Consider the following 259,258-nt stretch of genomic DNA (forward strand, 5'->3'; position numbering starts at 1 on the left):
GTGGTCTTGAATTGTATTATGGTCCTTATAAATCAGTACATTCTAAAGACTGGATTCTGTTACCTCTGGAAAATATTGAATTTTTTAGTGAGCAGTTAACTTGATTGAACGCCAGACTCTTGTCTTTATGTGTGTGGGATGGAGGGGAACGCAGCTGAAATCTCTACTCAATTGTTTCAGCTTCACTGAGGCTGCCTGAAGTTTGTGCCATGCACGTGTAGTGCACAGGTGAGTCAGCGACTGGACAAGGAATGTGCAGAATTTTTTAGACCTGTCTTTTTTGGGGTTCTTCCCCTCATTTCAATTGCTGTTGTTTTCCCCAAACTCTGTCCTTAACCAGTAAAACTTGGCTTCTGCTCAAGTTGCCACTTCCTGGGATTTGCCCTCAAGTGAAAAGCTTACCCACCCCCACCCACACCTACTTCTGATTGTTGTCCAGTAACTTTACTTTTTAAAATATATTTTATTCAGAGTTTTCAGTTAATCGGTAAGAATGTTGGTCTGAATGTGCTATTCCCCATTATTGGTAATAAACTGAATCTTTTTAAAATCTGAAATCCCAATATCCTGTGAAGTGCTAATTTATTTACACTTCAAATGTGTCCTCTACTCTAGGTAGAAAGATCTGATTAAGGAATAGTGAAATATAATTTAATATGGACTACTAGCAGTAGAGACACAAAATAATAGTTAAATGCAACTTTAAAGGTTCTCATTCAATATGAGAGTGAAAATATATCTGGGAATGAAGTCCTGTATAAAACAAATTTTAAGTGTTCACTTACTGTTATGTACTAAGTTCTAAGTATTCTCTTGACTTCTGACGAATGGGGCTGTTAGTTGTCCAGTTCATTGAGCTGATTAAAATTAGTAATTTCAAAGTGAGATTTTTAGTTGTTTGGCTGAAAAGGAATGAGGAGTAGTGAAGGTTTCTACTTCTACTTAATTGTAAGTAAAATATTTACAATCAAGGGGGAAAAAATTTAGATGCTCTAGTAGAACAATCAAGGGGGAAAAGATTTAGATGCTCTAGTAGATGAGGAAGCACAACCACTTTGTTAGTTATTATGATTTCTACCTAAATAAGAGTGACAAATAGATGTGTGGAACCAGAAGAAAGTTGCCTTATTGTTGAATTTACAGCTGTTTATATAACCGTAACTTTTGTTTGGGCCCAGCTTCAAATGCAGCTGTGTTAGATGCGTGGGTGGTGGTTAAGTGGAAAACACAGAATAGCCTTGCTCTAAGGAGAAGGTGTGAAAAAGTCACATAGGGCCTGGCCTGTTTCCAGCTAACTCAGCTATGAAGTTGACAAAGGCTTGACAGTTGTGGTCCATGTATCTTCTTTGTCCTGTGGAATAAGTGATTGTTACCGGATTGTGAAATTAAATAAAATACAATGTAAGATCTGAGAAATGACAGCATCCTTCTGTACTTTTAAGTAGACCTGCCCACTTGGCATAAGCAGTGTCCCTAAATGTTGGCTCAATTTAAACATTCTCTTCAGCAACCGTAGCCCTGTTGTAGGTGACAGCCCTCTGGTTTTTAAAAATTTTATTGGAGTCCAGTTGATTTATAATTTGTATCAATTTCTTCTGTACAGCAGCGTGACTCAGTTATACCTATATATATTTTCCGTTATGACTTGTCAGAGAATCGTGAGTATGCTTCCCTGTGCTCTACAGTCGGACCTTGTTTATCCATGCTGTATATAACCGTTTGCCTTTGCTAATCTCAAATTCCCATTCCTTTCCTCCCTATGCCCTCTCTGCTGTGGCAGCCATAAGTCTCTTCTTTATCTGAGTCTGTTTCATATATATGCTGATTTGTATCCTATTTTAGATTCCACATATAAGTGGTGGTGGTTGTTGAGCTGCTAAGACCTGTCCTTTTGCTATACCATACATTGCAGCAGCCCAGGCTCCTCTGTCTTCCAGTCTCTTGGAGTTTGCTCAGATTCATGTCCAGTGGATCCGTGATGCTATCTGACTATCTCATCCTATGTCAATGATAATCATATGGTATAATCATATGGTATTTGTTTCTCTTTCTAACTTACTTCACTTACTATGATAATCTCTAGATCCATCCGTATTACTGCAAATGGTATTATTTCATTTTAGCCATTTTATTTCTGTGTATGGTGTGAGGTTGTGTTCTAACTTCATTGATTTATATGTGGCTGTCCCAACACCACTTGCTAAAGAGGCTATCTTTTTCTCATTGTATATCCTTGCCTCCTTTGTCAAAAGTTGATGGTAGGTGTGTGGGTGTATTTCTGGACTCTATTCTGTTCCATTGATCCATATGTCTTGTACCAATGCCATATCTTTTTGACTGCTATAGTAGTGTCTTTGTAGCATTGTTTGAACTCTGGGAGCGTTGCTCCAGATTTTTTTTTCCCCCCCTCAGGATTGCTTTAGCAATTCTGGGTCTTTAATGGTTCCATACAAATTTTAGGGTTTGTTCTAGTTCTGTGAAAAATGTCATGGGTAACTTGATAGTTCAGTTCAGTAGCTCAGTTGTGTCCAACGCTTTGTGACCCCATGGACTGTAGCACACCAGGCCTCCCTGTTCATCACCAACTCCCAGATTTTACTCAAACTCATGTCCATTGAGTCGGTGATGCCATCCAGCCATCTCATCCTGTTGTCCCCTTCTCCTCCCGCCTTTGATCTTTCCCAGCATCAGGCTCTTTTCAGATAAGTCACTTCTTCGCATCAGGTGGCCAAAGTATTGGAGTTTCAGCATCAGTCCTTCTGATGAATATTCAGGACTGATCTCCTTTACGATGGCCCTTAGGATCTCCTTTAGGATGGTTGGATCTCCTTGCAGTCCAAGGCACTCTCAGGAGTCTTCTCCAACACCACAGTTCAAAAGCATCAATTCTTTGGCTTATATATTCCAACTCTCACATCCATTCATGACTACTGGAAAAACCATAGCTTTGACTTTGGCAAAGTAATGTCTCTGCTTTTTAATATGCTGTCTAGGTTGGTCATAACTTTTCTTCCAAGGAGCAAGCATCTTTTAATTTCATGGTTGCAGTCACCATCTGCAGTGATTTGGAGCCCCCCCTCCCCTGCTAAATAAAGTTTGTCACTGTTTCCACATCTATTTGCCATATGATGGGACTGGCCAGATGCCATGATCTTAGTCTTCTGCACGTTGAGTTTTAACTAAGTCAGCTTTTTCACTCTTCTCTTTCACGTTCATCAAGAGGCTCTTTAGTTCCTCCTCACTTTCTGCCAATAAGGGTGGTGTCATTTGCATATCTGAGGTTATTGATATTCCTCCTAGCAACCTTGATTCCAGCTTGTGCTTCGTCCATCCCAGCGTTTCACATGATGTACTCTGCATGTAAGTTAAATAAGCACGGTGACAATATGCAGCCTTGATGTACTCCTTTCCCAATTTGGAACCAGTCTGTTGTTCCATGTTCAGGACTAACTGTTGCTTCTTGACCTGCATACAGATTTCTCAAGAGGCAGGAGGTGGTCTGGGATTCCCATCTCAGAATTTTCCACAGTTTATTGTGATCCACACAGTCAAAGGCACAGTCAGTGAAGCAGAAGTAGATGTTTTTCTGGAACTCTCTTGCTTTTTCTGTGATACAGTGGATATTGGCAATTTGATTTCTGGTTCCTCTGCCTTTTCTAAATCAGCTTGAACATCTGGAAGTTCACAGTTCACGTATTGCTGAAGCCTGGCGTGGAGAATTTTGAGCATTACTTTAATAGCGTGTGAGATGAGTGCAATTGTGCGGTAGTTTGAGCATTCTTTGGCATTGCCTTTCTTTGGGATTGGAATGAAAACTGACCTTTTCCAGTCTTGTAGCCACTGCTGAGTTTTCCAGATTTGCTGGCATATTGGGTGCAGCACTTTCACAGCATCATCTTTTAAGATCTGAAATAGCTTAGCTGGAATTCCATCACCTTCACTAGCTTTGTTCGTAGTGATGCTTCCTAAGGCCTGCTTGACTTCGCATTCCAGGATGTCTTGACTATAGATGAGTGATCACACCATCGTGGTTATATGGGTCATGAAGATTTTTTTTTTTTTAATATAGTTCTTCTGTGTATTGTTGCCACCTTTGCTTAATATCTTCTGCTTCTGTTAGGTCCATACTATTTCTTTCCTTTATTGTGCCCATCTTTGCATGAAATGTTCCCCTGGTGTCTCTAATTTTCTTAAAGAGATCTCTAGTCTCTCCCATTCAATTGTTTTCCTCTATTTCTTTGCATTGATCACTGAGGAAGGCTTTCTTATCTCTCCTTGCTATTCTTTGGGAATCTTGATAGAGATCACATTAAATCTGTAATTGCTTTGGATAGTATTGCCATTTTAATATTAATTCTCCCAATCCAAGAGCTTGGGATATTTTTCCATTTCCTTTAGTCATTAATTTCCTTTATTAATATTTCATAGTTCCCAGCATATAAATCTGTGGTATTAGCAGTGATTTCTTTATATTATCTCCTTCCTTCTGTTGACTGTGTTTTGTTTGTTCTTTTTCTAATTCTTGTAGGTTGTGGGTTAAGGTTTTATGAGATGTTCTTGTTTCTTAAAGAAGGCCTGCATCACTCAGAACTGCTGTCACTGCTTTATTGCATCCCATAGATTTGTATGTGTGTTTTTTTAATTGTCATTTGTCTCAGGGTATTTTTAAATTTCCTTTTGGATTTCCTCTTTGACCTATTGGTTTTTTATTAGGATGTTGTTTAGTCTGCATGCAGTTGTTTTTTTCTTGATGCTTTCTCTGTGCTTGATTTCTAGTTTCAACACATCCCTAAAAGTTGCTGCTTTTTTGTTCTCTTCTCTAGAGTAAGGAATACTTACAGTAGATTTGGATCAGCTGAGCAGCCACTGAAATGGTGAGGGTAGCTTAGGGTACTTCCTTCTAATTTCTATCTGGGAATCCAACTGGGAGGTGATTTGGGGGGTGGATTTGTGGAGGATATCGACCCGAACAGATGAGTGATACTGGCCTATAGACATAACAGAAATTAGCATCTCCATGGAGACAATCAGTGAGCTTATAAATGCATACCACAAAAATAGCCTTCTTTGTTAAAGGAATTCATGAATGCTAAATCAGGAAAAATATACTCAATATATATTTATATAAAAGCTTTGTACTTTATTTAACTCCATACAAAATGTGGCGATTAAAAATATTAAATAGGTTGAGTTTTATTTTGAAGATCATTAAGTCAGTTTTTAAAAGGTAATGATTTTGCTTTGGTCACCTCAGCCATCTTTTACTTACAGCTCCCCCTCCTTTGTTACAAGCAGGTGCTATAAACAGCAACTTTCTGGCTTATATCCTTTAGGAGTGAACGAACTTCTCCTTCCAGTCTTACTAATTCTTGAGCTTTATCTTCTAAATATTTTTGATTGTCCTCATATTTTCTTTCTAAATCTGTGGGAGATAAAAATAAAAGGTCTGAGCAGTTATTATAAGGCTCTAAGTGCTTGAAACAGAGTGAATGGTACTTTACCTTTTAAATAAACTCTAAGAAAATAACAACAACAACAAAAAATCTACCTTTCAGGAGTTGCAGTTTGCTGTTTGCTTGAGCCAAAAGTGTTTTTGCTTCATTTTGTAGCATTTCTGCTTTCCTTCTGGCATCTGCTGACTCTTCAGTTTTCTTGGCAATTAAGTTTTCTACTTTCTTGTACTTTTCATCAAGTTCATTGTCCAGAGTCTGCAGTTCCACATTTTGGTAGAAAAAGGTAATAATAATGTTAGTGTCAGTCATACAGTTGTGGCAGTATTAGATCACGTAGGTGCTAACTTGCACAGCTAGCATTCTGAATTAAAGGCCATCACCACAGGTACTCAGGTTTCAAGCTACACAAGAGTAACTAACTGAAGACATTAACTTGAAATGGTATAATTAGATACAACATTGACATAATTGTTTACTTTTATTTTCTATATTCTTCAGTTATTACTGGAGTGTAGTTGCTTTACAGTGTTGTGTTAGTTTCTACAACAACAAAGTGAGTCACCTGTATGTGTGTGTGTGTCCCCTGCTTTTTGGATTTCTTTTCCTTTTAGGTCATCACAGAGCACTGAGTAGAGAGTTCCCTTTGCTATACAGCAGGTTCTCATTACTTACCTATTTTATAGACAGTATCAATAGTGTAGATAAGTCATGTCGATCCCAGTCTCCCAATTCATCTCACCCCCCAACTCCCTATTCCCCTTTGGTATCCATAGGTTTGGTCTCTACATCTCTGTCTCTCTGCTTTGTAAATAAGATTGTCTATATCAATTTTTTCAGGTTCCGTATCTATGTGTTAATGTACAGCGTTTTTTTTTCTCTGTTTCTGACTTACTTCACTCTGTATTAGTCTCTGGGTCTGTCCATGTCTCCACAAATGACTGAGTTTTGTTCCTGACATGATTTTTTTAAATGGAAAGATGTCAAAGACATGGTGGAGTTGCTGTAGGTCCCTGGGGGACTGGCTTTTTCTTTGCAGGTGTTGTAGGAAAATTCATGGAAGAAGAGTTAGAGAAATAGATTTCCTCAAAGGTAGGTGTGCCGAGATCCAAATATTTAGACATCAGAAAAAAGTGGGAGGACCGTTGACTAATTTAGGGTTGACAGTGACTTGAAACCAGTAAACCAGAGGCAAGATTTTAGTCATTCTTTTTAGGAACGCTGTTCAAACAATAGCTATTTATAGAAGAATTTCATTGTCAAGGTTTTACTGTTTATTTGTAATCAAGTTTAATATTTATGCAGATTGTCCTGTAAGATGACTACTTGGTTGATTTATGTTCTTAGACCTGCAGGAAACTAGCCTACAGTGAAAAAGATGGGGCAGTGACTTGCTGTTCTCTTTCCCAAACTCAAGTTATAGGGAAGTTACCTGTACTAATGCCTAAAAACTACAGTAGCTGCTAGGAAAAGTCTTGATTTCATTCAGTTTATAGCTTCCTACTATTACTATTCATTTAAGAGTTTCAACACTCCCCTGAAAAGTTTTAAAAGGTTTCTTTAGTGATAAATATTTACTGACACAAATTTAACAATTAAATGTGTTTGAGTGATTACTTGGCTTCTAGTGAAAAACTGGGGCTTGAGACTTTTCTCTGCAAAAAAATATAGCACCTTCCAGTGAGAAGGAAGAGGTGGTTAATTCCAAATGAGCACAGAAGAGCTGAGAGATGGTTCCCTACTAGCTGTTGTCTGTTAGGGATTCTTTAAGCATTTTCTACCCTGCTTTTAAAGATTTCTCAAATGGCCAGGTAATTTACTGTTTGCCATAAAGCTCTTCCTAATTGAAATACAAGTTCAATATGCTTGTTAAATTAATTTCATTTTTCTAAACCCTTAACCAAGTTTGGATTTGAGGGCCTACATCTCATGTACGGATATTTTCATATCCACTCCCACTCTTTTCCACCTTTGTCTCTGAAGACTGCTGTTTCAAAACAGGTCACCCAAGATGTTTCTGATGAATAACCGTGTTAAGTCCAGCCCAAGGAAGGCCTAGAGAAGAGCAGTTGCTCCCTTGCCCACACAGCTGTGCAATAACAAAGCTATACTTACCTTCTTAACATCTTCAGCACTTTGTTTCACAGTGTATACTACTTTTTCAATATATTCTGCCTCCCCAGAATTCTGGGCAGCTTTCCGCTTAAGTTCTTCCACATTCCTCTCTAGCTCGCTGATGCGCTGGGAAGCATTGAACAAAGTTTCCTCAGAAGCTGCTGTTTCAGACTCTATCTGAAAGTATATAATGGATTATATTCAGCAAGCCATTAATTCAAGAAGTGGTAGCAAGTGCTATGAATTCAAGTGTAGAGGAAGATTTAAGATTTAAAAGGTGCTGTGCCATTGCTCTAGAACAACAGAAGTAATTACTAAAAATTTCAAGAAAGCTGATTAAAGTGCCCAACTTCAAAATAGTCTCTGCTACATCTCATATATTTTATCCTTTCAGTACTTCTGACAGTCTAGGCTGAAATGTACGTCATTTTCTTACTGAACCACCTCCACGCAGTTCCATATGCCAAGAAAGCATTTTAAGGATACCTGCAAACTCTGGCTAAACAGTGTTCAAAAGAAAGCTGATGAGAGCAAAGGGATAGCCACATAACTTTCTAAATTAATGTGGGTGGGAAAACTGTAACTTCCAGTCAATTTTAGTTTTTTTTCTGTCAGCTGTAAATGTTAAGCTCTAGTAGTGGAGATTAAAGCACCTTAGGAGCTACCTGCAAAGTTAACTTGAGTGTTTTGAGCTAATTAATGAAAAACTGGAAACCAGGAATGTTAAAACTATGAAAAGTTACTATAGGATTGTCTTGTGGCATAGATCTGGGAAAGTTACAACTGGAAGCTGTAAGTACTGAAGAATTATTTAGGGAAAAAGTATCTGGGCAACTGGGGAGGGTCAATGTTTGATCTCTTTTCAAAGTATAATCAATAAATACTGATTTTTTTTTTAAAGCTAGCCAAAGTAAGCCTGACCCATGACAGAGGAACCAGTTTCACTGAGCACCTAATTTTTAAAAAAAAATTATCTTCAAGGATGGTTCTATTCTGTAGAATAGCAGAATAATGTCATAACTAATGGATCAGTATACACATATGCTCAAAGTTGTAACTATTTCAAACCAAACGATTCTTGATCTGAGAGTTCACCCATTTGTTAGAAAACAATTCTTAGGGAGTAGTTATTCTTAGAAAACAACACTTAGAGTAAGTAAGTGAATAGTTTTGTGTCAAGCTTTCATTAGTATGGTTTAGAGCTTCTCTTTCTTAACTGTTTACCTGAAACATTTCCTACCCTCCAAGGTTTCATCTTTAAATAAATTGCATCATCAAGCCAAATATCTCATCTACAATTTGATTAATAGTTTCCATTTTGCTTTCCAAAATAGTCATTTTTTAAAAGTCACTTAAAGTTCATTTACATGTTAACAGCACACTGACAAGACTGAAAAACCTAGAGATAAAGCAAAGGGTTAGAACATAGACTGGTGGGAAAATAAAATTTTTCTAAACTCGATTAAGTAGCCCAAACAAAGGGCCATATATATATATATATATATATATATACTCAAAGTGGCTGAAGAACTGTCTGGCTTCATTTTACTGAGAGTAATGGAATAGAGGAAGATGGGCTTATATTAACTAATAGTAGGGAAAGCAGATTGAAAAACCATCTCCCAGATTTTTAAATATGATGGGTTGTTGTCTTGAAGGGGGATTGGCAGCAAGTAAGAGAAGCATCCTATTTCAGAGTTTTAAGTTTTTAGAATAGAGCACTAAATACCATCTGAGTAATTATTTTTTTAATGAATGTCTTTAATATTTGGTAGGCTCTAAGGGTGTTCTGTGTGTAAATTTCCCATGCATTCTGCATAAAACAGATTGTCTAGCTGTAAGAGCTCTATTGTTGCTGTTTAGTTGCTAAATCATGTCTGACTCATTTGCAACCCCATAGACTGTAGCCCGCCAGGCTCTTCTGTCCATGGGATTTTCTAGGTAAGAATACTGGAGGGAGTTGCCATTTCATTCTCCAGAGGATATTCCTGACCCAGGAATTGAACCCATTTCCTGCATTGGTAGGTGGATTCTTTACCACTGAGCCATCTGGGAAGTAAGAGCTCTATCAGGTTCATCTAAAATTAGGTGTTAGAAGCAGACAATTTAATTCATTGCTTTCCAGTGGTTTTTAAAACTAGTAAAGTTTTTGTGGATGATCACCTCATAAATGTAGTCTTAAGTATGTAGTTGCTTTGGGGCTGTAAAAGCTTGCTCTGCCCATCCTGTCTCTCCATCTGGAGATGCTCTACAACTGAATATTAATTAATAGTATGTTTCATACCAAATAGAATCTTATTCCTTGAAGGAAATGGAAACTCTTAGTATCTTTCATAAGGCTTTTTGTGGGGATGCAAATGAAAGGGGGTTTAATGTTTGTTTTCAGGCTCCTTTTTTCCCTAGAAAACAAGACTTTTAGCATCTGTGCTAAGGGAGTAGTTCAGATTTATTAAAGGACTCCTTTGATGTTCAGCTGTAAGAATTTTTATAGGTAACTGTCAGATGTGCTGCTTTTCTGACAAATGTGTGTGTGAGTGTTCTCTCCCATACAGTCTCTTACCGAAGTGAGCAGGTTCTGGGTTCCCTGGATGTCTTCGTCTGCTTGTTTAATGGCCTTCTCTGCTGCAATCTGGGCCTTTTCTGCTTCTTCCAGAGCTTCCCTTACCGTGTTTGCAGTAACTTTAACATCTGTTGCACTTTTGCTGAGTAAAAAACAGGGTGATAACATGTGAACAAGAAAAAAGTACTTGGTCTTCTTTTAAAGACCAGCTTTCCTGAAGTGATGCAGAGAGACTCCCACCGGTCACTCATTGAGAAATTTCACTGATGAAAGAAAAGATGCTAGACACACAAAATAAGCTCCGCTAAATGGCATATAATATTGTGTTCAGATACCTGGCTTTTTGAGCTTCTTCTAACAACATCTCAGCTCTGGCAATGTCAGCCGCACTTTGCTGTAGAATAATCTCTACTTGAGAAAGGCTTTCAACTCGTTCACGAATATCTTCTGTCAAGTTCTGTAACTGCTGTGGAGTGCTAGGCATTTCCATTTTCAAGACTTCGTTAGCAACTGCTTCAATGCTGTCTAGATCAGCACTGTCTTCTGTTAAAAGTAAAAAGCAAAGATGGTTCACTCTTTCAACCATATCGGTCATCTACTACTGTGTATTCAGCGTGGTGGGGTTATACCAAGCAAAGGTATATTTAAGGGTTTTGAATTGGAGCTGGGGAGATGAGACCTACACACAGGAAAAGTAATGTAGACAATGCGTACTACTGGAGTTGGTGACAAGCTGGGGTTGTCAGGGAAGACTCTGGAGGGTGTTGAAGGATGAGAGGGTTTGAGAGAAGAACGAACATCTCTGGATGGAGACAGGATGGGCAGAGCATGTTATGTGGAAGTTGAGTGAAAACTCTACAGGCAAAGGTAAAAAGCTGGAACTTGATCCTAAAAGGCAATGAAAACTTTTTCAGTTGAAAGACTACTACTGCTATAAACACAGACGTAAGTGTTGAAATCCCTAATAAATTATCTGGATTCAGGAAATTAGAGAATCCAGTCAGAGAAGCAAGAGAGTCAATATAGTTGTCTTCAAGGAGTTTCAAATGTCAAGTGTGAAAAGACATGAAAAAATACCAGAGTTTAAATTCTACGTATGTCATTGATTTTTAAGCTTTTTTTTTTTTAACTGAATATTAAAATTATAAAGCCCAGGGAAATACACAATTGAATGATGACCATCACAGAATATTCCATGAGATATTCTTAGCAAATACTGTTGGCTCCTTAACGTCCTAAGTTATTCTCCCTTTTTCCTTACTAACAGAATACTGATTTTGTTCAGGTACCAACCTGTAAGTTAATGTAAGGTTATCAGCTCAAGTTAAATACTGATTAGCCTACCAGTTACAGTAGTCCCATTACTGTATGGAATTACTGTATCAGTGACATCTATACATGTGGTACTCATTTCTGGCCAATAAGATTTATGGAAATGACTTTTCCAAGACTTCTGGGAAAGATTTCCTCTATTTAAAAATGATACAATAAAGTGGAGCTTTGGCAGCCACCTTGTAATGAGGAGGAGCAAGCCTGAGAAGAGCTGATATTCTTAATTAAAATGACAGAGCAGAAAGATGAGAAATGCATGGATTCCAGAATCATGGAGCTACTACTGAACTTTATGTATTAGACATCTCTGTTTTGATTTCGTCCATTTCAGTTGAGAGTTTTAACTTGTGACCACAACCATCCTCACTGATGGAACTCAGACTGTGACCAGCAACATTTATGAGCTGGACCACAAATCCTGGAGATTTTCTATTTCTGTACAGAATGCTTAAGGTATAGAGCTATCTAACCATAAATAAAATATCCTGAAAACAATAGGATTACAAAGCTTTGGGGACAATGCCAAAAATCCTTATAATTAAGGTTCTAATGATATTACATGTATTCTCTAACACAAGTTCCAAATTCAGTTCTCATAGTACATATTTGACTTCTTGACTTACTACTTGGGTATCACATCAAGTATGTCTTATATCTATATAATTAGATTATTTATATGCAGCTGAGAAATCTGTATGCAGGTCAGGAAGCAACAGTTAGAACTGGACATGGAACAACAGACTGCTTCCAAGTAGGAAAAGGAGTCCATCAAGGCTGTATATTGTCACCCTGCTTATTTAACTTCTATGCAGAGTACATCATGAGAAACACTGGGCTGGAAGAAGCACAAGCTGGAATCACGATTGCCGGGAGAAATACTAATAACCTCAGATATGCAGGTGACACTACCCTTATGGCAGAAAGTGAAGAGGAACTAAAAAGCCTCTTGGTGAAAGTGAAAGAGGAGAGTGAAACAGTTGGCTTAAAGCTCAATATTCAGAAAACGAAGATCATGGCATCCGGTCCCATCACTTCATGGGAAATAGATGGGGAAACAGTGTCAGACTTTATTTTGGGGGGGCTCCAAAATCACTGCAGATGATGATTACAGCCATGAAATTAAAAGACGCTTACTCCTTAGAAGGAAAGTTATGACCAACCTAGATAGCATATTAAAAAGCAGAGACATTACTTTGCCAACAAAGGTGCATCTAGTTAAGGCTATGATTTTTCCAGTGGTCATGTATGGATGTGAGAGTTGGACTGTGAAGACAGCTGAGCGCCGAAGAATTGATGCTTTTGAACTGTGGTGTTGGAGAATACTCTTGAGAGTCCCTTGGACTGCAAGGAGGTCCAACCAGTCCATCCTAAAGATCAGTCCTGGGTGTTCATTGGAAGGACTGATGCTAAAGCTGAAACTCCAATACCTTGGCCACCTCATGTGAAGAATTGACTCACTGGAAAAGACTCTGATGCTGGGAGGGATTGGGGGCAGGGGGAGAAGGGGACGACAGAGGATGAGATGGCTGGATGGCATCACCGACTCGATGGACATGAGTTTGAGTAAACTCCGGGAGTTGGTGATGGACAGGGAGGTCTGGCGTGCTGCGATTCATGGGGTCGCAAAGAGACGGACACGACTGAGCGACTGAGCTGAACTAAACATAAACATTAAGAAATATTTCTTAATATGGAAATACTTTAAAATTTGCAAGCATTTTATCCCCTGCAAGAAGTTGATTTTATCAAAACTGCAGATTTGAATTATGGCCTCTCTAACACTCTTAAAAATTTGTTTTATATTCCAAGAGAGGAAGAAATGTCTAAAAGTAAAATGAAAAAATTCCTTACGGGTCAAAAAGTTCCTGATTTGCTTGATCAGATTTCTCAGATCCTCATTGCTCCTGTCCACTTTTTCTTTGGTAGCATTGGTTTTCAGCAGAACATCTTGAGCATTCTGTTTTGCCTCATCAGCCCTCAGTTTTGCTTCAGAGACCTATATATGGGGAATAAAATACCCATGGAACAATGTCACTCAAACCGACGAGAATACTATAAATGGTCCAGAAAATGATGAAAAACTTAAGTATTTGGAATCATGGGTTTTAGAAATGTCTCGCATTCAACCATACTACTGTGTAGACAGAGTAATCAGTATAGCAATTCCTATACAGTGGTCTTAACATAGCTAGGGCTAGCATATACAATTTTTCCCCCCGCTTTTTGACCTGTAAGATGTTCTTTAGTCTTTTTCTCAGGTTCCAACATACATACTTCAGTTAACATGGTGTTAATAATGTCACTTCAGAAGAATAAAAGCTTAATTGAAATAAAAGCTGGATGTATGCATAACCCTGGACCCATGGTTATTAACATGGATATTTCAAATTATCGTAATGAGAAATAAGCAAATTCTTGGCCCACCTATGAATAAAACCTCATCTCCCTGATCTCACAAAAACTTTTGCCTTTTCTTAGTCAGCATTGGAGATTGATTTCTCCCTTTTAGGCCCTCCATAACTGAAAGCCAACAAAAATAGGCCACCCTCTGAATTACCATCTTGGAGAGCTGTTCCACCTCAGCCAGGGCACTCAGGACATCTCGGTCAAAGTCCATTGCTTTCTGCCAGGCGCTGTGTGCAACAGTGACCAGCCCACCACAGCCAGGCCCGCCACACTTCTTTTCCCCTTCGTCAGTTCTGCAGTTTGGGCCACCACATTCAGTCTCGGAACAGGAGGCCCCTGGAGGCGTTCCACACGTCTGCAACAAAGCCAACCAACAAGCACGGGGTGCAGAGTGAGTCCAAGGTAGCCAACAGCTGTGCAGGGCCTGGGTGGCCCAAGAGAGTGTAGGTGGTCCTCAGCAAGGGTGCTTGGAAAAGTGTTTAGGACAGAGACGAGCAAAAAGCTTAGGGATAAGCCAGCTTGCTTCCTTCCAAGGAAAGAGTGATTTAACCCTGCATCAGTGCTTTCAGTACCTTCTGCCCTAATACCATACATAGGGGCTCTGCTCCATCCAGTTGAAGTCTGCTGATAAGAAAGCCAAAGAATGCATCTCCGTTCTCCTAACTGGTTGAATTTACTGAAAGAAAACATGGTATTGAGAACCTTCTTTAGACCTAGTAGCCTGGTGACTGCTCTGGTAAAAAGGGTGATATGAAAGACCCATAATCGGGCCTTTTAGTAACTTTATGTCTAGGTAGGAAGACAAGATGACTCTAGGGAAAACATCCAAAAATAGGTCAGATCAAGTAAGAAGGAAAGCAGATGGAGATTACTGAGGATTGTAGCTGGGGAAGGAGAGTAGCTTGGTTGGACTTTTAGCAGAAGTGGGGAACATTCCACATTAGAGAGGAAGAGAGAAAATAAAGGTGTAACTTTTCCAAATAACCCCCAAAGCCCCTGCCAGACTCCTGCTTTCTCACCTGCCAGAAACTTCCAAAGGCTTGGCTGTAGAATATGTATGGCAAATTGATAAATTACAGGTTTGCTATATGACAGAAAAGGTGGAGCAGGAAGCAAACTGTGTTTAGAGCTGTTTTGTGGAAAATGCTCATGTTGAAAAGAGCGAAAAACTATACTATAGTGAAAAAATAAAACACTCCCAAACAAAGCATGCTAGTACTTCTTTTAAAAAGAGTAGTTTTTGCAAAATACAGTCTACTCTATAACTTAATAGTTCTGTGATAATTATCCTATTATCTCTTTAATACTCTTTCATGTATCTGGTTTATAGCACATAAAAATCTTCAGAAAATAAAGTGTATTCTGCATGCTATACAAGAACACAAGCCTTAATCAAGAAGGCTTAAGACCTCAGGGATACTTTCTAAAAACATTCTAACACCCTAGAAGATCTGTTTTATTTCATCAGCCTGGCAGGCCTGGAAGAAAACATCATCAGTCTATCTAAATACACACAAAGACAGAACCGAAGGTCCTGGAAAAACAAAGGAGCAAAAATCTTTCTACACAAAAAGTGGTGTGCAACCTAAAAAGGGAGTTCTCACAAGATTATTAACAGGCACATACAATGAGAGATGGGAAGAAGGTGGCAAGTTTCTGGGCCACTCACCTGATGGAAAGCAGGCACAGGCAGGGCTCCCGTTCTTAACAGCCGGAAGAACCTGCCCGCAGGCCACCTATTCCCAAGGTGCCCCTGCTGCAAAGCAGACATACTCTAGCATACTTAGCTGCTTTTCATTTTAGTTTGGAGAAACTTGTGATGACTAATTTTAATTAGAATTTATAAGGAAGGAGTCAATATTGAAGAAAGACTTAGAGAACTGGCGTTTCATGCCTGTGTATGGCAGCTTTGTCTCATGTTAGGTGCAAGTACATATTGCTCTAGGCCTTTGTTTCTATATTAAACAAATGGTAAGAGGTCTCCTAACTTTCCATTAGGTGCTATCAAGTTTCCTAAGGTAATGAAAACAGTCTTGAAGGCATCAATTAACTTTGTCATAATACAGCACAGTGTTGTTGTCTGTTTCAGGAAGGGAGACTGTCACCAAGACAAAATTGTAATGAAGTCTGAACTCCCAGCCTCCCATGAATTCACTTTACCCCTTCTTGTACTGATCCTCTATTTCTAAAGCCAAGAGAGCAGAAGCCTTATAAAGGTATATAAACAACACCCTGCAGCTTCTCTCAGATAAAGTATTCTGTGAAAAATAGTAAGGGAGCAAGAGGAAGAAAAACTTAGTTTGGATTTTTTTTTTTTTTTTTTTGGCTTTCTGCCTGATTTCCATTAAACTCACCACTCAATTTCATTTCACTCCAGAGTTATTTTTTAAAAGCTTCTGGGAAATAAATTTACTTTCTAGGCTGGTCTCAGGTTACTCTTAACAAGGTAAAGTTACTAGGACAAAGGAACATTTTAACTAATAACCTATCCATCAAAAAAAATTCTTTCGCTTCCTTTATTTTTCTTTAAGGAAGTCTCTCTCAGAATGATTCTGAATTGCTTCACTGGGATGCAATTTGCACTTCAAGTCAGAACAAAGTTTAAAAAAAAATGTCCACAGTATAAAAAGAATCCCATTTAGATAAGAAGTGAGTCAATTCAGCAGCATGGGAGAGTAGTCCTGATTCTTTGGTTGTACCACAGAGAAATTGCTGTGAGAGAGGAAGGCGGAAACTCACATGCTGCTGTTTTTAATCTGGCTTGGTCACAGATACCCCAGACTGGGCCAGAGACCGGTTTCCCTCCTGCTGACTCATCTGCAAAGTGGACAGTGTTAAAGACAAAGCAGGGTATTTTTTCTCTTGTAACATGGCAGCCTGGGGGCCAAACTCTCAAACCTTACCATTTCAGCAGCAGCTGAAAGGTCAAGACTTTGTAGTTTGCCTGCCAGTTCATCCAGAAGGCGGGCCTGCTCCTCTTGTTTCTCTCTGAACTGTGACTCTTGCTCCAACATCACATCTTCCACCCTGTCTCTATTGAGGGCAGACTGCTCCACCGTGCTGTTGGAATTTGTGGTGGAGGCATTCACACGCTCCTCGGCCTCTAGAGACATCTGGAAATACTTGGTAATGCTGTCCAAGGCTCCTAGAGCATGAGATGAAATTGCCCACAGTTAATCCCCTTGTACCCAATCTCCCTAAACTGACCATATGGTTTTGTTTTAAAATTCAAAGAATAAAAAGCTTAAAGAAATACAACTTTCTTCTCATGAACAATGAATATGCTTTGTTCCACTGGCACCTAACTGTGGCTCTGGAGGATGCCAAACATCTGGATTAAAAAATTAAGTCAGTCATGAAGATTTTGTTCCTACACAGGCAAGCATCCAGTTCTTTCTAAATAGCTAGTGTGAGACAACTTGTAGATTACATGCCCAGATGAGTTTTCCCTTTTCTCATTTAACTGTTTATATCCACTCAAATGGCTAATGTTATATACATAAAACAGCCTGACATGTTTTGGCTTTAAAGGAACTAGCTAAAAAAAACAAGCAATCATGCATAAAACAGGATGCATAGAGTGATCTGACATGTTTTACTTTCTTTTGCTTTGGGGGGAGAGGGTCCTATATAATATGGCCTACAATATCAATAAATGATTTGCAAATGTGATTTCCTGGTCAAGTAACATTCTTGAATATAAAACGATTTGCAGAAGTATCAACTTGATTTCTTAACTTTTTATAAGAGCCCCTTTTCAAGTCATATGAAGGAGGTAAACCACTAAATGGGATGCCATTCTAACACAAAGACCACTGCCCACTCCATGCAATCCCTTCTGTGCCCCACATCCCGCATTGATAAAATGAAGACTTTAATCCTCCTTTGTGCCAGAGACTCAATGAGGAAAAGCTTTAAAATTTATTACAGAGCACTTACTTTTCTTCTGAAAGTGCTCCATTAAAAGGTTAGACAGAGTAAAATCCATTGTCCAGGATTAAGTATTTGCATTAAAAAAAATGCTCACCCCGAATATCTGAATTTTTGATAAATTCCAACTGTTCAGCAAGCTCTTTCACTGTGTTATCTAGACTTTCTGCTTCTGCCTGTAGCGTGTCTAGTTGTCTGGCTGTGCTGTTGTTTTGCATAGCTGTGTCAGACAAATCCACTTCCACTTGTGCCATCTTTTCTGTGACATCTTTAGTTAGTTTCCTGTAAAGAGAAGGGTAAATGAACTTAAGGGCAAGAAACTCAAGGGAAAATGTGAAGTCTCATTTTTACATTTTCCACTAATACTGTATCCATTACTCTGTAATTTCAAACCAATTCAGTAGTTTGTAACAGTTCATCTTCAAGTACTGGTTTTAATCTTATCATTAAGAGATTACATTAAATCGAATGATTTTTCTTTCTTCAACGCTTTGAAGGAAAACACAGCAGTTCCACTCAGCTGTGTTGTGACAGATGGGCTATTTGAAGGATTCTGAATATCTGATGTAACATGAGCACAGATCCAGAGCGTGCGTCCTACTCTGTAACATAAGCAGCTGCAAGCCCATACAATTCCACAAACTCAAAAGACATAAGTGACTCCCGTGTAGAATTATGGCTCCCAGCCACCTGCCAAAAACACTCCTATCTGAACCTCGGGGATCTCCTTCAAGATAGGACATGCAGAAAGAAAGCCCCATGGCCATCAGGAAGACAGTGGAAACAAGGCAAAGAAGCTTTTCATGCACACCCCCCTTCAGACAAAGTCCCATCAAAGGAGCCACCTTCCACCAACAAAGCAACCCTTTCATTCTTCCTGAGAAAGCAAGCAGCATCACTGAGGATGGAATATGATAACCATTTATCATATTATTTTATTTTATTTGGACAATATTTTATTTGGAATGCAAACCCAACTGCCTTTGTTCTGTATCTTCCTGTCTCCAAAGCTGTACTTTAGGCATCTATTTGTAAATTACTCGCATATACAGTGTGCATATGTGTACATATCACAAAGAAAGTACAAATCACGAAGACCTCAGCTCTGGGTATCACCTAATGGAGTGTAATTGTCTTCTCAGGGATATAATCATATTAAAAAACTGGGAAAATGTAGAGATGCTGAAAGGTTGGGGGCCATTCGAAAAATGATACTGAAGGCTGAGATAATACCATGACCCAACTCAAAGGAAAAGTGCTTAAAAGGATTTGTGGGTTAAATTACATTTTGTAAACCTAATGGCTTTTTTTCCTGACCTGAGGCCAGTTTCTTTTTTTCCAGTGCTTTGCTTTTATTAATCTGTTGATTCCCAGAAGGCTTTTATTTCTCCTCAGGTCTCATACAATGTTGTAATTAATTTAAAAAAAAACCTTACATTGTAGATTTTTAAGTAATGCCACTCGGGATCCTAAAACATGCATCCTTGGATACTGTGTTGAAAATAGATAAATGAAATTAGTTTTCCTGAGATGATTACACTCTGTGTGATTAGATGCAGAGTGAAGGTAGAATCAGAGTTGTTGGTGGAATGTAATCGCTCTTCTGGCAGGCTCCCGAAGGATACCAGAGTTTTTTGTTCCCCCTTAAGGTGCATGATACCAAGTCCAAGCAATCATTTCTTAAGTGGGGTTGCATTCAGACCAGGGCCTTTTAAGGCTTGTTATCGCTACATGTAAGAAGGCTGAGCTGTACTGTGGTCTTTTTTTAATGAGGTAAAATTCCTCATTAAATGCATTATCGCCTCACATCAGACATCTCCTAACACCCTGATCAACCACATGATCTTGGGCACAAGATCTGAGGCTTGAAGTCAAGGGACCAGTTACTTTAAATCTAGAAGTTGTAGGAAGGACCTCCTACAAGGTACTTGAGCTGATGTCAGCTGTTAGTTTCCTGCTTCTCATACACAGTATGGAGATGAATGAAAAGTTCATCTGACTTCTTAGAGATGCTGATTAAAGTCTCATCACACAAAATTGCTCCTGTAGTTCTGGCATGATGTACTACTGCCTGAATGTATAGGATTTAGCCATGACACCACCCCCCTGCTCCTGGCAAATGGGGAGTCTATAATAAAAACTCAATAGCGTTTGGAGAAGCACAATGCTCCATATCCTTTCCTGTTTTGTCCTTTAGCCTAGATCTTATTTGGCTGTTTTGGGGGTCCTTTCTGGCAAAGGGAGTTGGAATGTTTGAGAACAGGAAAGATAACTGGGAGAAATGGGAGAAAAATAATCTCATAAAAGTTCAGCGTCACTCAGCTCAATTCTCTCTGCTTTCACTGGCAAAATACACACTCTCCAATCAAGAGATATGATTACCCAGACAAAGACTAAGAAGAGGAATTTTCATCATAGGAAATCTGTTAAAATTGGACGAATGAAGGGTGGCTCTAGTCGACCAATAGCTGAGCAGTAGAAATAACCTAGAAATAGGAGTCTTACTTGTGGTAATGGAATTTCCCTGTAAGTAGCAAAACATATGACAACAACTTATATTTATAATGTTTTCTGCAATTACATTACCATTTCATAGATCAATCCTTTTGTTACTCTGTAAGGGAAAAGTAAAAGAGTATCCTCCCCACCACGGCAGGCGAGAAGGGAAGCCTGGAAGCGTGAGTCATTTTAGTTCACAAGCCTAGCCAAGCAACCCAGTTGTGACTGTTATATATCCTTTGTCTCTGGATCCAGACCTTCTGGTGCCCAAGAATTACTGTTTGCAGAGAGAAGTGCTGAATATAACATGCACACATTCTGCAGGGCAGTCCCCGCAACTCTGGGTCCACTCGCCCCCAAGCCCAGAGCAGTGACTGCCAGAAACTGAATGCCCAGCCTCTATTCTCCCTCACAGCACTGACCAGCCCTCCTGATGGAAGCGCCGCGCTGTTGATTCACCAAGCTGGAGCAACTCTGTGAGCTGTTACTCGGGCTCATCAGCTACTTACTCGGCCTCCTCAAAGAGATTCCCGATGTTCTTCAGTGGCTCGGCAGCTGGGCTCTGGGCCAGGATGTCTCTGATCTCGTTGACTTTCTTCTCCACCGAGTCCACAGTCTCCCGGTAAGGCCCAATCACACCACTGATCTTCAAGGCCTTGGCTTTCTCCAGGAACTTCTGGGTCCTGTTGGTCAACTCAGCGATGATCACGTCCCAAAGAGCAAAGCACTGGTGGCAGGGTGTGCAGTCGGGGAAGACGCCCGAGTAGCCCCGGGTGCACTGGTCACAGCGTGGACCCTCCACACCCTCCACACACACACACTGGCCAGTGGACTGGTCACACTGCGGCGTCTCGATGCCCCTGGGGTCGCAGTCACAGGCTAGAAGGGAGACAGCAATGCTGGCTGAGCCACTAGGCAGTTAGAACCCTCAGCCACTGTTACAACAGGAAGGTCTGTAAATGGCCTACGACAGTTCACCAATGACCCTCACAGAGACTACAGCCGCTCCCCCCACAACATGCGGTACCTCAACCCTGGCTAACGGCTGCTTAACAATTATAGTGATAATAAATGTTTCTTTAAGTGAACACCATTGTGCGTCATTGTACCTGCCTCTGTACAACTGGTTTATAGGCACTGTCTCACTTAATCCTCACAATAACCCTATGGGATCCAAGTATTACAATCATCAGTTTTATAGATGTGAAAACTGAGGTCTAGAGAGATTACGTGACTGCCAAGTCTTGCAGCAAGGAAGCAGCCAAGCCAGGAGTCTAACTCAGCACTTTGCAGCTCCAGGTCTGTGCCTTTAAGCTCTGTCTTGCCTCTGCTCCCCTTTCTTTGACCTGTCTGTAGATCCTGTCAGGACAGGACAGGGTCTGTCAGGTGACACCCTGAAGATGTGAGGCCTCCGGCCTAAGATAGAGCAGTGAGGAGCAAGCAACCATCCCTCCACCTGGTCACAGAACAGTGAATGGTTGATGAAATGCAATAAGGTTGATAAAGAGAAAACTAAATGAGAAGTCTCAGGAATTCTGTCTGGTTAAAAGGCTTTCAATTAAGAATCATCTAGCTTGTGGGTGCCTGCCATTGTGATAACCACCCCCAGCACTGAGAGCACAGGCTCATAAAACATCTGAAGTGCAAAGGCCTCAGGAGCCATTCAGTCCCAGCATCTCACTGGCCCAGCAGGGTTGGCATCTGAGGCAGAACCAAATGGTGCAAGGGGGAAATCTGTGTTCTTGGTCAGTGGACTGTGGCTGAGATTACTTACCACGATGCCTGTGCCATTGAACCCCGGCTCAGAGTCCCAAAGCTTGGTTGACTACCTTGGTTTTCTATCAACACTTGACGTTTTTATTTGTTCAGTGCTTGAATAACAAAAGGCCTGCAGGTGGCACTACGGATAAAGAAACTGTCTGCTAATGCAGGAAACGTAAGAGACTCGGGTTTGATCCATGGGTCGTGAAGATCCCCTGGAGAAGGAAATGGCAACCTGCTCCAGTATTCTTGCCTGGAAAATACCATGGACAGAGGAGCCTGGTGGACCTCAGTCAATGGGTTGCAAAGAATTGGACACAACTGAGCATGCACACACACACACACCCCTTATCCCTGGCCTTAAACCCCTTCTGGGAAAACGTGGGGATAAAAAGAAAAACAAAGATCCTATTTCCCTAAGTAGACTGTGGACTCCGAGGGCAGAGGTACACCTTTAACCATCTTCCCATTCTCAGCTCTGTGCACAGGGTTAACTCTCAAACTGGAATTCAACTGTCTTTGCCAAATGAGGCTCTACCCTCACTTTTGATACAGGCACACAAGAGACATCAACACACCCCCTATAAAACAAAATAATCTTCCTAGGACTCAATGTTAATTGTGGCAAAGCACAACGGTATTCACTGCAGCACTACTATATATAAAATAAATAACCAACAAGGACCTACTATATAGTATGGGGAACTATACAATATTTTGTAATAATGCATAGTAGGAAATATACATATAACTGAAAATATACATGTAACTGAATCACTGTGCTGTACACCTGAAACTAATACAACATTGGAAAATCAACTATATTTCAATTAAAAATGAAAAAATCCTTCCTGAGTCAATAGTATTGTCTCCATAAGACTTTCCAATGAAACATTTTCCAGAAACAGTTTCATGGATGGTCCTGAAAACAAAATACTCCACTTTCCAAAGCCACAAAGCTGTGTGTGTGTGGGCTGGACCATTCACCTGACTCTCCTCACACCCTGCTTTGTATTGTTGCTTTAGCTTTCCCTGGCCTCTGTTTGCCAACTACAATCCACGATCTCAAGCACCAAGTTTGAGTAGAACAGTGTTGTAATAAAAACTCAGGCTGCCTGCTGGTGAATCCTGCCTTCGCCACACCCAGCTACTTGAACCTAGGTGGGACAAAAACTGAGTCAAGCTTTCCACGTCTATAAGGGATAATGCCCACTCCAGTACTCTTGCCTGGAAAATCCCATGGACAGAGAAGCCTGGTAGGCTGCAGTCCATGGGGTCGCTTAAAAGTCAGACACGACTGAGCGACTTCGTTTTCACTTTTCACTTTCCTGCACTGGAGAAGGAAATGGCAACCCTTTCCAGCGTTCTTGCCTGGAGAATCCCAGAGTTGGGGGAGCCTGGTGGGCTGCCGTCTATGGGGTCGCACAGAGTCGGACACGACTGAAGCGACTTAGCAGCAGCAGCAGCAAGGGATAATGACTATACCCAGCCACTCTTAGGATTGCTTTCAGGATGAAATGAGAGTTCTGTGATCAAGTAGCTTTGGGAAATTCTACGTTCTCCTTTTGAAAATTCAAAACAAATAGCATGTTAAAAACTCAGAAGAGTTCTGCATTAAAAACCTTGTTCCACATTTTTTTTTTTAACCCAGTCATATCCCAAACTCTTTATACTGTGGGATCCTTTTCTAGTGGAATACCTAATGAACCCCACCCCCCCCCACCCCAAGAAAAAGAAAGGGAAAGACTTGGGAAAACCACTGCCTCCTGCAGTTTCTACAATCAAAGAGACTGGGAAGAACTCAGCTAATGCTTGTATCTGAAGCTCTATGTTGTTTATCCTTCAGGAACAGATTTCCATATCATCTCATAGAATTTAGCCATTTTCCAGAAAGCTGTAAGTTACCTAGGTCATCTAAGTCCTAGCCTCTCAAACTCCAGCAGGCATCAGAATCATGTACAGGGCTCATTTAACACATTCCCTCTATTTCTCCCCACAGATCTGAAATCAGTGGGGCCTGAGAATTTATATTTCTAGTAGTTGCCAGGAGATGCTGATATTGAGGGTCACTACACCCCATTTTAAGAAGTACTGACCATGTTATCTTCCCAGCTGTTCACCTTCCTTTTGCCTGTTACGTGTATGTGTGTGTGTCGTGGGGGGGTGGGGGGGGGGAGTGGAGCAATCATGACCTTCAAGTTCACCAATGTAAGCTGATGAATGCACCTAAGGACTTGTGTAAGTAGAGGGCCTTTGTGATGCCATTTGAAATGAATGAGGCTGTCAGCTGCTACTGTCCTGCAGGCCCCAGTGGGGAGCCCTGTGTTGGGCCTCACATGGCCCAGCAGATTTGTCCTACTTTTTTTTTTTTTGGCCGCACTATAGGATGTAGGATCTTAGTTCCCTGACCAGGCATTGAACCCATGGCCCCTGCACTGGAAGCAGAGAATCTTAACCACTGGACCACGAGGGAAGCCCCAGATCTGCCCTGCTTTACTGTTGTGCTTAGGCTGGGGAAAACAGAGCCAGATGGCACAAAGGCTTTCAGTTTGCTTAGAAAATCTTTCTTTCCCAAAGATAATGCAAAGGTATAGTCCGAAAGAGGTTTTCACCAAATTCATGCTGGGGGCAAGGGATGTGTGCATATATTGAGCTTATTTTTAATTTCTCTAACAATTGTTCATTTATGTCATTGGAATAGGCATGTCTTGCTCTCATTCTGTCATAGCCTCTTTGAGGGGGAAAATATTGGTCCCAAACTGTGGGATTTAAAAGGCAAGTGGCCTCTCATTAAGACTTTCCCTGTCTTTCACACAGCTACTGTTTTCTCATAAGGAGAATACCTAGCTATGACTTTCCAAAAGCTAAGTCTTTCCAGAAGCATATTGCTAATGAGACAACAGCAGAAAGCCTAGAACTGTGCCCTCCAACAAGTCACTTCAACAGAAAGGTTAGCAATGGAAGGCATATTTGGCAAATGATTACATAATGTGAAAAAAGCGGTCATGTTCTTTTCCCAAAATCTACCTAATTCTCATCCCAGCTGATCTCTGGACCCTGCCCCTCAAGACCAGTGTCCCAGAGGGTGGGCAGAGCTCTGGCACCTCCAGAGACCAGGACCCGTTTGCCGACCACATTCCTTTCCTCCATTTGAAAAGCAGAGTCAAATTTCATAGATGGCTGGATTGCAGTTTCATCACTGAAAAAGTCTGACTACCTAAAAACGCATCAGGTTTTCATTTCAAACTGAAGCTGGTAAACTGTTAAAGCACCAGTGGACATGTGCTTCCTTCTTTTATTAAGCTTCCAGATCTGCTTCTCTGATGGGGTCACCTTGGAGGCAAGTACTAAAAGGCCCAAACTTATGACCTTGTAAAAAATACCCCCTAAGAGTATTTTCCTTTCTGCTGAAGCAGAAAGGTTGGTTCTCACCTGACAGTTTAAAACTTTACAGACAGTAAAGCTGTGAAGGAGACTCTCCAACCTCACATTCACTGGGACTGGGAAAATCTATCAAGTAATTGTACTGGTTGTCTCCGACAGGGCCAATGTGTTTTCTCCTCTCTTCAGAGGAAGGGGCAGGAGTCCAGGAGACCTTCATGTGGCTTTAAAGAATGGCCTCATTAGGTAAAGGACCAAAAACTTTCTCTTGGAAAGGAATATATATAGTGAAAGCTGTTGCCTGATTTTTAAGATGAACAAATCATGAAGATGAAGAACAGCATTCTAAAAATGAGACTGTCATCATTTTAATGAGCCATGAGAATTCCACCTTCCTATATAAATATATTCTTGGTTATGTGGGCAGTGGGTCATCTCTATTTTTACCAAGTTTTCTCCTCATTTAAAACAAGAAGTACAAACTATTAAGTATAAAATAAGCTACAAGGAGGGATTCCCTGGTGGTCCAGTGGTTAAGAATCCACCTTGCAATGCAGGGGACATGGGTTCAATCCCTGGTTGGGGAACTAAGTTTCCATATGCTGCAGGGCAACAGAGCCTGTGTGTTACACCTACTGAGCTGGAGCACTCTGGAACCCACGCGCCACAACTACAGAGCCTGAGCAACCAGAGGCCATGACACAGCTGGAGGGCCCACATGCCACAGTGACAAAGCCTGCCACCACTGAGACCCGACGCAGCAAAATAAATAAGTACATGAAACAAGCTACAAGGATATATTGTACAACAGAGGGAATACAGCCACTATTAAAACAAAAGCTATAAATGGAGTATAACCTTTAAAAGTTGTTCATCACTATACTGGACACCTGTAACTTATATACTATTGTACAGCAATGATACCTCAACTAAAAAATTAATAAAGGATGATGTCTAAGAGGTAGGTAGATGAAAAATAGTGTACCCATTTTACAGACTCTGAGATCCGGAGGAAAATGTCAGCAAGGAAACAGCAGAATGGAAAATAGCCTACATGCCTCCTTCTTAGCACGTGTCCTTTTCTGCTTCCTTCATATCCTTCTTGTCTGCAGACCTCCTCTGCCCACTGAAGAAAGTCCATCCTCAAGGGCTTTCCACCATCTGACGACACTCAATCTCCTCTGTCTCTCCATGAAGACAGTTTCCATGACACCTGCGAGGGACTGCAGTCCCTACCTGGCTTCCCCCCCGACGCCTGAGAGTTCACACCTCTCGTTTCCTGCCGTCCTGCCGCTTCACGTGCTGTTTCCCCCCAGAGCCTGCAAGGGGCCCTGATCAGGGAGCGGCTCTCCTCTGCAGTGTCCACTCCCCACTGGGCACTCACTCAGGCTTGTGTTGGTCCTCGCACCTTTCCTTTTGAAACTTGAAGCTGCCTGGGGACCAAGAGTGCTCTCCTCACATCAGAGGACAGGGTTTACTCATTTTTGTCATGAACCTACCTCAATAGATCCCCAGGGATGTGCTCTCACGCCAAAGGTTAATTCTTACTTTACTTCGGCATTTCTATCTTACTCGAAGGGAAACTTCAGTCCTTTCTAATCTCTGAAATGTGATTTTCTTTTTCTGTAAATTCTCTAACCTCCTCCAGTCCCACATGTTTTTTGTTTTTTATGTTTTTGCCTCAGTAGTATGATTTTAAACGGAAGTTTCCAAAGTTTTGAAACGGAAGTTGGAGAATGAATAGGATTCACCTGCAGAAATGAGCTGGCTGTCTGGCCCAGGAGTTGGTAAGTGTTTTCTATAAAAGGCTCCATCACAACTCCTCAACACTGGCACTGCAGCAGAAAGGGAGCCCAGACAATATGGACACACTGGGGCATGACTGTGCTCCAGTCAAACTTCACTGAAGGGGGCTGTGAGCTGGATCTGGTACATGGCTATGGACAAGCCTTCCCTCAACTAACAAAGATATCTGCAATTCTCTAGTCAAATTAAATCTGACTTCCTGAGCCACCCTGGAAATAAAGCAAAAAGGTGGGTGATTATAAAGGAATCCCAGCCTGAGAAAAGATGACAAGCATTAAAAAAAACAAATTATGTCTGAACAAAAATGTACTTCGATTTTCTACCAAAACTACTGGAAATGAGAAACAAGCAAGATGAAAAAACAGCCAGAGCCTCTCACCTATGGCCCCTATTTCCAATCAGCCTGGCCTTTCCCAAGAGCCAGAGGCCTTGCCTCTGTGGTCTGCCAGTCAACAGAAGATTCCTCCTGTGACCCTTTGACTCCTCAGGGCATGGGGCAGAGCTCTGGGCAGAGGTTTTTCTCGGGCACGTTCAGGACTGGGTGGGCGAGCTCCTCTCCATCCAGCACAGTGATGGGCTTGTTCAGACTCAGCACTGTCGGCCAAGAGCCCCAACCCGCCTGGACAATGGGAACATTCAACAATTCATGAGCTGGAGGCTCAGCTCGTTTGTCTTTGACATAACTCCATTTTTTTCCATAAGGAGAATACTTAGCTATGACTTTAAGTCTTTCTATAAGCATATTGTTAGTGAGGTGGCTCCAGAAAGTCTGAACTCGTGCCTTGTTCAACCAAAAGAGTTGAAATTCACTCCTGGGCAGTGAGTGACTTAATTTGAGAAGACTGTTCACATTTTTATTCCCCACAGTTCAATCTAATTTCAGATAACAATTCCTACTGGTTGCTGGACCCTGTCCCTTCAATTTCTTGCCCTCCCATTTCTACTGGTGACTGTGTTCCTGAACTTGATCTGCTCCTGCATTCTTGTCCCTGCCCTCATCAGATTATTCTGGTCTTGCTCCAATGGCTATCCTGTGTGCACAGGGCCTGTGGCTGGCCAGGACTCCCCCACTGCTGGCTGCAGTCAATTCTTGCCCTTCCTAGGTGCCTTGTCAGTTATGAACTTTCTTCATGGGGTGTCAAAAGCATTTGGGTCTCCACAGTTTCTTATGTAACAGGCTGACCTTTCCTCTGCGTAAAACAAACAAAAGAAGTTGGCGAACATCAGTGCCATGGATTTCTCTCCTTGCAAAATTTCTAAAACATGATCTCACTTTTGACCTAAACAAGCTGATACTGTGCTTATAAGCCACAATTTCTCTGGCAGATTTAGAGGTGAAGGTTTAAAGATAAAAGGGTAAGGGGTAAAGTTCTGAGTGTTAAGTGAACAATTCTCTGATTGACTCTGACTCTGGGAAACAGGCTTTTCATGCTAACAAAGCTTAGATGGAGCAAAAGGTCAGAAAGCTTTGGCAGTCAAAAGCTATTTTGCCAATGACACATGCTGACAGAATCAGGCTATAAGCATGATAGAACCATTATCTGGAGAAAATCAAGCCCCTGGGGCAGTATAAGATTGAGAAATTTAATAAAATAGTGGTGAGAGTCCTGAAGAAACCAGATTTTAAGTAGGATTTTACTTGCAAGGGACCTCCTACAGCAAGTGGTCCACTGAATGCTATGGACCTTCTAAAGGAAGTGAGAAAATCAGGTCCCATTAAGAACCAACGTTGGGGACTGAAGAATGATGTATATCTACATCAGTTCAGTTCAGTTCAGTTGCTCAGTCGTGTCCGACTCTTTGTGACCCCATGAATCGCAGCACGCCAGGCCTCCCTGTCCATCACCAACTCCCGGAGTTCACTCAGATTCATGTCCATCAAGTCAGTGATGCCATTCAGCTATTTCATCCTCTGTTGTTCCCTTCTCCTCCTGCCTCCAATCCCTCCCAGCATCAGTCTTTTCCAATGAGTCAACTCTTCTACATAGCCCTCATCATCTCCTCTGTGGAGCAAACAGTCATCTCATCTAAGATGTTGGCGCAGACCCTTCTGGCTACATAGCGAATGAAAGAAACAAATCACAGGCCATTGGTTCCGGCCATGTCTACTGCTTGAGTCTTTGGACTGTTAAGGAGCATACGAGCTGACTCTGAAACAACGTGCAGTTTCTAGATTTGTGACTTTCAACAGAAGATTCTGAATGAACTGCTAACCTGAAAATCTATATTATTTCTCACTACAGTTCAGTCTAAAAAAGAGATTTTTAAAAAAATGTAGTGTCCAACAGGGACCCAGAATTTCATACATATAATGAAGAAAATATATCAAAGAGCAAATAAGAAAGTACAGAAGATATTTATCCATAGTTATAAACTTAAAACATAAGGAAGAAAACCCAAGTAGGAAAGTAAGACGAGGAAAACAGTATAGGAACAGTCTACTAAAATCTTCTCCAAGAATGCTTTTAGTTTAAGATCGGAAAAATAACCTGGCAGGTAAAATATTGCAACAGCATAAAAATTAAGCAATCCTTCTGATTCACATGACTGTAGCAGTATCTGGTTCTTAAGAAAACATTAAGCTTTCCCTCAAAGTCCTAGTCACAAGCCTAAGGGAGAATGTGGGTTTTCGTCACATTTGACACATGTGGTGGTCCTGTCACCTGCCCCTGTGTTGCACACAAGGGTTCTAGGATGTTGCCCTCCGAGCTCCCGCTGGTGGGGAGTGACAGTCGAGGGCTGTAACTGTCAGCACCATCTGCTTGTTTCACTGGGGTCAAACCATCTTACCAGAACATTTAGCTCTGCTTGTGCCGACAAGGAAGGTTACCCCAAAATACTGTTCGGGGGGAATCAGTGTGCAGGACTTGATGCTGAGTATGAGCTCATTTTGTTTAAAAGCATTTTAAAAAGCCATTCTGATTACTCAGTCATAAAACAGAATGAAATAATGCCATATGCAGCAACATGGACAGACCCAGAGATGATCATACCAAGTCAGAGAAAGGCAAAGGCTCTACGGATCACTTACGAGTGGAATCTAAAAAACAGTACAGATGAATGTATTTACTGAACAGAAAAAGACCTGCAGACACAGAAAAGAAGCTTATGGTTATGAAAGGGAAAGGTGGTGGGGAAGGGATAAATTATGAGGTTGGGATTAACACATACGCACCACTACATGTGAAATAGAAAAACGACCAAGACCTATGTGCAGCACAGAACTATATTCAGTATCTTGTAATAACATCTAAGGGAGAAGAATCTGGGAAATACATATATATAACTGACTCACTATGATGTACATCTGAAATATTGTCAATCAACTATGTGTTCATGGCTCTTTGTCTGACTCTTTGCAACCCCATGGTTGTGAAAGTCAGCTACATCAAACAACTACCAGGCTCCTCTATCCAAGGGATTCTCTAGGCAAGTATACTGGAGTAGGTTCCCATGCCCTGCTCTAGGGGATGCTCCCGAACCAGGGATGGAACCTGGGTCTCCTGCATTGCAGGCAGACGCTTTACCGTCTAAGTCACCAAGGAAATCAACTATGCTTCAATTTAAAAAATAGTAAAAACTAAAGCCATTCTGTGTGTCTGGGGTGTGTGTGTATGCTTGTCCGTGCTGAGGCAGACAAACCTCCGCCCTGGGGAGCGAAGCCAGCCGTCAGCAGGTCCGCTTTTACCACCTCCATGTCTCCAGGGCTAGACAGGTTCCGGGGTTTGTGGTTGTCAGACAATGAGCATGCACTTCTTTTGTAATCCAGCCTAGTTCTTATAGACAAGTTCATTAGTGCAGTACCGGACAGAAAGCTCCCACAGACACCTGGCCCATCTGCGCGCGAGTTTGGCGCCCACGCTCACCTCGGCACTCCACGCTGGGGTCCCCCCAGAAGAGCTCCTGGCACTCGCTGCAGGTGCGGCCTCCGAAGCCAGGCATGCAGTGGCACTGCCCTGTGAACTGAGGCCAAAGACAGATCAGCTGTCAGATCAGCTGCAAGGCCAGGAGACCTAACGGCCTGCCTGAGAAGACCTTGCACCCGACCTGACCAAGAACAGGGAACCTCACCCCGATCGCGGGTGCTAAGGGCCCCAGGCTGGCATCTCCTAACCGCTCCTCTGCAAGTGGGGCTGGGAAGGCCCAGAGCATGTTCCCTTTTGTGGACATGTTTCCTCACTCATATCCTCATACGTCACTCACAAGCCTGGACCACTTGTGACTGTGTGTGACACACCATTCTGTGTGTGTCAGGGAATAGGAGAACTTTCTACAATGTTGGCTATTGTGATGTGGCCCATTTCAGGCTGTGTGGCTAAGAAAAAAAAGTCTGATTCAGCAGCCAGGTATTGGAAAAAATGCACCCCGCTCCCGGCCCCCCGGTCCATTTGAAAGTGAGCTGCCCGCCCCCTGCTCCCGCTGCTGGGGTCCTAGGCTGCTGTGCCCCAGTGGTATCCAGTGGGGACTCTATGCACATTACTTTACATTGTCCCAGCCCACGGGGGCAAGTGAGGGCAGATATCCAGTCTGTGCTATGTGGGCCAAGCTGTGTGTCCTGGTACAAGGTTGCAACCACAAGGAGGGATGCCTTTCTCTAACTGGGGCCCAGCCACCGAAAAGCTGTCATGTGGACCCAAAGTCCTCTTTCCTTATGCTATGATGGCTGCCCTGGGCGACAGTGCCTCACCTCATTACAGGACGGCCCAAAGGAATGAGCAGCATCGCAGCTGCAGGGGTCGCACCCCGTCCCACTGGCCAGTTGCCAGGTGTTGGGCGCACAGCGGTCACAGTTCTGGCCGATCACGTTAGGGAGGCAGAGGCACTGCCCGGTGGTTTTGTCGCACTGGCAATCAGAACCATTACAGTGCTCTTGCACCGTGCCCAGGTAATTGCAGACACACTCTGAAAAAGAACAACCTGATCAGATGCACTTACAGAGGCCCACTCAGAAAATACACAGATAGTGCGGAAGTCAGCTACATCAAACAACGACCGCTTCTCTCTCTAGATTTCAACCTGGGAATGCAAACAAGAAGAGAAAGGAATGGAGGGGATTAAAAAAAAAAATTCTAAACCTGTGGTTCTTCATCTTATGATGTTCCACACAGCTCTGACATTTCCCAGGCAGACATGCAAAATGGCTGGCATGTACTTTCAAAAACACTTGATTTAATAAGTGGCTGGTGAATCATTGTAAGACTGAGGATTTTACTGGAAATAAAAACCAGGCTGTGGGAGCAGAGATACCTAATGATTTCAAACTCTTGGCAGGAAACAGCAGTCACGGCTGTGTGAGCCATGGCAGGTAGAGCCCTTTAAACTAGGAAGGCTTGAAGGAAACCAGTCCTGCTGCTCCTCAACATTCCGCACGTGTTTGTATCAACAAAGACGGGCCTGGGGGCCGTGCAGCCACAGCAGGAAATGCTGACTGATCTCGCCATAAGAGAGAAATAACGAGTTCTGAAAGAGATACTTCAGAGATGTTACTTCTTTCTTTTCCTTAAGCTGGAAGGCTCTATCCATCACTGACAAAAGGGTAGACCAAAGTGCGTATTTAGGATGCAGTCATCAACAAGTCCATGGGCAGAACATAAAATCAATCCACTCTAGACCTATGGAGAGTGTGTCTGCGGCTTCCTCCCTCGGGCCTGGTGTGGAGGGCAGTGCAGGTCTGGGGCAGTGAGGAGCTCTGCGCCTGCTGTTGGGCCAGTCCAGAGGCTGCCCGGCCACCCTGGTCGGAGGCATGTGGCGCTGGCTGCTGGTGAGCACAAAGGCATATCCAGCCTCAGAAAGCTGAGCTGCTTAGTTACCTAAGAAAATCGACCTGCATATGTCAGACGTTTATGCAATGCAAGGATGCACTGTGCTTATTTTAACAAAACTGTTTTCAATTTTTAAAAAATCAGTTCACTCTATTGATGGCATTTATCATGGGGACAGTGGCACAGCTTATGGTTCCTTCTCAGGTGCTGAGCCACAGCTCAACACTTCAGGGCCAGGAACACGGCTGTTAAAAAAAAAAAATCATCCTTAACTTTCTCTTGTGCCTAATGAAATTTTCTCTTTCTGAAGAAGTGTTTTACCTGATGAGATAATGGGCTCCCCTGGTAGCTCAGTCAGTAAAGAATCTGCCTGCAATGCAGGAGACAATGGGTTCGATCCCTAGGTCGGGAAGATCCCCTGGAGAAGGGAATGGCAAACCCATTCCAGTATTCTTGCCTGGAGAATTCCATAGACAGAGGAGCCTGGTGGGCTACAGTCCAAGGGGTCACAAAGAGTCAGACATGAATTGAACGACTAACACAGATGAGATAAATCCCCTAAGAATAAAATCCCCCAAGAAGGAGGTTAGGGGAGGAGGAGCAGGAGGGTGGAAGTCATCCTAAGGATGGGGCAGAGGGCGCGTGCATCTTACTGCGGCAGTCCTGGCGGAGCGCGTCGCCATAGTATCCAAAGCGGCAGAGCTGGCAGTGCTCCCCCTCCGTGTGGTACAGGCACTTGAGGCACCTCCCGGTCTCCTTGTCGCAGGCTTCCGGGTCCGCTGTGTCGATGTTGTGGTGACACTGGCAAGGCTGACATGTCCCCCCCACATCTGAGGGATTGCCAAAGAAGCCTGAGGCACACTCGTCACATCTGGAGCCTGTTGTCCAATAAAACCAGCATGGGGCCTTTGGCTTGCTGACTGCAAGATCTGGTCCCCCGACATTCCTGCCAACCAGAGAGCCCACCCAGGTGGTGCCTGCAACCCCAGGGCGCTAGTTACGGGGCCAAGGCTGGCCACGCTTTCTGGGAACGGGCTGTCAGTCGTGAAAGGCAGCAGGCTCTTTGCAGTGGTGGTGCTTCAGCCTTGGCTCTGCAGTCATGGTCGGGGAGGGACAGTTAGGAGAGTTCCGACACATGGACTCAGCTCCTCATTACACAGGGATGGACAGATCAGGAGCGAAATAATGGTTTCACAGCAAAAAGCTTAGCTTGATGTTACCCAAGGATTATATTCATTGAAAAACTCTGGCTCCTCTCTGAGCAACCTGAAAAATGGGGCCCTTTGTGACGACCAATTTCCCTTCTTAAGAGATTTCGAAGAGTAAACAAGTTCCTAGTGTATAGCACAGGGAACTATATTCAATAGCCTGGGATAAACCACATGGAAAAGAACAGGAAAACAGATAAATATATGTATAACTGACTCACTTAGTTGCACAGTGGAAATAAAGAACATTGTAGATCAACTATACTTCAGTAAATTTTAAAAAATCCTAAAAAGTGCAAATTGGCTGAGCTGTGTATAAGCATAAGGAGTATCTGAAACAGTGGCATCAAGGATGAAATAAAGGGAGTCTGTATGTACAACTTGCTACACTCCATGAATGCTGGCCGATAATGTGAGTACAGCGAAAATAATACTAGCTTTGATCAATTCTGTTGTCTGGGACTCGTACATGGTATTCTTTTCTTCATTCTCCCCACTATTTGGCTACTTTACTTTTTGAGACTCTCCTACTAGGCGTTGGATAAGGAAAGGAAGAAGTGAAATATAAAGTAATCTTCCCACTGGTTAGGAACAGAACTGGTTAAGAACATTAGACTTTACAGGGACTTTAAATGAGCTTGTTATTGTGCTCTGTATTATAACATTTTTATCAGAGACATGAGAATCAAGACTATCCCACATACCAAACAGGAAAAGCACATCTTTTATATTTCAGATTCCCTTCACTTTTAAATAAAGATTTTTTAAAAAACAAGCAATTAAACTGGCTCACTCTTCAGCTTTTCTTCTTTCTTAACCACTAACCTCATGAAGACACATCTTTTCCTCTGAAAGTCTGCACCTCACTTACCAATGTATCCAGGATTACAGACACAGGCAAGCTGTAAAGAAACAGGGTCTTGATAGCAGCTACTGGCAAACTGGCGTCCGCTCTCGGGACCATCTGGGCAAGGACAAGGTCGGCAGTGGTCTCCTGACCCAATGATGGGGTCTCCGTAGTAACCAGCCAAGCACCTGTATCAGTTCCAGGAGAGAGAAGCTCATGAAGTGCAGTGATAAGACATAGGTTACAAGAAAAAGTCTAAGAAACCATGTTCTCTGTTTAGGAACATCATTCCTGATTCCTCATGTTTCCACATGAAGGACTTTTCAGTAGAGCAGTGGCTTAAACACTACTTTCAATCAGAATTCCCTGGAGGGCTTTTAAACACAGATTGCTGGGTTCCCTCTCCTGATTTAGGAGGTGACGCTGCTGCCACTGGTCTGGGGATCCCACAGCAGGACCACTGCATTAGAGTTACACCCCTGGCCTCACCTGGACTCTCATTCACTCCTCACTAAAGAGGCACCTCTCCCCAAGTGCATGCTATCGTCCTAACAGCTGCCTGTCCTGGGCATTCTGGTCAGTTCCTTCTGTGCATTAAGGTGTTTGGGAGAAAGAGAGCTTGTGGTTGTTGGTCTCTGCCCATGCCTGGGCGGGGTGATGTGTCAGTAAGCCCATGGTGGCTTGTTCTACAATCCAGCCTTTACCAGTGAAAAGTAGAGAAGGATGCTCTCCAGATGCATGCCCCTTGTGTCTGTCTCTCAGGGATGAGAGATGGTATTTATCAGTTCCCAGACCCAACAGGTCCCACCTCCCTGCCTTACAGATAAGGCAGCCATGGAGCTGAAATGATTTGCAAAGCTCAAACGAAGAGTTAGTAATAAGCCACAATTTGGATTCAGCCTCCCAACTTTCAGCAAGGAATTCTTTTAGTATGCCAAGGTGCTTTTCAACATGACTGATAATTAAGTTACGTTTTAAAATTCCTATAGCATAAGAGCTTGAAGGAAGTTTGGATATCAACTAATCCAACTTAGTTATCCTTCTATCTTAAAGCTGGATACTCAGAGAGGTGAGCTAAATCACCCAAGATAGAGCAGGTCAGGAGCAGAATTGGGCCTGGAACTTCTAATTCAGTTTGTTTTTCTTTTTTCTCCTTTTGAGGCAGAGGATTATTTTAAATGGGGAGTGGGGAAGGATGAAAAAATAGAAGGGGAAAGTTGTTCAGAGGGCATTAACCTTCTATTTAATTAGACACAGACACAATACAAGAACATATGTCCCAATTACATTCTGGAAAATCAACAGGAATGAAGCAATTCTGTGCAACGGTTTGAGAAAATTTCCTGTAAGGCTTTTCTAGGTGCAATACGTCCAAACACATCATGATAGAAACTGAGTGTTCACTTCCTGCCTCCTCCTTCTCTAACCCCCTTGGCAGTAATCTGAGTCCAGAGCTTCTTAAAATCACAGGACTGGAGTTGATCATCTCGAGAAGAGGAATAGAATGGGAAACCAGCTCAAACTAAATAGCGGCATCTGAAATACTTCAGTGAAATTCTGTCATCAAACTAGGGCTGAAAACCCTTCCTCCTCCTACACCCTTTTGAGTTCTCCTGCAAGCATTCAGAACGCTTTAGAAATATGATTTCACATCGGCCTTGTGGACAGCCACCTCTGCTGACCAGTGTTCCCCACCTTCTTCACCCTTTTCATCTGATTTTCTCATCTGTCTGTCTTGAATTTATTCTCCATGTCCACTGAAACAATGGTAATGAAAAATCAAATGCAGAGAACAAAAAATGACACCATTACATTAATTTGTTCCTTTCAATCTTGTCTAACTGCCTCCTATCTTTCTACAGCAGAATCTTGTGGTTGGAAACACTTGACTTCTACTCTAAGCAGTAGTCACTGAACTCTCCAAATTCTTGAATAGCATCCAGCATACAACCAAGAGCCATGTATTTGCTGCCTTGCACATCCTCATGCTGTAATCACATATTCAATTTTCACTAAAAACTTCTTTCATCTGATGAGCAACTTTTGCACTAACTGAAGCATTTGCTGAATATTTTTCTAAAAACAAAAGTCCCATAGAGTGTGGATATCAGCAGAGGTTTATTGATTTGAAAGGTGGAGACTAGTATTCCCAAAACAGCAGATTCTAAGAGCATGTCTGCCTTTTTAAATTAGTAATGAATGATGTAAGTCAGGATGTAATTTTCTCATAGACTGTTTCTTACCTACTGAGCTGGGCTGTAATGTGATTAGAGGCATATTCTATGTCCCATTCTTCCTGTCCCTGGTGCACTGCACTACATCCATAATAATTGTTCAATTAACATCTGCTAACTGGGGAACACATCTACTTGTGCACATTTCACATGGGCTCCTGGAAACGCTAGCTGCATAAAACGTTGCGATCAACAAAGCCATTAAAGTGGCTAATCCCCGTTTGGATTTGGTTTCTCCTTTGACCCAAATTAGGAATTAACATTTCACAACTCTCACCCTAGGCCAGAATCGGCCGAGCCAGAGAGATGATTGCTGTACAGCCTGGAAGGACTCTTCAAGAGGGCAGATTCCTGCCAGTTTTGTTCTCTGTTGTATCTCCCCCTGCCCTCAAACAATGCCTGGCACACAGAAAGTGTAAACTGAATCTGTGCTAGATAAATGAATGAGTTCCTAGAAAATACCAAGGGGATTAGAAATGAATGAGCAACCTGGAGCCTGGTAGAGATTCGTTCTGTGGTTTGTCTAAGATGCTGTTTGCTCAGTCGAAAACAACCTTGTTCTTTCCTTTCAAGAGGCGGCACATACCTCTCACAGTTATGCCCTGTGGTGTAGTCCTGGCAGCTCAAGCACTCCCCTGTCACTGAGTCGCAGTCATCAGCGTGGCCGTTGCACTGGCAGGGCTGGCAACTTGGAAAGCCCCAGAACCCGGGTAAGCACCGGTCACATTGCCTCGTGTACACCCCCTGGAAGCAGTGGCACTGGCCAGTGATGGGGTCGCAGAAAGCATTGACAGATCCTTGCAGATGGCACTCACAAGCTGAAGAAATAGGCAACCAAGGGACCACGCTGAGAAACTGGTTAAATGCAAATACATCTCTTATACAGGCTGGCCCCCTCCTTTCAGTGTAGAACACTCATGGGCCTCTGTGATCAATTTCCAGAGTGCAGCACGCCTTCTGAAGCTGCATGACTTATGATGTGAATGAGTATGTTACAGTTCTTCTGGTCAACTTACGTTTGCATCCGCTGGGCCCAAAGCCAAAGGTGCCAGGAGCACATCTGTCACACCTTCTTCCCACCACGTTCGGCCGGCACTGACACTGGCCTCCGTTGGGGTCACAGACGGAACTTAAGGAGCCCTGAGGGTCGCACTCACAAGCTGCAGAGAAGACAGGCAAGAGCCCGTGACCCAGGGCAGCCACGCCTGCCACGGCGATAAGCCCAGCACATCCCACCCAGTTCTGGCCCGTTCTTTTGCTCGGATTCTTCCCTGACCCCTCGTGGGTATCTCAGCTCATTCAGAATTCCCATTTAAAGCATTTATCTTCCCTCAGAGGGGTGTGAGGGAAGCAGCAGGAGCAAGCTGACAGATAAAAGAAGGTTTTCTAGGAAGGAGGTCACTAATGTTTTCTCTCTTTGCCTTCAAAGCTCAAATATCATAGGATCTTCAACAAAAGGCCAGTGACCTTTTAAGAGCAAAACATCAATTTCAGTTATGGGATGCTCCTCTGATTTCATTCCAACTTCCTGCCCTGCATATGGCAAGTCTCAGGGACCTTTCCCTTGTCTCCTATTCTTTGTGTATTTCTTGATGACTGAGTCCACTGTCAAGAGGTGCTTTATCACTAACACACTCTTAAAAAAACAAACATAAGCTGCAGTTGAGACACTATTTCCTTTGTGCTGTATGCCTAACACAGAACTATCGGACACGCCTGCCAATGTATCTCATGATGCCAAGTGTGCTTGGAACTTTTGAGAAAGAAGGGGCAGAAGCAGCAGCAGTGATACCTACCCAGGCCTGTCTGGTGCAACAGGGCAGAAATGCTAAAGATGATGTTTCTGCAAACATCAGTCATCGGCGTCTTCACAACGCTCCTGCTGTTCTCTAGACATCGGTATCTCTGAAAGGTTTCCCAGGCGCTGTTGGTGATCACCCCATCTCCTGAGCCTCCCACAGTGAAGATGTCCAGTGACTTACAGAATGGCATGAGAACAAGCTAGGAAGAAACCAGAACACACTGTTCTTAGATGGCTGTCTGGGGTCACCAATTAATGCAAATCAACACCAAAAAACCCCAAGTGCTTCTTTGACTCTTGAAAAGAGAAAGAAATAAAAAACCCAGACTCATGGCGTCAAGTGGAAATCTTCTCATTCTTAAAACATTCTTGCCAGAAAAAGTACAGATACCCCTTACATAGTTTGATGGGTTTTGAAATGTCATTGTTCAGACACTTCCTATTTTCAGGAAGGATCAGCTTGAGTAGAGTCTTCCAGAGGGTGGAGTTACAAGCAAAGTAACCTTGGAGGCAGGAAAGACTCTGCCTCACCTCTCAGCATGATCCTCCACAAAGCCCCCTAGGAAGCAGATGCACAGTGTCCGCCCAGTCCTCCCTGCTCGCATTGGAAATGACCTCCACTTACGGAATCAATCAGGGTGTAGGGGCTGTCCACACCGCTGTCTGAGGAGGTGTACTGCGGCAGTTCTAACCGCACCGTGTAGTTCACACCTTTCTCGAAGCACACGGGGCGGGGCAGGACCACGTACCTGCCCCAAAAACAGAAAAGAAAAATAACAACCAAAGGTCAACCTTTAAGCATCCAATCTATTAAAGCTCCCCGTAGATCCCAAAGGAAGGAATAGTCTGTCTGGTTTTGGCTCTGAAATGGTTACTGTACAACTCACAAGGTGAGACACCAGCAAAATAATTAATTTGCATGTTGGTTCTACTGAGCTGCAAACCGCTGCCACACTGACCTAGAGCCAGGTGACAGGGACACCACCTGGTTGTCATCATCGGGAACAGTGTTTCCACACCGGCTGCTGGCTGGAATCTGGCCGGGCCGCTGCACCATGATGACAGCTTTCTCCCAGTGGTCGGGGAGCTAGAGTAAGAAGCAGAGGATCAGAAGGACGGCTCGCTGGCCTGCTGCTGCCTGTATGGAAGTCTCCAGCCACCTGTCTTTCGCCAAGTTTAAATGGGAAGCACTTGCTTGCATTTCCCTTCCCTGTTACCATGCTCTTGGCTGTTACTCCAGTTTCAGCCCAAATCTCTTCTCACCTGGACACTGAAACAGCCTCCCACAGCTCTCCTTGCCTCTCCCAATATCCCTTTCCATCCACCTTAAAACACACCTTATTATTATGATCTTTTATTAAGGTATAGTTGATTCACAATGTTGTGTTAGTTTCAGGGATACAACAAAGAGATTCAGTTATACATACACACATATCTATTTTTTCATTCTTTTCTGTTACAGGTTATTACAAGATATTGAATATAGCTCCCTGTGCTATATGGTAGGTCCTTATTGTTTCAGTGTTCCATATATAGCAGTGTGCCTCTGTTAATCCAAAACTCCTAATTTATCCCTCCTCCCTTTCCCCTTTGGTAATCATAAATTTGTTTTCTCTGTGAGTCTATTTCTGTTGTGTAAATAAGTTCATTTGTGCCATATTTTAGATTCCACATATAAATGGTATCATATGATTATCTGTCTTTCTCTGACTTAAAAGCAAAAATTAAGAAGATTAAAATTTAAAAAAAAAACCCAAACCCACAGCTTAGATAATGACAATCCCCTGCCCAAAACCCTTCAAAAGCTTCCTGTTCATATAGACTCCAGGTTCATTTACTGATCCCAGCATTTCTCCTAACAGCCTCTCCAACCACCCTTACTATGTGGAAGGACACTCCAACCACCCCTCTGCCTGCTGCTCATGTGTCAAAACTGTCTCCATCTTAAGACCTACAACTGACTCTTTAGGAAATGTCCTGGCAGCCCCTGGGCTGGTATGAACCTCGCATCTTGCAGCACTGCTTGTCTCTCTGCTCTTACACTTTCCACCTTTGAGGCCAGTTAGGGACACGTGCCCATCCCCGGGCAGGGCAGGCCATGAGGGCAAAAAGAGGACCCTGCACATTCTCATCACCACCTCCGTTCTAAGCAAGACTAAGTGCTTAACAAGAGATCACTAAATGTTTGTGAAACTGAATTTAAGAAAAATGTATATTTTTACTCTTGAGGAAGATAGAAAGTCAGGGAGTTTCCTCTATTCCAAGGCAGTCTGCACATTTCACAAAGACACAGTGTCCCTTAGAAGAAAAACTTTTACCAGTATCCCCCAATCCCCATTAGTCCAATGAGGGGTTACCTGTGGCTCATAGCGAATTAGGATGTCATATTCCATAGAATATGGTATGTTGTCGATGAAGAACTCCAAGTATGCCCCTTCAGGCACTCGGACAAAGCCCGCTCCAGTCCAGGAAGGAATCCGGTCCTGGATATACTGCCGTTCCACTATGCTGACCCCCTAAGGACAAGGGGACAGGAGTGATGCTTTACTTGAAATGGAATTTGATGCTAACAGTCAAAGAAATCTGAAGGCACCCAAAGGTCCAAACCTGTAGATATGAAACCTATTTTTTTTGCAGCCACATTTTCCCAGTAGATTCTATAATTTTTTGGAATATAAACAGGTAATTGGTTTCTTTTTAGTTTTTAGATTGAGGTAGTCTTGAGACATTGGAGATGGGATTAAGGCTTAGGATATACCTTCTATGATACAACCAGGGGAATGAGCATGAAGGAAGGAAAGAGAACATCCCAAATGCTGTTATGAGCAAGCCTAGGAGTGACCAGGTATGTTCTGCATTTCTGCAAGGCTAGCCCAGTATCTATGGGTGTATTTCTGTCATCCTCATTGGCATTTCTTCCAAGCTCCAGGTACAAATGAGGAAATGTGATACAGTCGTGAATGTTCACTACTGATGAGTGAATTCTGATGGTCAATGAGATTGAGAATGGATCAATGTGAGTTGCTTAACTCAAGGGTGACTTTGAGTGTGTTTACAGGATTACATATAATACCTGTGATTAGTCACCTCCAAAGATGAAGTCTGTCCTCACCTATAATGAACGTGTGTGTGGCTTCACCATCTAGAGGTGAAAACCATGTTCCCCTGCCATCGAATCTGGTCTGGCCTTGTGACTTGTGACCAGCAAAATGTGAAAAAATGACCTTTTGGGTCTTCTTAGCCCTGACCTTAAGAGACCTGGCAGTTTCTGTTTCCTCCTTCTTGGAAGCCAGATGTCATGGAAGAAGTCTCACTACTCTTCATGCCGTGAAAAAGCTCAAGACAGCTGTTTGGAGAACGGTGCTCAGCCAAGCTTCAGCTCTTTCTGCCACCCCAGCTGAAGCGCCAGACATGTATTTTAAGCCACTAACTTTCGGGACAGCTGCTATACAGCAATAGAAAACTGAAACAATATACTCTGAATGTTAACTATACTAGCTCAATAACTTTGGAGTGTCAGTAGAGAATAGAAAAAAAAAAACAAACCAAAAAACCAACTCCCTTAAAAATGCCAATAGCCTTATTACTGCATGTTTTGAAGTCTTTCTGAGTGATGGATTTACCTAGTTTTAAATAGGACTATTCTCAAGAAGGCCTGGTCCTGATCCTTCCTTCATGCTCACTGATAAGATGCTCCTTACCTAGTCTCTTTCCAAAACGTGTATATCACATTACTGCCCCGCCCCTCACTCTGCTTTACCCACCTGGCAAACACACCCCTACTTACAGGCCCGAAGTTGGCTTCTTCTGCTTCATAGATGTAGTGATCCAAGGTGGTGAAGTAGTAGCCAGATTCCACTTCGCTGCACTGACGTCCGATCATGTGGGGTCGGCACAGGCACTGGCCTGACTCTGCAGAGCAACTGGCAAGGAAGCAGAGAGGGTCAGCAGTGCTCACCACATCCAACAGTGAATCCACTGGAAGCAGATCCATGTTTGCCATTAAACGGTAAATGGGGTGAAATACTCAGGAGGGTATTCTTACTCCATTCTGAAAGTAAGTACATGAAAAAAACATTGCCTACCAATTAATCCCAAACTCCTGAGCTTCCCTGGTGCTCAGATGGTAAAGAATCTGCCTACAATGCTGGAGACCTGGGTTTGATCCCCTGGAGGAGGGCATGGCAACCCACTCCAGTATTCTTGCCTGGAGAGTCCCCATGGACAGAGCTGCCTAGCAGGCTACAGTCCATAGGGTCACAAAGAGTCGGACACAATTGAGTAACCAAGCACAGCACCTGAGGCTGAAAGGTCTCAGTAACCTGGCCTGTCAGTTTCTCTCCGCTGTGCTCTACCCTGCTCCATAGTGCCGTGGCAGTGTTTCTGTAGCTATCACATTTGTTCTTACATTGGCAAGAACATATGTCTTGGGCAAATACAACCCCTTTCCTGGGCCTGACATCTAAATACCCAGTTTTCAGAAGGACAGCTCCAACTCAGTGGTCCCAGAGGCTAATCACGGATCCAAGAGGGCAGCACCCAATCCCTGCCTTGGGAGAAGACACCACCCACCACTGCATCAGCCATGCCAGAAATCAGAAGGTATCCTCTAGATTCCCTCTTTGTAGCCAATCAAGGGCCAAATTCTATGACAGCTCCTCCTAGCATCTTGGGTGTCTCTCCCCACTTCCCACTGACTAGGCTACGCCTTTCTTCCCTCCCTCATTCATGGTAAAAGCAGTTAAAGTCTTCTAACTGGTATCCTTATTGCCAGTCTTCCAACTTTCAAGCAGAACTTCCACCTTCCCCAGAGCTGCCCAAATGACCTTTCTGAGATGCATTAACCATAACACTGCCAGGCACGATGGCCTTGGGGCAGTGTGCCAGGCCCCGCTGTCCCCTGCCCTTCTCTCCCTTTCTGGCTTCTCCTCACCTCTCCCACCTCACTGAGCGACTGAGTTTCCCCAGGGCGCTGGGGGACGCATGACCCTGTCCCTTTGTTTCTCCTGTTCCTGCAGCCTGGAGTGTCCTGCTCCCTCATTTACCCAGCAAAGACCCACTCACTCTTCTCTCAAGATTCAGCTCACACATCATGTTTCCTATCACTCCCCATCCCATAGAAGGAACCACCTTCTCCTTCACGCCATCACCTCCTTGCAGGAGAAACCATATATTTGCCACTTCAACAACTAAGCTGGTGGTGAAGTAAGGGCTCGTTACATTTGAGGCACTGTGTCTTCAAATTCTCCTAATTTTTCAACCATCATCCTTTCCTGAAGGCTTGTTTGGTTCCCTCCCTCTACTGTTCTCAAATGGTGCATTCTGAGGCCTCAATTGCTCTGTACAGGCCTTAGTGCTCTGTACTAAGACATTTATTACTTTCTTTCTTGTTGTACAATTATTGATAGACCTACCCAACCCCTGAGTTGACAGGAAATCCTTAAGGCCTGGACTGTGCCTGACTTACCTCAGTTATGCTGCCCGATCCCCCAGCTGGCCCAGTGCTCAGCATACAGACACAGCCAAACACTGGTTCAAGAAATAAATGCATGAAAGATAGGTGTTCTGAATTTAAAAAAGAAAAATACTATTTAATGGAAACAGTGCTTTTGTGTTATTGGTCATTATTTAGGTAATAAAGGCCTCAACTGTAACATACTCATTTGGTCTTCAGCCTATGTTTGTCTGCCTTTTCCCTGATAACAGGATTTTGTGTACAAGATAAAACTGAATTACACAGAAAGCAAACTTATGCTCACCAAAGGGGAAAGAGGAGGGGAACGATAAATTAGGAGTCTGGGATTGACAGATACACACTGCTGCTGCTGCTAAGTCACTTCAGTTGTGTCCGACTCTGCGTGACCCCATAGGCGGCAGCCCACCAGGCTCCCCGGTCCCTGGGATTTTCCAGGCAAGAACACTGGAGTGGGTTGTCATTTCCTTCTCCAATGCATGAAAGTGAAAAGTGAAAGTGGAGTCGCTCAGTTGTATCCGACTCTCTACTATATATAAAATAGGTAAACAACAAGAACCTATATCACAGGGAACTATATTCACTATCTTGTAATAGCCTATAATGGAAAAGAATCTGAAACAGAATATATATATATATATATATATATATATGGACCATTTTGCAGTACACTTAAAACATTGTAACTCAAATATACTTCAATTAAAAAAACAAAAGAAAAAAAAAAAACCTGAATTACATGTCTCCATCTTTACTTCATTAAAATCAAGATGTGATTTGGAATTGTTACTTTAAATCTATTCCCAGAGAGGAAGAAAGCTTGCTCCAGTTAGGATCTAACCCTCTTTCAACATAATCCAACCAACAACACCCATTTTCCAAAATTCAGGCATCAGACATGACATCATACGGACAAAAGAAAATCCCTTCCTTCCAGCAGATGTTTACTGAGGGAACAAATGTCTCAAACATGAACCACCCAAGAAGAAAACACACAAATCCTTCCTATGCTATCCACCACTAGAGAACAAGCTAATGAAGGTAAGGAAAGAGAGGTGGGCACCCTCCTGAAGTACTTTTATCTGCAGCACAATTCTAAAGAAGAAGCAGCTCCTGAGAACCTGACCTTGTGAAGGGAATTCCCCTCATGCCAGCCCCGCAGCCACACGCCTGTGTCTGTACACTTGAACTCTTGTCGCCAGTAGGTGTGGCTCCCATTCAACACTTACTCCTTTGGTGCCTTACCTGCCCCCACGCAGGTGGCCCTCACCTCCTCAGAGCTTTGCCCTGGTTGCACACCTTCAGTCATGCATGGGGCATTTCCATTCGTCCAGTTGTCACCTCTAATTCATATTGTCCCAAACTATTTGTCACCTCACACACTCATCCAGCTTCAGCTCTGCTATTTCTATCAGCAGATTTAAAATTCCTCTCTGTTGTTGAACAGACGTATGGTTACTGAGGGGAGGTTGGGTGGGGTAGGATGGATTGGGGATTTGCAGTAGTCGATGCAAACTGTTACATGAATGGACTAACAACAAGGTCTTACTGTATAGAAAAGGGAACTAGATTCAATATCCCATGATAAACCATAACGTAAAAGACTGTAGGTGTGTATAACAATCACTTTGCTATACAGCACAAATTAACACAATACTGTAAATCAACTATATTTCAATTAAAAAAAAATTCTGATGTAGGTGAGACATAATCTTCCCTTTCCTTTATCCTTACTACAACACATGTTATTTCAAGATGGTTTTCGACTCAGCCATTTCCTCTTGTCACTGTGGCTACCCTAGTACCCTATGTCATTGTTCCACACCTGTCACTCTATTCACCTCCCAAGTTGACCTCTCCAGCTCCTCTCTCTCCCCTGCCCAGTCCATCATTTTACACAACCAAACCAGTCTTCCCAGAGCCCCACCTTCATCACTTCACAAAAGCCCACAACACAAAACGCTACCACTGTTTCTTCTTCTACCAAGTCATGGTGTCTCTACCTGGCTTCCAGCAGCCTCTATAACCTCTCCTCTGAAAATAACTGCTTTTCCTCCCGGTGCCCGTCCTTGGCTTTAGTAGAGTCACACTCTTCATACTCTTTAATAAATATTTACTGAGTAAATATTAACCCTGGCAGCTGTGCTTCCTGGTGTTGATACTCTCCCCTTTCAGTTCATTGTCAGCTCTCTCTCTTTTTGGCTCACTGAGCAGCATGTGGGATTTAGTTCCCCGAACAGGGATCAAACCGGAGCTCCCTGCTATGGAAGCATGGAGTCTTAACCACTGGACCACCGGGAAAGCCTGTCAATTCTCTTCTGAATGAATCCTTCCTTCCTTGTTAAGTCCATTATTTCCCTCAAAATGCAATGGAGAAAGAAAAAGGGGAGAAAAAAATTGTCCCTGTCCTAAAGAACTTCCATTCTAATTGGTGATATAAACAAAAAAGAGCAATTGACCAATACAGCAAAATAAAATGCAGGAAGTGCCCACCCAGAGCTAAGAGCAAAGACAGTGCTCATCTGAGTGAGGAGCTGAGGGGACACCAGGACAGAGCTGGCCCAGAAAAGACAGAAGGGGAGCCCAGAGGGGTAGTGGGGGAACGGGAGCAGACACGGTCAAGGGCAGAACGGGTCTCAACCACGCCACACTCATCCCATCTGTGCCTTCACTGGAAGCTCAAATATCACCTCCACCAGAGTGGAGACAAAGATTTATTATGTGTCTTGTTCTTTCTCGTGTTCAAGCAAAAATCATTTCCAATAGAAATATACCCTTGGTAATTATACAAGTTCCCTTCACCAATTTATCTGCAACTAGATACAGATGCAATTCATTGGGCCAGTTAGGTAGAATAATGACATAAAACAGAATAAATCAGGGCCTGTGGCAGGCAGAATCATGGCTCCCAAAGATGTCCATGTCCTCACCCCTGGATTCTATGGCGATGTTACCTCATGCGGTGCAAAAGACTTTCCTGATGGGACCAAGCTTAAGGACCTTGAGATGGGAGATTACCCTGGGTTACCCAGGTGGGCCCAAGCGAATCACATGAATCCTTAAAAGCAGAGAAGAAGGTCAGAGCTGTCCCACGAGGAGGATCTGACCCATCGTCACTGGTTGTGAAGGTGAAAGAAAGGGGTCATGAGTCAAGGAACGTGGGCAGCCTCAAGAAGGTGGGAATGGCCCTCAGCTGACAGCCAGCAGGAAAACGGGAACTGCATCCTGCAACCAAGAGGAGCTGAATTCTGCCAACAGTGCAAGTGAGCAGGGAAGAGCCTCCCCAGAGCCTTCAGGTGGAAACACAGACTGTAAGGGCATAAATGTATGTTGCTTTAGCCCACTAAGTGGTGGTGCTAATTTGTTATGGCACCAACAGAAACCTAATAAAGCCCTATGTTTTCCTCAAAAGATAAAGGCCAAGATTATTTCTCAAAAGGCAACCCTCCTACACTGTTGGTAGGAATGGAAATTGGTGCAGCCAGTATGGACAACAGTGTGGAGATTCCTCAGCAAATTATAATAGAGCTGCCACATGATCCAGCAATTCTATTCCTAGGAATATACTTGGACAAACTGTAATTCAAAAAGATACATGCACCTCTATGCTCAGAGCAGCACTATTCATAATAGCCAAGACATGGAAATAACCTAAGTATCTACTGACAGACGAATGAATACAGATGTGGTGTGTATATATACACACACACACACACACACACACATATACACACAGTGGAACACTACTCAGCCATAAAAGCAGTGAAATAACCCCATTTGCAGCAACATGGATAGACCTAGAGATTCCCATACTAAGTGAAGTAGGTCAGACAGAAAGACAAGTATCATATGACGTCACCCATGGAATCTAAAATACGACACAAATGAACCTATCTATGAAACAGAAACAGGTTCTCAGATGTAGAGAGCAGATTTGTGGTTGTCAAGGGAGAGGGTAGCAAGGGGAGGGATGCCTTGGGAGTCTGGGATTAGCAGATGCAAACTATTACATATAAAATGGATAAACAACAAGGTCGTACTGTATCCCAGGGAACTATATTCAGTATCCTGGGATACACCATAATATCCCATAAAAGAAAATATTGTACAGCAGAAATTAATGCAACATTGTAAATCAACTATACTTTAATAAAATAAAAATTTTTTAAAACATCATTTTTCGAAAACACAGATTTCTCATAAATGTAGAAATTAAGGACTAGTAGAAGAAAAACTCATTTAAACAGTGATGAGCAAGGAAAATACTGTGCAATCTCAACCTTACTACTAAGAAGTTAAGCAAAAGAAAAACATTAAAGGACAAAAACCACTCCTCTGTTCAGCACTGAAATCTCCTCCAAAACTCAGATTACAAATAAGAACTGGTTTCACAGTGATGAGCAGTCAGCATTTACATTTTATCCAGAGTAGCTTTTCCATCCCCTCAACCAATCCCCACCCCCAATAGAATACTTTCTTAAAGAGTAGGAGCTGTGTTCTATAACCTCTATGACTGCCAGAGCAATTAACAAAAGGTTAATTAATACATCGGGATCATTCAATACACTGGTGAAAATATCTACTGACTTATGCTCTGGTTTCAGAGTACAATAAATTCCAGTTCTTCATTTACTGAGCACGTATCACTATGCTGGGGACAAAAGGAGATGCAAAAACAAGTAAGACACAATCCCTGATCAAAAAGATCTTCTAAATACAAGCAGCTATAACAAAGCAGAATCAGTGCTAATACAGATGCAGAAGTAACATGTTCTCACACCAGAGGAAGGCTGGGGGACTTAAACCTAGGAAGGAGAGGTCTTCAAAAAAGTGGTGGGCTTCAAGCCAGATACCAAAGTCCTAAACTACACTGATGAAATAATTACAAAGGATGCTGCCAGGATATTTATATTTTTCAGTGTTTTTAAACATTTGCAAGTAGCATTTACTCAGCATGCACTCTTATTTATTCATTAAAGCAGCTTATCTACTAGGCAAAACGTCATTAACCTGGCTTGAGTCACATTATTTAAACGAATCATATCTTACTTTAAAACATTCAAAAGTTGAGACTAGCTGTCAACATAATAGACATGGATTATTACACTTATATTGTTCTACCAAAAGTCATTCGGCTCATTAAACAAAAACATTAAAAAACATTTTTCCACTTCATGACTTTACACTTACTCTGGCCCTGGCCAAAGTAACTAAGGAATGTTTGGGATTGATTTAGAGACTGCCTCTCCCAGGCAGTTTAATTTTTATATCATAAAAATCTTTTGTTTCTCAAATTCTTTGACTCGATCAATGTTTATTCAACATGGGTCTGAGGCAGAGCAAAGTAATATTGTCAGGTGGAAGATATTTGAGTGCTTGTAACAAAACAATTCAGAAAGTGTAACTCTGAGTATCCGCTATGCACTGCGTATTCTAGTAGAATAAGTGCTTTAGAAGGCAGGGCCTCTATCACCCCTGTGAGATTCTTAAAGTCCTTGTAGGGAAAACAGCCTTGAAAAGGATCACTACAGGGACTTTCCTGGTGGTCCGGTGGCTAAGACTCCTCACCCTCAATGCAGGGGGCCTGGGTTCAATCCCTGAGTCAGGGAACTAGATCCCACATGCCACAGCTATGACTTGGTGCAGCCAAATAAATAAATTTTAAAAACGAACAGGTTCACTACAAAATACTGAAGAATCACAAGACTAGAGGCTTTCTTAAGGTTTCTTTTTTCCCCACCAATGATGCCAAAAGATAAGGCAGCTATCTTGTCCATCACCCTAGAAAGATCAAATTACCTGCTTTAAAAGCTTCACTAAAGGATATATGTATAACTGATGCATTTTACAGCAGACACTAACACGACACTGTGAATCAACTATACTCCAATAAAAAAAGACAAAAACAAAACTTGACTGAAATGTGTTGCTTCACAAACTAGCACATTCTGGGTTTTATACAGTTTTGCAGGAGACTGGAAGGGTAGGCCAGGGGCTGTGTGTGGGTGGATTTAGAGACAGGAAGCATGGTGTGGAAGAGACAGACAGAACATCAAGGAACACAGGACATTCCTGAGTTTAGGACATTATTTGGAAAAGTAAGTGCACTGCTTTCCTCTAATTAAGAAGGATTTTCACAGTGATGACAGCTTTGAATTGAGGAATTGGTTACTAAAGGAATGGTTTATCAGCATGTGTTCTGGGAGTCACCAAGGAAAGTCAGAAGTGAGTTCATTAACAGAGGGAGCCAGTTGGTCTCTTTCCGCTTTTATGGAATTATTCTTGCTTCCTCCCCTCTGGAGGTTTTCTAAGAACGGACATTCACCCTGAGTTCTGAGGGCTACGTGCAGTCCTTAGTTTACTACATGATCTGGAACAGAACAGATCAACTACAGAGGCCAAACTGAACATGTTCTTGCTGCCTAAAGTTTCCTTCCTTCCCAAGTAGACTACTACAGTGTTGGGAAAACTTCTTGTTAGAGAGTCAATTTTTGAATCCATGAGGCTTACTCAATGAACTCAGCACATTCTCCCAGGCAAGATTCAAGGCCACAAGGAAACATCTGTCTATCCTCCCAATAGTCACTTACACTATTTTTACCAGATGTTCTGAATCTGATCCAGTAACACACAGAGACCAGAATTCTCTCTGACTCAAAGGTAATAAATCCAACTCCCACAAATTTAACATCTCGCCAAAATGTGTATTTCGATCATTTCAGGGAGAGTATCATATCTCATTGATACAAATAATGCCAACTTATTTAAGTCCCTAAAATTATTGTATGTAATTTTCATTAATGTACTTTAAAGTTGTAAAAAAGAAAAGAAATAGTGAAGAAGAAAATAAAGAGTCCTTATACAAATCAAATGGGACTCCACTTTTTGTTTTTTAGATTGATGAAAAATAAAAGATTTGATGATACCAGCTGCTGGTTGGAGATGGGGGAAAACAGTACTCTGTAACCGGTTGAGAAGAAAACAGATTAGCACCATCTGTCTGGAGAACAACCTGACATCTCCAGTAAAATAGAAAATACACATGTACTTTGACTTAGCTGTTCCATCACTGGGAATCCAATCTATAGACCTGTCTACAAACATTCATCAAGATTATCCATAAGGATATTAACCACAACACTTCTGTTTGGTATGCACCACGTGGCATGTGGGATCTTAGTTCCTAACCAGAGATCAAACCCACACACTCAGCCTTGGAAGCACAGAGCCTTAATCACTGAACCACGAGGGAAGTCTCTACAACATTTAAAATAATAATAATAATAAAATCAATAAGTCATAGCACTATCACATGACAGAATACAAAAAAGGAGATATATTGATGCTGATATGAAAAACAGATCTCTAGATTAAAAAAGCAAGTTGCAGAGTAATGTACATACACATATTAATTTGATTTATAAAAAAAGTTTGTACAACTAAGTAGGAAATCCTGGACAATTTTTATTTCTTTGTACTATCTATTTAAAAAATAACACCCAACATGTTGTTTCAAAAAAAATGAGAGAAAAGAAATTGTCAGTTTTAAGAGGTATTCTGAGCACCATTTTTATTTTCTAGAGACACACAAGGAATTGCTAACAGTGGCACCTTAAGCCAACGGAACTCAGTGGAGAAAAAAGGCAGGATACCTGTATGAGCTGTCTGAATCTTTTTAAGCCATGGGCATGTACTGTGTTTATAATTTAAAAAATATTAAGGGAGTCCCCTGGCGGTCCAGTGGTTAGGACTCAGTATCTTCACTGCTATGGCCTGGGTTCAATCCCAGGTCAGGGAACTAAGATCCCATAAGCTGTGTGGCCAAAAATGAAAAAGAAAAAAAAAAAAAAAGTAAAAAACAGAACAAGTACCACTATTAAAAACCAGGAAGCATAAACAGACTGGAGAAGGCTTCAAAGCTAACTCTTGGAATGAATCTTTAGAACACAGGTAAGAGTGATGATCAGGCATTCAAAGCAAAGGTGAAAGCACGCTGCCTCTCAGGAAAACACTGAGCGTCACCCTGTGCTAGAGGCCACGAGGACCCTGGGGTGACCGAGCGCAGGGTGTCCGAGCAGCTCCACTCACCTGTTGTTCAAGGCTCCCCCAAAGTCACAGTCACAAGGTCGACATCCATCCAAGTCGTTGCTTAAGCCCCAGTGCTCTGGCTGTAGAACAAAAGATTAAACATCTAAAGCGGGGTTCCTGTAAATTACACAATAGACCCAGCAAGAGACAAGTTATGGCGTGTTTGGATGATGTTCCGCCAAACGTTCATTTGCACTGTGAAAGCTGAAAGCCTACACAAGGCATGAGTATTCTAGAATAAAGAACAGCAAGCTGCAGGTCACTGGGGTCAGAGAAGACTGCACATAGCCACATGGCAACCCCAGATCAGAGCAGTTTCTTTGCCCTGCAAATAACCTTCATCCAAAAATTAACATGAGCTGGCAGCATATATGCCGATTTTCTTTAGAATTACTCTGGCCGTAAGTCAGTAATTATGAAAGCAATCACAAGAATGTTTTAAAAGACATAAAATAATTTTTAAAATTACCTTCATAAATATTCTCCAGATCACCATAGTGAACTTTTGGTCTACTTCCTTCCAGATTTTGTTTTTCTTGATGAACTTTTTCCCTACATAATCAAGATACTACTCACATCCTGTGGCTTTTTTTCACACCAGCATAAGCATTTCCTCCTTGTGTTACCATCATTTTCAATAGCAACAAAATATCAGACTGTTTTTTTGTTGCTTAGTTGTTAAGTCCTGTCCAGCTCTTTGCTTCCACATAGACTGTAGTCCACCAGGATTCTCTGTCCATGGGATTTCCCAGGCAAGAATACTGGAGTGGGTTGCCATTTCTTCCTCCAAGGGATCTTACCAACCCAGGGATCAAACTGGTGTCTCCTGCACTGGCAGGTGGATTTCTTTTTTTACTGCTGTGCCAGCAGGGAAACTATCACACTGTATAGAAACCCCCAAATTTATTTAAATATTTTTCCTACTGTTACTTCCAAGTGTTTTTTGCTATTAATAAAAGATGCTATGTGTCTTCTAGTGAATTCATCTTTGACCAATTTTCTGATTATTTCATGAGGATAGATCCCCAGATGTGGAATTACTGGGTCAAAGGGTATGCACATTTCTACAGGCAATGGATACACATCTCCAAAATACTTTTTGCAAAGTATGAGCCAATCTGTATTTTCATCACCAGTACCCGAGTACCAGCCACTCATTATGACTTCACTTATTAGTTGGCATTACCATTAAAAAAAACTTGTTAGTTTTGTCTGTAAAAACAGTACTTCACTCTGGTTTTATTTTACAGTTCTAGTAGTAATGGTGAATATCTTGACAAAATTATTCATTAGTAATTTATCTCTTGTGAATTGTCTACTAGTGGCTTTTATGATTTACATAAAAGGGTGATGGCAGAACCTACAAAACAACTGTGAAAATCATTCTCTCCTGGAACACTATATTCACAAACCACCCATCCCATGTAGTTAGGATTTACCTACCAGACATTGGTCACAATGCTGTCCTGTCACCAGACGCTTACAGTAGCAGTAACCAGTCTCAGAATCACAAGGATTCCCGCCAGGAATCGTTCCCAGAGGATTGCAAGCACAAGCTTCATTAAAGATAAAATGAAGCAAAGAAACACAAGCCAAGTGAGTCTGTAGTCATCAACACGATAAAGAATTGCCAGGTAAAATGGGGATTATGTGCACATGAGAACTCCCAAACTTTTTAACACAATTGCTTACATTTACAACCAAATGGATCTTCAGCGCTTAAACCATAGAAGCCTTCTTTGCAGATGTCACAATGTTCTCCTTCCACGTATAATTTACAACGACACTGACCAGCAATGAGACCGACAGAAAAGTCCGTGTAGCTGTCACAGATTCCCCCGTTCTGAGAACCAGCTGGGTCACATGTACATTCTAAGGAGGAGAAGCACCAGGTAACACAATGTATGTGTCTGCAGAAATACCTATGTTCCCTTCATCCCTCCAAATTTCACAAAAATAGACTAAAGCCTGGATTACCAACTAAGTTCCACTCCCAGCATCCTATATAGCGGCTAAAATAAGGCTAGGTCTGAGTCCTGAGAGGAGGATGGTTACTACTCGACTATTCAAGCTGAAAGGTGACCCAAACAGCCCCCCCTCTCTGCCCGCCCCATCGTGACCTTCTCCCACGTACGTTCACACAGACTAGGATCTCGGATGTCTCTCTCCGGGTGCTGGTAGTAAAACGGTTTGCACTGCTCACAATTGCGCCCCATTGTGTTGTGCTGACAGTCATCACACACCCCTCCGCTGACGTTGCCAGTGGCCAAGTAGACTGCCATGTCGAAGTGGCATGAGCTGGAGTGTTCATTGCAGTTACACTCTGCAAAACAAAACCTACGTCAGGAAAAATCTTTTCAATCTACTTACCAGGGGAGGAGAAGGGGACGACAGAGGATGAGACGGTTGGATGGCATCACTGACTCAATGGACATGAGTTTGAGCAAACTCCGGGAGACAGTGAAGGACAGGGAAGCCCACGCTGTAGTTCACAGGGTCGCCAAGAGTCAGGTACAACCAAGGGACTGAACAAGAAAAACCAGTGGAGGCTGGGATTGGTGGGAAGGAAGCTCATTTTGGAAACTGGGGATGAAGCTCAGGCAAAACGGCAACTAAGAAGGCACTGGCGGTGGAAAAAACACATCTGCTTATGACATCAGTTGAAATCCTAAATCATGCTGGAAACCTTCCAAGTGTGACCTTTATGGAATAACCTCATTTGCCCTCTTTGGAAGAGAATGGGCTATAAAAAGTGTAAAAGCTCTGAGGGAAGTCCCCTCGCAGGCTCACCCACAGGAAGGCTGTGCTGCACGGAGGACACGTTTGGGTCGTGTGCAGAGTGGGACGGGAATACATCACTCCAGAGGGTTTTCTAGGCGCTATGTTCCTGGGGAAGCCTGTCTGGGCTCTTGGCTTTGAGGAACATGGTATGAAGGCTGGGTTCTCTTCTTCCCCATTCCTACCACCACCCTAGGCCAGGCTCTATGAATCAGACCCTTAACAGCCATCAAGCCGGTCTTCTTGGGTTAGTCTGTTTCTCCTGTAGCCTCTTTGGCAGAGTCCTCTTGGTCCAACCCAGCTTTAACCATCTCCCTCTCATGCTCAACTATCCTCATCGACTCCTCTTATCTTCTCACAAGGAAGCTTAACTCAATTGGATTCTCAAAGGGCTCTGCAACTGGTCTTATCAATCTTACAGGGAGGGACTGTGTCATCCTGCCTTGGATGCATTGGTTTAGTTAAACCCTGGAATCACAGCATCATGAATTAAACCACAATATCATGAGAATGTCCTTGGAGCCTTGTGCTTTGTTCTCCTTATCTGAACTCCCTTCCACCTTCCCCCTGCTTTCCTCTCTTTACCTAAACAATCCTAACTACTTGCTAGGGCCCAACTGATTGTCCTTACTAACAAAAGGACACTGACCACTCCAGCCCTCACTGGTTTCTGAGCTCCTAGAACTGTCCTCAGAGGGGTCAGAGGCAGGCATGCTTGCAGGGATAATCATCTTTCAGCATCACTGTGTGAGGTGGGGAGGGTGGTGGTTTTCAAACTTCCCCTCTGCCCAGAGAATAGCACCAGGAGGGATGGTGGATGGATGGATGGAAGGAGGCCACAGGCTGCACCTGGGTTGGCACAGAATAAGGCTGACAAGTACTCCATCTCTCTTAGACCTTATGCATCCACCACACCATCGTTTTCATTCATTTTTCTCTCAGTCATCTGGCCTTAAAAAAAATGCAGTGTTACAGGTGGCACACAACGTCTGCCAAACACATGGGTGCTGCTTAATAAATGCTAATTGATTAATCTGAGTGGATAATGGCTTCCTAGGAGTATTAGGGTAAGGCTGGGAAAAGGGTAGTAACTTTTCTTCCTTTTGCAAAATAGTGTACTATTATAGCACGTCTACTCAGAAAATGGATCCTGGGGTCTGAATTGATTCTAAACATGCCTTTGCCTAAGACTTACTTCTTTTTTTCTTGTTGTTTTGGTACCGCTGCATATCTTACAGGACTTTAGTTTCCCAACCAGGGACTTTCACCACCCTTGGCAGTGAATTCCCCGCCTGAGACTTACTTTTACAGGCATTGCTGTTTCGACCTTCAGCGGGTCTCCAAGGTAAATCATGGTAGAAATCCATGCACTGTTCACAGTTTAAGCCCTTGGTGTTATGCCTGCACATGCAGTGTCCGTGAACCTTGAAAGTTACAAAAATAGGAAAGAGTCAAGTAAGAGATATACTAATGGCCAGACCTTCCCCACAAGCAGTGGAAAATATCATACTCATAAATATCATACCTTTTTCATACTCATCTCTACCTCACTACAATGAGGCTTTCTTTGTTTTTATTTTCTAATTTTCTGTTTCAGTTTTAATTTTTTTCCCCCTTATTTTTTGGCTGCATGAGGCATGCGGAATCTTAGTTTCCAGACCAGGGACCAAACTCATGTCCCCTGCAGCGAAAGAATGGAGTCGTAACCACTGAACAATCAGGGAAAGTCCTGCTTTGTTTTTATTTTGTCCCTTCCCACTGTGAGTCCTGTCTTGATGGCTTTAATTCCCATCTCTAGGAACAGTTTCTACTGTATAATAGGTACTCAATAAATATTTCTATTGAAGTATTGATCTAAAAAAACACAGAAGAGCAAAATTAGCCATTTAAGAATTTTTTAAGTTTTAAAAAAATTAGTATAATAGAAATCAACAAAAGTTACAGTGGAGAACTAAATGTGTATACATCACTGGGAGCAATTTAATTTCCTGCAACTGTTACCCCACACCATACAAAAGACAGGTTTTCTCTGCTTACTTTGCTTGGTTTTTGACTTCTGGCTCAGCACTTAAAAAACATTTTTTCAACCCAAAATGAGATTTTAAGAATTAATCAGTTGCCATATTTACATTTTCAAGGAAAAAAATATAAAACATCAGAAAAAGAAGCAGAGTATTTTTTTTGAGGAAGGGCCCACAATGTGTTCTTTTGCACACACCACCTGTCACACTCGAGCCCCTAAGGCACATCAATGATAAATCAATACTTCTCACCCAGCAAATATGCATGTACACCCATCCCTCACCTAACACTAGTTTTTACAGAATGGAATTCAGAAACAAGACAGACAGGTCCACCCTGAACTCACCTTGACAGGAGTGTGATTAGAAGACTAAAATCCTCTAATTACAAGGTAGTTTCACACAGACTGAAAAACAGTCCCAAAGCCCACACCACAGGACTCCAGAGCATCTGAATCAAGATGTACCATTAGATGCACGGTAGTGACAGGACTGGAGAAGGCAATGGCACCCACTCCAGTACTCTTGCCTGGAGAATCCCAGGGACGGGGGAGCCTGGTGGGCTGCAGTCCATGGGGTCTCTAGGAGTCAGACAGGACTGAGCGACTTCACTTTCACTTTTCACTTTCATGCATTGGAGAAGGAAATGGCAACCCACTCTAGTGTTCTTGCCTGGAGAATCCCAGGGACGGGGGAGCCTGGTGGGCTGCCGTCTATGGGGTCGCACAGAGTCGGACACAACTGAAATGACTTAGCAGCAGCAGTGACAGGACTACAAGAGGTTAGCTACACACAGGATTTGTTACACTGAGAAGTAATTATCATCTACCTGGCACTCTCTGTAAGATGGAACAATAAGATTAGAAGGACCTATTCTCCCTTTAGGCTCTGTTAAAAATTTAACTTTCTCTGTGCAATAAAGGTTCAAACTAGAGGAAAGGGAAGGCAGAAGTTTTAGACAATTGAACACACTCATTCCTGCATCTTCACCTTTTTAAGTGAGGACTAACACTCTTTGAAAAGGTCAACAGCAACTAAGCAAGGCACACCTTACATCTAGAAGTGAGGCCCATGGTCCAGTGGAGGCCCTGGTGCACAGTCAGGAGAGCGAGATGTGAATTTCCATTTGCCATGTACTTACTCAAGGCCCTTTGGCGAAAGACTGAAACTCTGGTCTCTTCTAACAGGAATTATCAATTCATTTAGAAACTGGAAAAACACCCTAACTTTATCCATCTGGCAAGTATCCAAGTCCCCCCTTTTAAAATTACATAATTTGAAAACTCAGAGAAAAACAATTATAATATATTAATGCATATATGTGGAATCCAGAAAAATAGTATAGGTAATCTTATTTGCAAAACAGAAATAGAGGCAGAGGACAAAGGTATGGAAACCAGGGAGGAGTGGTAGGATGAATTGGGAGGTTGGGATTGATATATACACACTACTGACCCTATGTATGGAACAGATAACTAAGGAGAACCTACTGGATAGCAGAGGGAACTCTACTCAGTGCTCTGTGGTGACCAAAATGGGAAGGAAATCCAAAAATGAGGGGAAATATACACACACACACACACACACACACACACACACACACACACGGAGGGCATACCAACCCACTCTAGTATTCTTGCCTAGAGAATTCCACAGACAGAGGATCACATGGGGTCACAAAGAATCTGACACAACTGAAACACCTTAGCGCACACGCACGTGTGTATATATATACACATGTAGTTGATGCACTTTGCTGCACAGTAGAACATTGAAAAGCAAGTAAACGCCGATTAAAACTAATTTTAAAAATTTGAAAACACAACATAAAAGTGGGAAAAGAATGAAACTTGAAGATCGAGATACAAAGTCCACTGACTCCTAAATGGTATCCCATGGTTCTAGGTTCAAATTTCCAGTTTCTCTGGGCTGGTGTCAATTTATGGTTTCTGGCATGAAGGCTGGAATGCTTGTGGTTTTTAATCTTCCCTCAAGATGGGACTGTCAGTTGAGAAAAGTTTTTAATCCTTGTTGTATAAAATGTCTACCATAGAGGCAGCCTGCAGCCACAATTTTCAAAAATTAATTCAGTGTTTGTGAAACGAGTAGTCCTCACATTCTTGCAGTCCAAGAAAATCAGCAAACGGAAAATGAAAAAAATCAACCACTGGAATGGTACAAAAGGCTATTAAATTTAAAGGGAAGTCTGGACAAACTCAAAACTCAAAATAAAAAGGCTTACGCTAAGACTAGCTTCAGTTTGCTTTTAAGAATCACCTGTACAAAGGAGAAGGCTGCCTGGAGCATGTACTTACCATTCCTTCTACTTCTTCATTGACTCCATCCACCGGGGCACACTCGCTGGCGTGGCCATAGCAGAAGCAGTTTCCTCGAACCACCATATCGTAAACCGCGTAATAATACTTTTCTCTGATTTCCATTCTGGAATCCAAAAGGTTATCTCCCAAAGTATGTAGTTTCACAAACTTGATCCTCAAGTTGGTAATTTTTAAGAGATCTATGAAGGTCACCAAGAAGATGAAAAGTTTGATCAAAGAAACAAGACTTTGTTTACAATTAAGACAACACCTTTCTTCTTTATGGGGCTTCCCTGGTGGCTCAGAGGTTAAAGCGTCTGCCTGGAATGCAGGAGACCCGGGTTCGATCCCTGAGTCGGGAAGATCCCCTGGAGAAGGAAATGGCAGCCCACTCCAGTACTCTTGCCTGGAGAATCCCATGGAGGGAGGAGCCTGGTAGGCTACTAGTCCATGGGGTTGCAAAGAGTCGGACACGACTGAGCGACTTCACTTTCACTTTCATTTTCTTCTTTATAGAAACACATGACAAATAAAAATAGCTTATGTAAAGTTTACTTCCGTTTCATGATCTAGATGCATGTAATAATAAAGTTTAGCCTAAGTGACAGTCTCTGGAAGAAAGGTTACTCCCTTCTCATCACCATTTAACAAGAACATCTATTCTGTGATGGATTTGTTGGCAGACTGATGTTGTAGAAAGAAGTGTGAAAGTAGAGAAATTTAAGAATGCAGTTGCATGCTTGCCAGAAGCCACTGGCACACAGTACTCTAAACTACTGCAATACCATCTGGTTCCCACAGCAATTAGTGTTAGTCTCAAAATCAGAAAATTCCATTTAGGTGGGAAAGAATTTATCAAAGCACCCTAATTGTCATTATTATTGTAAGATAGTTAGAAAACATGTTTGTGTTTATTTCTGGAAGAAAAAAATGCTACCTGAAATTTCCCACCAATCAGATGAAACACAAGTTACTAAAATCGATTTGACATGATAAGATAACCATAATCAAGGGACTGACTATCTCAAACAAGTTTTGAAGCACCATTACAATCCACAACTTTTTTGGTCCTTGTTTTACAATACAATTTACCAATATAATTACGAGCCTGACACGACTGAGGTGACTTAGCAGCAGCAGCATGAAGATAAAGGAGTTTAGTATTGGGATGTTGGGGCAGACTACTTTCCTAAATAGAGGTTCTTGTAGAGAAATGTCTCTTATTTGAACTTTCCTTCCTTTTCCTGGATTTATAGACCAATGCTTATTACAGAAGCAGGGCAGTCAATTACATTCTCTAGTAACTTGATAAACCAACAGTCATATAGCCTTCTCCATCAGTATTTTCATTAATCACTAAGTTGCTAAACATGAATTACTAAGACAGTCTACCTGCCCTCCCCTTTTAGCTCCATAGCCTGAAACTGCTTCTAAGCTTTCCTTTCATTTCTGTCGATGGATTCTTACAATTTACAACACAGGACAATGGGGCATTAGCCCAATACATCAGATACTTTCAAAGTCTAGATACAATTTTAAATACTTACAACGTATGCACAGTGTACAATGAAGACTATAGAAATAGCTGTGGGTTGAAAGAGAAAGTCTATGAAGCCATGCATTCAACTTAGGCTCTTTGTAAAAGCAAAAACTAAACAGAGAAATTGTGGTACTACTTCGCTGAATGGAATTTCTGAATGCCAGCATTTTCTCCTGCACAGAATGAGCACAAGTGCCTATTGACAAGAGGCCAAAAAACAAACTTGAAGAGCAGCTGGAGTATTTAGAAACCCTTGAGCTGATCTCTGTGGAAGTCCTCAGAAGAGCAACTGTGCTCCCTTCGAGCTCTCCTGCCATATTTAACGACATCTAAGCCTCAAATTGACTGCTGTTTTAAGAGGCACAATCACTTTTGAAGTGAGTCTTAGAGGACTCAAACAATAGGGACAGCTAAAGAGATATTGTTCCCTTGATCACAAAGTAAATCCAAAGCGTGATCTGTTACAATGGATGCTTGTTTAATATAGAAATAGGTTTTCTGATGCCATTGAACAGCCAAACACAATAGAATTCTAATGGCAGCACATTCCCCGAGTAAAACAAGTATCGCCCAAAAGGAACAAACTTAGAGTCCTTTGAAAGACCCAGGAGGTGTTGGTCAAGGAACTTCTTCAGACACTTCTCGCAACTGGATTTTGATACCAGGGAGCACAGGTCTCCCAGAGCACTTAGAAATGACACAAGGCTGAATGTGCCATTAAATATTTGATATTACACTAAGTGACAGGATATCATTTATATGTGGAAACTAATTTTAAAAACTGATCCAAATGAACTTATTTACAAAACAGAAAGATTTATAGATTTTGAAAACAAACTTATGGTTATCAAAGGGAAACATGGCGGGGCGGGGGGAAGGAGAGCTAAATCAGGAGCTTGGGATTAACATGCACACACTGCTGTATGTAAGACAGATAACCAACAAGGACTTATTGTATATAGCAGAAGGAACTCTACTCAATATTCTGGGATAACCTATATGAGAAAACAATCTGGAAAATAATGAATATATGTATAACTGAAACACTTTGCTGTACACCTGAAACTAATACAACATGGTAAACCAACTGTACTCCAATAAAAAAATTTTTTAAATAAAATTTAAAAATGTAAAAAATGTGTTTGACGATAGGATGAATAAATTCTGGACCAGAGATGATCTGGGCCACTTGTAAAATTAATTTGAGTGGGGAAACAGTACTTTCTTGGCAATCTTCCCTGGAGTCCTTCAATTCTACTCTTTCATGCAGTGAGTTGGGGGGTAAGGGTGTGTGTGTGTGTCATGGGGCCTTGGTTCAAATTAGGGGAAGACCAGCAAGACCCTGCCCCACCTCTGCTCAACTGACTGCACCTGAGCAGCTGGAGAGAGGGAGCCTCCCCTTCGCTCGGAGGTGTGGGACCCAGTCTAGAAAAGGTCTGAGTGACAGCTGAAGGCAGCATCAAGAGCGGCAACAGCTTCACGGATCCAGCACTTTCTATGTGTCATTTATATTTACTAACTCATTTTCCTTCCACAGCAACCATAAGGTCAATATCACTATCTCCATTTACAGATGAAAAAATAAAGACTAAGAAAAGTTTTACATAAATTCCTTACCTAAGATCACAGAATACACTGGAGCTAGAACTTAAACCCAGCTCTGTCGGACTCCAAAGCCCATTCTTTTAATTAGTGCATTCTGCCTCCCAAGAAGATAAAAATGTATTTTTGTAAAGACATAAGCATGGTTACTGAACAATGGCAAGCCCTCTGAACTGAGAGTCATAACAAGAACGTTTAGGATCCGACATTAAATAGCCAAGTCACTTTACGCGTATTAGTCCAACCCTCTGAGCCTCAGTTGAGTCATCTGGAAAATGGAACTACAACCCTCATTGAGCATATTGAGCAAGGTTGAGACTTATGATTTCCCCCAGGATTCTTTCTTTTCTTCTTCCTCTGACAATAAGAGCCCTGGCCACACAGCCACCGGCTAGAGAGATTTCCCAGCATCTCCTGCAGTGTAGCCAGGGGACTACTTTGCCCAATGGCGTGTGAATGGATGTGATGTATGGCTTCTAAGCCACTTGCCTTTCACTTGCCCCTCTTACAGGTTGGTACAAGGACAAGGTGGGGTTTATCCAAGTCTGACCATGTGGACACAGACTATAAGCCAGAGGGAACTTGGGAACCTGGGTGATCTAATGGCTAGAAGTGCCAGATTTAGCAATAAAAATACAAGGTGCTCAGTTACATTTGAATTTCAGATAAACAACTAATCATTTTGGTACAAATATGAACCAAATATCACATAAGACATGGTTTTCCTCACCCACAAATATTGCATGAAATATGCTCACACTAGTCACATATATTACAGGGGATATAGTTATGCTAAAAAATAATTTATCGTTTGCCTGAAAATTCATACTGAACAGGGTTTCAGCCTGTATTTTATCTGGTAAGACTGCTTGCTTGTGGCAGGTGAACAGTACTTTATCTGGAAATCCCTCTGGGTGATTCTGTGAGAGAGAAATAAACTTTTTTGTTTGAGACACTGCATTTTGGGGGGACACTTTATTAGCAACATCCTAAAAGTGAAAGTGAAAATCACTCAGTCGTGTTCAACTCTTTGCAACCCTATGGACTATAGCCCACCACGCTCCTCTGTCCATGGGATTCTCCAGGCAAGAATACTGGAGTGGGTTGCCATTCCCTTCTCCAGAGGATCTTCCCAACCCAGGGTTTGAACCCAGGTCTCCTGCATTAAAGGCAGACTGTTTACTGACTGAACTGCCAGGGAAGCTAGCCTGTACCTTAAATATGCATGTGAGCTCAGTCATGTCTAACTCTTTGCAAACCCATGGGTTCCTCTATCTGTGGAATTTTCTAGGTAAGAATACTGGAGCAGGTTGCCATTTCCTTCTCCAGGGTCTCTTTCCAACCCAGGGATTGAACTCATGTCTCTTGTCTCCCTGCATTAGTAGGCAGATGGTTACTAGGTGAGTCACCAGGGAAGCCTTAATTATACATAGACATAATTATATATGTATACACATAATATATAGGATATATATTAATGTATCACACACACACATATCATACATGACTTTCCAGTTGGTACTAGTGGTAAAGAACCCGCCTACCAATTCAGGAGAACTTAAGAGCTTTGGGTTTGATCCCTGAGTCGGGAAGAAGAGGGCATGGCAATCCACTCCAGTATTCCTGTCTAGAGAATCCCATGGACAGAGCAGCCTGGTGGGTTATAGTCCACAGGGTTGCAAGGAGTTGGACATGACTGGAGAAACTTAGCACACATACATTATTTTTATATACATACATACATACATACATATATATATATATATATATATATAGAGAGAGAGAGAGAGAGAGAGAACAAAAAAGTAAATAAGGTATTATATGACCAGCATAATGGTTTGAGGACTTATGATATCAACCTTTTACTCTTATCAAAATATGTTCCTATCAGTGAGGACTTTGATTATTGCCAATTTCAAGAGCTTCTAGTAGAGTACTGCAGAGAAAGAAGGAAATGAAGAGGGTGGATTTAGCACTGAGTATTTAGATTCTGGGTAGCAGTGGTCTGGGTAAACTTTCTCCCATGATTGCTATTTTCCATCCAAGCTTTTATTTGAAAACAGGCTTACTCTGTATCCTTGGACTGTAAGGATCTTCTATTCTGAAAGCAGGATCTAAAGCACGAAATATCACCTAAAAATAGACATAAGAGTAATTGATATTTTTGCTACTATCAAAAACTGGATTTGTAAATAGCACAGAAAATAAAAAGTATAAACAAACCTCTCCTTCCGTTGAGGGCTCAATATCAGAATATCGGGAATCACAAATTATATCATCAACTTTCTTCATGGGGCCGGTGGAAATGCCGGGAAATGAGCTCTCACAGTCATAGGCAAAGTATCTGTATACACCCCAGGTTTTTCCAAAGTCGGACGACCGTTCTATCAGCATAGCAGCTGGACGGAATGTCTAAAGACAGGGTGGAAAAGACTCACTGCATGCTTTTATTGGTTATCTATATTTTTTTAAATCCCAGAGGAAAATATCACTCAACAGTGTGCCACAAACCCTGACTGCATGTGGCTGGTATTTCACTGTGGCTGGATTTCAAATACTTCAAGCTGTTCCACGGAGCCTCTTGCAGGAAAAGTGTCTCGCCTCTAAATATTGCACTTTCTCCCACCCTACTAGAGACTAGTAAGCTGTTTCTCTTTAGAAGCTGATTATAAACAGGCCTTAGTGCAGATAAGCTTCGGCGCATTGAGCCACCATGCCCATGGCGTGACCGCTGAGGCTGAGTGCTTGTTCCTTCATGCCGTCATTTAATCATTCAGTAGATGTGTGATGACAGCTACTCAGTACCAGACAGTGGTCTAAGTGCTGTACCTCGTCCAATAAGGTCCAGGAATGGGTAGAAATCATTTGCAAAAATATCCATCACACTCTATAGTAGAGTCACATGCAGTGTGTTTTGGAAAAACAAGGGGAAGGAATTACTAACGCAAGAAGCTAGAGAACCCTGAAATTCCAGCTACACACCCCAAAGTAACTGAAAGCAGGGACTCAGATGACTCTCATACATAAACATTCAGAGAAGCATTATTCATAATTACCAACAAGTAGAAATCACTCAAGTGTCCATCAATGAATAATGGATATACAAAAGCTGATACACATAAGCAAGGGACTATTATTATTCGGCAATAAATAGAATTGAAATTCAGATACTTCCTATGACATGGATGAACTTTGGAAACATTACTAGGTGTGGTCACTCACCTAGAACTAGACATCCTGGACTGTGAAGTCATGTGGGTCTTAGGAAACATTACTCCTATCAAAGCTAGTGGAGGTGATGGAATCCCAGCTAAGCTATTTAAAATCTTAAAAGATGATGCCGTTAAAGTGTTGCATGCAATATGCCAGCAAATTTGGAAAACTCAGCAATGGCCATGGGACTGGAAAAGGTCAGTTTTCATTCCAATCCCAAAGAAAGGCAGTGCCAAAGAAAGTTCAATTTACTGTACAACTGCATTCATTTCTCATGTTAGCAACATAATGCTCAAAATCCTTCAAGCTAGGCTTCAGCAGTATGTGAACAGAGAAATTCCAGATGTACAGGCTAGATTTAGAAAAGGTATAGGAACCAGAGCTCAAACTGTCAATACCTTATCATACAGAAAGCAAGGGAATTCCAGAAAAACATCTACTTCTGCTTCATTAACTACGCTAAAGCCTTTGATTTTGTAGATTACAGCAAACTGTGGAAAATTCTTCAAAAGATGGGAATACCAGACCACCTTACCTGTCTCCTGAGAAATCTGTGTGCAGATCAAGAAGCAACAGTTAGAACTGGACATGGTAAAATGGACTGGTTCAAAATTAGAAAAGGAGTACATCAAGGCTGTATATTGTCACCCTGCTTATTTAACTTATATGCAGTTTGTGATGCTAAATGCCAGGCTGAATGACTCACAAGCTGGAATTAAAATTGTGGGGAGAAATATCAACAACGTTAGATATGCAGATTGTTCCACTCTAGTGGCAGAAAGTGAAGAGGAACTAAAGAGCTTCCTGATGGGGATGAAAGAGGAGAGTAAAAAGCTGGCTTAGAACTCAACATTCAAAAACCTAAGATCATGGCATCTGGTCCCATCACTTCATGGCAAATAAATGTGGAAAAAGTGGAAACCGTGACTGATTTTATTTGCTTTGGCTCCAAAAATCACTGCAGATGGTATGTGCAGCCACAAAATTAAAAGATGTTTGCTCCTTGGAAGAAAAGCTATGATAAACCTAGACAGCATATTAAAAAGCAGAGACATCACTTTGCCAACAAAGGTCCATCTAGTCAAAGCTATGGGTTTTCCAGTAATCATGTATGGATGTGAGAGTTGGACTGTAAAAAAGGCTAAGCGCCAAAGAATTGGTGCTTTCAAACTGTCGTACTGGAGAAGACTTGAGAGTCCCTTGGACAGCAAGAGATCAAACCAGTCAATCCTAAAGGAAATCAACCTTCCATATTCACTGGAAGCACTGATGCTGAAGCACGAGTACTTTGGCCACCTGATATGAACAGCCAACTCATTGGAAAAGACCCTAATGTTGGGAAAGATTGATGGCAAGAGGAGAAGGGGGCGACAGTGAATAGATGGTTGGATGGCATCACCAACTCAGTGGACATGAGTTTGAGCAAACTCTGGGAAATAGTGGAGGACAGGGAAGCCTGGTGTGCTGCAGTCCATGGGGTCACAAAAAGTTGGACGTAGCTGCTGAACAATAACAAGGGTCTCTAAAAGGGTAATCATGGCAAATAGATGGGGAAATAGTGGAAACAGTGACAGACTTTATTTTCTTGGGCTCCAAAATCACTGCAGATGGTGACTGCAGCCATGAAATTAAAAGATACTTGCTTCTTGGAACAGAAGCTATGACCAAACTAGACAGCATATTAAAAAGCAGAGACATTACTTTGCCCACAAAGGTTCATCTAATCAAAGCTATGGTTTTTCCAGTAGTCATGTATGGATGTGAGAGTTGGACTATAAAGAAAGCTGAGCACCAAAGAATTGATGCTTTTGAACAGTGGTATTGGAGGAGACTCTTCAGAGTCCCTTGGACTGCAAGGATATCCAACCAGTCCATCCTAAAGGAAATCATTCCTGAATATTCATTGGAAGGACTGATGCTGAAGCTGAAACTTCAATACTTTGGCCACCTGATGTGAAGAACTGACTCATTTGAAAAGACCCTGATGCTGGGAAAGATTGAAGGCATGAGGAGAAGAGGAGGACAGAGGATGAGAGGGTTGGATGGCATCACCTACTCAATGGATGTGAGTTTGAGTAAGCTCCGGGAGTTGGCAACGTACAGGGAGGCCTGGTGTGCTGCAGTCCATGGGGTCACGAAGAGTCGGATATGACTGAGTGGCTGAACTGAACTGAAAGTAAAATGAGGTCATTGGAGTAGGCCCTAATCCCATACGACTGATGTCTTTGAAGAAGATATTAGGACATAGGGAGAAAGAAAGTCGTGTACAAAGCCAAGGAGAGAAAGAGGCCACAGAAGAAACCAACTCTACTGACACCTTCATCTCAGACTACATGCCTCCAGAACCCTGAGAAAATACATTTCTGTTGTCTAAGTTACCCAGTCTGTGCAGTTCGCTATGGCAGTCCTAGCACACTAACACACCTTCCCAGCACATCTGTCTGACAGATGAGGAAATGAGGGCTCAGAGTGATCACCTAGCTCGCCAGCTATTGGCAGAGAGACTTCGACTGAGGCTGAGTGAAGACCTATCATATCCAGGCTGAATGAAGACCTTTTCTGCCTCTCTGGTTACTGGTGTAATAGCAGCCTGAAAAATAGACGTCAGAAGGAGGAAAAGGACACGAACTCTGGGAACAAGCAGGACGGAGGTTTAGGAGGTTGTGGTAAACAGGGACAACTGGAAATATGAAATGAAACAAAATGAACACTAAAAATAAGCAAATGCGTCAACAGTGATGAATGAAAGGTAAGCTGACTCAGCAAACAGAATCTGAACAAAAGCACTTCTGAATTCCAACCAGTGCTTGACTCATAGAGAACAAAGTAGTGGTTACCAGTGGGGAGCAGGGGAGGGGCAATATAGAGGCTGGGGACTGGGAGGCACAAACTATTGGGTGTTAGATAGGTTTGAGGATGTATTGTACAACACAGGGAATATAGCCAATATTTTGTAATAACTGTTGCTGGAGAGTGACCTTTAAAAATTATATTAAAATGAAAATTTTTTTCAGAGAGATCAAATGCTGCAGGCCAAGATGACCAAGAACTTGAACAGGATCATAAAAAAAATAAATAAAAATAAAATCTGGGTGACAACTAAAGCGAAAATTAGTACATGCCCAGATCTCCTTGCACCTTCCTTAATAATCTTGACGGTCTTTCTCACTGATTAAAGGAGACAAGGATAAGGAAATGGCAAGTCATATTTTGATAGATTCTTTGACTTATGTATTTACTAGTTGTTCAGGCTTAATTTATTTTTTACCTGTTCAGAAATATAAGGAAATGATACTTTATATTAAACCTGAGAGAGTATTAGGCTAAGAATTTTAAAATAAAGGGGAGAAAACCCCAATAACTAACTGAACCACAGCAAACCCTCCCACAGGACACACCTCCTGGGTGGTGACACCTGGAGACAGACTAGCCTGATGTCTGTATGTTGCAAGGGAGCCTTACAGCCGTCCTGGCTGTGCTTCCTTATTCCTCCCTTCTGGAACCTTCCAAGTCCCAAAAGGCCAATTTCCTGTGAGGTTAGGAAGCTGCTGGAAACCAGGACAACGCATTTTACCTACAGAAGGGAAGTCTTTCTGTGCTGTTTGCTGAGTCATTGACCTTCTCAGGCCTCACACTGCTGCAGAGCTGTCTCTGAATTTATACTAAATAAAAAAGCTGTGAGCTTGGAAACGTCTGGCTATGTACAAAAACAGACTGTCAATATGCTAACTAGATTATGCAAGCCTAAGAAAATCCAATCCAGTTAGTAAGCATCTATCTCCCTGAAAACATTCTCATATAATCCAGCAGTCCCAAGCCTGGGCCTGTATCCAGACTGTAATTCGAAAAGATGTTCACATCAGCACTATTTATAATAACCAAGACATGGAGACAACCTAAATGTCCGTCTACAGACAAATGGATACAGATGTGGTACATATACACAATGCAAGGCTACTCAGCTGTAAAGAGTGGAAGAATGCCATTTTAGCAACACGGATGGACTAGAGGTTATCTTACTAAGTGAAACAGAGAAAGACAAATACCGTATCATATCACCTACACAGTAAGTCCCCTACATATGAACCTTCAAGTTCGGAATTTTCAAAGATGTGAACATGCTACTACCCAGACATCACTGGATCTGTTTTCTTCAAGAGAGTAGACAGAATCGGATCCAGCAAGCAGCCAGAACCTGTGCCATCAACATCAGGCGTGGGTGAAATCCCAGCTTGCCCTCCGTCCTCCTTGTTGACGACCCTTTAGCTCTACCATCTCCCACCTCCTTTCCCTCCTCCAGTTGGTAACTCTTCTCTGTTCCCTTGATGCCAGCCCCTAGAGCTCAACTGTCGTACTGCACTGCTGTACTTGCCAAAGTATTGTAAAATTAAAAATGTTTTCTTTATTTTTTGTGTTGGCTTGTTTTTTATGTATCATTTGTGTGAAAAGTATGATAAACCAATTACAGCACAGTATGACACAGCTGATTGTGTTAGTTAGGTACCTAGGCTAACTTTGTTGGTCTTACGAATAAATTGGACCTATGAACTCTCAAAACAGATCTTGTTGGTACATATGTGACTTACTGTATGGAATTTAAAATATGACACAAATGAACATATCTATGAAACAGACTCACAGAGACAGAGAACAGACTTTCGGATGCCAAGGCGGGAGGGATAAATTGGGAGTTTGGGATTAGCAGATGTAGCTCCTATGTGGGCTTCCCTCGTAGCTCAGACAGTAAAGAATCTACCTGCAATGTAGGAGACTCAGGTTCGATCGCTGGGTTGGGAAGATCCCCTGGAGAAGGGAATGGTAACCCACACCAGTATTCTTGCCCGGAGAATCCCATGGACAGTGAAGCCTGGCAGTCCATAGTCTATGAGGTCACAAAGAGTCAGACACAACTAAGTCTGTCACACTTCCTGGTGGCTCAGAAGGTAAAGAATCTGCCTACAGTGCAGAAGACCCAGGTTCAATCCCTGGGTCAGGAAGCTGCCAGTGGAAAAGGGAAATGCTACCCAGATAAATAAGGTTCTACTCTATAGCACTGGGAACTATATTCAATATTCTGCAATAAACCATAATGGAAAAGAATATGAAAAAGAATGTGCATATATATACCTGAGTCATTTGTTGTATAGCACAACACTGTAAATCAACTATAGCTGAATAAAATAAATTTTAAAAAGGAATAAACACACTCTTCATCCTCATCCCCTTCCTGTCCTCACCACTCTTAATGGTATCAGCAGCCTCCAGGTTCCCCAGCTCGGACATCTCAGGAATCTTTGATTCATCCCTTTCCTAACCCTGCCTTCTGCTGTTCTGCTTCTAATCTTTCTCCAGTTCATATTTTAACCTTTGACTCCCTTAGGAAACAGAGGCTCCTCCTCTGGGTAATGACTCTCAAAGTTAGCAGTTGCAGAGGGTAGCAGAGTATGGCAGCAAGGGGTGATGTATGATTAGAAAAAGCTCTCCACGTCAGACTGCCAGGACGCCAGTTGCAGGAGGTGACTCCCTCCTAGTTGAGAACCACAGCCCTGCCTAAGTCAGCTCCCCCTTACCGCGGATCTTGAGAGCCCCCTGCCCCTATGCCTTCTCTTCTCCATGCCCCAGGCTCTCCTTTGCTTTTCCTCTTGGCTCCCTCATTTCCTGAAACACAGGTCTCATTTCCTGTCCATGGCTCCCCATCTGCAGTAAAGTTCACACTCCCCAGGAAGGAAGCAAGGTCCTTCTGGCTATAGTCTTACTTCCTGTTGGTCCCCTCACTAGCCCAAGTGTAGACATTCAAGCCATGTCTACATAGTACGTGCTGAACAAACTCTGTCCAAACTGTCCCACTGAGACAGAGAGAGAAGGCCTTTTCCTCTGTCAAGAAGGCCTTTTCTTCTACCTCTTCCTCCTAAAATCCTGCTCACTCTTCCTGACCCAGGTCAAGCGCAGTCACAGTCCTTTCCTTGTAAAGCTTTCTCCTTTATTCCAGGCTAAAATGAATCTCCCCATCCTCCATGCTGATGTACATTGTCTGAACTTCTGCTATAGCAGTGAGCACATCTTGCCTTGTATCAAGTTATTTGCAAGTACACCTTCTTCCCTCGGGCTTCCCAGGTGGCACTAGTGGTAAAGAATCCACCTGCCAACTCAGGAAAAACGGGTTCAATCCCTGGGTTGGGAAGAGTCTCCTGAAAGCGGGCAGGGCAACGCACTCCAGTATTCTTGCCTGGAAAATTCCATGGACAGAGGGTTCAATCCTCAGCCTGATGGGCTACAGTCCATGGGGATGCAAACAGTCGGACACAACTGAGCAACTGAACAACAACATGCAGACAACATCTGAGGCTGAGTCTTAATTCTAACTGCCAGGTTGAGCTCCTGGCCAATGAAGGAACAAAGTGATTTAGGGGAAGTCCTCCTGCACCTCACAGGAGCAGGTGTCACAGTGTAAACCTTCCCCCTACCCTTTCTCCAAGCAGCAAGAGTGGGTTCCTGGGGAGAAGCGAGGCGATGAACCCAGGCCTGGGGACAGCCCAGCATCTCTCCTAGACACATTTGACCCTAGGCCTCCCAGGCTCACGCAGAGGATACAAGCAAGACTTTAGTGGTTACCTGCCCACATGGTAAATCAAATCTACCATGGGCACCTTTTCCAAAACCTGCAAGGGTAGAGATAAGGCCCCCATGCCCAACAGAAAACAATTCAAAAGTGATTTTAAACTGAGAAGCAATAAGTAAATTATGGGTTTTGTGTGCACCAACATGTACTTTAAGCCATATGAAGCCTGTCATTTCCAGGCAGCTGCTTAAGAAGAAACAAAGAGACTTTGTATAGAGCCATTCCTTTGTCCTGGAGTCATTTTACATCTCTCAAAGAAAAAGGATGGGAAAAACATCCACACTGAAGAAAGCAGGCACATTTCTTAAAGAACTGTAAAACCGTTCCCACAAATTTTGCAAAACCTTGAAAACTAAAGATAACACACTTCCTTTCCAGTTACCAAAGTCAGCATTAAAATATCAACCCAAGGGAGCAGGGATTTACTCTCCAGATGTTTTACTGTGGTTTGGGAGTGAGTCAAAGCTGTCTCTCTCCATGGGGAAATTAACAGATATCTAATTAAAAGTTTACAGTCGAATCATAGGACAGTGCCTCTCTCTGCTTATTGCCACAAAGACAGAGTATCTGTTAAGTGTAGTTATCCGTGCCCATGTTTAAAAGCTGCTCAATTATCCTAATTTATAGCAACAATAATGTTTAGGTTCCCACTTAGGCCAACTCACAATAGCCATCCATTCTGAAAGGCGGAATTACACAATGCTCTCATTTCTGAAAAAAAGAGGGATTCCTTACCTTGAAGGTCATGATGAGATGAGTGAAATGAAATTCTGCTTCCAAATCCAGTTGGATAGTGACATTCTCCACGCCTATAGGATATTTTTTAAAAAGACAAAAGGAAATCACAAGGTAAATAAGAACATCTGTGAACAATGGAGTCTATTCTCTTCAACTATCTTTATGCTCCTCATGGAAATTCTCTCTGCAGTCCACCTTAATCTGAAGCTAAGATAATAACAATAACCCCCTGGCTTGATTGAGGTGATAAAGCACATCTCAGAATGACTCTTCAGTTGGTCACAAATCATTCTGGAGTTCAACGTATTGAATGTGCTCCCTGGAACAAGACATCTGGCGGAATGCCTTTAGTTGCTGTCAAGAAAGACATCCTTTGCTTAGTGAAAACTGAAAAGTCTTTCCAACTCTCTAAGCCAAGGGACTCTCAAAGGGGAAATGAGAGGGGGCATTTCCTGTGCACAGTAGGGGTTCAGCTCTGCAGTCTAAAGCACAGGGACACAATCCAGTCTAAACACAAATATTCCTTTTTGTTTCTATGCAGCAGCAAAGAAAACAGGAGTCCACCACGAATGTGAGTTACGCTCCAATTTAGAAAAACCTATCCCTGATGGAGAAGTCTTTGGGTGCATTGCCACAATGGAGAAATAATGCCAAAGAGACAAAGAATGGGTCAAATAAATAAACTGCCCCAGAACAAATACTAACATCTTCCCTTTCAGGGGAAAGCCTGAACAAACAAATGAGCCTTTGCACTATGCCCTGGGGGTCAAGTCGTCCCACGTTAAAAGGCTAAAAAGGCCACTGGAATTCCAGGGATGGACAGCACCTCCTCCACAATCCCCTGGGCCCTCGGGCCTGCCTGTTTGGTGAAGGAGACCTTTCCACAGTTTCCTGTGCTCGAGAGAGCTTTGGGGGGTTCAGCTTCCGGAGCAAGAGAAGTCTTAAATGCAGAAAGACAGGAATGTGTCAGAATGAATCATGTCACAGGCTGGTGTATTTTCAGGAAATCAGTAAGACTTTTGAAATAAACTCTCCCACTGGAAAACAGCCAAGTCAATTGGGGGTGGGGGTGGGGGAGGGAGGGAAAGTAGTCACTGGAACGGATATGAGTTAGTTGGAATGTTAAAGAAAAACAGTATCGTCATGCTAACTAACCTTATCTAACTTCTGAGAAAGAACCATATTGCAAACCTTATCTAACTTCTGAAAAAGAGCCATATTACAAACCGACTCTCGAGGTTTCTTTCTGAGCAACATGTTAGCTAAGCAACTGTCTGTCTCTCCCTTCCCAGGCTTTTAAGTACCTGAACTATTTGTTTAAAATGAAGAGATAACGAAATAATGTAAAGTCAGAGCAAGACTAGGACCAGTTCTGTAACATAAGAATGTATCTGCCGATGTGGGTTTGAAAAGCACATTCCATTTTAGATTCCTAACCTGATAGAGTGCTACAGGTTTTTTTTTTAAATATGGGAAGAAAAATCCATGGAGAAAAGAACCAAGATCATTCTTTTTTGGTGTATGGTGTATGGTCAGACCTGGGAATAAAGCATGAAGGCTAAGTTAAAAGCAGCTGCACATTCCAAGCCCGTTTCTGGGCCTGAGCACTGGTAATTTAATGCATCATGTAAAGCTCAACTTGGATAAAACACACAGAAAATAGATAAAAATCACATTCATCAAGAAACTCCTCAATTGCGACCTATCAGACAGCAGAGAGATGATAGGAGACAGTCACAATCCGCCTGACTTTCTAAAGAGGAAGTTCCATCCATCTAATCCTATCTAATCTCTTATAACAGTGACAGAGCTCTAAAGCCCCTTGGTTTGAAAATCCCTTCCTTCAGGACTTTGTCCTCTCTTGTCCCACAAACTCAGAGTTGTGGAAATGATTAACACCTGACGTAACCAGAATTTGGTGAACTATTTTACTGTCTATCAACTTGACACTGATGTTGAGGCACCCTTTTGTCTCTTTTTGGCCGCACCACACTGCACCTAGTTAGCAGGGATGTTAGTTCCCTGACTAGGGACTGAACCCTGTGCCATCAGCAGTGAAACCATGGAATCCTAACCACTGGACTGCCAGGGAATTCCCAAGGCATCCTCCTAACTGTCTTCCGGTCTCACTGGAAAAATGTGGACAGTGAGGTAGGTCCCACATTTGTAGTCAGATCTATGCCATTTCACAAGTCCCCTGTGACTCAAGTGCAGATTTACAGAAACTTCTCTTTTACCCTGAACTCTCAACTCAGATACCCTCCTATAAGAATTAACAAGGCTTTAACTGATCAATTGCTTTCTGACATCTAGTCTTTCTCAATCAAGCTGATAACCAATGGGGTCCCAAAGCTTACCAATGAATAATCAGCCTTCCCTAGAAATCAATAGTAGAAAGCATGTATAATTTCATAATCAATTAGAAATAAGTCTGTGAAGAGACTTCCTCCTGGGAATTCCCTGGCGGTCCAGTGGTTAGGACTCCATGCTTCTGCTGCAGGGGGGCCCAGGTTTGATCCCTGGTTGAGAACTAGGATCTTTCTTGAAAGCCTTGTGGCGCAAAAAAATGCTTCCTCTTTACAGACTGATAAATAACTGCAAAGCACCTCAAAGCTTCCTGGGCATAGAACACATAATAAAGGGATCTAGTAGTGCCCAGGCTTCCTCTGGCCAAGCTTAGATTCACTTCTTTGAGAGTCCTTTCTAATAAATGCTTTTTAAAAAAAGATACAAAGTTAACTCATTATTAACAACACATTAACTCTACTGTTAGTCCCCAAATTTCAGCATTTGACTTGGAAACGAATGCAAAACTAAGTTGAGCTTAGTTGCATCACAATAGTAACATCATATTGGATGAATTTATTAAATCCCAACCCAAATGGCAAAGAAAGGAAAAAGGGTTGGATTCACACACTCATTAGAAAAGTTGACTTAGGGTCGTCATCCATGTTGAGTGTCTGAGAAATTATGTCTAGTGTGTATTCATGGTACTAACTGTTCTCTAGATGGAAGGAAGGTGGTGGGCGCTGATTTTGCTCTTTCTTTTGGGATTGATCAAAATGAAAGATGGCTGTTTTGGGGAAGGATAACGGCCTGAGTTGGGCAAGGTCTTCCCATGCCCTCCCCAGACTGCCCCAGCACATTGCCACACTCCCCAAGGGCCCCTCAGGATGAAGACTATGAAATCCTCCTTTGGTCTCACATAAGACTTCTTTCTTACAGGAAGTGCATACTTCAAGAAGAAGGATCAGATTTTACCAAGAGAAGTCAGTGCTCTGGGCAGTAAATCTGTCGAAGGCCATAATTCCAGGAAAGAGAAACCAATCATAATTACAAACACCCAGGCACCTGTAAACACTTTCCAGGTAACCAATCACACTCCATGGAAGTTATTCCCACACCACACATACCATTTTCGGATTGCCACCAGATCTTAAGGCGGTTTGGAGCAAATGTCGTGACCACATTTTCAATGAGATGACTGTCAGGGTTGAGGGTTTCATGATAAGGATCTTGTGAATTGCATATGAAGCATTTTTTGTCCTCCTGAAAGCAAAAATAGTTTCACGAGTCTGGGAAGCAATCACACACTCACATGCACACCAAAAATCAAGCCCACAATACAAAAATAAAACCTACTCTCTCCAAGAAAAACAAATGTGCCAAAATTATTTAAATGACCTAGCACATGTCTTTCACTTTTTAACTTAACGGAGTATGATATACTCCTGAAATTTTCCTCTTCTCTTGCAAATTCAAGGTCAAAAGTAAAAGAAGCCATTGTTTCCACAAGCTATTAATTTAATCAAAATGAAATTTCTAGGCTTAAGCCTTAATCTCAATGAATAGCTGGAAAAGCTTACTCTTGAGGCAAAATGCAGAGGAGGTTTTAGAGAATTTTTGCTGACATAAAGCAAACTGAAAATAAAAAGAGAACAATTCAACTGGCCTGATTTTCCAAAACCTATATAAGGCAGAAACCAAGTATTAGTCAGATATATTTAAAAAGCTTTAGGAACTACAGATCAAGACATCTTAGCTTCTCCCCTGCCCCGACCGTGATTTCATGGTAGCAGCGTGCAGGCTAGCTCACAAACTGCTCAGAATATCCAGGAAGGGGACACCAGGCTGTCCTGTCAAGTTGGGAGCACTGAAAACTGGGACCAAGTCAAAGAATGCCAAGGACCTGAACTGAAAAATCTACCACTAGTTTCCGTTTTAGAGCGGCTTTGAGCTTTTGGCTTAACATTTTCCTTCTACCTAAAACGTGAGTCACGGCCAAAACAGCCTTCTTTGCACTCCATCATGGTGAACTGTAAACAGCAGCATCACTTAATTAATGGTTCCCTTTTCCACATGAGGCTGGGCTCTCTACCCGTTTTTCTGAAATTAATTAATTCTGAAAATGATGCCGAGGCAGAAATCTGTTGAGACCCCACACACATCTTACAAACAACATTAACACATTATCCACCTATGGATTTTTGCAGAAAGTAATGCCTGTGGTTGGCAATTTGTTAAGTAAGTGAATACTGAAACACTCCAGTCAACCATGTTTTGGTAATGAGGGATGGATTAATATGTCTCTGGTCCTCCGGTCAGCAAGTTGTTAAGCAAAGGTGATATCCTTGTAAGGACAGTATCACCCGACGATACTACATTTGTATGTATTTAGCTAGCCATTAGTTATCACCTTCCTCCCAAAGGGCTTTTTAAGACTGGCAAGATATACTAACGAAAAAACAGAAACCAGAAGTCAGGAATGCAGGGGAACCCTGGACACAATACTTCTGATTCCTGCCTCAAGTTTTCCACCTGTTCAATGTTTGGGAGAATTACACGCCCAGTTCCTTTCTTTAGGCTCTGTATCTGAAGCATAGCATGCCTCCGTGTGTGCTCGGTCATGTCTGACTCTTTGCAACCCCATGGACTATATAGCCTGCCAGGTTTCTCTATCCATGGGATTTTCCAGGCAAGAATACTGGAGTGAGTTGCCGTTTCCTCCTCCCGGGGATCTTCCCGACCCAGGTATCGAATCCGTGTCTCCTGCACTTAAGAAGGATTCTTTACCACTGAGCCACTGGGAAGCCCTGATATCTGAAGAGTGCCCCACAATTTCATGGCTAATCATATAAACTAGAGAGTCTGGCTCTACTCGCTTTTAGACCAACAGTCCAATTCTCATTCTGGTCAAAGCCATTTTCAGGATCTGGTGATTCATTTACAGGATGTCCTGGCCTTGGAGGTAAATGTTAGCATAATATTTTAGGTGAAACTTACATGCTAATGTTAAAAAAGGTAACATCAACTGCCTTTGGTGACTTGTAGTCAAGGAAACTAATACCAGAGAACAATTACCAGAACTTTAAAAAAGTGTAATTACAGCCTCCCTTCTAATCAGGAGGAAGAAGTCTAGACATCTCTGTATAAACCTGGAAGCAAATAAGTGGAATCCACTTCACCACATTCCTTCGGTTTAATTTATCAGGTTTTCAGAATGGGCTCTCTATTTTTTAAAAGTGTCTCCATTTGAAGCCATCTGCATGCAAACCACACAATATCCTGCCCCACTCCTGAAGGGCAGATCTACATGTAGGGAGAGTGACCAAATTTAGAGCAATTGACTTGGAACTTGCCCTGTACAGGAGACTAAACTCGTATGCTTGCTTTAGAGGCCAGAGATATCAGTCTCTTAAAAAAATGAAGGAAATGGATTCTGATTCTGGGTAGTTTATGCTTTGTACCTTCTTTCAAAATTAGTCTTATTAAAAACGTGACCTTTGAAATCTACGATCTGGATCCACTTTTAGAAACAGAAAACACTCTGAAATTTCATTTTGGTCCTCCTCTATCAGGGTACCATGGCAACCAGGGCATTTTGAAAAAGCAAGCATCTGATCCTGATAGCTAATGGAGGTGGATGGGAGCAGCACCAAATGAGGAGAGAAAAACATTGGAGTGCTTTTCTCCATGATTGGAGTGACCTTGCAAGGTACTTGTTAGGGCTGGAATACCCTTTACCCAAGTGAAAGACTTGGGGAAAACCCAAGATCACCACTCAGTATATAAAAAACGAAGAGGACAAACCACCTTTTACACACATTTTCCAAAAGGGAAAGATTGAAAAACAAAATTAAAAAAAAAAAAAATGGGCTTTTGGAGACCCTGGGTCAAGGCTTTCGCACGTGCCCCAAGATCTGTCTGCAGCTCTGCCTTTCTATACAGTGGTGGCAGGAAATGTTTGGCGGATGCAACTGTGCAAACTGAGATGAGGCAAAGGGGTGAGCTACCAGCCTGATCCCGGGACTCCCTGACTGCTGAGCTTCCTATCTGGATAGCTGGCAGGATACGGGGTCCCCCAGGCCTTCCCCTTCGGTGGGGACTGGAAGAGGTGTGCGGGGAGCCATCTCTCTGCCCTCACCTGGAGGTGGCTGACGATACAGTAAGGCTCGGGTTTGTGCAGCCCGCAGGTCGAGGTCACCGAGAGCTTCTGCGCTCTGCCGATGAGAAGGTCGCCTGTGGCCGGGTAACAGCTGCCCTCCGCGCAGCCGTAGCTGAAATCGGGTTCTTGAGCGCTCACTCCAACACCGCACAGGGCTGTGGAAGGCGCCGGCGGACAGCGTAGGGCAGAAGCAGGGAGCGGGCCCAGGCAAAGAGAATAAGCAGGGGGCGGAGACAGAGTAGATTGGGGGAGAAAAAGCAAGATACACAGGAAAGAGACACAATGGAGTGAGGCCGGGAAGGCAGAACGTGGAGAGGAGGATTCAGAAAGAAACAGATACAGCAGGTTTGTCCAGGAACTGAGAGAATCACTCCTAGGAAGCCCACCTACCCTCGCGCCCACCCTGATCAGCCCTGGGAAGCAGCTCCGGTCACTTCGAGGTTCCTGGACTCGGGCGCAGGGAGGCAGGCGGCCGAACGCCGCACACCCACTTGTCTGTGAACTCGCACGCACACGGTAGCCTGCGCATCCCTGGGTGACAGCGCAAGTGTGTGCGTGCAAATCTGTAAGCGTGGGGACGCGTGACTGTGTGTCCCCAGACTCGGAGGTCGCCTACGCTTCGCCGGGGACGGGGGACCATGGGGTTCGCGGGGAACATCACAGTCCCGAACAAGGGGCGAGGGGTCAATCCCTGAGGCTTTGGGCTGGCTTCAGCGATTCGTCATTCCAGGGGAAGCTCCCGATCTAGCTGTTTCTGGCGCCATCCGGGGGCAAACAGCGATGGGTAATTAAAGCCACATGGCCCCAATTTGTTCCCAGGATGAAGCCTGCACTCAGCTTAGGCACTATCCCGGATGGGCTTCTGAGGAGCCTTCGCAGCTAGCCCACTACCCCATGAAGCCTGACCCCAGAGATGGAGAGACCCGCCGAAAAAGGGCCGGAGATGCAAAGCCCAGAGCGGGAGCTGCGGGAGCACCCGGAGCTCTGGGCACAAACACCCCAGGATGCAGTCCCCGGCCACCACCGAGGGCGCTGGCGATTAATCCCAACGCAGATTTCTATCAAGTCCCTCTCCCCACAGGCTTCCCCCAAAGCTGAGTCCAACGGTTTGGCTTATTCTTTCTGCAAGTCCAAGCCCACCCCTTCACACACACACCCCGTGCCCCCTTTCCTCCGAATTACCTAAGAAACTGAACGCGAACACCTGGAGCCGCCCCATGTCCGTCCCTGCAGCCCAGGGGACACGGCCACCGAGCCGCCGGCTGTTTTTCCCAGTCTTCTTTTCTAGAGAGGTGGAGAGAAAAAAGGCAAATATTCAGAGAAGAGGGGGCCCTCGCATTTCCTGCCGCTCCCACGGAAGCGAAGGGTGGGAGGGTAACCTCGCGCCGCCACTGTGTCCGGCTCACCCGGCGGGACGAGCGCTCTCCCGGCGCCTGGCAGCCCCCGAGCCCAAAGAAGGGAATTAGAAAGTTTCGCCCTGGGAGGAACCAAGGGAGGCGCCTCTGCTCATGCGCACACGGGGAGTCAGGGCGGAGGGGGCCGGGCGGCCCCTGCTTAGCGGGGAGGGGGTGAGGTTCAGGTCCCACCCTCCCCCCGCGCCTCCTTTGTTTTAAGGCTGCATCCGCGGATGCGATGGGGTAGTACCTCTTCCAGTTCCGTGCGGGGCTGCTGGGAGACCACCGGGTGCGTGTCCTGAGCCGTGCGCTGGGGTGCCCGAGGCGTCCGGGCGGGTCTGGGAGGTAGGTGTTCAGATCGCCTGGCGGGCGAGGGGGCTGGTCAGGACCTACCGCTCGCTCCTGCATTTACATTTATAAGGCGTGAGTCACGAAGAGGTGCCCAAGGCTGTAAACTCTAGCGCTAGGCTTGGGCTGGTTAACCCTTTAGAAAGAGGGTCACCTGACAGGTGGTTTCTGCGAAAGCGGGGAAGCCCCCTGTACTGCTGAACCCGGACTCGGCGCGACCTCGGATGTCTTCATTCCAAGGAAGCAAAGTGCTCTTCGCTTCGCTGCCTTTGCGCACCAGCTCAGGACCTGCCTGGGGGGGCCTGCCACCCAGGTGGCCACAGCATTGAATTACCCATCCAATTTTTTTTTAATCGACTTTTAAATCCAAATCCAGACGTCAGGTGCGAATTCAGGTAACTTCTCGAACAACGATATAGTTTATTGAACTTTTCTCCATCTCACCGTGAAAGGAAGTCTCTCAAGAGACGCACTTAACAATCTCCACAAAAGCACAACTTCGCAGATTCTTGGGAGGAATAACGTGGCGTACAAATGGTGGGGTGGAAGAGAGGGCCTCTGATGTCCGGTCTCTAGCAGCCCTGAATGTGACCTGTCTGGTTAAATGAGGCATAAATACATGCTCACCCAGCTCCTGGGAGTTGGGGCGGGGGAGGGAGAGGGAGTGGACAGAAGCCGGTGGTGTCATTTTGTACCCCCCTTTTGGTAAACTATCCCAGTTCTGCTGCCTTAGCAATGGCTGGAATCAAAGCTTGAGGTTTCTTTAGTCCTCTGGGCAAAAGTGCCCCCTGATATGAGGGGAGTATGTTAGTTTGTTAGTCCAGTCAGGAGATTTTACTTTCTAATTAATCACCCTGGCAGAAGGGTTTAAGTGCCTAGTTGGTCAGCTTTTAACTTGGTTGAAATGAAATAGGGCACCGGGAAGTTTAATCATTAGACCATAGAGTAAGTTGCTTTGTGAGTTTATCTACATCCCTTTCCACTGAGGGCCAGGGGCGGGGGTGGGGTGAGCCTTAGGTTGTGGTGATACATTAATTATTCACCAAATCAGCACTTTGCCCTGCTTGTAGCCTCTGGAGATTTCTGCCTCTACCTGATGCTCAGGATCCCTGGTGCTTTCTGGGCAGCCCTGAGCACCCAGAAAGCTAGCGTTCTTGTGAAGGTCTAATACTGTGATGGAGGGTCTTCAGAACTTAAAAAGATTCACAGGTAAATGCCTTCTCCCTTTGTGGAACTTTGGATACCCTGGGCCAAAGTTGCTTATTAGCTTTTCCTCCATAGAAACTGCAGGCATCTCTGGTTCTGCCTCTTCTGGGAGCCCTCCTTGTTACTTGGTGGTTCTGTCTGTTGCTGGTCAGTGTCCTCTGCTAGAGGGCAGACACCTTCAACACTCCTCTAAAGCCACTCCCCCCCCCACCCCCAACCCCACCCCCCACCCCCAGCCCCGTGCTCCTTACTACTTCACTTTCAGTAGGAAACTTACCTTTATTCAAAAAAAAAAAAAAGATTTGTTGGGTTTTGTTTGTTTTTGCATGCATATATTCTGACCACTCGATCTATGAATGTGCCTGTCTTCATTCTCACCTTTATCTTTTGTGCTTCTGCCCTGGAAAGTGTGTCCTGCTCTCACTTCCTGAGAGTAATGCTCTTTCACACACAAACCTGCTCAAGTCTCCCATTTTAAAGGCAAACAAAGCCAAAGCCAAGAAGCTTTATTCTGCACACCCTCTACTCCATTCCTCCCTTTGACTTCATGGCCCACGTTCTTGAAAGGATAGTCTGCACTCGCTTTGTTTCCTCCTGGCTTCTGTATCCCACTGGAAGGCAGCTCCCGTCTCCACCCTCTAATTGCCAAATGCAATGGATGTTCTCGGTATTTGATTACTCTGTGGCATGTGATCCTCATGATTCCGCCCTTCTTGAGACCTTTCCTTGGCTTCCAGGACACCATTCTCTCTTAAAAAGTCCCACAGTACTTCAGTTCCCCACTCTTCCATTTCTCTCTGCCTTCTCTGATCCCTTACACATTAAGCTTCTTTTCCAGCTGATTTCCTCTCTACGCACTATAATCCACATCCCTTGGACTTGCTATTCCCCACATCGATAACTCTAACATATACCTTGCTTGGAATTTACACCCAGTTTCTAACAGCTTATTGAATATCACTATTTTGATGACCATAGACACATGGACTACAAAACTGAACTCATTGCTCCACCCATCTCTTCTGTTTCCAGATGCAGTTACTTGTACCTTGGTTTCCCCCCTTAGCTCATACAGAGCTCATACAGAATCATACAGAAACTGTATGATTTGCAGACCCAATGCAAAATGAAAATGAGCATGTTGGGCCCCTTGTTTACACATTCAGTGATTTCACAACGATGCCAATAGCGCATTGAACCAATCATGGGATCTTTCTGAGGGGGAGGCCTTCTGAGGCTACACAGATCATAAATACCCTTGAAGCCAGCTCAGCTTGGGAATCACAGTGGACATTTCCGTCTTCATCTCTTACCATCACTTGGGCCATTATTTCTACTTACTAGCGACTAACCCTCATGGCCCCGTGGCTCCAACCTCATCGTCCTGCCTCAGTCGTCTCTCTTCTAGTATGAGCTGAAAACCCACTTGGCTGGTGTTCCAACTGCCAAACTCTACCCTACTCCAGTCTAACCCCCATAACATGGCTGGAAGGATTTTCCAGAAGCATAGCTTTGAGCACATCACTCCTTTGTTCAAAAGTTTTCAGTGGTTTCCCTCTGCCCATGTTAGCCTCCTGAGGTTCCATAGATATGTTGTTGTTTAGTCACTAAGTCAGGTCCAACTCTTTGTGACCCCATGGACTGTAAGCTGCTAGGCTCCTCAGTTCATGGGATTTCCCAGGCAAGAATATTGGAGCAGGTTGCCATTTCCTTCTCCAGGGGACCTTCGTGATCCAGGGATCAAACCCACGTCTCTTGCATTGGCAGGTGGATTCTTTATAGCAGAGCTATAAGGGAAGCTCTACACATGACATACTACTTATGCCTTCATTTCTCTGCCCTCCTCGACCTCAACTTAGAGAGCTGTCACACATCTTTGACGCCTCTAGTTAAACATGACTTCCTCCCCTCCATCCTCTGCAAACCCGAGTCTGTCTACCGGCACCTTGTAAAAGCCTGTTACAGCATACATGACATAATCCTGTGACTATTTATTTGCCCCCTTATCTCCCCCAATAGACATCGAGACAAATACCAGTGTTATGTAACATTCCTTTGTGCATAAACATTGTCTTATGTGACGTCTTTGGTGCTCAATAAATGTTTCTTGAATCAGAGTAAATCAAGACTTGTTTCCATGTTTTAAAAACCTTCTTAAATCTTAAATGTTTACTTTTGCCTAACAAATTTCCAGTCCAAGACAAAAAGAATAATCACAACCAGACTTGAATGCTTCCCAGTCTCACTCCTGAACAAAATTTTCCTCTTTGTTATATTTCAGACAACTTCCTCTGATTTCTGAAGATCTTACAAGTTTAGGGCAAATGAATCCCTTTTGCTAGTGAAGCCCGTCAATGCTTTACTCCTGCTGACAGAAGCCTCTTGTCCTGTACCTGTATGTACCTGGCACTACCTGCTTCAGCCTAAGGCAGGCTTCTCTGGAGAGTTCTACAGCATTCTGAATGACAGATGGGGCTGCCAATTGTTGGCTGTTCCATCTCAAAAGAATGTGTGACAGTGGTCTCCCTGAGGCATTATTTTTGTTCAAAAAAATCCAAGACAGGCTTTCAAGATCACCTTTATCATCTTAGAATGCCACCTATGTGTATCATTTTAAATCCTTGAGTTGACAGTAATATAACAAGGATGTCACATTCTAGACTTTTATCGTTAAGTCCTAAACCTGGCTATTTATTTAACACTTATTCTCATGAAAATTACTAGGTTTTTGCTGTATTGAAACATAAGCTTCAGAATTCATCTAGAAAAGCAAGTTCAATGACCAGTAAACTTTAGGACAAAAGTCACAGTATTTTTACATACTTTTATAATATACAGGACAGTAATTTGTATCAGTAGTTATAAGTGTTCTCCATCACCATCCCCCACCAGCTACTAGAGGATAAAGACTGTATTTTAGTGGAATTTGGATAAGTAACTAAAATTGAATAACCATGAAAAGAGCACAAAGGAGTCATCACTGTCATCAGTAATGTAAAATGGAAAACATCAGGGCCTGAGTCAGGTATTTTCAGTCTGGGACCCATACAATAGAAACTGTTGCTTAGGCTTACGTTAACATCCCTTTATGAGAACACAGCTCCTAGATCTGAGGTGTCTGGTCTGTCCATATTTTCAGCCCACGTCACTGGATGGGGATCATCCCTGCATGGATTTCAGTTCCCATTTCCCTTTTCCCACTAATGGGTTTAGGGATGGGTATGGAACTTCAGTTTTCCAGTTAGGGTGACTTTGGGGATTTCTGTGGGAATTACTGGGATTTTCATGGAAAAGAAGAATACCTCTTCTGGACTTGGAGTTCTAGACATCTGCCCAGAACTAGTAGAGGCTGCTTGAAACTGGGGCCAACACAGAGGAAAGCAAAACTAAGGGAAGTTGTAGGGTAAATCCTTAAGGACTGCCTTAGAGGGACTGCCATGGTGGCCTGGTGGTTGAAAAGCTGCCTTCCAATGTGGGGGAACCCAGGTTCAGGGACCTAGGATCCCATAAACTGTGGGGGCAACTAAGCCCGCATGCTAAAAACTATAGAGCCCTGGAGCTCTGAAATCCATGTACCACAACTAGAGAGCCCTTGCACTCTGGAGCCTGTGCACCAGAGCTAGAGAGAAACCCACGCCCCACAGCCAAAGATCCTGCATGCTGCAACAAAGATCTTGTGTGCTGCAACTGACACCTGATGTGGTCGAAAATAAAAACAAACAAAAGAAAAAAGCCACCTTGGAGTTTCTTGATCCAGCTGTACCTGAAGCCAGCAGATATTACCTTAGTCAATAATTTTTTCTGGATCTGTAGTATAAGAGGAGGTATAAACCTTTGTTGTTTTTACCCTGAGAGTTGGGAGGTCTTTGTCTTTTTGTTTTGACTGTAACATAGCCTAGTTTATCTTGACTGGTTCAGGCAGGTCTTTATCAATATGGTCTTAAAAACAGTCACCTATTCTCAAATATAGCAAAAGAAATGTCACAAGTGAGAGAGGACCCAAGTCAATATTTGAGTGTTTTAAGAGAGTCACTAAAACAGGTGTAAGAAGGCCTCATCCATGCTCATCACAGATTTTCTGCAAGGCTGCACACATATTGCATTTTACCTCCTAATATGGAGCAAGATGATTCAGTTCACTGTTTGTTTTTTGTTTGTAGATTTTGATGTTTGGATGCTAACCTCATTTAAAAATGAGTAGGAGAGATTAATGTCTGAGGGAAAGCTAAGAGCCTCAAGAAAGCTCTTAATTTTTTTTTTTAATCAGATTTATAGCAGAATTAACTTCAGTGTAGTTCACCTTAAGACTTGAATACTAGTCACGAGTTCAAGTTTCATTTTTCTGGTGTATCTTATCTTTGCCTTCATTCATGAGTGCCCTAGCTAAAGAAGAGCAGTAAAATATGTGGAATCTAGAAAAATTGGTATCGATGATTTTATTTGCAAATCAGAAATAGAGGCACAGACATAGAGAACTAACATATGGATACCAAGAGGGAACAAGAGGGTGAACTGGGAGATTGAGATTGACATATATACACTATTGATACTATGTATAAAATGGATAAGTAATGAGAAAACTACTCAGCAGAGCAAACTCAGTGCTCTGTGGTGGCCTAAATGGGAAGGAAGTCCCCAAAAGAGAGGATATATGTAAACATATAGCTGATTCAGTTTGTGGCACAGCAAAAACTAACACAACATTATAATGCAACTATACTCCAAAAAATTAAAAAAAAGAAGGGTGGTAAGAATTTTAAAAATGCAAATATTTGCCAATTCACAGATACGATTTAAGGCTATCAAAAGTAAAGGCTTTTGTTTCTTTGATTAGCTTTTTTCACCTGTAATAGTTACATTCAAACCTTTTTGTTTGTATAATTGGAAGTTTAAGAAATGACTACAACTTTGACTGTAGCCACGAAATTAAAAGATGCTTGCTCCTTCGAAGAATAGCTATGTCAAACCTAGACAGTGTTCTGAAAAGCAGACATCACTTTGCCAACAAAGGTCCATATAGTCAAAGCTATGGTTTTTCCAGTAGTTATGTATGGATGTAAGAGTTGAACCATAAAGAAGGTTGAACACAGAACTGAGGCTTTTGAACTGTGATGCTGTAGAAAACTCTTGACAGTCCTTTGGACAGCAAGGAGATCAAAGCACTCAATCCTAAAGGAAATTAACCGTGACTATCCATTGGAAGGACTGATGCTGAAGTGCCAATACTTTGACCACCTGACACAAAGAGCTGACTCATTGGAATAGATCCTAAGGCTGGGGAAAACTGAGGGCAAGAGGAGAAGAGGGCGACAGATGATGAGATGGTTGGATGGCATCACTGACTCAATGGACATGAGTTTGAGTGAACTCCGGGAGTTGGTGATGGACAGAGAAACCTGGTGTGTTGCAGTTCATAGGGTCACAAAGAGTTGGACACGACTTAGCAACTGAACAACAATAATTTACTATAGAAATACTTAAGATATCTTATATTAGATACTTAGACAAAAAATACACTGCCATCTAAAGTGTGCTTTTGGACTTCCCTGGTGGTATGCTGCTGCTGCTGCTGCTGCTGCTAAATCACGTCAGTTGTGTCCAACTCTGTGCGACCCTATAGACGGAAGCCCACCAGGTTCCTCTGTCCCTGGGATTCTCCAGGCAAGAACACTGGAGTGGATGGTATGGTGGACAGCAATCCAGCTGCCAGTGCAGGAGACATGGGTTCAATCCTTGGTCTGGGAAGAGTCCACATGCCTCAGAGCAGCTGAGCCTATGCACCACAACTACTAAAGCCCTCGCACCCCAGAGCCTGTGTACGACAACTGCAGGGCCTGTGTGCTGCAACTACTGAAGCCCAGGAGCCCTCGAGCCTGTGCTCCGCAACAGGAGCTGCCGCCACAATGGGAAGTCCATGCACCGCAAGGAAGAGCAGCCCACTCCTGCCACAACTAGAGAAAGCCCACACACAGCAACTATGACCCAGCGCACCAATAAAAATGTGCTTTAAAATAAATTCGTATTGAAAGTCATCAATGTCAAGGTAAGAAGGCAACTAACACAGTGGTTGATGGTTACTAAGTTTTAGAAAAACGTTCCTTAAAGTAAAGTTATGACCAATCTAGACAGTATATTAAAAAGCAGAGACATTACTTTGCCAACAAAGGTTTGTCTAGTCAAAGCTATGGTTTTTCCAGTGGTCATGTATGGATGTGAGAGTTGGACTATAAAGAAAGCTGAGTGCTGAAGAATTGATGTTTTTGAACTGTGGTGTTGGAGAAGACTCCTGAGAGTCCCTTGGACTGCAAGGAGATCCAATCAGTCCATCCTAAAGGAAAGCAGTCCTGAATAGTCATTGGAAGGACTGATGCTGAAGCTGAAGCTCCAATACTTTGGCCACCTAATGTGAAGGATGACTCATTTGAAAAGACCCTGATGCTGGGAAAGATTGAGGGTGGGAGGAGAAGGGGATGACAGAGGATGAAATGGTTGGATGGCATCACCAACTCAATGGACGTGAGTTTGAGTGAACTCTGGGAGTTGGTGATAGACAAGGAGGCCTGGTGTGCTGCAGCCCATTTGGTCACAAAGAGTTGGACACAACTGAGCAACTGAATTGAACTGAAAGTTCATCTCTTCTGGCAATCCACCTAAAATCATATTTAAAGATTATTTTGAAACTTTTATTTCAGCTGGTGGTATTACTTCCTCAGCCTTTTAAAGATGCTGAAATTAACCAGTAGCCAAAGGAGAAAAAAAGGACTTTCTGTATTATAATATTTTAATTTTTAAATTCTCCTTTACTCTTTTAAAAAAAATTCAGGTTCTCCCTGGAGAAGGAAATGGCAACCCACTCCAGTATTCTTGCCTGGAGAATCCCAAGGACAGAGAAGCCTGACCAGCTACAGTCCATGGGATCGTAAAGAGTCAGACATGACTGAGCGACTAAGCATGCTCCAGTGTCATATCCTGAAATCGAATACAACCACGGCTTTGGGGTTCAAAGAGACAAAATCATATTAGCTTAAGAAAAGAACTTATCCCAGAGAAAGTACAGCATATCAGTTCATTAAGAAGGTAGAGGCTGCTAATTCTGATGCCCTGAGAAGTATTTCAGACTTCATGGTTGGATCTTTGAGAGGCTGAATTGCTTCAGTATTTCAACTGTATCTGATAATTCAGCAATCCAAAACCACATCCATTTTACATAAACATTAAATCAAGAGCAGCCAGAAAAAAAAAATTCGGATTCTTTCTCCATTTGAAAGGTCAAGTTCAGGGACATCCCTGGTGGTCCAGTGGTTAAGAATCATCCTTGCTATGCAGGGGCCAGGAGTTCAATCCCTGTTCAGGGAACTAAGATCCCACACACTGCCGAGCAACTAAGCTGGAGCACCACAACTACTGTGCCTGCACATAGTCTGTACTCCAGAACTGAAGAGTCTGTGTGCTGCAATGAAAGATCCTGAATGCAGCCAAATAAATAAATAATTTTTTAAAAAAAGAAAGAAAGGTCAAGTTCAGCTGCTAGTGGGCTTAAGTCCTTGCTACATCTGCCCCCCATGAGTTCCTATACCTGGCATTTTGTGGGTCCTTACGGAAATGCTTATGGAATGAAAACGTGCTTTAAAAATTTTTTTTAAATTATTTTTTAATTGAAGATAATTGCCTTACAGAATTGTGTTGGTTTCTGCCAAACATCAATATGAGAAAAAGCACTTCTTATTTAACCTATATTTTGAACCTAGCAGGTTCAGGCAATATCTGTCCCAGAGGTTTGAACCAATAGCCTGATCTACTCCCTGGGTGCAAACCTATCTCATAGTTTTGGGTTGTTAATTATTACATAGGGTGATCTAAGAAACTAGATTTAATTAGCTAGTTAAATGTTCCACTAATATTCATGGCTTGTACTAGGAACGGTTTTGAGTTCTCAATTCAGTATTTTCACCCTGGGAAAATGGGGTCTTTGCTCTGAGCACATTTCAGAAGTGATGGAAACGCTAGTAAAAGCCATCTCTACTTTCCAAGAGACGCAGTCTTGCCTCATCTCTCTAACCCCAGTGCCCTTGGCTTTCTAGAAGCATTAACACGGGACTGTAGTTCCTCTAATGGAATAAGCCTGCTCTTCTGGAAAGCATTTATCTCATCAAGGTTGTTGTGCTGTTGCCGTCAAAGCAGCTAATCAGATTTATGAAGGCCAGCCCACCCAGAGCAGAGGCTGCGTTTTTATCACATCAGAGATAAGTTAGCACTAGGTTTCACTCTAGGATTAGGTGCTGTCTCACAAATTGGGCTTTTTGCCAGACAAAGAAGTTGCAGCATGCATTTGCCCTTTTCAAGATCGCTAATAAAATACTGCTATTAACCTCTAGGACTGCACGGATTTCTCAGTGATCCTATTTGGAAATTGTGGAATATGGAGCTGACAATGGAGTTACCAATTCATGGGACTTTTTAATCCAGGTGGTGATAATCCCCACTAATTGGCTGACCTCTGACTTTGGCAACTCCCCCATCTGCCTAATTAGTACCTTAAGCCTTGGCAGCAACATATATCTCTTATTCTTTAAGATTTCTTGAGCATTTACTATGTGCCAAGCACTGCTATGCACTAATGGCACATATTCTACATTCTGAGGCCAGGGTTGTCTAAATTGTATACACTATTGGTAAAGATCAGCAAGGGATAAAGTCTAAGATGAAGGAAGAACATTATAGTTCTCTATTTCTATAAATATATGCATATGAATAGACAATGATGGAGGTATAGATGGAGGCAGAGCAAACAGACAATAGTGAGTAATTTGATGGCAAGTCCTTGGTTTGGGAGTTAAAGAGAATTTCTGCGGTATCTGTAATATTTTAACTCTTTAAAAATAAGGAGACTATTTGTCTACAACTATTAATAGCATAATTAAAAAACAGACCTAACCAAAAGTCTTTTTTGACATACAAAGTGTTATTATTTTGAATAAATTATGCTATAAATTTTGAATAAGTCAGAGTTCTTATCAAAGACCTATAGAATTAAAATTGTGTCTCACAAATGGGTTTACCAAAAGACATTACAAGGCTCTTAAATTGGGACCATATAAACCACATTTCTGTGTGCCTCAATTTCCTTATCTGTAAAAGGAGTACAAAGTTAAGGTACTTAACGGGGTTTGGGGTTTGCAGATGCAAACTAGTATATATAGAATAGGTAAATAACAAGGCCTGACTGCATAGCACAGGGAAAAAGAACTATATTCAATATCCTGTAGTAAGGCATAATGGAAAGAATATGAAGGAGAATCTATATATAATTGAATCACTTTGTTGTATAGCAGAAATTAACACATTGTAAATCAAAAACAATTCAGTTTAAAAAATTCTTTGAAACAGTCTGGGTGCCAGGACTTCCCTGGTGTGCCAGTGGCTAAGACTCCATGCCTTCAGTGCAGGGAGCCTGGGTTCAGTCTCTGGTCTGGGAAGTAGATCCCACAAGTCACAACGGAAAGATCTTGCATGCTGCAACGAAGATCAAAGGTCCCCCATGCTGCAACTAGGACTTGGTGCAGCCAAACAAATAGACTGAAAAAAACAAAAAGTCCAGATGCTTTAGCACACTATTCAGGCTCTTTGTAATCTGGCTCCTATACAATCTCAATTCTGCATTCTCAGCATATCAGTCTCCCACCCTCACTAAGCCTCCATAGATACACCATTCCCCAAACCCAGACCCTAATTTATGACTCATCCTATTCCTTTTGCCTGGAATGCCTCTCCCTCCTCTCTGCCAAGCCGGCTTTCACTTATGCCCGAAGTTTACGTGATGATAGCTCACCTGCGGAAGCTTCTCAATTCTATTCTCTAGGTATGATACTCAGACATATGCTGAGTGGATGGAGGAGGTCTTTCCAGATTTTTAGAATAGGTGTGCCACACCTGAGGTCATGCAACCCTCTCTCCCACTCACTACTGTATCCCCAATACCAGAACCACGCAGAGCACACAGTAGGTGCATAAAGAGTATTCAGGAAGTAACTGGTTAGTGCATGAATAGTTTCTGTGTAGACTGAATTCCAAGTGCTCTCAGAACATCTTAATTTTCCTAGCACTGAGCACAGACCCCATCAGGTGTTTGCTGCATGTATTTGTTCAGTAAACACCTGGCATTATGTCCATGGTGTTTTGAGAGGAGGGGGAACAAATCATTCACAGGTAGTTCTTTAGCAAAATGAATCATATCCAATACACATGTGTACTTAAAAGAGCATGTAGTATGTTTCATTTCCATGGGAAATATACAAAAGTGAGTGGTTTGTGATCTAGATACATGAAGGATTAATCAATGTACAGTATTAACTCAATATTAACTTGCTCTGTACCATTATGTGGAGAGTGTAAACCTCCATAAGGTGACCAAGAAGTGACTGCACTTTCACAATCACGTAAGAAGCTGCATGGTGACTCAACTGGTAAAGAATCCACCTGCAATGTGGATAGACCTGGGTTCGATCCCTGGATTTGGAAGATCCCCTGGAGAAGGGAAAGGCTACTCACTCCAGTATTCTGGCCTGGAGAATTCCATGGACTGTATAGTCCTTGGGGTCACAAACAGCTGGACACAACTGAGTGACTTTCACAAGAAGCTGCAAGGTGGTGATTATATACATGGTTGAGTTAATGTCCCCAAGTCTTATCTATCGTTAAGCTCATAGGGCACTAGTATAAGTGATTATTGCGAAGGTAAAATTATGTCTTTCTGGAGTGCTAGTATACATGTATTAGGGACTTCCCTGGTAGTCTGAGGGCTAAGACTCTGAACTTTCACTGCAGGGGGCCCTGGGTTTGATCCCTGGTCAGGGAAATAGCTCTTGCATGCCGCAGCTAAGATCCAGTGGGGCCAAAAAATAAATATTTGAAATGTGTATTAAAATTATATATATATTTCAAATTGACTCTGGAAAAATATTTCAAATTAAGCATATAAAGATGTTTATACCATTTGTAACAAAAGAAAAACTGGAAATATCTTTAATGGTCCTCACTAGGGGATTAGTTAAATAATCATGATAGACCCCTGTAATGGAATACTCAGTTGCCTAAAAAGATGGGACATATTTTTATACCTGAAGGAAAAACTAGGCTCCAATTATGAAAAAAGTATACATATGCTTTATTTCTTGAGATTAAGAAGAGCTATCATTCAGGAATTATCTGTGTATACAGCCTCAAATATTAGATGATAGCTTCCTCTTTTTTCTCCATTATTAATATGCATAGCCTTTATTCTAAAAATTAAGTTTTTAAAATAGTTTACAGTAGTTGCATTCCTGTGGTTGGAAGAAAGAGTGACTCTATGTTTAGACATAAGTTCTTGTTAAAAGACTTTCCAACCTAGATGGAGATACGGACAAGGCTCATATCGAAGAAAAGGGCCTGTCTTCTGACCAGCCTAGAATGAGGGAAAACAAATCAACCTTGTGGATATCCCTTAAAATATGTAGGTACTTGATAGAAACTTGAGTTTGAGTTCCATAGGAAGTTTCATGGTCTGTCCGGGTTTGAATGCAATGTTACAGCAGCCAGGATGACTTTCTTAACCACTCCTTTGCTTCTCCGTTCTAATCAAAGTATGTTCCCAGTTATAACTGTGTTCCCAGTTATAAGCTGATTTTTCTTTGCTTACATCAAAGTTTAAATCTTTAAAATTGTCTGTATAGTAAATATGCCTCCCAAAGTAGGTTTAAAGAAAATGAGTATAAGGAGAAAATTTAGATACACATTTTTCTTTATCTGATTGAAGAACAGAACATGGCATATTTTTTAATTAATGTTTTTTGGCCACGCTGTATAGCATACAGGATCTTAATTTTTTCACCAGAGATGGAACCTGGCCCACTGCAGTGGAAGTGGAGTCTTACCACTGGCACTGTCAGAGAAGTTTCCAAAACTGGGATTTTTAAAAAGAAAAACTTGTAACTTAACATATCAATCATATCAATATAGATTGGCTTTTTACATTTATTTATTCATATAAAATGATATATGTCATCTTTTCAAATGAAAGCAATTATTCCCTTAATCCTGAATATATGCTTTTTCCCATTCATATTTTGCCTTCCCTAGAGGAGTCATAATGTAGTAATGGCCAACACAAACCTAAACCTGAAGGTCATAAGATCCTAAGTGTTTATCTTTAGATATGCAATGTTTATACAGCTTCTCCAAGATCTGAGCTTCTTCCCATGGTACGAATCCCTGGAATTCTCAAACACGAGTTTGCTTGCTAGATTTTTCAGGCTCCATTTAACTTCCAATTCTACTCTTTTTAGAATTTTCACAGAATGGTGATAACTTTAACAGACTCAGTGAACTGAGGATCAAGAAAAAACATTGAACAGTAAACGGATGAATATGAAGATGTAAAAGAGGACATCAAAATCATAAAATGGGGGGGAACAGAGTAAGAAAATGCAGACTTTTTTCCCCCAGAATGTGAAAAATTATAAAACTACCATTGGAGCCTATAAAACTACCAATTGAAGGCAATTAGAGATAGGAAGGGGTTAACATACTTGAAAGACAGGGTAACCACAAATCAGAAACTTACAATACAGACACAAAAATAAAAAAGCAGAGGGAAAAAACCCTGAAAGCACAGAACATAAGTATAAAACAAAAGAAAATCATCAAACCACAGAAGGAAAAAGAAATGGACAAAGAAGAATATAAAATCAATAGGAAAATGAGGTTTAAATGGACAATAAATACCTATCTATCAGTAATTACCTTAAATGTCAGTGGACTAAATGCTCCCATCAAAAGACACAGAGTGGCAGATTGGATAGAAAAACAAGAGCCTACAATATGCTGCCCACAAGAGATCCACTTAAGCGCAAAGGACACACATAGATTGAAAATAAAAGGATTGGAAAAGATAAGAAAGTGAGGGTCATAATATTCGTATCAGACAAAATAGACGAAAGAAAGGCCATAAAGAAAGATAAAGAAGGACACTATAGAGGTGGCCCCGGTGACTTAGTGGTAAAGAATCTGCCTGCCAGCGCAGGAGACACGGGTTTGATCCCTGATCTGGGAAGATCCCACATGCCTCAGAGCAACTAAGCCCATGCACCACAAGTACTGAGCCCGAGTGCTGCACCTACTGCAGCCTGTGTGCCGAGAGCCCTTGCTCTGCAACAGGAGAAGCCACACCAACGAGAAGCCCGCGCACTGCAACGGAGAGCAGCCCTTGCTTGCCACAACCGGAGAGAGCCGGCACACAGCAACGAAGGCCCAGTGCAACCGCAAATAAACACATACGCACCTGCATACACAAAAGCCCTGGTTCAAAAAAAAATCGAATTAACAGTGGGTTCTTTGCAAGGGTAAACAAAATGGACAATCTCTGTCTAGGCTCACTGAGAAGAAAAGAGAGAGAACCCAAATAAATAAAATAAGAAATGACACAAAAAAAGATATAATTGATACCACAGAAATACAAAAAATTTGTAAGGGAATACTATGAACAATTAAATGTCAACAGATTTGACAATCTAGAAGAAATACAGACGTTTCTAGAAACATATACCCACCAAAATTGAATCAAGAAGAAATGGATAATTTGAACAGACCAATCACTAAAAGCGAAATAGAATCTGTAATTAAAAAAAAAACTGCCTACAAACAAAAGTCCAGGAACAGATAGCTTCACAGGTGAATTCTACCAAACATACAAATAACTTATATCAATTCTTTTCAAACTCTTCCAAAACCTGAAGAGGAAGAAGCACTTCCAAAGACTGATGAAGCCACTATCATGCTGATATCAAAAGCAGACAAAGATACAACTAAAAATGAAAATCATAGGCCATTATCTTTGATGAAAATAGATGCAAAAATTCTCAACAAAATATTGACAAACTGAATCCAACAATGCATAAAAAAGATTATACACAACGACAAAGCGAGATTCACCCCACGTTCACAAGGACGGTTCAACATATGCCAAAATCAATGTATATACCACATCAACAAAAGAAAAGGCAAAACCTATATGATCATCAGCAGATGCAGAAAAAGCATTGGATAAAATTCAACCTTCACTAATGACAAAAGCTCTTCTCAAAGTAGGTATAGAAGAGAACATATCTCAAGATAATAAAAGCTATTTATGACAAACTCACCGCCAACAAGACTTCCCCGGTGGCTCAGACGGTAAAGCGTCTGCCTACAATGTGGGAGACCTAGGTTCGATCCCTGGGTCGGGAAGATCCTCTGGAGGAGATGGCAACCCACTCCAGTACTCTTGCCTGGAAAATTCCATGGATGGAGGAGCCTGGTAGGCTACAGTCCATGGGGTCTCAAAGAGTCGGACATGACTGAGCGACTAAACTTTCACTTTCTTTCACAGCCAACATAACACTCAGTGTTGAAAGCTGAAAATGGACTTCCCTGTTGGTCCAGCTGTTAAGAATCCACCTTGCAATGCAGGGGACACAGGTCTGATCCCTGGTTGGGGAACTAAGGTCCCATATGCCACGGAGCAACTAAACCCATGCACTGCCAACTACTGAGCCCACAATTCCAGAGACCGCGTGCCACAGCTAGAGAGTCCATGTGCCCTCACAAGAGATCCTGCCTGGCTTCCCAGGTGGCACTCGTGGTAAAGGACCTTGCTGCCAATGCAAAGGACATAAGAGATGTGGGTTCGACCCCTGGGTCAGGAAGATCCCCTGGAGGCGGGCATGGAAACCCACTCTAGTATTCTTGCTGGGAGAATCCCAGGGACAGAGGAGCCTGATGAGATACGGTCCACAGAGTCACAAAGAATCAGACACAGCTGAAGCAATTCAGCATGCATGTAATGCAATGAAGATCCTGCATGCCACAACTAAGACTCAACTCAGCCAAATAAATAAATATTAAAAAGAAGAAAAAGAAAAGCTGAAAACCTTCCTGCTAAAATCTGAAACAAGACCAGGCTTCCTGCTAAAATCTGGAACAAGACCAGGAGACCACTCTCATCTCTTATATTCAACATAACATTGAAAGTCTTAGCCACAGCAATCAGACAAGACATAAAAGGTATCCAAATTGGAAGGAAAGAGGCAACACTGTCATTATGTGCAGATGACATATATTATATATAGAAAACCATAAAGACCACTCTAAAACTACTAAAACTGATAAATTTAGCAAGGTAGTGGGATATAAGATTAATATATAGAAATCTGTTACATCTTTAACACCAACAATAAAGTATCAGAAAGGGAATATAAAAAACAGTCTGTTTTAAAAATTGCACCCTGCCCTCCTGGGACTTCCTTGATGGGCCAGTGGCTAAGAATCTACCTTCCAATGCAAGGGCCTTGGGATTGCTCCCTGGTTGGGGAACTGGATCCTGCATGCCTCAGCGAAGATCTCTCATATCACAACTAAGACCTGGTGCAGCCAAATAAATATTCTAAAATAATAAAAATTAAAAAAAATCACACCCCTCTCAATAAAATACTTAGGAATAAACTTGACCAAGGAGGTGAAAGAATTAAAGATGATTCAAAGATATGGACCCTGGTGGTCCAGTGGCTAAGAATCTGCCTGCCAGTGCAGGGGAAACAGGTTTGATCTCTGCTCTGGGAAGACTACACATGCCATGGGGCAACTAAGCTTGAGCCCCACAACTACTGGACCCATGTGCTGCGACTACTGAAGCCTGTGTGCCCAGAGCCCACACTCTGCATCAAGAGAAGCCACTGCAATGAGAAACCCAAGCCACACAACAAAGAGGAGCCCTCACTCTCTGCCACAAGACGAAGCCCAGATGTAGCAACAAAAACCTAGCACAGCCAAAGATGAACAAATAAAAATCTAAAAAGAAATGGAAAGATATCCCATGCTTTTGGATCCAAAAACCGGCAGACCGAGAGAGATGTTTCTCTAAAGAAGACATACAGAAAACCAGTAAGCACAGGAAAAGTTGCTCAACATCTTTACTTGTTAGAGAAATACAAATCAAAACTACAATGAGGTACCATTTCACAGCAGTTCTAATAGCCATCATTAAGAGGTCTATAAGTAAATACTGACGATGTGGAGAAAAAGGTACCCTCCTACACTGTTGGTACAGCCACTATGGAAAATAGTATGGAAGTTCCTCAGAAAACTAAAAATAGAATTATCATATGATCCAGCAATCCCACTCCTTTTATATATCCAGGCAAAACTATAACTCAAAGATACATGCACCCCTATACTCACAGCAGCACTATTCATAATAGCCAAGACATGGGAACAACCTAAATGTCCACTGACAGATGAGTGGATAAACATGTGGCATATATATACAATGGAATACTGCTCAGTCATCGAAAGAATGAAGTAATGCCATTTGCAGCAACATGGATACAACTAGAGGTGATCATAGTAAGTGAAGTCAGAAAGAAAAAGACAAATACCACGACACCACTTATATGTGGAATCTAAACTATGACACAGATGAACCTATTTATGAAACAGAAACAGAATCACAGACACGGAGAATCGACTGGTGGTTGCAAGGGGCGGGGGTTTGGGGAGGGATGGAGTGAGAGGTTGGGGTTAGCAGATGTAAGCTGTTATATATAGAACGGACAAAAACAAGGTCCTGCTGTTTAGCACAGAGAGCTATATCCAATATCCTATGACAAATCATAATGGATAATAATATAAAAAAGAAAAATGTACATATACATATAACAGAATCACTTTGCTGTATAGCAATAATTAACACGACATTATAAATGAGCTTCCCTGGTGGCTCAGATGGTAAAGCGTCTGCCTGCAATGCGGGAGACCTGGCTTCGATCCCTGGGTTGGGAAGATCTCCTGGAGAAGGAAATGGCAACCCACTCCAGTATTCTTGCCTGCAGAATCCCACGGACGGAAGAGCATGGTAGGCTACAGTCCATGGGGTCGCAAAGAGTCGGACACGACTGAGCGACTTCACTTATAAATCAATTTAGAAAAGAAACACAGACTAATTTAGATAGTCACTTTGACAGAGGTAATAATCTGGATGGTTTGGTTACTATACGATTCTAGAAAATTTTAGATCAGATAGAACTAGTGCTCCCAAACAAGTAATTCTTTTAGTAGTTAGATTCACTTTATTTTCCCACATAATTAAATGAATTCTTAAAATATATATCACAGTAATTTTTTTTTTCATTTTTTGCACGTAAGATCTTAATTCCCTGACCAGAGATTGAACCCATGCCCCCTGCAGAGGAAGCATAGAGCCTTAACCACTGGACCACCTGGGAAGTCCCCTGACAGTCATTTTACATCTTTCCCCATAAGAGGTAATCTCTTCCACTGGTAGATCTTATTGTTTGAGCGTTTGTTTTTTTTTGCTGCTGTTGGTTTGGTTCATTTTTTAACACTACTGTGAATGTTTTGTGGGCTAAATATTTCAAAGTCTTCATTGCAAGAAAGTACCAGTCCAAAAGATAAGATATTAATTCTTAGTGTCATGTTGGGATGAATAGAGAGAGCTTTGAAATGCATTATCCTTAATCTATTGCTACATAGTAAACATAAGATAAAATGCAACCAGCTGTCATTTATGACGGCTGGGCATGGAACTAAGTGAGATATCACTGTAAATCAGCTTGGCTGTAAAAAAAAAAAAAAATCGCAAATTCGATGGCCATGAGGAAAACACTTTACATTTCTATACTTTCTGATTAATGTGTTTAATAGAGATTGTGGAAAGTGGCTTCATGTAACAGTTTGTTCAGTTATCAGGCTGACTCAGAAGTATGTTGGTAGAGTGGTAGAAACCTTCTAGCATGGCCCTCACAGGATTTGATGAGTAAGGTTAAAGATTATATGTAGGCATGAATGAACTTACAAAACATGGACTCACAGACAGAGGAAAAAACTTATGGTTACAAAAGGGGAAATGCGGAGGAAGGAGGGATAAATTTGGAGCTTGGGATTAACAGATATACACTCCTATTATAAATAAGATAATGACAAACAAGGACCTACTGTATAGCACAGGGAACTATATTCAGTATCTTGTAATAATCTATAATGGAAAAGAATCTGAAAAAGAATATATATATATATATATATATAGTAACTTACTTGCTGTATACCTGAAATACTGTAAAATCAACTATACTTCAGTTTTTTATAAAAGATTATATATAGGTTCAAGTTATTCCCCAGAGAAGAAAAAGCTAGGTGCTGGCAGATGAGCAGGTATTAAGAGAAGTTCTGCTTTGGCTGCTTTATGTTGGAGAGGAAAAAAATAAAGTGCTCCTTCTTTGTCTCTCACAAGACAGCAGAGGGCTGAGGGCAGGCAACATGGAAGGAGAAACAGGGACCCTTTTTCTGATAAACTGTAAGCTGGCAGCTCCTTCCTAAAAACCTTAAAGCTTAGAATGGAAAACGCCTGCAAGAAATGTGATCAAAGTTTAAAAACTGCTCACTTTCTGAAGCACCAGAATCAAGGCTGGGAAAGAACTTTTAGTTAGAAACACAGTGAATTTTTAAAAAGTTCTATTCGAGCCTGTTTTGGGAGGAGTGTGGCAAGGGTGAAAGCAGCATGCATGGGCTTGTATGTGTGTGGGGGGGTGTGGGGAGTCAGGGAGTAGTGGGGGCAGGGGGAAGGGTTTGTATGCAGGAGAGTTTGATTAAACTCGTTTGACTTGGATTACTCAGAAACTTACCAATTCTAGTTGTATTTATTAGTAGATACATTTTGCATATGTCTTAAGCATATATAAATGTTTAAACCTTTAAGTATTTGATATTTATAAAATTATGTTTTCAAATGTGTCCTTTAGTGTTTTATGCTTAGTCACTTAAGGCAATCAATTTTTCTGGGCAAAGCCTGAACAAGTGAAAAGGGGAGGCTGTCCTTCTCCCTGGCTCAGTGGGCTCTGCCTGGGAAGCGCACTGCTGCCTATCTGCGAGGCCATGACCTTCATTCGGGAGTGGCTCACCCTCATTTCAGGCCCTGTGACTTGGAAAATGGCAACAGTCTTGTAAACACACGTACATGGTAGGAGGGAAAGAAGCGTGACCAACTGCAAAGTGAAGAGACTAATTTTGAGAGGCAAGAGAAGGGGACGTAAGAGAGCGTGTGAGCTTGGCATGGGGGAGGAGCCCGCAGAGCGTTTTCAATAGCTGCTCTGGGGTTGGGTTACCTAATGAGAGGGGTAGAGATGCAGAAAAGATTTCTTTTGTCTTATGTATTCTATTCCCATGTGACATTTTCCCCTCCAAATATGGAAGCAAAGATTTGAATTATACTCTGTAAGACACCATGGAAAAACTGAACGAATGTTTTGGCCAACCCAATACATGTTTAGAGAGCTGAACTATATGGTGAGATGGTTTCATATTACAGTTGAAAAATTTCTAATTCAGCAGTGGTCTACAGAATGCCTGACTTGGAACGCTTTGGAGTCAGCATGTAAATGGACAAATTAGTGTGTTGTGCATTATGCCAAGTTCTAAAAGGGACATAGAAGTGACTGAAGATATACTCTGTGTTCTTATGGAACTTACTATCTGGCTAGACAGGTAGAATTTATCAGCCAATCTGCAAAATAAGAGAACGCTTCAGAAAAAAGGCTTTGAACCAGACTAGAGACAAAGAGAACTTCAGGGCAAAGTGAGCTTCCCTTAAGGCAATGTCAGGTTTGGAGGAGAGAGAACAATTGAGGTTTCAAGGGGGGCAATACTACAGGAGCAATGACGGAAGGGGCAAAGGAAATGTAACACATATAACATGGCAGAGATTGTCTTAGAGCAGGGCTCCCCAACCTCCGGGAGCCAATGCCTCAGGATCTGAGCTGATGTCATAATAACAGAAACAAAGTGCACAATAAATGTAATGTACTTGAATCATCCCGAAACCATCCTCCACCCCTGGTCCATGGAAAAATTGTCTTCCACAAAACTGGTCCCTGATGCCCAAAAGATTTGGGACTGCAGTCTTAGAGGATTTCAGTTACATTTCACTCTTCTCAAAGCCCTTTCATGTGAACTGGCTCTGTGACCCTGGGGGCCGGCGGGGGGCGGGGGGTGCGTGGGTGGGTAGGCCAGGTTTATTTATTGACTTTTTAAAGATGAAAGAAACGAGGACTTGAGATTCAACAGACTATGAATCGCCTAGGGTCATGTAGGGGACATATCAGGATTTGCATCTATCATTTGACCCTTGGTCCCCTGTCCCCATAATACAGGGCAGAGAGGGGGCAGTTGTAGCAGTTTGGACAGAATTTAAAGTCCCCTTAGGACATTTACAGCTTCCCTGTGGCTCAGCTGGTAAAGAATCTGCCTGCAATGCGGGAGACCTGGATTTGATCCGTGGGTTGGGAAGATCCCCTGGAGAAGGGAAAGGCTACCCACTCCAGTATTCTGGCCTGGAGAATTTCATGGACTATACAGTCCATGGGGTCACAAGAGTCGGACACGACTGAGTGATTTTCACTTTCACTTAGGACCCTTAAGATACTAATAAGGATGTTGGTTCAGCTGCTTTAACCGAGTTCAAAACCCCAGTGCCATAAATAGGAGTTTGCTTTTCTACTGCATACAAGTTCAAGCTGGCAGGTAGTCCAGGCGAGTCAGGTACAGGCAGATGTAATCCACAAGGTCATTGGCCCTCTCTGTGCCCCAGGAGGCTGTGCTATCTGGACACATCAACCTGGTCCCTTCGTTTAGCTAATGGGAAGCACTAGCAACAGATTAGACTTGGGATGAGAGGAGTATGACTGCAGTGTGTTTGTGCCCCAAGACCCTCTGCAGATCATCACAGCTGGCTGCATCCTTTAATCAAAAATTATAGGTCCTTTTTTTGGGTGGGGGGGTGATGGTGGTGGTGGTGCATGCCTTCAGGCTCGCAGGATCTTAGTTCCACAGCCAGGGACTGAACCTGGGCCAGGGCAGTGAAAGTGCTAATTCCTAACCACTGGACCACCGGGAAAGTCCCTATAGGTCATGTTGAGTGCCCCTTCTACACACTCCATTCTAGTCTATAGTTTTCCCCCTCTGTCCCTCAGCCCTGTCCAAAGCTGGCAATAGCCCCCTGACTGGTGCTGGACGTGGGATGCTATCCTTTATGGTTTTCCTCCTCCCTGTCCACATCTTTGTCAGCAGTTTCTTATTAAACTGTCTGGCTCATGCCCTTGTCTCCTGCTGGGACCCTGACCAGCACAACCTTCCAGGAACCCACACTGCTTTTACCGTGTTTCACCAGTGTTATCATCATCTACATGGTTACTTCTGACTCACCATGTTCTGGCCCAGATGAAAAAGTAAACAGAAGCTGTATTCATTTCCTATGGTTGCAGTAACCAATCACCACAAACATAGGGCTTAAAACAATATGGCTTTACCTTGCAGTTCTGTGGGTTCAAAGTCCAAGACAGGTCTCCCTGGGCTAAAGTCAAGGTGTCACATGATTGTGTTCTTTTCTGCAACCATTGGAGGAGAACTCCCTTCCCAGTGGTTTCCAGCTTCTAGGGCGCCTTCCCTCCAGCTTCAAAACCACCAAGCGTCAGCCAAGACCTTTGCCGGCTGGTGTCTCGCTCAAGAGTGTTTATAATTTCATTGAGTCCACCTGGGTAATCCAGGCTGCTTGCCCCGTGTCAAGATTAGCTGATTAGCAGACTGGCACTTCAATTCCAACTGTACTCCTAATTTCTCTTTGCCATATATGTATTACAGGTTACAGAGATGAGGATGTGGGCATCATTTGGGGGTCATTATTCTGCCTATCCCCTGGAGAAAGAAATGGCACCCCACTCCAGTACTCTTGCCTGGAAAATCGCATGGACGGAGGAGCCTGGTAGGCTACAGTCCATGGGGTCCCAAAGAGTCGGATACGACTGAATGACTTCACTAACTAACCTAACCTATTCTGCCTGTCAATGGACGAAGCGCTTCCTTTTTTAAAGATTGAATTACAGTTGATTTACAATGTTGTGTTAGTTTCAGGTATATAGCAGGGTGATTCAGTTATACATGTATGTATACATCTATTCTTTTCCAGATTCTTTTCCCTGGTAGGTTATTACTAGATACTGAATATAGTTCCCTGTGTGATACAGTAGGTCCTTGTTGTTTATCAATTTTGTACATAGTAGTTTGTATCTATTGATCCAAACTCCTAATTTATCTTATCCTCCCCTCCCTTTCCCCTTTGGTAACCATAAATTTCTTTTCTATGTCTGTGAATCTATTTCTAAACAGCTTCCTTTTACGGTTGTGTCCTTGAAATCACACTCAGCAGACCAACATCCTGTTGGACAGAATTTAGTCCAAAGGTCACATTGAACTCCAAGGGAGGTTGAGAAATATAGTCTAAGTAGGCAGCCCTGGGTCTGGTTAAACCATGGAGAGTTCTATTACCAAAAGAAAGAAGCGGGGTAATGAACAGCACTTTCTAGCTTGTGCCCTGTATCAGGCTCCTTTGTTCTTGCCAGGCTGTACTGTCTGTTTCCCTTCACTTCATCTTGCCCCCTGGTGGTTCGGCTTGTTGCACTCACCTACAGGCCCCCGAGCCAGGCTTTAGGAGGTGTAGATTCTAATTTAGGAGAAGACATGGAACTTTTTCCTAAACGGACCATATCGGATACCTCATCACCAGTTATCTCCTGATCACCATAATGACTTTCGTGATCTTCATAATGAACTCATAGATGAGCTGTAAATGTTTCTAGCTGGTCTTTGGTAACAGGGTTTCATCACACTTACTGGCCCACCTGTGTCCTGTGTGACCCACCCAGCCCATGGTTCAGCACCTTGCCTTACCTCCCACATTCAGCATCTTAGATCCTATCTGCCCGCCCCTGCTGTTGAATCTTCCAGTCTGTCTCTATTGATCTGGCCACCACTCCCAGTAACTTTGGCTCCCAGCTCCTGCCCTTCCCCCAACCCCTCCTCTTGATGTCAGAATTCAGCCTAGCTTTCTCTATGTTGGTCCCTCATACATCAACAGACCTCCAAGTGCTGGGTGGATGATTTAGGAAAGTATTAGAAAAATTATAATAGAGGCAAAGGAAATTGATACATATTGATGCCTGTAGGCATTTTATAGGAAGAATTAAAATGTATCTTCTTCTAATCATATTTTCAGTTGACTATCACCTATGGGTGCTTTACATACTCTTAATTCTTTTTTGGATACTTACATCGAATTATCTTTCTTAGACAGGAGGCTGAGCCATGCCTTTCACCAGGAAAGCTGATGAAGCATTGCTTAGGCAGAATCCATGGATCTAAAATCAAGAGTGGAAATATATGTGACGCTTCTCACAATTATGCCTAAATGACTCAAAGGCAAAATTTTACTTTCTGTACCCGTGACATTAGGCTCTTGTCTCTAAGGAAGTGTGTTTTCACTTAATGACATAATAGTTGTTCTACTGAATTGGAATGCATATCAATTTCCAGTTTTTCAGGCTCCTCATGCTAAATGATAAACAGGTTGCAAAAAATGAGGGGGTGTGGGGGTGGATTCTATAATAATTTCAATTGGATCTTGATTTTTAAAGGGAAATAGAGCTGTTGGGACACAGTGGCTAGAATCTGGACAGTCTAGTCCTGCCCTGTCCCAGGGAGAAACATAAGAGCATTCTCCCCTATTCATGCAGCACCTTCCAAGACTCAGAATCCTCAGGAAAGAAGGTTTGTGGTGATTCTACCTGGCAAAGAGATGTTTGCTGAAGACAGAACATAAAAATCAATAATCCCCAACTACAACTTCTTGAGTAGTTATAAAAATGAAGACTGTGACCTCAATCTGTGTTTCTCAGTCTGTGATGTTTTATAGATACTTATATTTTGTATTATAAAATACAAATATATTTAACTTTTTAATCTATTCCCCCACCCCTGCTATTCTGTACTTAGCATACGTTGGTGGTGAAATTTGTTATTTTGATTATGAGTTCAGTACATCAAGACAGACTTATAACAGAAGTGGAAAAGAAATGGAGTTCAGCTGAAGACCCAACTTGAAAGCTGGATGCACTGAATACATGATGGGGGACCTTGGGTTGGTTCCTCTGAAGACATGGGATGTACTTTCAGATGGCTGAGTGAATGTAACATTGTGTTTGGTGGAAATGCTTGTGTTTTGGAAGGAAAGATGGGATAAAGAATGTATTATGGTAATAGAAAGCCAAAGAGGTAAGCTAGAATGGAAATGTGATTCTTTGTTGCCTGGCAGCACAACTCTTCTTACTCTGGAAGAGTTCAAAGATAGATGGAGGCCAAACTCCTTTTCTACTACCAAAGCCCAAGGGGGCAGACATTTTTCTCTTCTCACTCCCTGGCAGCCAGGGCACAGGAAAAGGCTCAGCCAATTGGACACTTCCACCAGGGATGCTGAGTCATGAGAAAGTGACTCAGGGTGCAGAGACAGTTGGAAATGAACAGGATAGTGGTGTCTATCATGGCCAGCCTGAGCATCCTTACTTGAGTGTCACCTGAGATGTGATCTTGAATATAAGTCCAGATGCATAATTGTCCTTGGGTACATTTTCTCCAACTGTTTCTTCATTTTCTGTGCTATATCTTTTTGGTGAAATTCCCTTCCTGCTTGATAAACTATCGTTGGGTTTCAGCATTTGCAATCAAGGCAACTCAGACTGGAAAATATCATAGCATTTGGGTTTTTTTGCTGTTAATTATTGGATTTCTTTCATTTTACTATAAGTAGTGCTGCAGCGGAGAAGGCAATGGCAACCCACTCCAGTACTCTTGCCTGGAGAATCCTAGGGATGGTGGAGCCTGGTAGGCTGCCGTCCATGGGGTCACACAGAGTCGGACATGACTGAAGCGACTTAGCAGCAGCAGCAGTGGATTATCCACAAAACTCCCCCTCCCACCCTTGTGTTAAAGAGTTTTTTCTTAATGTACAAGGTTAACTGGTCTTAGGTTAGATCTTGCTATGCATTGTCAAATTACTTTGCAATGTTTAAGAGATACTGTTCTCACTGAATCTTTGCCTTGGTCACTTCTTGAACAGCAAGTAATAGAAGTGAAGATGATTTATCTGACATTACTGAGGAATGAGATTTTCCACCAAGTACATTTTAAAAAAGATAACCAACGCTTATTATTTTCAACACCAAAGTTTTGAAAGCATAACCACTTTTTAATCACCATCTATCCAAAGTCCATCACATAATTCCTAACCTCATCAGGCTGCAATCCCTGGAGGCCCACAGAGATCATGGGTTTATCTTTGCCTTTGCACTCACACTTGGCTCCCCAGATCACACTGCTTTTGTCATGACTGGGGAATTTTCACTCTCTCCAGAACTCAACAGCCTTCCCAGTCAGAGGATAGAAACTCTTCCCTCTTTAATCCTTTCTTTGCTCTGCTGCCTATTATTTGTACAGTCTGCCCACTGAAAAGGTAATTGACATGGTTATTGCAAACAGATCACCATGCTTGCAAAATTCAGTCTATCATTTGTACCAAGTTGAAAGTCAGTATCCCAGTGGGAAAGTTGGAGCATGTTCCACTGTCTATATTGGATAGAGATATTTTGTGATAGCTGTGTTCTTCGACTCTGGCTCATTCTGTGTGCTGTTGGTGGAAATTTCCAAAAGTCCAAGCGCTAAATGTATGAAGGATTATAATCATATATTTCAAAAGAGATTTCTGGGATGGTTGTTTCTGTAGAAAAGTTTCATCCCATTCTTAAGAATCACCAGAGAAACTGTGATTTTCCTTGGTAACCTACATCTACAGAAATTTCATATTTATATGTAATCATAAAGCCCCTTTGTTGAGTTTTAAAATCCATCTGTTAAGAGTCAGCCCTTAATGGAAATGGCTCCAGCTGCTTTTTCTCTTTCATACTGATGTATATTATTTCTTATTCACAAATGTGCAGCCAAATTCTCTTAAAATAATCACTCTGAAGGAGAGCTTTCACAATGTGCTCTATTCTATAACAAATATGCAAAACAGGTTAATATGAAATAACAGATCCATTTTGAAATGAAACAATCCTATCTTTTATACTACACAATAAAATGATCACTAGTCTTTTAAAAATAAGCAGATTTGAGATGAAACAATCTGATCTTTTATACTAAACAATAACATGATCACTAGTCTTTTAAAAATAAGCAGATTTTTACAGCAAATGTGGTTGCAGACAACTTATGAAAAGTAGCTCAATATTTATCTTCCTTCCTCAATATTCCAACACTAGAATATTGTTCTAGTGTCATTTGGGGAAAACAGAATCCTTTGGTTGAAAGAATGAATACATAGGAAAGTGGGTGTAAAAACGAGTTATATTTTGAATTGTATGCATTTTATTCAGAATAGAGTAAGAGTTTTACAGACAAAGCATATCCAAATAAAATATAGGCCAATCTAGTATATGCCATCCATATTTATGCCATTCTAGTATTAGAGATATTGGCTTAATTTGTTTAAATTTATTTATTTTTATCTTATTGTGTCAACATTTAATACGAGATTTACACTCATTACTTTTTAAGTGTATAATATGTTATTGCTGACTATATGTATAATATGTAGTAGATCTTTACAATGTACTCATCTTGTTTAACTGAAACATCTTGCCTGTTGATTAGAACTCCCCACTCTCCCAACCACAAGTGCTGGCAACTTATTTAACACTTAGGCCATTGGATTGAAATGAGTATAAATACATACTTATTTATAGATTGACACTTGTAACATGCAAGTCATTATTTTTAAGCTATGAAAGGAAAGGAAGGCAAAAGCAAAGTTTTCTGAAACTAGAGATGATGTCTTTACTACTCCATTTCTATTCCATATGAAGTGGCATTTCCTTGGCCAGACTTCACTCCCCAGCCATGCTGGGCAAGGAGAGGGCTCAGAGGAGGAGGCAGAAAAGGCTGGTCATTTGTGCTTCTCAGCTTCAGCTCCTCAGGTTTGCTCATCAGAAGCCAGAAATGAAGGCACACATGATTTTGCACTTTAACTCCACCTATCTGTAGCAGGTAGCATAATTATTTTCTTGGTCGACAATTTCATTTCTAATGGCAATGACTTGATCTTCCAACTGTTTCAGCTGATCAGCTTTTCCTTGTTTACTAAGATTCAAAGCTTGGATCTTCTTTTCCAAATCTTAAAGAAGAAAATGGAGGAAATGTTTAATTAGGTCCCATTTGTTAATTTTTGCTTTTATTTCCATTACTCTATAAGGTGGATCATAAAAGATCTTGCTGCAATTTATGTCACAGAGTGTTCTGCCTATGTTTTCTTCTAAGAATTTTTATAGTATCCAGTCTTATGTTTTGGTCTTTAACCCATTCTGAGTTTCTTTTTGTGTATGGTGTTGGAGAATGTTCTAATTTCATTCTTTTACATGTAGCTGTCCAGTTTTCCCAGCACCACTTATTGAAGAGATTGTTTCTTTCTCCATTGTATATTCTTGCCTCCTTTTCGTCATAGATTAGGTGGCCATAGGTGCATGGATTTATCTGGTCTTACTACCCAGTTCCATTGGTCTATGTTCTGTTTTTGTGCCAGTATCACATTGTTTTGATTATTTGATTATTGTAGCTTTGTAGTATAGTCTGAACTCGGGATGCCTCCATTTTTCTTTCTCAAGATTACTTTGGCTATTTGGGGTCTTTTGTGCTTCCATTCAAATTAAATATAGAGCTACCATTTGATTCAGCAATCCCACTCGGGCATATATTTGGAAGAAACCATAATTTGAAAAAAAGGCATGCATCCCAGTGTTCATTGCAGCACTATTTACAATAGCCAGGACATGAAAGTAACCTAAAAGTCTATCAGTGGACGAATGGATAAAGAAGATACGGTACCTACATACAAGGGAGTGTTGTTGTTGTTGTTTAGTCACTAAGTGTTGTCCAACTTTTGCGGCCCCATGAACTTCAGCCCACCCAAGCTCCTCTTTCCATATTTTGTTCCAGGCAAGAATATTGGAGTAGGTGCCATTTCCTTCTCCAGGGGATCTTTCTGAGCCAGGGATCTAAACCATGTCTCCTGCACTGGCATGTGTGTGTGCTAAGTTGCTTCAGTCATGTCTGACTCTGAGCAACTCTATGAACTGTAGCCTGCCATGCTCCTCTGTCCATGGAATTCTCCAGGCACGAATATGGGAGTGGGTTGCCATGCCCTCCTCCAGGAGTTATTCCCAACTCAGGGATCAGACCTGCATCCCTTATGTCTCCTGCATTGGCAGGCAGATTCTTTATCACTGAGCCGCCAGGGAAGCCCACAAGGGAATGTTACTTAGCCATAAAAAAGAATGAAATAATGTCATTTGCAGCAACATGGATGAACCTAGAGATTGTCATAATGAATGAAGTAAGTCAGAAAAAGACAAATATCATGATATCACTTATATGTGGAATCACAAAATAGAAACAGTCACAGATGTAGAAAACAAACATGGCTACCAAGGATGAAAGTGGGGGAAGGAAAACTGGAAGATTGGGATTGATGTAAATGCACTACCATATATTAAATGAAAAACTAATAAGAACCTACCACGTAGCACAATACTACAATATCACCTAGCACAATACTACAATAATACTCTGTAATGACCAATTTGGGGGAAGAATCTGCAAAAGAGTGGATACATGTTTATGTATAACTGATTCACTTTTCTCTACTGCAGAAACACAACATTGTAAATCAACTATACTCTGATAAAAATTAATTTAAAAAGAAAATTTTAAAAATGGATTAAATGATATCTTTCTATTTGATAGATTACTCCTAGATACCCCCATTATACAAAACACAGGGATTTATATGTCAGTTAAGGGCATATTTAGTTTTGTGGTTTGAATGCATAAATCACTTATTTTCACCAGATTTCTCAAGGTTTTCACTCAAATCAGCAGATAAATTGGTATTTTTGTCTAAAGAGAAATAGATTTCATTAGAAATGAAGAGAGATGATGAGCTTTGGTTGGATATGGTGACTTACTGTATTTCCAAAGGTTTATCCTTGCTATTTTAACTTCACTTTTTAAACAAGTTTCCATCACTTTAGGGCTTCTGAATTTTTCAGTAAAAAAGCCTGAAGACATTTTAAAAGACATGTACATTTATTCATTCTTCTCGGATACTGAAGTCCCTGAACAGTAAAAGCAAAGTAATGCCTTTCACTCTTATCCATCCTTTCATCTTTTCTATGATTGCATAAATCCATCCACACACTCATCCATGAATTCATCCATGCATGCATCCATCCAAGCATTTACTTATCTGTTCTTTATCCAACAAATACTTGGGAATTATAGTAAAGCCTAACCAGGAGCTCATAGTGTAGTGGATGAAAGAGGTAGAGAGAGCTACAGTTAACAGTGTGAGGTGGCCTTTAGAAAAGAAACTGACCTTCTTTAGTGGAACTTCTAAAAGAAAGAAGTAAGTGTTTCACTTCACTTGGTTGTATCACATGTGGATACTCAGTTGGTTTGGGGTTACTGTCAAACTAGCATGTAGCATGTAGCATTACAAGCTAGATTGCTGAAGAAATATGAAACTGTCTTGTGAACAAAAGTTGAATTAACTGGTTATGCTTCAAATGGAGAAAGAAGATTCAGGATATGTACTATAGCTATTTTCAAGTACTTGTGGGCAGAAAAGCAGAGTGTACACATTTGGTCATCCCGAGGACATAGTATGAAATCAGCACATGAAAGCTTCATGAAGGAAGATTCTGTCTGAATATAAAGAACTTTCCCTGGTGGTCCAGTGGTTAAGACTCCATACTCTCAACACAGGGAGCATGGGTCTGATCCCTGGTTAGGATCAAACATGTTGTAAGGCACAACCAAAGAAAAAAACAACAACAACAACTTTCTAGTAGTCACAGCAGTTCAAAGACTAAGAAGTTGCTATGGTAGGTGATGAGCATTCTATCAATCACTAGAAACTTTCACATACAGGCCATGTGGGATTAAAGAGGGGTTTTAGCATTAGAAGACTATTTGTACGAAGAGAAAAATATTAATAGATCCTGGTGTTTCTACCAAGTAATTTAATAAGAGCATGCTGGATACTCTTCATTTGCCCCACCAGATCCATTCCCCATCCTGCCGGTCCTGGAAAGCCAGCCTCCCTGGATGACATCACCTGGCTCCCTTGACCTCTGGCTTTCATTCACACTTGGCAGCCAGGCGGTTCTGAGAAGTGATGGGTGGCGGGGGGAGGGGAGTGAGCAGATTGCATCCCTGGGGAGCAGCAGGGTTCTGGCAGTTCTGCCATCTTTTGAGTCCAACTCCTGCAACGCGGCCTCCTCCCTTCTGCCCTGGTGTTCCCAGGGCTGCTTTCTAGCACTCACACTCCTGCCTCTCGTGGCTTCTTCAGGGATGCTAATGGCTTCTCTGCTGGTCACCCAGGACCTCCACGCCCTTGGCTGATGCTCTTAATTCCTGGGCTTCTATTCTAATTCCTTCTGACAAGAAATACAGCCTATTTACCTTCTCCCCTCAAACCAGGTCTAGCTTTCTTTGCCAGATGTTTGGACCAACAGAAAGCAGAAGAAATGATGTTGCTGGACCTCAAGAATCTTGGGCCTTCTACTCACTCTAATGGAACCCTGTAACCACCAGGTTGTCAAGCAACCTGAGCTGAAAGACCCGGTGGAGAGAGGCAGTACCTCAGCCAATCCTGGGCCCTGGCAGACCTACCAGTTGATCCATCAGCCAATGCAGCTGCTTGAGTAACACCCCAGGAGAGACCCACAGAAAAACAGTGCATGCTTGTTGTTCTAAGATGTTAAATTTGGGGAACAGTTTGTGATGTGTTGAATACATAACTGAGACAACTCTGCTTATAAACACACGATCCAGAATTGTATCCAAGTGTGTTTTCATTTCTTGCTAGGATCCTGACTGACACAAAGCTCTGCAGAGGGATCTTGGCTATTGACTGGGGCCCACTCTCTACTCTCTTCACTTTGACCTGGTCAAGTTAAGTCAGGGCTCCTTTCTGGAATCCCATGGGCCTCTCTTCCTAACAGATGGGATAGAATACAACCCTTGTGGTTCAGCCTGTTCCCAAGTGGCAGAGTTAGGAAGATGGCCAAACCACTGTTTTATTTTCCTATCTTGTTGAGTTGTGAAAACAGCCTTAAAGTGAGAAGAAAGAAAGAAGTAGAAGGTATTATTTTCAGTCTCTCTGAGTAGATGTCCCCTGACTTAAACTTCTCTTCCAACTTAATTTCAAGAACTGTGAAAGTTTTAGTCTATGTGGGAAAGTGGAAACAATGTGGACCCTGACATAAAATATAAGACAGAGAGGATTCTCCTTGTGTTTTTGTTCCCATAACAGGGACCAAGGTCTGGGAATAATAGAAACTGATTCTTCATGGTATCGCCCCTGGAATTCAAGGTAAAAAAATATTTGTCCTTTTGAATCTTAGAATTTTTAAAATTATTAGGAAAATACTGAAAATGAAAAGAAGCTCACTACTTTTAAAACAATTCCACAAATGTAAAAAGTAGTATTTTTCCTCTTCACCCACCCCTTCGCCAGAGATATCCAACAGTAAGAGTATGGTGTTATTTTCCCTGACTTTGGCCCACAGTGACGTTGCATTTTCATTTTTTTTCATGTCATAGCAGTGATATAAATGGTTATAGGGCCAAAGACTCATTTTATAATCAGTTCAGTTCAGTCGCTCAGTTGTGTCTGACTCTGTGACCCCATGGACTGCAGCATGCCAGGCTTCCCTGTCCTTCACCAACTCCTAGAGCTTGCTCAAGCTCATGTACATTGAGTCACTGATTCCATCCAACAATCTCATCCTCTGTCATCCTCTTTTCCTCATGCCTTCAATCTTTCCCAGCATCAGGGTCTTTTCCAATGAGTCAGTTCTTTGCATCAGGTGGCCAAAGTACTGGAGTTTCAGTTTCAGCATCAGTCCTTCCAATGAATATTCAGGACTGATTTCCTTTAGAATTCAATGGTTTGATCTTGCAGTCCAAGGGACTCTCAAGTCTTCTCCAATACCCCAGTTCAAAAGCATCAGTTCTTCAGCACTCAGCTTTCTTTATAGTCCAACTCCAGTATCCTTGCCTAGAAAATCCAATAAACAGAGGAGCCTGGTGGGCTACAATCCACGGAGTCACAAAGAGTTGGACACGACTGATCGATTAACATACACACACACACACATCCATACATGATCACTGGAAAAACCATAGCTTTGACTGGATGGACCTTTGTTGGCAAAGTAATGTCTCTGCTTTTTAATATGCTGTCTAGGTTGGTCATAACTTTTCTTCCAAGGAGTAAGCGTCTTTTAATTTCATGGCTGCAGTCACCATCTGCAGTGATTTTGGAGCCCCCAAAATAAAGGCTCTCACTGTTTCCATTGTTTCCCCATCTATTTGCCATAAAGTGATGGGGCCAGTTGCCATGATCTTAGTTTTTTAAATGTTGAGTTTTAAGCCAACTTTTTCACTCTCTTCTTTCACTTTCATCAAGAGGCTCTTTAGTTCTTCTTTGCTTTCTGCCATAAGGGTGGTGTCATCTGCATATCTGAGGTTAGTGATATTTCTCCCTGCAATTCATTTTATAATAAAGAAGCCCTTATAAGTGAGGAGTTTCAGTTATTTTAATATTTTGAGAGTTACTTATATTCCAAATGAGTCTGGTTAACTTGAAAGCATTTGTTGTTGTTCAGCTGCTAAGCGGTGTCTGACTCTTTGTGATCTCGTGGACTGCAGCACTCCAGGCTTCCTTGTCCTTCACTATTTCCTGGAGCTTGCTTAAACTCATGTCCATTGATTAGTTGATGCCATCCAACCATCTCTTCCTCTGTCATCCCCTTCTCTTCTTTCCCTCAATGTTTCCCAGCATCAGGGTCTTCGGGAAACAATAAACACAACAATAAGTAAAACTAGACCACTCATCATTTGATATTTCTTGATGATTTAGAGGTGGTTCAGGACATGATGACTGCCCAGAACAATAACAAGTATCAGCTGTGGGAAAAGTAGACCGATTACCTTTTAAATTATATGTGTTCTGTGTTTACATAACTATTTATTTACTTAACATCTGATGTCTGATGGAAGCTAATTCTTTAGCCAAATTGGTCTATGTTTTTAATGGTTCTTTGGCTTTTATTATTTAAGTTAATTTTTATTGGAATGTAGTTACTTTGGGTTTTCCAGGTGGTGCAAGTGGTAAAGAATCTGCCTGCAATGCAGGAGACACCAGTTCGATCCCTGGTTGGGAAGATCCTCTGGAATAGGAAATGGCAACCCACTCCAGTGTTCTTGCCTGGAAAATTCCATGGACAGAGAAGCCTGGCAGGCTATAGTCCACAGGGTCACAAACGATCAGTCATGACTGAGCGCGCGTGCACATAGTTGCTTTACAATGTTGGGTTAGTTTCCACTGTAGGCTTAGTTTCTTCTGTACACCAAAGTGAATCAGCTATATATATATACATATATCCCTTCTTTGTGTTTTGATTTCCCTCCCATTTAGTTCACCACAGAGCTCTGAGTAGAGTTCCCTGAGCTATACAGTAGGGTCTCATTAATTATCCGTATTACATATAGTACCAACATTTACTACACTTCCTGTGCATCAAAATTTCCATTTTGTTCAGAGTGTGTTTCCTTCCGAGTTGCTACCTACAGACCCGTGTGAAATGACGTAGCATTCTAGAGTCTAGATCATACTAACTCCAAAAAAGTAATTTGAAGGAGAAGAGAAAATGAGCAGCATAGGTGAAGACAGGGTTCCCCACCTTGGCACTAGTGATATTTTGGGCAGAACAACTGTTTATTATCGGGGAGACATTCTGTGGATTATAGAACATTTAGCAACATCCCTAACCTCCATCCACTAGAACGTTAGTTGAACCACTAGTTGTGACAAACAGGAATGTCTTCAAACATTTTTATCCCCGGGGAGGGGAGAAAATCACCCCTGATTAAGAAGCACCAAATTAGGGAACTTTCTTGGTGGTCTAGTGGCTAAGACTCTGTGCTCCCGATGCAGGGGGCCTGGGTTCAATCCTTGTCAGGGAACTAGAGTCCACAGGCTACAACTGAAGATCCTGCATGCCACAACTAAGACCCAGCGCAAGACCCAGCACAGCCAGAGAAATAACAGAAGCACCGAATTAGGACAAGGGCATTTTAAGGTGACTAAAGGCGATTTCAGTGTGCTCCAATTAGTACAGGTCAGAGTTCATCAATACTCTTTGAAGTAAGACCCGGCACAAGGCATGTTCTGTTACAGTCACAAACCCAGCTCCTACTTCTGTCTCAACTCAGTGGACTCATAAGTGGTTAAACTGTGTCAACCATAAATTGAAACCAGTATTTGTCCTACTAGGAAGGTGGCATATTATTAATATGATGTTATTGTCAAACTGGGGGAGTGCATAGAAGGATAGATAGAACTATTACATGATCTGGGAATCCTCAACGTGTGTATTCATCTGAAAGAAACAAAATCTGTACCTCAAAGAGATACTGCTCCCCTGTGTTCACTGCAACACTATTCACAACAGCCGAGACATGGAAACAATCAGTGTCTGTCCATGGACGACTGGATACAAACACTGTGAGAGGCATATATTCACGTATCAGATATATACATATATACGTATAAATATAGTTCAGCTATAAAAAGCAAGGAAATCTTGCCCATATGTAACAATGGACGAACCTAGAGGACATTATGCTAAGTGAAAATAAACCAGACAGAGAAAGACAAATACTATATGATCTCACTCATATGTGGACTCTAAACACACAGAATGAGGAGAATTGTGGCTGCCATGGGTTGCAGGGGTGTAGAGGACATTGGGCAGATGTTAGTCAAAGAATATAAACTTCCAGTTGAAAGATGAATGGTTCTGTGGATCAATCAGATTATATTGTGCATACCAGTAGATCAGAAGCATTATTACCACATGTACAAAAAGGCTGGGTTTTCCTGGAGGCTCAGAGGGTAAAGAGTCTGCCTGCAATGCGGGAGACCCAGGTTCAATCCTCAGGTCAGGTAGATCCCCTGGAGAAGGAAATGACAGCTCACTTCAGTACTCCTGCCTGGAAAAATTCCATGGATGGAGGTGCCTGGTAGGCTTCATTCCATGGGATCACAAAGAGTCAGACATGACTGAGCAACTTCACAGGCATCCCTGGCAGCTCAGTCAGTAAAGAATCTGCCTGCAGTGCAGGAGACCCAGGTTCAATCCCTGGGTTGGGAAGATCCCCTGGAGAAGGAAATGGCAACCCACTCCAGTGTTCTTGCCTGGAAAATCCCATGGACAGAAAGGCTGGCCTGTGCAGTCCATGGGGGTCACAAGAATCGGACACAACTTAGTGACTAAACCACCAGCTCAAAAAGGTAGTTATGTGAGGTGGTGGATGTGTTAACTTCATTGTAGTAGTCATTTCACAACACACATATTCATCAAACCATCACGTTGTACACTTTAAATACATACAATTCTATTTGTCGATTATACCTCCAAAAATCTGGGAGCATATAAAGAATGGGTACCTGCTCTTCTTCCCATCTTGTCCTCTGTGTCTCCAGCCGGTTTCGCTGCCGCACCTTCTGGCTGTTTCACTTTTCCTAATGTTTCCTTCGTCAGCCCTGATACGCTCATCTTATGCTGAAGAACAGCATATTGATTCTGTAGCTCAACAAACTCCTACAACACAGTAACATTCTCATTATCAGAAGATACTTGTAAAGCACGCACACATGTGATGTCTGCCTGACACTGTTCATAAAAGGAGTGCGAGGCAACCGTCATCTACTCAACATGCTTGGGTCACTCTGAGATGTCCAGCAGGGCTTTCATTGGTATTGCTTGTTTGTTTACAGGCTGAAAAAATTCTCAGCTTTAGTGAACTAAAAATGAAAATATCCTGTTGTAAAATATCAAACATTGTTTTATGTGATGGCAACTATTTATGAGGTACCAGTTTGTCCTGAAGTATAAGGTGAGAGCTACACAGGACAGAACTGACTCAGGGCTGCCCTGGACAAAGGTCTTGGTTCAGTTGGGTTGAGCACTTACAAGTGCAAGGTGAAGGTCAGAGCGAGTGAACATTCAGAAGCAGCAAGGACACGGGATTTGCTTGGTACAAAGGTGAGATAGGAACGTGGTAGGAAGGGAGGCAGGAGGTTATGAAGCGCTCCCTCAATATTAGAAGGGAAATCTTCAGGGTCAGCCTGAGTGGCTGACAACCTAGAACGTTAGACAGATGAATACAGGCCCGACCCAGGAATGGACTATGGAAGTGGTAGAAGGTGGGCAGGAAGCACCTTTCTCAACCTCTGTTTCACAGAAAACACCCTCACCTCCCAAGTCAGCAAAAAATGTACCCAGCACATTAGGAATTAAGAGCAAGAAAATACACCAGTTATAAAAAACACTTCAACCTCTTTCTTTTGCTTAAGCTGCTATATGAATGAGACCAACCAGATTTCCTGCCAAGAAAATGAGTTGACAGCCTCTTTCAGCAACCGAAATGAATAGGCCATTTTCCACAACTGGTTCATGAATTCACTCTGATTTTTGTAACTCAATCTGTTCTCTTTGGCAGGTGACTTGTAGTTCTTTATCTGCTATGTGATTTAATTAGAGCAAAGGGCAAATACGTACAGTTAGACCCGTGACATACATTGCGAACGTTTGGGAGTTTAGGAAAAAATTAGACTAGATGGGAGTAAACAGTCTAACATAATCTGGTCACAAAACTCTTCCTCGGGAGACAGCCCTCCATGTGCAGAAGCGTCTCCATGCCCAGCGGGTTCCCACTATGGGACATGGACCAGCACTAAAGGAAATGCTGACAAATGGCACAAAAATCTGGGGTTAAGGGACTATCTTTCATAGAAGCACTGTTTGTCTGCTCTTGGTGGCAGAGGCAGGATCAATGACCTCCTCAAGGCCTCCAGCCTGGTGCCGGGCCGCTTCAGCCTGAGCTCGTGCATGGCCAGCCTCTCCTCGATTCCTCTGCAGTGTGGTCTGCAGCTGGGCAAGTCCACCCTCCAACGCTGACTGGTGCTTTGCTACGTCTAGCTTATTCTTCATCTCCTGGGCCTGATTTTCAGCCTGCTGTTGATTGAAACACCAGAAAAGAAAAAGTCTCCTTAGGTAATAAACAAACAAGAAAATAAATGATGTAATGATCCCTCCACAAATAATCTAGGTGTAAAGGGAAAGAAAACTGTTCCTTTGCTTTTTCTGTTCTATTAAAACAATGTTATAATAAGATGCTTCTGATAATAGGGTATAAGAGAAAATATGGCACATATCAGTGTAGCCACCCTCTGGCTTAAGAGTAAGTAATGCCATGAGCCAAGGCCTTGGGTGTACCACCCTCCTCTCCATACCTCCCTCCACCCCCCTCAAAGGTTACCACTACCCTGAATCTAACACTTTTCATTCCACATACTTCCATTTCATTCCGTGTGTGTGTGTGTGTGTGTATGAGCTGTCTTTTTGGGTATTTCTAACAAAATACAGTGGAGAAGGCAATGGCACTCCACTCCAGTACTCTTGCCTGGAAAATCCCATGGATGGAGAAGCCTGGTAGGCTGCAGTCCATGGGGTCGCTAGGAGACTGAGCGACTTCACTTTCACTTTTCACTTTCATGCATTGGAGAAGGAAATGGCAACCCACTCCAGTGTTCTTGCCTGGAGAATCCCAGGGACGGGGAGCCTGGTGGGCTGCCGTCTACGGGGTTGCACAGAGTCGGACATGACTGATGCAAGTTAGCAGCAGCAGCAGCAACAAAATACAGGATTTTCTACTTTTAAACTTTATATATAGATAGCATCCTGTTTTTTTCTGCAGCTTGAATTTTTAAATTAAAAATTTTGCTTGTACAGGTCATTTAAGCCAATTTGCATAGCTCTTGTATATTCACTTTTACCAATTTAAAGTGTCTCACAGTTTGACTGTACAAAAGTTGACTTTTCTCTTCTCTGGCGATGCAGGGGTGGCTTCTAATTTTTTTCTCCCTTATAAATAATAACAAACCTTTTACCCTTATTTGGACAGGGAGGCCTAACGTGCTACGGTTCATGGGGTCGCAAAGAGTTGGACACGACTGAGCGACTGAACTGAACTGAACTACCCTTATTCCTTATTTTGGTGACTATGCTTATGATGTCTAAAAGTCTGGTTTGTCATTGGTTATCTCCTTCGTTCTTTGGTCAAAGTTTCATACCTTCTTTGATTTTTCTTAAGCATAATGAACACTCTTCTTTTGTATCAGATATCCAGTAACGGTTATATTCAGTCTCCTGCAGTCTGATTCTCTTGTTTGCTATTTCTGATGATTCTTCCTTAAGGCAATTTGTTTCTTTATTATGTGTTTTAAGGGAACCCTTTGAGGCTTGGTTTTAAGGTACAGTCCTTTGGAAAGGATTTCTCATGGCCTCCATCAGGCATCTGAGGGCCTTGACAACTCCGGGTCACTTTAAATGACATTTTTATCTTGGTTTATGGGGGTCACACAGGTAGTGTGGATTCTAGCCCCATCTTACCTGAGAGCCAGCTTGTTAATAATTCGCAGTGAAGATTATCCCCCTCTACACAGAGGCTAGTGTCTATACCACCTCTCTCTGTGTAATGGTCTAACATTTCCTTGAGGGTGTGCCTTTTAAGGACCCTACTCTCTGCAGGGGCCTCATTGCCTCCTTGTATAGGTTCTTCTATTACTTATGGCAGCTATGAAAACCAGCAGTGCTGATACCCCAGGGATTGGCAGCTGCCCTCTGCCGGCTTCCTGATCAATTACCTCTCTGGATCATGCTTTCCCGTCATTTTTGGCCTCTGAAGATGTCCTCCATTTTTTTTTACCAATTCAGCAATGCATTTAAAAATGTTTTAAAATGACATTTTCAGGTTTCTTTCTTTTTTTTTTGGCTAGGCGGGTTCCTTTGTGTACTGGTCCATCATGCTGCTAGAAAGAGAGAAGCCCCTTCCTGTGCCCTCAGGTATATGTGGGAGTTTTTCTAGAGTAGGAATCTGCAAGCTTTTTCTGTAAAGGGCCTGACAGTAAACATTTTATACATTGTGGTCCAGAAAATCTTGATTGTAACTATTCAACTCAGTGCCGTGGCTGCGCAAATGATCTATGGACAATATGTGGCTGAATTCCAATTGAACTGTGTGACTTTGGACACTACAACAGTTGGTGGGTGCATGTGGCCCCTGGGCTGTATTTTGCCAACCCCTAGTCTAGAGTAGATGTACAGAAGGAGAAAACCTGGAGGCCTTTACTTTTTGCTCCTATATATGTGCAACCTCTTCATATCTAAACTTTTTAAAATTTCCTGGTGTCCTAATCCTGTTCTGGTGCTTTCTGCTTTTCTTTTCAGGATGCCTGTATTTAGATATCTAAACTGAGCTGAAGAGCAGAGACTGAGGAGCTTGCAGTCTGCTGGGAAGGGGATGAGCCTTGGAGGAGAGATGTCATGGACTCTCAGACTAGGACCTGTTTTGTCCTTTAACTGCCAGGCTTCCTCTTCCAGACCCATCAAGTGGGTTAAAGCATGGCTTTATTCCTGCCAAACTCTGGATGGAACCCTTTCTTTTGGGTTATCTTTCAGTTTTAGGATATGTTGGTGAGATTTTATGTAAACTTCATTATAAAAGTCTGGCAACAATTAACTTAATTTCTTTGGTTGGTGAGCTTTCAAAGCTCTATGACTTTCCCTGGTATAAGAAGGGATAATATGACATCACTTCTAGGTGGAATTTAAGATACAACACAAATAAACCTATCTACCAAACAGAAACAGACTCACAGACATAGAGATCAGATTTCTGATTGCCAACATGGGGAGTGGGGGCGGAGGGCTGGGAGGGATGGACTGGGTATTTGCGGGTGGTGGATGTTAAATATTACATTTAGAATGGATAAACAACAAGGTCCTACTCTATAGGACAGGGAGCTATATCCAATCTCCTGGGATAAACCATAATGGAAAAGAATATTTTAAGAAGAATGTATATGTATGTAAAACTGAATTACTTTGCTGAACAGCAGACACTGGCATAACACTGTAAATCAACTATACTCCAATTTAAAAATTAAAAAAAAAAGAAGGGACAAACTGTCCTCAAATCTATCACTAATTAGCTGTGTGACCTTAGGCAAATGACTTAGTCTCCCCAGGTCTTAGTTTCTTCATTTACAAGTTGGTGGTAGCACTTGCTTTGTCCCCCAGGCTTGGCCAACAGTGAAAAGAGATAATGCTGGGAGAGCTCTGTAGTACATTAATTACACATACGATACTATCATAGCCTAATTTATCATCATAATAATCTCATTGAACAGATAAGACAAGCATGACATTGGCAGACATAAAACCTGTGCTGTCTCCACAGTTGAAGTTTATTTCAGGTTAGTTTCAAAGAAGATAAAAAAATACCTGAAGTTTGTCCTTTCTGAATTTTGTTATCTCGGCAGTCAGCTGTGTGATGGTAGAATCTGCCCGTCCTTGAGTGATCTGAACTTGTTGCAACTTCTTCAACATTTTGCTGAGATTTGATAGAACATTTTCTGCTTTTCTGAGGTAAGATATTAACATATCAGATTAGATAAATATACAATTATTCATTTATTTCACCTTGAGAGTTCATTCAACTCAACCAAAAACTTTCCTAAATTATTTATAAAGTCTGTTTAAATTACTCTCAAGCAAGGCAAAGCACTGAAGTCTTCATTTTGAGAAACAGGTATATTTAAATGCCAATAAAAACACTTATATTGTATATGCCTACATAGGTACAGATTTTGCCAGGTATGGAAATCAAAGATATAGATATCATTTCTTAACTTGTCATAAGCAGAGCTGTTTGGGTAATAAAAATGCCAAGCTTGGAACAACAACAACAAAAAAACTATCTTCAGCCAGTTCTTTCCTGACTCCTCAAACTTAAGCAATGCTCTTGAAATTCTTATTGGAGGTGAGGGGCTGGGGGTGGGCAAGTCTAGAGGCTCCACAGAGAGCAAAGAGAGTGAAAGGCTTTGCATTTACAGGCTGTGTTTATTCAGGTTTATTTAAGCTTCACTGACATTCCAGCCGCCCAGGGGCCCAGTCAGAGGTTAAAATCACAAGCATTCCAAGTGATAGTCTATTTTACAGAAATGAGCTCACCTCAAGTCAACATTCACCAGATACTTAGATCTACAGGCTCAGAAGAACCTTTGGAAGAATGTACGAAGTCAGGGAGATAGCTGACTGACCTTAGTAGAGGCATAGTAGAAATGCTTGTGTAGGAGCAAAAATAGCTAAATGGCAAAACATCCTCTTCTCCAATCAACCCATTCTCTCCTTCCAGTGGTCATTTTTTTTCTTTTTAAAGAAAAATACTATTTTTTTAAGAGCAGTTTTAGGGTCACAGCAAAATTGAGAGGGAGGTACAGAGAGTTCCCATACACTTATAACCTCCCCAGTTATTGACACCCCGCACCAGAGGGTCCATTTGTTACAACTGATGAATCTACACTGACACACCATAATCACCCAAAGTCCACAGTTTACATTAGGGCTCACTCTTGGTGTTGTCCATTCTGTGGGTTTGGACAAATGTATAATGACATGCATTTATCACTATAGTATCAAACTGAGTATTTTCACTGTCCTAAAATTCCTCTGTGTTTGCCTATTCATCCCTCTCCTCAATCCCTGCAACCACTGATCTTTTTTTTTTTCACTGTCCCCATAGTTGTGCTATTTCCAGAAGGTCTTAGAGTAAGAAGCATACAGTATATAGCTTTCCTTTTCTACACTTCCCTACAGTTACAGAAGGGGGTTCTGGAGTCTTGCCTTCTCATAACTCCTCCATCCCCGTATCTTTTCACTGTATTCTTTTTTCCCTTAGATTTTCAATGTATTGCTCATTATAGTACATTTAGAGAGCACTCCCCAAAAAAGAAGAAAGAAGAAAAAAATATCGGAGAGAAAAATGTACCAATGATTCTACCACCTTTTATGATATTGGCATATTCTAACATTTTTTTCCTTATAAGATTTTTGTTTTCATGACTGAGAGCCTCTTCTGTGTATAAAGTGTTATCTTCTTTTTAAACATATTAACATTATACACTGTAAAAATTTCTGCATGTTACTTCATCAGCATCATTTTTAACAGCAGTATGATCGTGCTGTAGTTACTTAATATTCCTAGTTGTAAATAGTAAAACTGGGAGGGGCTGGGCTTTCAGTGGAGTCTGAGGGACTTTATTTGTATAAGTGGATGGTGAGATAGTTCAGGTCTCAGCTCTGCTTCAGGGCATCCAAAAATGATGGTGGATGTAGAGGATGGTACCATTATCCACTGACCCTATGACCTTGACTCACAGTACCCCATGATCATAAAAACATCAAGGTGGCTTCTCATCTTTGGTTAATGAAGTCGACAAGGGCAAAAGGAACCAAGAACTGGTTGGCTTTGTGTGCTGTATGTATCATTCTACTCCAGTACTACTCTTGGGGCACTAGAGTCCTTTTCTTCTCTTCCTTACCATCATATCTTTTTAACGTGATATATATATATTTTAAGTTTAAATTTTCAAAGTACTGCTTATTGCCATAAAAATAGAAAGAACCAAAAATCAGTGTAAAAGAAGGGGGAAATACAGATATTCCCACCACTTGTTAAGATATTGGCATATAATTAATACATGAGGAGCCTGGTAGGCTGCAGTCCATGGGGTCACTATGAGTCAGGCACGACTGAGCGACTTCACTTTCACTTTTCACTTTCATGCATTGGAGAAGGAAATGGCAACCCACTCCAGTGTTCTTGCCTGGAGTATCTCAGGGACAGGGGAGGCTGGTGGGCTGCTGTCTATCTATGGGGTCACACAGAGTCGGACATGACTGAAGCAACATAGCAGCAGCAGTAGCAGCAATATACGGCATTTACTGTTGTATATTGGTATAAAGAGGTAACAGACCACACGGAAGGGCGCTCAGTCTAAGAAAAATGGGAAACCAGCATCTTTATGCACTGCCTCCCAGCTTCCCAGCTTTCTGGGGCACCTCCACAGACAGCTTCATTTTGGGCAATGAACTATCAGAGGGTAATTTCATTTGAATGCTATAGCTCCTTATGCTAGCTCCTTGGGCAAATATTTTTCTGATGACCTTTCAGCACATCGCCTGTTAGAGCATGAGGAGAATATTAATATTAATTGTACTTAATCAGCTGCTTCTGCCTTCACCAAAACCTCCCAGGCTCCATCTGCTGCTTTGTTTAGCCTGTCCTCTTCTGTCCTGTAGTCCTCACAGAGTTGCATAAGTTTCTGTATTTTGTCAAGTTCATGGGTTAGATTTTGTGATGTTATTGGGCGGTGGATGTCAAGTACACGATTTGCCACCTTCTCTACGTCCTCTGGAGGCACGTGTTCCTCTTAAATAAGAAGATGCATTTTAGATAACTGTGTCTCCTTATCATTCTATCTTGTCAATAGCATCACAATGAATTCTAAGCTAAATCTATTTGTATTTGATTAGTGTCTCTAGAATATAGGAACTAGACTGTAAGTGTCCCATAGACTCTTCTGCATCCTCAATTTTCCCTTCTCTGTGAAAGAAACACTGTTTGTGTAATGATCAACACACCTGAACAAATGTTTGTTGGAAAAATAACAGATTTGGGATATTTTGTGACCTACAAAATGTCTTCACAATAATTGCTTATTGTAAGTACAGATTCAAAAGCAATTAAAATGTTCAGATGCCTGTCATTAAGATTCAAAACCATGGAAAACTACTAAGCATAGAATGGATCAGCAACAAGGTCCTACTGTATAGCACAGGGAAATATATTCAATATCCTGTGGTAAGCCATCACGGAAAGGAATGTAAAAAAGAAGGTAAATATATGTATAACTGAGTCACTTTACTATGTAGCAGATATTAACAACAATATAAATCAGCTATAGTTCAATTAAAAAAAAAAAAAAGATTCAAACACCATGAATGAGACAATAGGGAAGCCCTGGGTTTGGACTCAACAAAACTCCACTCTAATCTCCCATGACATTAAAAAGGCTCACAATTGCCTATTATACAAAGTGAATTAAGTCAGAAAGAGAAACACAAATACTGTATATTAACACATATATTGGAATTTAGAAAGATGGTAACGATGACCCTATATGCGAGACAGCAAAAGAGACACAGACGTAAAGAACAGATTTTTGGACTCTGTGGGAGAAGGCAAGGGTGGGATGATTTGAGAGAATAGCACTGAAACATGTATATTACCATATGGAAAACAGATGACCAGTACAAGTTTGATGCATGAAGCAGGGCACTCAAAACTGGTGCTCTGGGACAACCCAGAGGGATGGGTGGGAAGGGAGGTGAAAGGAGGGTTCTGGATGGTGGGGCACATGTACACCCATGGCTGATTCATGCTGATGTATGGCAAAAACCACCACAATACTGTAAAGTAGTTATCCTCCAATTAAAATAAATTAATTTACAATAATAAAAAGGCTAACAATTTTTGCTTATCTGCATAATGGTAATTTTATATGTGATACTGCTTCTCAAAGGCCTATTTTGAGAAGGGATATGACAAAATACAGTATGGGCAACATGTTATCAAGAAACTTCTAAATACTATGCCCTGCTTTTCAGAAAATAGAATTGGCCTCTTTTGAGAACTGAAGTGGAAGATGTACTGTTGGTATTTGGGGTAATAACTCTTTGTGTCTTTCTGGCTCCTGTCTGAGGCACAGATCCCGAGTCCCATGGGGGAAGTTAGGGATGAATTAGATACAGATCTGATCTCTGATACAGATCTGACAGAATGTGGTCCACTGGAGAAAGGAATGGCAAACCACTTCAGTATTCTTGCCTTGAGAACCCCATGAACAGTATGTAAAGGCAAAATGATAGGATACTGAAAGAGAACTCCCCAGGTCAGTAGGTGCCCAATATGCTACTGGAGATCAGTGGAGAAGTAACTCCAGAAAGAATGAAGGGATGGAGCCAAAGCAAAAACAGTACCCAGCTGTGGATGTGACTGGTGATAGAAGCAAGATCCGATGCTGTAAAGAGCAATATAGCATAGGAACCTGGAATGTCAGGTCCATGAATCAAGGCAAATTGGAAGTAGTCAAACAAGAGATGGCAAGAGTGAACGTTGACATTCTAGGAATCAGCGAACTAAAATGGACTGGAAAGTATGAATTTAACTCAGATGACCATTATATCTACTACTGTGGGCAGGAATCCCTCAGAAGAAATGGAGTAGCCATCATGGTCAACCAAAGAGTCCGAAATGCCGTACTTGGATGCCATCTCAAAAACGACAGAATGATCTCTGTTCGTCTCCAAGGCAAACCATTCAATATCACAGTTATCCAAGTCTATGCCCCAACCAGTAACGCTGAGGAAGCTGAAGTTGAACGATTCTATGAAGACCTACAAGACCTTTTAGAACTAACACCCAAAAAAGATGTCCTTTTCATTATAGGGGACTGGAATGCAAAAGTAGGAAGTCAAGGAACACCTGGAGTAACAGGCACATTTGGCCTTGGATTGCAGAATGAAGCAGGGCAAAGGCTAATAGAGTTTTGCCAAGAAAATGCACTGGTCATAGCAAACACCGTCTTCCAAAAACACAAGAGAAGACTCTACACATGGACATCACCAGATGGTCAACACCGAAATCAGATTGATTATATTCTTTGCAGCCAAAGATGGAGAAGCTCTATACAGTCAACAAAAACAGGACCAGGAGCTGACTGTGGCTCAGACCATGAACTCCTTATGACCAAATTCAGACTTAAATTGAAGAAAGCAGGGAAAACCACTAGACCATTCATGTATGAGCTAAATCAAATCCCTTATGATTATACAGTGGAAGTGAGAAATAGATATAAGGGCCTAGATCTGACAGACAGAGTGTCTGATGAACAATGGAATGAGGTTCCTGACATTGTACAGGAGACAGGGATCAAGACCATCCCTATGGAAAAGAAATGCAAAAAAGCAAAATGGCTGCCTGGGGAGGCCTTACAAATAGCTGTGAAAAGAAGAGAGGTGAAAAGCAAAGGAGAAAAGGAAAGATATAAGCATCTGAATGCAGAGTACCAAAGAATAGCAAGAAGAGATAAGAAACCCTTCTTCAGCGATCAATGCAAAGAAATAGAGGAAAACAACAAATTGGGAAAGACTAGAGATCTCTTCCAGAAAATTAGAGATACCAAGGGAATTTCATGCAAAGATGGGCTCGATAAAGGACAGAAATGGTATGGACCTAACAGAAGCAGAAGATATTAAGGAGAGATGGCAAGAATACACAGAAGAACTGTACAGAAAAGATCTTCATGACCCAGATAATCACGATGGTGTGATCACTAATCTAGAGCCAGACATCCTGGAATGTGAAGTCAAGTGGGCCTTAGAAAGCATCACTAAGAACAAAGCTAGTGGAGGTGATGGAATTCCAGTTGAGCTATTTTGAATCCTGAAAGATAATGCTGTGAAAGTGCTGCACTCAATATGAGAGCAAATTTGGAAAACTCAACAGTGGCCACAGGACTGGAAAAGGTCAGTTTTCATTCCAATTCCAAAGAAAGGCAATGCCAAAGGATGCTCAAACTACTACAAAATTGCACTCATCTCACATGCTAGTAAAGTAATGCTCAAAATTCTCCAAGCCAGACTTCAGCAATACGTGAACCGTGAACTTCCTGACGTTCAAGCTAGTTTTCGAAAAGGCAGAGGAACCAGCGATCAAATTGCCAACATCCGCTGGATCATGGAAAAAGCAAGAGAGTTCCAGAAAAACATCTATTTCTGCTTTCTTGACTATGCCAAAGCCTTTGACTGTGTGGATCACAATAAACTGTGGAAAATTCTGAGAGAGATGGGAATAACCAGACTACCTGACCTGCCTCTTGAGAAATCTGTATGCAGGCCAGGAAGCAACACTTAGAACTGGACATGGAACAACAGACTGGTTCCAAATAGGAAAAGGAGTACGTCAAGTCTGTATATTGTCACCCTGCTTACTTAACTTACATGCAGAGTACATCATGAGAAACGCTGGACTGGAAGAAGCACAAGCTGGAATCAAGATTGCTGGGAGAAATATCAATAACCTCAGATATGCAGATGATACCACCCTTATGGCAGAAAGTGAAGAGGAGCTAAAAAGCCTCCTGATGAAAGTGAAAGAGGAGAGTGAAAAAGTTGGCTTAAAGCTCAACATTCAGAAAATGAAGATCATGGCATCTGGTCCCATCACTTCATGGGAAATAGATGGGGAAACAGTAGAAACAGTGTCAGACTTTATTTTTTGGGGCTCCAAAATAACTGCAGATGGTGACTGCAGCCATGAAATTAAAAGACACTCCTTGGAAGAAAAGTTATTACCAACCTAGATAGCATATTCAAAAGCAGAGACATTACTTAGCCGACTAAGGTCCATCTACTCAAGGCTATGGTTTTTCCTGTGGTCATGTATGGATGTGAGAGTTGGACTGTGAAGAAGGCTGAGCGCCGAAGAATTGATGCTTTTGAACTGTGGTGTTGGAGAAGACTCTTGAGGGTCCCTTGGACTGCAAGGAGATCCAACCAGTCCATTCTGAAGGAGATCAGCCCTGGGATTTCTTTGGAAGGAATGATGCTAAAGCTGAAGCTCCAGTACTTTGGCCACCTCATGCGAAGGGTTGACTCATTGGAAAAGACTCTGATGCTGGGAGGGATTGGGGGCAGGAGGAGAAGGGGGCGACAGAGGATGAGATGGCTGGGTGGCATCACTGACTCGATGGAGTTGAGTCTGAGTGAACTCCGGGAGATGGTGATGGACAGGGAGGCCTGGCCTGCTGCGAATCATGGGGTCGCAAAGCGTCGGACACGACTGAGCGACTGAACTGAACTGCACTGATCTCCAAGGGGTTTACCATCAAGTCGGGAAATTATAAGTCATTTCAGATGATTACTGATATTTCATAAGAGGAGAAGTGATAAATGTAAGACAAAATGATGTGGTGTTCAGAGGGAAGAGAAAATATTTCAGGAAGAACTTTAAGAAGACATTCAAATCCAGCCTTAGAAGCCCACACAGATTAAATCTGTGGAGATGTGGGTTGAAGGGACGGGTAAGGGCATTGTCAGCTCAGGCAAAATCTCAGGGTAGAACAGATAGTGTGTTTGGCTGGCCAGTGGAGGGGGTGCGTAAAAAGTATGTGAAAAAGTTAAAAAGTGTCTTAAAAAGTTTTAAAAAAAGAGGTGAAGTTCAAGAAGGCTGGGAGTGAATCACAGAAGCCCCTAAATGTGGGGCTAAGGAAACTGGACTTCATTCAAGAGACAATGGGAGCCATCGATGACTTTCAGGATTTGAGTGACACAACCTAAGTATATATCTTCTTTGCAGTAATTTTGCCGCAGCTAGTTTTAATATAAAAGAACTATTTTACTTAGTTTTTTTTTTTTTTTTTTTTTTTTTTTTTTTTTAGCTGTGCCGTGTGGCTTGTGAGATTTTAGTTCCCCAACCAGGGATTGAATCTGGGCCCGTGGCAGTGAATGTGCCAAGTCCTAACCACTGGACCGCCAGCAAATTCCCAAAGTTAATGTTTCACTTCCTATAATGCTTTTGAAAAAATGCAACAAGAATTTTTCATGAATAAATTAAAGCCATATTTTAAACAGAACCGTGGATCTGGCTCTTTATAGAAATGGTAACTGTTCTGTTAAAAAGAAAAGTTCCAGTAAAAAGTGAATTGAACGTAATTCCACACTCAGTCATGAAACATTTATTGCCATTGATTATGAGATTAAAAACTAAAATTTAAATGATTGTATATTCACCTTCAGGAAAAGTGACACAAAACTCTGTTAATAAGGAATTCAGATCACAAGGAAAATATTAAGATGGTCAAAGAAGATCTCCATAGTGTGGCCACCATAAATGTAATACTTTTATTTGGCCTTTACAGCCAAGAAAATTGAAGAAACTGGGTGGGCGAAAGGTACCACTTCCTGGTGACCAAGAATCTCGGGACTCTAACCAGGGAAGTTCCTTTTATGGAACAGGATTTTTCTCGATGCCTAGGTCGCTAAGAGTTGGACACAACTGAGTGACTTCACTTTGACTTTTCACTTTCATGCATTGGAGAAGGAAATGGCAACCCACTCCAGTATTCTTGCCTGGAGAATCCCAGGGACTGGGGAGCCTGGAGGGCTGCCGTCTATGGGGTCACACAGAGTTGGACACGACTGAAGTGACTTAGCAGCAGCAGCAGCAGCAGCCTAATTTTTGTTGTAATAATCTGAACACAGTCCCCCCCGCCCCAATTCCTTAGGCTATTTAAAGTGACATTTTTATTGTGACTCTATTTAAAGTGACATTCTAGTGGCAATGAGAACCAGGACCAGGATAGCAATAGGCTCTATGATCCAGTGAACTAGGAGGAAAACAGGTGGAACCTGCTTTGTGATCTGTTGCTTGAGCTCAGGACTGTATTTTACGATTTTCACACAATAGCGGTGGTAGTTCTGATGTTTAGTTTTGGTGTCTGAATTAACTTGCATCTGCAGAAATAGCTAACGTATTCCTCACATTAATTGGCATTAATTGTGAGTATAAATCTACTAGATTAAATCACAGATCTACTACGATCTGTGCCTAGTAAATATCAATCCATCTAGTTTCTCATTGAAAATTTGCTTTTGAACAAACAAATGTCCAGCTGACTGATTTCATACTCAGTCATTTTCACTGATTATTTTGGTCATTTTTATTAATTATTTTCACTCCTTATTTTTTTCTTATTTTGAAAATCAGTATTAGAGCTGCTAATACAATTTCTAGAAACAATGAAATAGAACTTGGCCACAGGGGTCTCATACAAATCAATAGCAAAGAGATTTAATAAAGTGACTGCAAAGATTGTAACTGACACCCTGACTGTCAATTAATTCATGTGGAGATATTAAATTACTGAATTTGGATGCTGGCTATGGGAGAGAAAGCTATCGCAGATCAATTCCATGCAGTATGGTACCCAAATGACATTATTTGCAGAAAGTGAGGTTTCAGGTCAATTTCCAGCTGTACTGTTTGATTTTTATCTTTAACTGCTAATTCTCTGGAGTTTAAAACAAAGCTTTCCCAGGGACTTCCCTGGTAGTCCATTGGTTAAAGCTATGCACTTCCACTGCAGGGGGCATGGGTTCAACCCACGGTCAGGAAGCTAAGATCCCCTATGCGTGGGGTGATCAAAAACAAAGAAAACAACAAACCTCTCCTAAAATAAGGCCCTATGAGGGATATCAAGTTTATAATCATAATAATAATGAATCAAATAGTTCCATCTGGCAGTCACAGAAAGCCAACATGAGTCTTGGAAAACAGTCAATAACAGTTATCCAAAATAATCAGCATTTTAGATGCCACTTCACTACAGTATCTGATACACTAACCAACAACCGGCATACCTTGATCTAGAGTCTTCATGTTAGATTTTCTTTTTTAAAAAATAATATAATTTTAAACGCTAAGTTCACTTGTTTGGAATTTTAACTAAATTCTAGGATTTATTACTAAATTAATCTTATATAGAGAACCATATTTTTTGATACAGAGTGAGTATTTTGCAGTTGTTTTCATTAAGAAATTTAAGATCAACGAGTACGTCTTATTTTGGTTTTAGGCATGTGATTTCCAATTAATGTAATTTGGAATTGGTTAATGCTTCGGTATACATTGAAAAGGAAGAAAAAGGAAGAGGAGATGGGGGAGGGGGGGTAAGAAGGAGGAACAAAAATTAGTCCTAATATTAAAAAAAAATTACCTAACAAAAATATTTTCAGTTTTTTTTACTAGAAGATTCATTTTCTCTTCTTCAGATTCACTTTGGTTTTTCATTTTCCTCAGTTTCTTTCTTAGCTGTAATGCACTCTTTTTGCATACTTCTGCCAGTTTACTTATATTTCTGTTCTGGAATAGAAAAAACAAAAACGAGGCAAACATAACGATCAGGCATATTCTGTGATGTCTCGTTACTTAGCTGACTCACTAAAACTAAAACAGAAGTCTAGACAACTAAACAATAAATTCATGAAAAGGACTCTTTTAAAAGGTGATATTGGTTGTTTTCATCATCCTGTTTTCTTAATAATGTAAACTTCTCTCTTAAAACATTATTAGTGATCAAAAGTGCTATTTGAAAACAGTGACTTTTCCTGATATAAATTGAAAATACAGATTTTCTTTTTAGGAGATGTTAGTATTTTAGGGTATCAAAAAAATTCACAAAATTACAGTGATCATCATGTTTAGGAAGCTGAGAACATTTTCTTTAATATCAGTTAAAATATTAACTTTAATAAGTTTAACATAAGTTAAAATCTTTACTCTTAAACATTCTTCAAATTCAAATAATATACACTCTTTGAGCGTATAAAGGAAGCATTCTTTCTTTTAATAAATGAGTTTGAACTCAGAGCAGGCTACAAAAATAAATTACAAATACTGTGTATACTTGGTGGAGAAATGATAAGGACTAAAATGCTTACAACTTAGAAGTGCAAATTCTTAACTGTATGGTTTGAAAAAGGTCATGGACTTTTTCTTAGGATTCCAACAAATGAGAGAAAGAGAAAAAATGGAGAGCAATAGAACAATATCACCCACAAGTTGAGCTGCACTGAATAAATTAATTGTGACAGAAGCAGGGCTAATTAGGATCAAACATAGTTAGGGGAAAAAAATCTCCCTTTATTTCCCCATAAAAAAGCCAGCTTAATTTAAGCCATACAGATTCTGTGGAAAAGGATTTAATGGTAGTCACTGGCAAATGATGAAACAAAACAGAAATATTTACATGATGAAAAATATGTACCGTAATTTTTTGGAGTTGTTCCTTATTTCTCTAGAACTTTTTACACTTTAAAATGGATACCAGTTGCTAAGAGAGATTTTAAAAGTTCTTATCACAGGAAAGAAAATGTAACTACATGTGGTGATGGATGGATGTTAACTAAATTTATTGTACTAATCATTTCACAATATATACATATATCAAATCATTATGTTGTTCACCTAAAACTAATACAAATTTCCTATGTTAATTATATTTCAATAAAAAATAAAGTGGAGATATTGTGAGTAAGAATACATAGAAGAAAGATGAGAATTTCAGAAATAAATACTCTGGTCAGGAAGCACCAAGTTACACAGATGAAATCTCAGTGTAGATTAGTTGATGCCATATTCAGAAAGAACAAGATTGCTAAATTACTCCACTCTTAAAACATCTCTCTGCAATCCATCCTCTGTCACGACTCCTGAGAATTCTCTCGTAATCTCTTCTGGCATGCTTCCCCCTTCTAATCAAGAGGAAAATAGCACACCATTTTATCAACATGACAACCTTCATCCTTTTCTAGTTCTCCATTTATATGTTGATTAAGCAAGATTCTGCTATTATATACTTCACGGGTTATCTTTTAAAAGTAATCACTTAACATGGGACTTATTTAAATGGTGTGAGATTTCTGGTTTTTGAGGGGGACACAATAGTAGTTTAACATTACATGAAATGATTAAGGGTTGATTTAAGCACAGGGATGCAAGACCAGGATTCGTATTTGCTCACTGTTGAATTCCCAGCATGTAGATAAATGCCCAGCATGCAATAGGTACTCAAAGAATATTTGTTAAAGCATTGAAGGATAATATATAAGTGAAAAAACTAGGTGGCAATACAAATTTGAATGCTAAGTCGCTTCAGTCATGTCTGACTCTTTGTGATACTATGGACTCTAGCCTGCCAGGCTCTTCTGTCCACAGGATTCTCCAGGTAAGAATACTGGAGTGGTTGCCATGCCCTCCTCCAGGAGATCTTCCTGACTCAGGGATTGAACCTCTTATGTCCCCTGCAGTGGCAAGCAGGTTCTTTACCACTAGCGCCACGGATGACTATGTAAACAAAAAATGTCAACATTTAGGATGTGTAAGGATGTTCTTCAACCTGTCTATCATCAGAGACCTGCTCCAGAACTTGGATTCTGAAGCCTGTGGAGCAAGGATATTGGACCAGCTGGGGCTCAGGTCCATGGAGACGAGGCTCATGGAACAAATGGCTGCTCTGCAGTGTGTATGTGCAGGAGTGTGTATCTTAGCTATGGTTCTCACCCCATTTTCAAGTCTGGCTCTGTATCCTTCTTTCAATTCTGAGGCCCAGATGTCTGCATGTACATTTCCTTTTTGTTCAGGAGTTGGTTTCTGCCACTTGCAAACAAGAGGGCTGACTGATATAATATTTATCTTATATTGATTAAAAAAATGCAGCTTTTCTTCTTCAAAGGCTCTATGTATATTGCCCCCAAAAAAGGAAACTAGGGAGCATACCAACTTATTTTCAAGATGAACACAATGTACTCACAAAACTCTTACATTTGTATTTATCCTTTCAAGATGAATATAACGTATTCATCAAAAAGCCTGAAGAAAACTAGGTAACTGAAAATTATACTCATTTTTTAGAAATGATTTTTAAAATTGTTTAAAATTATTTGAGATTCTGTTATCAGGTACTTAAATATTAAAACAACTTTGTCTTATCAACCTAGGAAGGAGTTTAAGGAAGTAAGGGTATAATCCTATTAAAAACATTTTCTAACCTTAAATTCTAACATTAAAATTTGTCTATTTAGTAGAATTTCAAACACCTTCTTGAATTAATGAAAAATTATTCTTGACTTGGAGATTTCTGTAGTTTTCAAACCTTCAAGGCTAGGAATTTACACATTTCTATGCAGTGTTTGCTATAAAGGAATCATAATCAAACGTCTATGTATGTCCTATGAACATATACTTTGTTTTTCTCTTCTCTTTCTTTCCATACACACACACACACACACACACACACACAATGTTATACACATATACATACACATGTTTATATATCATATATATGAAAAAATTGTTAATATTCTCATCTACTTCTAAATCACCACTTATAGTCACGTCTATATTTTTAGAGCTTCCTTGGTGGCTCAGATGGTAGTGCAGGAGGTTCCAGGCTCGATCCCTGGGTATGGAAGATCCCCTGGAGAAGGCAGCCCACTCCAGTATACTTGCCTGGAGAATTCCATGCACAGAGGAGCCTGGTGGGCTACAGTTCACGGGTTTACAAAGAGTCAGACATGACTGAGCAACTAACATTTTCATAACTTTTCTTTATTTTTATTTTGTGTTTCCAGGCAAAAGAACACCTAACATCAAGAATCTATTCTTTCACTTAGAAGATAAATGGAAATTTAAAAAATTTCAAGCACTTTGCTTTTTTAAAAATTGCTATAGCTTTGCAAATAAAGCATGAGAAGATATTTACCTGTTTCTTCCACCTGTGAACTTGGTTGTTCAAACTGTGAAGCACAGACTCTGCTTCCTGAGCTTTCTGCAGGGCATTCGTTGAGAGGGCTGGGGAGCCGTAACAGCTCGGGCCGCCACAGGACGAGAGCACGCAGGCCGTGTCCTCTCCTGCTCCACACACCTGAGAGGAAAAAGGATCTGTGTGAAAAAGTGACTTGTTGGCAGAGGGTTTTCCTAATGTCATCCAGGCTCACTGAGGCAAGACACTGCTCTGTTCATGTGTGTTTCTTCACAGCTGTTCAAGCTTAATATGTAGACATGACCCATTAAATATTTCCTAGTTAACTGAGTACGTATCTAACTTATTTGTTGTTAGCACTGGTGTCAATCAATAACACTCTCATACTTATGGTTTCTTTGGAAAACATCGAGCATTTCCATGTTAATTTCATCTTTTTAAAAATAAAAATCTACCTTTCACTTATGAAGCAAGAGGAGTAAATGTCCACAGTCTGTACCATTTGGGAAATAGTAAATAGTATAAAATAATAAAATCAAGCCACAATATTTACTTTTTGATTTTTCTCAAACTTGGACTTAAGAAATTTTTAAAAATTACATTATTTTTAGATTAAATATATTTATATTATTTATATATTATTCCTATACTTATAGAATATAAATAAAAAATGAAATAAAACTTTAGACAGAGAAATAGAAAAGATTTGTACATCAAGTCAGGCTTCCCAGGTAGCACAGTGGTAAAGAATCCACCTGCCAAGGCAGGAGATGCGGGCTCAATATCTGGGTTGGGAACATCCTCTGGAAAAGAAAATGGCAACCCATTCCAGTATTCTTGCCTGGAAAATTCCATGGACAGAGAAGCCTGGCTATAGTCCATGGTGTCCCTAAGAGTCAGACACAACTGAGTGATCAAGCACACACATATCAAGTAAAAACCACAGATACTTTTACTCTGCTGTCATGAATATTTACCTTTCCAGCAACATTAGAATATTTGGCATCTTGATCTGCTTTAATTTCTCCAGTGACAAGTCTTCTTTTGAGGTTAGTGTATCTAAGATGCTAAGTAAGTCATTCTTGGTATTTTTGGAGTTGTTTATGATGGATGTAGTTTCATTAGTTTTCTTTTCAGTAGATAAAGAACTCTGATAATACTTCTTGATGTTCTTTGAAAAATCTATATCAACACCAATTGAGGTAAGATAAATTTTGTGGAAACAACTGAAATTATACATGGGCTATCAACATAATTATTCTCCGACTTGACTAGACTGTCTTGGTCTCAATGATCAGTACAAAAATTCAACATCCATTCCCTTGAACTTGCACTTCATGGGGAGAAGTTAGAAGTTCTGTCATAGATACAGATGTAATGCCTACAGAGCACTGAGGTGTAAGTCTGCAGACAGATTTGAATGCTGGCTTCAACCTTTACTGTGGGGGCATGTCCTTGAGCAAACCCATTAGTCTCTTAGATCATGTTTCTTGCAAATTAGTGATAATAATTTGTGAAGATTAAGTGAAATAGTATAAAAATACTCTGTGAAATATTCCACATATGTAAGGCATTAATTTTGACTACCTATATGAACTCTAAGATGATGAACCAAGTTTATCTCACTATATAGCACAGAAGTTGACAAACTCATTCTACAAAGGCTGGAGGATAAATGTTCCAGGCTTACCTACCATTACATTGCTGTCACAACTACTCAACTCTGCCACTGTAGAGTAACAGTTACCATGTAAATAAATAGGTGAGATTGTCTCCTAATGAAACTTTATTTATAAAAATGGACTGGGAGGGGAAATATGTATACCTATGGTTGATTCCTATTGATGTATGGCAGAAACTAGTTACAGTACTGTTACTGTAAAGCAATTATCCTCCAACTAAAAGTAAATAAATTGTTTTTAAAAAAGGAAAAAAAGAAAACCAACCTATCACAGGCTGTGGGTAGGATCCGCAGGCAGATTGTAGTTTGCTGACCTGTGATGTTGAAGCTGATGACAACAGCTACTGTGCTAAAGTGAAAGTCACTCAGTCGTGTCAGACGCTTGGTGACCCCATGGATTGTAGCCTGCTGGGCTCCTCTGTCCATGGAATTCTCCAGGCAAGAATGGGTAGCCTTCTCCAGGGGATCTTCCCAACCCAGGGATCGAACCCACGTCTCCTGCATTGCAGACAGATTCTTTACTGCCTGAGCCACCAAACGGTGCTACGTGCTTTCTATATACCTGTACTTCTGATCAATTTTCATCCTTAATTTTACAAAACTCTGTGAGAATTAGCCCAACCACCGTTTTACAAGTGGAAAAACGAGGCTCTGATGACAGTAAATTCTTGCTGATAGTAAGAGACGCAGCAAGGATTTGAAGCCAGGTAGTTTGACTCTAGAGACTGTGTTCTTAAACACTTCTCTACATTTTGATAGAAATACAAATTCCTCAAAGCATAAGGTGATGTTTTAATGTAAATGATAGCATATTAGGGTTTTAGACTATTTTAGGAACCAAAGGCCCATGATTCTGATCTTTACTCCATACATAACCAGAGTCCAGGCGTGACAACCATTCTTTATCTTCTAAACATTCCTGGTTTTTATACTAACATACTCGGATGGCATCACCGACTCAATAGACAGGAGTATGAGGAAACTCTGGGAGTTGGTGATGGACAGGGAGGCCTGGTTTGCTGCAATCCATGGGGTGGCAAAGAGTTGGACACAACTGAGTGACTGAACTGCTCTTAATATATCATGATTTTTATTTACCATGAACCACTTCCCTAAACAAACAAAAATCATCTTTCCATTGCTTGTGATGATTTTCTGCCTTGATTTATCTGGCAAATTTATCTTTATTCTATGAAGCCTTTTCTAATATATCCAGGAATAATATCATTCTCTCTACTTTGTTCCTGAAACAGTTTGAAGATGCTCTAACAGAGTCTGTTCACTGTTTGGGGTTGTTTATATGCCTGGCTTTCCCACATGAGATTGGGATGACTTCAGGGTGAGGACTGGCTGAATTTACTGCCTGTCTCTGATGCCCAGTACAGTGTCAGGCGTTGAGGAAAAAGCCCAGTAACTTCTGTTGGAATGCAAGTTTGAGAGGATCAGCATGGGTCAGTTTTGCTTTCTTCTACCTGGCTTGGTTGACTGCTGATGGATTTTCAATTCTTTCACTGGGTACCTTCTTCTAGATTGGGAATCAGAGCAAATTCCTTACTCTTTATATGGTATTTATTAAGGATCATCAATAGTGATTTCATTAAATCCAGGGCCATCTTTTTTTTTTTTTTTTTTTCTCTTTTAGCTCAAGATCAGATGACAAACAGGAGCATAGACATAGGATAAGGAAAAATAGATGATGCTTTTGCCTTGAGATAGGTTTCATCTCTCAACTAAATGGGTTCTGTGTGAATAAGATCAGTGCTGCCTCTCCTGGTAGTTAACAAGATGTCTGTCCATTTCCAAACATAACAAGGATCTCATGGGAAAAGAGGATATGACTTAATTCAAGTTTTGTTTCAGAGTTCCCTTTCCCCTCCAAGTTGGTCTTGGCTTTGGCATGGCTCCCATTCATTTTTTAAAACTATGCAATATGTACTACAGCCTGTTAGTGTGTTACATGTCTCCAAATTCCTACAAAGTTCTTACAAGAAATATGTAAGTTCTTTTTGATTCATATCCTTTTGTGTTTATGATTGCTGGAAACTGAGTGGCTTATATTCAGGAAGGTATCAAAACATATCTCTTTCATTTTCTTATGGCCACATTAGAATTTCCAAGCTGATGGTTACACAAGATCCTTGTGTGGCTTGGCATCTGAATACTTTGGGTTTTAGTATATGTTTAGTATTGCATAACTGTTCGCATTTTTTTGTGCAAATGCTATCCAGTCTCTGCAATGTTTTAAGAAGTTGAAATATTCATGCACAAATAATACCTTTAATGGGTATGTTTTCATGTTTTAAAGTGCTTGGGTGCTGTGGCAACAAGCACAGGGTGATTCACTAACGGAATGCACTATGGATTTTATCAACTTCTATCCATAAACAGACAGTTAAGGTACATTTTCTCTCTTACCCATGAGGCTTGCATTCCAGGCACTGGAGTGCAAATCATTTCCTTCCTGAAGATCTTCAAGTAAGAAGTTTGTTTCACTCCTCATTCTGACTATTGTTTCTTTCAGGTCTTCAAATTCATCCACTGTTTTCAGCTGCTCACTTAGTTGCATGATTTGTTTACTATAGGGGAAAACGAGAGTAAATGTAGCAAAGCTTGTATTACATTTGACAGATTGGTGGAAAACACACACACACACACACACACACACAAAGAAATTGCCCTCATTATTAAGTATCCTCATACCATGGATGGAGGAGCCTGGTGGGCTGCAGTCCATAGGGTCTCCAAGAGTCGGACACGACTGAGAGACTTCACTTTCACTTTTCACTTTCATGCATTGGAGAAGGAAATGGCAACCCACTCCACTGTTCTTGCCTGGAGAATCCCAGGGACGGGGGAGCCTGGTGGGCTGCCGTCTATGGGGTCACACAGAGTCGGACACGACTGAAGCGACTTAGCAGTAGCAGTCGCAGTCATACTTGGGATGGATTTCAACTGCAGCAGTCTGACTTCTGAATCTATGCTTATGGACATCCTGAGTGCTCTGTCCTTCCTCTACTGCCAGTTTGATTTGTAATTTACCCAGTGAGCATTTATTATTTAACTAAACCAGTCCTGGCAAATACAATCATAGAGAAAACAGCTTTGCCCACAGGAGCTCCACAGTGAGGTAGTGGCAAATGAACTACAAAGACGTGGAAAGATGGAGAAGGAGACACATCCTTTCTCTGAGGTCGTCAGGAAAGGCTTCAGAGAGGGGGCGGTGTTTGGGTGGTTGTTAGAGACGAACAGGAGTTCAAAAGACAGACCGGGAAGGGCAGGCGCCCCTTACATTTCAGGCCTGGCACTGGGGCTCCTGCTCCTTTTGCTTCCTTCTCTCTGGCTCTGCTCTGGGCTCCTGCAGTCTCTTTGTTTGGACCATCCACTATGGACTGGCTCCTTCTGCTTTCTCAGTTCCATTTTACCTGCTAGGTCTGACAACCACAAACTAGTGGTCCATGGGCCAAGCTCATTCTCAGACACGTTTCTTTGGCCTATACAGTGCTTTTAAAAAGTGCTATTGAATTAGCTGCCTATATTTTAAAGTGGGGACATTTCCATAGAAATCTGGATATATGACATCACTTAAAAAGCAGTGAGCTCTGGGAACCCACAGTCTTTACAAGGGTATAGAAGTGCTTGTTCTCACCTGCCAGCTTAATCTGAACATATTGCCACCCCGGGCCCTAGAGCTGTGTTTATGATGCCAGTGGCCCTTCCTCTGAACTAACCAAGTGAGTTGCATCATCCTCCCTGTGTAACTTTTAAGCAATTACTATATACTTCTGGAATTTTTGTCTGGTGACAAAACTGACAAAATGAATGGCCTTATATTTACACTTGTTTTATATAACATGAAACTTTGTAGCTTCAACTATTCTTTAATCCATGAGCTTTTCTGGGGAGGAGGAATATTTTTTATAGAACCATAATCGTCTTGGTTTCTTTGTAGCCTGTGTGCTCCTAGATGGGTAGAAACTATACCCAACTCATCCTCATTTGCCCAAATCAGGTCAGCAAACTTTTTCTGTTAAGGGTGAGAAAGTAAATATTTCAGGCCTTGGGGGCCATAGCATCCCTGTCACAACTGCTCAACTCTGTCATTGCAGAGGGACAGCAGCCACAGAGGATATAAATGATAGTTATGGCTGTGTTCCAATAAAACTTTATTTACAAAAAATGTGATGGGTTGGATGTTGCTCATGAACTATGTCTTGCTGACTCCTGGCCCACAGCAATCAACATCATCTCTAGAACTATTTGATGAATGAAAAAAATGATACTGCATTTTGAAAGAACTATTGTACTCATTATACAACTTCACAGTAATGTATGGGCATGTAAACAACTGAGGAATTTGGGAACATTAAGCAAATTTCCCTGAGCACATGGTTGAAAAAAAAATGTGTATTAGAAACCTTCCTACTTCCAATTTTGTGTCCTTCAGCTCTGCTGAGTTTGGGCTTCCCAATTAACCTTGTGGTTGCCTTTTTGTTATAATCAATGATATCCTGAAAAATCATATGCAATCCTAACTAGATAGGAAAGAGACAGACAGATATGATCCTCAGCCTGGTTACTAATTGAACAATGATCATCCTCCTAATGTTAACAAAGGTACATTTCTAAGCTGAAAGCTGTTAAAGCTCTCGGCAGTTAAGGTAAATCAGGAACTTGGCGACCTATTACTTTTGCACAAACCTTACCGAACAGAGTCATGATAATCCTTGACTTTTGAGAATTCCTCAGATGAGAAAACAGGATGTCTCCAAATCCTTTCTATTTCAGACATGTTTTCTCTGAGGCCTTTGAAGTCGGCCTCACAGACAGGCAGGGTCTCTCTTTTATCTTCCATGGTAACAGCCAGCCTAATTAACCCTTGCACTACTGTGGAGAGGGAAGAAATAGTGTGGTCCCATTGATCAAAGCACAAGTGACACCGAAGACAAGTGGGGAATTCCTGGTCGTGACCCCGGGCACAGTGATCACATCGAGGGCCGCTAATGCCCTCCTGGCATCGACACGTGCCTGTGTCCTGGTCACAGACCGGCTTCTGGGAACCTTCCTTGTTGTAGTCACATGCTGAAAAAGATGGGAGAAGGAGCAGAGAATGTCAGTCACCTAGCCTTTGGCTCCTTACTAGCTCAAGAATAAAGTCCCCTCCTCTTCCCTGAGAAACTTCCTAAATCCCATTTCTAAGGTGAACATTCAAAGCAGGATAATTACAGAGATCTTTGCAATGGCCATTAAAACACAGCATCCCTCTTTTCACTCCAGACAAGTCAGCTCCTGGGGTTTCTGTTCTGTTTTGTTTGTTTGTTTGTTTTGGCCAGGCCACTGGGCTTGCCGGATTAGTTCTCTGACCGGGGATCGAAACTGTGCCCTCTGCAGTGCAAGTGTGCAGTCCTAGCCACTGCACTGCCAGGGAAGTCCCAGGTCTTGGTTTCTACATGGGCATTATTAGATGTCATTTCTACTGCAAGTGTATGAGTTGTTCACATCTGGGTTCTTCACCTATGTGAGTGAAGAATATCGATCTAATGACACACTTGTGGACAGCTGCTACTGTTTCTGCAGGGTGGTTCAGGCATGTCACAGACTCTCTAAGAAGGCCCATGATCACACTTTTTCTTAGTGAAATCAGCCTGGATGTGGTGTCTTCCTTGCATAAGAAAGGCTGTTCTGTTCTCAAAAAAGTGTGTGTGTAGAATCTCCCTTTGCTATTTACCCAAAGGAATTCAAAACACGTCCACATAAAAACCTACAAATGGATGTTTATAGCAACGTTATGCATAATTGCCAACTTAGATGTAACCAAGATGTCTAGGTGAATGGATAAAGAAACTGTGATACATCCAGACAATTAAATGTTATTTAGCATTATAAAGAAATGAGTGTTAAGCCATTAAAAAAAACATGGAGGAACCTTAGGGGTTTTCTACTAAATGAAAGAAGTCACTTTGAAAAAGGTACATACTGTAATATGATTCCAGCTATAGGATATTCTGAAAAGGCAAAACTAGAGAGACAGTAAACTGATCAGTTGTTGCCAGGGGTTAAGGGGTGTTGTAAGGATGGATAGAAGGCAAAGCACAGAGGATTTTTAAGGCAGTGGAAATACCCTGTATGATACTATGCTGATAGATACATGTCATTAGACATCTATCTAAACCCAATACCGGGTCAACCCTAATATAAACTATAAGCTTTGATGATTACAATGTATCAATATAGGTTCATCAATTGTAACGAATGTACCACTCTTGTGGGGAAGTTGATAATGAGGGAAGGTATGCATATGTAGGGTCTGGGAGTACATATGGGAAATCTCTGCCTTCCTCTCAATTTTCCTGTGAACTTAAAACTGCTCTAAAAAAAAGTCTTTTTAAAAAAACGGGAACATTAAAATTACCATCTTAATTAAAAGAAAAACAAACAAACAAAAAAAACACCTCAGATGTTAGGTGGTGGTCCAATGGTTAGGACACCCTGGTGGGCCAGTGGTTAGGGCTGCATGCTTTCACTGCCGAGGGCTTGGGTTCAGTCACTGGTCTAGGAGCAGATCCATAGCCATGCAGTGTAGCCAAAAAATAAACAAATACTCTCCCCAAACCTGATACTATATGTACTTCAGATGAGTAGGTTGTTGATTACAGCTAAGGATGGAGGATGAGGAGAGCTACTGAAGTTATTTGAAGCAATTATTATTATTATTGAAGCAATTTCCGAAAGGTCAGGGAATCACTAGCCTATGCCACAGGCTTAACTGTAAGGAACAAGTGATTTAAAAATCCATTTGGCAGCCTGAGTGGGAATAATGCCAATTACAAATAAAAACTGATTAACACACTAAGCTCCTCCAATAGACATCATCTATCTGGCCCATTCGTTTTGGTCCAGAGGTCTCTGCAGGAACCCCTGGGGGGACTCTGTGCATTTCACCACCTGGAGGCCAAGGCTCCCCCTTATTATCTGTTCTTCTCCAGGAGCACTACTGGGGTCTGTAGCCTGAGCTGACTATTTGCAAAGTTTCCTCTATGAAAGCAGTTTTATAAAATAAGATTATTAAAATATTAGAGGGACACAGGAATATAGGCTCTCTAAGAAAGATTTTCTAAGAGCCAACATTCCTTCCTGGTTTTTAAACTAGCAATTCCACTTGGAAAATTGCATCTTTGAATGTGGCAAAAAACCAAAGGCCTTTTTTTTTTTTTTTTTAAACCACAAAAGCACATTTATAAAGGAATGGACAGGAAGAAAGAGTTCCCATATGTGGCTACACAGCATAGAAATGACTGCAATGGCAAGTCCATCACATCTGATATTTCTTTAGTTTGACTTCTTTTGGAAGTGGATTTCAAAGAGAGATTCAAAAATCCCTCCTCCTAGAAATAATCCAGACTCTACATTTGCACTGTCCAATATGGTAGCTACTAACCACATGTGCTATTTAAATATAAATGGATTATATGAAATAAACAATTGTTTTTCTCACTTGCACTAGCCACAGTGCAAGTGCTCAATACAACTAGTGGTCCCTGCACTGGATAGTTCAGAAGTGAAATGGTTCCATGTTTGCAGAAAGTAGTAGGAAACAGCCTTGCCCTGGAAATTCTCTGGCAGTCCAGAGGTTAAGGCTCCACTGTTCCACTGGGGGGACATGGGTTCGATCCCTTGTCTGGGAACTGAGATCCCACATACTGTGAGGTGCAGCCAAAAAATAAATAAAAAGACAATCTCATTTTTTAAAGATGCCAGGAGCACTGGCTGTGTATTAAGAATAAATAAATAGAAATAAACAGCCCTGCTTTAAATCCTATAACTAGTGCTAATGGAATGAAAGGCACTAGGAACGCAAACTCCTCAAGTTTGGAGGCTTTGCCTTCTTTGTTCACTACCCTGAGTACCCAGTAGACACTCTATGTATATTTTTAAATAAAATAAATAAGTGAATCTGTGATAAACCCCAAGTTATGAAAGCCATGTTAAGGAAACATCTGCTCTGCTGGCTTCTTGTGATCCACTTCCCAGCCTCTACCTTGATCTAAATTAGCTGTTTCTGTCAGCATGCTTCCAGATAGCAGAAAATTGGCTACAAGTTATGATCTCAAAAATCTGTTCCATATTGACAACTTTGAGGAATTTTCATATAACCTAACATTCAATATAGTGCAAAGTTTTAATATAAGAGAAAAAACTTTTAAGGGCTAAAAATACTTTTTTTTCAAAACTAAGATTAAAGTTTGTGAATTTTCAAATATAAAGCATGATACCATAAAATTCCTCGATGAGAACTTAGGCAAAACATTCTCTGACATAAATCATACTAATGTTTTCTTAGGTCAGTCTCCCAAGGCAATGGAAATAAAAATGAAAATAAACAAATGAGACCTAATCAAACTTATAAGCTTTTGCTCAGCAAAGGAAGCCATAAACAAAATGAAAAGACAGTCTCTGGACTGGGAGAGAATATTTGCAAATGACCTGATCAACAAGGGCTTAATTTCCAAAACATACAAGCAGCTCATACAACTCAATAGCAAAACAAAAGAAGAAAACCAAACAACCCAATTGAGAAAAAGGCAGAAGACCTAAACAAACATTTCTCTAAAGAAGACATACAGATGGCCAAGAGGCACGTGAAAAGATGCTCAACACTGCTAATTATTAGAGAAATGCAAATCAAAACTACAAGGAGGTATCACCTTATATTGGTCACATGACCATCATAAAAATGTCTAGGGCTTCCCTGGTGCCTCAGTGGTAAGGAATCTGCCTGCCACTGCAGGAGGCATGGATTCGATCCCTGGTCCAGGAAGATCCCACATACCACAGAGCAAATAAGCCACAACTATTCAGCTGTGCTCTAGAGCCCAGGAACTGGAACTACTGAGCCAGCACTGCAGCTAATGAAGCCCTCGCAGCCTGTGCTTCTCAACAGAAGCACTGCAATGGGAAGCTGAGCACCGCACCCAGAAAGTACTCCCGCTCTGCACAACTAGGGAAAGGGTGAGCAGCAAGGAAGACTCAGCACAGCCAAAAATAATAAATAAAATTATACATATAAAAAATCTATAAACAACAAATGCTGGAGAAGTGTCGAGGAAAGGGAACCCTCCTACACTGTTGGTGGGAATGTAAATTGGTTACAGCCACTACAGAGAACCGTATGGAAGTTACTCTAAAAACTAAAAATAGAGTTGTCCTATGGTCTAGCAATTCCACTCCTGGGCATATGGCTGGATACATACACCCCTATGATCATAGCAGCACTAGTCACAATAGCCAAGACATGGCTACAACCTAAATGTACCTAAATGGATGGATAAAAGGCATGGCACGTATATATAATGGAACACTGCATAGCCATAAAAAGAATGAAATAATGCTATTTGCAGCAATGTGGATGGACTTAGAGATTATCCTACTAAGTGAAGGAAGTTAGAAAGAGGAAGACAAATACCATATGATGTTGCTTACATGTGGAATCTAAAACATGACGCAAATGAATTTGTTTTACAAAACAGAAATAGACTCACAAAGAACAGACTGTGGTTGCCAAGGGGGAGGGGATGGATTGGAAGTTTGGGATTAGCAAATGCAAACTATTATATATAGGATGGATAAACAATAAGATCCTACTATATAGCACATGTGTGTGTGTGCTAAGTCACTTCATTTGTGTCCGACTGTGTGTGACCCTATGGGCTATAGCCTGCCAGGCTCCCCTGTCCATGGGATTCTCCAGGCAAGAATACTGGAGTGGATTGCCATGCCCTCCTCCAGGGGACCTGACCCAGGGATGGAACCGGAATCTCTTGATGTCTCCTGCATTGGCAGGTGGGTTCTTCACCACTAGTGTCACCTGGGAAGCCCACACTATATAGCCCAGGGAGCTATATTTAATATCTTGTGAAAAACCATAATGGAAAAGAAAAAAGAGAAATCTAACTGGTTTATACAGCTTTCATTTTATTAATATCTTATAGAAAATTTGTTTTTTAAAGTTTGTGAATTTTCTACCAAATAAAGGAATTTAAAATTCAGTTGGTTCACAGCAAGCCTGTGGCAGGACCAGGCTGACTGTACTCACATTTTTAGAACCAATACTTACGAATGCATCGGCCTAGGGGATCCTCATAATGATTTTCCTCACACTCAGAGCAGTGTTTCCCATCATAGCCTAATCTACATGCACACTGGCCTGTAAGCTGTGAGAATGGTCATGGGTAAGAAATTGACAAGCTCTATGATCTAAAAAAAAAAAAGCAAATTAATACAAAACAACTTTTCCCTCCAGTGATTTAGGACATACAGCTGTGCAGAGGCAGGAGGAGGATTCCCATGGCCAGCAACAACCCCCGACAACACCAAAGATCAAGAGTTAATGTGTTTTGGCTGAGGGCTCTTGAATATACCGCCTGCTTCCAGCTGTTCAGGGACAGGTGGCCTCAAACTGGGAAACAGCCACAGATGTAAATGAAAACAAAACACTTAATAGGAAATGGGCCACATTCTTCTCCTCTACGGTTCTGGGAGTTCTCCCCTAAGAGAGAGAGACCAAAGACCTGGTTTTAACATCCATCAATAAGTTTGGCAAATGTTTCCATTATGAAATGTAAGTTGGAGTCTTTCCCAATTAGGCTAGTGTTTTTCCTCCACAAACATTTCTTTTTTTTTTTTAGTAAATGAAGCTTAATCATTTAGTGACAATTATTTAACTGTATTTTGGAGAGAAGGCTGAACTTCTCTGTATCCTCCCAACTGGATTCTTGACCAGATTTTCTGAACACTGAGGAGATTTAAAAATTAATGAGAAAAAACACAAAGCAAATCCGTATTGTTGTGGTCCGGCATTATACTTGACCAAATCTGCTTACCCAATGAGGACTCTAGCAGCAGCTGAATTCTCAAAGTGACTGGACTACCGAAGCTTATACCCATCTCTGGAGTAACCACTGGCTTTTGCTCAAATATAAGGAGCTGCAGGAGCCTGTAGTCCCAAGAGTTGTTATGGTGCCACGTTGTCTCTGACTGTTGGGCAATTCTTTCTGTATGTTGATGCAGAATCTGCTCCTTGCAACTTGTTCCCATTGTTCTAAGCCCAGTCTTAAGGAAACTGCACAAAACATGTAGCTTCCCTCTTCTTTTGTACAGTCCATCTCCCAACTAGAGGTGGCCATTCTCAACTTGTATATGCTTCATTATTTTAAATCAATCACCCCTAAGGCTTCATCACAAAATAGCATGGTTCTTCTCCACTATCTACAGACACTAGTTTGTCAGTTCAGTGCTTAAAATGTGGCACTCAGAAATGGCAACAATGTTCCTGGGAGTCATCTGACCAGTACAGAGGACAAATGGGGCAAAAGAGGCTGCCCTGGAGCTGGGCGTGGCACTCCCACTCCTGCCTGAATGGGCATCCCCTCTTGGGCAGCCAAGCCGCACCACTGGCTCACTTGAAGCACACAGTGAAAATCTGGTGCCAAGTTATTACTCCCTCTCTGCATTTATGCAATGGATTTAAAAAACTCAATTGCAAAACTTTATTTTTATTCCACTGACACGTCATCATTGTTTCCAGTCAATAAGACAGTTGTAAAATATCTTGTCTCTTGTGCTGTCTTGATCATGTTAACATAATTTTGTAGTATCTGCAAATTTGATATGTGTGTTTCTCCATCAAAACTGTTGATGAAAATATTGCATAGCATATTTCCTTCTCTAAGAATGCACTAGGGACCACCTACGGGCTGACACAGAGACATTTATCAGTAGTTGTTTAAACAGCTGGAAATCTCAAGGATCGTGTGGCTCTTCTATACTCCAATGAAAGTGTTTCCTGATTGTAAAGAGCAAACTTCCCCTAGGAATCCCCTGTGGACCAGATTACCCCAAATACCCTGTCATAAGCAGGTCTTCAGTTAGACCGACACCACCTGATCTTCAGCTTTGTAGGCTTCCCTCAGCCTCCATGGCAGAACTGCGGTCACTGCCAAGTGCTCCTACAAACATGCTTCCCAGAAAGTGTAAGCAGCATACCAGACAGTGATGTCATGAGCATGAGGACTTCCTCATGGATTAAGGAGCCAAGCAGTGTTTGGAAATCTGCTAATATGGTCAACGTGTTCTGTGGTTGGTGGCTGGAGGTGTGATGAGTGGAGAGGAGCGTATAAAATAGTCATGGTCCTCTAGTGCCCAGATCTTGGTTTCCAACATCATTCTCCAAGAGAAGGAACCAGTGCTCTTTAAAGACATGGCTGATTCTAGGGCAGAGGCAGGAAATAAACAAAAGGAGCTTAGAGCATCTTGCCGTGCAAAAAGTAGGGAGGTACTTAAAACAAAAACACACCAACGATATTGAGGTATGTCAAAGGCCTAAAGAAACCAACTGAAAAAGTTTCCCATGACCAAAGCTGGAACAACTTGAACAACAAAATTAAGTAGTGTTGATTTATAACTCAAAGAATAGTACAAATACTGTTGAGTTCACTGATATAAAAAATGATTAAACAAATGAAGAAATGAGAAACAACAGACAAAACTCCAGTGCAGAAGAATAGAATAAATTATGGAGATACTCTGCCCTCAAGGGGACAGAGCATAACTCCCTACTCCTTAAGTGTGGATTTCTTCCCAAGGAGTACAGTACAGAAAAGAGCAAAAGGATCACTTTGCAGGAGAGAAACCTGGCGCACACTGCTTCAGCCAGGAGGTCAAGGTTCAGGGCAGCAGTGGCAAGTTATGTAAACAGTGTATAGCTTTGATGCGATGTGTGAGCACAGCACTTTACCTCCACGGGTCATCTTTTTCTCAAAACCCATAATCCAAGTCTTACCAGGAGTGAAACACAGCATAAATGTGAACTGAAGGACATTTCACAAAGTACTCAAAACTGTTACGGTATCAAAAATAAGGAAAGTCTAAGAAACCCTCACAACCAAGAGCAACCTAAGGGGATATGATGACTGAATGTCACATGGTGTTCTGAAGTCTTGGAACAGAAAAAGGGCATCAGATAAAAAACTAATCACATATGAATAAATTATGAACATTAGTTAATGATAATGTAACAACAGTTAATTCATTAACTATGAGAAATACACTATACTAATATATAATAAATTTAATAATAGAGGAAACTTGGTATGGGGTACATCTTCTCTATCTTCATAACTTTTCTGTAAACCCAAGTCTATCTTAATATAAAAAGTTATTAAGGAAAAAAAGGCCATGGTGTGCATTTGTGTGGATATGGGTTGGAGGACGGAAGGTTGGAGATAAAGAAAAAGAGAAGGGAAAACCCATTCTATATATAAGAACTACTTCAAAACTTTCTTTCTACAAAATTTGACCTTTAATAAGTTGAACAGTGGAGCTGAGATTGGAGGTGAGACATACTTATTAACTGGGAAGATCCCAGCTTCTGAAATGAGCATTTTGATTCTAATTAAGCCCTAATTCCTATACTGTGGATTCAACTCTAAAACTTCTCATCATTATTTTACCCTTCTTTTCACATCTCTATTAATGTGAAAAGTGTTTCAAAGAATATATTTACTAATCAAAAAACCTTATCACGAGATTGTTTTTTCCATAAATAATGTTAATATTCTTAAAAAATTTTCATTCTCATTGTTTCACTGACTGAAAACCATATGTGCAGTTAAGTGTAGAGTTAATTGTACATGAAACAATAAAGATTTGCTCCTAGACTGCATTCTCTAGAAACAATTGCTGCTGGTCTGGTAGCTTGAAGAGAAATAAAATAAGAGGACATCTTTTTTAACCATATGTAAAGTAACTGGTGAACCATGGGAATGACAGCTTGATTTTTAAAGATGGAATTACGGATTCTGAAGGCACTCAATTTTCATTCTGGTTAGTAATCAATTCTGATTAATGATGGATTTCTTGGGGCTTCCCTATGCTTCTGTGTACGAAACAATGAAAGAGAAGACTGACTTGCTGTGTGTGAATCTTGACTTGCCCAGTCCCTTTGACGACTGGAGAAAGCTGAAGGGGTCAGAGCTTAACTTTCAGACCCTTATTCTCTCTTCTTTGGTGCTTTTCATTCCTTGATAAATGCAGATTCTATGCCCATAAAAGGCCAATCCTATCTAAAAACACTGATTAACAGCAATACATAAAGAAAACATTCTTTACATGTTTAGAAAGCATGTCTCCCCACTGTGTCTCATTCTGACACCATAGGAAGTTGAAAGTTTCTTGCCTGGTCACAGCGGCTGCTGAGCGAGGTCCAGGGGTCACAATCACATGGCTGACCTCCTCTGCCAGGGACCAGATTCCAGTATCCATCAGCACAGTGGTCACAGGTCCGGCCTGTGACGCTGGGCAGACATGGGCACATGCCAGTGTCAGGGTCACAGAGGCAAGGTTCCCCACTGGGGGGACACTCAGTGGGACCCACACCAGAGGGGTGACAAGAGCACCCCAGAAGCACAGAGCCATCACTGGGGGTGAATCCACGATAACACTGACAGTCAACAACCCACACAGATAGCTTTTAAGAGTGAAGGCATCCTTTCTTTAAAAGGCCCGAGGAAGAAACATTTTACAAGAACAGAATTTATCAAAGAATCTAGGTAGGCTGAATTCATTCAACTGTTTTTGATCTCCCCCAACTAATAATTTCCTATGGTTCAGCCAACTACGTCCCAAGAGCTCACAATTAGGATGAATGAAAGTATCACTGTTTCCTCACATCAGTCACCAAAGTTCCACTTAAATCAATGATCTGAAAACAAATGGTTTACTAAATTGACTTGGGTGAACTGATATAATTAAAATATTTCCTAAAAATGAATAGCATATTCCTTGAGAGTGAAAAAGTTGGCTTAAAGCTCAACATTCAGAAAAGGAAGATCATGGCATCTGGTCCCATCACTCCATGGGAAATAGATGGGGAAACAGTGGAAACAGTGTCAGACTTTATTTTTGGGGGGGCTCCAAAATCCCTGCAGATGGTGACTGCAGCCATGAAATTAAAAGACGCTTAGTCCTTGGAAGAAAAGTTATGACCAACCTAGATAGCATATTCAAAAGCAGAGACATTACTTTGCTGACTAAGGCCCATCTAGTCAAGGCTATGGTTTTTCCTGTGGTCATGTATGGATGTGAGAGTTGGACTGTGAAGAAGGCTGAGCACTGAAGAATTGATGCTTTTGAACTGTGGTGTTGGAGAAGACTCTTGAGAGTCCCTTGGACTGCAAGGAGATCCAACCAGTCCATTCTGAAGGAGATCAGCCCTGGGATTTCTTTGGAAGGAATGATGCTAAAGCTGAAACTGCAATACTTTGGCCACCTCATGCAAAGAATTGACTCATTGGAAAAGACTCTGATGCTGGGAGGGACTGGGGGCAGGAGGAGAAAGGGATGACAGAGGATGAGATGCTGGATGGCATCACAGACTCAATGGATGGGAGTATGAGTGAACTCCAGGAGATGGTGATGAACAGGGAGGCCTGGCGTGCTGTGATTCATGGGGTTGCAAAGAGTCGGACATGACTAAGCGACTGAACTGAACTGAACTGTCTTTCTTTCTCATGGAATTAAACCCTTGTCCTCTTCTACTTCAGTGATTCTCCTCTTTATACATTAAAGTCCGGTTGATGAGCTGGTTACAATGCAGATTCCTGGGCTCCACCCCACAGAGATCCAGTTCTCTGAGGTCTGAGGCACAGTCCCAGGAATCTGCATGACACTCCACCTCCATCCCTGGGTGATTCTGGCAGAGGGCACAGGGTTACACACTCTGAGAAAGAAGACTTCAAATCCTGTGGGGCATGTGCTGAAGTGTACAGTTTCAAAAGGCAAACTTACAACACCAGTGAGTTATTCCTGTAATGACACTGAGCTGCGCGTGCACTGCACCCATTTCTGCTGCTGAGTTCAGGACACCAGCCCATTCTCTGTGGGTGCTGGCACTACGGACCTAACTGAAATGAGTACAGGAGTTGCTACCACAGTTCAAGCTGCCACGTTTCCTGCCAAGAGCTTTGCAGACTTACTCGTGCAGGTCTGATTGAGGGCCAATCCAAAGTAACCTGGTTTGCAGAGCTGGCAGTGGGGCCCTGACTGTTGTACAGACATTTAAGGCACTCCCCTGTGACTGGGCTGCAGGACCCTGGATCAGTTACATCAATATTGTTGTTACAGGCACATGGCCGGCAGGGTGCTCTGGAAATTCTTGGATTTCCATAGAAACCAGCAGAGCATTCTCCACACTGCACACCTGAAAGAAGGGGAGAAGAAAAGAGAATGAGATAACAAGTGTGTGTGTGTGTGTGTGTGTGTGTGTGTGTGTGTGTGTGTGCGTGCGCGCGCGCATGTGTGTGGAGAGTGATGTGGATAATTGGACTCCTCTGGGGATTATGAAAGGTCACACATTTAGGATGAATAAGAGAAAGTGTTCTAAATTAAAACCATTTTAATTTACTATCTATTCAGAGAATAAAAAGGTTATTTGGATATAGAAAGTTCTTGGTGAAGAACAGACTTTAGTCTTCCTTAAAAAACCACAGAGTTGTGAGTTCAGGATTCCTGGGTCCTCAAATAAGCAAAACCACTCAAATATGCCTCTGGATCCAAAACTAATCTCAGCCCATGTTCTCCATGCAGCACTCATGGAGTTGACTCATTGGAAAAGACCCTGATGCTGGGAGGGACTTGGGGCAGGAGGAGAAGGGGACGACAGAGGATGAGATGGCTGGATGGCATCACTGACTCGATGGACGTGAGTCTAAGTGAACTCCGGAAGTTGGTGATGGACAGGGAGGCCTGGTGTGCTGCGAATCATGGGGTTGCAAAGAGTTGGACATGACTGAGCGACTGAACTGAACTGAGGACAGTAACATTACATTCCCAACAAAGGTCCATCTAGTCAAGGCTACGGTTTTTCCAGTAGTCATGTATGGATGTGAGAGTTGGACTATAAAGAAAGCTGGGCACCGAAGAATTGATGCTTTTGAACTGTGGTGTTAGAGAAGACTCTTGAGAGTCCCTTGGACTGCAAGGAGATCCAACCAGTCCATCCTAAAAGAGATCAGTCCTGAGTGTTCATTGGAAGGACTGATGTTGAAGCTGAAACTCCAATACTTTGGCTACCGATGCGAAGAACTGACTCATTAGAAAAGAGCCTGATGCTGGGAAAGATTGAGGGCAGGAGGAGAAGGGGACGACAGAGGATGAGATGGTTGGATGGCATCACCGAGTCAATGGACATGAGTTTGGGTAAACTCCAGGAGTTGGTGATGGACAGGGAGGTCTGGCGCCCTGCAGTCCATGGGGTCGCAAAGAGTTGGACACAACTGAGCAACTGAACTGAACTGAGGACAATGCAACTCTTTAAACTCAACATTTTAGAAGATGCTCATTTGCTCTGTAGAAAGGTTTTCTGCTTCATATTGAAAGTCCCACAGCTTAGTCATATCATCTAATTTACATGCATATTTTAGGGATATAAAAAGCAAGGTACCAGGTAAATGCAAGTTACTGATTTATCAGACAAAGTCCAGTTCATAACAAGATTTTGAAGGATGACGAAATGATGCTCTATCTTCCCCTGCCCATCGTGATCACTCTACACTTCAATACAATTGATTCTCTACTCAGTGGTCCTTTAGAGAATGTGAAATCAGAACAAAAGGGAAAAAAAAGGTGCATATGAATGCCATACCTTTCACAGTTTCTCCCAGTTGTAAATCCGCCACAGTTGAAACATGACCCAGTTTCTGGATCACAAAGTTCAGCAAACCCATTACAAAGGCAGGGGCAGCGGTTGGGAAATCCGAAGTAGCCTGCCAGGCACCGGTCACAATGGCGGCTGGCCACTTCTCCATGGCAGGGTCACTGTCCCGCTACTTGGTCACATATGGCGCTTTGTGACCTTTGAGGGTGGCAGTGACAAGCTGAGCAAAACAAAGAGAAACCTGTCAGGGTCAAGGGGCTAGTGGTGGGTTGGTGAGAGTCACAGTTCTGATATCATAATCTCTAATTTACTGTATCAACCCGATCAAGGTAAATAAATTTGAGTCCATACAGTGCTTAGAATAGAGCCTTGCATGTACTGGGTCCAGGTATATGTGCTCAGTTGGCAAGTTATATCTGCCTCTGTGCAACCCCATGGACCGTAGCCCACCAGGCTCCTCTGTCCATGGAATTTTCCAGGAAGAATACTGGAGTGGGTTGCCATTTCCTACTCCAGGGGATCTTCCCAACACAGGGATCAGTCCTGTGTCTCTGTGTCTCCTGCACCCAGTTACATATGATTTGTTAATAAGAATTCACTGATTTCATTTGATCAACAGTATGTTGTAGACAACTGCAGTGTTTTATTTTTTTAATTGTGGAATGACATATGACATTATATTAGTTTCAAGTGTACTACATGATGATTCCATATTTGTATATTGCAAAACGATCACCATCATTAAGTCTAATTAATATCTGTCACAACATACAGTTACAATATTTGTCTTGTGATGAGATATTTTAACTTGTTCTCTTATAACTTTCAAATATAGAATACAGTATTATTAACTAATGTCACCATGCAGTACATTACATTCCAATGGCTTACTTATTATATAGCTGGGAGTTTGTACCTTTTGACTTTGTTCACTCATTTTGCCCACCTCACCTCTGGCAACCACTGATCTATTGGTGCTCTATACCCATGAACTTGATTTTTGTTTGTTTGCTTTAGATTCACATATAAATGAGATCATACTCTTAGAGAGCGAACTTATGGTTACCAAGGGTAAAGGGTAGACAGGAGGGATAGACTGGGAGTTTGGAATTGACAGGTACATACTACTATGATTCATGTACATACATAACTGAATCACTTTGTTGTACACCTGAACCTAACACAATATTGTTAATCAACTATCCTCTCATATAAAATAAAAAAATAAATTGAGAAAATGTGATCACACAGAATTTGTTGTCTTCTGACTTATTTCACTCAGCACGAACCCTCTAGGTCCATTCAAGTTGCTGCAAATGTCAAGACTTCCCTTTTTTAAAATGACTGAATAATATTCCATTATTATATTATAGATATATGTATCAGTTCAGCTCAGTTCAGTTCAGTCATGTGTGACTCTTTGCAACCCCATGGACTGTAGCGCACCAGGCCTCCGTGTCCATCACCAGCTCCTGGAGCTTACTCAAACTCATGTCTATTGAGTCAATGATGCCATCCAACCATCTCATCCTCTGTTGTTCCCTTCTCCTCCTACCTTCAATCTTTCCCAGCATCAGGATCTTTTCAAATGAGTCAGTTCTTCATATAGGGTGGCCAAAGTATTGTAGTTTCAGCTTCAGCATCAGTCCTTCCAATGAATACTCAGGACTGATTTCCTTTAGGATGAACTGGTTGGATCTCCCTGCAGTCCAAAGGACTCTCAAGAGTATTCTCTAACACCACAGTTCAAAAGCATCAGATCTTTGGCACTCAGCTCTCTTTATAGTCCAATTCTCACATGCATACATGACTACTAGGAAAACCACAGCTTTGACTAAACAGACCTTTGTTGGCAAAGCCATGCCTCTGCTTTTTAATATGCTGTCTGGGTTGGTCATAGTTTTTCTTCCAAGGAGCAAACGTCTTTTAGTTTCATGGCTGCAGTCACCATCTGTAGTGATTTTGGAGCCTCCAAAAATAAAGTCTGTCACTGTTTCCACTGTTTCCCCATCTATTTCCCATGAAGTGATGGGACTAGATGCCATGATCTTAGTTTTCTGAATGTTGAGTCTTAAGCCAACTTTTTCAGTCTCCTCTTTCACTTTCATCAAGAGGCTCTTTAGTTCTTCTTCACTTTCTGCCATAAGGGTGGTGTCATCTGCATATTTGAGGTTATTGATATTTCTCCCGGCAATCTTGAACTCAGCTTATGCTTAATCCAGCCGAGTGTTTCTCATGATGTACTCTGCATATAAGTTAAATAAGCAGGGTGACAATATACAGCCTTGATGTACTCCTTTCCCTATTTGGAACCAGTCTGTTGTTCCATGTCTAGTTCTAACTGTTGCTTCCTGACCTGCATATAGGTTTCTCAAAAGGCAGGTCAGGTGGTCTGGTATTTCCATCTCTTTCAGAATTTTCCAGCTTGTTGTGATCCACACAGTCAAAGGCTTTGGCATAGTCAATAAAGCAGAAGTAGATGTTTTTCTGGAACTCTCTTGCTTTTTCCATGATCCAGCGGATGTTGGCAATTTGATTTCTGGTTCCTCTGCCTTGAGTATCTGGAAGTTCACAGTTCATGTATTGTTGAAGCCTGGGTTGGAGAATTTTGAGCATTACTTTACTAACATGTGAGATGAGTGCAGTTGTGTGGTAGTTTGAACATTCTTTGGCATTGCTTTCCTTTGGGATTGGAATGAAAACTGAACTTTTCCAGTCCTGTGGCCACTGCTGAGTTTTCCAAATTTTCTGGCATATCGAGTGCAGCACTTTCACAGCATCATCTTTTCAGATTTATATATCATATTATATCATGTAAATACATACCTATATATACATCACATTTTATCTATTCGTCTGTTGGTGGAAACAGGTTGTTTCCATACCTTGGCTACTGTAAATAATGCCGCAGTGGACAAGAGGGTGCAAGTGTATTTCCAAGTTAGTATTTTCATTTTCTTTGCATAAGTACCCAGAAGCAGAACTGCTGGATCATATGGTAGTTATTTTTAAGTTTTTGAGGAACCACCATGCTGTTTTTCATAGTAGCTGCACCAATTCACATTCCTAGTGTACAGGGTTCCCTTTTCTCCACATCCTTGCCAACACTCATTATTTCTTGTCTTTTTTGGCAATAGAATTTCTAATAGACATGAGGTGATATCTCATTGTGGTTTTGATTTGCATTTCTCTGATGACCAGCGATCTTGAGCATCTTTTCATGTAGCTATTGGCCATACGTGTATCTTCTTCAGAAAAATGCCTATTCAGACATTCTATCCTCTGTCCATTTCAATCAAGTGTCATAAATGCTGTTTATACAGAGCATCTGAATAAGTAATGTTTTTAATGATTCAAACTTCCATGAAACTTAGGATTCAACCTTTCCAATTATAAAAATAAGAAGAATCACACTTAAATGTCTAGATTTTTCTTTACCCTATGTGAGATAATAATAGAGATTCAATCTTTTTCTGGTAAATTGCAGAATTCTTTGAGCCAATCTTCCCTATACAAAAGTGTGATGCTTGTTTGTTTGACAGGGTGGTACGTGGAAGAAATGTTTTCTCCTTTGTGTGTCAGCGTTTCATAATTTTTTTAAAGAAAAGAAAAAGAAATGATGGACCAAAGCACTGTCTACTGAGTAGACAACCATGCCCAGGTGATGACCAGGAAGGTGTACCATCTCTCTGAATCATAACTGAAAAGATATGTTCCCTGATTTGGAAGGAGAATTAACCTACCTGGGTGTTTTCATGGTTCATAAGGAAGATTTCTCAGCGGGGAGCAGTGTTTTCACTAATGGTTTACATTGTGAACAGAGAACTATTTACCCTGAACATGACAGTCTTGGTAAAGAATTAGCAATGCTAGATGAAGCCTCAGCTAAGCCTTTATTAAAGGGTGGCTTATGAAATGAGTTCCAAGGTTAGTTGTGACCCCAGCAGCAGAAAGGGTAAAATTTTGGCGACAGGGTCATCCCACTTTTCAACTTCCCAATCTTATGGTTTTAGCCTTTCCAACCACTGGGTTTATGCACCAGGTGATAAAGCTGGGGTTACACAGACAACTCCATGGGGTTCTCACATCCTCCCTGGGCTACTACGTTCCTATCATCACGCATGGTACCTAAGAGAGCTCTGCACACAGTCAGTGCCCACTGCATGAAAGAATAAAGTATGGCAGAAAAATTTTCAGTGTTTTACCTACATTGATAGTCTGAACAAATATAGACAAATTCCCAATTCCACCTCTTTTAAACTCCCCACATTGATTTTCCCGCCTTTAAAACTCCAAGGTTGAGAACACGTGTGTTTTCCCCATCTGGGTTTTGCTATGTACAGTGACAGCCACGTTGCTCCAAACCATAGCTTCCTGTTGAGCACATGTCACAGCAGCGGCCAGTCACACCAGGCTTACATCGGCACTGGCCTCCCAGTCGGCTGCAGCTGGGTCCCTTCGAGCCCTGTGGATGACACTTGCAAGTTGCAGGGAACAAAGAAAGTTAGAGGGAAAGGAAGTGACAGCAAAGCACCTTGGCCCATTGGTATCTCTAGTTTTGATCTGTCTTTCTCTTTGGATACCTCTACCCCCTCAGATTATAAGGATTAAAGACAATCATGCCTGTGAAGTACTTAGCACAGTGTTTGGCACAAAGTAAGTACTCAATAAACACTACTTAACACACATCACTTAGCAGTAAACATTACTTAACAAGTTACTGAAAAGCTTGAAATAGATCACTTCAGTCATTAGTTGTTCCAATGTTATTCTTATTGATGCTATTGTTTCTTCAATTCCTGATGATCTATGTTGATGCCAGATTATGCCTTTCATTTCCCTTCTTCCATCTTTCATGAAATTGTGGGCATCCTGAAGCCGGAGTCCTGCATGGAAGAAGCATCTGACTGGAACTCAGGAAGCCCAGACTCTCATTGTGGCTGTCACTCTACAGCACTGATTCTCAGCTAGGGGGAGATCTTGCTCCCCAGGGGACATATGATAAGGTCTGGGGGCATTTTTGGATGTCACACCTAGCAGGAGGGTGCTGCTGCTATCAGGTGGGCAGAGGGTAGGGTAGCTGCTAAACATCTTACAATACACAGGATAGTGCCCCCTTCCCAGCAAAGTGTTACCCAGACCTAGATTTCAAAAGTGCTGAAACCCTGTTCTACAGTTTAGTGAAATGGGCAAGTCACCTCACGTTTTGGACTCAGTCTCATTTATTAAATGAAGGTTGAGGGATGAAAGAGGTTGTTTATAGTTCCTTCTAGCCCTAACATTCCAGGATTCCAAAGAAATATTTTAGGACCGTTGTTCCAGAAATCTGGCATTCCCCAAGTGACTGCCAGGCCCTTCTTTTACATACTTTTTCTGTACTGTAAGTTATGATTTCAACACATGGAGAGAATGCACTGTGTATCTAATCATTGAGCAATTGGTATTTACATTGGCTGTTAAGCTAAAACATATTAAACCCCATTTCACTCATGTTCCTTTGTATAGACAACGGTGCTTCAGCGGAGCCCATTGAACAGATACCCACAGCCCCATTGCGCAGCCTGGCAGACAAACTGGCTATAAGCCTTTCACATGCTCCAGGGAGCACCTGAGGTCCCGATGCTGAGGCAATTTCAACACAGTTGTGTAGCTGATATTCATCTAAATCCTGCTTGCTGCAGAAATTCTTCAGTGAGTTGATTTGGGGAATAAGACCAAGCTTTTAAAATAATGGGGAAAAAAAAGGTTTCTGTTCATAGTAGGATCCTGCTCAAGATTCCAGTTATTAAAATAATTAGATTTATGAGAGTCATGGTTGAAAAGAGACTCAATTTCATTCTTTTAATTGCATGCAACTGAAGATTTTAAGATTTTCAGTTTATTTAAGAAATCTTCAACTAAATATTTACATTTGTTGATTTATGGCAAAGAAAACAAGCCTTTATCTTTTTATTATTATATTTTCTTACTTGCTAATCAATTTGTCTTAGATTAGAAAGACTGCTAACTAGACTACTTGCGATGGATTAAGAAATGACAGCTTAGGGAGCTTCCTGATGGTAGCGCGGATAAGAATCCACCTGCCAATGCAGGGGACACAGGTTTGATCCTCGTTCCGGGAAAATCCCACATGTCACAGAGCAACTAAGCCAGTGTACCACAACTACTGAGCCTGCGCTCTGGAGAACTGCGAGTACTGAGCCCGCATGCCGCAAAATAAATCATTAAAAAATTCGGATTTAGATGGTGCACTCTCTAGTATTGCTGTGGAACTCTAATTCCACAAAACCCTCCTTTAGAAAGTTTTGTCTTTTTCTATGGCTGATTCATGTTGATGTTTGGCAGAAAGTAACACAATACTCTAAAGCAATCATCTTTCAATTAAAAATAAACACATTAAAAAAAAGAAATTTTTGTCTTTTCCAGTTACACATGGACAGTGCTGTTCTACATCAAACAATCTGCCTCTTAGGTGACTTGCAGTACAGATAAACATATTAAACCTCTGAGAAGTACTGCAAGAAAGTTACCTTTGTTTTTATTGGATTATAGTTGGTTTTTAATGCTCTGTTAGTTTCAGGTGTACAGTACAGTAGTTCAGTTGTATATATAAAAAAGAATATATATTGGAGTAGGAAATGGCAACCCACTCCAGTATTCTTGCCTGGAAAATCCAATGGGCAGAGGAGCCTGGCAGGCAACAGTTCGTGAGGTCATAGAGAGTCAGATATGACTGAGTGCACACACACATATAAAGAATATACATATACATATGTATTCTTTTTCAGATTCATTTCCCTTAGAGGTTATTACAAAATATTGACTTTAGTTCCCTGTGCTATACAACAGGTCCTTGTTGTTTATCTATTTCATGTAGTTTATACCTGCTAATCCCAATCTCCTAATTCATCCCTCCCCATATTTTTCCCCTTTGATAACTACAAGCTTGTTTTCTGTTTTGTAAATAAGTTCATTTATAGAAAAATACTTTCAAAACTCAGCATTTCCACACTTATTTTACGGCTTGGTCCTATATCCAAATAATATTTATTAACATCCTGTATGCTTAGTGTTCCACAGATGCATTTTGGGAATTGCTGGCTAAAACCACACAGCTATTATGGGGACAAGGACATCATTTCAAGCTTATTCTCAAGGAGAAATGATCTATAGTTTAATAGTTACATGAAGAATAACTGTTTAGGTTTCTTGAGATTTTATCTAAATTATAACCTAATACTATTCAAAACGTTTCCTAATGACTTGGTTGAAATAGTGAAGAATGGTATAGCAAACTGATCACCAAGTTTGTTGTTTTGAACAATTGGTGGAAAAAACAGCACTGGAAATAAGTTTGAATTCAACAGGTCAAGTTGGGAGGTGAACCCGATGGCGCAGATAAATCTCCCCTGATCTTTTTGCTTTGTCTACACTGACGTTAGTTTCCATGGGCTTTACTTCAAGCCTCTTCAGTCTTTTCCTTCCTGTCCTCTGACACACCCGCACCGCGGGGCAATCTCAAACTTGGATGACGATTTCAGTAATCCACGCGCTTCTACTCCTCAGATTTCTAACCTCATCCTCCCAGCATGTCAGCCTCTCGCTCCTCAAATTTCGTAGAGAAAACAGGCAACCGCAAGGGACTGCAGTCCCCTACTTCCTGTTGCCCAGATCCTGTCTCACAGGGACTGACACCCATCCTCACCCCTGCAAGCTGGTGAGGGAGAGGTGTCCCAGGGAAGAGATGTCCCGGCAGCTACGCCCTGTGCCCGAGGGGACTTGCCTGTGGAATACGGACGGGGAAGCCTGCTGTGCTCCAGTCCATGGGGTCTCAGAGAGTCGGACACGACTCGGTGGCCAAACAGCACTGCCCTCCTGCTCCAGTCTCCCCTCCAACCCCATCCGCATGTGCTTAAACCTCTCCCATCTGTAGCGCCGCCTCCTTGATCTCAAATGTGTCTCCTGCTACTGCCTTGTCTCTTGGTTCCTTGGAAGTCAGATTTCGGTAACGATTGTTTCCTGGCCATCTTCACTACCTCCTCGCCCATTTACCCTCATGCCAACGCAACAGCCCTCCCCTAAATGTTGGGGCTCCTTGGGGTTCTCTCACAGGCTCTCTTCCTACCCCACGTCCATTTCCTAAGTGACTGTAATGAAGCTGCGTCTTTGCTTTTCATCTGCATTTATGTCTGCTGCCACATCTCAGTCCTGGTTCCAGCTCTGCACAGACAAGCCTATCGGTTGTCCCACAGGTACTGCCAATCAAACACACCCACAGTCTCCTTTCCTTTCAGTGCCTATTGCCAGGAAATAGTGCCACCATCTGCCAAGCTGCTTGGTGCAGAAAACTGAAGGCCATCTTTGATACTTGCCTCATCATAATCAACACGCCCAATCCATCCCACTTGCTCCCACCCCCAACATCAAGTTCTTAACAAGCCTGGTCAGTCTGACCGACTGATATGTCTCAGATGTGTTTATCGCTCTTCATTTCCCATCACTTCCCTAATCTAGGCCACCCGGATGACCATGGTGAGAGCCCCAAAGATGTCCCAGTTCAGTTCAGTCACTCAGTCATGTCCGACTCTTTGCAACACCATGAATCGCAGCACACCAGGCCTCCCTGTCCATCACCAACTCCCGGAGTTCACTCAGACTCATGTCCATCAAGTCCGTGATGCCATCCAGCCATCTCATCCTCTGTCGTCCCCTTCTCCTCCTGCCCCCAATCCCTCCCAGCATCAGAGTTTTTTCCAATGAGTCAACTCTTCGCATGAGGTGGCCAAAGTACTGGAGTTTCAGCTTCAGCATCATTCCTTCCAAAGAAATCCCAGGGCTGATCTCCTTCAGAATGGACTGGGTGGATCTCCTTGCAGTCCAAGGGACTCTCAAGAGTCTTCTCCAACACCACAGTTCAAAAGCATTAATTCTTCGGTACTCAGCCTTCTTCTCAGTCCAACTCTCACATCCATACATGACCACAGGATAAACCATAGCCTTGACTAGATGGACCTTAGTTGGCAAAGTAATGTCTCTGCTTTTGAATATGCTATCTAGGTTGGTCATAACTTTTCTTCCAAGGAGTAAGTGTCTTTTAATTTCATGGCTGCAGTCACCATCTGCAGTGATTTTGGAGCCCGCAAAAATTAAGTCCGACACTGTTTCCACTGTTTCCCCATCTATTTCCCATGAAGTGATGGGACCAGATGCCATGATCTTCCTTTTCTGAATGTTGAGCTTTAGGCCAACTTTTTTCCTCTTCTCTTTCACTTTCATCAAGAAGCTTTTTAGTTCTTCTTCACTTTCTGCCAGAAGGGTGGTGCCATCTGCAAATCTGAGGTTATTGATATTTCTCCCGGCAATCTTCATTCCAGGTTGTGTTTCTTCCAGCCCAGCGTCTCTCATGATGTACTCTGCATGGAAGTTAAATGAGCAGGGTGACAATATACACGCTTGACGTACTCCTTTTCCTATTTGGAACCAGTCTGTTGTTCCATGTCCAGTTCTAACTGTTGCCTCCTGACCTGCATACAGATTTCTCAAGAGGCAGGTCAGGTGGTCTGGTACTCCCATCTCTTTCAGAATTTTCCGCAGTTTATTGTGATCCACACAGTCAAAGGCTTTGGCATAGTCAATAGAGCAGAAGTAGATGTTTTTCTGGAACTCTCTTGCTTTTTCCATGATCCAGCAGACGTTGGCAATTTGATCTCTGATTCCTCTGCCTTTTCTAAAACCAGCTTGAACGTCAGGGAGTTCACGGTTCACATATTGCTGAAGCCTGGCTTGGAGAATTTTGAGCATTACTTTACTAGCATGTGAGATGAGTGCAATTGTGTGGTAGTTTGAGCATTCTTTGGCATTGCCTTTCTTTGGAATTGGAATGAAAACTGACCTTTTCCAGTCCTGTGGCCACTGCTGAGTTATCCAAATTTGCTTGCATATAGAGTGCAGCACTTTCACAGCATCATCTTTCAGGATTTGAAACAGCTCAACTGGAATTCCATCACTTCCACTAGCTTTGTTCGTAGTGATGCGTTCTAAGGCCCACTTGACTTCACATTCCAAGATGTCTGGCTCTAGATGAGTGATCACATCATCATGACTATCTGGGTCGTGAAGATCTTTTTTGTACAGTTCCTCTGTGTATTCCTGTCACCTCTTCTTAATATCTTCTGCTTCTGTTAGGTCCATACCATTTCTGTCCTTTATCAAGCCCATTTTGCATGAAATGCTCCCTTGGTATCTCATTTTCTGGAAGAGATCTCTAGTCTTTCCCAATTTGTTGTTTTCCTCTATTTCTTTGCATTGATTGCTGAAGAAGGCTTTCTTATCTCTTCTTGCTATTCTCTGGAACTCTGCATTCAGATGCTTATGTCTTTCCTTTTCTCCTTTGCTTTTCGCCTCTCTTCTCTTCACAGCTATTTGTAAGGCCTCTCTAGGCAGCCATTTTGCTTTTTTGCATTTCTTTTCTGTGGGGATGGTCTTGATCCCTGTCTCCTGTACAATGTCACGAACCTCTGTCCATAGTTCATCAGGCACTCTGTCTATCAGATCTAGGCCCTTAAATCTATTTCTCACTTCCACTGTATAATCATAAGGGATTTGATTTAGCTCATACATGAATGGTCTAGTGGTTTTCCCTACTTCAATTTAAGTCTGAATTTGGTAATAAGGAGTTCATGGTCTGAGCCACAGTCAGCTCCTGGTCTTGTTTCTGTTGACTGTATAGAGCTTCTCCATCTTTGGCTGCAAAGAATATAATCACTCTGATTTTGGTGTTGACCATCTGGTGATGTCCATGTGTAGAGTCTTCTCTTGTGTTGTTGGAAGAGGGTGTTTGCTATGACCAGTGCATTTTCTTGGCAAAACTCTATTAGTCTTGGCCCTGCTTCATTCCACATTCTAAGGCCAAATTTGCCTGTTACTCCAGGTGTTTCTTGACTTCCTACTTTTGCATTCCAGTCCCCTATAGTGAAAAGGACATCTTTTTTGGGTGTTAGTTCTAAAAGCTCTTGTAGGTCTTCATAGAACCGTTCAACTTCAGCTTCTTCAGCATTACTGGTTGGGGCATAGACTTGGATTACTCTGATATCAAATGGTTTGCCTTGGAGATGAACAGAGATCATTCTGTCGTTTTTGAGATTGCATCCAAGTACTGCATTTCAGACTCTTTTGTTGACCATGATGGCTACTCCATTTCTTCTGAGAGATTTCTGCCCACAGTAGTAGATATAATGGTCATCTGAGTTAAATTCACCCATTCCAGTCCATTTTAGTTCGCTAATTCCTAGAATGTCAACATTCACCTTTGCCATCTCTTTTTTGACCACTTCCAATTTGCCTTGATTCATGGACCTGACATTCCAGGTTCCTATGCTATATTGCTCTTTACAGCATCGGACCTTGCTTCTATCACCAGTCACATCCACAACTGGGTATTGTTTTTGCTTTGGCTCCATCCCTTCGTTCTTTCTGTAGTTATTTCTCCTCTGATCTCCAGTAGCATATTGGGCACCTAATGACCTGGGGAGTTCCTCTTTTGGTATCCTATCATATTGCCTTTTCATACTGTTCATGGGGTTCTCAAGTCTTCCATTTTTGTCTCCCCTCCATCATCAATTTTCTACCCTATTGCCACAGCAACCTTTTAAAAGGCAGTCTATTCAGATAACATTCCTTCTTCAAAGTTTCAGTGACTTCCCATCGCCTTAGGATATCTAAGTCACATCTCTTTTCATTCTGCTGCTCCTGGACCTCTCAGCTTACTAGTTCTCTATGTGGGAGGTACCCACCCTCATGGGGCATTTTAGAAATTCCAAGGGGTAATTTTGGTTGTCAAGGTAATTGGGTGAGGTGTGTGACTGGCATTTAGTGGGTGGAGATCACAAATGCTAGACATTCTCACAAAAAGGAAAATCATCTCGTGTCTCTGATAGCTTTTGAATGTTTCACCGAAGATCCATGAAGGAGGATTCTGTTTATAGTTATGAGTTGAAAGCTTTACCCTGTGTTTTTAAAACATGTTAAACTTTTTTACAACACACCTGCTTGCATGGCTGTCTCATATGTAGTGATTCTACACGTATGAGCATCTCCACACTTCACTGTCTCCCAGTGTATTCATGTCCATGCATGTACATATTGAAGGACATACTATAGCTCCATAAATTACTTCCCTTTTATTTCACCTTTGTGTTTGCACATAACACTGATAGTATTCAGAAGTTGTGTGTTCAGGTAGACTATAATTCCTGTGAATTTCACTGCAGGATAGGAAAGAGTGATACAAAATATTTGTAATAAGAAGGGAAGGTTGTGTCAGCTGACATTTAGAGCCACTGCCTGAGCCAAACCAAAGGACCTGTCACAACTCCCAGTATCTGCATGACTGTGCTGCCACTTCCTGCGTAACTGCCTACATCTCCTCCTTAGAGCGTCAGCCCTGGTGACGGCAAGGAAGGTTCTAGTCTGTCTTACACCTATGCCTACCCCAGTGGCTAATTTTCAGTAAATGCTTATTAAAAATTCTGCAGTAAAGAAGTATACATGCATTCTTAGTATTATTGTATCTTTAAGTTGCTACTAAGACGACTCTGCATTCTCCAAACACAAACCAAGCAGGGTGACACTCAGAAGGAAACCAGATGGGTTAGGCTTAGGACTGAGGACAGCCAATCCAGGACTGCTGTTTACAGTTCTTGGTCAGAGCTGGTTTAAGAGCTGGCCATTCTTGGCGCCAAGCCGATGGAACAGATGACAAGAGTTCCTGTTAGCTGCAGAGGTTTATAATGCCGACTCACTTCTCCTAGAAACTTCTAAGGACTTTATATTACCAACTACAGTCCATCCCAGGGTTTAAAAGAAGAATGCCAGTTTTATATTCTAGAATGCGTTATCTACGTTTTGAGTCTCAGCACATTTTTCTGGACGCACCTATCATGTAATTAGGGCGACTGAAAAAAAAATGAACTGACTCATAAACAAAAGATATTTGTGCAGAAGGGTTGAACACAGCTTTCCTCTGGTTTTCTTGGTAATGCATCTCAGTTAATCAGGCTACAGAGGAGAATGAACTTAGAGAGGGTCAAGTTCCAAGCAATCAAGTATTTCCCAGAACAGCAGAATTGCTTTAGTCTGTAATCATAATGTGCAAGGATTTTTTCCTACTGTCATCCTGGGTCAGAGACTCTCAGGAACACTGCAGGTGCCCTGCTCAGATCTCCCCACCCACCAGCTGCTGTGGCACTGGATGCTGAAAGCTCACAGCTGTTCCCTTCTCCAGAGAATTGGACTCAGTCAGTGTCCAGGAGTGGGTGTACTCCCAGGGGGCAAGGGGTGGGGTGGGAGCCTGCAGCTGATGATGACCCGGGCACACAAAGCCCTACCCCTCACCTCCATGTGAAACCAACCCATGGGGCAGTTCATGCCCCAGAGCTCCCTGAGCCCATCCTGGCTGAGTTCCTTCTGCTGTCTCCTCACTCCTCTTTCCCAATGAGCACCTCAAATCAGGAGCACCTGAATCTCTGCTTATAAGGAATCTCATTCTAAAATGATGACTAAAGGCCTCTTCTGGGGTTTTGGACAGTTTGCCAAGATCTGGTGGCTCTCTTAATTTTTATTTTGGTTTTAGGATTTTTCATGACTATATGTAAGAGAATGATCACTTGATAATTGACCAAATGGACCTATTTTTAGTTAATTTCAAATTGTCCATGTATATTCTACATCTATCAAACATCATTGCGGTGGTTTTGTTTACACGCTGTCTTCTATATCAGGCTGAGGATATGTTGAGGGCAAGAACCAGATTTTTTCCCCCTCAGGAATCAGCACAGTGCCTGGTTGTACCCTCAGAGAATGGGTGATGAATGGACAATTTGGATGGATGCATTTAACACAGCATCCAGTGATTACTTTGGAATTTATAAACTTTAGAGATATTTAGGACATGGATTTAAAATGAGAAGTAACTTGGATCTCATAAATGTAAGTTTCATGACTGTTACGATTACAATAATAACATCCCTTTGTTACTAGGAATCCTTATTTTCTTCCTTTCCCTTTCTTTTCTCTGCCTGGGTTCCCACCTATCAGGGTTTTTTCCCCTTAATTAAACCTGTTGGATTTGATTCTCTTTCTTTGTAACTCACATGTTGGTTCATGAGCCCAGTTCTATTTAAAGTTCCTCATCAGAATATGAATTATATGGGTTAGAGAAATCATGACAGTTTACATTTCCCATTCAGGAGTTGGTTTCTACTTTCCATTTCAATTATATTGAATTTCAGAGAAACAGTGAATAATTTTTTAGTATGTCTCAAGTAATATTTGAGGGCAATATTTGGCACATATTTATGTCATATGCAAATGTAACTGGGTGCCCTGTATCTTTCCTCCCTCCATCTCTCCCTCTTTCCTTCCTTCCTTTCTTTCCTAAATCTTGCAGTCCCATCTTTGATGAAATAATCTTAAATAATGGCCTTTTAAAAATGTTATAATAGCTGAACTTGATGAATACAAATCCAAGATATACCTGCCCCATACTAAATTCTATAATAGATAATGAAATTAAGAAGTTCTAGCTTGTAAATTAAAAGTGTTCGATGGTTATAAACTGAAGTTTAGAGATACAATACACAAAATATGGAGAGAGATATATACATATGTATATACTTATATATAGCTAATTAAATCAGGGGTTGGCAAACTTCCTATAAAGATCAGATAGTAGAGGACAGAAGGAAGGCTCAAGAGGGAGGGGATATATATTCATATTCACATATACATATGCATATGTATGTGTATATATATGAATGACTGATTCGAGTTGTTGCACAGCAGAAACCAATAAAACATTGTAAAGCAATTTTCTGCCAGTTAAATTTTTTTTTTTTAATCCAGGAAGGCCAGATAGTTAATATTTTGGCTTTATGATCATAAGATCTCTGCTGCGAATACTCAGTGGTGCCTTTGGAGCTTGAAAGCAGCAGAGGTAATACGTAAACAAACAGGCGTGTCTGTGTCCCAATAAACATTGGTAGGGTTGTCGTATGCCAATTAAATCACGATATTAGGAGATTCTCGCAGATATTTAAAAACAAAATTTAACAAAGCAATTTGATTTTTATCCACAACATTTTAAAAAATCTCACACAATTCTGTACAATTCTGCTAATGGTGGGATGAAACTGGCACTTTCATGCATTACTGATGATCCTGAAAATTAATTGATGAATACCTACCAGAAAATTAATTTGACAGATTTCAAGAGCCATGAAATTTTGGTAAAGTAGGACTGCATTTTAAACTATTAAAAAAATATACCAACTATGCAGAGTTATAAAAAAAAGAAGCAACTTAAAGACCACAAGTAGGGGAATAGGTAAGTAGATCAAGTAAATTTATTCAGTGTCTAAACTCTGCCCAGTGACAGGACTGAGCCTAAAGATGTGGACCGAATGAAAGGTTTGGAATGAATACCTGTGGCCCAAATTTGGAGGGGAGAACAATGAAAGACGTTACTCAAGGCAACACTATGCATGGTTCCTAAAAATGGTAAGCTTACAAAAGCACCAGAAGAAAATGCTTATGATGTGATATAAAGTACCAAAAAAAAACCATGAAAAAAAAATCTTGTCTGAGCACTCTGATTACAATGATAGAAAAGCATAATAGGTAGAAATTGGAAAGTTACAAGATGACAATAAGTAATTAATTATTGGTGGACTGTCTCCCCAACTTTCTATAATGCAAGTACACAGCTGTGGCTCCAGGCAGAGATGCTGAAATCAGGCCTTTTGGCTCTGAATTCTCACTCCTCACTCACTAACTCTGTGACCCTTTCCTTCAGTTCTGTCTGTAAAATGGGAATAAACACAGACTTCCCTCACAGAGTTGTCATGAAGTCTCAACAATAGAATATGGAAAATACTTCAAACCGGGGCTGACAAGTGTGTTCTGGAAGATTTGCCATTGTTATTCAACGACCTTCATAAACAGGAGATGATTTTCATAATGAAACAAATAGATTTCTATTTCTCATGAAACACTGCAAAATACAACCCTACATGTACAATTAGAATGGAACTCAGTTCAGAAGGAAGCATCCACAAGGCTTTGTAGTACTTACAGAATCAACCAGGATGTGTGAATGAGCCTTGAACCTTCCTTCCAAAGGCTGGGAAAAACAGACATCAAGGGAATATTGTACATCTGGTTCTAAACAGATGGGTGTGGGAAGTAGCATGATTCTGTATTAAAAGAAATAAAGCAAAAATTCAGTGTCAAAAGTACAGTTATATAAGCTAAGCAGCCATTGCATTTGGTGTGTTCCACGTGTGCTGTGAAGCGGGTTCCACTGCCGGATGGAGGCTTGGTTTAGATCTAGACCAGCTCAGGTGGGTTGGGCGGTCAGTTCATTCAGACTCTCTGGCTCTACCACAGGATTGTACCACATAGCGAAACACTGGGAACTGGCCAAGGGGTGTCACGACTGCTCTGGGGAAAGGATGGAGCAAGTGTACTCCCTCCCACCTATCAGGCTAATATTAATAAGATTTCTGTTTTATTCAGCCACAAATCTCCAATGCAAAATTACTGGCCTGAAAACTAGACTTTTGGCTGCTGAGCTAACTCAAACTGAACGTTGTACTCTTATTTTTGTAGCATTTCGTTTCTTCACATCTCCAGGCATCCAGGGGAACAGAAAACAAACATTCAGGATCAGAGTCAGGCTGTCTGGGCTGGAGCCCTGGTTCTGCTATACATCAGCTATAAAACTCGAGCAAGTCATTGAAATGTTCTCAGTTTCCTCCTCATCTGGTGAAAACAATATCTACCTCACTGAGTTGTTAGGAAAATTCAACGTGATATTAAATGTAAATCATAGTGTAGCATATAGTAAACACTTAATAACCATTACAGTCTCCTTTGATACACCTCTTCTCCCACATAGTTCCTGGTTACAAAATACTGATAGACAAACAACATTCTAAGAAATCTTCAGCATTTGAGGCCAGGTCCCCAAGCATACCTGGAAGCTGCTGGTAAAGCCTGAGGCTTTGGCTGTGGGGTCTCGCGTGTGCAGTGCTTGCTTGCTCCAGTGGGGTTAATCACCATCTGGATGGTCCAGTCATCTGCAGACTAGACAGGCATCACATAAGGGCATGATCCTGAGAGGATGCATGCACCAACACATTTCTAATGGGTAGTGCACGGGATAAATTTGCAACCCAAAGTCTGCTTGGAAAATGGAGTTTTGCATTTGTGAGAAGAGAGTCACCCTCAGGCCTAACTTTCTGGTATTTGAATTATGATCCAGGTAGAAAGAATATTGTTTATGGCCATAGATGTAATTCCGGGGTCTAGAAAACCCCTGGGACTCTTGAAGGTCTAATCTTTTAATTTTTTTTTAACTTTTTATTTTGTATTGGGATATAGCCAATTAACAAACAATGTAGTGATAGTTTCAGGTGAACAGTGAAGGGACTCAGCCATACCTATACATGTATCCATTCTCCCCCAAACTCCCCTCCCATGCAGGCTGCCATAAAACACTAAGCAGAGTTCCCTGTGCTCAACAGTAGGACCCTGTTGGTCTTCCATTTTAAATACAGCTGTGTGCACATGTCCATCTCAAACTCCCTGAACATCCGCTGAAGGTCCAATCTTTAACATCTGTCTCCCAAAGAGTCAATTAATTCATCATGTTCTTGGATCACAGCACTAAGGGAAAAAAAGGAATCTTTTACAAAAATATATATATTTCTTTCATACTATTGCATAAAATATTCTTATATAAATTTATTATTTATATAATTCCTTTTAAAATAATTTTAATATCATATTACCAGATATATTTACATGTGTATAAATACATATATATATATATATATAGAGAGAGAGTGCGTATATGCTAATTATCTAAACTCTAGAAGTATCACAATCCGGAAAAGTTTTTTAAAGCTGTCAGAGCTATGTTCTGTCTATACAAAAATTTATATGTATTTATACCTACACGTTTATACACACGTATCTTGAAAACATGACGTTTTGGTCCTACTCATCATGTCAAAGTGCCTTCAAGTCCCTTGCTTTCAATTTGCTAAGTGAGAAATTAAGAAGTGTGTCATATCAAGAGCTTCAAAGCAGGTCGTCCACTCTGGCCGTGCAGCAGACAATGAGCCCTTTCAGACTGTGGCCCCACAGGGCCTCTGGGGGCCGAGACCACCCCCAGCCACACAAAATATTTTTCAGGGGAGATGGTCTATGGAGTTCCAGACCACCAAAGAAAAGCTTATGCAAAGAAAACTCTAGATCAAGTGTTTTTCTAACTTGGTTTCTCTTCTTTCTCAGATATTTCTCAAAAGGCAGGGGAAGGGCTCGAAAGGGAGGAAGCAAGAGGACCAGGTTGGTTTGAGCTTGCCTTTTGTCTCCTGGTAAAATCCAAGTGCAAATACATGCCTCTTCTGCAGCCCCATGAGTCTAAACTCTGCACATATGTTGCTTATTACACTTTCAGGGGGAAAAATGTCCTAGGAGGGCAGGATTTGCATTATTTGAGTTATTTATCATACTTATACAAACATTTCATCACCACTTGCCTAGACTTAGTGTCTTAAATCTGTAGCTCCGGCTTTACTTTCTCTCCATGGAATAATGTATGTGTACATATGGCTCCCTGGGTTGCTTTAATATCTTCAGGAAACACTTTGGTTTACAGTGCTCTCCAGATGTTCAACTTTCTGCAAATCCTGTTATGATGAACCTAGGCAAGACTGGAATGGAAACACTTAGCTTGAGAATGTATTTCTTTCAGCTTGGAACCACCAGCACAGAAGGGGAGTTGAAGGATGCCCGAGTTTCATAGCGAATGGCAATTGTGAAATCCATGGCAAATCTCAAACCAGCCCCAGGGAGAACCCTGGCAGATCCAGGTCCTGCCCATGTAACGGGCATCCCAGGAACTGGCTCTCGGAGAAGGATGGAAACAGCAGGCAGTTGGTCAGCAGTCACTGAGCTCTAAAATAGGAGAGGGATGAACACAACTTAGCCTAGAGTGAAGGGTTGGAAGAGAAAATAAAAAACCTCATGTATTTCTTGATGTGTATATGATCCATCTGGGTCCCGGATAAATTATTCCAACCAGGACACATCCCAGAATACCACGGAGAATAAAGTGCTGATTCTGCAGCTGTGGAACATATGTTACTGTATAGAATGATCACTTGGAAAGCAAGATCACTGGCCAGCACGTGAAGTACCCCATGTGTCATAAACTGAGTGATTCCACACTGGTGACCTTGGCTTTTCTCAGATATGACTATGGAGTTCTGGCCAAAATATGAAGGGAAAGAAAATATTCCCATGCTTACTGCATGGATTTTGCCTAATTGTGCATGACAATGATAAAACCACATGGATTTGTTTTTTCTAGATATTTCTTTCATGCAAATGTGAGAAATGATCTTCTCCCATCTGCGTGGGGGCACATGAGTACAAAACTGCTCACACGCTTGGCTGATTAGCAGCCCTGCTGGTCTCGATGCTGGATGTCAGCCTGGGACCATCTGGACGCTGTAGATAATACTTCCTTGATGACTTCTGCATCTGCCTCTCAACACTTCCAGCCTCCACTGGAATTCTGCCTCTCTCTTACTTTTTGCCTGTGTTGCTGCAACAGTGTCTTGGCTGTTCTCTCTGTGGTCCCTCTAGTCCAATACATACCACACACTGCTGCCAATGAGCATTTCAAACGCGTTCTCACTGCCAACAACCTCACGCCCAAATTACTTAGCCTGAAGTTCAAGTTGCTCTGTGATCTACCACAAACTGCTCCTCACTTGACAAATGTTTATTTAGGAACAATTCAATCCCAGCCTCTGAATCAGATGCAAAGATGAATAGACTAGAATCCCTGCCACAGATGAGTTTAAGGTAAATAAGAAATGAGATGGAGGTGTGTGGAAACTCATTCTGCAACATTTTCAAACTTTAAAAAAGTACTCTGGGGACATCCCTGGTGGTTCACTGGCTAAGACTCCATGCTTCCAGTGTAGAGGGGCCTGGGTTCGATCCCTGGGTGGGGGAATTAGATCCTACATGCTGCAACTAAAGAACCTGTTCTAAGACCTGGAGCAGTCAAATAAATAAAAATATTTTTAAAATAATAAAAATTTTAAAAGTATCTTAGAAATGGGCAGCCCCATGGGATCCCCTTTACTTAGTTGGTACACCCATCCCCTATTTGTTGTATAAGTGTGACTTCTAACAGCTCACCCTTGCCCCCTTCTCTGGAGAATTGCCCTTTCACATTCCCACCCCTACGCCTAGGGTAACTCACAGCCAATGACTTCCTGTGTGTTAGTTGCTCAGTTGTGTCCAATTCTTTGTGAACCCATGGACTGTAGCCCGCCAGACTCCTCTGTCCATGGGATTTTCCAGGCAAGAATACTGGAGTGGGTTGCCATTTCCTTCTCCAGGGGATCTTCCCAACCAAGGAATCGAACCCAGGTCTCCTGCATTGCAGGCAGATTCTTTACTCTCTGAGCCACCGGGGAAGCCACCAATGACTGCCTGATAGGGTATAAAAGGCTGGCCCTGTGGTCTCAAGATGTAGGAAAACTTTATCTGCAGTTTATGCTTCTGACTTTCTCTATGGGTCAATCCAAGGTTTGCTTTGCCTGAGACCACCTCTGACTCTTTCTCCTCCTCCATCTTATTTCCTTCATTCTCTTAATGAGTTTTCCCAAAGAAGATTGCCTTTGTAAATCACTTGCACATGACTCCAGTTTCAGGCTCTGTTTCTAGGGCCCCTGACCTGAAATAGTTGGTAGCAGACAGTGTACCTAAAAGTAGACTCGAAGATGCATTCCTGGAGGAGAATAATTTACTCTTCAGGTGGCAACGAGGACCTCAGTGGGTAACATGTATTGATGACCGTTGTAGGGCAGCAGAGCCATTGCTAAAACTGTCATCTTGGGCAAACTGGGACAGGATAAAGAGGGAAGGGGAGGCTCTGACATGAGCAATATTTCTGGCATCGACAGATATGGGTTTTAAGGACTGTGGGCCCAGACGGCTACTATTGGTTGTCATTGGTGCATTTGATGAAGATGGAAGCCTCAGGGCAATTTACAGTCAAGTGTGAGAATCAGAAGGCCTTCTTGGCAGCATTTAAAGAGACTCTTGGGACTTCCCTGGTGGACAATGGTTAAGACCCTGCACTTCCAATGCAGCGGGCGTGGGTTTGATCCCTGGTTGAGGAACTAAGGGCCCACATGCTGCGCAGCACAACCAAAAATAAAATAAAGAGACTCCCATCTCTTTTCGTGAGAGGGTAGGAAAAATCCAAGACCAGGCATGATACTTTATTGGAAAAGTTGTAGAACTTCAGAGAGCGCTCACTTCTCAGCCTGGGTAAGTCACCTATGCCAAAGTCAGAGCTTCCTTTCTCAGGGAATCAGGGGGGTCTTAAGACATGAGTGATGTACATGAGAACCATGAGCCCTGAGGTTCTTCTGAGCACTTTGGACTATGTATGTAGTCCACTCACCCTTATTAGAAAAGAGCCCTCCCCCAGTCTGCCTCCATCCCTGCCTCATTTGAAGACTATCCACAAATCTCAAATGATGCAGATGCCTTAAAAGAAAACAAGTATATTCCTCAGCATCTGTCCCCCTGAGCACTTGCCTAATAATCAGGGTCAAATTTCATCATGGTGTGCTGGATCTCCTAGAGAGACCTGCTTAACACAAACCAGTAGCAACTGGGAGAGGATGGCTGGGCATGGATCATGACGGGTGCCAGACCAAGGGGCCAGACTATGAAACCAGGTAAGGAGAGCTTGTTTGTTTGGGGTCACTGGTGATACAGGATTTAGCCGCTTGGCAAGGGCCCTGGAGCCCTGCGAGATGAACTAATATATTGCTGGAGTAGTTCTTAGAAGCTTGGCAAAAGCTGTGGTTCAGAGTAATGAAGCAGAGCTGCCAGAACTGCTGTAGCAGCCTGGGGAGGATGGGCCACAAGGCTCAAAGAACTATGGGTGCTAGAATGGATGTAAAGTCCAAGGCTGGGAAACCCGTCTACTGACTATGCTCCATTTGTCAAGAGAGTGAGGAATGAACCGATGAGGGGGCCACCAGGATCACTGAGAAGCTGAGGACTGTGCAGCTTCTGTAGGGTGGTAAGACAAAACATCACAAATCTGAGCTCCTTAGTAGCAGTGCAGAGGACACAATCACAGATTATCAAAGGCCAGGGAACATTTAACTCTCAAAAGCAAGATGAGTATAAATATAATGCGTAGCAAAGTTGGGATAGGAGACAAGGTGGCCTGACCTATGGGAACCTTCTATGAAGATGATTAGTAGATGTTCCTAGAAGCATGACAGATGAGCAGTCAACAAAATATTGCTTAATATATATAATCGACAGTGATCAAGGGACTTTCCTGGTGGTCCAGTGGTTAAAAATCTTCCTGCCAATGCAGGGGACCCAGGTTCAATCCCTGGTCAGGGAAGATCCCACATGCCATGGGGCAACTAAGCTCATGTGCCTCAGCAACTGAAGCCCGTGCACCTAGAAGCCTGTGCTCCACAACAAGAGAAGCCACTGCAATAAGAATCCAGTGCACTGTAACCAGAGAGTAGCCCCTGCTTGCTGCAACTAGAGAAAGCCTGTGCACAGCAGTGAAAGCCTGGTGCAGCCAGAAACAAATAAATGAAGTGTTAAACAATCAATTGAAGAGCTTTTTAAAAAAGTGATCAAGTGTGAATTGACAGAAATCTGGACTGTTGGAATGTACCTGCTTAGCAGTTGGCATTGATTCTCTGATCTGTAGGGTTAGTCCTCTTATGTTAGGAAATGTCGAGTAAAAGCTTGAGAAATGCCCATCCTCCATTGCCCACCCCACACACCAAGCCAAGAAAGTAAATAAAAATCAATATTGCAAATCAGAGGTGTCCTCAAAGCGCCACTCTCAAGACTTGGTGGGTCCCATATCACATCCACATTACAAATTTAATACAAGCATAACCAAATTGTAGCCCCACTTGCAGACATTATGATGGATGGAATATCATGACCAGAGTGTATCAACACCAGAGTGTACACTCTGGTATGTGATATGCAGCTACTGAAATGAAAAGGAAGAGAAACAATTTGTATTTGCTTGGGATGGGCAGTAGTGTATATTGTATATATTTAGTCTTGCCCCAAAGTTGTTAATTCTCTTGCTTGCTGTAACAGCATAGTCCAAAAGAATCTGGACCAACCAGATGTTCCATAAAATATCATACTGATCCCCTATTTGAAGGACAGTGAAGAGGGTTCTTTGGTCTATGGCAATGTTACGTGGTCTTCCATAACATCAGTGAGAATCACCCTATGGCCCGGTCAGCACCCCTACGCTCTGATGGCTCCCAGAATGTCTATTTTACCAGTGTGGGAAAACACAACTTCCTCAGCCCAAAGGATCCACTTTACAGTAAAAGCTATCAGTGGTCATGCGACTTTGGGATTCACTGTTCCTACACAAACCACGGCATCCAGAAGATGCTAACTTGAGATAGCAGTCAGATGGGGCCCCTAAAAGATCCATCAGCTCTACTGGCTTGGAAATGACATGCTATGAGATGGGGAAGTGTTCTTCTAGAGGCTGTTTGAGGAGTACATAAACCAATGGTCTTTATGTGATGCTATGGCCCCAGGAGGGAGAAAGCACAGGTTTGGGAATGAATTGGAAGTATCCAAATTCACTGTCATTTTGAGTGACCATGAATTTCTTGTGCTGGCAACTCCAGGCTCTATGGGATTAGAGGTCTTAATTCTTGGGTAGGGACAAATAATTTCACTACTTTAAAGCTGCTGGATGGTCACACTCCTGCACAGAGTGAGCTTAAGAAGCAAACGGGTAGAGTCAGCTTCATGGGCATATAGCCTGCGCAGCTGCATGGGGCCCCATGCTTAGAAGGACCCCATACTTGGTTTAATGCTCTGATCTTATCATCTTGAAATAATTAGGATTTACAAAGTTGTTTCTTAAGTGAAATGTCTTGGGACAATGGAGCATGCACAAGGACAGAAGGTATATGCGCAGCGTGCGTCTGCTTCCTTGCTGCCTCATTTGCATGCAGGGCACACAATGCCCATGAGCGTGGGATTCAAACGGATCTCCTACGCTTAGGCATTCAATGAGACTCAGAGACAGCTCAAAGTTAGGGTTACATCTATGACTAAGTAAGCAGGGGCGCCAACAGCTCCAAGAAGCTGCGTCTTCTGTTCCAACCAGAAATTTCTTTGAAAGCAGAAAGAAGGGAATGACATTCTAAGAAACACATTATTCATGTTACTTCCTTGTGTCAGCCAGCTGCTTACACTGAAAATGATAACTAGAAGGAAAAAGGACAATAGGCAACTCAGAGTTTCTTCTCCTTTCAGTCCCTCCTTACTCATCAATAAGCTGAAGGTACTGTTGGTCAAACACATACGAAGACATGAAATAACAGCCGAGTTAGTTTTGTGCAGCATTCCGGTTATTCTAGGAAGAATTAAATATACATGCATGGTGATGGTATCGTCACTAAAGTGTGTCTGACTCTTTGCGACTCCATGGACTGTAGCCTGCTAGGCTCCTCTGTCCATCGGATTTTTCCAGGCAAGAATACTGGAGTGGGTTGCCATTTCCTTCTCCTATATATACACATACATACATATATATGTATATGACTCCAAAATAAAAATTGTGTAATTTCAATGATTATGTGTATGAATTCAGTGCTCTTATGTTTGCAATTAAATTGGCATTGCATGCTATGGAGATGAATAGTATAATTCATGCTAATAATTAAAATGTTTACTATTTCTTTACTTAGAATGACATTAAATAGCATATAAAGTATTTTGACAAGTTGAGAGAGACTATGGAAGAAAGTAAATTTATATTTCACTATCTTCAAGGGGCCCCTTCCCTATTTTCTGTTTGGCTGTGCATCATTCAGGATCTTAGTTTCCCTGTCAGGGATCAAACCCATACACCCTGCAGTAGAAGGATGGAGTCCTAGCTACAGGCCCACAAGGGGAGTCCCCCTGATTTCTCAATCAGGGGGCTCTGCATTTAATTTCTATTTTTCCCTGGCCCTGCCCATGGGTCTGAGCATGCCAGGAGTGAGCTGGAAATGATGCTCTTAGTGTGCTGCCTGGTTCCCTTTATTGGACCACTCTATCTTGCCACCAGTTCCTGGGACCGTTCGCTGCTATGTCTCACCACTGCTCCCTTCTTTTGAGAACTGCCCTTGGCTGAAGGGAGCTGCCTCACTTGGGAGGTGACCTGGGTCTGCCCTGGCAGTCTGTAGCCACGACTGCCTGACATGAGAATACAACAGGCCAGCCCAGAGGCCTCAGTGGAGGACAACTCTGTGGAGCCATGTGTGCTTCAGAGTTTCCCCAGGGAAGCAGGCAATGCTAGACTACCCTAGATGCCATCCATGCCTCACTTTCCCCCTCCCCAGCCTCCTGCCCTCCTTCCTGACAGGTTTCTCCTGATGAGCACTCCTTCAGTAAAGCACATGCATTCAGACCTCTGTTGCAGTCTCTGTTTCTAGGGAACCCAACCTAAGGCAGTGATTTAGGGTGTACATATATGCACACACACACTCATGTAAAAGTTTCACCAAAAATATGCCCTTGCTTTATAGTCTTTTATTGTACTAAATTGATCCAGTCAATTGATTGCATGACCTACTTACCAACAGGCATGACCTGCAGTTTGAAAATTACTGACCTATGGGACCCTAAAGATGGAAACAATTACTTATGTCCGGATGTTAGGGTAGCGAATGTCACGGAAAGACAAGTCTGAATCAGGTCTTAAGGGATGACTACAAGTTTTCCAAGTGAGTAATACAGAAGTAGTTGTTTCGGATGAGAGTCAGGAGAGGAGTCTGTGGCTGCTTACAACAGTGTTTCTCAAAGTGCTTCCAGGGATCACTCATATTATTAGGGTGCTTGGCAAACATGCAGATTTCTTTTTTTCCCCAAATGATCCAAAAAGTATTTATTAAAAAAAATCATTATGCCAAACATCTCAAATATCTAAATCCAATTGAAGATCACAAAATGTATCTATGTTTTCCTAAACTCTCTGCAGGTTCCAAATTGAGCCTCACCGCTCTAGAGCAACACTGTCTAATTGAACTTCCTGCAATAATGAAAATGTTCCTTATCTGCACTGTCCAGTATAGGAGTCCAGTGTGGCTATGGAGTTACTTGGAAACATATGCAGGTTTCATGACACTAGTCAGATTCCCCGATTCAGCATCTCAAGTGGAAGGCCCTAGCATCTGCATTCTAAACAAGTTCCCTGGGTGATACTTCTGTGCAGTAAAATCGGGAACTTCACTGAGCTGTGCCACTGGGAACAAGAGCACTCCCAACCCTTCTTTTTCAGGTGGACTTCAGCTTGAGATGCCTGGAGTCAGAGAAGGCTTTACGGACAGGTGGCATGGGGACAGAGACACGTAGAAGAGCAAAACTGCTTTGCCGTGCACGTGGGCCTGAACGGAGGACCACCACTCATGAAGCCTTCTCTGACCCTCTCGGCTGGAGGTGGTTTTCCCTAAGGGGAATTCGTAACATGTTTTGTGCACCTCTTCACACACCCCACCCTGAAATGCATTCATTGTCTGTATACATGCCTCATTTCTTCCACAACAATCTCAAGGGCAGGCTTTCTATGTCTAGGTATTTCTGTTTTCATTCTTTCAATCAAGAAAGTCGCTTAGGCATAAAGAACTGTTTCAAATGCTGGTTGTATGAACAGGACAGCCAACATCCGCTTTCTTTTGCTTTTCCAATCTGTCCCTTCACGCAAACACACGGGAATGCTCGGTAAAGACCCCGGCATAACGAATGAACAAATAGACCTAAAGTTATCCTGCCTTCAATTAAATAGCAGCTGAATGGCCACAGGGTTTTCTGGTCTCTTCTAGCCTGCAGAAGCTATTGGAGGCAGGGCCCTGAGGAGGCAGCATTACCCTGTCACTCATACCAGCACTAATCAACTATAGCTATTTCAGAATCAAGAGCATAGTCACACAGCATCCTCAGGGACACCAACATGTCGTTTGTCTTCAACTAGGAAGACAGCCATTTCTCAGCACTGTACCTCTCTTTTTTAGAAAGACAAGAAATATGAGTGCACGGTCTGACTCTTCAACTCTCCAGAATCTTACTTTCCCAAAGTTTCCACTCTGTAGAGAAATAAAGCTCAAGAAGTTTGCCCCAAAGGCTCTAGTTACTTTGAGTGTGCTTCTTCCTTTCCTTCACTCTATTCCTGAGGATAATAAGAGCTTAGAGTGACTGAGCACAGACACGAGGCAGCCATGGTTCTGAGTGCATTACCCAGGTTATTTGCTTCTAGCAGAATAGACAATGACCCTGAGGAAATGGTTTACCTCATTCTGTTCATCTGCCGGTATGCTTTGCTGATTTTTTCTCAGTATTATATTTCCTTTGTCAATTATGAAATCATCTCCTTGTTGCTGGAAATACCACATTGCATTGCATGTAGGCAAAGCTGTTGCTAATACCTTAAAAAGAAAAGAAATGGTAGTTTAAGTAATGAACAACAGTTTCAATTTTACCATAGTTGAAGAAGAGTTTCAGATTCTAAAAGGGAATCATGATTCTCGCTTAATAGCCTTGGGAGGAGGTCATGGAGGCAGCTTAAAATATTTTGTTTCTCTATGAAAATGTGAAATTTTAAGTGGTTAGAAGGCTATGTGTTGAGTTTTCTTTTCAAGGGCTATTATACTGTAATAATTATAACTGAACAATTGTGCAATTCTAAACTGGGAAAACATTTCTTCTTTGCTATTGGTTGTATGGTGTTTTGAACATTAACAATATGCATGATATACCAATTCAAAGATTTATTAGATGTTGTAATTTTGGCACCTCCAGAGCAATTTCTCTTAGTTCTCATGGTCTGTAAAATTCGGCTTTAAATGTTTCCATAAGAGATTATATCAGGACAGCAAAATTCCACCAACTAAACTAAAACAGCAGAATTGCATCCATGAACTGCAGTTTCCTTAAAATCCTGGGTTTTGTGGGACTCACTTTTATATTATCTCCTAGTCATTCAGTTCTCTACACAGTTAGAATCTCCAATTGTTCATTTCCAAGTTTTCACTGTTCAGTTCAGTTCAGTCACTCAGTCGTGTCCAACTCTTTGTAACCCCATGGATCGCAGCACGCCAGGCCTCCCTGTCCATCACCAACTCCCGGAGTTCACTCAGACTCACGTCCATCAAGTCAGTGATGCCATCCAGCCATCTCATCCTCTGTCGTCCCCTTCTCCTCCTGCCCCCAATCCCTCCCAGCATCAGAGTCTTTTCCAATGAGTCAACTCTTTGCATCAGGTGGCCAAAGTACTGGAGTTTCAGCTTTAGCATCATTCCTTCCAAAGAACACCCAGGGTTGATCTCCTTCAGAATGGACTGGTTGGATCTCCTTGCAGTCCAAGGGACTCTCAAGAGTCTTCTCCAACACCACAGTTCAAAAGCATCAATTCTTCGGTGCTCAGCCTTCTTCACAGTCCAACTCTCACATCCACACATGACCACAGGAAAAACCATAGCTTTGACTAGACAGACCTTAGTCGGCAAAGTAATGTCTCTACTTTTGAATATGCTGTCTAGGTTGGTCATAACTTTTCTTCCAAGGACTAAGCATCTTTTCATTTCATGTCTGCAGTCACCATCTGCAGTGATTTTGGAGTCCCAAAAAATAAAGTCTGACACTGTTTCCACTGTTTCCTCATCTATTTCCCATGAAGTGATGGGACCAGATGCCATGATCTTCATTTTCTGAATGTTGAGGTTTAAGCCAACTTTTTCACTCTCCTCTTTCACTTTCATCAAGAGGCTTTTTAGTTCTTCTTCACTTTCTGTCATAAGGGTGGTTTCATCTGCATATCTGAGGTGATTGATATTTCTCCTGGCAATCTTGATTCCAGCTTGTGCTTCTTCCAGCCCAGCATTTCTCATGATGTACGCTGCATATAAGTTAAATAAGCAGGGTGACAATATACAGCTTTGACGTACTCCTTTTCACTGTACCCTCTGTATTAATCACTCAGTTGTGTCCAACTCTTTCTGACTCCATGGACTGTAGCCTGCCAGGCTCCTCTGTCCATGGAATTCTCCAGGCAAGAATACTGGAGTGTGCAGTCATTCACTTCTCCAGGGGATCTTCCCAAGCCAGGGATCGAACCTGGGTCTCCTGCATTGCAGGCAGATTCTTTACTATCTGAGCCACCAGGGAAGCCCCTATATGTTTGCTTGATGTTTCACTGTTACTTTTACCAACAAAGTTTTTAATTTCACAGATGCTCTGGTTGTTCATTGTGAGTGGGACGCAGACTCTTGACCAGGCTGTTGAGTCAGCTCCTTTGGACAGCACCCACAGGATTATGTTTATTTGTCCTCTTCATTTTTTCCCTTCACTAATTATGTTCATCTTACAATACAAAATCATAAACTATTTTACTAATTTTACACAGAAAACATGGATACTATATTAAATGCCATACTATGTTAAATTCAATCAATATTAACTTTTGTGGCCACGTTTAATTTCTATAAGAAAACAAGTCAGGTGCTTCCCAAACTGTGTACAAATCACCTGGGGGTCTTGCTAACATGCAGACTGGATTCAGTAGGTCTAGATGGGAGCTGAGAGTCTGCAAGTCTAATGAATCCACAAATGATGCCACTATTGTTGGTCTGCCCATCATATTTTGAGTAGCAAGGATGTTGCCATAGATTGAATGCTTGTGTCCCCCTGCTAAATTCCTATGTTGACATCGAATCCTCATTGTGATGGTCTCAGGAGGTGGAGTTCTGGGAGGTGATTAGGTCATTAAGGCAGAGTCCTCATGAAGGATTCAGTTCAGTTCAGTTCAGTTTAGTCGCTCAGTCGTGTCCGACTCTTTGTGACCCCATGAATCTCAGCACGCCAGGCCTCCCTATTCATCACCATCTCCCGGAGTTCAGACTCACGTCCATCGAATCCGTGATGCCATCCAGCCATCTCATCCTCTGTCGTCCCCTTCTCCTCCTGCCCCCAATCCCTCCTAGCATCAGAGTCTTTTCCAATGAGTCAACTCTTCTCATGAGGTGGCCAAAGAATTGGAGTTTCAGCTTTAGCATCATTCCTTCCAAAGAACACCCAGGGTTGATCTCCTTCAGAATGGACTGGTTGGATCTCCTTGCAGTCCAAGGGACTCTCAAGAGTCTTCTCCAACACCACAGTTCAAAAGCATCAATTCTTCAGCGCTCAGCTTTCTTCACAGTCCAACTCTTACATCCATACGTGACCACAGGAAAAACCATAGCTTTGACTAGACGGACCTTAGTCAGCAAAGTAATGTCTCTGCTTTTGAATATACTATCTAGGTTGGTCATAACTTTTCTTCCAAGGAGTAAGCGTCTTTTAATTTCATGGCTGCAGTCACCATCTGCAGTGATTTTGGAGCCCCCCAAAATAAAGTCTGACACTGTTTCCTGTTTCCCCATCTATTTCCCATGAAGTGATGGGACCGGATGCCATGATCTTTGTTTTCTGAATGTTGAGCTTTAAGCCAACTTTTCGCTCTCCTCTTTCACTTTCATCAAGAGGCTTTTTAGCTCCTCTTCACTTTCTGCCATAAGGGTGGTGTCATCTGCATATCTGAGGTTATTGATATTTCTCCTGGCAATCTTGATTCCAGCTTGTGTTTCTTCCAGTCCAGCGTTTCTCATGATGTACTCTGCATATAAGTTAAATAAGCAGAGTGACAATATACAGCCTTGACGTACTCCTTTTCCTATTTGGAACCAGTCTGTTGTTCCATGTCCAGTTCTAACTGTTGCTTCCTGACCTGCATACAGATTTCTCAAGATGCAGGTTAGGTGGTCTGGTACTCCCATCTCTTTCAGAATTTTCCACAGTTTATTGTGATCCACATATTCAAAGGCTTTGACATAGTCAATAAAGCAGAAATAGATGTTTTTCTGGAACTCTCTTGCTTTTTCCATGATCCAGTGGATGTTGGCAATTTGATCTCTGGTTCCTCTGCCTTTTTGAAAACCAGCTTGAACATCAAGGAGTTCACGGTTCATGTATTGCTGAAGCTTGGCTTGGAGAATTTTGAGCATTACTTTACTAGGGTGTGAGATGAGTGCAATTGTGTGGTAGTTTGAGCATTCTTTTGTATTTCCTTTCTTTGGGATTTGAATGAAAACTGACCTTTTCCAGTCCTGTGCCCACTGCTGAGTTTTCCAAATTTGCTGGCATATTGAGCGCAGCACTTTCACAGCATCATCTTTCAGGATTTGAAACAGCTCAACTGGAATTCCATCACCTCCACTAGCTTTGTTCGTAGTGATGTTTTCTAAGGCCCACTTGACTTCACATTCCAAGATGTCTGGCTCTAGATGAGTGATCACATCATCATGATTATCTGGGTCGTGAAGATCTTTTTTGTATAGTTCTTCCGTGTATTTTTGCCACCTCTTCTTAATATCTTCTGCTTCTGTTAGGTCCATACCATTTCTGTCCTTTATCGAGCCCATTTTGCATGAAATGTTCCCTTGGTATCTCTAATTTTCTGGAAGAGATCTCTAGTCTTTCCCATTCTGTTGTTTTCCTCTATTTCTTTGCATTGATCGCTGAAGAAGGCTTTCTTATCTCTTCTTGCTATTCTTTGGAACTCTGCATTCAAATGGTCTTGATCCCTGTCTCCTGTACAATGTCATGAACCTCATTCCATAGTTCATCAGACACTCTGTCTGTCAGATCTAGGCCCTTAAATCTATTTCTCACTTCCACTGTATAATCATAAGGGATTTGATTGAGGTCATACCTGAATGGTCTAGCGGTTTCCCCTACTTTCTTCAATTTGAGTCTGAATTTGGCAATAAGGAGTTCATGATCTGAGCCACAGTCAGCTCCTGGTCTTGTTTTTGTTGACTGTATAGAGCTTCTCCATCTTTGGCTGCATAGAATATAATCAGTCTGATTTCGGTGTTGACCATCTGGTGATGTCCATGTGTAGAGTCTTCTCTTGTGTTGTTGGAGGAGGGTGTTTGCTATGACCAGTGCATTTTTTTGGCAAAACTCTATTAGTCTTTGCCCTGCTTCATTCCGCATTCCAAGGCCAAATTTGCCTGTTACTCCAGGTGTTCCTTGACTTCCTACTTCTGCATTCCAGACCCCTACAGTGAAAAGGACATCTTTTTTGGGTGTTAGTTCTAAAAGGTCTTGTAGGTCTTCATAAAACCGTTCAACTTCAGCTTCTTCAGTGTTACTGGTTGGGGCATGGACTTGGATAACTGTGATATTGAATGGTTTGCCTTGGAGATGAACAGAGATCATTCTGTCGTTTTTGAGATTGCATCCAAGTACTGCATTTTGGACTCTCTTGTTGACCATGATGGCTACTCCATTTCTTCTGAGGGATTCCTGCCTACAGTAGTAGATATAATGGCCATCTGAGTTAAATTCACCCATTCCAGTCCATTTTAGTTCGCTGATTCCTAGAATGTCGACGTTCACTCTTGCCATCTCCTGCTTGACCACTTCCAATTTGCCTTGATTCATGGACCTGACATTCCAGGTTCCTATGCAATATTGCTCTTTACAGCATCGGATCTTGCTTCTATCACCAGTCACATCCACAACTGGGTATTGTTTTTGCTTTGGCTCCATCCCTTCATTCTCTTTGGAGTTATTTCTCCACTGATCTCCAGTAGCATATTGGGCACCTAATGACCTGGGGAGTTCCTTTTTTGGTATCCTATCACTTTGCCTTTTCATACTGTTCATGGGGTTCTCAAGGCAAGAATACTGAAGTGGCTTGCCATTCCCTTCTCCAGTGGACCACGTGAATGGGATTAGTGCCCTTACAAAAGACGTCTGAGTGAAAAGACAGCCATCTAAGAACCAGGAAGAGGGTCTCAGACATTGAATCAGTAGGTGCCCTGACCTTGGACTTCCCAGCCTTCAGAACTGTGAGAAATAAATTCATGTTGTTTATAAGCCATCTGGTCTATGGTATTTTTAGCAGCCTGCACAGACTAAGAAAGATTAGATAGACAGGTAGGTAGATATGGATGGATGGATAGATGTAGATATAAATATCTTTTTGAAGACCTACCAAGAAAGTTAATCATCATTCTTCTTAGCTCTCCAATTTGAGTATTAAAACAATTACTTGTAAGATGGGTTTTGGATCCATGTCCCTGTGTGTCTCCGTTTTCCATCCTCTCTCTTTGCCCTGAACCTGGCCCCTTCTCCATCCCTGTCTGGACTACTGCAGATGGCGCTGCTCCAAACCAGGCTCTACTCCTGCTGGGTGGTGTCTATGGGGACAGTCTTCATCACGTCATTCTTTTGCTCAGAAAGATTCAAAGTTTAGCCTCTTTAATGGGGGTGGTTTAGCTGCTAGGCTGTGCTCGACTCTTGCAACACCATGGACTGTAGTGCACCAGGCTTCTCTGTCCGTGGGATTTTCCAGTCAAGAATGCTGGAGAGGGTGGTCACTTCCTTCTCCAGGGGATCATCCTGACCCAGGGATCAAACGCGAGTCTTCTGCATTGAAGGCAGACTCTTTACTACTGAGCCAGCAGGGAAGCCCCACCTCTTCAGGAGGAAAATCTAGTTCTATCTTCCAGTACTTCTCTGAGTAAACTTTCTGTTCTACCTGTGAATACACCTGCGTTGTTTCTCCTCTGAGTTATTACTTGGAACTTTTCTGGCTGGATTGTCTTCTCCCGTAGTCCACCAATGGAAACACTTAATTAGTTTCAAGTCTCAGTCCAGATGATTCTACCTGTGTGTTAAGTCCATTCATAAAGGTTCAGTCATGGCTCTAAAATCCTGAAGCACTTACGGATTCTTCTTGTTTTACGGCACTGTCCCCATCTTGAGCTATTTATGAAAAATATTAGCTGTGGTTAAAAACTTCTGGAGGGCAGAGGCTTTAACTAATCCCGTTCTATGCCAATCAGCCTGGGTCTCAGCATTATGTACCTGGCTATAAACTGGGGTTCTTGAGACACTTTCCCTGGGTTGGATCATTTGCTAGAATGACTCACAGAGCTCACAGAATCACTTATTTATGCTTACTGGTTTTTTTGTATAATAAAGGCTATGACCAAAGGATATAGATGAACAGTCAGATGAACATGTACATAGAGTGAGAACTGGAAGAGACCCAGACACAGGAGCTTCTGTCCCCTTGGAGCTGGGCTGCACCACCCCCAGCACACTGATAAGGCCACCAACCTGGATGTTCTCTGAACCCAGTACTTGTGGGAATTGTATGGAGGCTTCAGCCCACAGACATGATGGATTGTTACCTCCATCTCCCTCACTGCTCTTCCTGGAGGATGGGGTGTGGGGCTAAAAGTTTCAAGTGTCTAATACTTTCTGGTGACCAAACACTGATCTGAAGCCATCCAGAGTTACCTCATCAGGACAAATGACACTCCTCTCACCCAGGAAAGTCCAAACGATTTAGTAGTTCTGTGTCAGCAGCCGGGGTCAAAGACCAAACATTAGAACAAAGGATGCTCCTAGTGCTCTTATCCCTTAGAAAAGCTCAAAGGTTCTAGGAGCTCTGGGGCTGGGAACCAGGGACCAACATCATCAGGTATATTTTTTCTATTATTTCATGAAAGTTGGAGCCTAAATAACAATATCCCCTTCTCAGAGTCCCCCCGCCCCCCCCCCCCCCCCAGGTTTTCCTAATAAACCTGCAACACTAAAAACCATGAAGAAGAATCCAGACATAGGATTGTTTTGTCCTGACTCTACCCACCGCAGTGCTGAATCGAGGTCAGGACAGTGCAAGCCTTCTCTTCCTGCCCCAATTTCAGTCAGTAAAAGAGCAAATTCCAAGCCTCTTCATCCCTCCCACCAGTCATGTCCAGATTAGGAAGAGATCTCAGGAAATGACTTAGTCACTGGAACCTGGGATGAGTTCCCAGTTTTCCATCCAAATCCTGCCTCTAGAATCAACTTTCAAATGCCTTCTCCCCTTGAAGTCATTCACTTCACATAGCCTTTTCTTGTGTCAGACTCCTCCTGTGGCTGCAGTCACAGGCATGCGAGTGCTATCAGGGTCTAACTTAACTTTTCTCTCTTGGGTTTGGATGCTTGTGTTTGCCCCCCTCATAAGACTTTGAGATAAATATTTTTAGGGAGCATGCCCCACAGGACTGTGACTTGTAATGAATGGGACCAAGAGGCATTTTCAATCACACACCCCTACAACCAGCACTGAAGACTGCTAATCCAAGGTCAGCTTCAGGAGGTTGGTGAGCACATCTTACACTTGGTTTGGTACCAGATTCATTCATTCAGTAGCAGAGATTCATGGCTTTCTATTATGCATCAAGCACAGTGCTCTGCACTAGAGCAACAGTGGTGATGGGATAACACACACCCTCCCTTCCCTCTCACAGTTTATAGTGTCATCAGGGAGACAGACCAGGAAACGCTCCATAAACATTCCCTATCTGATGGGTACCTCGAAAGAGCAAGAGTCAAGTCTGTGTCATCACAACTTAATCCAGTTCACACTTCTGTGCCAGCCTCTGTGTTGGAATGGGGATATAAAAATAAAATAGAATGCAAACTCTGCCCTTAAGACTTTATAGAATCTGCAATTCTGTAATAGGATCAACTCTGCTCTGTGTTTGTGGGCAAAACCACTCTCTTCCAGGTGCCTTACCCACAATCTCAAGGGTGTGCTTTATGTATTTACCTACACTCCACCAGATGAAGTCTGTAAGGAAAGTCAGTGAAATACGAACCAAAGGTGCCAGTCCCTGAAGTGGTGTGGCTTCCTCTGCCTCGTAGAGGTAGAAATTCAAAGAAGCAAAGAAATAGCCAGGCGCTGGCTCAGTGCAGCTGCGACCTGTGACATGGGGGCAACTATCACACTGCCCATTCTTGGGTGAGCACCTGTGGGAAAAAAGAGTGGAGGTGGGGTGGCAAGTGTAAGATAAGGGCCTAGGGGTGCTGGCGTAAGTGCCCTCTGGATTTGAGTCCATTCTTTGAATCCATCAATCAGTCATCCTGGGGAAGATGTGGCGAGGCAATGGGATCTACAGGTCTGGTGTTTTTATTAACTTTTTGTTTTATGTTGGAGTATAGTTGATTAACAACGTTGTTCCAGTTTCAAGTGTACAGCAAAATGATTCAGCAATACATACACATGCATCTGTTCTATTTCAAATTCTTTTCCCGTTTAGGTTATTACATAATATTGAATATAGTCCCTTGTGCGATACACTAGATTCTTGCGTGTTATCCATTTTAAATACAGCAGTATGTTCATGTCAATCCCAAACTTCCCATCTATCCCTCCCCTAGCCATTCTCCCCTTATGGTAGCCATAAGCTCATTCTCTCAGCTCTGCAGGTCTGATCTTGACAAACCAACCCAGATCCATGAAACCCTGGCCACTGCTTCTGTCCTCAGTGCCTCTCTGCCTCTCCTCTAAAAACTGCACAAAGGAGAATGCTGGACCTCTCTTTACATGCTGGCAAAAAGTTGGGGTTTCAGGTGGGTCAAGTCATACATGTGCAGTGATATTTCCCACCACCTTGGGATTCCCAAGTAACAGAACTGTTTTCTCAGCCTCAGAAATACCTGAAGTGCAAGAAATCAAGTGGGCTCTCTTTAATGTCTCAAGATTGCTGCTTTTCAATGCCCTTTGCCTGCCATGGAATGACTTCACTTCTGACTATCAGCATGTCCTAATAAGCGCTTTTACTTATTTTATGGAAATGGGATTGAGGAATACTGCCACAAAACTCACTCATTTTACTGACTTACGTGTTGGAATAAGCACCTCCAATATAACAGTCGCAGGGAGAACATCCATGGAGGTGATTTTCTAGTCCCCAGTATGCAGCCTACAAACAGAAAATGCTCAGTTGATTCCAGTTGTGAAGATACCTGCTTCTCTGAAGTATGGCATTAATATTAAAAGCACTACAAGTCAACTGTCAACAGTAAACAGCCACAGGGCCTGAACAATCACACAGCACCTTGCTTGCCTACATCCTTGATGCTGCTGCTGCTGCTGCTGCTAAGTCACTTCAGCCCTGTCTGACCCTGTGCGACCCCACAGACGACAGCCCACCAGGCTCCCCCGTCCCTGGGATTCTCCAGGCAAGAACACTGGAGTGGGTTGCCATTTCCTTCTCCAATGCATGAAAGTGAAAAGTGAAAGTGAAGTCGCTCAGTTGTGTCCGACTCCTAGCGACCCCATGGACTGCAGCCCACCAGGCTTCTCCATCCATGGGATTTTCCAGGCAGGAGTACTGGAGCGGGGTGCCACTGCCTCCTCCGACATCCTTGATAATGATCTTCTAAAAGTAAACGTCTCCTATTCCCAGGACTCGAATGAAGAGAGTAGGCAGGTTGTCTCTGTATTGCTTCGGGTGGAACTGCAATGGATAGTCAACAAGGACCTACTACATGGCACAGGGAAGTCTATTCAATATTCTGTAAAAACCTAGATGAGAAAAGAATCTGAAAAAGAACAGATACGGGTATAACTGAATCACTTTGCTGTATACCTAAAATACAACATTGTAAATCACCTATACTCCAATAAAAAGAGAAAAGAAATGCAATAGAAACCTCACAGTTCCTCTGACAGCACCAATTTTAGCTTCAGGCTAGGTTGTTTAAGGCCAGTCAGGGGAAATTCTTCAACTAGCCTACTTGCAACTGTTTGCATAAAACCAATGGAGTCCCTGACTATAAAACCCCTAGGGATTTTTACTTCCACACTAGAGCAATGTTTGTGAGTTAAAAAAAAGTATTCAGCTGATAGTGAGATCTTGTATGAATTATCACCGTTCAGTAGAATCGCTTACTTATAAAGAATTGTTTTGGCATAACAAACTCTCCCCATGTGAGAGCTCCAACTCTCTTCTTCAAGATTTTTCTCATCATTGCAACATCTTGACCTTTATTCGATATAAACAGCTGGTGAGATACAAACAACTACCTCTCAGTTCTGATGTTTAGACTCAGAAAAAGACTCCCCTGCTCAAATATCTATTTAACAAGCTTAGGTGAAATTAAGACCTAGGTTGGCATGGAATTCTCATTTGAAATGGGTTTGTTAAGTATCTATATTTTTTGTTGTTATCTTGGTACAATTTTATGCCCAGTTTTACTCAAACATTTATTTTAAACATTAAAAGTTGACATAATTTGTTACATAACACAGCTAAGGGCTTTTGAAATCTTTTTTCCCCAAACCAAACTTCAGTTTCAGCAAAAGCAACGTGAACTGAGCTGCTTTACTCAGGCTGGGGTTGTGAGAACTCCCGCGAGGCAGCTTATCCTGTCATGGTGGCCCCCTGCTGCACCATCGATAGATCTGCCTGGGGTGCCAAGCAGAGGCCTGGGCTCAGCCATGATGGGAAGATTCCCCAGTAGTGGCCCCCGCTCAGTTAGTTTCCTTTTGCAAGAACAATGGCAGTTAACTAGCTAAGAAAAAAGTCAGCTGAGTCTAAGGTTTGTCTGGAATGATCTGATGTGGTGTCTCCGTTGACCTGTTCACTAGCTCTGCACTCCTATTTTGTGTAGCCCATTCATGGTCATGGAACTCGGCACAGCTCACCTTCCAACAAGAAACTTCTAGATTACCTGTCCTGTGGTAGAGTTCCCTTTTCATATTTTCTCCTTGCTTTATTTTCCCTCCTCCTCTGCCTCATCCCCATGTGTTTTCAGTAAAGCCACTTACAATATTAGCACAAACTGTGTTGTAACAGACATATGTTTCTTATTTATCAGCTACATTTCTTCAGACACATCAAGGTCACTGTTCTTTTATTAGGTTAAGTTTTTGTTTTTTCTTTCTAAAATGTCACGGTGGGCTGCCAAGTTTGGAGGACAAAGGAAAGAGCTGGATTTTTAACTCTCTAAATGCATGACACATTTCTTATGGGGGGAACATGTTTTATTTTGCTAATTTGAGACATATATGCTCATGTGTGTAGTAGAGTCTGTGAAAAATCCAAGGGTTTATTTCCCACAGGAATCTACAATATATTTAAACTTAATTTTTTTTTTTAATGAGCTCATCCAAAAATAATTTTGGGCAAGGAGTGGTCGGGGTGGGAAACTGACTGTATATTAAAAGACTCCATGATCTGGTGGCCTTAACAAGGGGTGGGTGGGTGGGGCAGCAGCAAATAAATGCTCTTACACTCTATTGCTTGCACTTTCAGGAGAAGAGTAGATAAAACTATTGTCTGGGTGGGTTCAGATCCATTGGGTAAATGTGCTAGTAAATGCTTAACAACTAGCTTTCTGAAGAACGATAGGGGCTGATTTCCAGTGTGTGCTGACTTCTGCAGTATAAATACTTTGACCACAGGAGTACTGAAATACAACAGGGCAAGGAAAGTGATCAACAAGACCAAGTCTCTTCTAGGCAATGGCAGTAGAAGACCACATCACTCCCTAAAGCGGGGGATTTTGTGCTCAGTCGTGTCCGACTCTTTGTAACCCCGACAGGCTCCTCTGTCCCTGGGGATTCTCCAGGAAAGATTACTGGACTGGATTGCCATGCACTCCTCCAGGGGATCTTCCCAACCCAGGGATCAAACCCAGGCCTCCCACGTTGCAGGCAGATTCTTTTACCGTCTGAGCCACCAGAGAAGCCCTCCGAAAAGGGGAATCAGAGGTAAAATACATACAGTGCATTCTTCACAGTGTAGTCCAGTAGCAAACGGCTGACACAAGCATTGGCCTGTATCCACATCACAGGTCAAGGGCGGCAGACTCCCAAGGGGGTGACAGTCGCAGGCTGAAAGCACATCATACATAGTTATTCTCATTTTTACTTCTTCACACTGGTAAACCTTATTAGCTTACACTGAGCAAAACATGGCCACGAGAACCCTGAGCAGCCTGCCCTGCCAAGTCCACTGTCTGCCTGGCCACACCACTACTGTACTTCATTCAGCTTTCCCCAGGAAAGCCAATGTCAGACATTCTCAGAGCCCTCGTGTGGTTTTGCTGCTGCTGCTGCTGCTGCTGCTGCTGCTGGTAAGTGGCTTCAGTCGTGTCCAACTCTGTGCGACCCCATAGACAGCAGCCCACCAGGCTCCGCCGTCCCTGGGATTCTCCAGGCAAGAACACTGGAGTGGGTTGCCATTTCCTTCTCCAATGCATGAAAGTGAAAAGTGAAAGTGAAGTCGCTCAGTCGTGTCCTACTCCTAGTGACCCCATGGACTGCAGCCTACCAGGCTCCTCCGTCCATGGGATTTTCCAGGCAAGAGTACTGGAGTGGGGTGCCATTGCCTTCTCCATCATGTGGTTCTACTGGGTGCCAATTAGGAGGAGACAAGAGGTCATGCATGTTGGGGAGTGGGGCGCAGTTCTAAGTGATGCTGGCTGGATCAAGTGACGAGGGGCAAGGGTTTCTAAGCATCATGGTTATTATAAATGGCTCCCTCTCTGGCAGATGCCATCTATTATAATCCTTTCTCTCCTCTGTTTTAGCGCCTCTTTACTTTTTTTCTTTTTTATTCTTTTTCTTCCACTCATAGATATTGTTGAGTTCTGTTTATGTTGTGAAGGCTAAGAAATTGTGTAACCAGAGAAAGATAGGTGTTTTCCCTGCTGAATCTACTACAGGAAAAGCTAATGTGCTTGGAAACAGCCCAAATGTTCTTCAACTGATGAGTGGATAAATAGTGGTGTATCCAAACAATGGAATATTATTTAGCAATGAAAAGATATCAAGTTGCTACAACATGGATAAACCTTGAAAACATCGTGGTAAGCAAGAAAAGCCAGACACAAAACACCACACATTATATGATTCCCCTTTATGAAATGTCCACAATAGGCAAATCTATAGAAACAGAAGCATCACTGACTCAATGGATATAAATTTGAGCAAACTCTGGGAAATAGTGGAGGACAGAGGAGACTGACATGCTACAGTCCATGGGGTCACAAGGAGTCAGACCCAACTTAGTGACCAAACAACATAGAAACATAAAGTAGATTAGTGCTTGACTAGGGCTGGTGGGATGGGAGGTGGTAGCTAGAGTGCTTCTTTTCTCCTTTATAGTAAAATAGGTATAACATAAACTTTACCATCTTCACCGTTTTAAAGTATATAGTTCAATACTGTTAGGTACACTAACACTGTTGTGCAACCAGTCTCCAGAACTCTTCATCTTGCAAAACCGAAACTCTGTATCATTAAATACCATCTCCCTATTCCTTCTCCCTCCCCCAAGCCCTTGGCAACCACCAGTCTATGTTCTGTTTCTATGGATTTCACTTAACAAAATGCTTTCAAGGTTCATCCATACTGTAGGATGGGTCAGGATTTTCCTTCTTTTTAAGGCAGAATAATATTCCATCAGGCATACATACCACATTTTGTTTATCCATTCATTCATCAATGGATGCCTGGGTTGCTCCTACCTTTTGACTGTTGTGAATAGTACTTCTATTAACATGGGCATGCAAATCATCTTTAAGATGCTGCTTTCAATTTTGAGGGAATATAACCAGAAATAAGAATATGGAGTTTCTTTAAGGTAATGAAAATGTTCTAAAATTGATTGTAGTGACGGTTACACATTCTGAATATTCTATGAATCATTGAATTGTATACTTTAAAAAGTGAATTGTATGGGATGTGAATGTAACTAAATCTTTGACAAAAGAAAAATCAAAACAAAAACCAATGTTTGGCCCATTTCTTGGAGGGCGTAATATTAGTCAGTGAACCAGGGTAAGTGCCTGGAGTACTGAGAGGTATACTGGGAAATTGGCTTAGCTATATAATTAATTACCCTGAAATTAAATTTTACATCAATCCAAAAAGAAGAGCATTTAAAAAATAGAATGATTCATCATGCTGCTTTCTAAACATGCAAATAATCCACAGTTCCTTATATGGGTATAACACAGAGCATGACACTGTGATCAAAGGGAAATAATTAACCCAGACTCTCTGAGGAATCAGCAGCTCTCTGAGACCCCAGGCAGCCTTAAATTTCTGTGATCCTAGAGCCAAGGGGCTCCTCATTTGGCCCTCAAAAACTCTGCAGTTATTTCTATTTTCCCATGACTCCTTCCTTGCTTCTTTTTTCCCCCAATTGAAAATTGCCTAAGAAGTCATCAATCTATGCAAAAATGCATAATGTAATTTAACAAGCTTGTAGAATGGAATCCTGGTGGAGGATTTTTCTTTTTTAATTTAAAGGTTTCATAAAGGCATTAAATTTCTTGGCAGTTATCCTGCGTTTGCTCCAGCAGTGAAAATGTGAGCGCCCCCTGCTGGTTCTTGATGATAAACTCAGCAAACCACCTAAAATAGTTCACTCACTAAAATTTGCGAGAGGTTTTGTATCACTAAAAAAAAAAAAAAAAAAAAAAATTCAGAGAATGGTGGGATTTAAGTCTTTACAATGACCAAATGTTAGCATTGACAGGGGCAGCTCCAAGCCTCAAAATGCACTCAAGGTGATGATCCAGCCGCTGCTGACTTACACTGACAGCCGAGAGGGTCCGTGGTGCTCAGTCCATAACGGTCTGGCTTGCATCTGTCACATTTTGCTCCTTCCACTTTCTCCTTCCACAGGCATCGGCCGGTCATAGACCCCAAGTCAGGATCAGAGTGGCTCACACAAAGCCCACCCGAAATGATCCCATCAGGGTCACACTCACGAGCTGGGGACACAGATGTGCATTATCTTAATTAACTGCAAAATTGTGGGAACCCTGAAATAGAAGCATACTGCTTTACCTTCACTATAACTGTTTTAGCTGTTTAAATACAATAAATATGTTTGAATAATTAAACCAATGAGCAAGGGCTGCTTGGATATGTCTCCCATGTCTCAGAACTAGAAAAATATTGAATAATACATAAATATATTTTTAAAAGAATTTTAAGTGATTCTAAAGGAAGAGGATCAGAGAAAGTCTATTATGAAAGCCAGATGTTAAGAATAGATTGATTAAAAAAAAGCAACAAACTGTAAAATCTATATGGATCACAAACAACCCTGAATAGCCAAAGCAATCTTAAGAAAAGAACGTAGCTGGAGCCACCATGCTTCCTGATTTCAAATTATATTACAAAGCAACAGTAGTCAAAAGAGCATGGTATTGGCATAAAAATAAACACATAACCCAGTGGAACAGAACAGAGAGCCCAGTGACAGACCCACACATGTATGGTCAACTAATTTATGACAAAGGAGTCAAGACTATATGCCAGGGAAATGCCAGTCTCTTCAATAAAAGACATTGGGAAGATTGAACAGCCATGTGCAAAAGAAAAACTGGATTCCTCTCTTACACCATTCACAAAAATTAATCCAAGATGGACTGAAGACTTGAATGTAAGATCTTAAACCAGAAAACTCCTGGAAGAAAACACAGGCAGCAAACTTTCTGATATCAGTCCTGGCAATGATTGTTTGCATTTGAAATCAAAATCAAAGGCAAACAAAAGGAAAAATAAACAAGTGGTACCATATCAAACTTAAAGGCTTCTGCACAGCAAAGGAACCCACCCACAAAATGAAGAGGCAATCTACTGGCAAGCACAAGAAATAACAAGTGTTTTCAAGGATGTGAAGAAAAGGGAACTTTTTTGTACTGTTTTTCAGTTCAGTTCAGTTCAGTCGCTCCTTGTGGCTGACTCTTTGTGACCCCATGAATCTCAGCACGCCAGGCCTCCCTGTCCATCACCATCTCCCGGGGTTCACTCAGACTCATGTCCATCAAGTCAGTGATGCCATCCAGCCATCTCATCCTCTGTCGTCCCCTTCTCCTCCTGCCCCCAATCCCTCCCAGCATCAGAGTCTTTTCCAATGAGTCAACTCCTCGCACGAGTTTGTACTGTTGATGGGAATGTAAATTGGTGCAGCCACTATGGAAAGCAATATCGAGGTTGCCCCCAAATTAAAAATATGAAATACCCAGGAATTCCATTGCTAGGTACTTATCTGAAGAAAACACTAATTTAAAAAGATACATGAACTCTATGTTCATTGCAGCATTCTTTATAGTAGGCAAGACATGGAAGCAACTTAAGCAATCAATAGATAGAATAAAGAAATATACCACATTGTGTATGTTTACATAATGGAATATTAAACAGTCACAAAAGAATGAATTCTTGCCATTTGTGGAAAAATAGGTGGATTTTGAGGGCTTTATGCTTAGTGAAATAAGGTAGACAAAGACAAATACCACATCAACTCACTTACATATAGAATCTCAAAAAAATCCCCAAAGCAAAGTCATAGTTACACAGAATAAATTGGTGGTTTCTAGAGGTGGGGATGAGAGAGATGGGTGAAGGCAGTCAAGAGGCACACATTTCCAGTTACAGAATAAATAAATCTTTACTGCAATGTACAGCATGGTGAACATAGTTAATAGTGTATCCTACATTTGAAAGTTGCTAAGAGAGTAGATTTCAAAAGTCCTCATCACAAGGAAAAAATTGTAACTATGTGTGGTAATGAATGACAACTAGACTTATTGCAGTGATAATTTTGTAATACAAAATTTACCAATTGTTTACCAAATCTCTGAAATACGGTTGTTAAGAAAGTAAATCTGTCCTTCCCATTACAGAAAAATATGTTACAAAGGTAAGAGCTATCATTCTTTTTGGGTCTTCTTGGAAAGGAGCACCTTCAAGAAAAAAAAAAGAGAATAAGAAATGTTCAAACCTTCGTTTCAATTTTGGAAATCTGTTGGTGGGGCAAAAGCTTCATGAAGAGATTCTGGAAAATGAGCTAAACAGTCATATGTAACAAAAGTAACAACCTCCTCCACCTTTTTTTTTTCCAGTAGAAATTCAAACAATTAAAAGAAGAAATGTCATATGAAAAAGGATGCTGATAATATGAGTAATTCCAGTGGGTAAAAGCTAGAAAATGTAGTGCTTAACCGAGTAAGAACAAACAGTTAGGGCTGCCCAATACAGCAGCAGCCTTCTTATCGCTGGAGGTCTGGCTGTGACTTTGGCATAGAGGACGAATACGTTCATTAGTAGACATTCGATGACCAACAAGGTCATCTTGAATCTTTGTGGACCTGTGTTTTCAAGGGATTCCACTTTTAAGGAAAGCAATAAAGATGAAAAAAAATGAATATCTGGATTCTAAGAAACAACTATGTTAAGATTTATACATGTTTGCTTTGGAGTAATAAAACAAAACCCTCAAGTCTAAAGCAATGTTTACCTAACCACCATTTAGGTTAGTGTATTGAGGGGAAAAAATTCAGTCAGTCTGGAATCAATGAAGAAAACTGTTGTCTGACAGAATCTTTTGTTTGATTTTCAGTTGTTTATTACTGGATTGTGACTGGTGATAAAATCTTACTATGGAAAACTAGCATTGACTTCTGTTTAGTTTGGGGAAAAAACCCACAATTTTCTTCTAATTAAAGCCAGTTGCTTCTAGGAAGGAAGGAAGGGACAAACTAGGTTCATTTTAGAAGTAGCCAAAAGGAAAAAACTCATCTTTATTTGGGAGACACTCCAAAGGGTCAGCAACGAGTTCCAGAATATAATTTAATTATACACAGAAATATCCTTTGGGAAAGGGAAATGGGTAAATGGCCAGTAAGTTTGAAATAATCCTGCACTGTGGCCTTTAGAGTAGAAGTCCAATAAAATCTTTTCAGGTCACACAATTAAATTCCAGCAAACATTATTGGTGGAGTCTACCAAATATTTGTTTCCTCTGTATCACATTCAACTGTGTCTTAAATCATAGAAGACTTAAAACTGGTCAACTCTTAGGCCTGGAATCTGATCATGTGAATATTTAGGCTCAAACTAGGACAGCTTAGAGAAAATTTATATGAGAATGCTGGTCAAATACACATCATCTGTGTACACACACTTACAAATACATAAACATGTGCTTAGAGAAGCTAAGAAGTCTCAAAATTGTTTTTTTTTTTTTTTAACAAGGTCCTCATTTGCCTTTCCTCGAGAAATTCCTTATTCACAAAGAATGGTTTTTAAATTTCAAATCAAGGGTACTAATTTTCTTTCCTTCTTTTCCTCCAAAAGCACCATTAAGTTAATACTAAGTGTTCTTTAAAGAGCAAGACTCTGGTTGATTAACTTTATTTGAAATATTTGGTTTAGTTATTTCCAACCTCTTTTCAGATTCCCAGATTATCTGTTTCTAAACACTGTATTTTCCTGATTCCATCTAAGAAATTTCATCTTCATTTACAAATATAGAGCTTTATAAACATTAATAAAAGTTGTGTGTGTTTGCATGTGTGTGTGTGTGTGTATGTGTGAGAGAGAGAAAGATGGGGGCAGAAGGACAAGGAGGGAGAGAGAAGTGGATTATGGATTCTGGTAAAAAAGTAGGGCATTTAGCACATCAATTTAAAGAAATATGTTCTATGAGGACCCAGTTCTTTATATTAAACAGGGCATGTAAGGTAAATTTCTTTTTTTTAAGGTAAACTTTTATGCAATCAGCTACCTACTGAGTAATCTGAGCAAAAAAAATTTCATTTATGCTTATTCCACATCATGATGATTTAAACTTTAAAATCTAGGACATTGTATGTATTGGGGTGGCTGCTGATTTACTTTTGCATAAGACTTCAGTCTATGTATTATGATTATGTAAAGTCTGAAATTGGAGTTTCATAGCAAATCCCTCAGACTTCCCAGGTGGCGCAGTAAAGAATCTGCCTGCCAGTGCTGGAGCCATGGGTTTGATCCCTGGGTCAACAAGATCCCCTAGAGGAGGAAATGGCCACCCACTCCAGTAATCTTGCCTAGAGAATCCCACATACAGAGGAGCAGGGCGGGCTGCAGTCCACAGGGTCGCAGAGTCAGACATGAGTGAGCAAGCACACAGCCTAATATCATTTATCTCAAGTTTGAAAACATGTCAACAGGTATCATCTGTTGATAAAAAGTGTGAAAAGAAGCAAGGTAATGATAATTGCTAAATATATGAGAATTTATCCACAGGAAGGAGGGTAGACAAAGAGGAGAAGTGGGTAGCTAGAATATTCCATTCATAGAGCTGTAGTGTTGTAGTAATGTCCTGAAGGTGAGAGGGCAAGATACTATGTTCTGACAAAGCTAGTAGTGGATATATTATTTATATTATATATATAAAATGTTATTTTCTATTATGTTTATCTGTGCCTAAAATATTATCTTTTAAAAAGTTGAGATTAATAAAATGAAAAACTTTTAAATGTTAAAAGAAGAAAAATGAGAGACTTCCCTGGTGGTCCAGGGGCCGAGACTCATGGGGACAGGGTTCAATCCCTGGTCAAGAAACTAGATCCCACATGCCACAGCTAAGAGTTCACAGGATGCAATTAAGGATCTCACATGCCACCACAACAAAGATTTAAGTTTCCACATACCACAACAAAGACCTGGTGTAGCCATAAAGACAGTTTTTTTTTTTTTAAAGGAAAAATGAAACAAGGTAAATTAGCTTAGCAAAACTGAATCATCTACAGCCAAATGATATCGCCAATCTCCGTACTTAATTACTTCCCTGAGCTGACACTGCAGGTGCCTGTGGCAGCTTCTGAAACTATCGCCCCCTTCTGGTTGAATCCAGACCAGTTTCCTAATTCATCAGTATCAGCCCTGGTAGCTCAGTGGGTTAAGAAACTCTCTGCAGTGTAGGAGACCCAGGTTCAACCCCTGGGTCAGGAAGATTCCCTCGGGAAGGAAATGGCCACCCACTCCAGTATTCTTGCCTGGAAAATCCTATGGACGGAGGAGCCTGGCAGACTACAGTCCATGGGGTTGCAAGAGTAGGACACGACTTAGCGGCTAAACCACCACAGCCATGGCTGCGAGACCACAAGGAGGGACCTAGATCATCTGCCCCAACCTTTCAGAGGGAGAAAAGCTCAGAACCGAAGTGATTTTGCAATTCCCACCACTAAGAGAGCAGTTTGGAGATGCTGCTGAGCCCCGTGGGGACCAGTTCCATCAGCCCCTGCTCAGAGGAGGGGCGAGGACGGGTCGGAGGCTGGGGACTCACGAATGCACGCGTCAGGATCTGAGATGGCCTTACGGGGGTCCCTGTAGAAGAGGCGTCTGCAGCGGTCCCAGTGCTGGCCCTGGGTGTCGTGCTGGCCGTCGTCACACACGCCCCCACTGCGGCCCCCGCGCGCCAGGTGTGCAGTCGTGTTGAAGTGACAGCAAGGCAGAGTGGCCGTTACAGTAACAAGCTGAAACCCCGCAAAGTCATGAGAGATTGCCAAGGCCCCCACGGTGAGCATCCCAGGGATGGTGGCTCCCTGCTCCATCACCCGTTTTCCCCTCCTGCACTTTCTTCAGCCTCCCTACACCAAGTACACAGAGGCTTAAAATAGTTGCTTTCAGAATCTTCTTAGCACTCCAGTTCTGCTCATATACTCTCTATAAAATGTGTTCTCAAAATGTTCACTATTTAGATTTTTAATCAAGCAGAGAAATACTAATCATTTGGGTGATCTAAAAGCCATAGGATGCAATATTTTTTGTTGCTGTTGCTGTTGTTCAATAAAGAATATGTCTAGGGCTTTCCAGGTGGCACAGAGGTAAAGAATCTGCCTGCCAGTGCAGGAGATGTGGGTTTGTCTGGGTCGGGAAGATGCCCTAGAGGGAGAATTGGCAACCCCCTCTGGTATTCTGGCCTGGAGAATCCCAAATACAGAGGAATGTGGTGGGCTACAGTCCATGGGGTGGCAAAGAATCAGATATTAGACACAAAGAATATGTTTACTGACTCAGACTGGTAAATCTGAAGGTTTTACATCACATGTTTGGTAGTATGGTAGTACTGGATTCTCCAGATTAGATGCTAGAGCTGGGTCCAGCCAGCCTCTCCTTCTCTAGGGCAGAACTGCTGGAAGCGGGACTAAATGTCATTTTCCTCCCAACAGGCGCTCGCCCAGATCATCAGAAGGAAAGGCAGTCTGTTTAAAGGGATCTGTGTATCTTTGTGGTAGTATCTATGCTACTTGCCTGGTTGGGTTTTTCCCTGTAAACAGCAGAAGCTTGGGCCACATTTTGCTGGGTCGTGTGCACTGTGACACCCATGGATGGGGATTTTTCATAAGAGCTCATCTAATAACCTCTTTGTTAAATCCTGTTTTTCCCACATTTGGGAAAAGAAACTGAATAACAGCTTTAGAAATGCATCAAAATTCAGAGGTAGAAAACACATGAGTAAACTCCCTCCTATCTTTTTAAGTCTAAATATTTTATTAAAAAACAAAATAGCCTGTCAGACTCCATCCTGGGCCTCATTTCTCATAGCTTATCTGACATATGGGTTTAAGGTCACATTCACTAAGTGTATATTTATTCAGAAAAACAGTGGGGCTCTCTGTACAAATTCCAGTGGTCACCAGATTGCTGGAGTGACACCATCCCCACTGATATTACTCTCCCATGGCTGTGCCCCTCCTATGGAAAGGGCCACACAACATATAATCTAGTTCTTCAAATTAATGTTAAGTTTTGGTGTGAGGGTTGGAGAAGCTGGTATTCTTCTGTGCAGAAGACATGAGAAATATCACGCAGTTGGAGCTGGAAGTCACAAGTTCACCCCCTGCGGTGCCAGAAGCCCAACCGAAACCAGCTAAATATTCTCCAAAAGAAGGGAAAGCAGAGACTGTGTAAGGAGTTTCATATAAGGAAACTCAGTCTATGCTAAGAACTGAGGTCCACCCACCTTGGCAAGCACTGTCCCGGAGGCCCGTAGCTGGCCTCCGAGGAACATCCTGGAAGAAGTCCTTGTACCTCTCACGGTGTGGGCCATCTGTGTTGTGCTGACAGATGCAGCGACCATGAACCTGCACGCATGAGGAACATGAACGGTGTGGACACGGGGCTCACCTTTGAACTGTGAGGACACTGGGGTTCTTTAAATGGAAAATGAAATACCAGCTCAAGGGGGTCTCTCTGGGTCTTAGTTTTCCATGTGTTAGTTACAATATGAACCCTGATTGTCTACTATCACTTGCTTAATTATCTTTTAAACTTTTTAATTTTAAAAACTTTTAAAATTTTAAGATGCTTAAGTGAACATTTACAAGGAATTCATTGTTTTTCTGAATTTTGGTATCAGGGAACACATGGCCTGAACACAGGCCCTTGGCAAACTGAGGGCCAGGATGGAGAATGTGTGTGTGTGTGTGTGAGTGCGTGTCTGTGGGGGATGATTTAGGAACATCAGGGAATTAGAAAACTAAAACCGGAAGAAGGTGTGGGATTCCCTTGATTTTTCACAAAATGCCCTCAGTGCCCACATTCCCAAGGAAAACTTCCATTTCTGGTGAAACATATGAGGTGTCTAAGTGGAAAGAGCTATAGCCTCCGGCTTTGTCCGTTATAACCAATAGTTCAAAACTATTTTTAGTTAGACACACTCCCAAGACTCTGCACAAAATTAAATGCTTCTACTGTATTACTCCTTTAAGATTAGTCCCAGGAGTGGAGAAGATCTGCACTGCTTAGGACAGAGTCATTCATAGAGTGTCACTTGAGGTGACGGCTTTCGACAGCATCAGATGTCACTCAAACACTTTGGCACTCAGCCCAGGCTCTCACATGAACAGACCTTCAATACATTTTTATGAGACAATGTATGTGACATGGTTCCTCCCCATCAAATCTCCATTCCCTAAAAAACCAATAAACAAGAGAGAATAAGATGGACCATCTGGAAATCATAAATGACAAATTCTGCCCATTAGCTCAATGATGGCCCCATGTGGCAGAATTCACAAGAACTTCTGTCCAGAGGACCAAAGGCCCCCAGATGGCCTGATGGGCCAGATTGAATGATATCTGCCTGGCACAAAGAGGGCTCTTGGATTGTTGACCCCCACATACCGAGTCTGACATACATTCAGCACTAAGACAGTGAAGGGAAGATAGGAAAGCCGATCTTGCTCTCAGGTGAGTTTGTAACTCACCATGCCTGGAGGGCTGAAAACATCACTGCGCGTCTTCTGTGTTGAAACACATTCGCTAGCATGGCCATTGCAAAAACAGCTTCCACGAACCACCATCTCATACAGAGCATAGTAGTATTTATCAAGGGAATCATTTTGCCTTCTTCCAAACAAAGTATCCCCAAGAGTATGGAGACTGGTAAAGTTTATCCTCAGGTTTGTTAATGTCACAAGGTCTAGAGAAAGGAAGATAATGAAATTAATAAATCAAAGTGCATTAGGTTGGATGGGTTCAAAGCACCCTCCTTGACTGATACTCCCTTACCATCCTATAGACATGCAATGACAAGGAATCCCCCTCACATGAAGTTTTACAAAAGAAGTTGGTGTGAAAAATGTAAAGCAATTCATACCCTGGATATAAGGGCTGTAAGGGTTTTCTATTTCAAAGCTGGGATCCAACACCTTTAAAACAACCTGTAAAACAAAGGTAGGTAAATTTAGAGTGCTTTACCCCCCAAAACGTAAGTGTTCAATATACTCTTTTTTTTTTATTAAGATTACAATACATTCTTTTTTATTTTTTAAAGCATGATTTTAATTTTATTTATTTATTTATTTTGTTGTTGTTGTTGTTTTAAATTTTTATTTTTACTTTACAATACTGTATTGGTTTTGCCATACATTGACATGAATCCGCCACGGGTGTACATGAGTTCCCAAACATGAACCCCCCTCCCACCTCCCACCCCATATCATCTCTCTGGATCATCCCCGTGCACCAGCCCCAAGCATCCTGTATCCTGCATCGAACATAGACTGGCGATTCATTTCTTACATGATAGTATACATGTTTCAATGCCATTCTCCCAATCAACATACTCTTAAAGAAGATATCCTGACCTTACAAGAAGGCTGAGCCACTATTTCCCACCTGGTGTAGAATGTAGATTATCATTTGGGTTATCATTTGAATAAAAGCACCAAGAATGAAAATGAAGGAAGGCTGTTAAACAGTCATTCTGCCTCTTTATGCAAAAGTGGTCCATGGAGACAGAAGTGCTGATACCACTGGTGGAAAGGACTCCTACGCTTGCTTGGGGTGGAGTGATGGGTTCATGATTCAGCAAGCCCTCATCAAAGTGGATCTGGCCCTGGGGGATTCTGGAGCTGCCTTCTGTCACCATTCTTACTACTCTACCTGATAAGGTAATACCTCCCAAGCCAACTCCTATCCCCTGACTTTCTGCCCATCACCAGCTTTGCTCTCAGGAAGTTCTGGGCAGATCCCACCCAGGTGGGGGGCTTGCAGAGCATGGAGGGCTGCCATTAGCCTTTATGGTTCCTTTGAAAGAACTAGAAAAAGATATTCCTACCTCTGGCATCCTGGCCACAGTGTCCACCTTGCATTTTAGGCCTTGTTTACCTTCAGCAGGGGCACTCTTGTACAGGATCATTTCTTGTAAGGTATTTGTAATTTATGTGAATATGAGCTGAATTCAGGACTCATTTCAATTTAGACACTGCCATTCCTAAACAAGCAGCAGCTCATGTTCTGTTTCAGTTCAGTTCAGTTCAGTTCAGTTCAGTTGCTCAGTCATGTCCGATTCTTTGCGACCCCATGAATCTCAGCACGCCAGGCCTCCCTGTTCATCACCAACTCCCGGAGTTCACTCAGATTCATGTCCATCGAGTCCGTGATGCCATCCAACCATCTCATCCTCGGTCGTCCCTTTCTCCTACTGCCCCCAATTCCTCCCAGCATCAGAGTCTTTTCCAATGAGTCAACTCTTCGCATGAAGTGGCCAAAGTACTGGAGTTTCAGCTTTAGCATCATTCCCTCCAAAGAAATCCCAGGGCTGATCTCCTTCAGAATGGACTGGTTGGATCTCCTTGCAGTCCAGGGGACTCTCAAGAGTTCAAAAGCATCAACTCTTCAGCGCTCAGCCTTCTTCACAGTCCAACTCTCACATCCATACATGACCACAAGAAAAACCATAGCCTTGACTAGACGGACCTTAGTCGGCAAAGTAATGTCTCTGCTTTTGAATATGCTATCTAGGTTGGTCATAACTTTTCTTCCAAGGAGTAAGCATCTAAAAATTTCATGGCTGCAGTCACTACCTAAATTGTTTTCATCTCGATTAACCACAGTAACAACAACAAAAAGATTTCATTTCCAGGAAAGAAATCAAAGAAAGGAAATTCTACCTCACCACCAGTGGTGGGTTCAATATCCGAATATTCGGAGTCACAAACAAGGTCTCCCACTCCCTGGGCCTGGCCAGATGTGATGTTAGGGAAGGAAGTAGCACAATCTTTGGCAAAATATTTGAACACTCTCCAGGTGTGTCCATAGTCTGTGGGGCGTTCAACTAACATTGCAGCAGGCCGAAAAGTCTAGAAGAAAAATCAGTTAAACTTGTCATGCTTCGCAAAAGTAGAATTTATAACCCATTCCAGATTGATAATATTTTTGAATTCCATTTTTAATGGAATTTGTATCTTTTCAAATCTGTTCTAAGGAATTCTCTGGTGGTTCCACTGCAGAGGGCACAGGTTGGATCCCTGGTCAGGCCACTAAGATCTTCACATGCCATGCAGCAAGGCCAAGAAAAAAAAAAACAAAAAACCTATTCTATCATGAACACACCAAAATCTCTTTCTATTAAGTGGGCAACTATTTATGAGCACATGCTTTGTTCCAGAATCAAATTTCATTTTTTAATTGTTTCTGCATAAATTAATTGAAGAAAAATGGCATGTACTTTTTAAAAAAAAGCCAATGCAGTCGACGTTTTTATAGCAATCTGCATGTGGTTTTCTTCGCTCAGAATACTTTTCCTCTGGCAAACTCTTATACATCCTTCAAAATCCACCATGAAGTTTCCCCTGTTTCCCCAGAGTTGACCTAGCCATGTCAAATAACCCCCCAGCGTTCTAATCGTACACCTATTTCTGTACTGGCCACTCTGCATTGTAATTTCAAAATTATATATCTGTTTGTACCTATGACTAGACTGTGAGTTCATTGAAATCAAAGACTGCTTCTTAAATTTTTAAAACTTCTAATTTTATGTTCATCTTTTATGACTAAAACCTAGCACCAGGCCTGACAAAATTAGAGTTCTGATGAATCATTAAAGAATGACGATAGCACAGATTTTCTCTGGCATCTAACTCAGTAAAGAACCTTCAGATTTTCTTCCTCTTTTGATCACAATTTTTTTTCCCTTAAATAATTTCCAGTGCTTCTCCTTTTACCCTCCAAATTATCTTTCTAGTTCTTACCATCTCTAGCACCCCAGAGCTTGGAGGTTTTCTTTTTCCTGTATCTTCCAAGATTCTCTCTCTTTTCTTTTTTGTTAATCGTGTAAGTTATTGTTTAATGAGCACTGGTGTTTTTTGTTTTTCATTCAAGAGCAAGAAGCCCAGATAACAAAGCTCCAGTCTGGATTTGAACAGCTTTTTGTTCTCTGCAGGGGAGCAAGGAAGTGAAATCTAAGGTATGCCAAGCATTTGGTAAGTAGATAAGGGGGCAGCACTCTACACATCTGTACCTTAAAGGTCAGAATAAGGTGACTGAGCTGAAATAAGGCCTCTAGGTCCAGTCTGATGCTGACATGATCAAGACCTAAAGAAAAATCCAGAGAGAAGAAAATCAGTGATTTTGAGAGACAACAATTTACCTTGCTAATTCCTCAATTGTCTGTAATGAAACCCTTTGGAATCTTATGGCTGGTGATTAACACTCTTGGATAAGATCTGTGTGAGGGTAATATCAGTTTTCCCCTGATTGTGCCCACATTTATATTTTAGTGACAACACGCACAGCCACAGTGTGGCAGTATGGCATACCACCAGGGGAGTTCCTGGATGGTCCCTGTAGGTAAAAAGAGAGGGCTGTGTTCACCTGAAATCTGGACTTCATATAAGCTAGTAGCCAGCACCTGGCAAACACCCACCCCCTCTCCTTCCAACAGCTACCAGGAAGCACGTGACCTAGTTGTATTGTCACTCAGCAGAAAACACATCTTGGATTTTTCTCCTGGGACTGAGGGTCAGTGGGCGCCTCTGTGGTGACCAATCATGTTCCTGTCCAATGGATGACACTGAAAAAGCCTCATAGTATGCTTGCCCTAAATCATCTTATATACTGATGATGATGATTTCCTTACTCCCTTCTCATGGTCTAGAGTCCCCTACAGGAAATACATTTAGGTATCCAAAGACAATAGAGGGACTATAGCCCGAACATCCTGGCCAGGACTTTGCACTGAGACAGCTTGGTGCCATCCAGGTATAGCACGGATGTGAAGTATCAGCTCCAATCCTGACATGATGGAAGCTACTCTCTAGAGCGGAACTGTCCAATGGATGTATGAGTCCCATGGGTCATTTAAAATTTTCTAGCAGGCACATTTTAAAAACTAAAAAGAGACAGGAGAAATTATTTATATTTATTATATATGTATAGTCAATATATCTATAAAATATATTTATCTATATATTATAAATAATATGACATATTATAAATAATACACACTACAGATAATAAATAAATATTATAGATAATATGTGAACCGTGGACTTTTGGATGTTCAAGCTGGTTTTAGAAAAGGGAGAGGAATCAGAGATCAAATTGCCAACATCTGCTAGATCATCGAAAAAGCAAGAGAGTTCCAGAAAAACATCTATTTCTGCTTTATTGACTATGCCAAAGCCTTTGACTGTGTGGATCACAACAAACTGGAAAATTCTGAAAGAGATGGGAATACCAGACCAGCTGACCTGCCTCTTGAGAAACCTATATGCAGGTCAGGAAGCAACAGTTAGAACTGGACATGGAACAACAGACTGGTTCCAAATAGGAAAAGGAGTACGTCAAGGCTGTATTTTGTCACTCTGCTTATTTAACTTATATGCAGAGTACATCATGAGAAACGCTGGGCTGGAAGAAGCACAAGCTGGAATCAAGATTGCCGGGAGAAATATCAATAACCTCAGATATGCAGATGACACCACCCTTATGGCAGAAAGTGAAGAGGAACTAAAGAGCCTCTTGATGAAAGTGAAAGAGGAGAATGAAAAAGTTGGCTTAAAGCTCAACATTCAGAAAACGAAGATCATGGCATCTGGTCCCATCACTTCATGGGAAATAGATGGGGAAACAGTGTCAGACTTTATCTTTTTGGGCTCCAAAATCATTGTAGATGGTGACTGCAGACATGAAATTAAAAGATGCTTACTCCTTGGAAGGAAAGTTATGACCAACCTAGATAGCAAATTCAAAAGCAGAGACATTACTTTGCCGACAAAGGTCCATCTAGTCAAGGCTATGGTTTTTCCAGTGGTCATGTATGGATGTGAGAGTTGGACTGTGAAGAAAGCTGAGCACCACAGAATTGATGCTTTTGAACTGTGGTGTTGGAGAAGACTCTTGAGAGTCTCTTGGACTGCAAGGAGATCCAACCAGTCCATTCTGAAGGAGATCAGTCTTGGGTGAGTTCATTGGAAGGACTGATGCTAAAGCTGAAACTCCAATACTATGGCCACCTCATGCAAAGAGTTGACTCATTGGAAAAGACCCTGATGCTGGGAGGGACTGGGGGCAGGAGGAGAAGGGGACGACTGAGGATGAGATGGCTGGATGGCATCACCGACTCAATGGACGTGAGTCTGAGTGAACTCCGGGAGATGGTGATGGACAGGGAGGCCTGGTGTGCTGAGATTCATGCGGTCACAAAGAGTTGGACACGACTGAGCGACTGAACTGAACTGATAGATAATAGATTGTGTGCTGTGCTCAGTCATGTCAAACTCTTTGCGACCCCACAGACTATAGCCTGCTAGGTTTCTCTGTCCATGGGATTCTCCAGGCAAAAATGCTGGAGTGGGTTGCCATTTCCTCCTCCAGAGGATCTTCTCAACTCAAAGATCAAATCCACATCTCTTGCATATCCTGCATTCACAGGTGGATTCTTTAACACTGTACCACCTAGGAAACCCTAGATAGACAATACATTATCTGTAATTTATTTATATATTTAAATCATATGTATGATATAATACATTGCCTAAATATATTATATTATATATAAATATATACTATGCCTAATCCAATATATCAAAAATAGTCTCATTTCAACATGTAATCAATGTTTTAAAAATTAGGAATGCTTTATTATACATATTTCTTTCCCCAAACTAAGTCTTAGAAACCTAGGATGTTTTTACACACATATCACATCTTGGTTTGGATTCAGTTCAGTTCAGTCGCTCAGTCATGTCCGACTCTTTGCGACCCCATGGACTGCAGGGCGCCAGACCTCCCTGTCCATCACCAACTCCTGGAGCTTACTTAAACTCATGTCCATTGAGTCGGTGATGCCATCCAACCATCTCATCCTCTGTCGTCCCCTTCTCCTCCTGCCTTCAATCCCTCCCAGCATCAGGGTCTTTTCCAGTGAGTCAGTTCTTTGCATCAGGTGGCCAAAGTGTTGGAGCTTCAGCTTCAGCATCAGTCCTTCCAATGAATATTCAGGGCTGATTTCCTTTAGGATGGACTGGTTGGATCTCCTTGCAGTCCAAGGGACTCTCAAGAGTCTTCTCCAGCATCACAGTTCGAAAGCATCAGTTCTTTGGTGTTTAGCTTTCTTTATAGTCCAACTCTCACATCCATACATGACTACTGAAAAAAACATAGCTTTGCTTCCAAGAAGCAAGCATCTTTTAATTTCATGGCTGCAGTCACCATCTGCAGTGATTTTGGAGCCCCCCAAAATAGTCTCTCACTGTTTCCATTGTTTCCCCATCTATTTGCCATGAAGTGAAAGAACCAGATGCCATGATCTTAATATTCTGAATGTTGAGTTTTAAGCCAACTTTTCTCTCTCCTCTTTCACTTTATCAAGAGGCTCTTTAGTTCTTCTTTGCTTTCTTCCATAAGGGTGGTGTCATCTGCATATATGAGGTTATTGTTATTTCTCTCGGCAATCTTGATTCCAGCTGTGCTTCATGCAGCCCGGCATTTAGCATGATGTACTCTGCATATGGGCTTCCCTCATAGCTCAGTTAGTAAAGAATCCTCCTGCAATGCCGGAGACCCCGGTTCAATACCTGTGTTGGGAAGGTCTGCTGGAGAAGGGAAAGGCTAACCATTCCAGTATTCTGGCCTGGAGAATTCCATGGACTGTATAGTCCACGGGGTTGCAAAGAGTTGGACATGACTGAGTGACTTTCAGTTTCACTCTGCATATAAATTAAATAAGCAGGGTGACAATATACAGCCTTGACATACTCCTTTCCCTATTTGGAACCAGTCTGTTGTTCCATGTCTGGTTCTAGCTGTTGCTTCTTGACCTGCATATAGATTTCTCAGGAAGCAGGTCAGGTGGTCTGGTATTCATCTCTTGAAGAATTTTCCAGTCTGTTTTGATCCACATAGTCAAAGGTTTTGGCATGGTCAATAAAGCAGATGTTTTTCTGGAACTCTCTTGCTTTTTTGATGATCCAATGCATGTTGGCAATTTGATCTCTGGTTCCTCTGTCTTTCCTAAATCCAGCTTGAACATCTGGAAGTTCTAAGTTCATGTACTGTGGAAGCCAAGCTTGGAGAATTTTGAGTATTACATTGCTAGCATGTAAGATGAGTGCAATTGTGCACTAGTATGAACATTCTTTGGCACTGACTTTCTTTGGGATTGGAATGAAAAGTGACCTTTTCCAGTCTTGTGGCCACTGCTGAATTTTCCAATTTTGCTGGCATATTGAGTGCAGCACTTTCACAGCATCATCTTTTAGGATTTCAAGTAGCTCAACTGGGATTCCGTTACCTCTGCTAGCTCTGTTCATAGTGATGCTTCCTAAAGGCCCACTTGACTTCACATTCCAGGATGTCTAACTCTAGGTGAGTGATCACACCATCGTGGTTATCTGGATCATGAAAATCTTTTTTGTATAGTTCTGTGTATTCTTGCCACCTCTTCTTAATATCTTCTGCTTCTGTTAGGTGGATTAGCCATGTTTTATGTGCTCAGTAGCCATGTGTGGAGCCACAATATTGGAAAGTCTAGCTCCAGAGAACAATGACCTCACTGTGGTGAATTGGGATATAGCTTAGTGTGCTAGGGTGAATGGCTTGGGGAAGGGTTTGTTGCTGAGAGGGCAGGCACATTCCAGGCTCTGTGTCAAAGGCTCCCAGCTCTTTCTGGAAAGGAGATCACCTGTTCCCTCTTGTTCTCAACCACTCACTCAGTTGAGAACACATCTCCTGTGCAGTCAGCTTTGACAGGGCATTTCCTCTTAAGGAGACATGAATGAATGCTGGGCATCTGGATCAAAGCAGCTGTGAAGCAAAAATGGTCCCATTCATCAGTGTGGTAAAGACCACCAACATTGACTAAGGAGAGTCCAACAAGAGACCAATCATTAGGATCCAAATTGAACTAGCATTTAATAGATACCAATCATGTCTGTGTCCAGTGGATGACATAGAAAAATAGCCTTATACTATGCTCACCCTGAATGACCTTACCTATTATGATTTTCCCCACACTCCCCTCTTATGGCCTGGGATCCCTTTAGGGAAATATGTTTAGAGTCCGAACAGAATGGAGGAATTGTAGTCCAAGGTGAGAGATGCAGGGATGTGGCAAATGGGATCCTTCTCTGGAGGGATAAGAGCTCCAGCCCAGTGTTGAAGAGGGTCCATCATGAATGAATGAGCTCCCTTAAACACATAAAGCTGGGGTGGCAAATAGGAAATCCTTGCTCAGGTCCAAATTCACAGTGGCATCTAGGAAATAGGACCAGTATGAGGTTCAGGATCACAATGTCATGAACAGGGAAGGGCAAAAACCAGGAAGGAAAGAATTGAAGTCAGTATCCCACTCCAGTACTCTTGCCTGGAAAATCCCTTGGACTGAGGAGCCTGGTGGGCTGCAGCCCATGAGGTCACTGAGAGTCGGACACTGAGCGACTTCACTTTGACTTTTCACTTTCATGCATTGGAGAAGGAAATGGCAGCCCACTCCAGTGTTCTTGCCTGGAGAATCCCAGGGACGGGGCAGCCTGGTGGGCTGTCGTCTATGGGGTCGCACAGAGTTGGACAGGACTGAAGCGACTTAGCAGCAGCAGCCAACTACCCTTTCAATTAAATTTTTACATTAAAAATTTTGATTTGCAGAAAGAAATATCCTTTCTCTTTCTGCCTTCATATGTTGAAGGAAAAGGCACATGGTATTAACTCTCAGACTCCCCCTAGCATTATTGTTTCTGTTTACATCAGTGTGTTTTTCATTAGGCTTAATTTACCAATACCTCATAAACTACTCCCAACCTCCTTTTTATTTTCTCAAAGAACAAGAGCATACAGAACTGTTCCCCACATGAAAAAAGTAAAACATTCTCAGGTATGTGCTTAAAAAATACTTCTGTTTCTCAAGAGGAAGATATTCTTTCTTAAAATGAAAATTGAATTTTGCTTTTATACAGGGTTTTACATTCTCAGTGCAGAAATCATACGGAGAGAAAGATACCTTACAAAAATGTGAAGAAATAAAAGATTGGACAGAAACTCGGTCGTACCATTTTCAGATTGCCACCACTTCTTTTCTCTCTCTGGCTCAAAACTTGTGATTACGTTCTCGATGATGTGGCTGTTGGGTTGGGTGTGTGGGTCATATGGAAATCTGGAACCACAGATGAAGCATTTTTGTTCCCCCTGGAAAACACATCATTAAAATTAAAAATAAATAGTCGTCATTACTTATTGTTGATCTGAATTTAAAAACAAGCTGGATGTGCCATATTTGTCATTCAATCTAGCTAAAAATAAAAAGCAGAGGAAATTACAAGACATAAATTTTTCCATCAGTAGGTGCTTGACTACCAAAACAAACAAAATTAAGACTTGACTTAGAAATTTTATAAATGTAAACATTTGGGACAAAATTGCAAATTTGTAGAACTAATAATTTTTTTCTTGTACAAGGAGCAGAGTGTTTAGAGTTTGTTTTAAACTATAGAAAAATAACTAGGATATACTCTTGAGTTGGAATGACTTCCTTTAGTTTAAAAAAAAAATTAGTAAGAAATTAATGAAACAGTTGGCCATTAGTTTATCTGCAACCATCATCCTTTCTCTCTCAGATATTATTTTTGGCATAAAAGCTTCCAGAGCCAAAACCTTTACTATGCACATGTGGATTTTGTAAGAATTTCATTAAACTCATTACAGAGAGACCCAACCTCTTGTCTTGCCGACTAGAAGGTTTTTGTGAATTGGAACTAATTTTGCTTGGGATGGATTTTCAAAGGTTTTAACAGTCAAGAGTGGCCTTTGAGTTTGCATATACTTGTAGATGTACTTACTTATAACTCCTGAGGAACTCTCCAAAATTTCCAAAGGCCTGTCAATGGCCTGCACAGTTGTTCTGGCTAATATTTGTGGGACTCTGGAGGAGCATTTTTGCAAAGCTTCCAGGAAGCAGGAGTGATTTCTTACAATCCTCCATATTGGAAATTGCCCAACAACAGCAAATATGCTGGTAGGTATTCAGCAAACGTTGGATTTTATGCTTGATCATGGCTTACAAGGGCCTAGGTAACCTGACCAGTTCCACCTTTTTCGTTAAACAAATGCATGATGATTTTAATGACTATTTCAGCTACAGATTGTCAAAGTAAACCAGACTTTCAAGAGAGTGTTATAATCTTCTTATAATCACTGGCCATCATAAGCCTTTACACTTGAAGAAAACCAAAATGCCCTTTAGAAATTAAGGACCAGTACAAGTTAGATCAGTTCTGCATATGGGGAGATTTGCCCCAGATCTGTCCTAATAGAGCAACAGGAGTCCAGTGATTCCACCAAAAGTTGCCAAGACTTGAAAATATTTCCAATACTATGGAAAATATTGGGGAAAATGTTTAACTTCAGGCCATTTATTTTTTTCTGTAAACATTTCAGAAGTACAGTCTTTGATGGAACTGGCTACAGAGGATGCTTAGTTGTGGCAAATAGATATGAGAGACCCAACCTGGGTAACACTCGGAGTCAATGCTGACTTAAACTCTGGAAGAGAATCTTTTGCTTGAGAGCTCTTTGCTAGTCGATGGATGAAAAAAAAATTATCCTCCATGCCACATGAATTTTATATAATTAATACTTATAGTTTCACCTGTAATGCTTTGTCAGCTGGAAGATATTTCGGGATTTTTTTTCCCCCAGTTCTAAGATTTTTAAGATTTCTGATTCCCTAGACTGAAGAAGTTCTGGAGTTTGTTTTACTTCTATTGGGTGTAACTTTGCCATATAGGAATATCAAGTTCTAATTATTTTAACATCGAGTTCAAATAATTAGGCTCATGACAATGTAAGCAGATGCCAATGGTGGAAAGACAAGATGGGTGATGCCAGTGTTGCAAAGTTTCTAATATTAGAGTTGGGAACCACTGCTTTGTCCAGGGGACCTGGCCTTAGGAAAGCTACTTGAAGGGCCTTCCATCCCATCTGACCTAAAATTGAGCAAAACTTCTACAGCGTCACTTTCTTGCCCATGTAGAGAATTTGTTTTCTTATACAAGTACTTCCTAAGCTTAGACCAGGGCTAAGCACTCAGGTATTATCTCCACTTAATTATAATCATCCTCTTTTACTAAAACCAGTGAGGACACAAAGCCTTCCCAGAGGCCTCCAGGAGTTGCCTTACACAAACAATACATGGAAAAACCTGGTCACTAACATTAGGCTTACATCCAACTTCCTTCCTGCACATCCTCTCAGTTAAGGGGTTGACATAATTGCCTCAGGCTTTTGAGCAGGTGTGATACTCAGATGACTTTGGATGCTTGTTTCAGAGCCCAGGGAAGAAAAAAAGCAACTGATCCTTTTATAAAACTGGTCTTTAAGAATAAAAGGTACAAAAAGATGTTCACACTGGGACTTGATAGTCTCTGAACAAGACAGTTTCCAAGTGGCATTGAGACACTGGCAGACAATCAATTCCAAGTCTACACTGTTTATCTCCACCGAAAGCAGGGCAGTCAGAGCCCATGATCAGCATAATAGCCCTGAACCCTGAGAGATCTTCCATCTTCATCCAGCTCATCAATTATTTAATAAGTCCACTCCACTGGAGTCAATTAGAACATATATTATATAGCAGTCCCTTCAAAGACCGAACCAAAAAAAAACCCCTTTTTTTGTTTAATTCTAAAGGGAACAAGAAATAGATGAAGCCCATCTTCCTTATTCCCCAATTAGTGAAGGTTTCCCAGATGGTGAACTGAATCACTTGTGTCTCTGATGTTTGGGAAGGTGGACTGTCTCCTTGTTTCTCCTGTTGTCTGGACAGCCCTAGATGCGCTTGGAAAAATCTACATCACTGATGAAATCATGTCCCAACAAGTAAACAAAGATCCAACCCACCTCGAGGTAGCTGAGGATGCAGTATTTCCAGGCTCTGTCCAGTCCACAGGTAGAAGAAGCTGTGAGCTGCCCGCTGCGACCCACCAGGAGATCGCCAGTTGGGGGGTGACAGGCACATCTGCTGCATTCTTCTTGAGCGTCCTCTTAACTGAGCAATCCTTGAAAACATGATAGAAACAGGACACATGAGGCAGTCTAAGGGTGGCAGAGGCTTAAAGAAGTGACTGCTTAAGTGGGAGAGTTAACAGTCCACCTGTTTTTAATACTAGTTCTGTGATCATGAAGACCCTGGTGGTGGATACTGATGGCACCTTCAGCCTGATGGAAATCTCTTAGCCGAGGAGGTTATGCCATCTGTGCTCATGTCCCACCTGGATCAGCTGAAGCCAGTGACTTATGGATGCATGTTTCTCAGCCATTGCCTCAGGCTGGGATCTACTCTGTGATGCAGTTTATGCTCAAAGCCTCTTCTAGAGGGGAGGTTGAAGCTGGACTCCTGCTGGGACCCCATTCTGGCTCCACTGCTCTCACTCTCTCCCTCTCCGGAGCACTCCCTCAATAAATTACTTGCACATAGATCCTTGTCTCAGGCTCTGCTTCTAGGAACCTGACCTTAAACAACCTCCATTCACTGGAAATTCTCTGTGTGTCGTTTTAGGGCAAATAACAAAGACAAATACACAGACATGAGGGAGGAGAGTCCTAATCCTGCCTCTTATATCTGTTGTTCCAACCTGGAGGAAAATCAACTGGAGAAATTAAGAAATCCTTGGGAAATAACTTTCTCTTAAAATATGTAAATTCAGTTGACCTCCCTTTACAACCTGGAGTGCTGGATTCAGGCACACCATGGAACAGATCATGTTTCTTTGGGATAACAGATGGCACAGATGGAATTCCAGACTTTATAGTACACTTAGCCCTTGGTACCTGCCATGCAACCAATCTATCATGAAGGGTTCAGTCACAGAGCCTTAAAGGGCAGCTCTATCTCAGCTGTCACAATTCTCTGCTCTTCATGAGAAACCTCTGAGATAATATCCTAAATGTTGGTTTAAAGATGATGATTTTTAAAGTTCTGTTTGTCTTAAAATGTTAAATTCTGAGTTAATATAACTTAAATCTCTATATGTGAATACAGGGTGGGTAACCCACACTATTTCCTGCCTGCACAGCTGGTCTGCTTTATTCTTTAACGTTAAAGTTACACACTTATAACCCATAGCGTATTAGTCAATTTTGTTTACTGTTGGGACTGAATAAAAGAAAGCAAAAATCTTACTGGGAATAAGGTCTAAACTGAACACACACTAAAGCTAAATACATTATACTAAAGCTATAATGTGAGTCCTCTATTTTATTGATAACTATTTATAGAAATAGTTACACTTCTTTTATTTTCTTTTTTGGGCTTCCCTTGTGGCTCAGCTGGTAAAGAATCCACCTGCAATGCAGGAGACCTGGGTTCGATCCCTGGGTTGGGAAGATCCCCTGGAGAAGGGAAAGCCTACCCACTCCAGCATTCTGGCCTGAAGAATTCCATGAACTGTAGAGTCCATGGGGTCGCAAAGAGTCAGACATGACTGAGAAACTTTCACTTTCATACTTCTTTTAAAAGCATATTTGAACGGGACAGTATTTTTATTTATTTATTTTTTAGGACAGTATTTTTAAAAATTCAATTGAATGGTTAGAATTCTTTTTTTGCTTCTTAAGACTAAAATCTAAGAACTAGTTTTCTCTTGATTGCAACTCAAACTGAAGACATGATAATTTTGCAGAAATAAAACAGCCTCTGGATTGAAAGACACAGGACCCAGAAGAGCTAAAACAATTAAAAAAAATTTCTACTTGATATTAAGGTTTACTATGTATCCACAGTAAGCAAGAAAATGTAATATTGGTGGAGAGACAGACCCATAGATTAATCGAATAGAGACCTTGGAAATAGATCTACACAAACACGATCAACTGATTTTTGAGGTTCAAAGGTGGATGAAGGACAGTCTTTCAACAAGCAGTGCTGAAGCAGTTGGACATCCAGAGGCAAAAAAATGAACTACAACAAAACCCTCACACTGTATACAAATATTAACAAAAATGGATCATGGACTTAAAAAGTAAAATATAACACTCCTACAAACACATAGGAGATTTGAGCAATTTAGGGCGAGGCAAAGCATTTTTAGAATTGGCAATAAGAGCATGATTCATAAAAGGAAAACTGGTAAACTGGAACCTCATCAAAATTAAAAACTTTATGAAGAGGTAAAAAAGCAAGGAGAATATAATTACCAATCACATATCTGACAAACCTCTTGACCTAGAATATATAGTGTTAGTCATTCAGTCATGTCCAACTCTTTGCAACCCCATGGACTGTAGCCCGCCAAGCCCATCAGGCTCCTCCGTCCATGGGATTTTCCAGGCAAGAATACTGGAGTGGATTGCCATTTCCTTCTCCAGAGAATATATAAAGAGCTCTCAAAACTCAACATTAAAAAACCGATCCAATTAGAAAATGGCAAGCGGCATGAATAGACATTTCACCGAAGGAAACACATAGATGGGAAATAAGCGCCTGAGAAGATGTTCAGCATCACCAGTCACTGCTGCGGCTGCTGCTGAGTCGCTGCAGTCCTGTCCGACTCTGTGCGACCCCAGAGATGGCAGCCCACCAGGCTCCGCCGTCCCTGGGATTCTCCAGGCAAGAACACTGGAGTGGGTTGCCATTTCCTTCTCCAATGCAGGAAAGTGAAAAGTGAAAGTGAAGTTGCTCAGTCGTGTCTGATTCTTCGCGACCCCATGGACTGCAGCCCACCAGGCTCCTCTGTCCAGGGGATTTTCCAGGCAAGAGTACTGGAGTCGGGTGCCATTGCCTTCTCCATCAGTAGTCACTAGGGAGATGCAAATCAAAATCACAATAGTACTACATACCCATCAGAATAGCTAAAAAAAACAAACAAACAAAAAAAAACCTGGTAACTCCAGCTGCTAGAGAGGGTGTGGAAAAACTGGAATACTTATACACTGCTGGTAGGAATATAAAATGGAACAGCCATTCTGGGGAAAAGTATGGTAGTTTCTTATAAAGCTAAGCATGTGCTTATCATACAGTCCAGCACTTACACTCTTAGGTAATCATCCCAGAAAAACTAAAACTCATATTCACATAAAAAACTGTACAGCATCTTTATAATAGCTCCAAACTGGAAAGAACCCAGATGTCTTTCAATGGGTAAATGGTTAAGGCTTCCCTGGTGGCTCAGATGGTGAAGAACCTGCCTGCAATGCAGGAGACCCATGTTCAATTCCTGAGTCAGGAAGATCTGCTGGAGAAGGAAATGGCAACCCACTCCAGTATTCTTGCCTGGAGAATTTCATGACTGAGGGGCCTGGTGGGCTACAGTCTATGGGGTTGCAAAGAGTTGGACATGACTGAGAGACTATCACTCACTAAGTAAAGTGTAGTCTGTCCATACCATGGGATAGTACTGGGCAGTAAAAAAGGAAGGACTCATTGATACATACAACACTGTGGGTGAATCTCCAAGGAATTACAATGAGTAAATAACGCCCACCTCAAAAGGTATGTACTGCATATTTCCATTTCTTTAATGATGAAATTATAGAGATGGGTAACAGATTCATGGTGGCCAGGGGTGATAGACGCAGGGAGGAAGGGAGCTGGATGAGGATATAAAAGGGTATTACTAGGGAATCCTTGAGTTTGAGAGAGCTCCGGGAGTTGGTGATGGACAGGGAAGCCGGGCACGCTGCAGTCCATGGAATTGCAAAGAGTCGGACACGACTGAGTGACTGAACTAACTGGGGGAATCCCTGAAGTGCTAGAACTATCCTCTATCTTAACTGTTGTGACGGGCTCATGAATCCAGGCTTTTGATAAAATTGCATAGAATTAAATATACAGACACACACTCACACACACACGAAAGGGAACATGTAAAACTAGGGGACTCTAAATAAGGTTAATGGACTATTTCAGGGTCAGTTTCTTGGCTATATATTGTACTGTAGTTACTCAAAGTGCTATCATTTGTAGAAACTGGGTAAAATGGGATCTCTCTGTATTATTTCTTACAACTGCATGAGAAACTGCAATTATCTCAATGCAAAAAAATTTTAAAAACCAAACAATTCTCTCCTCAAAAATCATCCCCATCAGCCTCTGGATGGTGAATCATGTAAATCCCACACTCTAAAATAATACACACAGGATGGGTTCCAGCTGCTCCTGTATATTATTCCTTTGAGACAAGAGAATTTATGCCAAATCCTGTTTTAAGCAGACAGAGGTGGGAGGGATGAACCTAAAAGAAAAAATAATTACCATACTGTGGAATAAGCTTGCTTTCTCCTCAGGTTTTTTGATGGTAAAAGTAAGAGTTTTCTTCATGGACTTGTTTTGCATTTAGTGGATTACTTTCCTTCAGCTTGCCCTCCAAAAATGCAGGCTATTGAAAAATACTCTTTCTCTTGTGTACACATTTCCGACAACTATTCTGTTCATCTGATGATTTTGTGATTATTACCATGCATTAAACATATGTAGATCATGGTTCTACAGCTAAGAATATGATCCATAACGTCTCCTTCCCCACCAGTTACCAAACGTCACTTTTGGGAATTTTCCATCTTCCATCTCCTTGTAAAGATTATTATACTACAACAAAGCATGACATTTCTTTCTCTTTGAGATATGATAAGTTCCCCTCGTATACTTTTAAAATTTTATTGTATAATAAATGATTCTAGCTTGGTTAACATGGATTTTTTTCTTTTTATTCACCCAACAATCCAAACCCAAAGTTCCTTTTATTTCCTAGAATTGGCATCAAGGATAAACACCTAATTTGAAGTTTGGACTTAACAGACAGAGGCTTTTTCAAAAAGGTCAGGTATAAAATCTCTGCTGGTGCTACGTGTGGACTAGCTAAGATTTCCCTCCCAGGGATTTATTATTTTAGACAAGTTTCCTCCTGAATTATTTCACTGGAATTGTTACCTTAGAGATTAAACATGTTTTTATAACCTGACTTGGCCAAACTTGTTTTAATCAGGTATGTACTTTTCAGAAAAAAAAGTATTCCAAGACTTTGGGAAATGGAACTATTATTCGTGTAATATTCTACAGTCGAATATGAACTTTTGATCTAAAATACTTGGCAGAAAGAGGCTAGAAACATTAAGTAGTTAAAGCTTCATGCCTGAACATAGACAGACTCAGAAATATCCTTCCTGGATTAAAGCTTTCAATTGCCAAGTTATTACAAGAGCATTAGGTTGGAAATGATTCAGAGAATAATGGTGTTTCAGTCTTCAGAAAACCAATGTATTGCTAAAAAATTACATACAACTTGAGTACAGGATCTTATTAAAAATGAATTTTGGAAAGCTGGTGATTTAAAGAAAACATACAGTAAATTTTCTGTAAAGTCAACGGTCCTTTTTTAGATATAACCATTACTATATGATCTCAGTAACTGCACATTGTTACAATTTTCTTAAACACCTGCAATGTTTTCATGTACTTTAGAATTCACTTCAGAGTTCAGAAGCTATAAGCATACACATTCATTTACATACTCACGTACATTACTATGAGTGAGAAAACCTGCAAAGGATGCAGATTGGTTAAGATGTGTACTTTGTAACCAGTTCCCCAAACCTGGGACCGATTTTATGATTCTTTCTCTTCCTGTGCCAGAATGCAAGCCAAGGGGTTTAAATAGGCATAGGTATTTATATAAATGCCTGTGGTTGAACTATGGGCTTCCCAGGTGGCTCAGTGGTAAAGAATCTGCCTGCCAGTGCAGGAGACGCAAGAGACAAGAGTTCAATCCCTGGGTTGGGAAGATCCCCTGGAGGAAGGCTGAGTAGAGGCTGGGGGAGAGGAAGTGTCTCCTGATTGAGGAGGCCTCTCTGAGATGCTGTGGCGAGGTTTAGAACTTTGGCAAGATGTGAGTAAGTTACCCTGTGGAGGGGCTGGGAGAAGATGCTATGATTGGTTGCTTCTGGTTTTGAATGATGGATTAATCCCTAAGGGAACAACCAAAGCAGATGGAGATGGGCACTTCCCTGGTGGTCCAGTGGCTGGGACTCTGTGCTTCGTCTCCTGACCAAGGTGTGGGTTCAATCCCTGGTCAGGAGACTAAGAATCTTGCATGCCCACGGAGTGGCCAATAAAACCCCACCCCCTTCAAACAACAAAGAAAGCAGAACAACAATAAAAAAAAGATGTAGATGAAACCAACTCTTCTCGGCCTCTCTGAGGCCAGACCTAACCTTCCCAGTTCTGACGGTGTGCAGACCAGTGAATCTCCTCTTCCACTGGCTGGTGGCTCATCTCTGAGGCAGAAAATTTTCTACAGAGAACAAATGAACATTTACCATCGACAGCTGTTCTTTCCATCAGGACCAGTCAAGCCAACTGAGAATTTGTCTCAGCATTTGGGAATTGTATGCAGAAGGAAATGGCAACCCACTCGGGTATTCTTGCCAGGAGAATTCCATGGACAGAGGAGACTGGCAGGTTACAGTCCATGGGGTTGTAAAGAGTCGGACAAGACTGAGCGAATATCACTCACTCACTTGGGAACTGTAAAATTAAAAGTGATTCTTCGAGTCTGCTGCCATGAAGAAATTCAGCATGAATCCTTGAAGATTCTAAGCAATTTAGATGCTACTCACCCAAGGCAGGGCTGTTACAGACAAAAAGTTCAGGATCAAAGAGAGTAATTGTTGGAAACCTCTTCTCTATGACTAATGTAATGATTCTCAGCTTATTAAAGACTGCTCAGTCATGGAGAATTTGGCCTTTTAGCTCAGAGCTGCTACTTATTCAGAAGAGAGAATTTTGCCTATAAATTCTTTATGAGATTTCATCACTGGGTTAAGTGCTACATTCAAAGCAGAGCTATTTTTTAAAATTAAAATGCATTGTATTTGTAAATTAAGAATCTGAAAGTATTTTGCTCTTTTAGTGTCTGTATTTATCTGCTGCTGTGAATACTCCATTAAAGACTGACAGAAATAGCTATGTGTGGATACTAGCCATGTTTGAATGAAACTTTCTGGTTGCTTGACACAATTATACAACAGAAGAGTCATGTGAATATCTTTTAGTATAGAAAAAAGGGGTGGATATGTTTAAAACCTGTTTCCAGTAAATATTTTAGAACAATTCAATTCAAACAGAAAATGGATTTTGACATTACTCACCAAGGTGCAAAAGAAAGGTCAGTTGAAATTGCATTCTTTTGTCAGGAAAAAATTAAATTCAATTCTGCTAGGTTTAGGGGAAAAAAAAAGGAAGGTAAAGTCAGTAACTGATAGAATCAAACATTGTCATCAGTTTTAAGTGACATGAAAATTTGTCTGATGGTCTTTCTTTGGGTACTTATTATCCTTTAGTCTTCTTTTTCTCTCCTTTTAAAAACCTAAGTGAATAGTTAATTTACAATGTTGCATTAGTTTCAAGTGTATCTGATGGTTCTTTGAGACACAAAAATGCCCACAGCGCCCAACTCCTTAAATAATAAGTGTATACACTTTTTTGCAAATATTTGTTTTCTAGTTTTTGAACTCACAGAATGTAATCATTAATCTATTTTGTCCATTTTATTTACTTAGAAAAAACTTTAATTATACAATGAACATGTGTACTTACTGTTGAAAAAATAGAAAAATCAGAAGGCAAAATTGAATTGTTATCCATTGAACTACCATCCAGAGAAAAGTAGTTAATATCTTGCTCTGTGTTTTTCCATACTTTTTATCTTGCATATAAATATTTCCCAAAAGTGGAACAATGCTGCATGCTTGCTTCAGTCTATACATCCCAGGCATCTTTTTGTACCAAGAAAAACATTTTTACATCAGGGAATTTCCACTTATGGAAGGATATCAGGACCACTGAGGGGCTTCCACAAACCCAAGCTGTGTCCCCCTTTGTAGATTCAGCTGTGCCCCTCTAGACAGAGGGCCCCCACAGGTCACTGTTGTAAGGGACCTTGACACAGATGGAAGTACCCATGGGCCTCTGTGAGCTGGGAAGAGAGGAAGTGAAATACTTTCCTGTACCAGTATTTTAAATGCCTGGATGGCATACTCCTGAATGCAGGAACCAGAGTTTAACAAATGCTCTACAGGTTGACACGGACTTCCTTCCTTATATTTTCCTGTTGCATATATTTTTGCCGAGTCTTTGTTCATATCCTTAACTATTCCTCAGGATATGAAGTGGAAGCACTGGATCAAAGAGTGTACCTATGCTTGTGTGTAAATGAAATGTTGATGCTATTATCAATAGCCACATGGAAAGTTTGTCCCAGCTTATACTCTCACCAACAGACTATGGGAACAACCATTGGCCTGAATAGAAATTTTTAAACCTTGTCAATTTAAAAAGTAAAAAGTTATCCCTCATCATTATTAATGTTTTTGCTAGAAGAGCAGTGAATATAAAATATTTTTCATGTACTCACAGGAGAGAATTTTTTTTTCCATTATGGCTTATTACACGATATCGAATATAGCTCCCCGTGCTATGAGATTTTTTTTTTTTCTTTTGACATTCTCTTCTTCAAGGCTTTTCCTAGTGAGTTTTTGGTTTCTCCTGCTAGTCCCACATTTAAATCCCTCTAATCTTTCACTCCCTACCCTGCAGCATCAATACAGCATTTCCTACTTCCTGAACCCTTTTCTCATGCAGATTCCTTTGCCTTGAATGCCACTCATCTGAACTTCAATGCCAGCCTCTTTATGAAGTTTTTTAATGGGTGTTTTGAAATGACTGACTGTAGGCAAATTTCGCATTCTGTCATCCAAGCTCTTCACATGGCTTGGGGTTCATTCTGCATCTTGAATGCTATATGGAAACCACTCACTGAGAAGCAAACTCCCTGCTGTATCCTTATTTGAAAATAAGCTCTATCTGCTTTAAAAGTTTGCAACTTTGGACTAGTGATCTTACACAAAACATTGCAAAGTCCTATAGGAGAATCCAGAATGGAGCCTTAGGAAGGTTTATTGCTGCAGGCCACCTGAATCTGGGCATTTTTTTTTTTAGGTGGTACTTTCTTATTGTTTATTTATTTATTTTTCCCATTTAGGGCTGGTCAGTTACCCAACTACACTTTTGATAACATGAAATTCCCAAATCTGATGTCTTCCTGGATTCAGGACTCCAGCCTACATGCTTCTTTCATTCTAGATATGCACAAACATTAAGAGTGATTATCCTTTTAATAGGAATGGGCAATATAAACAAAGTTTGAAAATATTATTCTCTATAATCGAATAAATAAAATTCATTGAGACAAAAATTTACCTGTCTACTATTCAGGGCTTGAAATATTCTAGGCTGAGTGGATAAAGGCGATTAAAGTGCTGCATAGGAAATATAATGGCATACCTGTTTCTCCCTGGTGGGAATCCATTCACAGAGCAGATTCCAAACTGAAAGACTGCTTCCAACTACAGACCATGGACTAAAATTTCCCTTCTTTGCAAAGATGGGAGGAATGCAGGTTTCAGAATTCTAAGGACTCGGATTTAGAGAGAAAGGAGGCAGAACTGCGTTGCTGATGGCAGGAGGAAAAGAACACATGGAATACCCTTTGCAGAGCATCTGGAGGGAACAGAGCTTCCGCTGTGATGAAAACGAGCTTCTGGGAACTTTCTCCATCCACGAGTTATCGTCAAGTGTTAACAAAGCCTTGACAGGAAGAAGTGAGCTTCCCAGCATAAATCAATTGGTTCAAGAGTGACTTGCCCCAAAGAAGAGAAGGAGGAGTGGAAGCAGATTCAGAGTGGATCAGAATAGATACCCTTCTCTTATCAATAATTACTTATGGGTTTTCATCAGTTTCTCAGGGAGGGAATGAATGACAGAATCACAGAGCTTATCTGATCACTGGAGGTCGTGGTAAAGAATCTGTCTGCCGATGCAGGAGATGCAACAGATGAGGGTTTGGTCCTTGGGTCGGGAAGATTCCCCTGGAGAAGGAAATGGCACCCCACTCCAGTACTCTTGCCTGGAAAATCTCATGGACAGAGGAGCCTGGTGGGCCACAGTCCATGGGGTCACAAAGGGATACCACTGAACGTGGACACGGACACGGACACGGACACGGACATGGACACACACACACACACCCGATCATCTCCTGCCTGTTGAGTGCCTCCACTTAGAGCAGCAGGTCATAGCCCTGGCTGTACCTTAGAAACACCTGGGGAGATTCTCTTTTAATGAATTCTCTAAAAAATATTTATTTCATGATAAAACACACATAAAATTTTACCATCTTAACTATTTTAAAGTATACAGTTCAGTAGTCCTAAGTACACTCACATTGTTACACACCCCATTTCTAAAACTCTTCTCAGCTTATAAAACTGAAACTCTGTACCCATTATCAACCTGTCATTCTCCTGTCCCCCAGCCCCATTCTGCTTTCTGATTCTATGAAGTTGGCTACTCTAGGCATTTCATGTAAGTACAATCATGTGGTAGCTGTCTTTGTGACTCTTATTTCACTTAGCATAATGCCTTCGAGGTGCATCCATGCTGTAGCATGTGCCAGAATCTCCTTCCTCCTTAAAGTTGAATGATATTTCATTGTTTGTACCTGGGGAGTTTTTTTTTTTTTTAAAGTAAAGGCTCAGGTTCACCTCAGACCAATTCAATCAGAATTGCTGGGGGTGGGATCCAGGCATCAATGTGTTTACGATACTCCCCAGAGGGTTCTATATATGTAGCCAGTGGTGAAAACCACCTTGAATGCCATATGGAAATCACTCACCGAGAAGTGTACCCACTGTGGCATACTTATTTGAAAATAAGCTCTATCTAAACATCTAAAACCAAAACACCTAAAACTCATTAGTTTGTCCCATATACATGCTTGCCTTTTGAATTCCATTCTCAGAGAATTGTTAAGCCTGGGGAGCTTTAAAAATCCTGCTGCCCATAGCATTCCCCACAAATTAAATCAGAATATAGACGACACAAATAGATGGATAAAGATATATTATGTTCTTGATTTGGAAGAATCAATATTGTCAAAATGACTATATTGCCAAAGGAAATCTACAGATTCAATACACTCCCTATCACATTACCAATGGCATTTTTCACAAAAAGTTTTAAATTTGTATGGAAACACACCCCAAATAGCCAAAGCATTCCTGAGAAACAAAAACAGAGCTAGAGAAATCAGACTGACTGACTTCAGACTATACTGCAAAGCTACAGACATCAAAATTGTATTGCATTGGTACAAAAACAGAAATATAGATCAATGGAATAGGATATGAAGCCCAGAAATAAGCCCAGACCCCTACAGTCAATTAATCTGTGACATAGGAAGCAAGAATATACAATGGAGAAAAGACAATATCTTCATTAAGTGGTGCTGGGAAAATTGGACACTTACATGTAAAAGAATGAAATTAGGACATTCTCTAATACTATATACAAAAATAAATTCAAAGTGGATTAAAGACCTAAATGTAAGGCCAGAACCTGTAAAACTCTTAAAAGAAAACAGGCAGAACATTCTTTGACATAAATTACAGCAAGATCTTTTTTGATCCACATAAACAAATGTGACCTAATCAAATTTTAAAACTTCTGCACAGTGAAGGAAACCATAAACAAAACAAAAATACAACCCATGGAATGGGAGAAAATGTTTGCAAATGAAGCCACCAAGAAGGGATTAACCTCCACAATATACAAACAGCTCATGCAGCTGTATATCCAAAAAACCAAAATGACCCAATCAAAAGATGGGCAGAAAATCTAAACAGACATTTCTCCATAGATGATATACAGATGGCCAAAAATCACATGAAAGTATGTTCAACATCACTGATCATTAGAGAAATGCAAATCAAAACTACAGTGAGGTGTCACCTCATACCCATCAGAATGGCCATAATCAAAAAGTCTACAAAAGATAACTGTTGGAGAGAGTATGGAGAAAAGGAAACCCTTCTACACTGTGGAAATGCAAATTGGTGCAGCTGTTACGGAGAACGGTATAGAGGTTTTTTTAAAAACTAAAAATTGAATTACTATATGATCCAGCAATCTTATGCCTGGGCATATATCTGGAGAAAACCATAATTAGAAAAGACACATGCACCCCAATGTTCATTGCAGCACTGTTAACAATAGGCCAGACATGGAAGCAATCTAAATGCCCATTGACAGATGAATGGATACAGATGTGTTTTATATATATACATGAGAAAATGTTAGTCATAAAAATGAACATAATAATGCCACTTGCAGTGACAAGGATAGACCTAGAGACTGTCATAGTGATTGAAGTCAGTCGGACAAAGACAAATATCATGATATCGCTTGTAGGTAGAATCTAAAAAAAATGGTACAAATGAACTTCTTTACAAAACAGAAATAGTCACATGTGTAGAAAACAAACAGCGTTACTGAGGGGGAAAATGTGGGTGGCGGGGTTGACATATGCTCACTACTATATATAAAATATATCACTAGTAAGAGTACTGCATAGCACAGGGAACTCTACTCAATACTCTGTAATGACCTAGGTGGGAAAAGCATCTAAAAAAAGAAGAGTGGATATGTGTGTAACTGATTGACTTTGTTATACAGCTGAAACGAACACATTGTAAAGAATTGATAAGAATTAATTAAAAAAATAACATTGCAGGACCCAAAAAAGAAGTTCAACATCCTTGGGCAGTCACCACCCCTGCCCCCTTCCCCCCAACAATCTGCCTCTTTCTGCAGCCCCTGGGAACTACTAATCTACTCTTTCTGTACATTGCCCTAGTCTGCATACTTCAAATAAATAAAACCATTTGTGGACAATTTGTGGTCCTTTGTGACTGTCTTCTTTCAATTAGCATGATATTTCTAAGATTCATCCATGTTGTAGCATGAATCAATAATGCACAATTTTTTTATGCTAAAAAATATTCCATTATATGGATATGCCATATTCTATTTATTCATCATTGGGTAGACATTTGGGTTTTTCCTATTCTTTGGCTATCATGAATAATGCTGCAATTAACATTTATCTACAATTTTGTATGGATGCATGCTTCCAATTCTCTTGGGTAGATACCTAGGAGTGGAAACATTTTTTTTTTTTATCAAAATATGATTTTGTCTAAACCTTCCTATTAGATTGTAAACCCTTAAAGGCAAATATTCATCTTTTAGCCCCTGGAAGTACCTAGAAAAATATAAAAAATATTTGCTGACTTGAATTCATTGCAGCTTGCATTTTGGGGTTTAAAATATGTCAGTCTCTGACCTCAGCACTAAGTGACATATGGTATTTCTAGCTTGATTTTTATTTACTGGCTATTCCACTAACTTCAGCTTCTCTGCCTTCACTGGAAGGCCTCAGCTGTACCCTAGAGGCGCCCCTTAGTCTTGGTTTCAAAATGCTGGTGTAAATTGTCAATCCTGGGTGTTCCCTGGTGCTAAACTTCTTCCTGCCTCTTCCTCCACAGTCTCTTTCTGTGGCTTCAAGTTCCTGATTTTCTTGATTATATATGTAAATATTGTTTTCCTGAGCCCCGCTATGAAACTGGGGCTGTCTTTTAATCTGAAGATTTAAATGATGTAATAGGAAGCACTTGGATGGTATCGAGGGCTAGAGATGATTACACAGTGCTACGTATTTTTATATCACAGCTGGAAGACAGTCCTTATCTCCATTTAGAACTGATCTTAGAACTGTGCTTTGTGAAACAACCCTGAACCACATCCTGTGAAGGATTTACAGCTTTCAGGTCAGAAGAACTGGCCTGGGGCCCGAAGCATTCATCCTGTGGGGTTTTCCAGGGCCCAGTAGAATGATGGGTGGAAAATGGGCTGGGGTTCCCGGCTTCCTTTCCTCTACTGAGTTAATGGGAGTGGCCCCAAAGGACTGCCAACATGGGGGTTTAAAATCCTTCAGCTCTCTGAAATCTGTGAGGCAGAAGTGAGTTAGTTCTGGTTAATTCAGGTGACTAAAATATTCTCCCTGAAATGAACTAATAAAATATGATGAAGGGACAGAAATTATCCCCGATTTTCTAACTTCTCTGTGTTATACAGCAAGTGGACCCTGGACTTCCTGTTAACGATTTGATTCCTCGTATTTCCCCCTCACTCAATTCTACCTCCTGGAATTGAGTCTCCTTCCTTCTCAGTGAACATGGATGATGGCCGATTTCTGCAATTACACTGAAATGTTTAAGCCTATAGCAGCTTGCCTCTTCTCACGTGTGCAGGGGTTCTCATAGGATTGGTTTCCGCACCCTGCCATCTCCCCCTCCTCACCCCAAACTCCCCGCAGAGCACAGACGCTGTCTGCAGACGCTTCCCCTGGTCACAGCAGGGGAGGGGGGTGCTACTGACATCTAGTGGGTAGAGGCCAGAGATGCTGCTAAATGAATATCGGACAATGCACAGGGCAGCCCCAGTCCCCCTAACAAAGAACTATCAGCTTCAACTATCAACAATACTGAGCTCTGAACCCCTGCAGGTGGCTTCAGTACCCCTAGCTGAGGGCCTGCCACCCCACCTTTCCTTCCCTAAGTGATTCAGCCCTAGTCTTACTCTCAGTTTTCTGTTTCCCATTTTAGGTGACTGGCTTCAAACTAGAAGAGTGTTATAGTGAGCTGTGCTTCCAAGATGGTTCAGCGGGTGAAGAATATGCCTGCAATGCAGGAGACACAAGAAACGCAGGTTCGACCCCTGGGTCTGGAAGATCCCCTGCAGTAGGAAATGGCAACCTGCTCCAGTATTCTTGCCTGGGAAATCCCGTGAACAGAAGAGCTAGGACAGAGAAGCCTGATGGGCTACAGTCCAAAGAGTCAGATAAAACTGAGAGACTGATCATGTATAGTAAGTCTCTAGCCTTTTAGGAGTTCTGTTATTTGCTATCACTTACCCAGTCAGGATAAAACCCCTCAGTGTACATAAAGCCCAATTCCAGGTACTGTGGTCATCTCATCCATACCTTCCTTTATCAAGCTACACATTTAACTGGTCCTGCTTTTCTAGTTGGTTTACCACATTGACATTTGCAAAGCCTCAGTGGGGCTACATGAAATTTTTTCTCTTGATAAACTCATTGGTAAGCTTAGTGATCTATGTATTAATCACATAGAAGAGGACAACAGAGACGGTTGGATGGCATCACTGACTCGATGGACATGAGACTGAGCAAGCTCCAGGAGGAGTTGGTGATGGATAGGGAAGCCTGGCATGCTGCAGTCCATGGGGCCACAATGAGTCACACGTGATTGAGAGACTGAACTGACTGAACTGAATCAGCAGGAATTGGGGATTTCTTTGGAACAAATGATGCTAAAGCTGAAACTCCAGTACTTTGGCCACCTCATGCGAAGAGTTGACTCATTGGAAAAAACTCTGATGCTGGGAGGGATTGGGGGCAGGAGGAGAAGGGAACGACTGAGGATGAGATGGCTGGATGGCATCATGGACTTGATAAACGTTGAGTCTGAGTGAACTCCAGGAGTTGGTGATGGACAGGGAGGCCTGGCGTGCTGCGATTCATGGGGTCGCAAAGAGTCGGACACGACTGAGCGACTGAACTGAACTGAACTGAACATAATATTATTGCATTTTGGGATGAAAAGCATGTCAATATAGTTACAAAGGAACTGGATGCATTTTGGTAATTGTTTCACAAAAGTTGCTAGATTATGCTGGTCTTAAAGGAGAAGGCAATGGCAACCCACTCCAGTACTCTTGCCTGGAAAATCCCATGGACGGAGGAGCCTGGTGGGCTACAGTCCATGGGGTCGCGAAGAGTCAGACATGACTGAGCGACTTCACTTTCACTTTTCACTTTCATGCATTGGAGAAGGAAATGGCAACCCACTCCAGTGTTCTTGCCTGGAGAATCCCAGGGACAGGGGAGCCTGGTGGGCTGCCGTCTATGGGGTCACACAGAGTTGGGCACGACTGAAGTGACTTAGCAGCTGGTCTTAAAATGAGGAAGTGCTATGATAAACAGTAAAATACATGAAACTGACAATTACTAATTTTCTGGCCTTGCTAACTGGTTTCATTACTGATTGTGCACTAGCTTTACCTCATTTGCCTTCAACTTGAAGACTGTGCTCAGGCCTACATCTTGTCCAAGCGTTTCCTCATTTTTTTTGTCCAAACAGTTTGGATGAAAATAAATGAAAACACGAGGGGCATATCGTGTCAAAGTGCCCAGCCCCTCAACCACAGTGCGGGCGCAAATCATATTCGGTAAATAGCCTCTCCATAGTTAGTCCTGCATTCCACTCTTGTTTATACTACTGTTCCTTTCTTTTGAAAATGGTACAGTAATATCTAACACAGGGGATAATTTTAATAAATTTATAACATTATATACTTCCTTTGTGGCTCAGACAGTAAAGAATCTACGTGCAATGCAGGAGACCTGGATTCAATCCCTGGGTCGGGTAGATGCCCTGGAGAAGGGAATGGCAACCCACTCCAGTATTCTTGCCTGGAGAATCCCATGGACAGAGGAGCCTGACAGGCTACAGTCCATGGGGTCTCAGAGTCGGACATGACCGAGCGACTGACACTTCTACTAAACTTCTTTTTTGACTCACCTGAGTTATTGTATACATTTAAAATTACAGTTCTCATAGAAATCTTATGCTTAACTTATTTAATACATTTTATTTTTCACATTACATCAGGAATCATGAACTATTTCACCCGTGTCACCTAAATGGCATAAGCATGAGGAATGCAATGCTCTAAAGCTAACTTTTCTTTCAATGATGGCAGACACCATGTTTTCCTTGAAGCTTATCATTTACATACACCTAGGATATTAACTAACATTTTATATTTTGAAGATATGGACAGCTCTATAGAATTTGAACTTGCTCTAAACTGTCACAACGTAGATCACCATGATAAAATAAGTATTCCCCTAATCAGTTCAGTTCAGTCACTCAGTCGTGTCCAACTCTGTGACCCCATGAATCACAGCATGCCAGGCCTCCCTGTCCGTCACCAACTCCGGGAGTTCACTCAGACTCACATCCATCGAGTCCGTGATGCCATCCAGCCATCTCATCCTCTGTCGTCCCCTTCTCCTCCTGCCCCCAATCCCTCCCAGCATCAGAGTCTTTTCCAGTGAGTCAATTCTTTGCATGAGGAGGCCAAAGTACTGGAGTTTCATTGTGCAGCTCAACACTGTATCATTGGAAGCTTTCTTTAAGGAACAGAAAAGCTCAAGTCATTGGCTGCACCCTTCTCTAAACTATGTATCGACCCTCCCACTGGATACTGTATTATGTATACAGGTCTTATGTATAAATTTGTTGTTGTTGTTATCGTTACTTAGTGGCTGAGCCCTGTCCGACTCTTTGCAACCCCATGGACTGTAGCCTGCCAGGCTCCTCTGTCCATGGGATTCTGCAGGCAAGAATCCTGGAGTGGGTTGCCATTTCCTCCTCTAACGGATTTTCCCGACCCAAGGATAGAATCCACATCTCGTGCACTGCAGGCAGATTCACCTGGGAAGCTGAGCCACCAGGGAAGCCTTATATATAAATGTTATTGTTCTGAAAAAGGAATGATTATTCTCTATGCTGGTCCCCTACCTTCCCAACAACTTATAAATTTGCAGCTGCCTTCACTTAATCCAAAAAATGCCAACTTGCCAGCGAGACCCAAAGGGAGACTTACCTGGATTTCAGAGCTCGCATTGAGAGGCACAGGCAGCAAACAGGGCGTGTAAAGGCATACCTGAAAGTGAGAGTCAATTTAAGTAGAAAATGCTTTCCCTGAGGCACCAGAGGGAGGAAAAACAGATGAGAGGTATACCGAAACCCGCCAAAAAAGGTGACTGTGGAGTCGCTTGTCTTAGGTTCTCTCTCTCACACACCCCGAATACAGAGGCAAAGAGCTTGACTCCATGGCAAATGTTCTTCACCCTGATTTAGGTGCTAAACTTCAGCAAGCAGTGACTAGGAGTTGATAGCAGGGCTACAGGAACAAACTGCAACAGTCCTACCAAGTCTGTAAGTTCTTAGGTTGTGTGTAGCTGCTGTAATACTAAGGAGATAGATTCACAGAGAATCAGAGGCTTACACGAGCTCACTAAAGCAAGTGAGTTCCCATGTCCTCTTGAGAAAATGAATTGTTTGTTGTGAGGTGGGGTATGGGTGAAAGGTATGAGCCTATTCAAACAGTGTTTAATTACTACTTGCAATAATAATGTTTTACAAAGTAAACTCTAAACCTGGAAGAGAGTGGTTGACACGTGCAGATGTTTTCACTGTTCACTAAGTAGTAGTGTGTTCTGCTTGCACATCCAACTTTGCCTTCGAAAACCAAGATTCTGGTGGCCTGGAGAAAAGAAGCCGTGTCTGATGAAACTTACAAAAGAGGAGCGAGACAGTCCATGGCATATTCTGGCTCCTAGAATAGAAGTAGTAAACGTATTCTTTACAAATAAGACTTTAAGACAAGATTATCTAACCCATCCACTGATTGGCTCATTCTGAACAAAAAGATTAAATTGAAAATCCAGAAGGCTAGCTCACAGCTGGGCCACGGCCTCTGCTGTTCTTGCCTATAACTGCTGCCCATGACATAACGTGTGTTCACCCTCAGGGCACAAAAGGTCAGTTTTTCAGGATCCACTCAGCCTTGAAAGACTTCCCCCCATTTTTACCCTTACCCAGAGACTTTGGCAGTACATGCTCTAATATAGAAGTTCTGGAAATGATGCTATTCAGTATCTTCTAGATTGCAAGTGATGGGTTTATGGGCTCCATTATTTAACTGAACTTGAGTAAATCAATGTCACCAAGCAATGTTTATATTTTCAGATACCAAATAGGTAAAACAGAAAATATTCTCTTCTTTTATCGTCTTCTTGGGCTTCCCTTGTGGCTCAGCTGGTAAGGAATCCACCCGCAATGTGGGAGACCTGGGTTCGATCCCTGGGTTGGGAAGATCCCCTGGAGAAGGGAACAGCTACCCACTCTAGTATCCTGGCCCAGAGAATTCCATGGTCTGTATATCCACAGGGTCGCAAAGAGTCGGACACAACTAATGACTTTCACTTTCTTTAATGCTGGTGTTTCTTCTGGCGTTATCGTCTGAGAGCCCCCTGTCTCTTCCTATGTGCATTTCTCAGAAAAACTCATTCAGACAGGTTAGTGACTTAATCCACTTCTTTCTCTTCTCTAACCCACCTACTTCCCTGAGCTTCAGCTCCTTGTTTCTAACCACTTATGGACATCTCTATCTGGATGACTCACCAGTACCTCAATCATATGATGTTTACAGGTGAACTCTTATTTTGTTCAAACCTGTCCATCTTCTTCATTTCCATCTCAGTTAATGGCATCTTTATCTACCCATTTGTTCAAGCCAGGAACCTCAGCTATGAGACAGGCCTGGCACCTGGGACCCTTGACTGCAATGCTTGCACCTGGACAAATGTTGCATCAAGCAACAAAGTACAAAGAAACTATATGGGACTAAAAATACCTGTGTGCATGAGCAGCTGGGGAAATTCTGGACCCACAAGATACAAAGAGACCAAAACAACCCAGCTGCCACTTTTGAAGAGCCTGGAACAAAAACAAGGTACTGTGTATGCCCCCTGTACACACCACCACCTAAGGGATGGGCAAAACACCTAAGCCACCCTCCAGCCTGACCCCTGGACACACCCCTACCCTCATCCCATATAAGGAGCAGGCTTGCCCCCACGCAGGGACCAAGCGAGCAAAGGAACTTGCTTGTTTTCACTCCCCACTGCAGCCGCAGGGATCCCAATCAAGCCTTGCCTGAAGTTCTTGTCTGGCCTCTAGTCAATTTCTATTGACTGAGGAAGGCCGAGAACACTGGCTGGTAACAGCTGTGCTTACGTTCTTCCTTTCCCTTCCATCCTCCTGAGATACGGAGGCAAAATCTGAGCATGAACTCTGAACAACGGATGGGGTCCAGACAAAGAGGGAAGTGGCCGTAGCTATTCCTTCTGCTGTTTCCCCCTCAGCTCAGCATCAGTGACTGTCCTTGGGCCCTGGCTTGCACCAGGACACTGCTCTTGTCCTTTCAGAGGGAACTTGTGGGGCTCAGACTGGGTCCCAGACAATACCCAACTGGAAGACTCAAAGGCGCAGTTTGAAATAGCACCTGACCCTCGGCATTTCTACTCCCCCAAGATTGTTAGGAAGTCTTACCTTTCACTGGCTGTTTACTCCAAAGATCCTTTCAAGAACACTGTGGTGCAGGAAAGGGGAGTTGGTGTTGGGAAGTGGGGAGAGAAGGCTATTATTGACTGTTTTATTTTGCTTAGAAAGACAAATTTAGCATTTTGTGGGCAAGGTCCTGATGACCAAACAAAGTTATGTGTGCCTCACTGACTGAAGGCAGAAATTTTAAAACATTACATTTTTAGTATGGTTTTTAGCCTTTCTCAAGATGAGATCATCAAATAATTTTTATGAAGGAAATCCTCTGACTTCCAAATGCTGTCAAGCCAGCTTTTTTTTTTTAAACAACAACTGCATTTATCCTTTCTTCTATAGCCTTACATCAATATGTTAAGCAGGGCTATCCTCATTTCTGACCCAGACTCCAGGTGCCTTCTAACCCTCATCCTTATTCCTTCTGAGCCCCATCCTCATTTTTACCAGAGCACACAGACTTACACCTGTCACTTCCTGGCTTACAAACCTGCATTGGGTCCTTTTTACTGGCAGGAGTTTCTTAGTTGGGAGAACAACACATGTTCCCAAGCTGGCCCCAAACTCTCCACGTTCCCTGCAGGAGAGTGGCTATGTGCCACCCATTCTGTCCCCAGTATTCATGTCCTGTTATGCCTTATGCCTTTGCACAGGACACCATCCTGCCATCCTTGTTTGTCCGTTAGCTTTCACCCTGTCTAAAGCTTTTCTTCTCTCCTCCAGGAAGAGTTGGCTACTCCATCTTCTTCACAATGAAATGATAGCCTTTCTCTGGTGGTGAAGTATCGCTCATAGTCTCCCCCTAGGTACTTTTCACAATGTGATGGCATGGACCACAGGGAAGACCCATCCTTGTTGCTCTTCCTCTGACTCCATGAACTGGGCTGTTCATGTTTCCTGTGCCGAGAAGCCAAAGGTTTAGTTCTGGCGGGTAAAGTCCTCTGTATCCTCTGATCTTCATCCTTCTGACACTCACCACCCAGTACCCAAGGGCCCAGGGCTAGATATTCTAGTGCCCACAAGGGGGCAGCACTCCTCACCCACCAGGCGGGCTTTCTCTTCCCTTCCTGTTCTAGAGGGTTGGTCTAGGGTCTCTTTCTTGCAGGTAGCTTGGCCCAATATTAGGTATCTGCCTTTTCCATATCTACCTTGAGCCTCTCCTTTTACTGGGATCCGAGCACTTTGTTTTCTCCTTTGAGGTGGGTCCCTCTTTACGGTAGCTTCTTTCCATGGCTCTGTCTCAGGGGACAGATCGTCAATATTTTAAGTCTTGCAGATTTTCCATTGCTGGCTTTTGCTTAATCTCCACCGAGGAGACCATTAGCAGAATTCAGACACAGCTGGCCTGTTCTCTGCTTCCTACTCCAGTCCTGGAATGCACTGATTCTCCTTAAGAAGGTGCTATCCTGGACAGTTTTTGGAACTATGGCAGTTTGTCATCTATCTTTCTGTGATGAAGTCACCTGGGCATAATCTTCTGTCCCACAAAGTTTTTGGCCAAGGATATAAAATATATCACACGCTGTTTTCCCACATGTCAAGTTTAGGTCAGAGCACACAGTGGATGCTTTCTTTTTGAATGGACTAATATTAAATTGCTGAAACTACCAACAAAATCAAAATGAGAGGCTTTTTTGGTAGTTCAGTGCGAAAGAATCTGCCTGTCAATGCAGGAGACCCCGGTTTGATCCCTGATCCGGAAGATCCCACATGCTGCATGGCAGCTAAGCCTGTGCGCCACCACTATTGAGCCTCTGCTCTAGAGCCCAGGAGTTGCGACTACTGAGCCCATGTGCGTCCTAGAGTTCATCTCTGCAACGAGAGAAGCTACTTCAATGAGAAGCCTGCACACCGCACCTAGAGAGTAGCCCCTGCTCACAGAAACTGCAGAAAAAGCCAGCACAGCAACGAAGACTCAGCACAGCCAAAAATAAAAATTAATGCATAAAGTTATCTAAGAAATCATATGGAGGAATCTATAGATGAGAAAAGGCTCAATCTCTTAATATAGAATTAGATTCCAAATTCTGGGGCACGTGATTTGAACTGTGTCAGCTTTCATTCAGCCTAAGTTGTCAGAGTGGATGGACCCAGAAAGTAATCAAATGGAATTTTCAGGGAGTAGAGCATTCAAGACAAGAGAGGGGCAATTTTCTCTAGTGTCTAACAATTTAGAACAGCTAGAACATTCTCCTGCATGCCCTAATAAGGCCCTGTGGTAATTTGTCAACTGTTATTTCTCTAATCAATCACCGTCTGCCTTTCTTCACAAAATGTAACTTCCTTTCTTCTCCCCCCATCTCTTAGACCTTCTTTGTTGTCTTCTCCTCTTATCATTTTCTCTTGTTTTCTCTAAAGCCAATTTTAATTGCCAGGGAAAATGCAGGGATATTTTGTTTCCTTTCTTTATTGATTCATTTTTTCTAGTTCACGCTTTAGTAATCATTTTCAGGCAGCTCGGCACTTATCAGCTGTAAAACATGCTGAATTAGACAGAAAGACCCTAACCCCACTCCAATCTCCTTCCAGGGGGACCAAGCATAACACTTCCTTTTTGGTTCTCAACACTTGGTCAAGTCCCAGTTGACTCGGGTTCGTCCTAAATGATGGCTTCTCTTGCCTTGTGACTCACCAAGTAGAACCAGTGCAGAAACTGCAGGTTTAAGTGGTTCAGGACTCCTTGTGGTTTGGAACTGCATTCTCCTCCAAAGATGGCTTATATAATAGGAAGAAAACTAAGGCAGATCTTAAATTTCACTCACCTGTCAGTTTATTAAACTCCCCATTTTAAATCTCCTATGCAGTTTCCATGGATAAGTTTGTTAGCTGCTTGAAAGGACTATTTGGGATCCCTACAAGCTCATGGAGAATGATAGTCATGAATTAAGCCAAAACTGTTTTTTATACAACATTGACAGATTATAGAGTCCATAAATGTTCCTCTGACACTACTTTCTGTAGGCCTTTAGGCTCTTTCAGAATAGTTTTTCAGTGGTCCTTGTTACTTGTGTTTTTATTTATTGCTATATTTTAAGTTGATGCCATGGTAATTTTCAATTTTGTTCCCTATAGGCCAGATGAATCTGTTCACTTCTGACATACCGAAAAGCAAACTCTGAAGACTGGAATCACATCTTTTTCCTTTTGGGACTGAAAGGAAGATTGTGGACAGTATCTGCTGAACTAACTTGTTTTATTTCTTTTTAAAATCCAACAGCTCCCACAAAGCACCATGGAATAAGAGACCAGAGAGCAACATTTGATTTTTAGGTAGAAACATCCACAGGGGTTAACTGAAATAAAAGGATTTTTCTGTTTGTTCATTTGATTGGTTTGTGATCTGTTTTATTAATCAAATGCTATTTCCCCTTTTAGTCTTTTAAATTATTGTGCAAAATGTGAAACCCTAAACACTAAATATTGGTGTATATTTAAAAGTTGTTTCAAACATCAGGGATTTCATGAAAAAGTGTTTTCCTTTTGAAATAAGTAAACTTAAAAGGCTTGTTGCATTCTTGGGTGATTTTATCATATCTTGAGGGTTTTTTGCCTGATATATGTATCTAGAGTTTTATAATGAAAATTGAAGAGACAGCACCATTTACATTTTGTTATTTGCTTTCAAATAACCATGCATGGGTTACTATGCCACTTAGAAAGCCCAGCCTCTCAGTACAGCTCATACACACACACACACACACACACACACACACACACACATATATATATATATATATATTTGCCCATGTCGCACAGCATGTGGAACCTCAGTTTCCTGACCAGGGGCTGATCCTGTGCCACTTACACTGAAGGTGTGGAGTCCTAACCCCTGTACCTCCAGGGAAGTCCCCCAGTAGAGCTCTTCCTAATCAAAGGGCTTGGCTTCTCTCATTTTCTTTTCCAAAAAGAAAATAGCTTTAGTGCTTTTCCTGAAATACAATATATGCTCATTGACCCAACATCAGATGACATAAAGAAGCTGAAAATAAAAATCACCTCAAAGCTCACAGTCTCTTAAAAGGTGGGGATCTTTCCAGATGTCTCCCCCTCTCGTTCCTGCTCTGTCATCTCCCAAAAACAGGGGTGGGCGGGCCACAGGGCAGGAGCAGCTCCCAGACTTAGCAGTGTGAGGTCCTAGCTCTATTTCTCTATTCCTAAGACCTTTGAAATAGGTAAATTCCATTAGGTATAATTTACATACCATAAAACCCACCTAAGTGTATAGTTAAATACATTTGGTTGAATCCAATTGTGGGAGAAGGTAATGTTTCATACCTCTGGGATAAGATATTTACTTTGAAGGCAGCCTGGAAAGAAATTTCCTGGTGCAGCCTTATCTCAGCCAGGCAATCGTTGTCCTGCTGGTGGCCTGGCCGGCCTTTTGCTCCTTGGTGACCCGCCTCAATATCCTTCCCAGACTCAAGGGGATTATGTGAGGGCTCAGGAGTCTTCCTTGGGTACAAGGCAGCTTGCAAGTCCTGATGGGATGTGTGGAGGGCTACAAAGTCTCAGGAGACACTGAAACAGCTAAATGGCCTTTCAGAAGATTCTGTGAACCTTAAGGAGGCTAAGATCACAATGCTCCCTGGAGCTGACACATGCTGCCAAAACTGTGAAAGGACAGATGGGTGTGGGCCTGCTTACAAAGTGTTCAGGCAGAAAGGAAGCTGCCAAATCTCCCTGAGAGAACTGATGTCAATTGCCCTGTGTTACCTCAGAGTCACCAAAGGCAAAGCCCATTGGCACCTGGAGAGAACATTCACTCTTTACAAAGAGTAGATTTACTCTTCGGTCTCTTTTAAAACCAACTTTCCCATTCTTGTCTTCATAGAGGAAGAAGGGAAAATTCATATAGTCTACAGTGACCTGGGCCTGAGGTAATCCTGGCACCTCCCACCTCAGAACCTGCCTTGGAATGTTCTAGTTACCAGACTATGGCAGATGGAGCTCACAGGGCATTTTAGAGCAAGCCAAGGGACTCAAGTTCATCCATGTACCTTTATAAGTCTTATCAGAATTTCTAAAATGTATTTCAGTACTTACGGGAAAGTGTTAAAACAGACCAAGTGTTAAGTTGTTGATAAATGTGTACAGCTGTGTCAGTCCTATGCACAAGTGGTTAACACAGAGTCATGGATAATTACAGTCCTAAGTCTTTGCCCTCACGATGAGGAAACTAAAATCCAGAGCATATAATGACTCGGCTAAAGCATATAGTGGTCCACAGCCGTCCTCCATCCTCTTTACTCTATCAGCTCCGGTCGATGCTCACGCTTCTTTTATTTCACTCCTTGGTGGGTGCCTTTGTGGCACGGTGTCACACTAGCATACCTTAGGGTTTCAGTGTGTCCAAAGACGTGGAGTGTTTTGAAGGAGGATGAGGCATATAGTTATTGAATTCACATATTCACCTTGTGCACTAGGTACTAAGTCATTTTACAGATGGGGAAACTGAAGCACAAAGAAGCAACTTGCCCATGGTTACCCAGATATCAACATTTCCTCTGATTCTCCTGAAATAAACTGACATAACAAGGAGGCAGAGGAAGAAGTAATAAAGACCAGGATGTTGGGTAACAAGAGACAGAACCAATCCTCTTAGGGCCCTTCCCTCTAATCACACTTCACTGTGCCAGGAGAAATTGTGGCAATCGTAGAAATGAGAGTAAAATTACTCGTGTTCACATGTACTGCGTTCTTCCTAATTAATGTCATCCATAGTCTTTGAGTTACTTTATAACTCTGTTAAGTCTTAGAGTACTACCGAGAGCAATGCAAATAACGCTTGTCCATAGAGGTGCAAAATGTATTCTGAGAGGCCTTCCTTGATGGTCTAGCGGTTAAGAATCCACCTGCCAATGCAGGGGGACATGGGCACAATCCTTGGTCCAGGAGGATCCCACATGTTGCGGAATAGCCAAGCCCACGCACCACAACTACTGAGCCTGCGCTAGAGCCCGTGCTTCACAGTAAGAGAAGCCGCCACAGTGAGTAACCTCTGCACTGCAATGAAGAGAGCTCCTCCTCTCTGCAACAAGAGAAAGCCTGCATGCAGGAATGAAGACCCAGCACAGCCAAATAATAAATAACTCCTTTAAAAATGTGTCCTGAGGAGATGCAACTGTAAGATGCCTTATAAATATTGACTAATTGAATTCAGCATTTCTGATGGCTGATATACATGTGCTTTTGACATTTCCCCTTTGGACTGGTTGTAACTGGTAGTAACATTTTGCTGGTTCCTTCATTAATTAACGAGTTAGATAAAATCTTTAGCATATGTTTAATGTTTCAACAAGAGTAAGAAGTGATGCTTCAAGGAGAGTAAAAATGTAGAAAGGAGAGTAAAAATGTAGATTATTTTTAGAATGTGTTTGAGCCTATATAACTACCAGTCTAAAGGAAACAGATATAGGAAGAGGTTAACATCTGAAAAACAGGGCAACCACAAATCAAAAATATACACTAGATTCACAAAAACCAGAAACAGAACTGGAAATCATCAAACCACAAAAGGAAAAGAAAGGAAAAAGGAGGAAACATAGAATCAATTGGAAACAAGGTTTAAAGTGGCAACAAATACATATGTATCAATAATTACCTTAAATGTCAATGAACTGAATGCTCCAATCAAAAGACAAAGTGGCAGACTGGATAAAGAACAAGAGCCTACAATATGTTGTCTACAAGAGATGTACCTTACTGCAAAGGACCCATATAGATTGAAAATGAGGAGAAGGAACAAGATGTTACATACAAATAGAAGTAAGTGGAAGCTGCAATACTCCTATCAGACAAAATAGACTTTAAAATGACAAGCCACACAGAAAGATAAAGACAGACATTATATAATGAGAAAAGGATCAGTACAGAAGAGGATTTTACATTCATCAGTGTATACGCACCTAACATAGTAGGAGCACTCAAACACATAAGACAAATACTAGCAGGCATAAAGGGAGAAACTGATGGGAATACAATAATAGGACGTTTTAACACCACATTCGTATCAATGGACAGATATTCTAGAGAGAAAATAAATAAGGCAACAGAGATCCTAACTACACAACAGTTATATTTGATTGATATTTTTAGGACATTACATCCAAAAAACCCAGAATATACATTCTTTTCAAGTGCACCTGGAACATTCTCTAGGACTGTCCACATACTAGGGCACAAAACAAACCTCAACAAATTTAAGAGTAAAGAAATTATTTTGATCATCTTCTCTGACCACAATGGCATGAAACTAGAAATGAACCACAGGAAAAGAGAGGGGAAAAAAGATTACATGGAGACTAAACAACATGCTGCTAAAAAGTCAATGGATAAATGAGGAAATCAAAAAAAAGAAATGAAAAAATACCTTGAGATGAATACTGAAAACACAACCATATGAAATCTATGAGACACAGCAAACGCAAAACTGAGATACTCCCAGTTCTTAGGGGGAAGTTCAAAGTGATACAGGCCTTTCTTCAAAAACAAGAAAAACATCAAATAACAACCTATCACTTAAAAGAACTAGAAAAAGACGAACAAACAAAACCTAGTCAGCAGAAGGAAGTAAATAATAAAGATCAGAGAGGAAATAAACAGAGGTTAAAAAGCAATAAAGCCAACAGCTGGCTTTTGAAAGTGTAAACAAAGTTGACAAACCTCTAGTCAGGCTCACCAAGAAGAGAGGAGAGACACAACATGAGAAATGAAAAAGGAGAAATCTCAACTGATACCATAGAAATAAAAAAAATTACAAAAGAGGATTATGAACAATTATACGCCAACAAATTTGATGACCTAGAAAAAATGGACAACGTTCTAGAAACATGGTGATGGTGGTGGTTTAGTCGCTCAGTCGTGTCTGACTCTCGCAGCCCCACGGAGAGCCCCCCTGTAGCCTGCCAGGTTCTTCTGTCCATGGGATTCTCCAGGCAAGAATCCTGGAGTGGGTTGCCATTGCTTTCTCCATTCTAGAAACATACAGCCTTCCAAAAGTGAATCAAGAAAAAACAGATAATTTAAACAGACTGATCACTAGAAGTGAAATACAATCTGTAATAAAGAAGAAAACCCACCAACAAAAGCCCAGGACTAGGTGACTTCACAGATGAATTCTACCAAACATACAAAAAATTTATACCAACCCTTCTCAAACTCTTCCAAAAGACTGAAGAGGAGGGAATACTCCCAAAGACATTTTATGAAGTCTGATACATAAACCAGACAAAGAAACCACTGGAAAAGAATATTACGCGGACTTCCCTGGTGGTGCAGTGGTTAAGAATTCGCCTGCCACAACAGGGGCTGCAGGTTCAGTCCTTGGTCCCGGATGATTTCACATGCCGCGGGCGCTGCAACTGCTGAAGCTTGAATGCTCTAGAGCCTGTTGCAACAAGAGAAGCCCCACATTGAGAGCCCGAGCGCTGGAACTGGAGGGTAGCCCCTGCGTGCAGCAGCAGCGGCCCAAATTAAAGGGACACACCTCGGTAACAAAAAGAGAGGCAGAAACCACGCGATCATCTCAGCGATGCAGGAAAAGCATTCGACTCTGCTCAGTGTGAGCTGGCAGCCTGGATAGGAGGGGGCTGGGGAGAAAGTGGATACACGTGCATTGTGACTGAGTCCCTTTGCTATCCTCCTGAAACTATTACAACATTGCTAGCTGGCTCTACTCCAGTACAAAATTAAAAGTTTAACACAATTCAATATCCATTCATGATGAGAGCTCTTACCAAAGTGGGTTTAGACGGAACATATCTCAACATAATAAAAGCTATTTATGATAAACCCACAGCCAATATAATACTCAAAGGTGAAAAGCTGAAAGCCTTCCCAATGAAATCTGGAACAAGGATGCCCACTCTTACCTCATCTAGTCAACACAGTATTGGAAGTCCTAGCCACAGCAATCAGACAAGAAATAAAAGGTATCCAAACTGGAATGGAAGATGTATGTGCTGACATGATACTATATACAGAAAACTGTATGGACTATAAACAAAAGCTAGTAGATAAATAAATTCAGCAAAGTAGCAGGATGTAAGATTCCAGAAAACAGCTGCATTTCTTTACACTAACAATGAAATATCAGAAAGAGAATGTTTAGAAACAGTGCCTTTTAAAATCACACCAAAAAAACAACAACAACAACAACAAAAACCAACAACCCTAGGAATTATCCTGACCAAGGAGGTGAAAAACTTCTAAGTTGAAAACTATAAAACATTAATAAAAGAGACTAAAGAGGATTCAAGGAATTTATAGATTTCATGTGGCAGCTATCAAATTACCCATGATATTTCAGAACTAGAATAATCCAAAAATTTATATAGAACCATACAAGACCCAGAATTACCAAAGCAATCCTGAGGCAAAAAATGCAGGAGGCAAGATTTTCTCAGACTTCAGACAATCCCACAAAGCCCCAGTAATCAAGACAGTGTGGTACTGGTACAAAAACAGACAGATCGATGGAACAGAATGGAGAGCCCAGAGATCAACCCACACCCCTATGGTCAATTAATCTTCCACAAGGGAAGCAAGAATATACGACAGGAAAAAGACAGTCTCCTCAGCAAGGTGCTGGGGAACTTGGACAGCTGCATGTAAGTCAGTGAAGCTAGAACACACCCCGACACTGTGCACAAAAACACTCATAATGGCTTCAAGACTTAAACATATGACATGACACCATAAAGCTTTTAGAAGAGAGCATATGCAAAGTGTTCTCTGACAAACTGTACCAATGTTTTCTTAGGTCAGTCTCCCAAGGTAGCAGAAATAAAATAAAAAACAGATGGGACCTAATCAAACTTACAGGTTTTTGCACAGCAAAGAAACCAAATAAAAAAGAAAAGACAACCTACAAAATGGGAGAAAATATTTGCAAACAGTGTGACCCACCAGGGCTTAATCTCCCAAACATACAAATAGCTTATAAAACTCAACAACAGCAAAAAGCAAGCAACTCAATCAAAAAGTGGGTAGAAACTCCAAATAGACATTTCTCAAAGGAGGACTAGATGGCCAACAGGCATGTGAAAAGATGCTTAACATCACTAATTATCAGAGAAATGCATATCAACACTACAGTGAGGTACCATCTCACACCAGTTAGACTGGCCATCATTAAAAAGTCCACAAATAACAAATGCTAGAGAATGTGTGGAGAAAAGGGAACTCTCCTACACTATGGGTGGAAATGTAAGTTGGTGCATCCTCTCTGGAAAACAGTATGGAAGCTCCTTAAAAAATCTAAAACTAGAGCTACCATATGACCCTGCAATCCCACTTCTGGGTCCATATTCAGACAAAACCATAATTCAAAAAGATACATGCATCCCTATGTTCATGGCAGCACCATTCACGGTAGCCAAGACACAGAGACAACCTAAATGTCCATCAACAGATGAATGGATAAAGAAGATATGCAGATATGGTATGTATACATAATGGACTACTACTCTGCCATAAAAAAGAATGAAATGACGCCATTTGTAGCAATATGGATGGACCTAGAGATTATCCTATAAGTGAAGTAAGTCAGAAAGAGAAAGACAAATACCGTGTGGTATCATTTATACGTGAAATCTAAAATGTGGCCAAATGAACCTGCCTACAAAACAGACTCACAAAGAGAAAAGACCTGTGGGTGCCAAGGGGAAGAGGGATGAACTAGGAGGTTGGGCTAGGTGTATGCTAACTATTACATTCAGAACGGATAAATAACAAGGTCCTACAGTAAAGGGCAGGGAACGATATGCAACCTCCATTACAGCTAACCCACTTCCTAACTCTTCAATCTGGACTCTCTGGTTCCCCCACTGGGCACATGTAACACCTGTGTGGGTGTATCTCCTGTAGCTACTGTCATCTGTGTTATGATAATTGACTCTCTTCACGCTGACATTCCTCATCTGCTAACCCCTTGAGGACAGAGATTGGATAACAAATGTATTTGAATATCACAGCATTATTAAGCATCACTTAATAATTATTTATCAACCTATTTTTATTTTGAGGGGGCTGAATTAACAATAAGGACCAATCTACTTTTTAAAGATAAAATGATGGGGGTGGGAAGGGATATGTTAGGAGTTTGGGATTAAAATATACACACTATTGTATTAAAATAGATAACCAACAAGGATCTACTATATAGCACAGGAAACTCTAGTCAATACTTGTAATAACCTATAATGAAAAAGAAACTAAAAAACATATATACACATATATTAACCAAATTCATTAGTGAGTACACCATTTCTCACTGAAAAAAAATCCCGTTTAATCCAGTTTGCTAGCTATGAGAATGCCATCTAAAAGGTCTTAGTCTCAGTTTTAAATCTAAAATGTACTAGTCATTGTGTGACATTGTATAAATTATTTCATGCTTCTATGCCTGAGTACTTTATATGTAAAGCTGAATCAACTATGTCACCGTCTTTCATTAATGTTCTGATTATTAAATGAAATGATGTATAAATGCTAGTTACAGTTCCAGTACACATCAGTGGCTTTATGTGGCGCTAGTGGTAAAGAACCCCCCCTGCCAATGCAGGAGATGAAAGAGACACAAGTTCAATCCCTGGGTCAGGAAGATCCCCTGGAGTAAGAAGTGGCAACCCACTCCAGTATTTGCCTGGGAAAGCCCATGGACAGTGGAGCCCGACAGGCTACGGTCCATGGCGCTGCAGAGAATCAGTCACAACTGACTGACTGAGAACACACATACACATGCCTGAGTACTCTATATGTAAAACTAAATTAACCATGTCACCTTCTTTCATCAATGTTCTGAGTATTAAATGATATGTTGCATAAATGCTAATTACAGTTCCAGTGCACATTAGTGGCTCAATAAATCAGAGCTACCTAGTTGTGTTTGTAGTCACCAATGGTAGCAACTGTAGTAGTAACAATACTCAAGAATACCTCAATAATATTTCTTACACTATACTTTGATACTGTGATTAGAGAGTTAAGTCTTTGACTACCTTGTTTCAAATATGTTACCTTCACATGTCACCTGGTTGGGCAAAGTCTGTAAAGTGTTGGTTATATCGGTAATGTTAGTTGCTCAGCCATGTCTGACACTTTTGCAACCCTATGGTCTATAGCCTGACAGGCTCTGTCTGTCCATGGAAGTCTCCAGCAAGAATATTGGAGTAGGTAGTCATTCCCTTCTCCAGGGGATCTTCCCAACCCAGGGATCAAACCCAGGTCTCCCGCATTGCAGGCAGATTCTTTCACCATCTGAGCCACCAGGGAAGCCCAGTAAAGTGTTTGTGGTATCTGTAATAGTCTGCAACTAATTTGAATAAATAGGAACTCGACAAAAAGAATATATACTGAACCCCTCTGCTATACTCCTGAAACCAACACAACATTGTAAATCAACTATATTTCAATAAAAATGTTAAACATAATAATATAAAGTGACAGAAACCGTTTCTTTTAATCCCTCTGAAATGAAATGACATAGCAAGGAAGTAAAGTGAAGACCAGCCTGTCACGGCGGAACATGGTGACTGAGCTCCACGAAGGTGGGGGTGAGAATACAGGTTTAACAAGTCTTTGGACGACTGACCAGCTTTAACTAACATTCCAGTTTGGGCCGATTGTACAACTTCCGGGAGTGCCCTTCTCACTGTTTTCCACTTACCTCCTTATCCTTGAGTTTCAAAGCCTCTGCTGCTCATTTTTCATCTCCATTCATTCTTTGGTTTTTCTCCCTTGTCCTTGCCCTGTCAAGGAGCTTTTTTGGAACACCTGAGGCATCCTGTATCACTCAGTTTGCTTAAATACTCTACAGAGCTCAATCCTGTTTTTTGGCAGCTCTTTTTACTTCTCTGAATTTTCACTTTCAGAAGGCACTGTTAGTGATAAGAGCCAAGGGGTCCGTGAAAATATGGTTAGGAGCAAGAGTTGCAGGAAATTCTAAGCACTTTCAAGGAGCTAAGCACTGAAGTGTTTCAAGTGCCATCCCCACACTGGCATAAATTCTTTCCTGAATCTGCTGATTTGCTTTCTCAGCTTCTGGCATGGATTTCTGACCTGTCTTGTTACAGGATTCATCATCTCAGATGACCTAAAAATTCTGAGACCACGAGGAATTCGATGCTATCTCAGTCTACTACAAGCCAAGGCACAAATGCCAATTCCTTGAAGGCACTGACTTTCTGTTCCCTTTGCAGCTCTCATCTATATAGTGTATTGTGGAAGCTACAGGAGGCATTCGCAGGACGCAACTCCCATTTATTGTGCTATGAGTTCAATTTGCCCTCCCTCTTTTCCCAAATCCATCTTCTAAAGTTCTAGCTCCCTTTACTTCAGAATGTGGCCTTATCTGGGAACTGCATAGTTAGTTAAGATGCGGTCATCCTGGAGTAGGGTGGGCCCCTAATCCAACATGATTGGTGTCCCTATAAAAAAGGAAAAAATTTGGACATGCAGAAGCAGGCACAAAGGAAGACACCACATGAAAACTGGAGTTATGTTGCCAACAAGTCAAGGAAGCGGGGAGAGGGGCCTGGAGCAGATCCTTCTCTAGAGACTTGGGAGGGAGCATGGCCCTGCCAACAGCTTAGTCTTAGATCTTGACCTCACAGAACTGTGAGTCAATACACTCCTGATGTTGAAGCTGCCCTGTGTGTGGTCCATTTTATGGCAACCCTAGCAAATGAATACATCCTGGCATCACATCCTTCTTTTCCCGACCCCAGTATTGGGGCTGGGGATTTATTATCACCTAGAAATCACTGCCTTTGGGGTTTGTTGGCCTTGCTACTTTTCAAAATTGAATGCCTTCTACCCCACCCCCTGTATTAGTTTCCAGTTGCTGCAGTACTCTTGCCTGGAAAAATCCCATGGATGGAGGAGCCTGGTAGGCTGCAGTCCATGGGGTCGTGAAGAGTCGGACACGACTGAGCGACTTCACTTTCACTTTTCACTTTCATGCATTGGAGAAGGAAATGGCAACCCACTCCAGTGTTCTTGCCTGGAGAATCCCAGGGACAGGGGAGCCTGGTGGGCTGCTGTCTATGGGGTTGCACAGAGTTGGACACGACTGAAGTGACTTAGCAGCAGCAGCTGCAGTAACAAAATCACCATAAACTTAGTGGCTTAAGAGAAAAAAAGAAAACACTTTCTTATCTTACAGTTCTGGAGGCTAGAAATTCAGAATTAGTCTCACTGGGCTCAAGTCAAGGTGTCAGCCAGTCTAGTTCCTTCCTGAGGTTCTGTGGGAAGAATCCATTCCTTGATTTGCTCAGCTCCTAGAAGCTGCCTGCTTCCTGCAGCCCCTGTTACTCGTATCTCTTGTTTCCAATGTTACATCTCCTACTCCTCACTCTGACGCTTCTGCCTCCCTCTACAAGAACCTTGTGATTATACTGGGCCCACTCAGATAATCCAGACTTATCTCCCCATCTCAAGATTCTTGAATGAATCACATTTGCAGAGCAATTTTTATCATGTAATGTAACATATTCACCAGTTTCAGAGATTAGGACGTGGATCTCCTCAGGGAGCCCTTATTTTGATCACCATGCCTCTGTCCATCCTCATCCTTTCCAAATTCCACTCATCTTCCAAGGTCCTCTCCTGGGACTTCTCTTCCTCAGTCCACAGTGACATCGGTCTTTGTAACGATAGTTCATATACCACCACAGGGCCTGGTCCTAGACCCCTGACTGTTGGGCATGAAGTCACTTGGTTTCTCTAAATTGCTCTGAAGATGCCTTCCGTACAGACTGTTGTATACACTCCTCTGGCTCTCCTCCAACACTGGATACTAGCCATGGACCTAAAGACACAAAAACTGCTTGGTGGAAGGATCGATTTTTTTTTAAAGCCATACTGTGCCACACGTGGGATCTTGGTTCCCCTGGTGAGTCTGTGCCCCACTGGACTGCCGGGGAAGTCCTAGGTCCACTGTTCTTTGGAGCAACAAGAGGGAGAGCAGCAAATCCAGGTCTCCAAGCTTCCCCTCTTTTTCCTCATTTTGCTCACTTAAGACAGAGGTAGGACTGAGCTTGGCTGAGCAGAGCTGAGACCCCCAAATCATCATCTACCTATGAACTTTACTCCAGAGTAGATCTGGTAAGCAATTAGCATGACCTTCATATTTTGTGTCCTTTCCTTCTCTGTAGAAAATAATAATCATGATACAGCTAACAACCTCAAGTAAGTACCAACAATGTTGAAAGAACTTTATGAAGCTCTTATAAATGTGGGGAAAGTTGACGAGGCTTTGGTTCTGCCTTGGAGCACCTGGCAGCCTCACAACAAGCAGAGCTTGACAGTTCTTAAAAACTGGCTGTCCTATGTTCTAATATCAGGAAAGAGTAACACATGGATCTCTATTCTTATATCAATGTGATTCCAAGCCTGGTTAGACAGACCTGCAAAATGCCAAAGAATGTTCAAACTACCACACAACTGCACTCATCTCACATGCTAGCAAAGTAATGCTCAGAATTCTCCAAGCCAGGCTCCAATAGTACATGAACTGTGAACGTCCAGATGTTTAAGCTGGATTTAGATGTTTAAGCTGCAAAGGCAGAGGAACCAGAGATCAAATTGCCAACATGCTTTGGATCATTGAAAAAGCAAGAGTTCCAGAAAAACATGTACTTCTGCTTTATTGTCTATGCCAAAGCCATTGACTGTGTGGATTTCAACAAACTGTGGATAATTCTTAAAGATGGTGGGAATACCAGACCACCTTACCTGCCTCCTGAGAAACCTGTATGCAGGTTAAGAAGCAACAGTTAGAACCAGACATGACCAACAGATTGGTTCCAAATTGGGAAATGAGTACGTCAAGGATGTATATTGCCACCTGGCTTATTTAACTTATATACAGAGTATATCATGCGAAAAGCCAGGCTGCATGAAGCACAAACTGGAATCAAGATTGCTGGGAGAAATATCAATAACCTCAGATACGTAGACGACACCACCCTTATGGCAGAAAGCAAAGAAGAACTAAAGAGACTCTTGATGAAAGTGAAAGAGGAGAGTGAAGAAGTTGGCTTAAAGCTCAACATTCAGAAAACTAAGATCGTGGCATCCAGTCCCATCACTTCATGGCAAATAGATGGGAAACAGTGGAAACAGTGACAGATTTTATTTTGGGGGGCTTAAAAATGACTGCAGACGGTGACTCCAGCCATAAAATTAAAAGACGCTTGCTCCTTGGGAGAAAAGTTATGACCAATCTAGACAGAGTATTAAAAAGCAGAGACATTACTTTGCCAACAAAGGTCTGTCTAGTCAAAGCTATGGTTTTTCCAGTAGTCATGTGTGGATGTGAGAGTTGGACTATAAAGAAAGCTGAGCACCAAAGAATTGATGCTTTTGAACTGTGGTGTTGGAGAAGACTCTTGAGAGTCCCTTGAACAGCAAGGAGATCCAACCAGTCCATCCTAAAGGAGATCAGTCCTGAGTGTCCATTGGAAGGACTGATGTTGAAGCTGAAACTCCGATACTTTGACCACCTGATACAAAAAGCTGACTCACTGGAAAAGACCCTGATGCTGGGAAAGATTGAAGGCAGGAGAAGAGGATGATAGAAGATGAGATGGTTGGATGGCATCACCAACACGATGGACATGAGTTTGAGCAAGTTCCGGGAGTTGGTGATGGACAGGGAAGCGTGGCATGCTGCAGTCCAAGGGATCTCAAAGAGCTGAACATGACTGAGCAACTGAACTGAACCCTAGGTATTTAGGAAAGATACCATGTCTTTCCTTTCCTAGCCTTTGGGAAAGATACCATGTCTTTCCCTTTCCTAGCCTTTGGAATGAGCGCCTACTGACCTTTACAAACAGCAAGCTTTGCTTGTATTTTTCAATAGTTTTCCATAACTGAAGAGACCTTTGTTCTTGGCCAACTCTCCCTCTCTCCATTTTGAATATCAGGGTTTTATTGAATGTAGCTTAGGTGTAAGGAGAAATAATTTAAAGGGGGATGGGGCTAGTATTTTGGCATCTGATACACTTGAGTTTGCGTGTTAGATTTCTTCCACAGCTGTGTGATCTCTGGCAAGAAAAGCCGTGCCACCTCACAGGACAGATGAGAGCATTAAGTGGGGATGGACACTGCTTCCTAGAGTAACTGGCATTTCCTAGGCACTAAAGGCAGGTTAGTCCTTTTATTCTCTTTCCTTAACACAACAAATTCTAGCTAACTAAAGAGGATTAACTGCTGAAAACACCTATAAAGTAGAAAAACGCCACAAAGATTGTTTGCCTCTGGGGGAGGGAATGTGAAAAAATAATTCGCAAAGGATTATGTCTCAGTCCGTTTGGGCTGCCATAACAAAATACCCTAGAATGTGTGGCTTAAGTGACAGAAACTGATTTTCTCGGTTTCTGGAGGCTGGAAGTTCCAGGTCAAGGTGCCAGACAGCACAGTTCCTGGTGAGATGCTGCTTCCTGCCTTCTATGCAGATGGCTGCCTTCTCTCCATATTCTCACATGGGGGTTGCGGCTTTAACATAATAGTGTTGGGGAAACAGCACTGAAACGGAAACTGTGATTAAAAAACTCCCAACAGGACTTCCCTGGTAGCTCAGTGGTAAAGAATCTGTGTGCCAATGCAGGGGACACGGGTTGAGTCCCTGGTCTGGGAAGATCCCACATGCCGAGGGATGTTAAAGCCAGTGCGCCACAGCTTCTGAGCCTGAGCTCTAGAGCCTGGAAACCTCAGCTACTAAGCCTGAGTGCCCTCGAGCTCGTTCTCCAAAACTAGACAAACCACTGCAATGAGAAGCCCACGCATTGAAACACCCAAGCGCAGCAATGAAGACCCAGTGCAGCCATCAATAAACAAACCTTAAAAAAAAAGTCCCAACAAACAAAAGTCCAGGACCTGATGGCTTCACAGGTGAATTCTATCAAACATTTAGAGAAGTATTAACACCTACCCTTCTGAAACTGTTCCAAAAATTTGCAGAGGAAGGAAAACTTCCAAACTCATTCTGTGAGGCCACCATCACTCTGATATCAAAACCAGACAAAGATACCACACACACACACACACACACACACACACATTACAGGCCTACATCCCTGATAAACATAGACAAAAAATCTTCAACAAAATACTAGCAATCTGAATCCAACAATACCTTAAAAAGATCATACACCATGACCAAGTGGGATTAGTCCCAGAGATGCAAGGACTTTTCAATATCTGCAAATCTATCAACGTGATACACCACATCAACAAACTGAAGAATAAAAACCATATGATCATCTCAATAGATGAAGAAAAAGCTTTTGACAAAATTCAGCTCCCATTTATGATTAAAAACTCTCCAGACAGTGGCACAGAGGAAACATGCCTCAACACAATAAAGACGAATGTATATGACAAATCAACAGCTAACATCACACTCAGTGGTGAAAACTGAAAGCATTTCCTCTAAGGTCAGGGACAAGACAAGGATGTTCACTCTCATCACTTTTATTTAACATAGTTTTGGAAGTCTATCTATGGCAATCAGAGAAAATAAAAGAAGGGAATAAAAATTGGAAAAGAAGTTAAACTGTCACTGTTTGCAGATGACATGATACTATATAGAGAAGATCCTAAAGATGATACAAGAAAACTATTAGAACTCATCAATGAATTTGGTAAAGCTGCAGGTTACAAAATCAATACACAGAAATCTGTTGCATTTCTATACACTAACAGCAAAAGATTTTCCAGTGGTCATGTATGGATGTGCGAGTTGGGCTGTGGAGAAGGCTGAGTGCCGAAGAACTGATGCTTTTGAACTGTGGTGTTGGAGAAGACTCTTGAGAGTCCCTTGGACTGCAAAGAGATCAGCCCTGGGTGTTCTTTGGAAGGAATGATGCTAAAGCTGAAACTCCA

General features: G+C 41.8%; 2 protein-coding genes and 1 non-coding gene across 3 annotated transcripts; 1 reads left to right on the plus strand and 2 right to left on the minus strand.

The window, feature by feature from the left end:
- Nucleotides 1-5,154: 5,154 nt before the first annotated feature.
- LAMB1 (laminin subunit beta 1) lies at nucleotides 5,155-81,209 on the minus strand. Its single transcript, XM_052638472.1, has 33 exons — nucleotides 81,110-81,209; nucleotides 79,907-80,082; nucleotides 76,896-77,031; nucleotides 73,480-73,553; nucleotides 65,136-65,324; nucleotides 64,982-65,045; nucleotides 59,768-59,970; nucleotides 56,735-56,855; nucleotides 54,788-54,976; nucleotides 54,346-54,525; nucleotides 54,097-54,209; nucleotides 52,654-52,733; nucleotides 42,880-43,015; nucleotides 41,450-41,608; nucleotides 40,052-40,179; nucleotides 39,718-39,841; nucleotides 39,088-39,292; nucleotides 38,308-38,451; nucleotides 37,878-38,109; nucleotides 35,082-35,245; nucleotides 33,656-33,880; nucleotides 31,928-32,142; nucleotides 31,107-31,203; nucleotides 20,802-21,171; nucleotides 17,891-18,075; nucleotides 16,767-17,008; nucleotides 14,015-14,218; nucleotides 13,309-13,453; nucleotides 10,461-10,668; nucleotides 10,126-10,267; nucleotides 7,566-7,742; nucleotides 5,549-5,708; nucleotides 5,155-5,422 (listed from the first exon to the last, which is right to left on the minus strand). Exons 1-33 carry the CDS (start codon nucleotides 81,144-81,146, stop codon nucleotides 5,286-5,288), a joined length of 5,361 nt encoding a protein of 1,786 aa, XP_052494432.1. The 5' UTR covers nucleotides 81,147-81,209; the 3' UTR covers nucleotides 5,155-5,285.
- TRNAS-GGA (transfer RNA serine (anticodon GGA)) lies at nucleotides 60,061-60,133 on the plus strand. Its single transcript has one exon. It is a non-coding gene; the product is annotated as a tRNA-Ser (tRNA).
- Nucleotides 81,210-109,874: 28,665 nt separating the features above from the next.
- On the minus strand, nucleotides 109,875-227,384 carry LAMB4 (laminin subunit beta 4). The gene is given in 35 exon segments (XM_052638388.1): nucleotides 109,875-110,014; nucleotides 118,415-118,568; nucleotides 119,808-119,981; nucleotides 123,315-123,453; nucleotides 126,096-126,303; nucleotides 127,914-127,917; nucleotides 133,717-133,857; nucleotides 137,293-137,419; nucleotides 138,235-138,439; nucleotides 141,354-141,514; nucleotides 143,642-144,017; nucleotides 149,050-149,146; nucleotides 153,169-153,389; nucleotides 154,967-155,026; nucleotides 155,029-155,190; nucleotides 156,641-156,865; nucleotides 160,987-161,130; nucleotides 162,187-162,364; nucleotides 172,775-172,895; nucleotides 173,678-173,787; nucleotides 175,501-175,665; nucleotides 192,507-192,657; nucleotides 193,534-193,613; nucleotides 196,422-196,531; nucleotides 199,243-199,422; nucleotides 204,771-204,930; nucleotides 204,932-204,960; nucleotides 206,451-206,571; nucleotides 207,697-207,911; nucleotides 208,089-208,152; nucleotides 209,887-210,075; nucleotides 211,236-211,309; nucleotides 217,264-217,399; nucleotides 220,109-220,266; nucleotides 227,351-227,384. Coding segments are annotated over 35 exon segments (5,013 nt in total).
- Between the last annotated feature and the right edge of the window lie 31,874 nt (nucleotides 227,385-259,258).

The sequence above is a fragment of the Budorcas taxicolor genome, chromosome 4 (assembly GCF_023091745.1).
Source record: "Budorcas taxicolor isolate Tak-1 chromosome 4, Takin1.1, whole genome shotgun sequence".
Taxonomy (NCBI): domain Eukaryota; kingdom Metazoa; phylum Chordata; class Mammalia; order Artiodactyla; family Bovidae; genus Budorcas; species Budorcas taxicolor.

Coding starts and splice junctions, on each gene's coding strand:
- LAMB1 (XM_052638472.1), bottom strand. CDS start 81,146: ATGGGGCGGCTCCAGGTGTTCGCGTTCAGTTTCTTAG. Junction 14,219..16,766: donor TTTCAGCTGCTGCTGAAATG/GTAAGGTTTGAG, acceptor GCTTTGTTGCAG/ACGTGTGGAACGCCTCCAGG. Junction 10,268..10,460: donor GAAGAAGCTCAAAAAGCCAG/GTATCTGAACAC, acceptor TTTTTTACTCAG/CAAAAGTGCAACAGATGTTA.